This window comes from Lonchura striata, chromosome Z, assembly GCF_050655825.1.
Source record: "Lonchura striata isolate lonStrDom1 chromosome Z, ASM5065582v1, whole genome shotgun sequence".
Lineage (NCBI taxonomy): Eukaryota > Metazoa > Chordata > Aves > Passeriformes > Estrildidae > Lonchura > Lonchura striata.
Window position 1 is genome coordinate 79,203,662 of NC_140740.1, and position 288,358 is coordinate 79,492,019.

The 288,358-nt window shown below is 40.8% G+C and overlaps 5 protein-coding genes and 1 long non-coding RNA gene across 24 annotated transcripts; 4 read left to right on the plus strand and 2 right to left on the minus strand.

Annotated features, from left to right (window-relative positions):
- Positions 1-21,220: 21,220 nt before the first annotated feature.
- Positions 21,221-23,619, plus strand: CKS2 (CDC28 protein kinase regulatory subunit 2). Its single transcript, XM_021530434.4, has 3 exons — positions 21,221-21,350; positions 22,130-22,257; positions 23,189-23,619. The coding sequence occupies exons 1-3, from the start codon at positions 21,292-21,294 to the stop codon at positions 23,239-23,241; spliced, it is 240 nt and encodes a 79-aa protein (XP_021386109.1). The 5' UTR covers positions 21,221-21,291; the 3' UTR covers positions 23,242-23,619.
- Positions 23,620-24,610: 991 nt separating this feature from the next.
- On the plus strand, positions 24,611-50,685 carry SECISBP2 (SECIS binding protein 2). 10 transcript variants are annotated; one of them, XM_021530416.4, is made up of 18 exons: positions 24,611-24,677; positions 25,787-25,932; positions 27,763-27,955; positions 30,003-30,132; positions 30,552-30,706; positions 31,900-31,987; positions 34,888-35,036; positions 35,556-35,714; positions 38,405-38,506; positions 39,835-39,954; positions 41,125-41,257; positions 43,696-43,865; positions 44,619-44,757; positions 45,196-45,325; positions 47,068-47,288; positions 48,028-48,182; positions 48,629-48,830; positions 49,614-50,685. In XM_021530416.4, the coding sequence occupies exons 1-18, from the start codon at positions 24,636-24,638 to the stop codon at positions 49,721-49,723; spliced, it is 2,544 nt and encodes an 847-aa protein (XP_021386091.3). In that variant the 5' UTR covers positions 24,611-24,635; the 3' UTR covers positions 49,724-50,685. The 10 variants fall into 10 exon arrangements, with proteins under 10 accessions (XP_021386091.3, XP_021386093.3, XP_021386094.3 ...); XM_021530418.4 differs by having other exon boundaries at positions 31,900-31,981; XM_021530419.4 differs by having other exon boundaries at positions 30,552-30,676.
- A 1,528-nt stretch (positions 50,686-52,213) lies between these two features.
- Positions 52,214-66,171, minus strand: LOC146763900 (uncharacterized). Its single transcript, XM_085567054.1, has 4 exons — positions 65,743-66,171; positions 56,837-57,046; positions 54,078-54,175; positions 52,214-53,558 (listed from the first exon to the last, which is right to left on the minus strand). The coding sequence occupies exons 1-4, from the start codon at positions 65,822-65,824 to the stop codon at positions 53,529-53,531; spliced, it is 420 nt and encodes a 139-aa protein (XP_085423180.1). The 5' UTR covers positions 65,825-66,171; the 3' UTR covers positions 52,214-53,528.
- Positions 66,172-66,306: 135 nt separating this feature from the next.
- LOC110470630 (semaphorin-4D) lies at positions 66,307-147,214 on the minus strand. Of its 9 annotated transcripts, none has more exons than XM_085567040.1 (17): positions 147,196-147,214; positions 145,923-145,972; positions 93,615-93,677; positions 85,913-86,304; positions 83,628-83,773; positions 82,441-82,503; positions 80,057-80,155; positions 78,852-78,945; positions 77,798-77,911; positions 76,785-76,936; positions 74,904-75,079; positions 74,619-74,775; positions 73,631-73,853; positions 73,098-73,213; positions 70,130-70,302; positions 69,866-69,909; positions 66,307-68,747 (listed from the first exon to the last, which is right to left on the minus strand). In XM_085567040.1, the coding sequence occupies exons 4-17, from the start codon at positions 86,004-86,006 to the stop codon at positions 67,831-67,833; spliced, it is 2,568 nt and encodes an 855-aa protein (XP_085423166.1). In that variant the 5' UTR covers positions 86,007-86,304; positions 93,615-93,677; positions 145,923-145,972; positions 147,196-147,214; the 3' UTR covers positions 66,307-67,830. The 9 variants fall into 9 exon arrangements, with proteins under 9 accessions (XP_085423166.1, XP_021386086.3, XP_085423167.1 ...); XM_021530411.4 differs by lacking the exon at positions 147,196-147,214 and adding an exon at positions 146,652-146,771; XM_085567041.1 differs by lacking the exon at positions 147,196-147,214 and adding an exon at positions 146,652-146,769 and having other exon boundaries at positions 98,589-145,972.
- On the plus strand, positions 146,850-152,170 carry LOC110470633 (uncharacterized). The gene is made up of 2 exons (XR_002465464.4): positions 146,850-147,330; positions 152,041-152,170. It is a non-coding gene; the product is annotated as an uncharacterized LOC110470633 (long non-coding RNA).
- Positions 152,171-187,449: 35,279 nt separating this feature from the next.
- Positions 187,450-192,144, plus strand: GADD45G (growth arrest and DNA damage inducible gamma). Of its 2 annotated transcripts, none has more exons than XM_085567053.1 (4): positions 187,450-187,577; positions 187,675-187,776; positions 187,881-188,094; positions 188,414-192,144. In XM_085567053.1, exons 2-4 carry the CDS (start codon positions 187,676-187,678, stop codon positions 188,522-188,524), a joined length of 426 nt encoding a protein of 141 aa, XP_085423179.1. In that variant the 5' UTR covers positions 187,450-187,577; position 187,675; the 3' UTR covers positions 188,525-192,144. The 2 variants fall into 2 exon arrangements, with proteins under 2 accessions (XP_085423179.1, XP_021386108.1); XM_021530433.3 differs by having other exon boundaries at positions 187,450-187,567.
- The last annotated feature ends 96,214 nt before the right edge of the window (positions 192,145-288,358 follow it).

Sequence of the window (288,358 nt, forward strand, 5' to 3'; positions counted from 1 at the left end):
TGAAAACGGCAAAGATTGTCCTTTGTGCTCTTCATTGGTCACCCTCTTCACTGAAACTCTAGAACAAAATTATATTGCTACAGGACAGGATAGGACAGGACAACATGAGATGTAATTAATCAAAAGAACATAAAATTGTCCTGTGTCCCAGTGATGTAGTACTAATGGTTACCATTGTTGTAAAACATTTGCCTTACATTTTGAAAGAAATTAATCAACATTGCGATAAATCATATTATATAATTAAACACTATTAATGCTGGGAACCAAGATTACTGAGCTCCTAGGTAACGTCACATTTGTATGATGTTAAGAACTGTGTGACATTACTCAGGAGAAAATAGCTTTCCTAATGTCAATAAAGAATGTAATATAATCTCCCTCTGCAGTTTCAAAATTGAAAAATTATTAACTGAATAGAAGAGTAACACAGGACTAATTCTCCATTTATCATGGCCCGGTCATAAAATGCTGGTCATATCCATGATAGGTTCATTTCAGGGCTTAGCTCAGGAAAGGTTAGTTACTTGGGAAAAGGGTATTATTTCCAAGGCTATTTCTCCTCTGTTGTGAGACAGATTTTTTGACTGCATATTTTATGGAAAAGAGAATATTCTCTCAATCACATAGATTAAAAAAAAAAGAAATATAAAACTTTTCAACTGGCTAAAATCATATAGCTTTGATAATTCACGATTGTCATTTGTGGTATTTGTGAAAATTCAGTTCCTAGATATCAAGAGGCAGACCTACACAAGCCTTTTCTGGGAAAGAAATAAAGGTAATGAAAGAAATTTATGAATGTTTGCTTTTAAAGTTCAGATATGCCAATGAGAATTCAATGTGTTTTAAACAGCCACAGAAAGCTATCTCAAGTATGATTATGGAATCTCAGCAGAAATACAACGTGTCCATAAACAACAGTACAACTGTTTTTATCCCGCCCATATATAGCACATGTTTCTGACACGTTAATATGCAGATTGCAGGTGGGAGTTTCCAGGTTCAAAGCTAATTTTTCCACTGCGTGGCATGTTCCCAAAATTCATTTTCAACCCACCTAATTTTAGGCACTTAGTGGAGGGGCTAAAGTTAGAAACCAAGTCATCCTAAACTCTCTCTACAGGCTATGGAAAGATAGTGATAAAGGGCTGGTAAGATTTTACTGCAGCTGAATTACATCTAGTGAATGACTGTTCAGTATTCAGTCTGAAGCTATCTGCTTATTAGCAGATCAAATGTTTGAATATTGTTCAGAACAAACAACTTCCATCTAATCATTAAATGAGCTGTATACTTTCTCCCCTTATTCAATCTCCTCAATAGCTACTTCTGTGAACAGCAACTTGCTGGCCTTTTAATCATCATTCTTTCTCTGTTTATTATCTTCCTAAACAGATAATTATTCCTCCTTTCTCCTCTTCTTTCCTTAGGTAGCAAATAAATAAAATACTCTCTAAGATAGTAGCACAACAGTGTTGGGTTATTTTTATAACTACAGGTGAATGAGCAACTTGTCCATCTGATGGCTTAGATTACTTTAAAATTACCTGTAGCTCCCAAATACTTTGATCAGTGTTCAATAATTTTCTATTCTCAAAGCCAAAGACTCTGCTGGAAGTCCGAGAAGGTATCATTATTTATCAATTTTACTCCAAAAAACAAAATCTCTGACATAGAACGTGTTGACAGTCATAGTTAAACAATTTTACAGGATGAAACAGTAAGTGTTGAAAAATGGTAATAGGAAAAGTAAGGGCATTTATTGCCTTTTGCATTTCAACAACTTAAAAATATGAACAGAGGAAACCATATAGTCAGTGTACATAATGTAACGATACATTTTCCAAGCCTAATATAGTTGACTAAATCAAGGCAGAAACATGGGCTGCAACCGCAAAAATAGAACACAGGAAATGTGGGGGAAAAAAACCCAACAAACTCAAACCTACTTGAATTTTAAATGTCTTTATATATAATTATCTTCTGATTACTAAGTTTCAATACATACTTATTAAAATATTTGTTTCAGAAAAATAAACCAAAACCCAAAAGGACATATATTCTAAGACTAAAAAAAATTACTCCTACAGTTTCAGTTCTACTTGCCATCATAGCCACTCAGAAATCTATCTGTAGAGCCTTCCTCATTACCAGTTTTGTTATTCTAAAAAGTCCATACATATGATCCTCCAGGTATTTGCCTTGCATATTAAAGTATTTGTCATACATGCAATATACTGCTTTCCATTTGGGAAAAAAGAGAACCATCACGAAACTTCTCCTTCTTTATTACATCCTATGAAAATCTGAGAGGGACCTCCACAAAAATTCATGCAGCAGTCCTTGATTTAAACCTCTGCAGGGCCCCACCACATTTACCAGAACTAATTGTGGATGCATACAGATACTATAAACTCTACTATAAATACTGCAGAAGAGGTACTGTATTTTCTAACTTACAAAGTGAGAAGAAATCAAAACTTTTGGACATGAAGTAGTACATAAATGAATAAATAAATTAATAAAATACATTTAATGCTATTATAAAATGGAATGGTATTTCAGCACTCTTATGAAACTTCTACTGCTCATTATTCCCTAGGATAGCATATGCTTTGTAGAATTATCTAAGACAAAGATCAGAACCAAGTAAATGCATACTTCTCTAATTTACAATGTTTTTAAGGAATAAGTTAAGTTCAGTGAAGCCCATTAATTAATAATATGGAAATAGAGCAAGATTACAGGACTTTTTCTCATCTGCTTTATAAGGCTTGTTTTAAACTCACCAAAGCAAAATGTCTAGATTCATTTAAAACCAAACTGAAATCCTGCTACCATTATCTTCCTTCTAATTCTCATCTTCATTATTCATATTTCAGCGACATATGCCATGCAAAATAATAACAGTGTAAAAGACACTGCATGAAAACAGAAAGAAAAAAGGAAACACCCACACACACAAAACCAAAAAAAGCCAAACGAAAAAAAAACACCATAGAAACTTTGCACTCAAAGAAAATCCCATGCAGCTAAACCCTCTTGAAAGGATACCTGGAATGTACAGAAAGTAATGAGGAAGTAAATGCATGTTTTGAACTATAGGCTAAAAAACAAACATATTCTCATTCATCCTTATGATGTGTACATACTCTTTAGCATACCATTGAGAGATATTCACTGACATCTAAGAATGCAAGGAATTTATGCATATAACCCATCTCAAATCATGAATCTTCTTTCAATACCAGGAAAACTCTGGTAATATTTCATACATGCACCAAAGCTGGGACTTAATACTCTACTCAGTACTGTGTATAACAGGAGAACAAAGAGTATCTGCTGGAACAGAATTAAAGCTGTGTTTTTCCTGATTTTAAAAAGGGGAGGAGAATTTCATTCAAAAAACGTTTCTGTCCCTGGCAATTATTTGCACTAAGAAAGTACTAGACAGTTGCCTTCCCAACTAATAGGTCCCGAGAATATGGTTGCATGTGTGATTGCACTGGAGCACTCCTGATTGAATGACTAAAGAGAACTTGACCTCCTCCCCACTCATATTTTCAAGCTGCAGAAAGAGGTGTCCTCCAATTATAAACAGGGCAGATTGAGATGCAACAATTGAATGGTAAGGAACAATCAGCCATAGATCTCACTCAGCGTGCCACAAATATGACATTCAACCATCTCAAAGAAACTGTGTTCATGCTTACCAGATGCTAACACATCCATTTCATTTAGTTTTGCCTTCTGCACAGTGAAAAATATTGTAATTTTGTAGTAATTACTGTCAAACTCACAGCTCTAATTATATTCTGCCATTTTAAAGTGCTTGCATATGCATTTAATGCTTCCAAAGATGTCACCCTAAATACCGACATTTTCTGTTCATTCACAGAAGATACACAGCACTAATAGCCAATGCAACATCACTTTAATGTAAAACAAATCACCAAGGAAAGTAAGGTTCAAGCAAACATTTTTGCATTTTAAAATTGAGGTACACTTATGTATTTACATTTGCATTATTGCAAAATACCCAGCTTTTTCCTTTGAATCTGCTTCATGCAGCAGGAAGAACTCTGACATCACCAAAATGCATGTTGAAGAGCTGCTGAGTTTAAATTAAGCTTCAGACTCTTCCTTCCTATCTTTATTTTGGTGACCATAAAAGTGAGGCAAACACAAGGGCAAAAATAATTTGATCTTTTTACTGTCTAGATACTCTTGTGCTTTGAATTGCCATAGTAGAGTAGGTTCTACATTTGGTTGCTGGATTTTACAATTGGTACTGCAATTTATATTCTCTTTTAAAAACTTCATTTTGAACAACAGTTGGAGAACAACACATCCTTATCCTGTAACAAGTTGAAACTGGAATATACAAAACATTCCCTACTGATAAAACCATATGTCATCAACTAACATGTTGTATTTATAAAAGCTCAATCACATGATTGACTGTATTTTTAAAAAGCAACATATTTAAACATATTTAAAGCCTTACCACCTAACTTATCTCCTGGAAGCTTCACAAAACACATTTTGTAAGGTACTCTGAAGGAGGGCAAAGTGCTATGTTTTGGCAGTCATGAGGGATATGTGCTTTGGAAAGCATATCCATATGAGCTATGGATTTCTAAGTACCTCTATCAGTCTTCAACTGAACTGTGAGGAGCCTTGTTACCACTTAATACCATTCTGGAAAATCTTTTCCCTCTTGCATCCCACCACATCTTCAGGAAGGAGCTGACTGCATTGGCAAGCTACTTCTATGACAATGTTAAAACTGCCACATTCCTACATTCAGTCCTGTGTCTCCATTTTAATTTTACCTTTTCAGAAAGTACAATATTGAACACCCTGAAGGTTAATTTTTTCCACTTTTCCAGATATTGGGTTGAAGGATTAAATATGGGGATATAGCTTCAAGTTAATTAAAGGCTGTCATTTGTTGTTGCTAATTTGTAGTAATTGGCTTTGGTTATGTACTGATTAGATAAATGAGAGCACATGTTTAACTAACAGATGATACATTACAGGACTGTTTCCTTTAATTTATCGTCAATCATATGGACCATTTTTTATAACAAGTTTATTTTAGCAATATGCCATTCCAAAATTCTTCTCTCAAGTCTTTTTTCTCCCCTTGTGGCTCCATATGCTGATTGAAAAAATGTTAAAAGGTACCATGGTAACGCTTGCTATGCTATAAGACATATTGAAGAAAGTTTTCAGACTCCTCAGGCATAACTAAGACATTAAAAAATGCACAATAATGTCAGAAAAATACTCCAGAGATACTGTGCTAGGATCCAGAGATACTATTTTCAGATTTCATAGACTTGTTAATTATATATATATATTTTACATTAAGAAATTATAATACACAGAGAGTGGAAAAAGTGCCCCTATTGAAAAGAAATTTAGTATTTCACAGATACAACATATTTTGTGGTTTAAAATACAGTTAAAGTGCTCTCAAAGTATGAACTGGCAATTTTGAAGTCTAAGCTTCACTACCTAGCATCCAACTACTGACATCAATGATCAGTGTCATCAAAAAACAAATTATACACATATGGATTAATTTTGAGGGACAACAGATTAAAAATTCAAATGTACATACTGGTTTTGTGTTTATGAAAGTCCACCTCTGTCATCAAAGACCTGGATGACCAGCTACACTGTTTAGACTCCTCTTGTACCCTTAAAAATCAAACTAACTCTTATCTTCACTGGGGACTCCCTTGCAGCAGCACAGATTATTAGCTAATATCAAGCAGCAGAAAACAGCATGATCAAACCAGAGCATTAATGCCATAGGCAGCCTTGCATCTCACAAGAAGAAGCACACATCTAAATCCATACTGTGCTTGCACATTTCTGCCAGCTGGAGCCCATGGAGAAAGAACTCCATCTCCTGTGTTCAGGCTGGAAAATGAGTCTGAGTTCACACTTATTTAATTTTCTTTCAACTGCAAACTTATCTCATATATAATAGTAATATATGATAGTAATAACACAACAGTGTCTTCTGCATTTTTCCAATGGGGCTAATTTCAGATTTGTTTTGCATTATGCATATGTAAAAAATGGTAGACCTTACAACACAAGGTCTCTGAAATCCACTTCTTAAATGAATTTAAATGCTTCATATCTGTCACAACACAAACTCCAAGCATAACACTCTCTACCCAAAGCAGAGTAATTTTTGTAAGCACACTGTGTAACCAAAAAAATAAAGTGACTTCATCTCAAGCAACAGTTAGCTCGTTCAATGTCCTGAAACACCTCCCTTACTCCCATTTTTATTTCTTGCATCTTCCCAAAACAGATTTTTAAGTCCAAAACCAAAGTACATTCTCAAAGCTGTAGACATTTTATGGCTCCTTTAAAAAGCACTGTTCCAGATTTATATCCTTACCCTACTGCAGTTGCAAACCAAGAGCAGTTACAACACCTAACCCAGTTCTTTCTACATACAGCTGCACGATTTGATAGTAAAGTTATACTCTACTGGAAAGATACATATACCAAAGACTTGGTAATGATCTTAATATATCAATTTATAAGATAATTTATTAAGAGCCTGAAAGGGGAAGCTCTTAAGGACCAGATTCTTATGAATATGGCACCTGTTGCAAATCACAGTTCAGTAAAAATGTGTCTGCCATTTCCACACCCACTGTCATTTCCACAGAAGACAAATTTATGACAAATTTTGGCCAGTCCTTGGTCTGTGCCATACAGGAATGGAGAGCTCAGGATTCATTCTGGCAGGCACATCCCATGGATATAGATGTACATACAGCTCCACAGCACAGATTCAGCTAAAAATGTGAATCAAGTTTACACATCCTCAGCCCTCTGCCTGTCAAACACTTGCACTGCAGTGATTATGTTACCAAGCACCTCATTCCAGAAGGCATGTAAAGAGACAAATTAACAGTGTTTTTTTGTGTCTTCACAAAGAATCAAGCTATTGTTTCCCATAGCCTTTAATGTTTCATCTAAAATTAAAATCAACATGGCCAACAGCAACTAAAGGGCTTTTGTTTTAAAAGGTAAGACTGCAAATGCCTGCATGTAATGACCTAATATTCAAGTACAGCCAAGGAAGACTTCAGTCAAGGAAAATCCAACTAAAGTTTTTTTTTAAATAGAGAATTCATGAAATGCAAACTACCAGCATTTTTTGAGAATCAGTGCATCATATAACCGCTGTCCTGAGCATGAAGCAAGAGTCATGAGTGTTCTAGCTCTGTGCTGTACAGATGGTAGAGTGAATGGGACCAGTGGGTCAAAAGTGGCATTGCTGGCCAGAAATGCAGGTGATTCCAGCATTCCAAAAGGGAGGTTGAGTTGGAAAACAGGCTGGGGGAGAAGGGAAGTTGAAATCCCTCTGTCTCCCTCTGTAAACTGGTAGGAAGTTCTTGCAGGGTTGGAATTTACAGTAAAATACAAAAAAGGAGATATTACAGACATGACAGTTCTAAGATACAGCCAAAAAGTGTTAGTATCAGGGAAAAGCAAGGACCAATATCTCCCTATGGGATGGAAAGGTGGTGACACAGACAGCAGGTTTAGGATCCAGGGCGATAAAACACCAGAAAACAGCACTGTATACAGGAATAGTTTCCAAATCTATACTCAGTCCATACTTTGAACCTCTGATTATAGGATTATGCCCCAAACCAAAAGTTTTAAAAAATTATTTTCAAAGAAACAGTAACCCTGAGGCCTAATATTTTGAGCCTGAATGCCTCTCTTATAGTGATGTGCCTGAGAGGAGCAACATGGTGCAGGAGCTGCACTATCAGACTAAGCCAGCAGAGCAGTTAGGTGTGCCCCAGCATGAGAGAAAGCACACAACATACACCTGATTTTCAAAGTGAAATGAGATGCAAAAATAATTGAAAAATATTATGAAATAAAATATGTGCTGACATTCTATTGTTCTATTACATCTTAGTCCAACATCTGCTGAGATGGCTAAAGACTTTTCACTGATTTCAAGCAAGTTCATATGAATAGTTAAGAGGTGGGAAGCAAAAATCCCATTTTTAGCACATCTGCAAGATGGCAAAACAGGATATCCATGACAACACCACTAATACTCCACTAAAAACACGAAAAGGCATTAAGTTTTAATACCTGTAAAGCAAGATGAATCACTTTGCCTATTTCTCTTCTGTGAATTGGCTGATTTTTTTTTTTTAAAGGTAAGCCTGCAAATGCATGCATGTAATGATCTAATATTCAAGTACAACCAAGGAAGACTTCAGTCAAGGATATTCTTAGGAAAACTAATAGTTTAGGACAGAGGCAATTCATTCATTATAAAGGGATACATATGTAAAAACATTTCAAACTGAGCATATTTTCAATATATGCCATGTTTAGAGGTGAAGTTATCTGAAAAATGTTTGTTTCATATCACATTTTTAAGATGGCCCCATGTACGCATGTCCTGAATGAAATGCAGAGGTGAATTTGATAAATGGTTCTAATCTGAGAGGAAGGAAAGACAGATTCAGAAAAACCGTATTTCCAGGTAGAATCTTCTTCCCATCTATGTTAACTGGTAAATTATTTTCTGTATAGATACTGCATGATAATATATAATGGAAGAGTTTAACTGATGGATATTTTTCTTTACAGGAATAATTAAAAAGCTGATGGAAGGTAGAAGGAAGATGTGTTGAGAACTAAGAAACCAAACATACTTAATATTTACTTAATATCAATATACTTAACTGCAAATTATCAAAGAGGTTTACCTGCCAGGACATAGTGTGTATCCCCTGCAATAGATGACTTTTTAGTATCTAAAGTAAAGGAAGAGGGGAGTCACAAGGAACACTCAAAGAGGAAATATATAAGCAGGGAATAAAAAAAAAAATACATAGAATTATTTTGCAAAATGCAGGATCCAGAATCATGGGAAAGAATTCAAGCAGCTACCTCAAGTGCCAGGCAAATATTTTGAAGTAGGTTGAAAATGATCATCGGAGAACAAATTAGATGAGTTTCCTTAAAGGCCGCCCCGAGTCTGTGCCGAGACTGCCGCGGGTGGCGGTGATTGCTGCGGCGTGGGGAGCACAGCAGAGGCACAGAGCACGAGGAAACCGAGGCACAGCAATGAGGGAAGGACACTTGTCCGAGTCTCCAAAGACTTCATCCTGAAGGAGGGCAGAGCAAGTGACACATCTGACCCTGAAGGGGCTACTTTTAAAGGGGAGGGGGAACACAGGGAGGACACAACCTTTGAGCAATAGGAGGGCATTAGGGGAGGGCTGCAGGGTAAGGGCTCCCCAACAGAAGCCAACATGGGGTGAGAGCAGAACTCACAATCCAATTCTGCTTTGAGGAAAGGATGAAAGACAGGGAACACTCCAGAACCAAAGGAGTGTGCTGTCTTTGAGAGACAGGGGTAAGACAAGGAAACAAGGCAGGTATACAGGTGGATTGACACACATTTTGGTGGGGAAAACTGTGGTAAACAACTCAGGACTGAACCAAATGGGGTACATAGAAGGAGCCAAATGGGGTACATAGAACGAACCAATACAAACTTATAACAAGGAATGTTAAAACATACTACAGAAGAACAAAATGTAAAATAACAGACTACCACAGATAACCACAAATGACTGGCAAAATCACTTCAGGAAGAGTGTATTTCATAGAGCACATGTATATCCCACAGAAAAGTTATGCTAATTTTATGACATCTAGATCCTTCTGCCTTCCAAACCTTTGTAAATATTCCCACACTCTGACACAGGTAACAAGCATAAGAATTGTCATTCTTTGAGTTGAAAATGTAGATGATCTCTTTGTATTATCTTCAAAAATTATTTTATCATCCAGTCTTCTTCAAATGGAACACACCTATTAATGTTGCCTTAACCAAAACCCACAAGTACTGGTCTTGAAAGATAAGATTGTCATTTACCATAAGATCAGTGAGCCCTCCAGTGGCTATTTTAAACCTTAAATTGTAACAATAAGCATAAGAAAAAATATTTTTATGTATATGGTTTACTCAGATTACATTTGATTTAATTTGTATTCTGTCATCTTTTACCACTTTAACTAAAAAACACTTAAGGCAACGTTTATAATACTTGCAAACAGATGTATTTTCAGCTCACAAACACTTTCTTTCACTCATGTGTGTGTACAAAATTTATAAGTGATATTTTTAAACATTTGAGTAACTTCACAGAAGTCAATGAGCAATATTTACGTAAGGGAAGTGGGGAAATATCAATGCATTGGGCTCAAAATCAAAATCTTAGCCTATAATCTTGTAGGATATATACCCTATCTCTTGGAACTACAAACATCTGGGACAATGAATAAACATTCACAGGCTTTTTCAGTGTAAAACCCAGCATGTGGCAGATCTAACATAAAACAAAAAATACCTATTCCCATAAAGGAACTTGTTCAGCCATGGAACTCCTTGTAACAAGATACTGTGGAAAGAAGACATTTAGCCCAAAGATGACCTGAAAATTCATGAAGCAAAAATCCATATGGGCAAAGAAATCCCTCAACAGAATCTAGACTAAACTGGGAATGTGTCGTCACAATACTCTTCCAGCTCTTACGTTTTTCCATTACAGAAGTTACCACTACAGAAAGCTGCAAATATAAGTTTGGCTGAAAGTGTCTTTTCTCAGGTCTAGCACTGACATATTCAAGTTTAAATAAAACCTTACTTAAACACTGTATGAAAAATATCCAGTAACTGAACTACTCTCCACTATAGATTCTTTGCCCTTGATCCACTCTAAGACACTGTCATGTTGCACTCAATGCAACTTCCATGAAAAATCTGAGCAGGATTGTGCCTCATTTGCAAGAATCTTCTTCTGCTTGATTTTCCAGTTATTATACAGTATCATCCTGAATGTGTTTTATGAGCATTGGTTGCTATGGAAATCATCTGCTAAATTCTGCATTATTGATTTTGTTTGACAGGGGAATTGAATCACAGAACCATTAAGGTTGGAAAAGACCTTCAAGATCATTGAGTCTGACCTTTGACAGAAGTTGATGTTGTCAACTAAACCACAGGACAAAGTGTCATGTCCAGTTGTTTCTGAAACAGCTCCAGGGTAGGTGGCTTTCACCACCTTCCTGGGCAGAGCATTCCAATGGCTCAATAACCCTTTTCATGAAGAAATTCTTACTGATGTCCAACCTGAACTTCACTTTGTACACTTTGAGCCTGTGTCCTCTTGTCCTGTCACTGGTTGCCTGGGAGAAGAGGTTGACCCTGAGCTAGCTACAGCCTCCTGTCAGGCAGTTCTAGAGAAGGACAAGGCCTCCCCTGAGCCTCCAGGCTAAACACCCCCAGCTCCTTCAGCTGCTCCTCACAGGACTTGTGCTTCAGACCCTTCATCAGCTCCACTGCCTTTCCCTGAACATGCTCCAGCATGTCAATGTCCTTTTTGCAGTGAGGGGGCCCAGAACTGAGCACACAATTCAAGGTGTGGCCTCACGAGTGCTGAGTACAGGGTGACAATCCCTGCCCTGTCCTGCTGGTCACACCATATCTGATGCAGGCCAGGATGCCATCGGCCTTCTTGGCCACCTGGGCACAGCTGGCTCGTGTTCAGCCACTGCTGACCAGCACCTCCAGGTCATTTTCCACTGAGCTGTTTCCAGCCACTCTGACCCAGCCAGGAGCACTGCCTGGAGTTGTGACACAAGGACCCATCACTTCACCTTGCTGAACCTCATGGAAGTGGCCTCTGCCTATCAATCCAGCCTGTCCAGATCTCTCTGCAGAGCCTTCCTACCCTTCAAAAGATCAACTCACCTGCCCACTTTGGTGTCATCTACAAGCTTACTGAGGGTCCATTCAATACGCTCATCCAGATCATTGATAAAGATGTTAAATAAGAGATGCACTGAGACCTGGAGAATACTGCTAAGTGACAGGCCACCAGCTGGTGTTACTCTATTCACCACCACTCTCTGGGTTCAGTCTTTGCTTTAACTCAGCAATCAGAGCCCTTTCCAAGACATGGGCTGACAGATTGTTCCAGAGAATGCTCTGGGAGACAGTAGCACAGGCTTTGCTGAAGCCCAGGTAGACAACACCCACAGCCTTTCCCTCATCCACTGGGCAAGTCACCTGGTCATAAAAGGAGATGAGGTTGGTCAAGCAGGACTTTGCTTTCCTGAACGCACACTGGGCAGACCCAACCCCATAGCTGTCCTCTATGGGCTGTGTGATGGCACTCAAGGTTTCATAACCTTCCCCAGCCTGTGTTCCCTGGATCCTCCTTCCAACCCTTCCTGCAGATGGGATCACACTGCCCAGCCTCCAGCTGCCTGGGGCCTCCCTGGTTACTCAGGACTGAAGATAAATGGTGGTGGGTGGCTTGGTGAGCTCTTCCTGCCCTCCCTCAGTGCCTGGGAGAACCCCACCCAGTGCCACACACTTGTGAGTGTCCCAGGGGCACAGCAGGTCATGAACTGCTTCCTCCTGGACTGCCTGGGGTCTGTTCTGGTCTCCATCCCTGTCTGCCACTCAGGGGCTGGCTGCCCTGAGCTCACTGGGCTTTCTGGTAATAACTGAGGCACAGATGGCATCAAGCAACCCGGCCTTTTCCTCATTCCTGGTGACAATATTTTCCCCCATATCAAATAAATTATGAAAATTTTCCTTTTGTCTCTTTTAGATTTTTAATGTATTTATAAGAACAGTTTTTATTAACTTTCACAGCACTGGCCAGACTGAGTTTAAGCTGAGCTTTTGCCTTTCCAGTTTTCTTTCTACATGATGTAAGAACATTCTTGTACTCTGAATTGCCTGACCCACCTTCCAAAGGATATCAAATCTCTTTTATTCCATGACTTCCAGTGAATGTTTCTTCAGTCAGGCTGGTCTTCTTCTCTGCCAGCTCACCTTTTAGCAAATAGGGATGGCCTGTTCATGCACCTTTATGAGTTCCTTCTTAAAGCATGTCCAGCCTTCCTGAACACCTTTGTTTTTAAGGGCAGTTTCCTAAGGGACTCTCTGAATCAGTGTCCAGAACAGGTCAAAGTCTGCTCTCCGGAAGTCCAAGGTAGAGGTTCTGTTGATCCCTTCCTTACTTCACCAAGAACAAAGAAACTCCATCATTTCATGGTCAGTGTGCCCAAGGATGGCCTCTGAGCACCACACATCCCACAGCCCTTCTCTGTCTTGAGCAGCAGCTCTGGCAGGGCAGGTCCTGGCAGGTTCCCTCCCAGCTGTGTCTGGAATTTACCCTCCACACACTGCAGGAGCCTCCTAGCCTGTCTCCTCTCCACTGCTGAGTTTCCAGCGGACATTGGGCAAGTCAAAGTCTCCCACAAGAGCAAGGGCTGGTGTTCATGAGACACCACTGACAGAATATTTCACTCCATCCTGGCTGGGGGCTCTGGGACAGGCTCCCAGCAGGATCTCTGCCTTGTTGGCCATCCCTCTGCCTGTCACCCACGGGCTCTCAGCCTTGTGCCCACTGTCCCTGAGCTCTGTACAGCCAAACCCTCCCCAGGGCACAGGGCCACCCGCAGCCCCTCCTTCCTCACCTGTCCCTTCTGGGAGCTTGCAGCCAGCCCTGCAGCACTGCAGCCATCCCAGCAATCCCATGGTGAGAACTGCTCCACGGCTTCCTGCTGCCAATGGCTCCCATGGTTTGTCACCTGTGCGGGTGCATTGCTGCAGCTGCACTGCAGCTGGGCTGTGCATGCCATGCCCAGCACTGGTGTGTCACCCCCAGAGTCACTTTCAGATCTAAGCTGTAGTCTTTTGAGTAGGCTCTGATCACTATTTCCACAAGAAGATCCATAAAAGAAGAATAAGTGAATTAAATCTCAATGAAATGACACAGATCAGCATTAGCCTCCAACCTCTGCAATGATCTGAATGGATCACAGACATTCTGTATTTCTATACTCATCCTGCAAGCTGGGCACTTCTATGACTTGGGAATAATTTATTCAATAATCTATTCAAGAATACCTTCAAAATGCAATTCTTGAACCAGCACAGGAACTGCATGAAGTATGCATCAAAATTAGCTCTATTTTTCAAAAGAGTTTATCCTCTCTCAGAGGACAAACCTCAGCAATTCAAATGGATTATTTTCAACACTTACATTGTTTTATTCACAGTCAGCTAGACTATCAAACCACCACATCATTCTTTAGTCTCTCCACAATTTTGTGCAGACCAAAACAAAACAAAAATAATCCATCTTCTGCATCTACTAAGGGAATTTTAATTAGCACACAACTCAACACTTATGGTAAAGTCCTTCAAATTAAGTAAGGCAGTAAATTCAAATTTAACTACCTCAGTTGAGGTAAATTCTGAAGATCAAACCATCAGAGACAAATATTGTTAAAATTACAAGCAGCCTGAGAGTGTTTTGGGGACAACAAATGTTGTGGAATACTAGGCAAACACCATATAAAGCCAGCAAATAAAATCAGAAAATAGAAAGTTACCTTACAAATATAAGAATTAAGTGAGACTTATTTTCTACTGACTCATGGTTTATAGCTCTACAGTCCCAGAAGGCATGCACACTAAATGCTAAAAGATAATTATCCCTAAAGCATTTATGCAAAGATTTTTGTCCCATTAGACAGATTCTTTGTCTAATAAGGTGCAAGTTTAATTGTAAAATCATCCCACATCAGAGTTCTTCTGCTCTATTTGCCTGCCTGTTATCATGAAACCTGCAATAATTTATCAGTATTTTTCTTAAGTTTGAGCCAATAGGTTCAAAAGCTAGTTGAGGATCAAAACTCATGAGAAGTACAATTGTGTACGCCTTGCTTCTATATGAAAGATTGAAAATATAAAATCACAGATATCAGTTCATCTATATGTGCTATGAATGTGATTCACATTCAAATTACTCAAAAGTTATTAACTGTGTATATGATTATGACTCATGAAGACAGTACAAAAGGTTCCTTGGCACTGATCTTGCTGTTCTATTCAGAAAAATACTTTCAAGGCATCTGACATGAGTGTTTTATATGGACATGTTTGAAAACTGAAGCACAGTAAAAGTACATAAAACTTTTATTTTTTTAAATATCTCACAGAACTAAACAGGAAAAGCTACAGAGACTTAGAGACTGCTATGCACAACATAGATGGGAAATTTTTCATCTCCCCCTTCTAACAAAAAACATAGACAATATTTTCATGTACCATAACTTACCTCCAGAACTCTGTATATGCAATAGTTAAGGTGCACATGAGCCCTTCATTGTAACAGTTTTATCATAGCCCACATATCTCTGTGGATGATCTTAGTCAGAAGCAAACAACTAGGATTTAAATCTGCTCCTGTCTAGATACACAAAATCATCCCCACAATAATGTTCATAGTCCATCTTTAGCTCTGAAGAGCCTTTATGCTGACTAGTCACGCCAATCACACACACAGTGCAGAATACCAGTGCTACATTACATGTGTGCTTGTGTTACAGCTACAGGAGAGAGGGATGCTCAAGAATATTCTCTTTGAGTTCTGTCACTTTATCTTGTGTTTCAACAGCAACATAATCACAGCTGCTGTGCTAATCAGACAGGTCTCTGACCAGGAGCTTACATTCCAGTTACACCCCTTGCTCCCATTTCTCCTAACAAACGTAAATCCCTAAGGCTACGTGGAATGTGGGAGACAGCCATGGGGAGACTGGGCCGGGATGCCATGGGAAAGCACCAAAGCACCATCATTTAACATAGAAAATGGTGCAACTTCCCCTAATTCCTCACTTTCTCAGGCAAATGTATGGTTGTCAGTCAGCAGGCATTCACTCCCCGGTTCTAGAAAATACTGTATCCCCTGTTCCCCATTAATCCTCCCTGGAAAACCACTCCCTCCTCGCTTCCCCATGGGTACAGATCGAGTCACCACACTCCAACTCCTCCCCTGACTCCTCTCCCCATTGGATGATTTGTATCCTGACCCTTTCCACCTCCCCTCAGTGATATACCCTGACCCTGCCCTGGTCCTGGCCGTTTGCCACCAGTTCCCATCAGCAGAGGTTATGCTCCTGCTGCTACCCTGCCTGGACCCTCGGATTTCTCCTGAATAAACCCTGCTGGATTGCACTGAGAGCCCTCTCACCATTCTGGTGAGGCTTTCATTTCACCATCCAGGCTCGGGTGTCTGGTGGGCTGGGGGAGCTGCCAACACAGGCTGAAGTGGAGATGCTCTCGATGCTGCAGGCACCCCGACAGCACCTGCCTGGGGAAGCTAAGGCCACCTGCATGGAACACTTTTTACTCTGTGCTATGGCAAACTTCTTTCATAAATGCTTTAATACACGTTTTCAACTGAGGTAAAAGTGTATGACAAAGCTTCTCGCAGCTTTTTTCTTTAATAAAAATGGGTATTTGTGGTGTCTCTTACTTCAGACCTGGGTCAGAAACTTTGGAGTGAGGATTCAATTCACCACTTGGTAATCTTAATTCCAGAAACATATTCTTTGAATATGAAAACATATAACAATTACAATTAAAAGGTCATTCTAGAGCACTGGAGAGAAAAAAATTACTTTTGTTCTACAGTCTGTATTTTCAAAAGTTACAGTGGGAAAGCATAACTGGCACAGCCATAGAAAGCAGGCTGCAAAGAAAGCACTGATCAGAGACAGTATCAATTCAACCTAAAACATTATTGCAGAAAGCTTTTAAGCTTTTTTTTTTTTTTCCTTTTTTTTTTTTTTTTCCTTTTTTTTTAATGTTCTAAGACATTTAAATTATGTACTGATAGGAAATGTTTCCTTAGGTGTAGACAAAGCAGCCTTGACAAAGTTCAAGCATTTTTGTTCTGTCCAAACTGTACAGAACAGTTTATTTCCTTCTTTGCAATGTGACTGACACAGCTTTTGTGAGTAGCAGTATCCCGAAGACAGTGATGAGGAGCCTGTTTCACAAAGCACCACACAGTGTGGCTGAGGCTGGATCTCTGGAAGTCATGTGGTCTGACATCCCTGCTCAATCAGGGTCACCTACAGCCCATTCCCCAGAATCCTGTCCAGATGGCTTTGGAAGGTCTCCAAAGTTGGAGACTCCAGCAGCTCTCTGCCAGTGCCTTACAGTAGAAAAGGCTTCCTGATGTTCATAAGGAACATTTCATGTTTTATTTTGTGCATGCTGCCTCTGGTCCTGACATTGGGCACTGTTATGGTCAGGCTTACAAAGAAAACTTTAAAGTAACAAAAAAAGAGGCCAGTTCATTGTTAATTAAAAACAAGTAAACCTGTTTATTACAAACTGAACAACTGGAAGCAAAAGCCTCAGGCTAGTCTGGAGACTGTTTCAACAACTTAGTAACTGTAACCTAGAGGCATTTCAAAGGATACCTGCTCCCAGGAAAGACCCGGGTGTCACACACCCCAGGCCTTTTAAAGTCTCTCTCTTCTTCCCTTACTGGGGCGCTCAGGATCTGTGCTGTGATAGGTTTCTTTTTCTGTTGCTGACTAGCCCATAAATTGGTGCAGTCTTGGCCAATCCTTTTGAGATTCTTGCTTCTTATTGGTTCATCTCTCCTCCCGTCTTGATCCGAGCTGTGGTTGTGTTCCACGGTGCAATCCTTCTGGAAACTTCCCTGTCCCTCCACAAAGATTGGCAGCTCCTCCCCGTTTCCACTCCCCTTTTATGCATGCACAACAATACTGAGCCTTAATGTAACTAATCACCATTTGTTACTCGTACTCACAACACCTAACCCTGTACGTACATTGTTAACTACATTTCCATCACAACTTGTTACTTGTACCAACAACATCCAACCTTCTACATACATTGTTAGCTGCATTTCTAATCACAATTTGTTAGTTGTAACAACAAGATTTAACCTTGTATATACAGTACATCTCCCCAAAAGTTTAAATCTTATTATTGTTCATAACAGGCACCACTGCAAAAAACCTGGTTCTAGTCTTCTTTTATCCTGCCTTCAGGTTTTCACACACAGGTTTTCATCTTTGTAGCCCTTCATTGAACTCTCTCTAGCAGCTCCAGCTTTCTCTTGCACTCAGGAGCCCAAAGCTGGGCTCCAGCAGAGGCCTCACTTGTGCTCTACGGAGGGGCAGGATGAACTCACTCAACCTGCTGGCAATTCATCCTGTTGCAGCCCAAGGCACTGCTAGCCATCCTTACTGCAAGGACACAGTGCTGGGTCACATTCAGCTCACTGTTCATCAGAACTCCCAGGTCTTCTGGAAAACACATCTCCAGATGGGGAGTTCCCACCCACGTACTAGTGCCTGTGGTTATTCCTCTTCAGCTGTAGGACTTTGCTCTTCACCTTGTTCCATTTGCTCCCCTCAACTTCATGAAGATCCTCTCAGCCTATTTCTGCAGTTCCTTGACCTGGCAGCACAACCCAGTGGTTCCTCAGTTACCCATCCCAGCTAGGTGTGACCTGCACACTTCCTGGGAGTACACTGCCCCAGGTCATTAATGAAGAGGTTAAAAAGCCTCAGGCCCAGTTTTGATCCCTGGGACACTTACTGGTCTCCAACTAGACTTGTGCCATGTGTCACACCATCCTCTAGCCCTGGCCATTCTCCCGAAGCCATTGTCTGCACACCCAGTCCGTACATCAACTGCTTCTCTTTCAAGGTATTACCTGGAGCCAAAAGCCTTGCTGAAGTTTGCAAAAACAATGACTGCTCTTTCCCTTGTTCTTTAACAGGCTGTCCCCTTTCACTTCTGAACAAACCCAAAGCAGAAAGATTTACATGCAGACTTACATAAAGATAAATTTTCTCTCATGTTCAGTATGCACAAGATAAGCAGAAAGCTTATAAAAGAAGACACAGAGAGATGTCCTTCATCCACCACCATGGTGATTTAATTTTTTCCTCGTTATTACACAATGACATTCGTAACACAAGTCATTATATATATTCTGCTTCAAGTATACAAAAATAACAGTTGTGCTGCCTTAAATTAAATTAAAAACCTCCAAAAGTCTCTATTTTGAATAAGCTAACCAAAACTTCAGAAAACTTGCAGGTGGTTTGTACTTTTACAATTATACTGGAATATAAGTTCCTTTGTTACATGAATTTAACACATTTAGCTACACCAGTTCAAAAACACTGGCTTAATTTTGCCTATAAATGACCTGTGTCCAACAAGCTCTAATATGCAGTTGAATTAAGAGAAAAATATTACTGCTAGGTAATGAGAAGCATGGTGTGAGACTGGCTTAAACTCTTTTTGTTTAAGGCAAGCTGCAGTGCCAGTAGAAACAATGCTACTAAAAAAATCATACCTATTACCCACGCATGTGTATCAGCAGTCATGCATCACATGGATTTGGCTGGTTTTTTTCCTCTATCAGAACTGTTTTCAGACAGATGCATTACATAACCGTGGGCAGTACCCACGTTTCTGGCAGCACCAAGGAAGCAGGAGCTTCTTTAAAGACTTATCTCCTTTTTTCTGCAGAGGCTCAGAAAGGAGAGGAGAGAGGAGCACACTACAGGCAAGGGGTATGGGCATGAGAGGAAAATTAGACACTAATAAACTGTGAACTGAAAGGGTGTAAAGCACTGAACAGGCTGTGGATGCCTCATCCTGGGCCAGGTTCACGGCCACGTTAGATGGGGCTGAGCAACCAGATCTGGAGAAAAACATCCCTATCACGGTGGGTGGCTGGAACTACAAGATCTCTCAGGCCTCTTCCAACCACTCTATGGTTCCATGATGTGAAAAACGCCAATCATTGGTTTTTAAAATTTTTTAAGTTTAATAATAATAAACTGATTATAAAAATAGTAATACAGTTAGAGCAATAAAATTTAGAGTTAGGACAATTACAAGACAATAAAAAGCAAAGAATTATGGATGTCTGGATCCTCTCAGACACTAAGTCACAAAAACCATGACTTGTGAAAAAAGGAATAGCCTTTAAAGCAATAGCCTGTCGCATATGCATATATCTCATACTGATGCATAAATTCCTTGCAAATTAAGAACTTTTCTGGTTTTTGTCAACTTCTTCTCCTTAATCCTGGTGGTTCCAAAAAGATGGAGAGAAGGTGGAAGAATGTTTGTCTTTTCTGATAAGGAAGCAGTAACTTTTCATGCCCCCCCTTTGCTGACATTTCTGTGTGAAGAGTTCCTTGATTATCTTATTTTCTCGCTTGACCTTGTAACAAACCCTGTATTGCAGAATTTCTATTTTAACATTATGTTGTAACCTAAAACTGTATTTAACACACTTAAGAAAATTAACATTACACATATAATATTCATTGTAACATTTGTGAAAAGCCAATCATAAAATACGCATTTTTTCACAATGGTTCTATGAAAGCAACCGTGAGATCGCTGTCTGGCCACGTTCCCACGGCGCTTATCGCATCCCACAGGGCAGAAACAGCACGCTTATCTGGGCAGCTGCAGCACCTCCCCGAAAACCCTGGCAGCCTGCTACGCACGTACTCCCAGGCAAGCATTCCATGGTTTGTTTCTCTGGGTAAGGATGTTTGCAAACTGAGGTGCTGCCCGCAGTTCCCACCCTGCTCTGTGGACACCTGCACCCTAGGACACCGCAGCAGATACCCAGGGGTAAACTATTTTAGAGTGAACATGACGCTCACTTAAAAGGGCGAAGGCATCACTCTTTCGCTACCCTGAAATAAGCAGAACCTTTGGACACCGGGGCCAGGACGGAGCCCAGCCGAGCCCCACCAAGCCGGGCAGGGCAAGGCCAGGCCGGGCTGAGGGGAGCAGCGCGCAGCGACGGCGCTGAGCGCCGGGCCGGGCTGCGCATGCGCGAGCTGGGCGCAGGCCTCGCCGCTGGCCAGTCAGCAGCGCCCGCGCCCGCCCCGCCCGCCCCGCTGACCAATCAGCGGCGCCCCGCCCGCCCCGCTGACCAATCAGCGGCGCCCCGCCCGCCCCGCTGACCAATCAGCGGCGCCCCGCCCGCCCCGCTGACCAATCAGCGGCGCCCCGCCCGCCCCGCCTCCCCGCTTCGTGCCCGCGCCGCCGCTCCGCCCGAGCGCCGCCGCCCGTTACGTAACTCCCGCCGCGGCCGCCGGGGATTGGTCGGGAGCGGCGAGCGCGCGCGTCACGCGGCGGCGGGCTCGGGAGTGGCGGCACGCGATTGGCCGGCTCGGCGGCAGCCAATGGGAGCCGAGGCCCTGGATTCAAACGGGGCGCGGCGCGAGAGGCGGCGGTTAGTGCACGCGCAGCCGTGAGGGGAACCAGAGCCGTTGTTGGTGCCGCTGCTCCTGCTGCCGCCCGCCATGGCCCACAAGCAGATCTACTACTCCAACAAGTACTCCGACGAGCAGTACGAGTACCGGTAAGAAGCTGTAGGGGTGAGGAAGAGCTGTTCCGTAGGAGGGCAGCTCGGCCGGGCGCCTTGGCTGGCGTGTGCGGGCCGCTCTCCAGGAGTGAGGCGGCTCCGCCGGGACAACGGCGCCAGAGAAGGCGCTGGGCCACCGGGAAGGGGCTGTGCCGAGCCTCTCCATGGGGGCTTTCCGCGTGGTTCGGACTGGCGGGACGAAGTGGGGGAGTGACCGAGTGCTGTTATCGGTAGGCGCAGATGGGTCGGTGAGCGGCCAGCACCAGCCCTGAGCGCAGGGCGATGGCGGAGGGGTGGCACCCGCTGCGCTAAGTCCGGGGAAGGGGTTATGGCAGGGCCCGGGATGGGGCAGCGACGTCCCCTGCCGACGGGGAATTGCTGAAGTTTAAGTCTTCTAGACTTAGTATTACAAATGCTTTAGAAGTCCAAAGTTCTTATTTTTCAAGTGGCTGATATATCAGACTGTTGCCAGGAGTGCATGCTTCTCTGAGTGTATAGTCATTGAATTCCGAAGGGGTTCGAATTTCATCTAGAAGACAATTTGCCTTCCAGTATGCGGTTCCTTTACAGATGTAACGTTTAATAGTCATAAGTAACTTTAAACTGGGTTCTGGGATGGATTTCATAATCAGATTCATGCCAAGAGTCGGTACTCCTGTTTTCTTTATAGGCAAAGGGAGTATTCATAACATGCTTACTATCTTTCTGTGCAGATCTGTTCTAGTTTTCTAGTGCGCAGCATTTTGTGTGTGTGTTTAATAATTAAATCTCTACAGACATGTGATGCTTCCACGAGAACTTTCGAAACAAGTGCCAAAATCTCATCTGATGTCTGAAGAAGAGTGGAGACGACTTGGTGTTCAGCAGAGTCTTGGCTGGGTTCACTATATGATCCATGAGCCAGGTGAACACATATGAACAGTATTAGACAAATGAAAAAGTCAAATGTCAGACTGGAGATTGTTCCTGCCTCTGCCCATAGAACCAGGCTTTTTATGAGTTCTTAAACAACATGAGCATGCAGAGACTGAAACAAAGTTAATATAGCAGCATATTTTTAAATCGTAAAGCTGACACACCTACTTTTTTGTAGACCAACTTAATAGATGCTCATGTAGACAAGGTCCTGTATTAATCCGAAAATTCTAGAGAATAGTATTAACTCTAGCTGTAGAACCTCCTGAAAAGTCAGTTTCAGTTAATGGGGTGCGAAGCCCTCAGGCCCGTACTAGCTGGGATGTTGGTATTGTGGGAACAGCTTCAGGGCTTGTAGCATTGACAAGCCTGGCTAAAAGGTAACAGGTTGATTGATACATTGCAGCAGCAGGAAGTTACGAGTTTCTGAAGAATCAGGTGAAGAAATTAGCATAGCCTTCCCGTGTTTTATCTTATTTGGGTAACTGATATTTTGGATTTTTTTTGGAGGCATTTAAAATTAAGAAGACTGATAATGTAAGCTGGCTGTATTAGCCGAAGTGAGTTTTGTTGGTGTTTGAAATGTGCCTAACAGACAGTATCAGCAGTTTGTTAGTTTAAGTTACAGTAACAGTGTTTATCACACAGCCTAATGTAATGAGATACTATAAAATAGTCTGTATTTTCCCAGTACTTCCCTCCTGTAAGGATCTTAAATTTATGATACTAGCAGCATTGGGTATAAGAATAAAAACTTGACTGTTGTAAGAGTACTGCAAACTTGGTATGTTAATATTACATGTGGGGCCATACTCAGGCTTTCTAATTATTTATTTGAAACTAAGCCTCTAAACTAAGTTCAAGAGTAAAGAAATTAAGGTTTGGACAAACTGACACTTTGTTCAATTTTCTTTCTGCAGAACCGCATATTCTGCTCTTCAGAAGACCACTTCCAAAGGATGAGCAGAAATAAGCCGTGGCCTTTGGAATCTTCTGGAACTATGTATATGAGTGTATATATGTTGGTAGTATTCAGTGAATACTTTTGATTTACAAAACTTACATCCAAACCTGTGCATGAGCTGTATTATTCACAGCAACAAAGCTCAGTTGAATGCAATTCCAAACAGGCTGCTATGATGTTCAAAGAATTATTATCTTTTACTGTTAATGGAAGTGCCTCTCTGAATTAAATTGTGTTGTTTGTGTTGCATGTTCTAATTAGCTCATGACTTGGTGTTTTTGCACTCATATTTTCTGCTGTAGTGTACTATGTTCAAATCCAGTAGCTTAACTGTTGAGTAGTAAGTAGGCTTAAGAAATAAACTGTTAAATGTTTCATGAAACATAAGTGTCTAGAGTTGTGATTTGTGGGTCTCGGATTCAGTCAGTCAGAAATGGAGTGTTTCTAGCCAGGCAGAAGCCTGGGAAAGAGTTGTAGAAGAATGTAAATAATTCATTATCTGTCTTGTTATTCACATTGTTCATAGTTAAGTTCTAGCACTGCATCAAGCACGCTGCACCAATGGTGTGGTTGTTTTCACTTCAGGACAGTGGAGTTGGTCCTCACAAAGCTCTGTGTAAAGAGCGATGCATTTGAATAAACCGCAGTTTTACTCTCAGCAGCCTTCTGAGTCGTTCCCGTCCTGCCTCAACAGTGATTTAATGGACAAAACAAATATTCATTGTCTAATATTTTTTAAAAGTGCCTACTTCAAAAAACAAAACTCATTTTATAAACTTGGTATAAACTTGGGCTTGAGTAGTACTCAATATTTAAAAGGGCTTTTTAGACTCCTTTGTTCAACTTTACCAACACATGTTAATTTTTGCTCTGGGCTTTTAGCCTGCTCTTCCTGTCTTGCATCCAAACTGTCACTGTGGTTCTGTATATTGAGTAACTCTTAAGAGTAATGGGTTCATATCAAAGGCAAACTGCATCATGGTTGTGCACAATTTGGAAGGCCAACAAAAGCAGGGCCTTCATCGAACGACACACAAGAAAAGTATGTGCTCGTGTGTCAAGGAGACAGACCAAGTAAGTAACCTGGAGAGTTTGGAGGAGAAGAACCCTCGTGGTCTTTCCTCCAAAAGCTGCTAGAACTGTCTGTCTCAAGTGCTGCTGTGACCAGGCCTGGCTAGGCCGGGCCTGCCCGAGTCTGAAGCAAGCGCCTTCGCTAGCGCTGCTGTGAGCTGCTGCTGAGCCGTGCTTAGCCCGGGGCGCGCTCCCTGCAGCCCCGGGCGGCGGCCGGCGCTGCCCGCGTCCCGAGGGCCGGGCCCGGCCGCCCGTGCCGCGCGCGGCCGCGCGCTCGCGGCTGCGGCGTCATCGCCCCGCGCCGGGCGGCGGGAGCGGGGCCGCCCCGCGCCATGGCGGCCCAGCGGCGGCCGCGCTCGGGCCGCGCCGGCCAGGTAAGGGCGGCCGGGCGCCCGCAGTCCCCTGCCCCTCCCCGGCGCCTCCCGCCGCGGAGTCGCTCTCCGGGAGCCGCCCGAGGGCGGATCGCGTCGGGCCGCGCCTCGGTGCCGCTCCCCGCCCCGCGGGCCGTTCGGCAGCCCGGCCCGAGCACGTCCCCGGGCAGGGCGACTCCCGCCGCTCCCTGGATCAGCCCGCGGTGCGGGACTGGGGCAGAGTCCTTCTGGAAGGGCACAGCCGGGGGCAGGGATCGCTCAGGTTGCAGCACAGCGAGTCGCTCCCCACAGGTCGGGACGGGCAGCTCCAGACATTAACTCCCAGTGATTTCACATATGGAAACCTTAAATCATTCAAAGTGGAGGGTCGGCTGCAAGGACAGGTACATCCCGGACAGTGTAAGGCTGGCTGACCGGGTTCTAACCATTAGTGGCACTGTTACCGCATGGACCTATCACCCGGTCAGGTTCAGGGCTCTTGGTGGTCAGGCCGCGCTCGCCGTTGCTTCCGGCATGTTTTGATGACATGGCAGTAAATACTAAGAGTTTCATTTCATTGTCCTTCCATATATACATATCCAGTTTAAATCGATGGCAATTCAGAACAAATGGAAAGCTTGTCTTAATAAATTTGTGTTGTGCTAGAAACAGGAAGGCTATAAAATAAGTGTTCATTTCAGTCTTAAAAGGTGATGTGCACAAAGTCATTACTGTTACGTACACGCTGCAGAGTTTGATTAACAGTACTGCTAGTATATTTATGAATTTTAGTTCCTACTGTTAAAATATGAAGTAAGAATTTGTATATTTGCACTTACTGCATTTTGTTTTAGAGCAGGCTTCTCCCCTTTACATAACTAACCTTTTTGAGGGTTTAATGATGAATGAAGGTATTAAGTGACTTTACAGAGCAGTCAGATGTTTCTTTGAATTCCTTGGTTTTATTTTCACTTTATTTCTCCATTTCCTTTTGGTGAGCTTTGTTGTTTTGCATGTTTTGGTAAAAGAGAGCAAACTAACCCTTTCCAGTTAAGCCCACGAGACTGAGTGTTTTTCACTTACATAACATTAATCTCCAAATGCACGTAGCCAAAAAACGTTTTGTTTCTCAGGGCATCCAGTTGTCAGCAGAGGTCAAACCATTTGTTCCAAAGCATGCGGCGGTAACTGTGGCATGGTCAGAACCCTCAGAAGCATGTGTCTTTCCTAGGTACTTAACTACATGCTACCCATTTGTTCAGGAACCGTCTTTGGATAAGTATGTATATTTTATTAATCTTATTTCTTGGGGGATTTTAACCTTCTGGTTTTGGATGTTGAGTATCTTAAGAAGTAAGATTAAAGGTTCCGATATGTTGTTAGTCCAACTGTAGAAATGCTTCTGCATTATCTTAATGATTAAGTTTTTACATTTATGTTCTCTGGGTGTATACTAGGTACCTGGTCATTTGTTCACAAGGGTCTGTATTGTTACAGAGTGTTAAGGAGAATTTGGTGTTCTGTAATGATTGGTCTGGTTTTTGTGTGTTTTGGAAGGAGCTGAATCCAATCTTTGGATGAAAAAATGGTTGTGTTGCAACCAGGTTGAGGTAGATGTAGTTGTACACAAGTAAAATGATTCTTTAATAAGGTTCCTAAACCTGTAAAATATTTACTATATGGGGTCTCTCCTGGATCTCCACAACCTGTGCATCTCCAGAAAGGCAGTTTTACTAAAAAATGTTAGAGGTTTCTGCAAGTTTTGGGATTTTTCTATTAGAGTCGAAGAATGGTATTTGTGGTAGACTTACAAAAAATACTTTATAAGGAGCAAACTGAAAAAAAAGCCTGCATAGCAGAATGGGAAATAATTGAGTCTTGTAAGAATCTGGTGGTGTTACATAGTTCTCTCACTGGATTGATTATACAATTGCTGCAGAGTTAATGGTGTTTCTTTAAAAATTCAGAGCATTAGTGAACACAATCATCGTAGGCCATAATTTTATCCTACAGGAAATTTTAGTATTTTCAACCTATTTTCATTTGTACTAGAAATTTAACATTGCGGTGAGTATGGCCTGTTCTGTACATTAGAGAAAGCCCACAGCATTAGCATGAAATCAATTACTACAAAAAAAAAACCCACTACCCAGACAACAGTAGTCTTCTAATGAGTGTTCTGCCTTGTTGGCACTGAGACATAGTTACAGTTGACTCTCATTTGGCATATTGCTTCTTTGTGTGTAAACTGATGAGAAGCCTTGTTTTGACTACACTCTGTCAGAATTGCAGCAGGTAGTACGGAGTGTGTTATCTGACGTCTTCTGTATCTATGGGAAAGTTTCTCTGTCATTACACAAAATTCTGAGGCTAGCAGCTTCATGGAGAGCAGCTTTAACAACTGAGTGCAACTTTCTGGAACTGAGAAATTTCTGTTCTCCCTAATCAAACCTGAACTCTGTGTATTTTCTGGACAAAGTATAGAAGGAAATTGAAAGGGAACTTTTGAGCATGCATTTGAGGGAAAGAGGCATGCCCCGGACATGTTGTGTTTTCATTAATTGTGATGGTTACATGCTGGTCTGTTAATTATTGTTTTATAATTCTGCATTGTATTTCATACATTTTTTATACTCCATAAAAAGTTATACTTTCACGTTGTTATTGTCATTTTAATATAGGTTTTAATGTTTGTTCTTTTGCAGTCAAGTATGTGATGCATGTCATGTCCTTACACTGTGGTTTTGGTTTGTTTTACAAGAAAAAGCTTACTGAAAATAAGCATGAAGAGTCCAAGTAACCTTGAACAGGCATGAGAACTATAACTGCAGAGCAGACTAGCTTTGACACTTGGAAATGGATAAACGTGTGTTTTGAGATACTTGATTAACTACATGTTTTCCCAAAACAAAATTAATTGTTTTTAAATAAGTCCGTAGCAGTTAGTAAATACCTAGTTGAAATAACATGACATAGTTTTCTTTTGAACTAGAGCTTTCTTGTTAAACAAATTCTTTAAACAAGGAATATGTTTGTCAATGCAAACAAGTAGGTGCTGAAGACTTGCCACAGGATGACTTTCATTTCTTTTTCAATATCCATCGCATAGTGTTCTGGGAGATCCTGCCTTCCGTGAATACTCTGGCTGCTCTTACTCACCTGATGTTGTTGCAAATGTGTATCCAGTAGCTGGCTCACAGTATCAGTCTAACAACTCAACACTCTATAATGGTTCAGGAGTAGTCAGTGAATCTGCTGAACAAACATATCCAGTCAGACAAGAAAGTAGGAGTCTTTCAAAGGTGAGCAAATTTGTGTTTTCTTAAAAATTAATATTAAATTCTTACTTTATATCAGTCTTTATAAATGTTTGGTTCATATTTTTAAAGTGAATCATTTGTCTTTCTTGTAGTGATCATCAATGGCATTTAAAAAGGATAGTAGTGTAGTGTCCCCAGCTTCAGAATACCAAAAAGTTCATGGAATTGTACACTTCAGATTAATAGAATTTTTCAAGCAGCATTTTTGAAACATGAAGGGAAATAACTTTTTTTTTTTTCTCTCAGAAAGAAGCATCTAAAGTTGTGGGAGAGGAGGTGGGGAGCACTGTTCATTTGTGAGCTGTGCTGTCTTTTTTCACTCTTTGGGCTTGTGGGGAGGGGAGAAAGGCTTTTTTTTTAAGCCATGTGGCAGCTTCCATTAGCCTGGCTTAAGACAGACCTGGTATCTGTAATCATCTGTTTAACTGATGAGTCAAAGACCACATCTGTTGTTGAAGGATTTTCAAGACTTACTGCAGGTTGAAAACAATCCACAGGAAGGGAAGAACTTGTGCTGCTGGGGAGGGGGAAGAAATGTTCATGTTAGAAATGTAGTCTTTTTCAGTCAGAAATATACCAGTGTTCTGTAAATACCTTCAGTCATTTTTGTCTCTGTGTGTTTGGGGATAAATTTCCTGAAACTTGCAAATATTTTCAAACAAAAAATAGACAAACCTCTTAAAACATAAAAGGGAAAAAATTCTGATGTATTTTAAACTCATTTCCCTCCGGGATTAGACATTGTGTTTTCTTAGATTTGTACAACTGCTTTTGTTTCCAGCAGTTTTTTATGATCTGTTCTGCAGTCATATCCTTTTGCTGCACCTTACTCCCTAGGTAGAGACCTAAGTAACTTCATTGTGATCAAGCCTGTGTAGAGGATTTGTATGGACTAGGTCCTAAACATGCATTATTAGACATAAGGTACAAAGTCTAGATACCTAAAATTGTTTGTTTTCTTGCTGAGAAGAGGATTATGTGCTGAAACTGTTTGGGGAGAGGATGAGCTCAGCATTAGCACAAGTGATATAATGTGAAAAAACTTAGTTGAGCTTCTGGGAGGACTTCTGTGATCTTTGTAGGGGCCTTGTACTGTTTATTATAGTCTTTTTGTCTTTTTTCCCTGTCATATATTCTTTTGTGAGTTTCAGATAAGTGATTTATTTTTGCATCTTTCAATAGATGCATCCTGTATCCTAACACTTTAATAATTTGCCTTTGGGTATCAATAAATGCCTTGCCCTCCCACTCAAGGAACCAATTTTGCTGTCAAATGTCCTCTGAATTTAGTCCAGCATCCTGTGATCAGAGTTCAGCCATTTGTCTAGGCTACTATGGTGTTGTTTGCATAGATACAAACCTCTGCTTGTTCCTTGCTTGCTGATTTCTAAGCCCAGCTCTGCCAAACTGTATTTTGTGGAAAAATCATAAGATTTTCATAACTGTGCAGAATGGGGGAATTATAGGGCTCACATAACTGTGACTTCTCTAACTACTTTACTCCAAGTTTTTTGGATGTTGTGACATCAGTCTTGAACAGTTTGCCCATGATATGTAGTTTAGTTAAAAGAGGGCATACTTTTAAAATTTTAGCCCTGTTGTAGAAGAAATTTTGTTTTAGACGATCATACTGGATAATTTAATACCAAACAATTTTAAACTATTGGAAATGCTCTGATTAAAAAATCAGTTCTCAAAAATGCAGTTGTCTAGAAGTATATATATATATATATATAAATATATATATATATATTTATATATATATCTCCATCTTACTTGGGCTGTAATATATGCTAAAATAGCATAGGGAACAAGGTAGATGAAATTAAATACCATAGCTCTACATGGCTATTAGTATTTTTATTGATTAGCTGTGGTTATGGTATACTGTTTATATAAACTATTTATTTTTGTATTAACTTGATGGTCAGATTCCAGGTACAGAGGTGGTTAACTGTAACTCACAGCAAACTTGCTCGCTTTACGAAGTTTCAGTAAAACTTAGTAAATATGTCACAAATACTTGCAGCAGAGGAGATCAAAAGAAGGTGAGAAAAAACTCGACAAAAAAAGGCATGATGGAGGTGAAGCTTCTGTCAGAGTTGTGAACAGGACTTCATTCCAGACTTCTACATGCAGCAGAGATTCTGTGAAGCCAGGTACGAACATGTTGTTTGGTTATAAGTACATAGAATAGATGTGGAATGGGTGTCTGTGTAATATGCTGCAGTTTGTGACTATGTTTCTAAATCTAGAATAGTTAAGAAAAAAGATACCCTTTTCTGTACCCTTTTCTGTGACTCTCTTGAGAAGGAGTTGTGACCTGGCCTTTCCTGATTGAGCAAATTAATATAAACTGATATAAAATATTTCTAAAACAAACATCTGTATTTACACTTGCTTGTTCAGTGTTGTATTTGCATGTTGATTATAATTGCTAGATTTTTTATTTAATATGATCTGTGCATAGCAACACTCCTCGTGAAAATTACTGCAGTTATGTTAACTAGTGTATAAAACATACTTAGAAATGATCATAAGCAAGTTTAATTACTTAGGCTTTACATGCTTTATTTAGACAGGTTCAATAAAGCTACAAACAAGAAGTCAACTGCAATTCCAAAACCAGAGTCTCATCCTGTACCCACATTTGAAGCTGGCATTCTGGATTTCCACAAGTCACAGAGTTTGGGAAGCAGTGAGGTACTGAGTGTACACCATAAAAATACACCAGTAAGTTTGGTGGAAAGTAACACTGTGTCCTTAGTCAACCAAATTTGTCTCGTCTGCTGGACACCAAGGATAACCCATGTTGCAGAACTTGTAAAAATAAAACTTGTCAAAAATACAATAATTATGAATACAAGTATTTTGCATTTAGTATGGCAGTTTAAGACCTATCTAAATACCTTGCGAGCAAGGGAGTTCAGAGCTAGAGGTTTTAGGGCTCTTCTTCTAGGTGGTGCTGCCAGTTCTTGCTGTCTCCTACTCTTTCTTCATGGGCTTTCCTTGTCTGTGCTGCCATAGATAGAGGAAAGCAAGGTGACACCAGAAATAAATGTAAATATGTATGGTATGGTCCAGATTGCCTGTAAGGACCACATTATGTTCCTGTATTTAGCAGCTTACTGTTTTCTCTTTCATCTGGAAATAAGTGAACAGTCACTTATCCAATAGTTTCCACACATTAAAAAAAAAAAAAAAAAAGTCTGTGTTGTTGTACTTAATTGGCTTCTGCTCAAGGTTAAAAATAAGAAACTTTAAAAAAATAAGAAAGGTTGAAAATATTTCTTTAAAATAAGGACTATTTCTTTAAAATAAGGAAGGTTAAAAATAAGAAACTAAGAAAATTCCAGAAGGGGAAGAAATATTGTTGAATGTTATTCTTTATTTCTTTGGCTTCCTTTTTGTTACTAAATAAAATACTGAAGTATTCAGCAGTGTATCACATATATTTAATCAAATAGTAGTGATTAATGATTAATAATTCTGAAGGATCCAAACAGAATAATATTTCTGATTCTTCTGAGTCAAAAACTGTCTGTAATGAAACACCTTTCTGCTAACCCTTGAGTGTCATTTTTCATTATTTGTTTGAGTTTGAGATGGAATTTATTTTTAATCTACATGAAATACCAAAATATTTTCTTGTTTATTGTTAGATCATTGTCTTTATGCTTTTGTAAAATATAATAAGGCACAATCTTGCTTGTACACCAGTGGAGAGACACCTCCTCAAATTCTGTAATACCATAGGGCTGAAATGATGGTTCCACTAAGATCAGCAACAAAAAGGCCACAAAGATCCTTATGCCCTTATCTGTAGATGGTTTGAGAATTTTTAGTTAATGGTGGTTTATTGTGTTTTGCTGTGTTTAGGTCAGTGATTTTAATCCTTTTCTGTTACCTGACCATCTGTTTTGCAGGAAGATACTTCTGCAAAAAGCAAAGCTTCACCAAAAGCTTCAGATGAAGCAGGAGCCAATTTAATTCCCTCTTCACTTGATGGTAGGGGTAAGTTCTTAAAACAAAAATTATTTGCCTGCATTTTTAACTGCTTGTATCTCAGCAGTTTGGAAAACTAAAGTGTTCTGAGGAGCTGTTGATGTGTAAAGTAGAAAAAAATATAGGAGCAAGCTCATTATAAAAGAAAAAAAAAAACACAGAAATAACGCTGTATCAGTTTCTTTCAAATGAGATGACCACTTATCGCTCATTCTTGCTCATATTTCATCATCTGGAATTTTAGAATTGAAGAACGATTTAATTTGGAAGAGACTGTAACTAACATTGCCAAGTCCACCACTAACCCATGTCCTTAAGTGCCAAGTCTCCACGTTTTAAATATCTCTAGGAACAGTGAATTAACTACTACACTGGGCTGCCCATCCACTGTTTGATAATGCATTTGGTAAAGAAATTTTTCCAAATGTTCTGAATCTGAATCTGAATCTGAAAGCACCTTGGTACAACTTCAGGCCATTTTCCCTGTCCCTTGTCCCCTGGGAGAAGAGGCCGACCCCCACCTGGCTAAACTCTCAGGTGGTTGTGGAGAGTGTTCAGGTTTTCCCTGAGCATCCTTTTCTTCCAGGCTGAACACCTCCAGCTCCCTCTGCTGCTCCTCACAGGACTTGTGCTCCAGACCCTTTCCCAGCTCTGTTGCCCTTCTCTGGACTTGCTCCAGCACTTCCATGTCCAGGGCCCAGAACTGGACACATTCGAGGTGTGGCCTCACTGCCAAGTGCTGCTGCCACACTGTTGCTGCCACAGGCCAGGATGCCACTGGCCTTCTTGGCCACCTGGGTGCATTCTGGCTCATGTTCAGCTGCTGTTGACCAGCATCCCCAGGATCTTTTCCTGTGGGCACTTCTCCTGCTCTTCCCTAAGTCTGTAGCACTGCATGAGATTGTTGTGACAATCTGAAGGACAGGTTCATTTCAGCTTGCTGAACTTCATGCAGTTGGCCTCAGCCCATCAATCCAGCCTGTCCTGATATCCCTGCAGAGCCTTCCTACCTTCCTAACAAAAAGCACTCTTGCCTGGTTTGTTGTCATCTGTGAACTTGTTGGCTTGATCCTGATCATGGATATATTGCACAGGACTGGCCCCAATACTGAGCAGGGGAAAGTGAAGAATGCTGTCTCCAGTATTAAGTCCCATTTTGTTGTGTCATTGATACTCAAGAGAAAATATTTCTATTGTTGCCTCTCATGTTGTTTCAGGTGAGAAAAGGAACATGTTTTGGTTATTGGAAGCCTGTTTAGTCATATGTAGATTTTTTTCCAAGAATAAATGAGAGACAGATATTGATTAGTCTTTATATGCAGATTTGTTATAAATAGCTGGCACCCCAGAGTTTAGCATGTACCTAAAATTTTTCTATGTCCTATGTTATTTCTGTTAAGAGAACCATGATGCTGAAACACCTCCCTGTTTTTTTTGTGCTTGTTCATTTTGTTTGGGAATTTGTGAGGGGAAGGGTGGCCTTGGACTTTTTTTTTTTGTTCTTGTTTACCTGTTGTTTGGCTGTGGGGATGAAAATATTTTTTTAATTGCTACAACTATCACATGGCTAGTTTCATGTGAAAAAATTCTGTTAATCAGGACTGTCTTGGAGGCATCACATACATTAAGATTGAATTGTCTGAGTGCCTCTCACTCAATTTCTGTGCATACACAGACATGCACCAGTCTGAACAGTTTGGTCCTTATCTTCCCTGTAACTTCAGTAAGGATTCAAAGAGGACAGATTAATCTGCTGAAATGCCTTGAAGGGCTTTCTAAAGATAAAGTTATTCCAGAACTTTTAAAGTCATCTGATAATGGGAGTTTTTGGTTATATACTATTGTCTGTTCCTATCCCTGAGAAAAAACCAGCAGTGGGCCCAGCTGAGGTTGGCCACAGGTCTGTGTTGGAGCTGTCTGGGGCTGGCCGTGTCCATCTCTTCACAGCAGCTACTGCAAACTCGCCCTGCTACCAAAATTTAGCCATCTAAACCCATTATGCTATTTTATTGTTCAGGGAAGTTTTTCTCACTCTTAAGAAAAATATAGACTGTGTTCTATCTTTGCTTCATGTAAGGAATGTGGGTCTCAGATTCAGTCAAAGAGAGAAACTGAGAGTTTCTATCCAGGCAGAAGCCTGGGAAAGAGCTGGGAAAGAATGTAAATAATTCTTTATCTCTCTTGTTATTGACATTGTTTATAGTTGAGTTCTATCACTGTGCATCAAGCACTCTGCACCAATGGGTGGGTTGTTTTCACTTCAGGACCAGTGGAATTGATCCTCACAGAGCTCTGTATAAAAGAGCAGTGCATTTGAATAAATTGGAGTTTTACTCTCAGCAGTCTTCTCATTCCCATCCTGCTTTGACAGCGATAAAGGAATATTTACAAAATTAATTGCGTTTTTCAAAATGTCTTTCAAAATACTGATACATCTTAGTGGTAAGTGACATTCCTCTACACTGAGGCACACTAGGAAGTATTTCAGCTGCTTTGTATGCCTGTAGCACTGGGAAGTTTTCAGAAAGTGAAAAGTAACAATGTGGCCTTCTGCATGAAAGCTACATGACTTTATGGGAAAAATATTAAAGGAGTTTTGTATATAAACATAGCAGAATTTTCAGTATTTTGAAGATGATCATCAGAGTGTGGAGTTAGTGTGATACAGTACAGATTTCCAAATACCAGTTAATTTTGTTTATTTGTAAAGTGTTGGGCAGTATATGGAATACTTAAAATTCAGGAAAGCTTGCTGGAGAAATAAAATGTATGTTTTATTCAAGTCCTTCCTCAGAAAGAATATGGCTCTGCTTAATTTTCTAGGCCTTGACTAATTAATTACTGATCTTTTTTCTTTTGAGTATTTAAGGACTATTCTTGAGACATCTTTGTGTTTACTTTTTTCCCAGTGTCATTTCCTGAAGCTCCTGCAGATGGCTCTGCTCAACCACATGTGTCTTGGGCCTTGGTACTTTCACAGCCCCCAAAGAAAATTGTTTCATCACCACCATCTGAAGGTCTTTCCAGAGGCAAAGGGAAGCAGGAGAGTGAACCAAAGGTGCTTGAGAATTCTCTGCTCTCAACTAATGCCTGTCACTGTGTTTGTGTCTCTTTATTGCCATTTTTCCCTGGGCTCTGTGCAGTATCCACTTCTAAAAGATGATATGAAAGCAGCTTCTTCTTACTAGAATTTTTCTCGTCATGGAAAAGAATCACAGGATATCAAAAAGACAGTCCTAGACTAGGAATAAGAACTTTCAGCTTTGAGGCTGATTTTTTTTTCCAAATTCCTGACTCTCAGAATAAGACATGAAACATGGAACTCTTGCCTTATTTGGCTTAATGTTTCCTAATTAAATCCCAGTAGTCCCGATACATTCTGGTAACAGGCTGCAACTGTAGAATTCTTGCTGTAGCTATGAATTTCTAAGAGATACTGAATTTTCCTTGTCTGATTAAATGACCCAGCCTGAATTGATTAAGATATCCTTTAGTAGTGTAAGACTAGTCATTGCATATATTTTGGTAGGTGATACTGAAAAAGATTTTAAAGGTCATGCCTTATGGTCTTTTGCAGCAGTCAGAAACAAAAAATATTGCAAGTGAAACTGAGCCTGAAGAAGGGTCAGAAAAGAAGAAAAAAAAGAAGAAAAAGAAGAAAAAACTGAAGTCACCCACTGATGTAGAAAGACCTCAGAGTGAATCTAGCACAATACAGGAACCACCGAAGATTGAGGTAAACTGAATAAGTTTTTGTTGCTGTTCTTTAAGTGTTATGAGTGTACTAGAAGACTAAATGTTAACACAGCTTTGTACAAATTTAAGTTCAAATCCTATTTGTAGGGGATGTTGATACAGTTTTTTTTTTTCAATTAAGATGTTTGTCAGAGGTTACTGGTAGGAAACTGTTGTAGTTTTAAATTACTACACGTTTGGTGAGCACAATTTCCTAAATTAGAAATATTCTGTAGCAGCTATTGCTTGGGGTATGGGGACTATAATAATATACTGGGTGCTACAGTGTACCATGGTTTTAATGATTGTGGTACAGTATAACAATTCTAGTTGTCTCACAGCTGGGAGCAATTTCTGTGTAAAGCGGCTGACAGTGTTTACATTTCTGATTTTTAATTTCAGTTTCCTTCCAAATTCATGTAACTGTAATAGGTATATTAGTATTTTGATACTTTTGTGTATCAGTATTGCAAAGGCATGAGCTTCTCCCACATTAAAGGAGTGCTGCAGGTATGTGGTTGAACAGTGCTTCATTGTAGGCCTAATATTGTACAGCATGTGCATGTGTTGGTTTACATGTTTGATTTGGTGTAATAATACTCTGAAATGACAGCATAAAGAAGCCTTCCTGGCTGGCTTCTGTTCTGTGCATTTCATTGTGGAACATGAAGCAGAACTATGTCTATGTGGTTTTACTTTGTGGTTCCTTGTCCAGGAATGGCACAAGAAATGTGTATTAACAGACCTCTTTGTTAGAGGAAATGGGTAAAACCAAAGTTGTGCTAGTTCTTTCTTCAGGAGAATATCCCCATTTTTGCTATATGCTACCATAAACGCTGTATGCTATGAATGGGCATTCTAAATTGAAAGAGGATGGCAGAAGTCATGGAAAATAGCAGAATGGTACTGGGACTGTTAAAATCAAAATTGGAAAGAAATTGCATAGAACGATGGAGCAAGACACACATATTGCACTGCAATTTGTGATGTGGATGCAGCATCTGTTGTGGCAGTGGAGGAAAGCTTTCTGATCCTCCTAGTTTGCTGGTAATTCTTGTGTCCTCAGCAGTTTGAAAAATGGGTTAGATGCTTGTATGATGCTCTTGAAATAATAAACCATGCAGAGATGACACACATGGAGCTTCTGGGCACCCAGGAGGTTTAAGAAGGTTCTGTTTATGTGCAGCAGCTCAACAGAGCCATATATTGGATTGCTCTCTAGTTTTATATAGGTCAGTCATTTATAGACATGACTAATAAGCGTAAATGGATACATCTGGAGAAAACCAATCCTGTCATTTCATACACACTGGCAGGTCCTGACCTCGATATCTTCCGTGAGTTAAATATTGAAGGTGCTGTTGATAATCAGGTCAGTGTTAGTCGTATTGGTCAGACATGTAAACAGTGCTAGGAAAATAAAAAGGAAAATTGATTATGACAATATAGAATTTCAGGGCATGTCTGATCTAAATACAGTGTGGATTTTGTTTTCTTATGTTCCTCCCATTCCTTAAAAAAATACACATATTTGAACTAAAAAAGATAGACAAAAGGCTCCAAAAATAATCAAAGGTATGAATCAATTTCTGTGGGAGGCAAGACTGAACAAAATTAGGACTTCTCAGTATATACAGGAGATGGCTAAATGGCAGTATAGCAGTTGGAAGAAAATAAAAAGGAAGTTGACCTTTCTCCTAGTGTTTGATGTTCTTACAGATGGTAAGAACAAATACAGGGAGGTGTAACCTCTCACTGAGTGCTACATTTTAATTATTTAGTTTGCTACATGATGTTGCATATGTCAGAAATCTGTTTGCATTTCAGAAGCAATTGGACAAACAGCATCTAAGCTGAAAAGAGTGTATTTGTGAAATATGTTTTCACTTCCTTTCAGTTGCTTTTTGGCTTACTTGCAAGCTTCTTCAAAATTTCATTGGTTAAAGTGTGTCACTCCTTGTGCTAGAGCTTGGGGTGTTTAAATAAAGCCTTTCAGTCTGGCAAAGGTCTTGGTGTGTTCAGTGGTACTGTATCACAGCTAAAAAGGCCTCTCAGAAAGTGGGATGAGAAGCAAAAACCTAGCTGGTGGATTGGGATCATTATGATGGAGGCAGTGGATATAGGATGGTGAGTCTAGGCCAAACTTCAGCCTGTCAGCACTTGATAATCCAGATTCTGCACAACGGATCCTCTGCTAATAAAACTTCCTCTTGTGTGTAAGCCATAATCATTTGAGTAATTATTTGTTTATTTCTGTACTCCAGTACATACTGCCTGTTCAGTTCTTCACCACTCACATGTTAAGGACGGAATTGCACAGCTGGAGACTGTACTGGAAGAAGGGGGAAGTTGTTTGCAAGGCTTTTAAATTATTTGAAAAACATTCCTTTAGAAGCTGTTTACCTCTAATGATTTCTATCAACTGACAACCATAACAAGCTGCTTTTGGAAGCGTTTCTGTTACAAGCTGAGCTGTTTCAGCCCTGAATTAGCTGCTGCATGAAAGATTTAACCATTGCTGTACTTGTCATAGCTGGTTGCACTACCGTTGCCTTCTGAATTTTTGTTACAGTGGAACAAATTACGATAAATGTTTGATAAGCGGGGAGAAAATTGTTGGAGTGTGGGAAAAGTTTTGAAAATACAGACTTGATTATTCTTATGAAATCATCATCTGGGTTATTTGTTTAGGATGTTGAGGAGTTTCCTCATCTGGCAGCTGCTTCTGATAAGAGAAACAGGGTAGGACCTCAGAAACCAGCCTTTACTTCTGCAGTCAGAAAGCAGTCTGAAGTAAGTAATCTTGCGACATTATGTGACTCAAATATCAATTATGAATCCAAGTTGTTTGTTTTTTTGAGTTTTTTTACATGAGCAAAATAAATCTCAGGAATTAATTTGGAACTGCATTCAGTATGTGGATGAATCCTAAGCATAAATGGCAAGGATTGAAAATGTGATTGTTCTGTTAAAGCAAGTAGCGTAAATAATAATAGTAAAATCCCAGGTTTCAGTTGCTTTGAAATGAATTTTGCTACTAAAAATTTTGGTCCTTGGCTTTATTTCCCTGTGAATTTTAGTGATTTAAAAAAACCTCCAAACACAAGCAAACAAAACCCTTGTTTGTTTTGTTTGAGGCAGTAAATAGCTTTGACAAGGAGGAGTGAGTAGCAAAAGGCACAGCAGTTGCTTAAAAAAAGATTTATTACAAAGAAAGGTGCTGTACATACATGAAACTCAGATGAAAGCAACCCCTTAGCTTTGTAGACATAAGTGGGATATAACCCCTCAAAGCTTACATAAACTTTAGAGACATGATTCCTGTGCTTGTAATAAATATTTGAAAATGAAGCTGCCTTGCTATTTTTTTCTTCCAAATCTGAAAATAAAAGCCCCATGAATGTGATTAAGTGGTATGGCAGCCAATGAATGGTCACCCTTCTAGAAGGCCACGTATGTTCTTCCCAGAGCCTTCTCTTTTCCAGGCTGAACAATCTCAACTTTCTCCACCTTTTATCATAAGAGAGGTATTCCAGCCCTCTGGTCATTTCTGTGGCCCTCCCCTGGCCTTGCTGTAACGTCTCCATGTCTTTCTTGTGCTAGGGATCCCAAAACTGGACCAGCACTCCAGGCAGGGGCACACAAGAGCAGAGTAGGGGGAGATGATTACTCCTCTCAATTCACGGGCCACACTTCCTTATACACACCTCAGGACATTTTGGCTTTCTGGGCTGGGAGTGCCCATGGCTGGGTCATGTCCAGCCTCTCACCCTCAGCACCCCCAAATACTCTCCAGGGCTGCTCTCCATCTGCTCATCCCAGCCTGTGCTGGTACTGAGAGTTGCCTCAACACAGGTGCAGCACCTTGCACTTGGCCTTGCTGAACTTCATGAGTTTCACACAGGCACATCCCTCAATACTGTAAAGAATGCCATCCATCATTCTGGTTGGCATCCCATCCCTGAAGGACTTCCCTGAAGCCTACTTGGCTTGGTGTCATTCACAGACATGCTGACGGTGCACTTGGTTTGAGTTTAATATCATCTTAACCCTTTCCCTTGTGTCCTCTTTTTATATATTTTGTCTTCCTCCTTGTCACCTTCTATCTTTACATTCCTAAGAGCCATCTCTCTGAAGAGCGTTGTGATAGTCAGTCTCCCTCTCTGGATGAAACTCCCAAGGTGGATGGACAGTCAGGGAAACAAGCTTCATCTTCTGTCTTAGAAAGAAAGAAAACTCAGGTAAGTGAATTCCTACTGAAGAGAAGTTCACAACTCAAAATAGACAAAGGAAATGAGCCTATTTAGATATAAGACTAAGTCCATGCTCATCTGAGATTCTGCATTCATACTTTGAGGTAAGTGACACGGTCACTCTTCTAATCTCTAATTAGAAGCAATCACTGGTAATAATTGCCAACCTCCAAGGCTTGATAAAATGTTAAAGGAAAAGTACAAATTTTTCATTAATATCTGTGGGTTTCAGATATCAGGAATTTTCCTTTCACCTGCTTTACTTAATCATGGCATAAATCCAGTCCATACTGATTGCTCTAAGTAGCTGGGAACCTCCTAGAAGTAGTTCTGACAGAACAGGGAGGCAAGGAGATCCCCCTGTGTTGGGGCAAGGAGGAGAAATATGGAGCACCAAGTGAGGTCAGGAAGTATTTTCGTGTTGCTGAGTAGGTTCTGGCACAGCTCTGATTCAAAGTGAGATCCCAGCTGAGGACTGAGGAGGTCATGTTCTGTAACCCTCTTGTAACAGAAATTACAATCAATTGATTGACTTCTAAAAGAGCCAAACGAGACTTCTAAAAGTGCCAAATCTGGCAGTCATGTTTTGCTCTGGTAGTTTGTTCACAGCCTTCACCACACTATTCATTTTTAGTCTTTTTATGTTCTGCTTTATTAAATATGGATCATGGCTTTTGCCTTCTCTTCAAAGCAGAGAAAAAGATGAGTGCTTATGAGGAGCTGGTGCAAAGATGATGACCTTTCTTTTTAGTGAGACATTGGAGATAATGATTTTTATGTGTTGCAGTCACATACTCTGGAACAATCACAGTTTTTCTATAATTTTAAGAAAACTTTAAATTTTGATGAGCCTTTTATCTCTTTCAAAGGTATATGACAGTCTGAACCAAAGTGAGGCCCTGACATAAAGGCCTTCCTTTATTGAAGACTATACTTTATGCTTTGTTGCAGTAGCATGTTTTAAAGTTACCTGAACTATTCTGATTTTTTAATATTTTTGGACATTAAAGTTGATGTTTATTTAAAGGTCACTGAGTGACATCAAAGATCAGTAGTATTGTGGATAAAGATGTTAAAAGAGCATATTATACCATAAAAAGTAATGGTCTTTACAGTCTGAAGTGGAGGGCATTACTAACTGGTACTGAACTTTTTCAGGAAACATCCAGGAGCAGTGGTAAGAAGAGTCAAATTCCAGTGCAGTTGGATTTGGGTGGCATGCTTGCAGTCTTGGAGCAGAAGCAGCAAACAGAGAAGTCAAAACAGTCTCCTAAACCTGTGGTATTTTCAGGTATTGGTTACTATGAAATTTCTTTTCTTTCACCTTAAGCTGTTTTTAAGTATTCAGACATTAAATGTAGTCTGATTTCTGATCTGTGATGATCTCTATGCAGGCAAGAGCACAGTTCACCAGATACAAGAGAACATTAAGGTTCTTTAAAAAGAAATTTAAAAAGCATGGCAGTCTGAATTGTTTGACGGAAGACTTAACAAAAAAAGAAACACAGCTTTGTGAAAGAATGCCTTGTATAAATACGAGGCACGATTGAAATGTTGCTTTGGCAGAAATACCAATGTTTTTGGAGGTTTTTGCTCTCCCCTATGTAAATGTGTTATTGTTCTGATCTAAACAGGCAGGAAGGAGCTGCACAGTAACAAAGGCTTTCTTACATCTCCTCTGATGCTAGAAATCACGGAGCTGAGGCTTGATTGAAAAAGCTCCTTTGCAAGCACAGAGGTTTTACGAGAGTCAGGCAGCACAAGCCAAAGGATGAGTTCTGACATACCTCTTAATTGTGAAATAATTGATGTTAACAAAATGCTAGGTTTTGTTAATGCAGAGGATCTTTCAGTTCTTCATGATAGAAGCAGGAGAAAATAGCCCTTGTCTTTCTCATTATAGGTCAAAATATAATCTTGATTATGCTGGTGTATATTTTGCAAAAGGAACCATTATATTTGGTAGCATTCAATAATAGTAAAATTTTTCTTATTTCAGCAAAGGTTTTTTTAGTAATTATTTCAGAAAGAGATCTAATCACAAGAGATTTCATCTCACAATACTTAATGTGATAGCTGAGATTTTAAATATAAAGCTCAAGATGCTTAGCATTGGTGAGATTTTCCTTCACTAAGATGAGAGAACTTAGGAGATGCTTTTTTAAAATACTTTCCTTTTATTTTCATTTGGGTGAATCAGACTTAATGCTGCAGAGATGCTAATAACCAGTTTTGTTTCTATAAAACTATACAGTGTGTGGATTGATGAGTAGATGGTGGGCCACAAAGGTATGGGTCAAAATACCCATTTTCTAATACTAAGATTCCTGTGCCTGAATATAATGCAGAAGAGAAATTGTCATGTTTGTATCCTGGGAGCAAAAGGCTGATGTTACTTTAGCTTTGTACTGTTTTAATGTTTAGTACACCATTGATTTGGTGTGTACCAAAGTACAACTTCAGTTTGCAGTGTGGCATCATTCTGACCTCTGCTACCAAGAAGAGGACAGTGAACAGGAATGGAAAGGAGTATGTCCACAGACAGTTGTTTTTATTCCAGTTACTACTTCACATGATAGGTAATACTGGTAAAGTCATCAAGTTTAGGAACATGAAAACTGTGAACTTGAAATGATCGTGTACACATTAAGGAAATATGTGTCTGTGGGATGTATGATTATTTATTGCTGCAAATCCAGCTTCCATTTTTGTAGCCACTTATGCTGCACATTTTTTGGCAGTGTTCTGAGTTTGCCTTTGATACACAGAGCCGAAAAAGAAACATCAGTTTAGCAGCTCTGTGGTGTAAACTGTTCATGGTAAGAGTACTGCATGTGGTGAGGGAGGAGCTGCATATAAATACTGTGGAAGCAGTAAATGAAGATGGCTTAAGACAAGCTGCCAGAATATTTTTGTGTGTTCAGGGGAGAGATGATGCCTGAGTCAGAGAGGGAAGTGTCAAGCTGGTTCCACTGATACTTACTTAGTCATCCTCTCAGTTGACTTGCTAATGTGAACTGCTTTATATTGCAGGTAACTGAAGTTTGACAAAGTGCTCTACAGGATACAGCAGTTCCTACTGATAGTGAGGAAGAGTAGTTTATTTGGTATGAGGTCATGGTGTGGAGGATTTAGCCATTTATCCAGTCATTTAAAGCTTCTGTGCTCTAAACCCTCTGAAAAAATGCAAGTAAAGTGGACATCTTCAGTGAGCTTTGCAGGTTAAGCAAAAGAGACTTAGCTGTAGCTTTGCATTACTCATGACCCATTTGTAAGTGAATTTCATCTAGGTTCCTTAAAGTGTAACAAAATGTAGGCATAAATGCTTAAGTTTATTTACAGCAAGTAAATCTAAAATCTGTATTACTGCTACTCAGTATTTATCTTAACCCAGTGTGGAATCAATGGAGGAGGAAGTGTCACCACAATGAAACACAGAAATTCTTGAAGGGTGGGGTTTACCAAGATGGTATGGCATGATGTTGAAGGTAGCTTGGACTGCAGTGTTTGGTCAAATTCTGCTTTTGAGACAGATTGTGATTCCAGGGGTATAACAGAAGTAGGGGACACAGCAGTCTTTTGTAAGGAGTATCTTTTCAAAATAACAGTTTGATGATACAGGATAGCAACACAATTTTAATATGTGTATACCAATCTTAAACTTGAAATTGGATTATAGTTCAGGCATTCATTTTAGTTGTCTGATGCAAATTTCTTCTTAAATCTCAGTTGGTGGTGCTGTTCCACTGCTATCTAAAGACCCTGCTACCGCCATGCGAAGTCACCGTTTAAACCAAGGAAAGATGCCTCACAATCCCTTGGATTCCAGCGCTCCTTTGGTAAAGAAAGGGAAACAGAGAGAAGTACCTAAAGCAAAGAGACCAACACCTCTCAAAAAGGTCCTCTTTTTTTTATCTTAAATAGTAAAACTATGGGATAATATATTACTCTGGGAGTCTGTTAAGCCCTCTCATACAGACATCTGCATCTCAGTGTCCACTTGGCTGAATGCAGTTTTAACTTTGCTTGGTTTCAAAGAGGGGAGGGGTAGAAGAGGGTAGTCTTGCTAAATGGCATATATAAATTCCAAAAAATACACTTTCTCCCTTGAATTAATTGATAGATTATAAAGTGCCACTACAGAAGTGTCCACACATCATTGATACAGGAAAACATGCAAAGAAATATTATTTGGTGTGGCAAAGTTGAGCTTATTTGGTGGACTGGGGAGAATGGATCAAACAGAGGTGATATTTAATGTTTCTGTGTTCTTCCAACCCAGAACTGTAGCTGATTCTGCAGCAACAGGTGTTAGGTCCATCTGGTGATGTCTGTTGTGTCTTTCCTCTTTGCCTGTTCATTTGCTTCCTGTCACATCTTCTACACAAGGGTTTTTTTAACTTTAGTTCTCTCCTTGTAGTTTATCCCTAGTAATTTTATTTTCTGCCTATATACTGGTAATCAAGGTAAAAGTCCTTTCCTATGTAAATTTAGGAATTATCTTTCCTTGTTTTTGTGTGCAAATAGAATAGTAAACTTCAGATACTAGTGCTGAACCTCTTTATAAATGGTTTTTGTGTAAATATGTGGTAAGAGTAATGCTTTGTTATCTGCATGACATCAAGTTGGTTTGGTTTTGATACATATTTTAGATTATTCTGAAAGAAAGAGAACAAAGAAAACAGCAGCACCTGTTAGAACAGAAAGCAGCACCGAAAGATGAAGATAACATTTGTCAGACAGAAGGAAATGTTACTGAGAATGCAACACTTCTACAGGATAGTCAAGCAGGTATCTTTTGAGGAAACCTGTAATACAGTATGTAGCTGGAAATTTGAGCACATTTAGTACTTTAGAAAACAAGTACTAAATCCTGCCAAATGAAGACTGCAACCTCCCAAGTTTTCTGAGATTGACCTCAGGCTTATCTTGACTGTAAAGTGGGCCAAAGTTGGAAATCAGTAATAAGGATTCTGATTACTGTTCCACACTTCTGTGCCTGTTGGTTTTCTGATATCTTGTAAGGAGAGTTCCTGCCTACCTTTGGCAATTAATGAGGTTTGAAAAGAGAAAAAAACCTATGAGATTAAAGAAAAAAGTTATACCTGTTTCCCTAGTACCATAGACTATTCTAATACTAAGGTACTTCCATACATGCTTGACAGATTAATCTCTTCACAAGGCATTTGGGCTGTCTTTTCAATCAAAGTATCTTGATTTACACTATAGCTGTTCCAGTAGCACAAGTTGCTGAAGGGTTTCTGGAGCACACGGGGATCAAGGAATCTAAAGAAGGTTCTGTGACTACAAAGCAGCTAACTGCCACTCTTCCAAAAATCCACAGCAGGAATTTTAGAGAGTAAGTAATGATTGTACTGATGGCATGGCTCGTTTTGCACAATACCACCAAAGTGACATTTTTCAAACAAAGTAATCCAGTTGTAGTCTCTGCAAAACTACCTGGAGTTTAGACTGAAGGCACTAAATTTTTTTCTTTCAGTCTTTCTGTAAGCTGACACACAAAGAAATTATAAACTTAGCGTGTTTTGTGATTCTCACTTGAAAATGCATGTTCCTTGAAGAAAAAAAAAATTCACTAGAGGCTAAGGAATGAAAAGAGACTGCTGTTAAAATATAAGTACTTTATATTAAATAATGGGGCAACAGCTCAACTGTTACCTGTGCTACTTTATTTCTTAAATAGTATTCTTAATTGTAGTTCGGTTTTCTACTGCCAGACCAAAAGGCAAAAATGTAAAGAAACTAGATGACGTTTTATGTTGTAGCTGGCAAAGAAATAAAGGTAATACTTAGGAGTATTGTGTGCAGTTTCAGCTAAATGCTTAAGATGATGTGTATACATGTTTCTTTAGAAAAAAGAAATAGTCATTATAGTCGTGTGAATTCACAATAGTTAAAATAGTCATGTGAAAAGATCAGAGATCCAGTCATGAAAGCTTGAAACAGTTTCTTGAGGAAAGCAGTGTCTTAACTTTTAGTTCCCCTCCCATAAAGCAAATCCACCACTGGTGGCTTTTATGCAGTTCATGTCATAGTAATGGTTAATAGTGATACAACCATTCCTGCTATGTTAATTCTTAATTTAATTTTTAATTGCAATAGAAATTGATTAATTTGTGTTTATGTAACAGTGTTTTACTGAGAACACAGTTTGGGTTGAATATGTGAAGGACAACTCAATTTACAGGATGTAGAGTATTCAGCAAAGCTTAGATTATTTTCTTTAAGTCAGTTTTTTTTAGTTCCAGTAGATCTGTCTTCAAGACTTAGTGAAACTGGTAGGAAATAGTAAGTAAAAATTATTGTAACCTAAATAACATTCGGAAATAATTGTATCTCTTAAGATTCAGGATAGATGTTGTGATCTCTTTATCATATGTGAATTTGCCACTGGCAATTCTTTCTGTTTACAATGCAGTTGATACCTCTCTAGTTTTTCTTTTTCATATCCGTCTTCACTGGAAAATTCTTTATGTAAAAGTGGGTGGGGTGAAATAATTTTTAACTCTGATCTTCCCCAGAGTGCCCTAGGAGGGTGAATTACATAGTTTTGTACCCTTTCCTTACGAACATCACAAATCCATAGTCAGATAAGTGGAAAAGGATGACAGACATGAATGTAGAGAGGAGGAATGTGATCCAGTTTTCCATCTTTGGTACACATAGCCTTGAATTAACAGAAATAAGTTAGATGTACTTTTTTGTACTGTGGTTGTTGTACTTTAATTTATATATGTCAAAATAAATACCCATAAATATATGCACATACCTAGTTCTTGAAATATATATATCTATATATAGATAGATTAGGCTTATTGTACATGTATATATGTATATTAATATGGTTTGATTAAGAAGCCAGGTAACAACATAAGGAACAAAATTTCTTCCTCTCAAATATTCAGACACTAAAAAGAAGTAAATTTTTGTTTTTGTGTGTATTACAAGTGTGTTTGGAGTGGAAACAGAAAAAATACAAAGACATAGAATAGAATTTTAAATGTATATTTAATGTATTACATATTTAAATGTTACATATTTGTAATTTTAGTGACTAACCATTTTGCTCCTTTCTTCCAGTTACTGCAGCCAGGTACTTAGTAAAGAAGTTGACAGTTGTGTGACAGATCTCTTAAAAGAACTGGTTCGTTTCCAAGACCGTTTGTATCAGAAAGACCCAGTAAAGGCCAAGATAAAACGCAGGCTTGTTATGGGTCTTAGAGAAGTTCTGAAACATCTGAAGCTGAAAAAACTGAAGTGTGTCATCATATCTCCTAACTGTGAAAAGATTCAGTCAAAGGGTAAATAAGTTCTTAACAAAAAAAAAAGTGTCTTTAATTAAAAAAAAAAAATGCAAAAAAGAAGGTTCAGTATATTAACAGCAATATTATTATTATTATTATTGGAGGAATTTATTTGAGTATCCTTTGAAATCCAGCCATATGAAGTTGCCTTCCTTGCTGCAATTCTTTACTGCCGTGTAGCTGAACTGTGAGCTGAGTCAAGACTGTCTGGGTTGGGAGAAGTTACCTGAGATTAGGGTCTCTCTAATTACGGATTTGCTCTGCTGCTGCACAAAAATTGCACTGCACAACTGAGACAATCCAAAGGCTGCTGATGCCAGCTCTGCTGTCACAATGTCCCACTGTATCAATCTTCTAGAATGCAGACTGACAATAAATCACTAGTGATAGTCTCCTAAAAATTGTCATTATTGGCATGAATTTATTGTAATTGTTGTAATTATTGTCATTTAAATAATTCCTTACCATCTGGGTCTTTTTTGATACTACATTAGACTGTACTACATATATAGTAAAACATGGAACAGAAGCAGTCTAAAATTAATGCTAACTAAGAATTAAGAAAAAAATGTCAAGTTGTCCATTAAAAATGTATATTCAACACTACTTGTGGTCTCTGTTTTTTTCCTGTAAGGTATAGTTTCAGAATGCACTCATAATCTTGGGATATTTTTTGCCATGTGTTAACAGTATGATTCTTTAGCTCCAGTCAGCCTGACTGTGTTGTGTGCTGCAGGTGGGCTGGACGAGACCCTACACAACATCATCGACTGTGCCTGTGAGCAGAACATCCCGTTCGTGTTTGCCCTCAACCGCAAGGCCCTGGGCCGCTGCGTGAACAAAGCCGTGCCTGTGAGTGTGGTGGGGATTTTCAGTTATGATGGGGCTCAGGTAAGCTGAAATAAGTCACTTCATGTGTTTTCCTTCAAAAAGCTTCACTTTTGACTTGGAAGAGGAGATGAAGATACTGTGATTTTTAAGGGTTTTTTGTTTGTTCTGCTTTTGCAGACTTACACTCTTCATCACAGGTCATACACATTGCTTATATGAAAAACTGGTTTTAGAAGTACAGGCAGTCAGCACTGTTAAAAAATTACTCTTGCTGTCTTTTTCTGACATCTTCATCTTTATCTCCTCGCTTGATGATTTTTTTCAAGAGAACTGTTGTTTTTATAAATGCTGATAAACGCTGTGTCTTTCATGCCTTCATACATACAAAGCTGCTCAGCTTTTATACATGAACCTACACATTCTGAATAAGGAATACTCATTAGATTTTCATGGAGATGTTAAAACTTAGTGCATGATTTAAACTCTTGTATTTTATATTGCCATAGGACCATTTTCATAGAATGGTACAGCTGACAACAGAGGCAAGGAAGGCCTACAAAGATATGATAGCAGCTTTAGAGGAAGAAGCTAAAGCAGGACAACGAGAAACCCAACCCAGCATCTTAACTCTTGAAACTGAAAAAAATGGCTTGTTAGAAACTTGTAAAACATCTTCCAAGGATTCAGATGAGGATGTACCAAATTACAGTAAGTATTTGCTGACTTGGATTTTGTTCCATTTTTATTTACAGTGTTCATCAGTTCTGTGATTTTCACTGAAACAAATGACATCTGCTGTAGTCGTTAGTAAGGAGGGAAAGTGGGGGCAAATTCTTGTTTTTTTTTATAAATCTGAAGTCAGTTTTTACTGAGAAAGTATTAAAGACGATTCCTCCCTGAAATCTACAAATGGCAGGCAGTACTCACTGTACTTACTTTGCTCGAGGAGGCTTAACAGAGCTCCTAATTATATTTCTATTTTTATATTTCTATATTTCTATTTAAATAAAAATCCTTTTAAGATTAACTGTGGATGTCCATACTCTATGACTATGGTAGATAGAAGCCTATTTGAGATGCATGTTCCTGACCACAAGCATTGGTTTGTAGAAACATTTTCCTCCAGCTCTGTTCTAAAGTCAACAGACAGTGCAATGTATTGTACATAGAAAGTTTTGAACACTTACTGTTTTTTTTAAAGTTGGAAGCACCTTCAGGGTTAGCCTTACTCGAGTAGAGTTTGGACACCAGGAGCTCAGTGGACCCCATCACTCTTAGTTGTTCTTTGGTGTGTCATCTGATGTTGCATAATGTAAATGCCAGCATGCCTGTGTGTCAGCTGATCTCAGCACTTATTTTGAAAGTGAAGTAAAAAATTAGGGTTGACTTTTCATTTTAAGTTTTTCCTCAAGTATTAAATGGTAACATATTGGTTGTTGTTTTTTCTTTGTTTTTGGTTTTTTTTTTTTTTCCCCTCCCAATAATCCTTAGTTAAAGTCTGGAAGAGAAAACTTGAAGAAGAATATAACCCATATGCACTGGAATTGGAAAAGAGTGCAACTGCTGACATGGCGATACTGAATTTGGAAGACCAAGAGTAAATCCAGATCCAGCTCTATTGGGCTTTTAATTTTTTTCTGTTATATCCTTAGGAAGAAGGCAGCAAAAATAACATAATCTAAACAAATACCTGAAGTTAGCTAAGCAAACTGTTCTGAATCCCTTTAAACAAAAAACACACTGGAGCACATGAGGCACTGGTTAATGTCTCTGTATTTTTTTGTTTCTCCGATTACTATAGCAGATGACAACACCAAATTGTTGTAGCCCCAAACCACTTGAGCTGGCTTGGCATATTTTAATGATTTTATGGACGAGCATTGATTTCTTGGGGTAGAATGTATCAAAAGAATCTGACAGAGAAAAATAATTTTCTTCTGGAAGAGATTCCTTGACCCAGAAGGGGCTAAAGGAGAATTGCCCTTAAGTTTTAATTCCTGTATAAAGATCTTCAGCTGTTGTTTGATTGTAGGTTTGTTCTTAGTTTTTCTTCTACATAAGCCTGCTCAGAAGGACAGGCTGCTATCAATGTCACTTTATTCTAGTCAGCAACAAATTAATTTGACGCAGGTATCTTGATTTAAACTAATTAAGGAAGGCCATGATGGCAAAGTTCCTAGTTAGCTCTTCTGTGTTGTTCATTGGGGATCATACATCAGATATGAAGGAGATAGCACAGACTACAGGGGTCTGAAATTCCTGAAGTGAATGTGCTCTGTTTAGACTTTTTATAAACTTGATGTTTCTGTTGCTACTGAGAGTAGTTTATCATATACATCCTGCTTTGAAGTTAAAGGATATTGCAGGACAGAAAATGTGCTAGCCTGCTTATCTGTACCATCTCCTTACTGAGACTCCTCATTCCTTCCTTTTGTCTGGGGTTCTGTTGGTATATGAATCTATGAGTTTTTCAGCAATCCCAGTTTGTATCTAAATAGAAAAAATTATATCTTACAAGAAATGAAGTTTGTATTCTAGTGGAAATAAAATTTTAAAAACAAAATGTGCTTATGGTAGTGGTGGAACACCTTAGTAGGAATGATCTGTATACATTGTTTTTTGAGGACAAGCCTAAAGAAAGTAACTGGAGGGATGCACTTACAACTTGTGTCAGCTTTTCTGAAAGGTGGTACAGATGCCACATGCTGCTCAGCATCTCTGAGGTGTTTCTGCAAGTGCTTCACCATACTCAACATTTATAATGCAATACTTTGGAAAGTAGCTGCCTTGTGATGATAGAAATGGTATAAAAAACTTCAAATAATTTTGAAATGCAAACAGTTTTCTGTAGATTATAAATTGTATAAAATCTATTACAATACACTGATTCTATAAAGAATGCTTGTGACTTAAGTAAGCTCATCTTGTGGGAATTTAGTGATATTTGAAATGTCACTTTTGGGAAAGAACATTGACAAGGGGAGCCAGCCTTATGCTGAAATGCACTGTTATGATGATGATGATGATCTTTTTTGTATTAGTTCCTTCTAATCTTAAATGGAAACTGGGGGTGAAAGGTAGATCCCAGTGACAAAACATGCTTTTGGCCAGCATATATACCCTTGATGCAAAGGTAAGTTGTGATTTATTAATTTGTACCTGTGGCACTTGGGTACACATCTAAAATTCTGGCACTGATAAACCCAGTCATTGCATGGAATGAAGACCAGTTGGTAAAGAAGTTTGGGTTTTGACCATGTTTTCTATTTTGTATTACTGTAGAAGAGCATAGAACTTCAGAGGTTGTTCACAATCTTAGGGATTTATTTCTAGTTCTTAGAGTATAAAAAAATTTACTATAAGGCGTCACATCCATGGTTACTAATGATGGTACACAGATTTTCCTTTTTTTTTTCCCCTCCCCATAAAATTGAACTGAACAAAAAATTTGGCAACTTTTTACTACTTGCAGTAATTTCCTGTAGAAACAAAGCAAAGCTTAGCTACCTCATCCATAACCTTGACCCCTCTCTTACTTTGCATTCCCACTCAGCTCCACAGAACTAAACTTTGGAGTACATAACTAAGCGTGCTCCAAATCAGTTGAACAAATGGAGGGGAAACAAAGTTATAATTATAGTTACAGTTATAGTTGTCCTGAGAAGAAAAAAATTATGAGAGCAAATGAGAAAAAATTATCTCTGGTGGTGTCAGAAGTTAGGAAATGCCTATGTGATAAACAGGGGAAATGGTTAAGAAAAGTAGGAAAAAAATGAGTTTTCACTCTGCATGTGTGACAAGATGATCTGATACTTAAAAAAAAAGGATCATTCAAATATTAGCATGAGAAGACTGCTCTTTTTAATGTCAGAAACACTCTAATTTAAATCTTAGCAGTTAGGAGAGAGCTTAAGGATGAATTGAAGCTTTCTGATGCTGTTCAAAGCAGCTCTCTGCCTGGGCTGATTATTAGGGAGCATCTTACTTGCTTCCAGATTGTTGAAATCTATTGAGCAGATAATAGAGAAAATTTAATTTATACATGAGACTTTTGTTTCTTAGATGCAGAAGGACAAAACTCTGAGCAGTAATGCAGTAGAACACTTTTACTTTGGATAGTGTAGGTCCTTGTATTTTCAGGCTGATTATCACAATTGATCATCATAATGAATTAATTTAGCATAGAATTTTTAAGCTACATTATCTGAAATACAGAAGAAGAATTTACAAAAACTAAAGAGTCTTGAATACTTTGTAATCTATCTGTATTTTAAGCATTAGTCAGAACTTCTTTATTTGGTATAGAAACTTTATTACTGTCGTGGTTTAAGCCCAGCCAGCAACCAAGCTCCACCCAGCCTCTCACAGTGGGAGAAAACTGGAAGGGTAAAAGCCAGAAAACCGTGGGTTGAGATGATGACAGCTGAATAGGAAAAGCAAAAACCATGCACACAGGCAGAGCAAAACAAAGAATTCATTCAGTGCTTCCCATGGGCAGGCAGGTGTTCAGCAATCTCCAGGAGAACAGGGCTCATCACACATAATGGTTACTTGGGAATACAAATGACAGCACTCCATACGTGCCCCCCTGCCTTTATATCCTGTGCATGATGCCATGTTTGGAATATCCCTTTGGTCAGTTTAGGTCACCTGTCCTGGTTGTGTCTCCTCCCAACCTTCCATGCACCCCCAATGTCCTTGCCATCATGGCAGTGCAGAAAGCAGAAAAGGCCTTGGCTCTGTGCAAGCCCTGCCCAGCAATAACAAAAACATCTCTCCATCATCAGCCCTGTGTTCAGCACAAATTCAAAACAATCTCATACCAACCACTGTGAAGAAAATTAACTAAAACCCAGCACAATAACCAAAGGAAATACATTTGAACAAATGAGCTTGCTGACACTAGAAAGGAATGCACTTCAAAACACTGGCAACATAAGGGTAAACATAGTAAAAGCAAAATAAGTGTACAAGTTGAAATGCCTTTAAATAAATGTGATCCACGTCCTGATTTTTAAAGCTTATGCCAAGATCCTCAAGCCCAAAAATATCTGGTTGGCTTAATAAACTCAAAACAGAAAACATATTACATTATTTGAACAGCACAAATCTTGCTGAGACTACTTTTGTTCTTTATTAAGCTGAAATAGCTGACATCAGAAAACCAGAGATAGTTGCAGCATGGGATGGGTGGCCTCTCTTGTACCATGTAACTTAGCTTAGTTATTCTTTGGTGCGGTAAGAATATCCCCTTCCACTTCATGGCTGATACGATTCTCCTGAATATCAGTTTTAATGTCAGTACTAACACTTGCAAAGACATCTCCAAATGCTATAATAGTAAGAGTAACAGGTACTCTTAACTTGCATGTATTTCTCCTTCTAGCCTGTTAATTCCTTTGTCCATTAGAGGCTGTTTCTCTTGTTGCAGGTCTCCTGAAGAAAAATTTCAGAATGATGTGTTAATACCAATCTAAAAATGAAAATGGGGTTTAAGGTTGCCTATACTAACTGTTCCACAGGCAGCAAGCACATAATATATAAGGTTTTCAAAAGTGATCTTTGTTCTGGCTGTTGGAGAAAAATATTAAGAGATGGGTATGGACTTCTTTAAAAAAAAAACCTCAGCTTTTATGGACAGTACCATTTATGAAGTCCAGTAGTCTCTGCAATCCAGTAATCCAGTTAGTTTACAGATGTGATGGAATTTATCTACTCCATTCACTATACACAGACTTACTGTTTTGGGCAGGAACACACCACCTGACTGATGAGCACTTGGTTAGTGGACTGAAGGAATAAGCTGACGCAACTGCAAGGAATGTTGCACATAAGAACAGACTTCACTGCTGAGTGAGTGGGTCAGGAATGATGAATGTACAGGAACACTGATCATTTTGTTATATTAATACATGCATTTGCAGAAGTACAAGAAGCAGTCTATACAAGTCTTACCCATGTTTTCCTCCAGTTTTGCATCATATTGTCATGTTCACTCATGGCATTTCTCCAGGTATCAAATTCTTTGGTCCATGCATCCTGACCAGAACTGTCTGAGAATGGAAATGGGATGATTACATAACCATATAATGTCAGAAGTCAGCACCTGATCAGATTCAGGACTGCCTGTCCTGCTGGAAGGGAGCTACAAGGAACCTCCATCCTACATTTTGCTCTACATCCTTTCATGTTATTTGTCAGTACATTTTTTTTGAAATGGTTGTGTCTCTTAAACTGTGCAGCAAACTTAATAGCCTCCAACACAAACAGGTTTAGTACCATTATCTGTGATTTGAGATAGAGAAGGCAGGATGGACAATTTAATAGTTCAAACCCATCTAACAAGCACAGGAATGCTCCAGGTAGATCAAAGCCTGGAGAGAAGAGTGACATGTTGGAAAGGGCCAGTTAACATGATGAACATGTCCAGTTAGTATTCCCCATTTTTCAGTTAATCACAGGATCACAGAATCAATCAGGAACAGACCTGTGAGATTATCAAATCTAACCTATGATCCAACACTGCCTTGTCAACCAAACCATGGCACCCAGCGCCACATCCAATCTTCCCTTAAACACCTCCAGGGAGAGTGACTCCACCACTTCTCTGGGCAGCCTGTTCCAGTGTTTAATTATCCCTTCTGTGAAGAAATTCCTCCTAATGTCCAACCTAAACCTCCTCTGGCATAGCTTAACCCTGTGTCCTCTTGTTCTGGGAGAAGAGACTGATGCCCCACCTGGCTAAGCGCTCCTTTCAGGTGGTTGTAAGAGAGTGATCAGGGCTTCCTTGAGCCTCCTTTTCTTCCAGGATCAACAACGCCAGCTCCCTCAGCTTAGAGGGAGACTTAGAGGACTTTGCTCCAGACCCTTCACCAGCCTTGTTGCCTTTTTCTGGACATGCTCCAAGCATCTCACCCTGACACTCTATCATCTTCCTAAACTGAGGGCCCAGAACTGGACAGAGAACCCAAGGTGAGGCGTCTCCAATGCTGGGTACAGGTTCCATCAGTGCCCTGTCCTGCTGGCCACTGTTGCTGATCCACAGGCCAGGATGCCATTGGCCTTGGCCACCGAGCACAGCTGGCTCGTGTCTACCCACCGTCACCAGCACCCCCAGGTCCCTTTCTTCCCAGCCACTCTGATCCCAGCCTGTAGCACTGCAAGGGGTTATTGTGGCCAAAATGTGGCCACAACACTTGGATTTAGTCCAAGTTCCAGAACTTGGCCTTGTTGAGGCTCATGTTGCTGGATTTGGCCCATCAATCCAGCCTGTCTGTGCCCCTCTGCAGAGCCCTCCAACCGATCAAAATTCCCCCTGTAACTTGGTATTATTCATAAATTTGTTAATGACTCAACACCCTCATCCATGTTGTCAGTAAAAATACTGAACAGAGCTGGCCCAGCACAGAGCCCTGAGGGACACCACTGGTGCCTGGCCCCAGCTGGATGCAGCACTGCTCACCAGCACTCTCTGGCCCGGCCATGCAGCCAGTTCTGAACCCAGCACTGAGTGCTCCTGTCCCAGCCGTGGGCTGCAGCTTTTCCAGCAGTGTGCTGTGGGAGACAGTGCCAAAGGCCTTGCTGGAGTCCAGGTACACAACATCCACAGCCCTTCCTGCACCCACCAGGCCGGTCACCTGGTCATAAAAGGAGACCAGGTTGGTCAAACATGACCTACCCTTCCTAAACCCATGCTTGGCTGCTTCTGAGCCTTCGGCCATCTGTAGATGCCATGTACTTTCACTCAAGAATTCCTTATATTTCCTTACATTGATAATCTAAGAAGGGCTGTGTTACTGCATCTTGGTCTATTTGTCAGCTGTTTTTGCAGAATGTAAGACTTATGGTGACATATTTTCTATTTATCTTTTGGGACAATAGCAACGTATGTTTTTAGAGCACAGTGTTTTACATTTGTGTTTTACATTTACACTGGTTTGGTTGAGATGCTCTTAATTCTGTTTCTGAGACAGACTTCAAAGTAACTGGAGGAATTGCATGGCTTTTCTCTGTCACTGAAAAAAGAAGGATTGAGCCTTCCTTGACAGACTCACATTTGGTATTAACCAGCTTCTTAATTTTTCCTTCATCCTGCCAAGAAAATCCCTGCTGCATTGTATTAATTGTCTTGCTGTCTTATAAAGGCTTCAGATCCCTACACCTGGGTAAGGTCTCAGGAGCTAACTGCAGTAAGCAGTCTGGACACCCAAAATCCTGCAGCTGCTGAAGTTACCTAACTGCCCTCCTGCCTAGTAAGTGTCCAAATGGAACAGAGGAAACTGACCTTGCCCAATCCAAACCATAAGCAGTTTACAAATCATGCAATTTTAAAAACCAGCATAGTGGGGGCTTCTCTTTATCATATGACTTCCTTAAGTCTTTATAGATTAAAGAATTTTTCTACATTACCCTGTAAAATTCCATACTTATTTGTAGCTCTCCATTACTCATCTGATTTTCAGGTTTTTTGAATTAGTTTATCAGGTTTTGGTTCAATTTCTAGATCTTAACTGCTAATTTACATTAGTCCTTTGAGAGAGGGGGAAGAAGAAGGAGTTTTTATGCCTCTAAAACCTTTCCATAAATGAAGTGCATACTAATAGAGTGGGCAAAAGTTACCATCTTTAGATATGCACATTTTCTGGGTGAGTATTACAGAACTTTACTCATATCAGGGTCAGGCCAAACGTGACATATTCCTGAAACAAGCCTACCTTTATCTTCCACTGTGATCAGCACTTGTGATGTTACGTTCCCAAATTTTGAGATGAATGAACATCTGTATTCTGTGTTCTCTGATACTGAATCTTTCACCCAGCTGAGAACATGCACTCTGCCATCATGCAGCAGGTGAGATTGCTCCGTGATGCATGCCTTTATCTTTTGTCCATTCTTCCTCCAGACAAAGTAGGAGTTATCCAAACCTGTAAAAATGTGAGGTTATTCTGTAAGAAACTAGAAGATGAGTATTTGAAAAGAAAATAAGCCCCATCATGTCAAGATTAGGCTTAAAAAGGTTGATTAAAATGCTTCTTCAGTTTCTTCAGTTGAAATTCTGGGTACCAAAAACCTGGGATTAAGAGGAGCTAGCATGGGAAATTTAGGTTCAAACCCAAGTTGTGGATTTGCATTGAGGAATTCTGTGTGGATTCGCACAACAGGGAACTTAGCACATGTGTAAGAGCCAGTGATGAACAGCAGCACCATCTGCCTGTGCAAATTCCTGTAGCACCACGACATCCTGCCTGCTGCTGCACAACCCAGGTCCTGGTACAAAGCTGACAACACCTGAGACACGCCTCACAGAATCTGAAAAAAAGGCCAGGAGGGGAAAAGTTCAAGAACTCAGTGCGGCAAAGATGCTGGAACCAGCAATGAGAGAGGGAGAATTGGAAAAAGCACAGAACCAGTAGTCACAGCAGGCACAGAAGCAAGACAGAACTTGAAAGAACCTTGGATCAACAACAAAGAGCAATCTAATTTTTTAGCTTTGCTACTATTATTTGTCTTAACCTGCAAGGGCAACATTTGAATAAATCAGAGATTGACAGTAGCCTGGAGGACAGAACAGCTGTTCCCAGAAAACTAGCTAGGAAGGTTGGCTGAAGTGCACTTGGCAGCATCAGAACCTTTCCATTTAAAATACAGACATCTGAGCCAAGCTAAGAACTTGGTAATTCTGATGTTTAAAACATGACTATTTCTCCCTCTGGGCCTAGGATCCAGACTAGCCTTAGCAAGAGAAGATGTGAAGTGAAATTTGGTGTAAAAAGAAAATTAACTATGGCTGCAAATATGTCTTGACAGAGCCTACTACAGCTTTTACTGTGAGCACTTCATATTGCAAGTGGATGTGGCATTTTTTTCCCCTAGAACAATAAAATTCTGTCATTAAGTTTTAGATAATCATGCAGGGGGAGAAAACAGTTTTTACATTTGTGTACATATTACATATTTGTACATAGTAGACATGGCTATGTTGTGTAAAAAGGAGATCGTGGCAAATTCTTAACTCCTAAGTTTTATTTCCAAATCTCTCACAAATATGGGCACGTAAGTTAGCAGTAAGGGTAAGTGTGAATGATAGAGGACATGATCTAGTTAAAGCATTGCAGAGTTTCTCTGAGGGAAGTGGCACAGTCCGAAGGGCTGACAGCAGCTCTAACAAAGTGGAAAGGGCAAGCATACCTTGGGCTGAAAACAGGTGCTCTAACATGCACCATTTTTTTTTTTTTCAAATGTGTTTTAGGGATGATTGTACTCATTCTACAGCTAACAGCAGATAGGTTACATGTCACTAAGTCCGTAAGAAGTCTGGAACCAGGGACAAATTACTTCAGTAACCTAAAGCTGAAACTGAAATTTGAACAAATGGGAGGAATAGTAAGTGCAAGCACAGCAAAAAAATCAAAATCCCTAAGTGCCACCTTAGAGCCAAGCAAAGAAGCAGCATGTTTAGTGCAGGACACTTCCCTAAACTTACTTCAAATGTACTATTCACACCAGAGAACCTGCTCTGTTTTCTAGTGCTGAAGATCCCAACTGTGCTGGAAAATTGCCAAAATTTATGCTTACATCCACATTTCACCGAGAGATTAAAATGTAGCAATTTCCTTATACATGAAATTTTGCAAGCTGTGTTGGTTCAGATTGGTCCCTTATGAAGTGCAACTAGGCAATTTTTACCCTTCTGTTATTTTTTTGTGCAGTCAGAAGCACTGGAAATCCCCAGAGATACACACTCATCCCCACTTACACTGGTTGACAGCAAAATTTAGATGCAAGCAGTACTCAGGGTTTTTCCTGATCCTGTTCCAGTGCAACTTGTTTCCAATTTTCAGGTACCTACCTTCTCTACTTTGATTTCATTTTCAGGATGGATCAATACAAAAAAATACAATGTGACACAGTTTAATCTGCAAAAATTTTAAATCATATTTGTTAAATGCAAATTTTCTACAACTCCCTGGTGAGAAATTCAGACTCCAATGTAATGGTTAGGGAAATATTTTTTTAAGATAAAGGAAAATAATAAAAACATATACTCTGCTTTTTTTTTTTTTTTTTTTTTTACTGTCACTATAATACAAATGAATTATATGTCTAGTGCAATCTTTAAAATACAAGTTTCTGACCTGATCTACTTACTTTGCCATCCATGTTAGGAATGCTTGAAAGATTTTAAGAAAGTAGTATTATTAAAACATAATAATCAAGCAGAGAATTAAACAGCATAAGATGATAGGTAAATAAGTAACTATGCCTCAGCAGCCATGAAATAGATTTCAAACAGTTAACGTCAAAAACATTGCTTCAGTAAACTACACATGATTAATGAAAACAACTTCACCACCTTGATGATTTCAGAAGGGGAATTAACAGTTATCAAACAAAAATACAAAAAACTTTGTGGCATTATCTGAGCTACCCTTTCCTTTGCATAAGGCCTTCAAAATTTCCAGTGTCTCTGGAAGCTTTTTCCTTCTTTCTCACATAGATTTCATTTTCACTGTTTTCAGTTGTTTGAATAAAATGGTAATGCCCAGGTATTAAAAGCCAGAGTAGTAATGGCCCAGGTAGTTTCTGCCAGCAGAATGGGTTCTCTGACCTATGTCAAATCAGGCTGGGTTACAAAAAATACATATTTCATACCCAGATTACTTTTTCTCAATATTTTCCATCGACAAAAATGGAAAAAAAAATCAACCACCATTCTTAGCATAGAAATTCAAACAACTGCAACTCCTTGTAATCTTATACCCACAGTCTGACTGCATTCAGTGGGTCATTAGTGTAAATTTGACCTAAGGTTAGAAGAATTAAATAAATAAAACCAGACTTAAAGTAACTAAAGTATAAAGCTACAGATTCAGAGCAGCACAGGGATGCACCCTGCTAAGCTGAACCAAATTAAGCATTTGCCATATATGCATCACATCCTAACAGACATATGGTTTTCAAGACAGCTTGGAGACACTAATTCAAAAGAAGCTGATTATGGATTTAGCAGAGCTCAGTGACATAAGGTAGGGGGAGCAAGGCAGAGCACTGGCCAAGCTGGCTCCTGGTGCCAAGTGCTTCCATGTGAAGAGAGCTGTGGAAACATTTCAAAAGCAGCCAGTGAAGCTGCATTTTAAAATGTGAGCAGTGCTACCACTGGTGGTGGTTCAGCACAAACTCCTCCTCATTTCTAACCCAGTTCTTGAACGGTAGCATTTGAATAAGACTTCTCTAAATTCATGAAAACATTTCCAAGACAGGGGAGTTAGTACAAAAGCAGGAGCCATCAGAAAACTTACACCCCAGCTAATAATTTCTGCAAATTGACAGCAAATTGAAATCCAGTGAAGATAAACTAACAAGCATTCCAGAGAGAAATTCTACCAGGGTAACAAAAAATCTTTTATACAAATTCCTATGATCTAGACAAAAAACTGCTACCAGAGGCTATCCACAGGGATGGGAAGTTAAAGTTTATGAAAAAAACTCCCTTGTATAACCAATATACATCAAAACCTCTTTCAAAACTCACCATGTGCATCAGATTAAGAACGACATCTGGATTTAATGCTTGTTATCAAGCTTGCAGCTTTGCTGAATTCTGCTGAACCAAAGATCCCAGATTTCTGAAAACCAAGATCATACAGGAAGCTCTCATCTGGAGCAGGGATTAAGGTTTAAAAAGGCACTATAACCTGGATGCAGGAAGGTCTTCTTTTAAATCAGACATCAAAGTTAGCCCAGGAAGGGGTTAGTCAATCATTAATATTAAACATTATCACCTGCACTACTCAAGTGTGTGAATGAAAGATTTAGGGCTGATCACAGTTTCTTGAGTTGAAGGAGTCTGAGTCATTGCTGCTGATGATACCAAAATAATAAAACAGTATGAAATGAAGCTATCAGAGGGTAGCTGACTAGAAAAGTGGGGTGGGGGCAAAGGGGGGGGGGGTGGAAATCTTTAAATTGAGACAAGCATCTTTGCAATTTTCTGCAAATAGTATGCAAGTTACATAGCCTGTACCCCCTATAACTGGGGTGCATTTTTTTGGGTAGTTTTGTTGGTTGGTGTTTGATTGTTAAATCAGGGCAATTCATTCTAGAAGACAAGCTTGACAGCAATGGAAAAAGAAAAGCCAATAAAAAGCCAAGAAAACAGACCTCTCCGAAATGCCAAATATTACTTCCAATACCAAGTATTTCACACTGAAGGATGCATGAGGTCCTGCAGACACCTGGTGCCTCATTAAGTTACCCATCGCTTTGTGTAACATCAACACCACGAGCTGATGCAGCCTTATCATGGCAGAGGAGCAGCAGGAAGTGCTTCCTGCGGAATGTGAGCCATGTAGAAGCTGTGAGCAGCAGCCACTCACTAGAGGTGATGCACAGCACACACAGGTGCAAGCAGGACAGGGCATCCATCTTCTCAGAGTGGAATTTAAAACCAGGCTGGGAAAATGGCTGACTGGCCCATTAGATAAAAACGCAATTTGTAACTGTTCATGCATTTATTCGGATGCTGAAGAGTGTCCAGAAAAAGGTTTTGCACTTGGATAATTATCTGTGAAAAAAAAAATCTTGATGAAGCATTACTAAGCTAGAACCAGGGATTGTCACCAAAAAAAAAAAAAAAAAAAAAAAAAAAAAAAAGTTTTTACTTTCACAGTATTAGAGAATTAACTAGGTTGGGAAAGACCTTGAGATCCTCAAATCCAATCTATAAACTAACACCACCTTATCAACTAGACCACAACACTAAGTGCCACATCCAGTCTTTCCTTAAATACTTCCAGGGATGGTGACTCCACCACTTCCCCGGGCAGCCCATTCCAATGCCCAATCACTCTTTTGTGAAGAACTTTTTCTTGATGTCCAGCCTAAACTTTCCCTGGCACTCACTGTTTGCCTAATAATTTTTTGCCATCCTATCAGCTAACAAGGCTACTATGTTAATTTTTAAAATAAAATGAAGAAAATTGGCGAACATATTTTAAGGAGTAGCATGCTCACCAAAAATCACTTCTATTCTCCAGAGAACACAAACTACTTCTTTTGCTTTGTTTGATAGGCAAATCTAGCAGAAAGATGACTGAAGAGATGGAAATGAGATTTTCATCTCCACTCTGGGGACAATGCACACAAAATACTGAGACAGTTCTGTACCCTGGTACCCAGGTACCGCTTCAGGCAGAGACATTACTGAACCAAGAGTTCCAAGGACCAAAGTTGAAATATTTATGCTGAACTGCAAAAAAAGAAAGGGTAAACTGCAAGCAAACTGTACAGAGAATAAAATACAAACCTAAATTAATCCCTCTCCCTCCTGAGAGAAGACATCCCAAAAGGCATTTGGGTCTCAAAAGTCCCCAGTGTGAAGCAAGCTGCTTTTATAGATACCTAGTCATACTACAGAAGCTGGTGCAGATTCTGCTCCCTTGCAGTCTCCCAGAATTATATACATTAAATTCAAATGGAGAATACTGCCCTTCTTGTGACCCAGGCAGTTCATCTCTGCTGACAGCCCATGCAGCACCCAATCCTCAAGCTGAGAAGCTGAACTGGACAACAGCAGAGCTGCTGCTTCACACAGGTACTCCTGCAGAGGTGCCAGTTCTCTGCTTCAGCCTCACCAGAATTTTGGGCAAGCTGTTCTCTCAAAAGGGTGGCTTATTCAAACTGTGAGGGTAAAAACTGGTAAAAAACTGGGTTTTTAACCCGTGCAAAGCTCTGAAAACCACGCAAGGGCTTTATTTCCCCAAGCCCTCTGCTGACATGAGATGCAGCCTGTCAGACGGAGTGGGGAGTGTACAAAACACCAACTGCTGTGCACGGGACACACTGCAGCAGGCTGCAGCCTCAAGCGCTCTGCACATCACAGCAGCAACTACTGCAGGCTGCAGCTGCTAGTTCTAGGTGGACTGGATCTCCCAAGGTGCTTCAGGATCTTCCTTCATATTTTAATAATTTATAAACTACCAAAAGCCACACAAGATGTTTCCCACCTGCACCTTATTACTCATTCCACAGGAAAAACCTGTACGAGTGCAGTCAGCTGCACACAGTGAAATGTGGGAAAACAGTAATTTAACAATATCTTCTGAGGAAAAAAATAACAAGACGATTTTGGTTCTACATCTTTTCCTTTTTCTCCTCTTTTTTGATGCCTGATGCTTTTTAATTTGCCTTATGCTTAAATTATTTTTACACTGAAATTATTCTAGTCTTTACTGGAAAACTAATTTAAAGTTAAAACAAAACAAAATAAAACAGAACAACCAACCAAACAACAGCAACAAAAAATAATCCCAAAACCAACCAAACAAACAAAACCCCACAAACACAAAAAACAAAAAAAACCCCAACACTCACCCAAGAATAAATTACTTATTTGCATGGGTATGTCAGTCTGTGACAGGTGACCTCCTCCTCCTGGGGAAAAAAAAAATTTCCCCACCCTTCTGCATGTTTTTCAGTGCAACTTCAGGCTCCACCAAAGAGGAACCTCTAGCGAACCACTTGCAACTCTGATTCTTTCTTGTACTCCTTTCTAGAATAGTGTAACCACAGGAACAGGCTTTGCACATGTTACCAGATACCCATCTCAGCATCTCCATGAAATAGTAACTCCTTGAAAGTGTATTTCCAAGTTCACAGAACTTGTATGTTCATACTACTGGGCTTTTTTTTTACCAAGAATGAAAACAATCCAATATGTAAAATCTCCAGCTACAGATGAATTAAGGGAGGAGTAACTTGACAACATGGACACAAGGAGGCTCGATATGCAGATGAAGCACAGTGTTTTGCAGTGTTTGATTATAAAAGCATTTAAACTATCACACAGCACACTTGCTGTATTTTAGTTTTATCTGTGAAATTATGGACATGGAGCTAAAGCACGGGGAGGAGGTGCCAGTAAAACATCCTTAAGCAGAATCAAAACTCTGGGAAAAAACCTGTTCCTACTATACCCAATTTCAACAGAGTACACGGGAGAAATTATACAGCAGGTGTGTCCATCACCAACTTGCTGTTTCTCCCCTGAACCAGATGGTGCAGCATTCTGTTCAATTTATTTGAAACTTGCCTAAACTGCCTCTAGAAGTTTAAAAAATTCTGTAATGGGAGAGAAAATTTCTATTAGAGCAAGTACACAGGAAACCTAATGTTTGTCCACGCACATACAGCAGACAGATCTCTGGAGAAATATGGGACTCTTCGGGAGTAGAGATAAACTGGCAGAAAATTTGCAAAGGGAGATTTATTCCTCCCTTTTCCAGAAGAGTGGAAGTATTCCGTGCTTGAAACAACTTCTTTTTTAGAAAAAATATAGCAGTTTTCCACAAATGCTGTTTGTGCTGTATCCACTCAACTTTACCTTGTGGAAATGAGCCAGCTACAAGGCTGTAAAGTCTCATCCTCAGGTAAGCTTTCAGGTTAAAACATGTGGGATGAGTAAGAGATGAGCAAAAGAACTCACCAACTCCTGCTGAGCTTCCAGACAGCTTGAAACTGATATTTACAATTAAAAAAAGGAAGAGATTCAGCAATTCTGATAAAATAACAATTAAGCTAGAAACTTAATTAAAAATAAGCTTTGAGGTTTTTACTGGATGATGTGGCAATCTATGTATTTGCATCATACATTTACTGATGCCATATCCTTTTTTGCAGGCAACCAGGCACAACATTTAATTCTCTGCCAGTCTAATTTAACCCTTTTGCACCTTGCAAACACATTTTACTTTATTTTCATAGCTGAGAGAAATCAAGTTCCACTAAAGCAATATTAATATAAAGAAATATAAACCAACACTAAACAAATTTGAACAAATCCAGAGACCTTCCTTGCAAGAGCAATTGTTTAGCCACCCCCCACCAGGATTAATTCATATATCCTTACATGCAGGACCCAGAAAGATGCAAATATCTGCACCAGTTCTGTGTGCTGATCTGCATTTGTTGGTTTACATGTTTTTTTAAACCAAGAGACTGAAGTTCTGGGTAAGAGAAGAGTGTGATGTGTCAACCGATTGCCTTGCTTCCTAAATAATTTCTTCTTTTAAAAAATAAAGTTCCATATGAAGACCTGTTTTGATCCATTGAATCATACTTAGTTTAAACCAACAATTACAAACTGTAATTTGTAACAATCCCAACAAAAACTGGAAAAAAAGCTGAATTGCTGTGAAAAAACCAGCTTTGTCCTCCTTTACACCTCAGATAATATATCTGCTATAAAATGGAAGCTATTACTGTATGTACTTCGCCACTTGAAATAAGATGGAAATAGGAATGACAGGTCCACAAAATATGCTAAGTTCAAATTCAATAAAAGTGTAGTTTTTAAACTGCATACACACTGACAATGAAAATATCTACCTGCTAAACATCCATATGCGATCCTGATTCACTGAATTCCTTCAGCACTCACAGTGACCTATTCTTGGAAAGAGCCTGCTGGCATCCTGATGCATGCTGGCGTCCTGACACTGTCTCTCTTTGTTCTTGCTTTTCCCCCCCAATCACAAAAGGAAGATTTATACAGTACACATGGTGACACAGCTAAACCTTTAATGCAGAAAAGTGCTGGCTTATACAGGGTCCTCCAACTTACCTGTGGCTTGGCAGAAGAGGTGGAAGGGTCCTCGGACACTAACATGCTGTGCCTGGTCACTTAGGAAAGGTGGCAACAACATGACCTTTACAGGGTCTTTGCTAGACCAAACATCAGGCTGGGTACTGGTGGGTGAAGGAGGTGAATCATTTCCCACACAGGACAAAAAGGAGGTACCAGTAGGAGGGAAAGGTATGGGAGATGAGGCTGTGTGACAGAAGAGGACAGAAGAGAAAAGTAAAAGGGTACTAAGGAAAGAAGTTGCAAGAAATACATCACACAATGAAAAAATAATGCAAAAAGACAAGTGAGTTTTAGAAAGACAGTAAGACCAAGTGTCCCTAGGCCCCCAAAGAAGAGCACTCTCCTCCTTCTCCCATACTGTTTTCTCCCATGCTTCCCATCTCCCCACCCTGGGTTATAACCCATTCAGTTGAAGCTGAGGGGCTGCTTCAAATTAATTACGAAGTTTTTACATTCCCCCCAAAGGAAATCACAAGGAACATTAGTGCTTGCCAAATGGAAAGCACTGTCGTGTCACATTTCAGAAAATCCAAGATGTAATACAACTTATTTTAACATTTATTCTGTTAATAGAAAAATAAAACCAAACTGAATCTTATAAAATATAAACTGTTTACACTAAGACAGTCTAAATTATATTTGCATGAAGGTTCAACACAGAAAAGCAGCCCAGGAGTACTGCTATTTACTGTTAAAATGTATTCTACTTCTAGCAATATTTACAGAACGAAGCAGTGAGAGGAACAATTCTTCAGGACTGTACTGCACACATAAAATGCTTTTACAGACAAACAATGCTGCTGTGAACCAGGCTGAGAACAAATGCACACTTTCACATTAGCAGGCATGATTCACATAAACAGTTCAAAGGACTGATTGTTTAAGCAGCTCCAGTTTCAGTCTCCAGTTGCATAGGAGAGTGAAGGTATCATCCAGAAAGGGTGACGCTGCAAGTATTTGTCACAAAAAGAAGCTGAGTTATTTCTGAATCTGAAAAGAAGAAAACAAATCAGCAACGTTTTCTCATCAGGCTGTGTCCTAACAGTCCATTCCAGCGAGTCACTAGCTGAATTGTTGGAGTTAATTCTTCTTGCTTCCTGTTTTGCTTCCACAATGCAAGAAACCTCTTTCCTTGTCACTGCTCACGGACAGTTGCTTGCCTGTACTGTTCTATTAACTAAAGAAAAAAAAAATAAATCCAGTTTTACAGAAAATAAAATGTGACCACGTCCAGCTGGCTCGCTGGTGGGGGGGAGGAAAAACAACAATAAAAGAAAAAAAGAAGCATTTTTTTTCCTCCTTCCCCATTCCCCACTTACTCCATGTTTTGTACTGATATTGTTGTACCTACATTTCTAGAAAGCAGCAAAGAAAAGAGCCTTTAAACAAGATTATCCCTGAGTCTTACACAAATCAAGGCAATGCTATCCCCATTATACCTTAAAATCTAAGATACTTGTAGAGCAGTTAAAAAAAATTAACTTTAACCAACTAAAGAGACCTAGTGTGCCAAAACACAAAGCACAAAACTAAAAACAATCACTAGAAGCAAAGAAAAAAAATGTCCCAATCTGGACAAAAGTCTATAATTTACCAATCTGATAAACTAAACTCAATTTCCAATTTGGAATTAAAATGAAACTAGATCTTTTTTTAATGGCAACTAAAAGTATGTGAAGACTGAAGTACTTTTTAAAAAGCCAGCTGAATTATAAAGTTACTTTTACTCTATTGAAGATTATGGCCAAAGAACAAGCAAGTAGCTTCACTAGAGCAAAGTAAAGTACTCAGTGTGGGGGAAAACTGGGAATAAACAAGTGGCGATCTGAAACTGGCCATTTGAATAAACAGAAAAAACGACAGTACAACACAAGATGTTCTGGTCTCCAGACAAGTACACCACTTCTCTAATTTGTTGAGATCTGAACGAAAATTGGCTTGCTGTACAGCTGAAGCATGTAACCCTTGCTATGGCTTAGCTGTCACACCCGGGGGCTCCGTGCTCAAACAGCCGGCTGCAGGAGCACAGCTCACTTCCACCACGGAGAGGGAGCAGGGGCTCCTTCAGTCGCCCTCCACGTCCGAGTCGGCGTACTTGAGCTCGCACTTGACGTCGAAGGGCTTGTCCTTGGCCTCGCGGGACGCCTGCGAGTCCCCGGCCTGCAGCTGGCTGTTCCCGCAGTCCGGCTCCGTCTCGTAGCCGGTGTCGTGCGCAGGCTTGGGCTGCTCCCCGCTCTGGTGGCTGACGCTGCCCTGCTCCACCAGCATCTCTTTCACGCTTTGCTCACAGTCAGAAAAATCTGACTTCGTTTTCTTCTTGCCGAGCAGCATCACAGAGCGAAACTTCAAGCACTGCCCTGGCAAGTAGCCTTTGTAGCAGTTGTAGGAGAGCAGGCACAAAAACAGCATGAAAAAGAAGAGGAAGAGGAACATCAACAGGAAGTTATCATTTGACTTGAGGAACACTGTCTTTTCCGGGACTGCATCAGGAATAGAATTGAAGAGCTCTGTGTTGGAGGCTACACTTGTTAGGACAGGGCCAATGGGCTTTGTTAATATCCTTGCTGTGGTTACTGGCACCATGTGCGTGGTGGAGATGTGAGCAGTGGACCCCTCGGCCGATACAGCTGACACTTTGGGCACATCACTATTACCTTCTGCTGGTGCAGCTGTTGCAGTGGGGGCCACCATGGTACGCTGCATTTTTTTCAGTTCCAAAACATGCTTAGCCAGCACTTGAGAAAACTTCTTATTTTCCACTTTTTCTTCTGACAAACATTGATAAACACCACTGTCTCCTTCTGATAAATTGAAGATGAGCAGTGCCTTCTCCAGCAGACGGTACTTGGGACTCTCCACTCTCAGCACATCATCTCTGAACTTCCAAACTACCTGTGCCAGATTGGACTTTTGAGAACACTTGAGTTCTGCTGTGCTCCCATGCTTGAATGTATGCTGTAGGGGATTCTCTCTTACTTTATCTGGAACATCAAAATAAATGTGCAGAGTATCAGCAATGATTCCAGTTTGCTCTAATCTGTACAGCTTCACCAGACTGTGTTACAGTCTTACTGGAAGCACGAAGATTATGGCATTCACCTCACAAGAACAGGTGGACAGCATGCAAGAATCTCAGTGGAATGCCAAGCTGCATGTGGAACATCAAGACCAACTAAGAGACAGGACACCTCAACTCTAAGACAGCCTCTACTTCTAGATAAAGGTGAGACCTCACTGATCCACAACTGAGTATGCACCCGAGAAGTCACTGTTCAAGAAAGATACTGTACCTGGTCTCACTTTATATCCAATCAGTGCATTTTAAGTAAAGCAGCAACTACAAAGTATGCAAGAGGAAACTGAACTAGGAACTCTCTTCTGAAAAAAAGGATATTTGCACTTATGGCACATCCACAACTTATGGCATCCCTAAGTTAATAATAAAAATTACAAGCAAAGCTCTCATGGTGGTCCACGCTTTGCTCAGATTATAAATAAAAAGTGAGTACATCAAACTCTTAAGAGCTTTTATTACTTGCAGCTAAAATCGCCTGTAACTCCACTCTCCAATTTATGATCTCCTTGATGTGGTGGCAGCAGCACACATGACAAAGGAAGGACCTGTGGTTACTTGCTTTAAAGCACTATGGAAGGTACTTCAGCTGCTCTATATCATGTTCTAAGTTCCCCTTCCCCATTCACCATAAAACCAGCTTTTTTTTCAGAATGATTTAATCTGATCTAGCAGCAATAACCAAGGACTTGTCAAAGCTCACAGTAGAATGTCAAATGCTGCATCAAAGAGACAGAGGCCTCTGCATTAGAAGTACTTCTGGTATTGCTTTCATTCACAAGTCACTGTTGAGGTGCCCCCATTCATTTCAGGGGTTGTGCACTGCACACTGAAATGCATACAAACACAGACAGTTTTTAAGACAACATGCAGGTTGTACAGATGCTCAAATATTCAAGGCAGAATCCCATACCTATTACAATGTAAATGAATGTCCAGATAATCACAAAAGCAAAGCTGAACTAAACAGAGCTCTCTCACTGCTCCACCCAGACATATGAAGTAACTCTTCAAAGACTAACTCACCAGAACAAGAAGATGCATCTCCACCTATGTTTTGAATCCAGTTCCTGTAAAAGGAAGTCCAATCATTACAACTTCAAATCTTGTTTCCTAAAGTCTGCCCATCCCCTTGTACTAATAAGAGTCATTGAAACAGCACTAGCAGACATAAATGGATTGGAAAAAGTTTGTATTTGAAAACTTTCAATTTTTAAAATTCTAATTATCAGTGTGGGACAAGACTGATTAAATATTGACTGTAACTGTAAGGTCAAAGGATACTATTACCTTCCCATTTCACCTTCTTTAAAAATATCAATGCAGGAAGCTTCAAGAGGTTTCCAAGCACAATAAGGATCCCTTGCTAAAACACAGTCAACACAAGTGGTGTACTTGTCACAAAATGCCACTGGAGCCTGCACCACACCAGAATTTGAAGCAGCAAAGAGGTATCTTCTGCCCTAAAGAAAACAAAGCGCAACAAAAACCATCACAGCCTCAAACCCAAACTTAATTAATGGAACAATTTATGTGTTATTAAGAGCCGCATACATACAGCCTTTTTTATAAAAAGTAGTGCCTCAGGAGAGTAAGCATTTGATTAGCTTTTGTTTCTAGAAAGTTATCTTAGAAGTATTGCAGCAATGCTGAAGAGTGAAAAAAAGACAAGAAAAAACTGGAACAGGTATGTGGAAAGTAACTATGTCTAAGAAATATGATTGCAATAATCCTTCTATGAGCCAAGACAAGGCTGTGCTGGTGACAAGGCTGCAGTTGGCACATCCAAGACTGAGCAGGCAGTAGGGCTGCTCCTGTTAACCCAAAGCACCTCCACTGCCTTCAGCTCTTTAGCCAGCCAATCTCTGCAGCCACATCAGCATCATCCTTGTGAGAGTCAAATGCCTCGTAAGAAAGAACACTGGTAGTACTCAAAGGAAACAGCACTGGAAAGACACTGAGAAGAAGGGAAAAATAATCGCAATGGCTGTTGAATCCTTGCTGCTGGGCATCCCAAAGCAGTCTGACCACACTCATTATAAAAAGCAGGCAGCTGTCCTATCTCACACATCTGCTGCAAAACCTCAAGAAAGGGATGTCTGCAGTGCTCATAGAAGGAAGTCTACAGTGTTTGAGACATATAACTTCCTAGGAAAAGCTTCCAATTCTGCTTAAGGATTTCCACAGTGCACCAAGCACTGCTCACTCTCAAGTGCTCTGCTGGATAACGCTGCACACGGGCTGTAGTGTCTTGGCATGTTTCCCAGCTCATACATCCAAGATTCCAGGGAACATGCAGTGAGCTGAGCAAACTATTTTAAAAAGACACACCTTCCAGTCAAGCAGGAATTAAGGTGATCTACTGCAGGCTCATCTGACTCCCCACCACCCTCCACACACTATGTGGAAGAACCCAGGAAGAACCTAGAGACTACTGAAAAATGCTCTCAGAAAGGACTCTGACTCCAGAGAGGTCTAAAGCCCACCATGAGGGTAATTATTAACCTTCTGCAGATAGTCCACTACTGTGGGATGCCATGACACATAACACAATACTAGCTGTGTGATGGACACCAGCAGCCACTGACTGTGGAGGCAGAAACTTGTGCTTTCAGGCTGTTTGGGTGGTACTGTGACTATACAGCTACCACAACTCTGGCAGCTGACCCAACTCCCACTCCCCCACCACTGAAAAGGATCTCTGGTTTTATGGGAATGTACTGGGCAGCATTACTTCAGTCAGAATGTGGCACCTGGACCCAGAGTGAATAAATTCAATGCCTTTATTCCTACAGCAGCCTTCCAAGTGTATGCTGAAATTGCTACATGATGTGTATTTGTATCAGGCTTAATGCCCATCTCTTTCTTAGCACTCCCCTGAAACAGGCAAATCATAATTAAGCCAATGTAGGAATGATCCCACAATTAAAAGAATGGGTATTAGCATATATATTAGAAGAGCTATCAATCATTATCTTCTATGACAGGGCAAATTCCAAAACTTCCTGTCAAAGCAAGTAATTTGAACCTTTTTTTGCAGATTAAGCAAGTATTTTGTGTGTGTGTATGCATGTGTGTGATAATATACATATACACATAATACATATCTACACAGATATATAAGTGAGTTGTCAGTGTGATGTATACTACAAAAATAATACAAATATGTTTACAGAAAACTAAGCACAGATGTTTTTAATCCTGCTTTCCATTTGTCTAGCAAAACCACTTCTTTCTATTATAAGCATGAAAGGATAAATAAGCACGCAGAATGAGCTTGTAAAAATTATGACATAAAGCTCAGTTCCACTGAGCTGATCATGTTGACATGCAAAATTTTATTAAATATCACACAAAAATAAAAGCTGTTTCAAAGTATTCCTAAGCCCCTAAGCTGCACTGGTATTACTACTAGATACTTCAAAAGAGGCATTCAATCTTTATGAAAGCCAGAACACCTCACTGATGCTGATGCTACAAGTGACTTTAGGCACAGACAGATATATTAATGGATGTGAATTCTGAGCAAGCACGGGCAGAATCCAAACTCATGAACAAACTACACACAGTGAGCATCCTCCTACTGTCACAAAAACACTCTAGGATTAAACCAAACAACTGATAACAGTGCAGGACAGCTGCCAGGTTTGGAGTGTGCAGCAGCTCTTGTGCCATGCAGCTGGAGCTGCAGCTGGTGCCCCACTGGGCAGACAGGACCTCACAGAGGTCCTCACCCACAGCTGCAGCTGTGACTGCTCTCATGACACAACCAGCATGCAGGAGCCTGTGAGATCTGGGAGGCAGAAATCAACTATACAATTATGAGTCCTATGCTAGAAGACTGTTCTCTCTTCTTGGGTCTATTTCCTCAAAACCACACATACTCCTCTGCTAACCTCAATCCCTGGGGTTTTTCCTCACAAATCTGCAGTGGCCACAAGGGGTCAGGTTTTTTACAACCCTGCAAAACAGAAACTAGTTTCTTAAAACATCCTACAGGTTCCTGCTTCTGCACGTGGAAACCAAGTGAAGACCTGCATACCTGTGCTCCTCTAGCCATTCCCCAAGTGTAAATACCTCCAGAAGCCTAACCAGCTGCCAAACATACTGAAATGCAGCAGGCAATATGTGATTGCTGCAGCATGTTGAGTTACAAATGCAGTCCTTGGCTGGCTCTATGCACAGCGATGGTCTCGTGCAAAAAATGTTTTGTGAAAGAACAAAAGGCAATAAATGCTGTGATGCTTGTAACACTCACTGTTTTGGATGAAAGCAAGAGAGTTTGGACTGATTCAAAATCTGGAAAAAGCTGTGTTTCTTCAATAATATGCATTCCATTTTCATAGCTGATAGCTTTGTGCAGGGCTCCTTGATCTGAAACAAAAAAGCAATATGTTTAAGAGCTTTGAAATAAAAAGGTAGAAAAAAAGCCTCCACAACTGCTGTAAGTTGTCTCAGTAATCTGCTTGCTGTTCAGCAGAACAACTCTGTGTCAAAGGCGACCATTAAACTTGCCATGATTCAGGACTTATGAGCAGGAAATAACATTCTGGGGCACAGAATGACCAGTTGGGAATTATATTGTGTAGTTTTGCTGCATTCACTGAAGCTTTGTAGTTCTTTTCCTGCAATATTTTTTCAAAGCACCTAAGATTGTCAACTTACTGTGACACCTTACTTTTTTAAAATCAGCTACTGTAAAAGCCCTATAAATATGGGAATCTCAAGGGTTTCTCCAAGAAAACTTAAGAATCATTGCATCACCAAAACCAGGTGTTCTGCAGCACTCACCTGTACCGATGAACATAACATCATAGACGGTGCCATTGAGTGCTCTGACTCTGTCAACTACAATCTGTGTATACTTCACATCTCGCTTTACTAGGCGAGGTCTGTCTCCCATTGGAGTCACTGAGTCATCCATTAGAGGATGATCTTTAACAAACTGTAATGTTTTGTCTGGTAAATTCAGAGAACTCATGTAGTTTGATGCTCTGGCTTCATTGTTTATACACTAGAAGGGGGGTAGGGAGCGAGTGAAAAAGAAAAAAAAGAGAACCAAATTGTATCATTTAGTTGTACAAAATGAAGACAATTAACAACAATTGCATGCATTTTCTTCTCCACATTATTTTGGCCAGTAACCACACCTGTACACTCCACTCATTGCACCAAGGAAGGTTCTCAGGCCTCATAGCACTTTAATGTGCTAATCCCTGAGCTTTGGACTACATTTTTGTTTTGGTCCACAATAGATTCTAGGATGATATTCCTTCTGTGCTTTCATGCACCTTCAGTACTTTTAACCATCACCTCTTTCAGCACTAGCAACAGTATGACTATAAGGAACATAAGGAAGTAAAAAAAGTCTGAAAGAGACCCAGCACTAGGAAAATTTGAGTGTGCAAAGCAGTGCACTACACTAGATAGACATGCTGATTCTACTGAAACAATGCAACAGCTGCTATACTTCCTTTCATCTGATCAAAAAGGGTATGATGTTGCTAGTGTAAACTGAATTCTATTTCACAATGCCAAAATTATTAACAAAATAATGAAATACAAAACCAGCAAACAACTTAATTCCAAATTAAAAAAAAAAACAAATACTTTGATTCCCAGATAAAATGTTCAGAACATATCACTTCAGTATTTTTCTATGAATTTTTTGTAAGAAGTAACCAGGTGAGGGCAAACATTAGTAGGTTACTAGTACTCCCTAGTCTGTTTCCTCCTGAGCACTGAAAAAGTCACAAGATCCAAGACTATGGAAACTTACAGCACCAGGTCGAGGATTCGGAATTTCCCCGTTGTACTGTACCCACTTTATATGAAACTGTTCCACTGTAGCACTCTGCATGTATTTTCCTTTTGAGAAAACCTCTTCTACAGCAGACAGACTGTATGCACACACTGCTGACATCCCCACATCATTCCTATTAATTCAGGAAGAAATTAGGGGAAAAAATAAAACCCAACAAAACATAGGAGTAATTATCATTTTCTTGTAGTAACCAATTGAGATTAAAGGTACTTATCCAGGAAAAGGCTATAGCACACTTACAGTTGTGGGGTGAAGACTCCATATATCACTGGTTCCTTCAAAGTTGGAGACTTGAGAATAAAAACATCATTGATAACATTGAAAATTAAATTCTTATCAGGGATGGTACAAATCAGTCTCGCCTTGAGAAACGAAGTCCATTTCTTTTGCAAGATCCTTAATCCTCCTTGGTCCCTCTTATGATATATTAGAAAAATAAAAAGGTATTTGTGAGGAGAACTAGCAGCATTTTTGCACTTAAGAACCACTGCTATATAGCATGCAAATACTAAGCCTTTGTAATATTTCATCTATAGCAACATCAATAAATGTTAACATATTCACAAACAAAACAGTATGAAAGCCACAGAAAAACTGGTTCAACAAAACGAATGCAAAATTATTTCTATCGCACATACAGGGAAGATGAAATATGAGAGTTAATGAAGAACCATACTTGAGCATCACTCAGAAAAACTGAGATGGGCAATTGTATCATTAGGAAAAAAGTAAAACAAGCATGGAAGTATTATACTGTCCTTTAAGAGAAATATGTAATACTGCATTTGTTCAATGACATCAAAACTGATTTAAATTCTAACACTGCAATATGCCTTAAGACTTGCCTGACACTGATAATTTCATTAGAAGAAATCCAGCAATTCTTTAATCCTTCCAGAAGTTACCACCTTTGTTAAGGATTTCCAGGTACCAAGGCTTAATTTAAGATATATTGACTAGATATGTATTTCAAAATATTTGATAATTGAGCTGTAGCTCTGATATTTCCCTTATAAAAGGGCATACTGAAACAGTGTGAATATTTCCATTTATTATCCAGTTGTGTATGCAATGTGTTAAAGGAAATCTGCAAAATGTATTCAAACAATTAAGCATAAATGCCTACAGATTTGCAATCTGTCACTGATTTCTATTTCAAACAACACTCTGAAATACATAATAATATAATAAATGAAGCTCTCATATTCCACTGTACTCCCCTCTTAAAGTGTGTACAAGCTGTCTGCAGGCAGAGTGCCATAAAAGCAATCCCCATCTAAACCTGCCTCCAGCTCCTTGTTTAATGGAAATCTCAAGGGCATTAACTTGTTATTGATGTTTTGACTTCCTTGTTTAAATACAAAACAGTAAAGTCAAAATAAAACTTTCAACCTCATAAAAATGAAAGAGCCAGATAAATTTCCTGTTGGAAAAAAAGGAAATTGATACATTCCACTGAAAAAAAATTGTTAAAGAAACATTTTCTACTGAAAAAACTTCCATCAAGACTTTTAGCTGGCACTCCTGAGGATGTACTTGAATCAGCTTAACACACAGAGGTTTTAAGCACAGCAAGTGTGACAGAATCAGGCTGCTGGTGACCACTTCCCTTCAGGCTCTGGCAGCTGTAGCAGCTTCACAGAGGTCCCATCTGCTACAGAATAGTCAAGAACTATTTTGCTGTGGATATGGCTACGGTTGTGTTTGCATACAGCTACTTCAAAATCACTTGACACACATCCTATCTGCTCAGCTCCAACCAATGCCACTTCTTCACAGGAAGCTGTACTTGTTTAAAAAAATTAACAATGAAAACTGAAGCAACACTTTTTTCTGTTGCTGGGTTTTGTCATGGTTGCTTTGTTTTCTCCCAGAAGACCAGAACCCCCAAATGTACTGAAATTTCACAACTGTGCAAAACCAAGTAATGTGTTTATTTACAAAGCAACCATTAGACCTTCTCAGCTCCAACGAACTAACTGTAACAGCTTATTCATTGATGTCTACTAAACTCAAACACCTCCATTTACCTGGCAAAAGGTCCAGAATAATGAATGCTTTTTAACATGCACATGCAAGATTCTATGAGATACAGTAAAAGTAAACGGAACTATCTCCCACCTTGCATACTCTAGCTATTCTTGGAATCAGCAATTTTCCAACAAATTCATACTCCACAGACACCTCAGTGAAAAAGAAGTATATCTTGTCATCTTCTCCATCTGTGCTGTTTGGATCTGCTCTTATCACATCAGCAAAAACAAAGTTGGGCTCTACAGATACAAACAGAAGAATTTTCTATTATATAGGTGACTACTAACTTGATTCTCTCAAAGACCCTCAGAAGGTGCCTTTCACTCAAACTCCACATTGCATTTACCTTCTCTCCACTCACTGGCCTACTTACAGTTTGCTGTACTTCGTATGAACAGGATTTCTTAAAAAACCCAAGCCACAAAAACAACCAGAAACAGAAAAAAACCCGTAACACCACAAAACCTATGTGAAAACCGTAAGATACTGAGAGATCTCTATGATCTGACAGCTCATTACTTCAGCATTTTTCAGTCCACACGCAAATGTGGTTTTCTAATGGGCCTGGAGAGGTAACCCTCCCTTGCCTGCCTCTCTTCTATTTCAGCTATTAGCTGAAACACTAAAATGACAGTGCCATTACAACATTTATTACAAAACTCAGAATCCTGTACTTTTTGGACAATGGTCATAATTTTGGTCGTTTCTGGCACAAAGCCTCACAGGAACTTGAAGTGTCAAAAACCACAATCAGCCCAATTTAAGAACCAATTCAAGACCAAAACCATTCAATTCCAAACCATATCATAATTAAGCTGCATTATTTCATGGATAAACAAGCAGATAAGAAATAAACCATTAAGGTCAAGTTGAAACATGTATATTATGAAGCTGTTTTCATCATCACTGCTGATAAAAACCCTGAAATAAAATCTCTTGGTGGCATGCATGAGGGCACACATTCACAGTGTATGTCAGTATAACCAAATGCAGCTCTTTGAGACATCAGACAATTGCTCTTTGCCCAGGTAACACACTCAAACTCTGTACGTGTGATATTGAAAAGTAACTTGTTTGGGCCACTTCTCATGCTCACTTACCATTAAGCCAGGGTATTGCATACTCTGTTCTCAGAGAACTCCGATGCAAGTGCCGTGAAATAACAGGTTCACTTCCCAAGAAATTATAGGGAGTCCCAGAATAAAGCTCCTCATCTTCAACACAAAACCAAATATATTAGAACTTATGGACTGGATACCAAAAAGGGTACATAAATATTTTGTGAGTCTATGTAAGTTTTAACTTCCCACAAGAAATAGTAAACATTGATTTCCTCCCAGTTGCCCTAGACATGTCTTTTATGTTTGCATTTCTGTCAATCATTCTCAAGCTAACACTTCCACACTTGGGTTTATTATTATTACTGCTCTAACACAAGAACTGACAAAAGTCAACCTTATTTTTGTGGCATCTTAGCATTTAACATGAAAACCTACAGTTTATCTTAGAACATACAAATTTACTTAAATGCACCAGAACTCTGGAATCATTTTCCTCACTTTTTATGCCACCATTATTCAAACTCTATTTGTACAGATTTAGGCACAATGCAGGCAGCCTATTTTTTTATTCTCATTTCCTGTTTCATGTGATGTTGACCTTCTCTTTTATGATCTTGATACATGTAAGTAAAAGCCACAAATTCTGGCTTCCCCAAATTAAGATTCAGTGGTGTGTTTCCATGCAGTAAGTACACTGCCATTAAATATTTCACTTCCTTATTCTGTAGCATGTCTTCAGGACAGCTAACAATACTGCTTGTTATATTTACTGGAATTACAGTAATTGATACTATAAGGGCAGTCTAAGTGCATTTAGACTGTCCAGACTAAATATATTTAGTATCAAGAAATACAGTTTGAAAATTGGTATTTAATAAATTGCTTCCAAACAACCTAGAGGTTGAAGTTCTCCTTTTAAGAAACATGCTTAGGTTGACTACGTAAGTATTTTAACATCTATACAGATACACAATACAGATGAAAAAATATGGATGGCAAGCCAAAATTTTGATAATGTCAGACTGGAGTGTGACAGTGGAAAAGATAGAACATTTTTAAACATAAGAATGAGGACTGCAAAGTCTCAACTTACCAACCATAACAGATGTATAGCTGTGAGCAGGATCAAATGGACATCTGCCCTTACCATCTTCATTTTTACCTCCAAGTTCAAATGAAATTAAATTCTGTAGAAAACCACAAAAAACTATTAGCACTTTTTTCCTTCAGCCACTCAACTTGTGCAAAGTTAGCTAAAAGCTAAACACTAAATAATGGGTTATGTCATCACCTTCCAGCATCAAAGGCATTCTGTATAAAATTATAGAAGACAAATGTGCTTTCAGAAAATCTTATCGAGCCTCAAAGACAGAGAAAAAATGTGACCCTATAATTTGTGAGGGTGGAAGCAGAAAAGAGCAAAAGAGGAAAAGCTAAATCCAGACAGACCTCAAGAATGAGTACCCAAAAGACTACACAACAGGAAAGGCAGATAAATTAACCAATACATAGAAAGAACCATTGATTATTCAATTAGCTTGTAAAAAATGCAGACTCAGAAATCAAGAAGGCTTCCTGAGGTGGATTAAGCAATTTTTGAGACAATGGTAAATTTGTGAGATAGGGCATAATTCAATTAGGTTTTAGAAAGAAACAGTGTACTTTTCCTGCTACTTTATAATTCCCTTGCAAACCAAAAGAATGAGGATCAGAAAGCTGAAAGGTAGCTACAGTATTTGGGAAGTGATCAGTTATACTATGTAATGAAAGTACTGGAAGCTGAAGGCACAAAGAATTACAAGATTTCTCAATTTTTGAATTGCTGAGCACTGCAGTAAGGCAATGATAAAGGAGTCAGTAGCAAGAAAAGAGAGTTTTAATTTTGTGCTAAGACTTTACTCTGAAGGATTCAGCACTACACATCTTCGGCAAAGCCAGGAGCAGAGAAAAGCAGAGACAGGAATCTGGGAAATTTCAGGGAGACTCAGTAATGAGTGGTGGTTGCAAATAATGCAATTTCAGGTTTAGTAACTGGCTTCATGCTAACACACAATACTGGAAGAAGTATAAAAGGTAAGAAAAAGTAGATCTGCAGTTAGACAAGACAAATCATTAAGTGCTCTGGAAAAGGAGAAATACAGTCTGCCATTATGATGGGACAGTGCAACAAAGGCTCCTAAGCTTAGAGCCAGCAGAGAAGATCCAACAGTTTTTTTGGAAAGCAGAGTAACTCATTGTTTGCCTGAGCTGCCTTCACATTACAGCTATTGCTGGTCAAAACATGTGTACATTTCTTACCAGGTAATCGCAGGTTGGCTGAAATGCATTAGTTCCACACACATAGAGAAAAGTATCGTTCAGCTGTTGCAAGACGCGCAAATAATTACGGCATTCTGTCTGTAACAGAGGATGAGGAAAGGACAAATAAACCATAGCTTCCACATTCCAACATAAACAAGAAACGCTGTCCATTGCCACTACTTATGCCACATTACACTAGCAAGCCCAGGTGACACATGGGTGACACTGGGACACCATCTCCCTACAGTCTCCAGGAGCTCTAATCAATCCTGCAAGCAGCTGGTTTCCTACAGCCAGTAGTATGCAGCTGCCTCGGGGTCCTAGTGGGACAGCATGCTCAGCTGGGTCCATCCCAAGCTGTTTCATGGAAGGACAAGCTCCAAACACACCTCCAGTTCATGTGAACAACCAGTTAAACATGAAGTGAGTTTTAGACTTTGTCATCCCTTGTACATCTAGATGAAACAGTGATAGCCAAGGTTGTTTGTTAAGTGCAAAACCTCCAATACCCTTAAATTAGCCACAAAGCTTTGCTGCGTACAGCTCTTTTTTTCTTTTTTTTTTCAGTATTTGATGCTGTCCAAGGAAGCTCCATAGTATCTTTAGCTCTGAAACAGAATAAGGAGTTGGACCAGAATCCTTAATAAAGGATACAATAAAAATTCAGAATAATGAAGTAAAACAACTCTAAACAACCACTTAAAGAAAGAGAAAAAAAACAGTGTCAATAACACCCCCTAATTCTTGCTGATACACTGCCAGATACCTCCACTAACTGCTGTTCCATGATCTTCTTAAGCAAGTTCAAGCACTGACAAATTAGGTATTTCTGTGTATGGGAGAAAAAAGCAGGGGGAAGAGTGTAAAACCAGTTTTCTGCCAGATAAGGCCCTTGAAAAGCTGTATGAATGCTTTCTGCTGGCATTATACAGTACAGTGCTGATGGGTGGGGGAGAGAACTGCCCATTTAAGTTTAAGAAATAGCAGTAGTGGCTTAATACCTTGAGCCTTTTGAAACTACTGCACTGTGAAAATCACCACAGTTACACCATAAATGGGACTAGTAGAAGGTTAGAAGTGAGGAAAAAGCATGGCTAGCAGTAAATATGAACTGCTAAACTGGGAGCAGGAGAAAATAAAATAGATTCAGAGCTTTATCAAAGTACATATTTATGGGGTCTATTATACCCCACTAAAAATTTTTGAGAGGACTTACGGAAATTCACACACATGTCTGCTAAACATATGCTCACGCACAAGAGAAACTAATATCCCATATTTGCCATGGCTGTGTATCAGTATCATTAATAGCAACCACAACGGATCCATTAAAAAAAGTATTCTTTGATCCTATCCTGCAGAGGTAGACAAGGAGGAAACACCTTAAATATTTGTCACACCTCATGTTCAAATAATGGACTGATGGTCATCACTGGTCAGTCAAGGAAAAGAAGTAGCTTGTCAAAGGGAGACAGCCCACTTCCATCCTGATGGACCACATGAATGCAGGATAACTATCAGCCCTGGATGCCACATTTGGGGTTTTTTATGCATATGAACTAACCAGGCTGCACATTCAAGGATCACATCCCTCCAAGTGCAGAACAGATCCGCTTTTTGTTTTCAGATGACTTGCAGACTTCCACTTTCAAATCTGTATTAAAGGCCTGACCATCAGTCCTTCCCAGCAAATCCTTGCTTTACTGCATCATTAAATGAAATGGTGTTACACAAACAGAAAGGTACATCCAATACAGTCAACTACCCCAAGTAAACAGGCAAGAGAGGCAAGACAGGCCAGTCTGTGCCCTGGCAGTCATGAGGAGGTTCCCAGAAACACCGGGGGACCCTGGCAAGCTGACAGGAGGTCTGGCTGCTCAGGTGCCCTCTGAGTCACACCACAAGGGGCACATCCACCAAACAACACAAAATACACCTATATGGAGCTAGTAAAATATACACTGGCCTAATAAAAAACCCCTATGCCCTAAAGCAAAGCACACAAAATTAATCATTCACTCCATAAAATCAAATGCTGTGCAGGAATTATTGCATTAACAAAACACAACAGGTGCTATCAATTACTTCAGTGACAGCAATACTGGTTTATTATCTTAATGGAAAACCATTAAAATTAAGTACACATTAGGGTGTGTTCAGATTTTAAAACATTCAAATAATATTCAACAACAAAAATAATGAACTAAGAAAAAAAAGACTGAGCATTCTGTAGTTTCTAACACTCAAGTTAATTAAAAAAAATTAGGTGATTTTTTTTTTAAATTTTCATTTCAAACAGTTGGAGACTTTCTTCTTTTAATGCCACTCCTCTTGAAGTAAAATGTGCAAGATCTTTCTCAAAGTTCAATAAAAATACATACCTGTTCTGATTTGCCCTTAACTGCACATTTAGTCCTTTTATCTTCTGTGACCTTCCAGTGTAACTATGTGAAAAAACATGTAACAAAAAAGCACACTGAAAGAACTTTAACTCAATGCAAAGTCTGAAAATACTGCAGTAACACATGCAAGAAAAGGCAACCCCATCTAGAAGAAATGCAAGACGATTTGCAAGTAGTGTTCAAAGGTTCAAAGCCATTTTTTCCTAGGGAGGCAACATTTTCAAATCCACGTGCCTTACTCAGAATTAAACTGCCATCTTCTGGGTTCATAATGATGATTTCCCACAAATGGCTAATGTACTTTTCATTAACATATACATTAGGGAAATGCAACTAACTGGCTTAAGTATTTTTTCAAATTGAACTACTTCTCTATTTCATTAACACTTGAATAAAAAACACTTGGGGGGAAGGAATCAAAGAAAATTTACTTGGCTAATTTGCATTATACTGAGTACAGCTTTACAGCTATGTTGTATATGCATATGCTGGTGAAAGGGCCCACCACAACCCATGAACATGTTGTTCAGATTAAAAATCATATAGCATCTTCCAAAACACCCTGGGTGCTAGTCCATGCTGTACCTCTACATTTCAGGCTGTGTTGCTGATGGAATGAAAAGCAGGAGCCTGGGAAAGACCTGGAAGCAATATAACATTAGCAGACTTCTGCCTGGGCTAATCTACTTTGAGAATCCAGCACAAATATATTCAAAGTACTTCTCTGAGTGAGCTGAACAGACCTGTCTGCACCACCACTTGCTGTGCAGACACACCTAGACACTAAACAGAAGATAACTCCGAGAAAGCCTCAGATTTGATTCTGTTTCAGACTACTTTTTGACTCTGATTAACAGAAAATGGCCCACTCTTCATTGTTAAGAAAACATCTAAGAACTACTAATTCCCACAGTCCCTTTCTTCCATCTTGCTCCCAAGAAGAAAACACCAAAGGAGATCACCAATTACTTGTTTATATCCAGCTTCTCCTTTCTTACTCTCTTTTACTCTGTAAAATCTTCTGGAGACAGTAATGGAGTAGGCCATACAGAGCAATTTCTTTTTTAGGTACCTGATTGTCTAAAATGCCATGCTACTGATATCGGGAAATTAAGTCAAATTTGAGTACAATTTTTACATGGAGGATAATGTATTAAAAGGCATACCTCGTTCTGCTTCTCAGCAATATTCACTGCGTTTAAGGCAAAGATCACATCCCTGGCTCCTACATATAGAACATTTTTGTCTTCATTTAACAGCAAGGTTGAATAGTTTGACACTTTTGATTCATTAAAATGTATTAGCTGGACTTCTGTTGAAATGGAAAAAATATAGCACCTCATGAAGAAACACAATCACTTTAGGGACAAGCTCATGAATAATCTTTTTCTAAGTTGTCTAAACAGCTGTTGGAAAACTTGAAAACAACAAAGGTTAATTCAGACAACCTGTGTAAAATACAAGGGACCCCTCAGAAGCTTGGTTCAGCAGAAACAGCAGCTTCCATTAACATCAAAATCACTTATCCTGACTTTCTCAATTTCAAATGCTCGAGTATTTCCTCTCGTAGTGATCCCTGTAACTCACTTCTTCATTTTTTTTTCTACTTGCTTTTTCTAAACTTGTATTTTCCACATCCACTGTCAGATTGTTCCTCTCACCTTTTCCTTTCCATATACCAATCTACTGTGGAAAATCAGGCCAGTCACCACATCCGTTTGCAACTACCCTGAACAAATCCTACAAAACATCCTCCAGCTCTAAGACAACTCTTCAGCATAGTGACATAGCAGAGAGAAGACACTTAAGCAAATAACAAATCATTTGCAGCTGATTGTAAAGTGAAAACTAGAGATGAAATACACAACATGCACACAAAATAACAGCATGAGGGAAAATTTTAGGATGAATAGAAATAAGACAAGAAAAAGAGGGAGATATGAGAGAAAAGGCAGTGGAATGAGGAAGAGTGTTGAACAGGTGAGAATGGCTTGAAGAAAGATGACACAAACTGATTAATACAAAAGCGTATTTTTTCTGACTGTAAAACTATAATGTAAAAATGACTGGAAGCTTTTATACATGAAGACGCAAGATTAATTATGCATGTCTTTTTACAATACAGATGAAAACAATGTACTATTACTTCAAATTCTATCATTAGTAATTGCACATTTTCAACTGTAATACTCCAGAAACATTAATTTTAAAACAGATTCTCAAGCATGTAATTTTGAAATATTTTACTTGGCAGAAAAACTTTCTCAAAATGGATGAAATGATTCATACAACTTCACTGAACTAAATACCCTCTCCTATTCAAAGTAGGTTTCCCCAACTTTTAAATGCAACAATCTTTAGCAGACAGGTAAGAAAAACAGCAGGAATGAAAATAAACTCCATTTCTTTTGACTAATTTGGATGTGAGTCAGCAGTACCTTACTATACCATTAAATAGCAACTTGTCTAGGCCACCCTTTCTGAAAGGCTGTGTCAGCAACTCACTAATTGCTATACTAACAATCAGGAGAAACACTTCCTACAGTCATTCTGTAGTTTGCTTATTCCTACTACATTCTTAGTCTCCATCTATTTTTTTCCTACATAATGTCTGCTCAGAATTTAACATCCTTATTTAAGATTGCTTCATTTTACAGCCAATGTATTTGTTTGGGTTTGTTCAGTTATTATACACTTGGGTAAGTAATCAATTGCTGCTTATTAATGTTAAAGAAGGACCCAAAGACAAAAACTCTTAAAACATCCATGCCGGGGGGGCGGGGGGGCAGGGGAGTGTGTAGGAGCAGAAAAAAAGAGAAAAATGCATATATTTACAAAATACTATTCTATAAACTTTGCTCTAAAGTTCTTTTCAGACACAGGCTAAATTATTAAATCAAAACCTAGGGGTTCTCTGATTTCTATTACTTCTCTTTGCACTTTTATTTGCAGACTTCTGATTATTGTATTGGGAGATTATGCATATGTGCTGCAATTTCAAATGCAAGAAAAGCACTGTTCTGTAAAAGACTTTCATATCTAGACACCATAAAATTATGTTGAAAGCAGTTCAAATGCTTATTTTCTCTTTGTCTGTTGACAAAGGTAAAAATAATTTGTTTTAAATAAAATACCCATACTGGCATTTTCTCTTGAAACGAGTTTCAGTTGCAATATCCTTCAGCTGAGAAAGTCAAATTTCTAATTCCTCCTTGTTTCAAAACTGCTCTGTTTTCAAAGCTGCTTGAAGGAACCAAAGTCAGTTAACCCAGTGCCCAAATGACTTTTGAATATTCTGGTCCTAAGCATTTCATGAGGTGAGCAAAGCAGCAACACCTGACCCATTCACAGCAAACTGGCTGAAAGAACCTAAAGCCTCAATTCAAATCCCACAGAAACCCTGAGGATGTGGCAATGTCCCAAGTTACAATACTTAAATTTCTGTTCTTACCTTTGTGTTCCCAAGTCATCCTTGGCACTGGGCCAAATGCTACTGCCACTTCTAACAAGAAACCCCAAACTGCATAAAATGCACACAGAGCCATCTTCAGTGTCCCTGCTCTTCAGGGTTCCCTGGATAACTGCAGGAGGTAGTGTTTCTTTGGCAGATGAAATGGAGACCCCAGAGAGTGTTAGAAACCAGACATTTCAGCTCTTGAGAGCAACACAACAAGGGAGGCTGGAACAACTGTGCAAGTACGTGCTTTTCAGCAGATCATTTCAAGAGAACGCACATTTTCCAGGATGCTGCATACAAAGACTGCCCACACGCTCCCCAGGCTGCAGAGCTGCTGAGAAGTGTGACTGAGCGCATTCTTCTGTTTGCCACAGAAATAAATGATGCTGTGGAGAGAGGAGGGAAGCAAGAAGTAGAAGATAAAGCAAACCAAATACTGCCAAAAATAGCACTGATGTTGCAGCATTTTTACAGCTGTCTGCTTATCTTAATTTGGATACAAAATATACTAATTGGTGAAAATCATAATCTTAAAAACAAGACACATATTACATGGCAAATGCACAATAATTGAAAGCAATAATTTCAATGTAGAATTTCAAGTGTAAATACTTTGAGTTGGCAAATATGCTTAATGCACAAAACTTGATTCTAGTCTATTCCTTGCATAGTGTGTCAAAGAAAATCCCAACTCTCTAACAAACAATAAACAAAGATAACAAAAACCACTAAGAACATGAGACATGCAGCGTTAGTAGTAAGAATGGTTACACAAGTCTGCTGTACCTCCCATACTTGGGATCTTAGAGAAGTCCTTTATAGTGAAGTTTTCTGTAACACTAATTATACTCAAGATGTGTGGTATCCAGGGGGTAGAAATACAGCCACAAAAACAAAGAGCTAATGCACTGCATACAAAAATTAAGAGAGAAAACTCTTCAACAGTGAAACTGCTATACAGACAGTACCATGAAAGTCATTGTGCGTCTAAGTCAACTATTACTCTCAGACCATGAAAGGCCTGTCCTAATAAACAAAACTGTTCACTCCTTTCTCACCATCTTCCAGAAGTCTCCACTCCTCCTGTCTTCCTACAACCATTCCTAGGTGAAGGACTCCAGAACCAGTGAGTGCATTCATCAATTACTAAATAGGTTTTGAGGCCTGTACACTTGAGGTGGTGATGAAATAAACACATTGCTCTTTTGCAGCACAGCACAAGATGCTAGATTTTCACTGTGCCACCACTGCCTGAGACATTGAGGTGACTCTAGTAGGAGACACACTACACAAAAAGTAACTGTAATACCTAGAGGTTATCCAGCAGGAGGGCAAGTGAAGGTGTATTGATTTTGCATGGCTTGGTTTTGGTAGCGGATGGGCTACAGCGGTGGCTCAGGGAAGAATCTATTAGAAGTTTCCACAACATCCAGTAGAGCCAACCTGTGGCAGCTCCAAAGACAGACAGGCTGTTGGCCAAGGCTGGCCCAATTACAAATGGTAGCAATGTCTCTGTGTTAATATATTTAAGAACAAATCAAAACACAGTTGGTGGAACAGTTTTAGCTGTGAGCAGAAAAAAGCAGAGTGAGAGTATGTGAGAGGAACAGCCCTGCAGACACCAAGGTCAGTGCAGCAGGAGAGGCAGGAGGGCTCCAGGCACAGAGCTGGGATTCCCCTGCAGCCCCTGGTGCAGCCCATGGTGAAGCAGCTGTGCCCCTGCAGCCCAGGGAGGTCCATGGGGATGCTGAGATCCACCCACAGCCCATGGAGGAGACCCAGGCTGGAGCAGGCGGATGCTATAGGAAGCTGTGAAGAGAACTAAGAAGCCCTGAGAACTGTGAAGAGAGGGGTTCTGCTCCCCTGCTGCAGCAGCCTTTCCTTGAAGGACTGCACCCCATGGAAGAGTGACCCATGCTGCAGCAGTTTTGGCAAGACTGTGTGTCCATGGGAGGGACTCACATTGCAGCAGGTCACAGAAAGCTTCTCTCTTGAGAGAAGAACTCACATCAGAGAAGTTCATGGAGAACACTCTCCTGTGGGAGGGACCCCACAGTGCAGCTGGAGAATGACTCCTCCCCCCCCAAGCAGCAGGATAAACCACGGCTGATGAATTTACCATAACCCAAATTCCCTGTCCTCTTGCACCACTGGGGTAAGGAGGTAGAGCTTGGGAAGGAGGGAGGGGTGGGGTGAAAGTTATTTTTAAAGACTTTTTTACTTCTCATTATCCTGCTCTGTGTTAGTAATGTTTTCAATTCACATCTCTAATTAGAGCCTGCTTCGCCCACAATGACATTAGATTAGTGATCTCAACCAGTCCTTATCTCTACCCATGAACCCTTCCTTAAATTTTCTCTCCCCTGTCCAGCTGCTCAGGAGAGTGAGTGAGCAGCTTTTGTGGGAGCCTGGCATCCAGCCAGTGTCAACCCATGACAGAAGGTTACAAAACCATTAGTAACATTAAAAAAGATAGGGCCAGTACCTGAAAAACACAGAGGTAAAAAGACTAAGGGAAAGCTGCAGCAAGAACATCTCTAAGCACAAGCAAGATTCCTCTGGGAGGACCTGGGTTTAAGCAGGAAAAGGCAAGCAATCTCTAATTAGCACAGCCAGTGGATCTTAAGTAAGGTGGCAGAGTAGAAGACAGGCAACTACATTCTAAGTGTTTATACCTCCTTTACTAAATGATCACAGGCAAGACTGAAAGATTTAGGAATCTTATTTATTTCTATAAACATCTTATCTACTAAGAAAAAAATCCATACAAGACTGTAACTTGCTCAAGCTGAACCTGTAACTGTATTTTTTTTCTGGTGTTTTTGGTCTTGGTAAGCACAGATCCAACTGTTTGTAGCAGATCATATAAATTATTTTGGGGTTTAATTACGTTTTCAGTTAAGCTTGCTTAAGTTAGGTTTTTTGGTGTACCTTTCATCCTTCCTGTTTATCATCACATACAAGCAATTGCAGGTTTTGCTCACCAATACACTAACAAGTGCCCACTCATCTGAATTACAAGGCATGACATATTCTGAGGCAAACAAACAACTTTACAGGTAGGTGTTTAAAAAGAGATCAATTATTAAGTTACAGGCAGTTTAGCTACTTTAAGAGAAATGTAAGGAGGAAAATAGCAGTTTGAATACAGCTAATCTTTCTCTTAATGTTACCTTTTGTTACTGAAAAGACTGCATATAAAAATCAATTCCCTGGTTTTATTTTTTAATTTTTTTAAAATTTTATTTTAAATTTATTTTTTAAAGATACAGCCAAGACACCTTAAAGCTAACAATACTATACATACACGATACATATGTATAATACCATACAGCAGAGATAACTCCAGAGGAGACTTCTGAAGTCCTGTAGATTTGTTGGACTTTCAAATAGGATTAGCAAACATAAACCCTAGTAAATGAAAATCCTGAGTTTTCCTATCGTCACATTACATTCCTAGTCTAGTTTGCCTACCTCAGTAAGTGCAAAATAACAATGAAGCTCGAAACAAATTACATTATCTTTTGAAGGAAACAAAGGGTCTTGCTGGATCCTTCAGTGCCTGCTTTGCTGTATGGACTGAGAATTGCTTTGACTAAATAAAATGGAAATTTGACTTCATCCATATTGTACAGGATTGGAAGAAAGGTCCTTTTTCACATTAATAAGACTTGTTGTTCATTACTTGATCTAGGGTAAAATTTTGCATTTTGCAAAATGACTACAGTGAGCATTACATGCCCAATTGTGCAAGATCCACTTTGTTCTAATTTCTATAACTTTAAACAGAGATTAAAATGAACTCAGAACCTTGTCCTTCAATTTAGCCTTCAATTTAGTTACTCTCCCCTTCCCTTCCCTGTGCTGAAAATTATCTGGACTAAGTCCTTCACGGACATCCACTGAGAGATTATTAATAATCTAATATGAACCTCTTTTTACATAACACAAGGGGTAGAAGAAGTAAAAAAAAAAAAAATATATATATATATATATAAAAGGTCCAGACAATGGCCTCATTTCCAGATTAACTCAGTTCCATCAATGTTCGCTAGTTTTGATTAGATCTGAGTGCTCTAAATTTCTAAAAAGTTAGGTGTCCTAATACTTTGAGCATTACTCCCAAAAAAATAAGCCACAATTTGCTTGGAAACAAGCACCACTGAAGGAAAGGAGAAAGCAACCTGAAATATTTGGTTACATAACTAAATTCTGACTAAAATGACCACAGGTCTGCTTTTCTGTAAAACTTAATTTTTTTTTGAGGTAAATAATCATTAAATCCCTAATTTAGGGACTCTGATGATAATTCTACATCCATGATGTAATGTGTAATGATGAAATGGAGCAAAATGAGATTTCTGTGATGCCTGTATTTATGATGACTAAAACCAGGGCAACTGTAGAAGCAACCAGCACAGCTCCTATCAGCTCAGGAGAGCACAGCTGGAAGCTCAAAGCTGTGAACATTCCCCTTCACATGTAAAATTGTACTGCACAGAAAGAGAAATAGGTAAAAACAACCTGCTCTCTCAAAGGAAATTCAAAGCAGTTAGAAAAATTTCAGGCTGCATAACTGCTAGTAAGGAATACTAGCCCAAGTTTTGACACCAAGGGGTTGCAATGGCATATACTGTTACAAAGATCAGAATCCATCTGTCTCTCACACCTGTGTCACTAGGCATCAAAGAAGAGTGCTGCAGTCCACCTTCTGCAAAAATGCAAAATCCTAGTCATGCAGTGTGAGAAGCTGGAAAACTAACCATGGGAAGGAGACTGCCATCCTTCTAATCCTCAAGGGCACAGAGGCTAAGTACACACAAAGAAGTTCTTGTGAACACAAAATTTAATCTTTCAGAGATGTCAATTTCACAACCCTTGCCAGTACCCACGTTTTTTTTAATTAGTGCAACCCAGAGGCAAGTGTCTTCTTCCCCAGTCAGCATGGTACAGCTGGATCCAAGTATGTATCTCATATGAGCAAATACCACATATGTTAGCCAGATTCTGGAATTTCAAAGCTAGGAAATGGTCAATTTTGCAACACTTGTTTTGAAATATTTTTTCTTCTGATAAACACTTGGTTGCATTGCACAACTTCTCAATTTGGCTCAGTATTACATAAACTGTTAAGTGGATCTAGTTTTATTTTGTATATGAAGGTTAAAACCAGGGGAATTTATTAACACACCAGAAAAAGTCAACATCATAGCTGGGACTCTTGTGATTCCCATGAAGTGATCATTACCATCACAGAGGATCCAGCCTCTCCCCTGAAGAAAGCCAAAGACATGCTGGCCATTCTGGCCTAATTCCATCACTCTCTTCTTGATTCCCCAGCCATACTAAATGCCTCTATAATTTTCCTCCCTTTTTGTATTGCAGTTTATCTCCTTCATAGGGGTTATCTTTCCTTGCAATCCCTCATCTACTCTGTACTTATTCATGCCATCACCCACTTTTCTTCCCCAACACAAGCAATGCACAGGTCCATAACCACAGGTGATGCCAGCCCCTCAGTGAGGCTGCCAGACAAATGACCACCTTCCTTAAAGGAAGGCCCTTTAAAATACATAATTCCCTACCTCTCTGTAAAATCACTGCACATCACTCATTGTCCAGGGACAGCAAAATAAGGACCTCACACTAAGGAACAACTAACTGCAAGACACCCTTTCCTTCCCACTGTCAGGAGTTTAAAACAACCACAGCAGTTTTGCCAGGCACTCTACCCCAATATTTTTAGATCACGAAAAAATAAAATTAAAAACAACAACAACAACAAAAACCAACCAAAAAACACTCAAAAGACAAAAAAACCAAAAAACATTTCCAAAACTTGCAAGGAGTAACTTGTAACTTACTATGATGAGGGACATGAAGCTCAATATGTGGAGACAAGCAAATTTATGAGTGAATTGCTTCCGCCAGCAGAAAAGGGTGGGTTAAAGGACTCAGCTGTCAGAAGGCATAAATTCCAAGTTCTCCCTAAATAACTTTCTTCTGAAGCTTTAACAGAATACAAGCCTGCTTTAATATTTATTGATGCCTATTTTAGAACAGATTCTAAGGCTCCATATTTGAAAAACAAACCAGAGAAACCCAACAATGAGATTTTGCTTAAACCTGTTTTCTTATTTTTCAGTTTTGTTTCCAAAACTGAAAAGTTAGCAGCATTTGTATTTTAAGTAATCAAAATTGCACAATGAGAAGCATACAAAATACCTTTGACACCTGAGTTTTATTTATACAGTTTGTGAATTTCAGACCAGTAAAGACAGGGTGGTTATATCCTTTGCTTTAGTTGTCACCCTTTTAAAAACCTCAAGCACAGTTCCAGTTTTATACAATCTCATGAAAAACATCATTATTTACAATCTTTTTATTATAAAATACATATGGATTCCTTTTCTCCCGAAGTAAGGTACAGCCTCAAACTAGCAAACCAGTAGCCCTTTATCATTAACATACATATAGAGCACAGGATTATTTGCATTTTGAACTGCAATCAAAATACTTTGTAGTTGCTAGATGATTACAAATTAGATTGAGACTCCTAAGACAATTTGGCGTGGTCTTTATCTCTACCACAAAGCCTGCTGGAGGATGTGCACTTGTGCTAAAACATAAAAGCTGAAGAACACATTCCCAGTTTTAGGCCAGAAATCAGTATTTTCTGTTTCTGCATGATAAATATGTCATCTAGAAGCCCTTGGGAAACTAATGTTTGTGCTTGAAAAAGAGAATTTATCTTCAGAAGGATACTGCTATAGATCTGTTACTTTTTTAAATTCACATTCCTGTTCTTTTACTACTATGTTCTTTTTTTTGTGGGCAAAGATTACACAAAGATAAAGTATTATGAAAAAAATAATGACAAGACATTAAAATCCTTATTTTTAAGATTGTGGGCAGATGTCTAGGAATAGGATTCAATTTCAAAGAGCAATAGGAAAGAGCTAACATTGATGCTGAGTTATGCCAAATACAGAATTCAAGAGGGGTATGTTCTAAAGACCCTTTTCTGCCTGAGTACTCCCAGATATTAAACCTGGGTCGTGACAGTGACAGTGCTGCAGTTAAAACCAAGCAAGAAAGTTCCCGCAGTTCATCTTCTCCTACTAGTTGAACATACTGTCACAATCAAAAATATTGCTCAGTTTCTTTCTCATATTTTCTTGGGCTCATAGAACTGAATGAGTCATTTGAAGTTATGTGAAGATGCCTCTTGGCAACTAATGGCACACGTGAAAGCACCTGCACGTCTAAATTAACAGGTATGTGTGCTTTAAAATAAAAACTATCCTAGGTGTCCAGCAACACTTTCAGAGTCAAACATTTACAAAAACAAGGCCAGTACCCCTTCATACACATAAACCATGTAACATAGGGAAGGTGCAGCCCTGAGCATGACCTTTTAGTGGTAACTAAAGAACAGGTAAATAGTATGTTCCTGAGTGAAAGAAGTCCTTTCCTGGTACGTTTCCTGAATATTCTGGTCTTGAAGCAAAAGAATGTAATAAATTCAACTAATAATCCAATCCTGATTTACATTTCTCAGTAAGCACCAAGTCCTCAGTATTCTTGAAGTACATTTATTTGTTTTGCTAACAAGGACACCTGTAAGAGAATCACCACAAATCTAACACAGCCTCCCACTGCTGTGGGGATGTACTTCTGGTTTCAATGCACGTACCTGCCACCCTTTGGAGCCTTCTGCACACTCCAGAGCTGGGAAGCCGTCAGGAAAACGTCCTTTCTGAAAAGAGGAAGAAACAGGCTTTGACATCAGTACCGCATAATCCTGAAAGGCAAGTTCTGATATGGGAATTATAATAAATCCTCCTCCAAAAGTTTGGCTTTTATTTTCCAGATTTCCAGGGCAGGGCATTCCTGACAAAAACCAGAACTGCTGCATTTGCATCCAGTGAGCCAAGATCCTGACGTTGCACTTAACACAAAAAAAATATTAAAGCAGACCTGATAAAAAGCAGACACATCAGGCCTTTTAAAACGCAATTTGTTTCTCCTATCCCAAGCTGGCTCAAACCTACCCAGCACAAAATTATTCAGCACTTGCACTGCAGTAGCAATTACTGATACTGTAAGAGTCTGGTACCCCTCATGTGCTGGTATGGATTTTTACCAGAGAGAGGTTAGACACCACCCAGCCTCACAAACAACTACCTTTAAAAAATGCACATAATGCAGTTCCAACACTTCCTGCATTATTAAACAACTGTATTATGCACAAACCTAGGAAAGAGGCTCTGGATATTGACAGTGAAACGCAGCATGCTTATGTTTATTTTGCTGTAATCACAGGACAAGAGTGGGCACAACTGGGCACAAAAACGCATTTATCCCAAGACTCTTCTATGTAACATACTTCCAAGACGCAGACTCATAACACTGTTACATCAGATTCTATTTAGCATATGTATTTCCTAATGCTCATCAAAGCACTTTTAGAAGGCTGAGCCATGTGAAGGGATAGTGTTTTTTAAATGCAAGTCACTGATGGGCTGAAGTAGATTGCACGCCAGCCAATAGTAAAAGGGGTTCCCAAAGATGAAAGTGCTATGATGATGCACGTGACAAAAAAAATCTCCATTGCACTTCGGAAGGCTTCATTCTTGTCCCAGAAGATCATAACAACTCAAAAGACAGAAGCCTTAAAAGAAGCAGGCTAGAGAATATTACAAGAACCAGCTCAACACTGCAGGTCTGTCTAAGGCAGAGCCTCTACAAGGTCTTTTCCAGAGATCTTCAACAGTGCACGTTTTGTGGTTACCAGTGTAGTAAAAGGCATCAAACAGCTACATCAAGCACATTTTTGCTTACAAAACAGTATTTTCAGCATCTTTTAGCCTATATAAAGAAGGCAAGGTAGTCTGATTTTCCCTACAATTGTTTTTGAACAAGCTACCCCACAAAAATCCATTACACCCATCTATGTTACCAACTGGCTACTTTTCACAAACAGCAACAGAATGTAATTGACTTACTTCTGATGGAAAAAAAAAATCCATCCACCTTTCATTCTGTTGAAAACACACTAGAGCAAGCAAGTAATCTGTATATCATCTGATCAGTAATGAAGCTCTCCACAAACCAACTTACACCAGATCATCGCTATGGCTTTAGCTTCTCAGTACTGAAGTGAATAGTTAAAATACAAAAACATCCTGGTTGCCACAAGAGACTATCAATCAACATAGCCACTATTGCTACTGGAGTTTTCAGATCCAAGTACGCCTACTTACAGCTTAGGCTCCCACAGCAAACTATAATAATCTATTTTAGCTTCAGGTACCCTTAAGGGAAAAGGAAAATTCTCTTCTTCCTCTCTTGAGAAAGAGCTTCCAGCAGCCTATAGCTTGTACAAGCGCTTTCACTGCGACAAAGCACTTACATCTAAATGAACAGCTACAGTGGGTGTGAAACTCCTCTGAAAAGCCTAGCAGCAGATCAGCTGACCTGTATACTTTCCTGGCTTATTTTAAACAGCCTGACATGGAGGTTTTCAAATAGCTCCAGTTTTCTGAACTATGATCATTGGGGACTGATGGCTAGAGGTAAGGCCACCTCCCCACGGAGGATGGTAAGAGGCAGATGAGCTGCCAGGACTTCCAAGCTCCGGCACCTCAGCTCAGGAACTCTGCTCCTAAGAGCAGCCTGTCCTCCTCAGTGTGGTCCTTGGGAAGGGACCAGTAACCATCAGCATTTCCAGCAGAGAAGCCCACAGGCATGGGGCTGGCTGTGAGGGTGGCTGGGCTAAGGTGCAGGGTGGTTCGCAAGCAGGGGCTCATTCTGCTCCTTTGGTCACACTGCCACTGCCTGCTTTTCAAGACACCACCTATAGCCATGCTACACACAAGAAATTACTCCCAGCTTGCCAGAAGCTATGACATAATTAAGCCCTTTAATCCAACTAGGACTTGAGCATGAAATTAAACATCCACGTGAGCATTGCAGGCTGGCAGACATCCTTCAGGTGCTCTTGTTTGACCCAAACCTAACAGGTGATCCTTTACAGCAGGTACTGCAGAAGATCCTGAAAAAACCTTATGCCCTGTCAGGTTTTAACAGTACTTAAGTCTAAACTTAAGGGGAAAAAAAAAACTCTGAAATGTTTCTTCTGGCAGTGATTACTTAAACTTGGGGAGAAAAATTACACCATAAATAGCTCATTATTTTGACAACTGTGACTAAGTCTTCAAAGATTAAAGAAAACACCTACTGGATTATAAATGAAAGACAGCCCAGAATACATTATATAGAATAAAGGGATAGTCACCTTAACAAAATTTTTCATAAAAGATCCACAATCCTTCATATATGTGTGTTTGCATACACTTTATTTATTTGAAGGCCTTATAATTTGTCAGATTCCAAACTACATTAATGTATTACACAGTACTTCTGGCTGTCACATCCTACTTACATTTAAAAAAAAATTAAAAATCCAAAGAACAACTATCGTGTACTACTTTTCCTTCTGCACACCAATTACCATCTAGATCAGGAGCATTTCTTTCATTTTCTATTCAAGCATATCCATATCCTGCTGTAACCAGGTCCGTGTGATTCTAAATGAAGTGGAGAAGAAAGGAAATTTAAAAAAATTAGCTTATAAACAAATTTTCTTTATTTGGAAGTCTCTTTGGGAGCCTATAGGGGCAAATTTTAAGTTTGGGAACATTTTTATTGCTACAGCACTATACACCGACTTTACCAAAATACCATTTCCAGATAATCTTGATAATCACAACTAGAGCTATATTTGCTACCTCTATTTCATATCAGCCACAACCTACACATACTGTTTTTCTTAAGAAACTATTTTAAAAGCCTATGTGGAAGCCACAATAAAGCCAACATACAGCTATGAGTAAGACTGCACAGAGAGTGTCTCTGACTAAGAACTTTCCTGTTAATGCTATGTATGGTTTTAGAGTTTTGAATTACATGAAAAGGTAAGGTAGACTACAAACTTCAAGAACAGTGCATATTACCATCACTATATTTAAATAATTGATCTGAAACACTGAAGTAATTGCTTCTGACACTGCACCACCCACTCTGGATGGGGCTGGTGATTGTACTGGGCAAGACACTGGGGGTGAAAAATTAAGTAACAAATATGCTACAATACTTAGAGAGAAAAGCCCATTTCCCCCCCTTTCCTGCAACATTTTCTTTTCATAAAAAAAATCTTAATTTCACAAACCCACTTACTGGCCTATCAACACCCACCTACATTTCCTAAACATTATCAATCAACACAATCAGCATTTTTTCTACTTCAACAATATCAATATAAAGGAGACAATTACTACCCCTCTTATCATAAAATCCCATGTAATCCATGTAATCTCCTATCAGAAAAGGAGCAATCCTGGAAATTATTTGCTGGTTAAAAAACCTGAGCAAGAAGAAACAGCAGACAAGCCTCTAAATCTTACTCTTGCTTTTCAGTGAAAAGTAACGGAAAACAAAAGTCTGAATTCTGTCTGCATTTGTCAATATTGCTCTTTATGGTCTTTAAGGTCCCTAAAGAAAAATCAATAGTTAAAAAGCCACCAAAGACCCACAAAAACACCCAAAGAACTATCAAGGTGTCTTACCCAAACGACTATCAGCTGCCAATTATGGGGAAGCATCTTAAAATATTAAATAAGGGAAGTTACCTATTTCCATATTCATTCTGACAACATGCCAACCCAGGAAAGCTAAAACCAAGATTAACATATTGTATTATACCACCTACTTTCTTAAGAGCATAGCTCAAATAAGCAAATAAATTTTGTCACTTTCAGAGAACTTTTGTTCCTTTTCAACTATGCAATACTACAGTATTTCTGGGTTTACTGTTCTGAATTGTTTACATAAATTGTATTAGCAGTGTTAACAGGTGATAGTCTGAATATGTTTATGAGTTATCTAAACATAGATTAGAAAACACCTAGATTTTACAGTGTTTCATATTTAGTGTTTTTCAATGCTGTCTTGGTATTTTTCTCTTTTCCCTTGAGAAGTATACAACTCCCTCCCAGGAAAAAAAATTTAAAATAAATAAATTAAAAAAAAACCCCACACACAAAAAAAAAAACCACAAGGAAAAGACATTAAGAATCTTTCACATTCTTTAGAACTGAGTAATTTTACTATCTTGATAGGGCAGAAAAACCCAGTTGTTCAGTATCAGATTCTAGTTTTTCAGGTTTTCAAGGCAGTTTTTAAACAAAATATAACAGTTACTGGCAGGTTGAAGATTCTGAAGTTTCTTGACTCTCAGAGGAGGCAAATACAACAACTACATTTTCCACAAAGCAGGAGTTTTCAGCACCAAAACATCTCTAGGCCAGTGTGCCCACTGAGAACACTCAACTTGTTAGGCCGCACATATTCCTACACACTGTCAACACCATGCACTGCTCAGGGACAGTATACAAAACCAGCCTTAAACTAGCTTTAAAAGCACATTCAAAATACTGCCTTCCTTTTTTTTTTTTTTCTTAATTCCCTAAACTTACTTGGCATTAAGTACAACAGAAGGAAGAAGAGGAGCAATTTTCACTGCAGCAGATAAAATTACAAACCAATACTTCTTCAACTGCAAAGCAAAACATTTTGCACCTTAAAGAGAAGCCTTGGAAGAGGTTACCTGTCCGTCCTGAGAAAAAGCTTCTGTGCTGGGAGAAAGAGGCAACTTCAGTTCAAGCAGCCAGAGTCAGCTCCCTGGTTGCGTAAGACCTAGCACAGCCTCCCTGAGGGAGATGCACAAGGTTGCTGAAGTATTGAGTTTGAACCAAGTTATTCAAAACAGTGGAGAAGTAATGAAAACAAAACTTAATTGTCTTTGGCTATATAAAAATCAGAAATTGAACCTTGCAGCAGTACCTACTATTAAAAAAATCCCATTTAAAATTCACAGGTGGAATGCATCCATTTTTTGTAAAATCAAAACTAAACTGTTTGTGTCCAAAAAAACCCCAAAAAGCTATAAAAAGGGATTTTCTCAAGCATTACCAGTTATGCAAGGACATCTCTGACTTATGAACAGGTAAAATCTGTTGTAGTTCTGAGTATCTTTATCTTGCTATCATGCATTACACCTGCTTTATCACACATGCCACTTTGAAACTATCTTCCTCTGATGTTCAATTGCACAAATTATAATGAGAATGTCACAAGAACTGGTCAGGACAACACTTCATAGCATGACAAAAACATGCCCATTCAATATAGCAAGACAACCAGAATGGACCACAAGAAATTCATACATTCTTGAATCTACCTGTACCGCATTTCCAGTTACATTTGGGATGAAGAACTGCAACAACAAAATGCCAAAGAGGTTTGTGATAATAAGTTTGAGTTCTCAGTTTTGGATGCAGTGAGAGAATAGAAGCATCACCACTCCCGGGTGCTTTATCTGTCCCTGCACAGAGCTGCTTCTACCACCAACCACACAAATCCAGCTTTGTATTTGACATGAATCATGCTGCCGGAACAGTAAAAGCTGTGCAATTTTTCCTTCATCTGGCATTACACATATTGGAGGTGTAAAGTAAAGCACTCTCTCAAAACGCTTTTTTTTCTCAATTAACTGTATTTCTATGGCAGTTAGCTGAAGAGTCACCATCAAATGCTGTCAATTCTCTTTCCAAAGCTCCAAGCTGAAGCCAGTGCCTCTATGCATGTGATGTTTGTTTGGTAAGCTGCTTTTTCAGCAGCAAGTTTCACCACTCAGGTTTCTGTATGACAGAAGATGGGGATATTAAGACTAACTCAGAACTTCAATTCCTTTTTTCCTGTCACCTACTCATGCAATAAAGTCACATAGGGAATCTTCTCAAAGCAAATGCAGTCTTGGCTTCTACACTTATATCCACTGAAAACCTGATACAGAATAAAGAATTAACAAAAACAACATACTATAAAACTGGTAATTTCCCTCAGGTCTGCTTATCTTGCATTAATGAAACTAACAGAAATATCTTATTTTTACTTTCCATACCCATTCTTTGATATCTGACTTTCAGATAACAAATGTGAAGCTCTATTTTCATATATCACAGCAACAGCATAAAGCAATGCAATTTTTCAAGTTTCACTGCACTAATACAAGTAGAGTCTGACATTCTTAGCCTTCACATCTGGTCTACCACCAAGTAGCATTTTCCTCTTTCTCCTGCAGTAATTCACTTGCAAGATGAGATAATTCACTCTCATTAAAACAGCACATTTAGATTCTATAGGTCCTAGACACCAGTTGATTAATTACATGAACATCCGAGTTTTAAGACACTCATCATAAATTTAGCAATGTGCCAGGGTGAATGGCTTAAAACAATTATTTCCTGGGGCTGGGAAAAACAAGCAAGATAACTGCTCTTCTTCCTTACAGCTGCAAGGTGTTCAGCCTGCTTACTTAAGCCATCCTGCCTCTGGCCACTTGTGTGTCCTCTGGTCTCCATCCACAACTCCCTGTCCAGACCTACAGCAGTGTGCAGTTGATCAGGGAGGTCAACTGATCGGCTTCCACAGGCTAAAAACCTGCTTTGTGGAGGTGCTGGATCAAGGGAGTTTAAATCCACATATAGTGTCCCTTTCAGCAGCCATGCTAGCTTATGGCAGACTGAAATATAAGTGCAACACTATGGGAGACGCAAGTCTGCACCTTCCTTGGGCAGGGGGGAAAAAAAAGGGAGTGGCAAGTTAAAATTAGACTCACTCCAAGTCCTCCTTGGACTCCTCCTTCAGGGCTGAAATAAGAAAAAATGAGGAAGATATGAAAAACCCTGGTCCATAAAAGAAAACCCTGAAGGCCTGGGGGCTGTATATGACTAGGCCTGTGACAGACATAATACAGCTCTCCCCTCTGATGCTATATAGCACCCACTAGGTACGGAGCTTCCTGCGGACTACCTGCTGAAAAAGATGTTGAAAAGACACAGAAGTCCACCCAAGGGTAACACCACTTCCCCAAGAATAAACACTGTTCTTCTGCTGCAACATCATTACGAAAACAACTTACTTTATTCTGCCAGTGATAAGCAACTACAATTCCTTCTCATCAGCTTAAACCCTTGCCACAGAGTGTATTACCATTACATTTGCTTGCATATTCAAGAAATTCCACTGTCCTTAAGGACTGGCAAAGATCACATCCCATGGCATAACTGTATGTCCCAGCCAACCTCACTCAGAACAGGACATGCCAGGTCCAGGATCAAAATTCATAATTCACCATAAACTGCAAGGGTCATTTTAGATAGCTGAAATCTTCACAAGAGATTATCTCCAACAGCAAAATGCAACTCATGTTTTCTTACCAAGCAAGAAATACAGTAAAATAGCCTTGAAATTTAAGAAATCATCATCCCACTTTAACAGATTATAGCTAAAGCAAACAGCTTCAGTGGCAAGCATTTTAAAATGTTTGGGATTTTTCTGTGTTTAAAATTCAGCTAGATCAGAAAGGAATTATCCTTTTTTATTGTGTTAAAAATGCTACATCAAGCATCTCAATATTTTATGCTGAAAAGTAACAAACATACTTCTGAAATACTCTGCTAGTGCTTTCCACAGACAGCACAGACATGGATTTTACAAGTCATCCATAGATTATTTTTAAACTATGTACAGCCAGGGAGTCTGCACTCTTCTGTAAGATATACAAAGAAATTATATACCAGCAAATACGAAAATGTTTGCACAGAACAGAACTTGTTAAACATAAGCAGAACTCAGTCAGCAACAACTCAGCAATGACTGACTCAGGAGTTTGGGAAAAAAAAACCAAAACCCTTTGACTTTGGGATATCTTCCACAAATGCAGTGATTAATCATGTGCTGTTACATCTATTCTATGGGGTTATACAGCATTGATCATAACTGTTCCTGCCTCAATACAACCCTTGTGCTGATATTAATAATGCAAAGGTCATTTTGACCTTCACCCAGTTAATGAGTATCAGTTTGTGCCCGTATTACTGCTTTCCGTACATCCAAAAACACAGGTGCAGATCTTTCAGTACAAGTGCTTCAGATTTCACATCAAATTATGTGTGAGCATGTCAGGAACAGGATTAATAGAAGCTTTGCTCACAGAACATTCTCATGAGCATTACTGGAATTTTAACTCATCCAAAGCCTAAAATGAGCTTTTTCTTATGCGCCAAATTAAATGCTGCAGAGAGTCATAACACTCGATGATTAACTTTGAAAACCTTGTTTGCACTATCATTATAGATATTTTAACAGGAAAGATAGGAAACATGCACAACACGGAGGTTCTCCCTCAAACTTTGTTGACAAAACAGATAATTACTACAAGTTTCTGGCCGTTGAAAGTTAAATTTGAAGGGTTTTAATACTACAGAAAAGCCGAACTGGAAAATTACACAAAGGCATTAGAGGCAAGATGAGATTTATGTGCTTTCTACAAGGTTTAGGGCTCAACAGAGAAACAAAGCTTTCCTTGGCAACGCTGACCTCCAAATGCCACAGCAACCACCATTCATGTCTTATCTCAAACCAGAGATTCCCACCCCAGAACACTTACAGCTTTCACGTTTCAAATGTCAGAGTTGAAAAATTAGGTTAAGCTGAGCCAAATGCAAAACTTAATCCCAAACAAGAGAGATATGTCAGAGAATTCAGTGGCAATGTTACTGTGAACCAGACTCTGCAGAGGTGTTCAAGCCATTAGCTGCTTCCCTGTATCCCTTTATAACTTTCTGAGGTCGTCAGACACTGGTAAGACATAACCAGAAAACATGCAAAGAACATCCTTAAGGCTGCTATATCCCCTTTCCTCGGTGCACAATCCAGAACAAGTAGAGACAGGACCCGAGATGACACCTTCATTGTATATATTCCAAGCGTCATTCTACACCACAAAATACCCTTCTCTTCTAAAGCATGATTAATACAGCAAGAAACTAACAAAAGCCCCCATACAGCCTATAAAATAAATGGGCCCTTGCTACAAAGCAAAACAAGTATCATCCTTCTACATTAATTCAAATTAATTAAACTTTAAAGGTAAATGTTCTTTGTGGATGTATTAATTTTCTAAATTTCAGTTTCAATTGCTGTGCAGCTCATTTGCTAAAAGTCTGGTGGTTTGTTTTGGTTTTTATTTTTGTTTGATAAAAGCAGACTTAATACAGTCACCAAATGAATGATTCTTACTAAAGCACTGTTTTCCTTCTCACTCTCCCTTGACATTTTCTCCAATTTTCTCTAATTGGAATATTAGCTTTAAACTATTGCAAGACTTTAACCCCCCAAAAAAAATCCTAAACAATGTCCCGTTATTAAAATGTGAACCCAGCTAGATAATGTTATTTATTTGTAGAGCAACTTCCATACGGTTTTCTTCCCAGCAAATTATTATCTAGCCTTCTTTGAATCCAGAATTTTTTAACTGAAACCCACTAATCTTCAAGTTTCCTATAGGATGTGTAGAACTGCAACAAGAATTTAAATCTACTAACAATCAGCTTGCTTTTCTTAAGTAGCTTTTGCAGATCTATTAGAAGTCATCCAAGGTAACCAAGAGTATACACACTACAAACAGAAATCAGTACTCCAGATTAACATCTATGCTTATTAGCTGATTTGCTATCGTTCCCCTACAATTTAAGACAGAATGACAGATCTCATTATTTTTGTTGCTAAGAATCCTGTCTCCTGCTGGACTGTTTGCTAGCAAGCTTCATTTAAGCTTCCTTATTCTTAGAGGCTGCAAACATATTTCTGCTTGGCAAAACACTGTCTTTAACAACAGATTGTTGTTCAGTGACACATGAGAAACTGCTCTACAGTTTGCATGCAACAGTCTGAGTTGCTCACCAGCAAGGTCAGCCAACTGCACACCTCGAGGCACAGCATAAGCTGCTCCTTATTGATTACAAAAATTCCCTGATTGTCCTCTGAGAAAATCTAAAACTAGTAGTCACTCTGCAGAAAAAATATAGCTACCAGAGTATCTATGCTCAAACAGCTTCTCTATCTTTCTAACATAATTGGCATTATGCACTTTATCATTAGCTCTTTTGAGCCATGGCACTTCAAAAGTATCTGAATAAGTTAAAGTTTTTTGAATTCTAACATGCTCTGAAAGGCTGGTGGCATATCCAACCTTTAAGTGACAGAAAACGGTGATGCAATTTCAACAGCTGACCCCTCCCTCAAGACTGCAAGCAAAACATTTGTCATGCTGTGTCACCTTATGTGATGTTAAATGACATCACCCTTTAGCAGGAAGATGAGCTCCTGATTAGCAATTGCTCAGACCAGTCCATGAGTGCTAAGTCTTTTTTCATCCAAGGCTCAGAACTTGTCAATGGCATCTATCTTCTCTCCAGTGCTCTGGTACATTTTCCATCTCTCAGAGACATGGATTATGCTCAAGCTTCTCTGATACACGATAGCGCAGCTGCCAGTTCCATGACTGAGAAAGAGTGCGAGAACCTGGGATCAACTGCTTCACCTCCAAAGGACACGGTAACTGCAAAAACAGAAGGTGACCACGCCTGGGAAAACCGCTACTGAGCAGAGCGCTCCACCAGCTCCTGTGGCACACAGAGGCTGCTGGTGAAAGCCTGGCTCAGGAAGCCTACTGAAATGTTATAATGGACTCACTGAAAGCCTCTTCTTGGTAGGGCACTTGAACAACAGCTCAAAAAAAGCAAAATTTTACTAATCAGAAAGACCTGAACACTTCAGCAACGCCGAAAGAAAGAAGGTGAGAAGCCTGCCTAGTGAGGATTTTCGTGTGGCTTGTAAAAGTTACGATTCCAGCAGTTCAGTGAAAGTTTGCAGTACTTTCAGCTTACACATCTTAATGCTTATGTTACTCACCAAATAGTTCTGTCCTACTAAGCCACTTCATAAGGCTTCGGGGGGAAAACAAGTTTAATAAACATTATTTATCTGTCCCTTTAACAGTCTGAGGAGTTGGCAGCATAGCTTGCTTGTGAGCACCTCCCATCACTTTTCGTGCTCCTCTGTGAGGATCTCCCAGCCACTCACCACACTCCCTCAAAGCTACCAACACCCACCAGAGCTACCTCATTCTAGCAGCCACTCCTTTGCCACCACAGGACTCTTCCAACTGCACGGAGCGACCCATGCCAGCCACAGGGACAACACAACCACACTTTCAGTACTTACACACAAGCTTAGAAAACACCCATCAGCCAGACAATCTCATGAATATAAATGCAGACAGGTTTGAAAAAGTGCCTGCTCTCTCAGGAGCATTCTATCTGGTCTTCTAGTAGCTGTATCCTGTGCCCTAAACAAACCCCTCTCCATGAGCTGCTGATAAGCAAGAGGTGCAAGTGCAAGCAAAGACCCCATGCCAGACCCTCTGCTCTCTTCCATGCTGCCAGAAGAGGCATGGGTGAGGTGGACTTCTCTCTCCTATTGCTATGGGGGATCCTATTTCACAGTTTTGTTTTATAAATTTTCAGACCAACAAGCAGCAAGATGCACTCTCTCAGACAGCAAAGCACGTGGTCTGTTCTTGGGGTATCAACAGCAGAGATGCATGATTTCAAGGAAAAAATGTGCCATCATTTGGATTGCCTCACTGAGACTAAACAACCTAGAGCTGCATGGTATTTTTCAGGTGAAATGTTCATCCAGTAAAAGTCTGTAGTCCTCCAATCCTTGCCCTCCCATCTTGAAATTGAGACAAGTAAGATTACAAGACTTTAAAGTGATCTATTAAAGCAGATAAAGCAAACACTTCAGTGTGTTACTGCAGCACACTGGAAGACTTAACAAAAACTGTAAAAAACTGTTTCTCAAAGGAAGAGGTCTTCATATCAGCAAAGCTATGGAGGAGCATCAGGTTGTTCTGCTGCTAGCTTGCCAGATTTAAACATAAAATAGCAAATAAAAATGCTTAGAGAATATAAAATATTGTCAAATCCCATTTTAATAATGTCAATTGTTCGTAGTCCAAAAGATTAAACTTTATTGGATTAGAAAATATGACATGTCACCTTTACCAGCCTGTCAGTGATAAATATATCCATGAGACTGCAGAAGGCTGATCACCAGCAGAGGGAGGATAAAGGCAAGTCTACAGTCCTGAAAGTCAAATTACTAGTCCACTCTGCAAACAATACAATAGTCAGGCCAGGGTGTACACAGCATTCAGACTCTTAATCTACACACTGGATGCTGCCCATCAACAGTGGATGCTGGTGTAACAATGACTCATTTTTTTGTACCTGAAACAGAAACAACCACCGATTAGCAGGATTTGCATTAAGCACTAAAGGGAACAATACAAGCACAGAAACAGGCACAGCTTGTTTGGGCAAGTAACATGCCATATAGTACAGTGGTGATAAAAAGTAAAAATAAAAATCAAATTTAAAAATCAGACAGCTGTTCAGAAGAAAGCTATCTCAGGGGAATAAAACAAAGAATAAATTTTTAACCAGGACACTCTACAGTCCCATCATCATATAGATCTCACTCAAGAGAAGCAGCACCAGCAGCACAAGAAGTTAGTTAGGGAAGGGAGCAAAACGACAGGGAAGAGGCAACTGCAGTTACTCAATTAAGCATAACTTGAAGCCACAACTTAGGGCTGTGTCCTTGGAGTACTGGCCTTCCTCCCACCCTGCTCCTGGGCCTCTTTCTGCAGCAGCTCATAGTGTGAAACTGTTCGCACCTATGAGCTACAGCACTGACAACCAGATAAAAGCTGCAGAAATGAATATGGGAACACCATTTTCCTCTGCTGCGTATTAGGAAAATATGGAAACAAAGTAGACTCCAACTAAGAATTATTTGCATTCCAGTTTTAACAGACATTTTATCTTAAAATATGGATCATTATTATACCTCCAGTTTCAAGGAAGCTGAAAATCTACTCCACCAGCAGAGAAAAACACTACCAAACCAGAAAATATTATTTTCAGATGTTGTGTATTATTTGGTTCAAACCAAGGCTGACCAGACACAAGAGGCATCTGATCTGCAAAACGTCTGCAGACACCCTCTCCTTTGCATCTGCTTATAAAGGATCCGTGGTTGACAGAACCTAAACAGAACAAGAGCATAAGCAGAGAATTTCCATGGGTCAAAAGATTAAACCTAGACTGCAAAGTGGCAATAATTTCTGCCTTTATGAGGAAAAGGCCATGGTTAGAACAAGCTGCATGAATTTAGTTAAATCATAACCACATTAAGCCATTCGTCTCTGTGCAGAACATCCTAGGCTTTGCTGCTCACATTTCACTACTTGAATGGCTAGAAACATTTGCTCACATAAGCTGGTTAAATGTGATTCAGCCCAGATGTCCAAATGGCTTAGCAGTCTTTGTTTGCAAAACATCAATAAAGAATGACAGACACAAATATAGGACCGAGTTCCTGTCCAGAGGATGTGCAAGGCCTGGTGTTTAACAAGACTACTTTTCATAGCACATATTGCTAACACTCAGTGATGTACCAGAACTGTGGCTATAAAACATTTAATTCTTGTTGAAATGAAAGGTGAAAATGGGTGCAATCTAGAATCTAAAACACCTGCCCACTAGGGTCCCCCACAACCTTATGAAGCAGTGCTACACCTGTCAGCAACAAAGAGGCAAAGAGGAGAAAAGATGTAAGGAAAATGCTGCCGATCTTGCAAATACCAGATACACTATCAGATGGGGTAAACTGCTCCACTTACAGCCATGACAGTTTTCATAAACATGTACCAGGATAAGTCCAAAAGCTTTGTCTTATGGACAGAGGCAGGAATGAGATAGCTACAGCCAGAATTGCATTTACAGTGGATCTACTCAGATACTTCTATCACAATAGTGGACTGTCCAGCTCTCTTAGTACCACATTCAGTTCTGGACAACACAAAGATAAAAGATAGCATTTAAAAATAAAGTATCACAGACATACAAAGCTTAACAGGAGGATCCAGGGTGCAAATAATACAGGGAGAAACTTCAAACAAGGCCAGTAACATGCCACATTCATCCTCCCAAATTCAAGGTCATTTTCTACTCTCATGGTAGAATGTATTGATTCTAATTAAGCACAAAATTTCCTCCAGCAATATGATGTCTGGCTCAGGCAGTTTCCAGAATGCATGTGTACGTTACAAATTCAGCCTTAAAAAAGCAACCTGGCTGAAAATTATGGTCTTGATCTATTACGCAAATACATGTAAACATTTGCACCAAACTTCCACACAACTACTACGCTGAATTATTTGGTTCAGTATGGTGAAACAAACCAATACACAAATACCTTGATAAATTAAGGCATTCCCCTGACTCAATCATAAACAATAAATTAATCCAAACACTACTGTCCCAGATTATCTGCTAGAGGCATTTTAACAGAGCTGAAACCAACAAAGAAGCTTGTTTAGAGCCCTTGTTTTATATTCCCCAGAATGAACCTTATGGCAACAGACAAGCCTTAACACACAAGTTTGGACCTACCAGCAGGAGATGCACCAGTCCTCCTCCACTACTACTTAAAACAAGCTAATATCTAATTTGTAATAAAGAGGCATTTCACAGGGAAAAAAAATGGATATGCTGCAATCAGTACCACTAAAGTTAGCATTATAGCAGGACATTGTCTTCCCAGATACCACATTTATTGCCTTCACATTTAATTGTAAAGACAACATATTAAAAGAAACACTCAACTCTGAAAGGACCTAACAGCCCTTCCAAGTCTCCTCCTTAAAGCTATCTTTGAAGCTCAACAGACTTTCTGCTTGTAGGAGGATATTCAGATATTGTGACTTGAGAGTATTTGCCTTGACCCAAACTTCAGAAGTTCTTTTTTACCACTGGAGCTAGAAGGATTGGGAGAAAATTGAGCATCAAATACCTAATGGAAGCTTAGGTTCAAGCAAAGCAAAAATTTGCTCACACTGCACACAAAAAACTTTGATCAACACAAGAATGCTGAAACCCTGAGTAACCATGCTCTCAATATATTTCTGCCAGAAGTTTTTTATATTCTAAAAGAAGAGTATTATCTTTCGGGTATCCTTCCTTCAAAAGCCATTTATAACTCCATTTTGTTACATTTACTTATCAATGTAGTTTTCCACTGTGCTCTCCAGAAAGGAAGCAAAAAAAGAGCATAACAAAGGATTTTGTGGCAAAGAACAGAATTCTGGTGTCAAGGAGCAAAAAATAAACTAGCAGAGAAACATGCACAGAAAGTTTACTGATGCATTCAGTTTTTTGTTCTGATTCATAACTATGATTGCATAGAACAGAGGCACCACTCTCCCGCATCAATATTTTGAAGGTAACGGACAAATTGTTTTACACAGAGTTGTACAAATATTCTACCTGCCACACACTTAGGATGGCAATATACAACCAGTTGTTCCAGCCAATTTTGTTCCAAAAGCAGCAACTGCTTTCCTTGCCTAAAAAGAATTTAATGAAGCCATCTGCTCACAGTTCAGTGTATTCTAAAAACATCCTGCATTCTTCATGCTCTCTTTTACAGTTCAAAGTCTGGCTAGCATCCCAAGGCTACAACCTTTGCAAAAAGTAAAGCAAGAAGCACACAGTAATTCCTGAAAATATTTTGTTTGTATTTACATTAAAATACTTCAGTATCTGCATCTATCATATGCAGATAGCACATTACTGACAACATTTTTGGCAATACTTCTATTTTGGAGAAAGGCAGCAGACTAGTAAATTGAAATGCAAATTGAATATTGGAATGCTTGTTTTTAAATAAATATTTGAATGGATTATTTGGTAAAGTAAACAATGTCCAATTGAGGAAGCTAACTGATCGACAATTTAAAATCCCTCAGTGTTACAGTCTCATATAAGCATAGGCAAGAAATTAAGAATTTATCTTCATTAAACTATCCAATGCATCTGTAAAATAGTTATCAGCAAATACAGATTTAAAACAACTGCTGTAGGCACTGCAGGAAAGTGCCATGTTTAATTGCCATACACCTGTGACAGCTGGTTTTAGCTGTGAAGATGTTGCCTATCCATGTGGGACATACAGGACAAGAGTACTGAAGTGGCATAACCAGGCAAGAATAAACCTGAGGTCAGTAGTCTTTGTGAAGTTACTGCTTTTACACATAGTACAGAACATATATTGACTTTTCACACTACAAACTTAGCAGCAAATTTCTCCAATTTCCCATCTGCTAGCATCTCTCTGGCAGCAGCTTAAAACATGATTTTTCAAGGAGATACATCACAGCAAAGGATTAACTTCTGCTGCATCTGGCAGTACAAATAAGAGTAGGCATGGTTTTCCAACCAAAAAATACTTCCTTTACCCACAAGTTCAGAACCTGCTTCATTGTGCATCCAACACAACTCTGAAAACAACAGTGCTGCAAATCCATAAGGAAACAGAAAATACATTTATCATGGTACCAAGCACAATGGGACCTTCAGTTTTGCCTGTCTCTTCTAGATCACTTTCAAAAGCAGTTAATGGTTATGCTAAATTACAAACAAAACACACCCTAAGAAAAACCCAAAAGCAACAACAAAAACCCAAAAACAACAACAACAACAAAAAAACCCAAATAAAAACCTGCAAGTGGCACTGTAACACCTTACTTTGCAGGGAAACAGAGCCTTCACCAAGAGGAGCAAACTGAATGTATAGCATGCATGTTTTGAGTTTCCTTGTTTCTATATTGAGACTTTCTGGAAGACTGGCAACAAGAAGGGGAGACATCTTTCAAATGTTTTTTCATGACCAAAAAGCATGGTTTCTCTGTGGAACTCATATTTAATGTACTAAGATACATTGCATATCCAAAATTTCAGTGATCATCTGGTGCCCAGGGAAGTTATGGCAGTAGCACGGGACAGACAAAAATCAGACCAAAGATGCTGTTCAAAAACAAAAAAACAAACCAGCAAAATTCCACACCAAAATCTCTGTGCGAACATTTGCTCTGTTCTCACAGCACCGAGTGTCAAAATTCTGTGCTCATAGTTCAGAACATATTGTCAAAGAGCTGCTTCTTCAGAGAGCCAAGCCTGTTGTAGCAAAAAGAAAGGGGGGGGGAAAAACCCTCAATTTACATTTTTTTTCTCCCAGATTTTTATGTTAATAAAACCAGCATTGCACCTTCCAAACTTGGCCTTTTCATGATCAAACAGTATAGAGCAAGAAAAGCAAGGCTGTAATTTCAGGGTTTTATACATGAAGAAAAAGAAGTAGAACTGCAATGTACTGTAATGATTATGCAGTTTTGTTTGTTTTTTGGTTTTGTTTTTTTTTTTTTTTTCCCCCTCAAAAATTCTTCAGAAGCAATCATATGCCTATGGTCACAGCCATAGGTAAGTAATCTAAAATAACAAGTGGCTGACAGAGATGGCTTCCAAACTTGGCCGAAGCTACCAAAGGGCCTCCATAAGGCCAAAATTAAGCTTCTCACAGAGGCCAGTTCTCCTGTTGCACATGGTGGCATTTCCTCATTCTGCATGTGTAGAGTGATTGAAGCACAAGATTAATGAAAATCAAATCAGAAAGTAAATAAGTGTGTAAGTGTTGAAAACACACAGCATCTCCTGTTCTAAGAAGCAAAACCAGTTCATAATTCAAAGGAAAATTATGTAAGTAGGGTGTTTGCTATACTCACTGCTTTAAAACACACAAATATACTTCTCCTCCTCTGCTCTGGCCTGAGAATTTGTGCCGTGACAGCAAAATCTTTACTAACTTAATTACATCAGCATTACCCTCTGTGCCATACTGAAGGCACATCTACAGAGGGATGGCAAGATGGGCCTTATAGTGCATGGACCCAGAATGCTGTGCCTTCCATCCCTATACACCCCTCGTCTCAGGCCAGAAGACAGGCACCCAAAAACACATCTCACTGTGCAAAGGGCAAGCAAAAGTTCTTCTCATCAAAGGTGGTATGGGAGTCTGCACTTGGCTGTCAATGGCTGCTTTGGAAATTACTGTTCAAACAGCACCATCATCCAGCTCCTTCTCACATTCAATGAAAATTCCCAGCACCATTCCCCACTGCATACTGAACCAGCCTAGGCCATATGGAGAGAAGATTGGCATTTCCTGCAAACATGGCAAAAAGAGAAGCAGCACTCCCCCAAATACCACTTTCTCAACCAGGGATCCTAGCTGAAAGGACTAAGGCAGGGATCCGCTCTGCTGCTTATTTCAGCACTTCTCAGATCTGCCATGTTCTGGAGAATGTACTTCTGGGATATACAAAATATACTTCTAGGATATTAAAAAAAAAAAAAAAAAGAAGTTACCAAAAATGTATTTTCCAGGTTATTGTTAGAGTCACATCTGCAAAAATGCCCTTTTTTCTCCCTTGTTGTCTGGTGTCTGATCAGCATTACTTACCAAGGATTAAAGAGAATGTAAACTATCCAGTGCTTGAAATTTGCTCCGTCAGAAAAGCCCTCAAATGTTTGAAGGGTATCAGGAACAAGATGGAAGGCAATTTGAATAAATATTACCAGTGTTTTAATGGAGATAAAGAGATTTGCCAGCAACAAACACAGTCTTCTCTCCACCTCCACCAACCAGGAACAGAATGTCATCACCCAAGGAACAAGAACAACAGGATCAGGCACACAAGCAGAAAAATTCAGGCCTTATACAACCACCAGATATATTGTGCTTGAAATGACACTTTAACAGCAGTATATATGTAACATACACATTAGCGTGAAAGATGCAAAAAGCTACACATGCTTAGTTTTCTTACAGACAAATGTAAACACTAGATTTGAAGTTTCAAAAAACTTACCCAGCAGAAAAACTAGGCTATTTGCTTTTATGTGGAGAAATGGAGGTGTGACATCAATTTTCAGCCTGACTAGTTTCTAAATGCAGCTCAATATAGAGCCAGACATATTACTAATGCAAGGAAACAAGTAAAAGCTCATTTAACTGCAGACTTTCAGGAAGAATACGCTCTCTTTCACAGTGAAGAACTACAGTTTTGGAAAGTGTTAAGGTTTTGACTGAAATTCTGCCAACCAGAGAAAACACACTGGAAGCTACCAGACCAGTTGCTGCCATGGAACAAAGCATCTTGAATGCGTTCCTCACAAGTTCAGGTTTCCACTGACCCACCTGCCTCTTCATTTTCTAATTGCATTATGTATCTTTTGAATCTCCTTTATGTAATTTTCCTTCCAGCAGCTCCACTTGCTGAACTGTGACGCATGCTTTTTCAGCTCACAGCACACACAGGGTTAACGCTCTTGCTAACCAAGTGAGAAAACATTGCAGATTTGAAGTCTGTGCTAACTTGTGTTTGAGCTACAGTGAAGGTGAGAAGCATATGAAGAAGCTGGACCTCTGAAATCTCTGCACTGATACCAGAGGACTAAACAGGCCTAAGTGCAAGCGCACTTGTATTTGTGATGAGCTTCTGTCACACACAGACACAGGAGAGCACTTCAAAACACCAACCGGAGCATCACTGGAACATACAGCTACATACAGGATTCTCTACCAACGACATGTCAAAGCTTGTCATGCAGGTACACTGAAGGGTGGAAGATCCTGAGTTCAGAATAGCAGGACTCACTGCAGATCCCACTATCTTTGCTCTCTTCCAATCCTAGACCTCATTTCAGTCCCTTAGCAGACAGATAATGTGGGCTTCAGCTGCCTCCAAAAGCCTCCCTCTACAGCAGTGTATGGGAGATGCCTAGCCCACATTATTCCATTCTCACTGCCAGGCAAAATGTGAGCCGCTCCCAGAACATTAATAAATAAATAAGTCACTGAATGACAGTGGTCCCACAGTCCTCTTCTGTTTCCATGCCGATGAAAACTAGCAGACTGTAGCAGGGACATAATGATTTAGCATTATGAGAATATAATGATGCATCAAAAATGGTCAACAGCAGGACCCAAAAATGAACACTGAGGAAAAACAGAAAGGGACAAATCACCTATACTGAAACCTGTTTATTTACTTTTGTCTTCCAACTTCACTCACTGCAGAACGCCAAAAGACATTTTGAGCACTGTGAGGTAGAGCACATAAATGCCTGATGACAAGTTCACCAAGTATAATTTGTACCACAAGCTGGTTTCACTACTTGGATAGCACCAAAAAAATATGAACAAGCATTGTTATCATGTTTAGAACTTACTTGCCACATGATGAAGACAGAAAATATACCATAAAGATCACTTAGAAAATCAAGGCAATCGGTATGGCAAATACAAACCAACTCCATTTACAGTTTTAACACAAACTCTCACAGCCCTCAGCCTGATGCAAGATCAGACAGCAAACAAAGGCTGCATGAACAAAAAATCCATCTGAAAGACATAGTTCTGTGTAGAAATAATATGAAGTAAGCTAATTTGAAATACGCTGAAGTTTAACCAAATTCTGCCCTCTCACCCTATCAAAGTTAAAAGTAGTACTTTCATAAGAGGATTCTAAAAGCACTGCTAGAGAAGTAGGTAGTGGAGTGAGTAATTAATGGCTACCCCCCTCCAGATCAATGAACAGTGACAGACTGATCATGACACACAGTATAGTCTCGACAGCTGCAGCAGACAGAAAACGCTTTGTACAAAAGCTGTAATCACGATAGTTTAGAGCTGCCAAAAAAAGTTAACATACAACTAAGACTTTCACACACAGGCACTTCATTAACCTTTGCTTTTCATGCTATGCATTCTTGAGTAAAGGGTATGTGAAACTTTGTTTTAAAAGGTTTGTCTACCTTACTGTAAATGTAAGGGGCTCCCAAAGAAAGCACTGCAGTTATTAGAAGGGTTTGGGTGGGTATAACCATCTTGAGAAACAGAACCAGGTCTGTGATTAAAGCCCTGCCTAAGTGTGATGGCATCCACTTGCTTCCCTATCTGAAAAACTGGATACTCTCTGAAGTACATCTTTAAAACAGATAAATCATAATTCACAGCTACTGGCACAAGTCTAGTTTTTCTGCCAATCAATGAGTTTTAGATGCTGCAACTAATACACCAGTCTAAAAGGTTTCTAAGGCAGACAACTAAATATTACTGTAGGTTAGTGTATCACTGAGCAATGGGCCTCCTAGCACAGTTTAAACAAACAAACTGTACTAACAGACTGTCCATTAATTAAAGCTGACGCTTCCTTGCCCATCAGGCAACAGCATTCAGAAGCCATCACATAACGAAACCATTGTTAGTCAGTCTTTTACATATTCAACTGGAGAACAAAAGGTGACTGTTGTACAGTCAACAAGGACTTGAACTTCTGCAGGTAGCTCCACTTCTCATCTCTCAACAAACACAACACTGAAAAAAGATTTTGCACTGAAAGAAGAGGTGAAAATTCTTACTAAAAATAAAACAAAGAAGTTTCCCCTAAGTTTCCTCTTACAGTTTTTCACTAAACAGCAGCTTTTCATAACAGCCATCAGATTTTAAGTAAATCATCACAATACTTAACTACTGCCATTAGCTATAAAGATAGCACAAAATCCCTCTCCAGGAAAGGCAGTTTTCCTCCTTCCATTCTTTTTGGTCACCATATTTTGTGCTCTTTTGATACTTTTCAAACCTATGAAAAAAATACAATATTTTGATACTCGAGTATGAGACAAACATCTAAAAAAAAATCAGATACTGACTTCTTCCAAAACATTTGTGATATAACAGTTATTCATTAGTAAAAATATGATGTAAGAAATTGCACAACACCGTAAGGAAATGGTAAGGAGAACACTCCTTTCATAAAGAAAGGATTTTGATCTTGTGGTATTGTTCCATTAACATATATAACACATTTAAAAATAAAAATCAATCATACCAATGTTGTTTCTAAATTGTGACATTTGATCAACCATATTAACTACAAGCAGCAATCACAGGTGGCACAATGTGAGGACCAACTGAAAAGAGCAGAATAAATACTTTCATCCCAATTTTTATGAGAAGAGAAAAATGATGAAACATACAAAGCTTCAGAAACAAGTAAAGAAAAAAAATCCCAGAATAAAATAAAATAGCAGGCTGTGACAAGTAAAGGGCCTCTAATAGTAGTGATTTATTCTATCACAGCCTGTTAGTGTCAGGTTATGTAATGAACCGCATGATTTAGGAATTCACATAGGGAGATAATGTTTTTCAATTAGCAAAATGGATCTTAGTTGGCTGATGTCAAGTGCCTGTAAGTGATAATCTCGTGAAAATGATAGATGAGTACCTTAAACAAAGTCTTAAAATTCGCTATTTTTTATGACCTTAAGTTTATGGAAACATGCCTTAATGCTATCTTCAAAATCAAACAAAAGAAACTAGATATAAGCTGTAATTCTCCGAACTACCAACATTTCTTTTGTTTTCAAATATCTCTGGTTCTGTACTAGGATACAGATGAAACAATGCATGAGGTCAAAACACACAAGTCAGTAACACAGTGCTGTGAATCAGACCAGGTGAAGCATGTAAGAAATGAAACAAACTCATAAAGAAGAAATACTACATGACAAGCATTCACAGAAGAGAAGATATGAATAGGAAAAAAACACACAGCTAACAAAGCCAAAGATGTTGCTGAAAATTGGCTTGCCCTTCCGAGTAACAGAAGTTGCTAAACCCCTCCACAAGTCAGCTGTAGTGAAAATCTGCTCCTGAAAAAGCAGTTTCCAACATACAGCCTCCTGCAGTGGTAGAATCCATTGCCACTTTTCTTTTATGGAAATGTGCTTTATTACTGCTCTGAAATACCCACTTTGAGTTTCCAAACACTGCAGTCTTACATACATTACCCCTAAGGAGTCCGCTAAATTTTTCTTCCTCGTCATTTGTATTTATCCATTTTTGCCTGTTACCTTTTCTTTGACAAGTCACACAGGCAGTGCTTCTTGAATTTATCCCACTGTAAACATTTTTCTAGTACTTATCAACCCTCCACGTCCCAGGTAGTATCCTGTACTCCCTCAAAGGCAAACATGATAATGGAAGAAAACTAAACCAAGCTTTTGTGAGTTCCACTAAACTGAAATGCATTACAAGCATCACTTATTAAAACATACATGCAATCTGTTCACAACCACTAACACATAATAAAGATCCAAACTTTCAAATGAATCCTTGCAAGTGAATTTTAAAACTGTTTTTTGAGACATCAGACAATGTCTGTCCAAACTCCCGTTTTAAAAGCAACTAGTTTCAGAGCCCTCTGGGGGCTGTCAGCACTGGAGTCCTCAGATATCAATTTAGGTAGCTCTACAGTTATTTAAGAGAGAGGCCTACAGCAAGCATTTACTCTCCAGAATCTATAAGACACAGATACTCTTTACAGCATAGACGGCATAGGTAAAGCCATTTCTTGGTTTTTTTTTGGTTTTGTGGGGGTTTTTTGTGCAGTTTTTTTGTGGTTTTTGTTTGTTTTTCTTCTTAAAACAGTTACTTTTCAGTACACCAAGGTCTTTCAGTAAGCTGCACTTTAGTCAGGTCAGCACAATTCCTAAGGTTAAGAAGCATAAAGTTAAGCTTTAGTGCACTTCTGCACTCCTTTTCCACTGTAGCTACATCACTTATGGGGGTAAAGGAGGGATGTCAGGTAGAAATCCTTCTAACCAAGTAAGAAACAGAGATAAGCTACTAAACACAACAGATATGTCTTGTGGTACAAGTTTGGCCATGCCAACTTCTCTTCAGTCTGAGTCCAATTCTTAAATTGCTAGAAGACACAAAATCTCCCCCCTCCCCCATCCTCTTATTCCCATCAACTAAGACCTACATAAAAGTTTCCAAGAGGAAAAGGAGCATATGAGATTATAATAACAAAATTAAACATTTTGATTTATTTCCTTCTTCTCCTTTCACTTACTACAAGCCAACAAACCTCTTGCCTTCACCTTTTAGCAGAAATCACTCAGCTTAATCTGAACTCACCTTCTTTAGGCAATGAGAATCCCAAAGCATTCCTCTCAACTGAGCTTAAACCTTACATGGATGAGAGATTTCAGGATGGGTATAATGAAGCAGCAAGGGGAGGGCCACCCAGCTGCAACACCAGGGAAGACAAGAGTTCCCTCATGCTAAAATGCTCACTGCTGCACATGCCCCACAACACAGCTTTGCTTCCCCGTGTCCTGCAGCCAGTCTGGCCACCACTGCATCTGGCTCCTGCCCTCTCAAATGTGAGTGCCCTGCTCAACCACAGGGAGGAAAACAAAGGAGAAAAAGGCCAGAGAAAGGATCCTGTCTTCTCCACCAGCTGACTTTCTGGTGTAGGGGCCCATTTTTTTTTTTTAGTATTTGACTTGCACGGGAAGCAATTGATGTCAGTTCAGTACTCTAGGGCACCAGAACAGCAGTGACCACGGGAATTTAAGGTAGTGGCTACCTTGTCTGTTCTAGAAAGCTCCTCAACAAACAGGCAAAAATTCTTTAAAAATTGGTATCTTCAGAATTGAGAACATCACAGAGAAGAGTTCAGCAACACCAAAACGGTAAAAGAAAGAGAAACAAAACAAACAATCCAATACTGTGTCGTAAGTGAGTCCTGGAAATTGTAGAAACCTGATGACCCAGATGGCATCAGTTAGCACTCAAGACAAAACAGATCAGTTTGGACAAAGAATAGTACCAGATTACACATTAGAAACCCTTACTAGCAGCATCACTACCCAGAATAGACAGAGGCCAACCCTCACAATAGGCCCTGTTGTCATCATCAAGTACAAATACCTTAGAAAGGCACCTTACCCATTAAACATGCCATTTTTGCTGAATCCAACTTCTATAGATACAAAGAGGTGATTCACAGTTCTTTACCAACATGAAATGGGACATGGAGCTGGTGTGGCAGGGCCAGCAAAGCAAGCCTGTGCCAGAGGGCTTTGGTTTGCTCTCCCTCTGGTGCTGGATCAGAAGCCAGTGTGGACCCATATGCTCACAAACTACCATTTCAACTGTCTGCAATTTAAACCAAACCACGCTGCACAGCACTGCTCCCCAAAAACCACAGGGAAGGCAGAAGATGGAGGATGCACTTTCCAGAGTCTCAGAGCCTGCTTTCTCCAGCAGGCACAGGGGGCAAGGAGGGAGCAGCCAGGCTAGGCAAGAATTGACAGAGGCAGCAATCACCATGGAAAACACTGAATGTAAAAACCTGGTGAGAGGCACAGAACTATTGATGGAGGCCATTTCTGTAGCACTGCTGAAAGGAGCTGTGGCATTGCAACTTTCTCAACCACTGAGGGAAAAGCAGAACAACGTGCTTCCCACCCATCCTTCAGAACGGGTTCCGCCTGGCCTCGTTCAGCTCCAGCAGCCCTTCCCAGAGTCTGATGCTGAACAGGGATGGCTCTCCTGTCACACTACCTGAAAGCAAGGAAGGGCTTGGCAGCTGCTCCTCCTTGTCCCCTGTCCTCACCCCATGCCTTCAAGAAGGGTATAAAGGACTGTGAGGACAGTCCTGCTGACACCAGGGCTGATCTTGCTATGTCAGACTCCACATACTTACAAAAATGAAGAAACAAAAAAGTTAATATCAAGATATTCAAGATAAGAGTCACTGTCAAACACAAGAAAGGCAAACTCCACATCTAATTTAGAAAGAAAATTAACTCTGCACTCCTAAAAGTCTTCAGATGAAATAAACTTGAAAAGCCTGCCACACCAGCAGTAACTATCCCCCTTGATGGATGCCCAGTGGTGTTTCGGTTTGGTGAAGAGTTTAGGTCAGAGCCTCACTGGATCCCTACCACATCTCACATTCCAAATCAGCCTCCGGCTGCCCCAGAAGAGTCTGGTCACACCAAGTCAGCAGCTGCTGGTCAACACTCTGGCAACAGCCCAAGGGCCCCTACACAACAGACACTGAAATACCTTGAAGAAAAAGCAAGGAGGTCTACAGCTGTCATCTACCATTAAGAATTTAAGACAATATCAGACAGTTTTATTATTTTTTAAAAAGGCTTTGTTCAATGTTAAACCACACAACTGATTTATCAGACCCTTAAAAGGCATCTTATCCATGCTGAAAAACATCAGCTGATCAGTTTGTTTCACATTATGGGTCAATCTTCTTTTCCTAAGGCAAAGACAGCTTTCATGAGTTCAGACTTTATACCCAGAAACTCTTGCCCAAGTTTTTCACCAAGAACCTGTCAAATTATCTCTATTTTAACTAGACATTAAAAAAAAATCCCCAACACTAAACTCCAAACTTTCACCTACTTCTTGCTTTGAAGAAACTCTGTTGACATGCAGTTTTCCAACCCATGAGCACCTTACCAGCCTTGTACAAGGAGGAAATACCTTTTCCATGTCTAAACCCTATTCCATAGTGAAATGTACTATTTGAAATAAATGCAGTTGAAACAATATGGAAAATCAGGAGTTTAAAGTTCTAGATAAACACACACAGCATGACTAAGTACATCTTTTTCCTCCAGGCACCCCTCAGCAAATAGACTGAAGATTCATCACGTCTATATGGTATATATAGCATCACATCTATAGTAATCATTCTTTCAGGAAGATGAATAAAAAGAAGCTGTACACCATACTGTCCCAATGATGCAAGTTTTGATACAGAAACATTTCTGCATACTTAAAAATTTAAACATCAAATCAAGGAGTAAAATAAGAGCTGTCATTAAACAGTTGTGTTTTCAAACACACTTTTCTTAGACTTCTTCCACCATTCAAAAGTAAATGCTACCACAAAAGATTGACCACATGCTATATTTATGTACCGTATGATTGTCTGCAAAGTGGATAAAACTACAGAAAATTAGTTTCTATATTAAACAAAAATTTCTGGTTTCAGCCTTCTTACCTAGTAAGTAGTCTGCTTTTAAGACAACTGGACCAGCAAACTTGATGGCAACTGTCACATATGAGTGAGCTCAAGTGAACCAGTTTTGTAGCAAAACATCGCCTACAGCCTGAGAAGTCATTACTAAATGAAGACTCTATATTAAAATCAGCAACTTGCTCAACGTAATTAAAAATGTAAGTTGGCAGCAGTGTATTAAATCTTAGGGAAACTACTTAAGCAGAATGCAAGCTGTGAAAAAGCACCAATCCCTGACAACAACAAAAATGCATAAAACATCCCCCCATTCATTGGTAGCCAAGTAATCACAGTGAGCTGGTCAGTGTTGGAAAGTGTCCCCCAAAGCCAGACTTACATACTTTAAGGAGAGCCCTCCCTCAACACTGAAGGTCTGGGCTTAAATTAAGCCCATTCACCTATTGGGAGTGAACCACACAGTGAAAATCTGTGCCTCGACAAACAAGATCAACTACTAACCTGAATTAAAGTCAAAGAGAAAAAAAAATGCAGCCTTCTCTAAGAAACTGTCAGCTGGTAACACTAGAATGCCAGATGGTCTCATTAAACTGACCCATAGCAGAAATCAAGATGCAGAAAGCACTGAGACATGAAGCAAAGACATCAGCATGAAAATAAGAGGATATTGTGCAACAGGTCACCAACACTCCATCCTCTGCAATTCCATGCTAAAATTCGGGGGGGAAGAGACAGCCCGACAAACCATCATCACAGAGATCATAATCTCTTGCTTCAGGAAGAAGCACGGAATTAAAATAATTCCCTCCAGTGGTGGCTGCCAACGAACATGACATACAATTCCACACTAAATAATAAGTGAAAGAAAGCAAACACTTATGAAATATTTTTGTCAGCTGAAAGAAACTGTCACTGAAGTCAGATTCACCCTTAATTTGCTGAGGCCCATTTTCATGCTCCAGCTAACCACGGTTTCGCCAATACTCCTCTTACTGGCAAAACCAGCTGAGGCAGCTCCTGACCCTGCAGCGGTGCTGCTTTGTCACTGGTGGGGACACACCATCAGCAAGCAGCACTGATGTGCTGCAGCATCAGGCCTCTAAGCAGCTGCATTACCACTTCTGAGGAAGCTGCAAGGGAGCAAGCAGAGAGAGTGGGAACTGGCAGAAGTAGCTCTGACTGGCTTTTCTGGCATATGCAATGACAGCGGTGCACCAACACTGACAGGCACAAGTCTCCATTAATGCGGTGACCACGAGAAACACATAAAGCACCATTAATTCTGCTATATTTGAGTTGACCTTAATGAGCAAGTGGCGACATTAGGTATTTGCATATGTATTCAAAATAAAGAGTTTTATTGTGCAATTTTCAGGCTACATCAAAACAATAAATATAATCACGGAGGAGAAAGAGGCAACTTTGGTTTTGCCCATAGCAAAGATGAACCCACAGGCAAGCCTATGTTGGGAACAACTACACTGTCCTGCCCATAAGGGGTTGCATTTGTGCTTCACGTATCTCAAATCACAGACTCCTCTTTCAGGCATGAGGAGGACAGCATGGACACTGCCACATGCCCAGCAACATGGACGGGCAACCACAACACTCAATACTCTTTGCCCTGGCAGCAGCACCGTACCTCCACAGCTAACTAACCCCAGGTAAGCTCCTCACAAGGTCGTTCTTGCAAAGGTACAGCACTGGCATGCCCCAAGAGCCACTGCCTTAGGCAGCTCAGAACTCAGGGTCCTTTGCAACATGACAGCCAACCCATCCCAAGCTGCAGGCACTCCTATACAACCAACACTCCATCAATCTCAGCATGGCCTTTCTGCCTGTAGTACACTACAGATATCAATTACCAACATAGCGATACCGTGTAGAAACCTGCCGTCAGCTTTCTTGTGGGCTGCCAGCCATGTGTAACCAGTATGCACAAATAACTATCCCAAGGCAAGGGCTATAGTTAAGGTAAAATGTCTGAGTACCACTGCTAGTTGAGAAACTACCACCATACCTGAGCAATCTTTGCAAACAAAACAAGCCTTTTCAATGCAGACTGTCTGGGTAGACACTGCTAATGAAGATGAAGAACAAACAAAGGTCACAAAGCTAAGATAGTTTTAAATACCTGCTTTGGAGGCAAACCTCAGCAAAACACATTGGTTAAAAAAAAAACCAACCAAACATATTCTTTATTTGTAAAGTACTGTGAGATCTTCTGAGCTTCTATACCTTTACTTCAGTTTTTAATAGGACTCTCTCAGTAACATGCGCATGGGATTATAGATTTCCTTCCCTCCCCCACCCCCCAATCAAGTTTCAAGTTTGTGGACCACATCCAAGGAGCTAGTCTCTATGCATTCCTGAGGGAGAAAGGGCTATAGAAAAGTCTTTTATTTCTGCATGTATTTCCCAGAAGGCCCAACTAATGCAAAAGGAAATGTATCAGGCTTCTTCAATGGGGGGAGGGCAGAAGGGGATTAACATGTTTCATGGGCAGAGTGTGTGCAAGCCAGGAGGATTGAGCACTTCAGTCTGAGCAATTAGATGCAACTCTTTTGTAAACCTTACCGTACGATATCTGAAATACCCTTTTCAACAGAAAAACCTACTCAAGTAAATGTCAAAGTAAATTGTCCTGAAAAAAAGACTATGTCACAAAAGGCTACTGTAAAGGGACACGCTTGAGACTGAATATGTACACCTCATGAGAATCACCACGGAAGCACATCAGCATGATGAAGTTAAGGCTATAAATTCAGGAGCACATGTTTTCATTGCAAGTCAGCATCATCTGCATGAACAGTTTCATGTAACTGGTAGCAACCATTTCTTCCTCCTAAACTGATTTTGTACATACTTCCCTACAAAGCTTTCCAAGAACTTACCAAGTTTGGGTGCAGCTTCAGAAAGATGCATCAAGATTAAAAAAAAAAAAAAACAACAAAACAAAACAAAGTAACTGGGAATTGAGCAACTGTTCCCTATGCTAAAGTATTAGAGGAAATCTGAATAAAAGGTTATTTCTCCAGGATTGTGACTCCAGCTGCAGAGTCTATTTCACTGGCAAAGCATATCTACAGGCAATGTACAAAGCAGCTTTTGCCCCACCTCACACCTCCAAGGGACTGCAACCACCATGTACACTCGCTACTGCAGTGTTCCCCAAGCCTCTATTGTTCCCCTCAGGGCTTTTTTTTTCTTTAAAATGCCCTCCCTGTCACTTGCTCATAAAAGTAGGATTTAAGGCAGATACAGCCTAAATTTGCTGAAGGTGGATACTGCTTTCATTTTTACAGAGCAGACAGGCAGCAGACCATGCCACTCAGGTTAACAGACAAACATACACTAACAAACATACAACCAATTGAACAAGAAACTCAATTCAGGTTTTACTGCATTTGCTGGTCCAAAAATTGCTGCTCCACCTGTATTTAAAAGCTGTTTGCAGTTTAATATAGCATGCACTATTATAGCTGCCTACTCAAAGTAAAAACGGATTCACTCCCAGAGTTACTTAGCATTATTAGTTACAGTGTAAACAGCCTAGGATATTTAACTAGTACATTTAATAACATAATCATTCATCCACCTCTTCAACCCTCACATAGAAAAATAAAAGCAGCCAAATTATTTATTTACTTAAAACCAAATGATCAGGTTGAGTGTTCCAGGACTGTGGTTTTAAATAGTGAACAATCCAGCACTGTACTTACAACATTTAGTAAATCCATGGGGAAAAAAACAAGTAAGATTCAGTACTGATTTTGTTCAGTAACTTCTTTTCTATGATCTCATTTTACAGTATTTGAAGTGTTCCACTTTTGCAAAACTATATTCTGGAATTTTAACACTACAAATGATAGACTTTCTGTCCACAAAGATCAACCTTTCCAACAGTAACCAATCTGCCTATGAAACACCAACTACAGTCTAAGCAATATGCAAGCAGATTTTATCATGTTGATAGGAGAAGGTGATATTGGATAGTATGACCATAAATTTTATAAGATATGAAAAGATCCAGCAGCCAGAAACTGATGATCAACAACAAATGTGCAGGCTCTCACAGAGGAGAGTAATTAATGCTTGGAATTAAGATGACATGGGGGATTTGCAATCATTAGAATCAAAATGAGGAGAGATCTATTTTCTATAAGGGGATGCTGAGAGTAGTGGACAAGTCTCATTACTAAATTTCACTCAGCAATTCCAGAGGTTTGTGTTACTCAGGGACTAAGGTAACACCTTTAATTTGCTTTTCTTCTGGGAAGCAGTGGCTCACTTTTTAATCAGGTTATGTTTTCACTTTTAGCTGAAGCTCGCCAACCTACCTTCCCCCCACCCCACCCCCATCTCAGGCAAGAGAGAGGGCATTGAAAGAGCAGGCAGGACACCAGCTGCTGTAATTCTGGGGTGCTACAAAAAAAACTGATTTTGGGGCTCTATCAAGAATTTTATTATCTTTTACATTTTTTGCACAGTTCTATAATGTAGCCATGCCACAAAGCTGCAGAAGCAATGAAGGATAGAGCACAGCTGTAGCAGTAGCATGCACAGCTGTGCAGCACAGCCCCCTCTCAGGGCAAAACCCACTCCCCAGTCTGCTGCTACATGTGCAGCTGTCTCACCATCCCATGTAAAAGACTTCATACGTGTACCTCTGAGAGAGACAGCAAAGACCAAGGCAGCAATCAGGCTTATGGATGTTTTAAACACATTTCTCTATTCTTTAACCCAAAAAACCACAAATCAAAAAAACCCCACATCGCACCAAAACCAGTAATTTATCATTTCAGCACAGATTTTTTTCTGTTATGAATCTGCCCAACCCACTGTCAAGTTTTGAAGTGAAACCCGACCATCAGTATATATGTGCTTTGGAAACAATGTGTAGTGATTACAGAGCAAAGCTCTACTCAGTGAACTATATGAAAATTATTGTGAAAAAAACTTCCTCATTTCAAAGCTATATACATAGCTTTGAAAAATCTCATGTAGATTTTAAAAGAGTTTCTGTAATAAAGCCACACTTCTCTAATCTGTTCTTATTTGCCATGAATCACTGCAATGCAAGTTTTCCATATTAACTCCATTAACATTACATGGCTTAATTAAAATGTTCTCACTGCATATTTTTATATCCTCAACTGAGAAATTTCATGCCATGCAAAGGAAATGTCTCAGTACACATTTATTTCACATGTTAAGCTTACACAGTGCTACAACATTTACTTCACCATTTCTAGATAAACTCTAGCATAGCATAGTTCATAAACAGCAATTATAAGACAAGGTAAAATACAATTTAACAATACAAATGGAACTCCCCAAATTGCACAGGATAATTAAGAGCATTCATGGGAAATCCTATGTGAAGAAAAATTTAATTGTAGAACTGGAAAGCGATAAATGAAAAAAAATCACATAAATGGGAACATTTCAGCTTCCAGACATTGTGCATTCCGTATACATGCCAGCCTTCAGAAAACTCTCTCTGAAAACCTGACATTGGATCTGAAGCTGTCTGGGACAGTCTGAAGCAAAAGAAAAGCATTATGTCATGTTTTGCCTATGGTAGCAACAGTGTTTGGAGGAACTCTCTCATCCCTCTCAGTATCATCTATCTTGTCCAAATTATCATTTGACAGAGCATTTGTACTTATGCTGTTTCTACTCTGAAGAAGGCATTATGACCCAAAGGGTTTAGCAGAACACCTTACTCTGCCTATCACTTGCCAAACTGAAATCAACAGCAAGTGCCAGCAAGGATCTTTACTCCTACACCAGTCTTTCCTGGTGGACCTTTCAGCTGAGGATCTTTCCTCCTACACCACTCCTTCCCTTCACAAGACTACAAATCCTTAAGCAGAGGAGGACCACTGATCTACTGCCTGGTGTTGAACTGCTACTCTTGACAGAGCGTTAAACATACTGCCTTTCCCAGAAGCTGTGTATGTCTGGAGCCTCTGAAAGCATGAGTGGTCCTTCAGGAAGTAATGAATCCAAATCAATCACAAAGATGGACAAAACGTAGCCAGTTGACACTCAAATAGCCTCCCTTCTCCATTCTTCAATGGAGAAATGTCCTGAAATATTTAATCTTCTTTCACCCACAAATCCAAATCAAGAAGGCTGATCCTATAATACAAGCAGTAAACGCTCCTAAGCTTCTGACTAATATCTTCTCTAATCAAAGAAACACATATAACTTGTCTTTTCTTCCCATAGTTCCTCATCCATCCTCAGAAAAACACTGAACTTCAAGCAAATAGGGCCCTTCAGGATCCTGACCTGCACTATATTTCCAGACAAGAAAATCTGTATTTACATGATTAATAATGTAATTATTATAATTAGTTATAATAATATATTAGTATATATTATAAGTTAGCTACTACAATATATATTAATACAGTGATATAATTACTTATATTTATTAGAAAAATGTTGAAAAGTACAGGCTTCTTTCATTGACTGATGCCTTTAAAGTTTAAAGCAATATTTAATATGAAAGGAAAAACTGTAATGAAAACTGGGCCATGCACTCATTTTACTTAGGTCTTTGAAGCAAACGTCAGCGCCTTACTTTACTGAGATTTTTGAAATCCTCCCAGTTGTAAAATACTAACAGCAAATGTATATTGCCCACATAAATTAATTTCAAGATCATGATGCTGTCACCCAAAGTCGCTTAAAACTTTTTAAAAGAAACTATTTTTTAAAACAAACTTCCTCATTCAGTTACACTTCATACAGTGACTTTTCTCAAGGCCAAATAAAGCATGGCAAGTCAGTCACTGCTGCTCTTCCCAAACCTCTTGACTGTTCACATCTCTGGTAACTCATGCAAAGGGGTGACTTTGTCAGCACTATTTCTGCAAACCATTTTAACTGCAAAAACCAGAATGCTCCACTGGCTTCTGCTGTTGCAAGCTGTGCTACATACCCCCAGTCTGGTCCTTGGTCACTCTGCTGAACTGCCCCCGCACTAATCCCAAACATTTAAGATTTTTTCAAAAGAGATCATTAGTCTTACAGCAGTTTTTGTGGACCTTATTTTTACATGGATGAAGGCTAATAGGAACAACCAGAACAGTAACAGTTATTTTGTTCACACAGAAAACAATGTGAAACTGCCAACATCATTCTGAATTGCCAGAATTTCTAAGTTTTACTGCACTATGTTAAATAGCTGGTCTACAAAGCAAAGTCACAAAACTGATGGTTGATCACTTCCATCTCCCATTCACCCTCTCTCACAGCAGATGACAACTACCCAGCCATAGTTCATTAATAAGAAAAACACGTAGTCAGCTGATACAAACATGGTAACTGGAAACTTTACATTGTTTTAATCATTTCATTATTGACAGAATATTGAGAAAGAAAACCTGAACACTGTCCACCTCTAATCTGCAACTACACTTCTTCAGCTGAAGTTCACAGCACAATTCTGTGACTAAAAAGCAGCAACTCTCAGCACATAAACAAAAACTGGCAAATTCATGGTTTTGTGGGTAAAAAAAAGAAATGAAACAACAGCAAAATGTGATTAGTGTAAAATGAGAGAAGCAGTGGAGAAGGACACAACTTTCATGTGCAGAACACTCTCAGTTCCGCTTGCTACGACCAGCTGCAGCAGTCACTGCCAGGTCAGCAAAGGACCTCCAGAGCTGCCCCACCAAACTGGCACCTCTGCCCCCATCTGCCACCATGTGCAGAGCTCAGAGGAAAACTAATTACCACACGAATGACAGGAACAAAAGTAAAGACAAAATAATAGTCGTTACTCAAATACATAAATAAATAAAACTGTAGAGAGTTATGCAAGACAGCAGTCATGAGACATAAGCTTAAAAAAAAAATTAAAAAAGGAAAGGAATAGGTAAAAGCAGGCACAGCTACATACCCAGACAGAAAATGGAGAGGGCAAAACACCAATGGTAGCTATTGCAGACCAGAAATATCAGCTTACCACTCCCCAATGAAAGTTACACCATGTGCCAGGTTTCAGCCATTCATGAGAAAAGCAGGTCTGTATCACACACATCTCCCACTGATCAATGGGACAACCCTCTCCAATCACACCAACTGGCTAAAAGGAAAAACCACCTTCACCCACAAAAACAATCCTCAGCTCCCAGCAGCCTCCAAAACCAAATCAAAACAATAAAAAGCCTGCTGTGGCAAACTCTTCCTGAACAACCTACCACCACCAGGCCAAACCCTACTCCCCTGCCTGCAGCATCCAGTGCTCCCTGCACACTGATCTGTGCACACCAGCTACTCAGACACATTCTTCAGGAGATATCCCCTCCCAACAAAGATGGACTTCCTCAAGAGAGGTATTCAATTCTTTGTGTGTGCCATCATCTCACTTGTAAAATCCTTCCCCATTCTGCACACTACATCATCTCTAGTCTGCTATCTGCTGATCTCCCTGGAAATAAACATGTATATAACACCTCTGTTGTCATAGTAGGAGAGAAAAAGAAATTTCAAGATACTGAACTTCAGACAGCACCACACACTCTATCACCACAAAACAACTCAACGACGAACGTTCATTTCTCTGAATCTGTTTTTATGTCATTGTTACAATGGTAACTGTAACATTTTGGTCTTTTCTCTAAACAAATTTTTAAAAAACTCATTGGAAATTCATAGGTTCAGTGAGACCTTGACTAAAGGTCATATTAAAACATATCAAAGCAAAAATGAATGTCTTAAAATAATATTGAAGAAAATATACACGTTAAGTGAGTACCAGGTAAGTTTCTTCTTAAATTCTTACCTTCTCATAGGGCAAACAGATTCACCTCCACAATTGTTTTATTTTTTTTATTAGACAAAGCATCAATGTCATTAAAATGTAACAGCATCTTTTCACTATGATAGATTCTTGTTATTAAACTGAAGAGATCTTTTAGAAGCATAGAAGATTATTCTGATGCCTTCTAAAAGGCAGATTTTATTCTTGGTTTGCTTTTAGTTTTGCACATATTTCCAAACAACACCCTACTGATGTTTGCATTTGTGCAGAGTGCATTCTTTTCACTTATTCAAGTGAGTTTCAGTGATGCTGATAATCAAGGTACAGTTAAATCTTCAAAATCACAAATAATAATTATGCAATACATACCACAAGTTTCACTAAAAGCAAAAGCAATGGCACGATTCAGAAGCAATAACCAGAAAATGCAATAATACATTCTAGAGCACAAGCACAACTGAGGTCTATGCCTGTCATCCAAGCCCCATTTGTTTATCTAAATTCAGCGTATCATTTTGGGCATAGTGATATGCAACTGCCATTCACTTTGTAAACACAGATTATTCTGTATACATTTCTACAAATCACACCAAAACCTGATGTCTTCAAAAGATTCAAGTTACAGTTTTGCACACTTATAGTGTAAACAAAGCAGCCAATTGGTCAGTTACAATTTACTCAAAACAGGCATCAGTGTCTTTCATTATTTCTTCACATTTAAGCTGTATAGCAATAGAAAACATACAATATGTACAAACAAACAAAAAGAAAACAGCTTCCCAGTAGGTCCTACTAGACAACACTGAGGCCCTTACTCAGGCATTGCTGTTCTTGAGGACCACACATGCCTCCAGATGAACCCAGATGAACCAAGGCTATTACCAAAATGATGAAAACTAGTCACAGAAAGAGATCCTGATGTACACGTACACATAAGAACATTTACGATTAATCTCCACATAGGCAACATGACTCAAGAGTCAGTTTAGGAAGCTTCAATCTGCTAAGCAATTCAAACAGCTTCACTATAAGTTATAATGTAATGAAATTGACCAGTCAACAGTGATTACACTATGTAAACCTCTCCCATTTGGAGCCTAGATTTTGGAGCCCATTTTACAAGATAAAAATTCTTTTCCACTGACACTAAATTATTCCCTATTGTGACACCTCATTTACAAGAACAATCTCTAAATGAGCTTTCAATTTACTCTGCCTAACAATATACCTAAAAAATAATTTCTTACCTACAACTCAAGCTGCATAGCTGTTCTCAGAGCTCTATTACAAGGACAGTAGCAAACAGTTGCCTTGAGCAGTTGGCAATGCCCTGAATCTTGTCATCAAGTAATGAGCCTGCCACAAAAATAATGACCACATGGCAGCAGTCTGCTGTATATAAATCCCTTTGCTGCATAAAACTAGATTTTAAATCAATATTGAAACAAAACAACCCCCATAATATTATCTGAAATGAGTAGAAAGAGAAAAGAGCATCATTCCTGGTCTCACTAACAGGATGCAAATTAGCACTGAGTTGTTTTACATTTAAGCAAGTGTAAAGATAAAGAATATGAAAGAGACAACACTCAGCTCTTCACATAGCTCACAAGTGCTAAATGTTTCACCATGTATGTAAATGTAAATGGAAAAACTTTCTCAAGAGACACTAATACCAAAAAGCAGCAAAATAAATGCTTTGGGAATAGCCTCCCCCCTCTCCAGCCCTGCTTACCCTTTGCTCCCACAGGATTCAGTTCTTGGTTAACATCTTTCTGTCTGAAAATAATTGTCTGCCTCCTAAAGGCATCTTGGACAGTGTCACTCCTTTATCAGCAGGAGGACAGCTGAGTGATGTGACGCATTTCCATCTTCTCCCTGGAGCAATCGCACCATCTCTACACGGCGCTACTGCAACATCAAGAACTAAAATTATTTTAGATGTGGTACTCTCCCATAATGAGAGCAATATGGCAATAAGGCTGCCCTCTAAAAACCAGCTGCCTATTAGGACTTAGCTTATTGATACAGCTATGCCAAGGATCAATCAGTGCAGCCTGAATAGAAACCTCAGGGAAAATCCATCTGTAGAAATGAATTCCCAGCATGTTTGGTATACCTAGATACAAAACCACAAGCAATAATCAACTGCATTATCTTTAAATTTTTATCATAGTGTGAACACGGTAATCAGCATCAGCAGGTCTGCAAGTTCTAATGCTCTGGCAAAGGAAGGATACCAGTAAAATTCTAGATTTACAAAGGGCAATGAATTTACTTCTTTGCACAAATACCTTAGAAAATAAAACTAGTTACCTATTTCTCAGCAAATTGGAGGGATGGAGAAGAAAAGCGATCATGGGCTTTGTTAATATATTTGCAGGGGGTATACCAAGGGTAATATGTAAACCAGAATAATATGTATTTCAGCTCTCATCAGATCAGTAATACACACTATAGTTTCACTCCACAATGAACCATCAACATCTAGAAACTGCATGGATGTGTTTCTTCAGAGCAAGTCACCTTCTCTTTCCACATGACAAATTTACTTGAAAATCTACACATAAATTACCTTTTCTCTAAGAAAATAAATCCCACACACATCTTTCTTTTTATCCAGTTTTCCATCCATCCCAACTCCACACCCTTCCTAAATACCCATTCTTGATGTCTGTGCCACACAGCTCAGACACATATGAGCTGATGCTCATATCCCCCGCCCCACACCCCTTTAATTTTGCTGTGTATTCCATAGACAGCTACTGCCACCTTTCCCTCCTCCAAACATTTGGGATTCACTTCTGCAGAAAGACTTATCAGGAAAGCATTTTCAGATATAACAGCCAAGGGCAAAGTTGAGTGACTCAAAGGAGCAGAACCACTCAAATTATCTTTCAAAATCCTGCTCCTCCTCCTTCCATGAGGCTCACTTTCCTCCCGTTTCAAACTACTTCATGTGGCAGTGACCATGTTTCCCACTGGCATTTAGGTACCATAAACTCTTAACACATCTGCCTGCTTGGGGCCCTTGAATGCCACCAGAATAAGACAGCCCTGGTAGCATCATAAAGCCACCAATTACACTTGAGCCTGAAGTCTTTAGATTATTGCAGAAAATGGAACTCATTAATTGTGAAAGCGACAAACATCATCCTTTCACAACCTCCAAGTCCCTCTTTTTCACATGAAGGGAACTACCTAATTTCGCTTTATCAGGCACAGTTTGACTGTTGGAAGAGAGCTTCTGAAGCCTTTATAATTACTTCCTCAATGTCTTAAAATACCACTTATATTTTTTCTGTTTCCTGAATGTTTTTTTGAAATGAAGCTCACATTTCCATCAATTACAAAAGATTAAACTGCTCTTGCTTTCTGTCTCATCACAGTAATACAGAAATATTTTCAACCTTTTCACACAAATTCTGAGAAACAAATACAATTAGGAATCAAAATTAAATCAAAATCCTGAAAATGGAGAAAGACTCTCCCAAACTGTACTTTGGGAGATCCAAAAGTAAGAAGTGCTTTGTATCTTGAAAAAGATCAAGGCATTGTGAGAAACTTGAAGAAACATTACAGCAAAAGAGTAAAAGAAAGTTTTGCCAGATTACCATAGCCAATAAGCAGGCTGGAACCCCAGTGAGGCTCCCACAGTCATCGCTGCTGCCACTTAATGCTGTGAATTAAGGCAGTCAATTCCAGAAGTAAAACTCCTGTTGTTTCATCAAACAGAGAGGCTGGACAGGAAAGAGGAAGTACTAATGAAAAGTTCAGGGTTTTAAGTGTTTCCTGTTCTCACTAGAAACACTTTATTGTATGAATGTATTCCCCCCCAACTACAAAGCCATTACAAAATTAACAGCAAACCTCACTAAAACATTTTCAACTCTGCAGATGGCCACAAGAAGCATTAAGCTTCATTACCGATCCTCCCTGCTATCACAGTTTCTCCCCCTTCAGCAGTTTCAGAGCTAGGCTGTTCTACATGCCTCGCAAGAGACCTCAGGCTTTGGACCAGATCACACCATCCTCCTGCCAAAGAGCTGAGCAGGGAGTTACAGCCAAAGTCCAGACACATGCCACAATTACCACAGCAAACCCTCAGCTGTTCTAGTGAACTCCTATTTCCACCTGCCACAGTGTTCAACCCCAAAACAAGCACAAGTACTTTACTCCTAAGTGTAACTTGCTGGCTAACAGCTGGGCCGCGACAGAGCCTCTGATGAATTCTGCATCTTGCTGCGCATTTTATGAAAAGTAAACAGCTTTCACCTTCCCACTCCCTGCCTCTGCCACAAACACAGGCACTCCAAGTACTAATACAAACACAAGCTTTTGAACAATTGCTACACAGACTGTACAAATCACAACAGTGCCCCAGAAAAGACCATCATCACACTGCTGGTGCTGTCCTGGAAACTGCATCCCCTGCCTCTTATTCCATGCACTTAACCCTTTGGCACAAATGCCACTACTGGCTCGGCATGATGAGTCTGGAAGATCTGTGCCAATGTGCAAGGAGAACAAACATCTATGTGTGTAATTTGATGTACGTGATAGTATTGGGAACTTAAGGCAACTGAAAAACAAGCTTTATATACAATACTTCTTTGTCTTATGTACCAGTAATACCTACATATGTAACCTGATTTATATAACAAGATACATTTATCAGTCATTTAAAAAGTACTACTCCAACTCTATCTTTGCAGTTTTAATCTAAAATTCAGATTAAAACAATTTCTAAGCATCTTGATATTAAAATTTAGACTAAAGTTATTTTAACTTTAATGAAGCCTGACTTCTAAGTCCCATGGAATATATTTGTCTTCAAAAGCAAGGTATCAACTATGCTTTTATTAACTCCTTTGAAGCAAAGGAAATGAAACATCAAGAATTTAAACTGAATTTTAGCTACAGCTTTTCTCTTTCAGTGAAAAGCAATAATCATCTGTTTTTATTACAGTTTTGTCCTTCACATTCCTCTACTCAGGATGATTCAGGAAACACTAAAGTTGCTTGTTCCAGTACATGCAGTACCCACCTGACATTGTTCTGGCTCACAACAGTACAAACAGTTCCATCAATGCATTTGAAAAAAAAATTACTTACCAAAACAAACACAATGACTCAAAACTATACTTTCCCTCTCTGAATGCTAAAATTGATATGTATCATTATTGTCAGTGTCTCAGCAATAAAACTTCCTTTTTTTTCTTGCTTCCCACAAGAATCTTATTATATGCCACCTTCAGACAGTATGGCCTATAAAAAATGCTTGCGGCTTTACTGCCAATATTTGATTAATTTTAACCCTAACCAAAGGGTTCATCTATCTGAACAGAGGGCATGCTCAGGTGTGGCAATGTATAAAGGAAAAAAATGAACAGCAGGTTGCCTAAGTAACCAAATACAGAATCTCAGCTACATTTACAGTTTTTGACTATAAAGTCTTAAATCCCAAGGCTTGAACATCTTGGACTCACATCTTGCAACCACAAAGGATTTTCAACACCTCAGGAGGGGTCTCAAAGAGCCTGCTGAAGTTATTTGATTACATCTGAAGAAGTTTTGAAGTCACTGCAGCAATCCCACAAGGACATCTAACCAAACATTTTTATGATGCTACTGGCTGTAATGTAAGTACCACATTAAAAATCCACACTGCTCTTCCTAGTGAGATGATTGAAACATTATTCAGAAGCCAACATAAAAACCTGCAAATCCCAAACAAAGGCTGCACTATTATCTTATACAGGCATATCTATTCCAGCTGAGCTTTATCCAGGCAGACATTTCAGGATCAGGACGAGCTGTTCAAAGACTGCTCAAACATCATGGTTTGAACACTCAAGTTCAGAGCTGCCACAGCACCTCTCCAACCAGCAGCACATACTCAGATCATCAGAATCTGTTCTGCATTTTAAGTACCTATCTGCAAACCCCAACACATGCTTTCAGTATCCTTTAGACCATTTGAGTCCCACCTCTATTTTCCTTTAAGCAGTTTCAATTAATGTTATTTATCTGGATCTGCTTGGTTTTATCCTCTCTTAGTGATATAGGACATAAACCCTCACAAAGCTTGCAAACAGGTTTTCAGGACCCTAAAATAGTGGTTAGAATCTTAGCTGTAACTGAGAGAGAAGCTAGCTAACAAAAAATGTTTTCTACTCTCAAGCATTACTCCAATCCACTCCTGGCACTGTAAAACTGCTATGGAAATGTTCTTCTGCCACACTGCAGAATCTGACAAAAATAGCACAACTTTCTTCTCTGGTGGTAACTGGCAGAACAAAACCTCAGAGAGAGGGGCTGTGACTGGTGTTTTACTGACAGCACTCTTCTCTCAGAAGACAAATGATCATGCTCTTCATGCATCTACCTATATTCACCTGCATAATGTCTTGCATTCAGGCAGTAAGGCAACTTGACCCAAAACTACTTTAGCTTTAAAATGCATCTGTTTAACTCTGATTAAAACCAAAAATTGTCAAAACAATGCCTCATCCTCTGTCTACTTAAAAATAAAAACCATCCACACTGACTAGTGCTAAACCTCACCTTTCTAATTCATGAAAATGGATGGGAATGCTGTAACTGTGTTGCCATGTCCATTTGACATGCGGTCCTGATGTCAGAAAGACCTGTTTTCTGTTTTTACTTAGATCCCTAGCAAACAACAGTTCTCTTATTTCAAAGTGACAAGAAATATTTATTCGTATCAGAACAGTCACTGTATACCATTCCAAATATATGAGAATTAACAAAAAATTACACAGATTAGTAACACTATTAATATCCTTTGCAGCCTAAATTAAAAAAAGTTTGCAATACCTTCTAATTTTTCCCCCAAGTTTTCTTTTGATCTCTTTTACAATACAGACTATCCTTCTAAATACCCCAGCATCATGAACTTTCTCATCCTGTTTGCATAGTCACTATGAACTTTCCACAGTAATCAACTGGATCGTTCAGTACGAAAAACTCTCTGAAGAAACATTAGGGAACTGTACAAGAGCAGCATGAATGGGGTGCTTTGCTTCATGATCAAGGCAGAAGCAGTACTTGAGGCTCAGAGTAACTACACTCTGCTCAGTTTTAGCAATTCCAATGAACAATATACCTGTAGCACTAAAACTCCCTGTTTTGGTAACTCTAGTCAATTCTGTCCATTTAAACTATCAAATACCAGCTGAGCTTAGTATCATCTGTACAACTCTCCCTTCTGAAAAAAATTATGCATGCTGGAGAGACTGCATGCAGTCTCAACAAAAAAGCTGTCATTTTCCCTCACCATGATAGCAACAGACTCACCTAGTCAGTGCAAAAAAAGCAAAAAGACAGCCTAGCTGTCCAAATAAAGGCATAGAAAAATCACAGTCTTATTTCATCCCTCTGCAAAGGTCCCACTGCATTAGTTCTAGTATTATAGCTCAACTTCTTCTGGCATAAACATGAAACCCAAAAGTAATTCACTATTCCTTCACAAGGATGATCCACGAAAAATGATGGATAGTAAAATTCTGGTGCTTTTTGGTAACTAAAATTCCCACGGTGCACCTGAGAATGCAAGTGAGAATAGCTAACCTGGACAGAGAACACTCCTGCAATCCTGATACTTGGCCACCACTGCATGATGAAAAATACTGTCCAGAACACAGAGATGGGTAGAGGGAGAGATTTGAAGATGCAGATGCAGCAAGCATAAATATGCCCTCCACATAGTTTGCAAGCCAAGAGCAAGCCCAAGTTCCTGCAGGAACAGTTTGCTCTCCCTTCCAGCATAAGGTCTTTGCACATCAGTCACTATACTGCTTAAGAAACTACAATTTAGGCTATCTCACGTTCCTCCTCTTTGAAAGTTAGTCTTATTCAACAGAGAATCAGCAGCTCTTTTTCTCAAATGTTGGAATGTGAAATATAGAGAATTCTTATAACTTTGGGTTTGTAAGGCAAACCTTAGAATTAAGCATAGGATTTGATCTGAGACTTTGGAAAAGTCTTCTAAATTTAGGTGTTAGAAGTGAGAATGTGCATTTATAGTTTAAAGTAGAAACGTGTCAAACTAAGAAGAGCAAAGTTTAGTATTGTCGGTTAGTGTGTTATGATTAGTTAAGAAAGCTTACACTGTAGCATGAATCTTTGCAAGAAAATATTTAAAGATTAATTTAAAAGCATAAGTAGCTTTATTAGCAGTGTTTTATTAGTTACTAAATTTTTAAAAGGTTTTGTAACTAGAAGTCTTGTGACTTTCTAGGCTATGTAAAGTTTTGCCTGTAACTTATTTTAAATTTTTTCACAAATTCTCACAATCACTTTTATCATAGTAAACTTTGAGCACAATTTTGGTACAAAATACACTAATGTAAATAAACAGCAACTAAGTTGGTGGAATGATAGTGGTGTAGGTACGATCAAAGTCAGAGATTCATCTCCAGAACATCACTTACGCCCCCAAATGTCACCTCAAAGTCTACCAAATGGGAAAAGGACAGCTCTGTGCCATAAAAAATCTCCACTCTCCAAGGAATGTAAATAAAGGATATTGTCAAAATGAAAAATATAGTTAAATCTATACATTTGCAACTTTTAAAACGTTTCCCCCTCCTTTCCGTATCTTTACTCAAAGGTTATAAATGTGTAAGGGATGGCTGTTGCCATGGAAATATGCAGGCTAACATCTCTCTGTGGGAACCTCAAAGCTCCCTTCACTGTCAGGCGCCTTGTAATGACAGGGCCACATTAGCACCTTTGACTCTCAAAGGCCATTTATTGCATAGAAATTAGCACAGCTGACTCCATTCACCTTCCACAGACAAACAGCAACCACCCCTGCTCAACTGACTTTCTGCTGCACTGGCCCATTCTCCCAGGACATGCTCCCAAACTCACTTCAGCACCATCCCTCCCTCACACTACAGCAAATTCATCTTCAAAGTATACCGCTTTCTCAGCAAACACAAAGCACAAACCAGGCATTGCACAGGCCATCAGATGCTTCACCTGATCAAGAGCATCATTCCATAATCTGCTAAGAAATTCCTTTTTCCAAAGCAATTGACATATAATAAATCTGTATCCTATTTCAGAAGATGGAAAGCAGAGCTATGAAGAAAAACAGAGGCAGACATGCAGCAACAGGAACAGAACTCTCATAAAAGCCAACAATTAAATTACAGAACAGAAGACAGCTTCTGAATAACAGTTACTTTTACCTCTGGTGGTTGTCAGTGCTAAAGAGGAAAAAAGTTCTTAAAAACCTCCGTGGAATTCCTGAATATCAGCATGTACCATTTGATTCACAATCAATTGATGCACATAGAAGGCCCATTTCAAGGCAAATGCAAAACAGATGCCTTTTTAAAATATTATTTTAAATTAATTCTAAGGAGGCAAATTCAACCATCTAAGAATGTGTTCTTATCAACATCTTAATACACACATGCGCCAATATACACATTTATACAGTCATGTGTTTGTATGAAGTAGGTTTGTATCCAAACCCTCTGATATTAGAGTAATAAATCCCTTACACACATAAAAGATAAGATTCAACATGCATTTAGAACAAATTTATCTGCATATTTGAAGAAAGAAACTATTTCAGTAGTATTCACCCTTATTAAAAATAGCCAGTCAAATACATTAAACAGCTGATATACTGTGAATGTATACCTATGCGTTGCTTCTTTTATTAATTCCTTAGAGAGAGGAAATTGTAGAGATAAAAGCTCTTAAGCCTATGGAAAGATCTCACATATTCATCACACAATCCTTCACAACTAATATCAGTAAAAAAGAAATGAAACTACATTCTATGTCTCACTTACCCAGAAGATAATCAGGGTGACCTTTCAAGGCAGCTTATCAATTTCACTGATGCTGAGTAAAACCATAGTAAGATTTAACTGAGCAGTAATTTCTTTTCCACAGGGTCAAGCAACTAAGCATTTAGATTTTCAACAATCCAAATAATTTAATGAAGAAAAAGGCAGTCACTCTCTCATCTAAATAAGACTAGATTTTAACATGAAAGAAAAAAATTAATTCCTACCACTGTGCAAAATACAGACATTTTAATGTCTTTGCAGGATTTTTTGGTAGCTTTGCTTTCTTGGTGGGGATATTAATTCCATCAAAGGTACTTATTTTCTTTACACCTCCAGCTCTGATCAATGAATAATTTTCTGACAAATGGGCACTTCAGGTGGAGTACTCTACAGCCATACACAGATGGGGATCTCCGTGCACGTACATCTGCACCTACAGTAAATCCTTAGTAATTATATGCAATTCCTCAGTGGAAACAGGAATGCCTGAATTTCTTGCCTCTGGCCATTTTAGGCACTTTTAGTGAAAAGAAAAAACAGATATATGAGGAAAAAAAAACAAAAAAACTGTGAGCACAGCATTGGTCCAGCAGACTCCTGAAGTCTGCAGACAACTAAAGCTTGTTACTGGGGGGTTTTGTTTTCGGGAGGTTGTGTGTGTGTGTTTTTGTTTGGTTTGGATTGTTTTGCTGTCATTTATCGTCTTGTTGTCTTGTGGGGGGGTTGTTTGGTTTGGTTTTTTGTCATTACTTTGAGAGGTCAGAAGAATATACTTGTGCAAGTCCCTGTACTAGAGGGCAACCTCTGCAGGCATATGCCCAGCTTCAGCTACATTCCACCCACACAAACCTGCTTGCAAGACAAGGGCCTGATTATTAACTTCTGTGTGCAGACCACTCTTCTGTTCTTAAATGCTTTGCAGACAGTTCTTACCATACTCAAACTAAGTACAGATTCAGACATGGCAGTATCTCATGGCCCACACTGCAATGTCTGGCATGAATTAAGAGAGTCTACTGAGAACATCCAAGATGGGGCTCAGAAAGAAGGGCAATAAATATTTTATAAGATTAGGTTGAGAGCATATTGATTGTCCCAAAGCCTGTCATCGTATCAGCTGATCCAATGACCCCCCCCCCACAAACTGTCTTCTTTACATCCTCAGACAAACAAAAGGAGTCCCACCTGATTTTACGAAACAGTCGAATGTTCAACTTGCATTAACAACTGGATTATTTCTTAAATGTGACTTAATAAGTATCTTCTGAATAAATTCAAGCATTACTAGATGAGGTGAAAGCACAGAGAAGAGTATATGTAAAATACTGTATTGACATACATTCTTATAAGTTACTGTAATTCCAGGAAACAGACCAGTGTTATCCATCTGCATATGACAGTCTCAAACACTACATGGTTTTGCCCCAGTTTAGTCTTTCCTACTGTCACAAGAAATTATTTGCAAACCAGAAAGGTAAAGGAATGCATTTTATGGAGATAAATTACTGGATTAACTGTATCCTCATACAAACTTTGACCAGTCTGTATCATGCTCAGCAAAACAAACAACAGCTCCTTTTGAAGTATTCCAGACTTATGAGTTTAATTACAACAAACCTAACCAATGTCAAGCATACTGATTTAAGACATCATTCAATGTGCACTTTGTTTTTTAAGAAGTCTATACTACTCCATTCTCCCCAGAACACATAAAATTTACACAGAGAGAGAATTCACATACAAATCCAGGAGCGTCCACATCTCTAGGTCCCTTCCCCACATCCTGCATTGTTTCTCCAGTAACACACAATCATAACTCATTATCTCTTTCAGTGGAAATGAGAGCAAAGACATTCTATAAAAACAAAAATCCTCCACATTTCTATTCATCTCTTTGTATATTCAATGGCAAAGTTCATACAGCCTCATTTGTTTATTAAAAAAAAAAGCACAACTGAGCATGAACTTATAAATCAATTATTTGGGGCAAGAAGAATGGCTGCTTTATATTGGGAGAAGGAAAAAAACTCAAATACTGTTAAAGGCTGGCTGTGAAAACTGCTCTTCAACAAAGCAAGAACTATAATCAGGTTTCATGCATTCTTCCCCCTACTCCTTGTCTCTGCCATTTGCAATGTATGCAAATCTGTATGGACCTGGAGGTTTCACTCAGGCACAGGGAACTCCAGCCTCCCCATTGTCTCACCTTGATGCAGTTCTGTCAGACCTGCTTTAGGTTCCAGACAACCTTTGGTCTCTCTGTTGCACACCAGAAAAGAGCTAACCAAGTCTGTAAAAGCTTTTCCTCTCCTCCCTGCTTTCCCAGTAGAACTGGCCATCTCCATATAACCTCTCCTGCTTTGCATATTCTTTTCTGTCTCCCAGCTGAGAAATCAGATGCAGTAACAACATCACAATTTCCCAGTCTGCTAATTCCATATATTTCCAAGTCACTTCCATAACAGTGCTTTATCACCTACACATCTGCTCAGCCTGCACAATCCTGCAGCAGAACACACAACCAGGCTCCATACAAGAAACGGGGAACCTGCCTGTCCTTGCAATGAGGCCAACAGGTACTAATTTTGCAGCAATGCTCAATCCTCTTTACTCTGCTTCATATATAGGCTAATACTAATTTTTTTAAGAGGATCAATTCAGAAAATGCCTAGTGGATTATGAGTTCAGTGCTGTACATTAACAGAGACAGAAATAGGTGGAAGAGCAGAGAAAGACAAAAAAAAAGTGTCCACTATTAACTTGTACCAACAAACTTGGACCTAAACTTCATACATGGGCTTCAATTAACTATATGAACAATCTTTATAAAGGTTCTTAAGTTCCTTATCTGCTTACATCTACAGATTTTTTTATTATGATTGTAATCTGTTTACAGTTCTTTATTATTTTGTCATCTGTTTTTTTCCCTCCTCCAGACCACAAGAACTGGCTCCCTCAGTACAGAACAACACACTCTTGAAGTAAAGGCTGCTGTCTGGTGCTTTGAAAGACTTATATGTCCAAAGTCTCGGAGTAACAGTAGTGGAAAAAGCACTCATGACCCTTCATTCAATACAAGTCTTATTTTCCTCCTCTATCCCATAATACAAAAAGGGAAAGCACTACATTTACAGAAATTAAGTTCTGGTATGTTTATTAATTTTGTTTTCAAAAACACAGACATGCCTAGAAGCTTGCTGCACCACAACTTGGTGTTACAGGGAGCAGGAGGAAACAGAGCAGCTCTTGGACACCCTTGGCTAGAAGAGGCGCTCAACACACTTGTAACTGCAGGCAGCATCTTCCCTCATGGTGAAACCAGGCTACAGCAGCACATCCAGAAGCTAAACAGGCTTTTGCATTCCCGGAACTTTACAGGAAGATAAAAGAATATAAAAGCTTTTTGGCCAGAATACAATTAAATGTAAGACCTCATTAATTCAGTTCTGGACAGCAAGATCTGTAACTTCCCAATCCTGGATGACAGCACACATTAGTCTGAAATAGGAGGTTCTACTTTTTCTCTTTGTAGCTGCAGAGCTACGAGAACAGGAAAAGTAATTCTTGGTTCCTTCCATCAAATCATCCAAGAAACAAGGACAAAACCTCCGTATCAGAAGGAAAACAATTAAAACAGCTTCCACATCTATCCCGCACAGCTGTATCAACACACTGGCAAGTTAACTGCAAATGGAAGCTTCAGTGGTGCCTTTTGGCATTCCCAAGCCCCACCTGGTACTCAACCAGAAGTTGAGTTGTATGCTCCACTGAAAAGCAGCTCTTCAGCCACTTCATCCTCCCAAGCTCAGGACACAAGTAAAGTTTTCTCATGCTTTTCAATACATTTCTTTTATCTATCTACCTAGACACTCAAGCACACAACTACTAAGCAAAGCCAGATGAAGAAAACCTTAGAAAATACTGCTTTATCATCAGAGAAATGACTAGTTAGAAAAAAGGAGGCAGAAAACTTTAGAGAAAAAGCAACCAAACAAAAGGCCAAAAGCACTTCCCAGCTTCTTGTTTATTATGCAGGTTCCCAAATGAGCACACCTTTCTTCAGTTAATTAACATAGCATACAGCAACTGAGTTTAAGACACAACAGAGAACACTCCCTCACCAAACTGTTTAATATTACCACAATGAAAGTTTCCTATCTGCTTTCCTTGTTTTCGTTTCTTTAAATCTCCAGCCTTACTCTTACATGCTACCCAGAATTTAAAATACTGTGAAAAATTGTCTCAGTCATGTCTACAAGTACTTGATTTTTATTTTAGTAAGACTCATAGTAGATCACCACCCATCATGAATAATGCTTTCATGGTCATATACCTTCAGAAGCTACTTTTCAACTCATTTAAATCACAGAATAAGAATTCAACAAGACCCAACATTTGGAAGCACTGGAGGCTTAGAAGACATGTTAGTCAACTTTGGTAATTATTTCATTACCTTTGCACAGCAAAACCTGGCGTAAGTAACTTCACCTCTGCACATTCAGAACTTTATATTCTGGTTACCTACAAAATCCCTATTGCAACAACTAGCTTGGAATTCCCTTTTTCCTGGAGAAAACCAAAGCTAAAAACAATTGGTGGAGTTCCAAGGTAATGTAAGTATGATAGAAATGCTCCAAGATTTTATTTCTACTGATTTAGAGTCCTATTTTAAAAAGCCATCCTTAAAAATGAGATTATGGAACAACCACCTATCAACTTATTCAACACCTTCTGCAAAGCAGGTGACATATGCAAATATTAAATCTAATGCTAGCAGCCCAGAATAAGAACTGATTTTGACATGGACTGAAAGAGACCTCCCACTTGCTTCACTGCAAGAGAACAGCTAGGAAAATGCATTTTAAAACAAAAATATTCTTTTAGCACACACCCCCTAAAACAGCTAGGAGAGAGGACAAGAGTGTGCTGCAGAGCAAGCACAGTGCAGCCTTCAACTCCACCCAAGTGGCCTTCAGCAGATGACAGATCCTCTGGAGTTCTCCAGCTCGCCCCAGCAAAAGGCTGCATGGAGCAGGGAACTTTGAGGCTCAGCTGCTCAGGAGGCAGGCCAATATGGGATGCGCCAGGGCATCCAGAACATCTCTTCTGTTTGCAGGACCTCTTAGTGGTATAAATCCACCTGCTGTATCCATACAAGGTTAACAAGAAAAGTTATCAAGTGTTCAATGTGATAGCTGTTTATGCAGGGACTGGGCTGGGGGGGAGGAGAGGAGACTGAATCATAATACCAGCAGAGAGATGGCAACACAGCATATTAAATTAAGCCTGTGGGCACACCTGTACTTAAGTGTCCAGAAAAACCTATGAATCAGTGTTCGAGTTTCGAAATAGAACCATTCATATCAAACACTTAATTTGTTGTGGAAGTAGCTACTGCCCTCCCCACTAGCTACAATGGTTTTTGCTTCTTAAAAAAACACGAGAGAAATTTAAAAACCAGTATAGACCTATTTTGGTAGGTATGAATGGAAGCAGCTTTTGTCAGCAGGCTCTGTAGCAATCCTGGATCACAGATAAAGGTATATAAAGTAATCATTTCAGAGGAGGAGAGAGATGGTGAAATACTCCCTCTACACACCAAGAGATGATAGTAAAGACAGAGTTCATCTGTCAATCCTCTAAGAATATAAACGCAGTAACATATTCCCATGCCATCCGTTTGCTTCCAGTGGAAATAGCCACCTATAACTCATCTCTGCTACCAGAAAGAATGAGTGGCCATCCATACATGGCCTGCTCGTCCCAGGCAGCACACGGTACAAACACTCCTCCCTACGTACAGTGTTTCACCCGACACGAGCCACTCGGCTCTCCCTTACAATGCCCCTTTCTGACTCCGTTTGTAAATGATACTCCCACTCCGGCTCGGCCTCCACATTCGCCATCCACGCAGCCAGCACAGCTTCCTTTAGGCGCACTTGCGTAATTGCCTGAGCTCGCACTCTTTCTAATAAAAGAAGTCATTAAACTGTTCTCTAACAAAACCTTCATACAGGTATCCAAAAGGGAGTATGAGATCAGTAGCTATTTCTGAGCCTGATGGGCACACAGCATTCAAAAGACGTGTGCTAATTACTGTGAGAATTCTAATTTTGTTTAAAAAAGATGCATTATTGCTACATTGATTTCCAGAGCTACTAGAAATACCTGAGTGCTATAAACTTAAAGGTTTAAACATTTTTAAGCCGAAGTAACTCTCCGTAAGAGGTACATGACAATAAAGACATGAAGGAAAATAGGAAAATGTTTCAGCATTAAACCGGAAAGCAGACTTGAAAAATCCCTTCAATCTACAGATCCATCAGGTTCCGGACTACACCAGGGCAGGATCAAAATTCTGCTCCCCTCCCTGCTAAAGGCAGTCATGTAATAGAAAGGACCTGCAACAATGAAGTTACCACGGCTGCATTCATCCACTCAAATCCTCTCCCTTAAACGCCCATGATGCGTATTTGTGTATACGCAGAAAACACCACGCAATAACCCACACCTCCGGGAAGCAGTGAAGACATCCTCTCGGAATTAGCCGAAAAGGCAAATGGGGACAGAAGACACTCTCTTCACACGTACCTTGCAAACTCAGCACCTCCGCGGAGACCCGATTCAAACTCTCCTGACAGCTAAAAAATAAAGCAGCACATAACAGCGCTTCAGAACACGTGCAGCCGGTTACCCGACAGCAAGCACCCGGTATCGCGCACGGCTCTTCGCTCAGCGAGGGACGGCGGCTCCCAGCAGACAGCGGCCTCCCCGAAGCGCCGGGACACACTCCTGGCAACCTGAGCTGCTGGCCCTTGGAAACCGACTGCTCCTCAGCCGGGCGAGAACGCCCCGCATCCATCCTCACCACCCTCGGCCGCGGCCGCGCCCCCGCGGCAGGTGCGGCAGGCGCGGGCGGCGGGGCCCCGACCGCCACCCCGGGCACGCACCTGGCGGAGCCGCAGCCGCCCGTCGCCGCCGGAGTCAGCGGGGCTCGGAGGGGGTGGGAGGAAAAGCAGATTTATAAACCTGGCAGCCCTCGCTCATTTGCTACGGCTGGAGGCTCCTCCTCTCGTCTCGCTCCGGCCCCGTCGCCGGCGGGGGCTGCCAGCGGCCTCGCCCCCCGCCCGAGCGCGGCGGCGGCCGGGCCCCGTCAGGCGGCAGGACGGGCTGCGTTCCGTAGGGGCGGCCGCGCCGCCAGCCCCCGCGCCCGGCTCCCCCAGCCCCACCTCGGCGGGGCCGGACGGTCGCTGCCCCAGCGACGGAACGCTCCCGCCCGCCGCCTCCCGCGGCCCGGCCCGCCCCGCCGGGCGCTCCTACCTGCGGGGCGCTGCGGCGCTCCCCTCGCACGGCCCCCGCCCGCCTCGGCGCCCTCCCCGCGGCTGGGGCTGGGCCGGCGCAGCCCCCTCCTCCCGCGCCGCTGGGGGCAGGCCGGCGGCGGGAGCGGCGGCGGCGGCGGCAGGAGCAGGAGGAGGAGGTGGTGTAACAAGTTTGGGTCGCCCCGCAGTATGGCGGCCGAGCGGAGCTGGGGGCGGGCCCGGCTGGGCTGGCTCCCGGGGGTTTGGCGGGGGCCCGAGCCGCCCTCAGCTCGGTGGTGCTCGGCCCTTCCCCCGCGGGCGGCGCGGCCCCGTTAACGGCGGCGGCGCTGGGACACCAGCCGGCCTCGGCGGCGGCGGAACCGCTCCCCCGCGCCCGTCCCTGGGGCTGTCCCTGCCGAAAGCAGGTGCGGCGTCCCGCGGCTCGGCCGGGCCGGAGCCGCCGCCGCCCTCGCACCCAGCGCCGCTTGTCGCGTTCCGCCGCTCCTCCTCCGCCCCTCCGCGGGCACGGGGGATCCGCTCGCCGCAGACCGCAGGGAAAACCGCACCTGGGATCCAGCCTGGTACCATGGGAGTGAAATAACTCGTGTCATAAGCCGTTGCTACTAGAATTACTGCACCTTAGAGGCATAGGTGCGCTTAGGTGACTGCTCGGCGGTATATGAAAGGAGGACAGAAAATAGGTCAGTAAATGCACAGATCTCACCCGCGGTGATCCTGCTGAGTCACTGATGAGCTATTGATTACCGTCATGTCCCTGCACGCCTGGTGTGACTGTTCAGATGAATGGCATGGACCGACACATGGGTCTCTGGTTTTGGATTGGGGTTTGGTTTGTTTTATTGCTGCGGAACAGGTGATACCAGTGTCATGAAATTGCCATAGTTTGGTTAGCAGCAGTCATTGAAGCAAGACTGGACAAAATATTTAGCTTGTCAGACAATAGCACTTGCTTTACTGCCTGACCTTTAAATTCTGGCATTTCACAATACTGTATTTTTACAATAACATGCTAGTCAATCTCTAATAATTCATATTAGCTGTAGGTAAGAAATAACATCAGGAAGAAATCATTGAGGAGATCTAGCCTCTTAAAGCATGGAGGCATGGTAATAACTTCAGATTAAGGAAGTTACATGCAAAGCAACCTTGATATTTCAGGGTCTACGAAATGATAGCATCTGAAGGAGGCTACTAGCATAGCCGGCAAACAGTCTGTTGTGTGGTAAACAGTGGGAAACGAGTTTTCCTGCACTACATTTTCAAAATGGTGATGTAACAGTCCATCTTAACAATGGATAACCAGTGTTCATCACGCCATTGACATCAAATATGGTCGTAATGCCATCAAAACATTGGATGTGAAGCATGGAAAAGAAAGTAATCATACCCATAATCATCTGGGAGATGGCAGCAGGAGCGGCTGAGAAGACATGGTCTGCAAGGAAGGGGCAGAACCACTTCTGATGATTAACCTGAGTCTGAAAGGGGCATAAATGAGAGGGTGAAATGAACCCGTGCCAGAAAATCCTTGCTGAAAATACAGTAGCATGGTAAAAAATCCTTATCATGCTGTATTTGGTAAATTGCCGTAATTTATACCATCAGAAGATTAACCTGCATCTCCACTGGGACTCACTGCTGGTATTAATATGCTGACAAAACCCTCCAGTGTAGACAAGACTTTAAGCATGTCCTGAGGGAATACAACTATGAAATTATATTACAAGGGAAGAAACAAAGATGCTTTTTTAATCTCTCATTTTACAGAATCTAGACTTGGGCAATTCTTAGCTCTGAGTAGAAAAATCACAGGGATTTTGTCAGGTTTCCCCATGAAGCCTGCAGTCTGTACAAATTTCCAAAACCAGGGAGTGGCACAAGGGAACTGGAGCAAAGGCTAGCACAAACACAAAATTCCCATTATTTCTGACTCTATACAAGTAATACGTCATTACCTTTTAAGAATTATATTGTTAATTTTTATGAAGTAGCTTTCAATCTCCATTCTCAGTGAAACCTGGAGAGTCTTACAGACTTGAAGGTTGGAGGTGAAACAAGGAATTGATATTTGTACCTTGTCAAATGGCAAATTCTCAATCACATTTAGACCCTTCTTTCAAGTATATATTACCAAATGGGATTTGATGGGAAAAAGAAAACACTAGTAATAACAGTGTTGGGAACTTACAGCTGGTACCATGAATTGCACCACTGAAAATTCCTTTTGGTTACAATTATAAGTCATTTATTTCACAGGAATAAAAAACAAATGGCCTCTGACACAGATTTGAGAAGTTTCCAGAGGTCTGTAATGCTAATCTGGGTTGTATATTAATCTGAGCTAGTGATGTAGGGCTGAAGACACTGGTCCTCATAGTAATTATAACTGATTTTGTTTTCCAAAAAAATATAATAATCTCCCAAATGCTGCATGCTGTTGCAATGAGATCAAATAATGAACAATTGTTAATACATGTCCACATCAATTCCATAATGAGTATTCCAAGGACATGGAGGAAACATGCTTTTAAAAACCTTTACTATAAGCATAATAAAGTCTAATCTTCAAAAGGACACATAATGCTTTCTGCAAAGTAATAGTATATAAAGACTGCCTCAGTCCTAACACATTTACTTCAGACAATGTGTTGGGGTTGAATATACAGACAGGTATTTTAAGTCTAGGCAAGCTGTGTCAAATCTGTGCCAGGAAAAATAAATAAGCAATTAAGAAAGAAAAAGGGGTTAAAGAAAGCTGTAACTGATGGTGCTCTTAAACCTGCAGTCCTTAATTAAACTCACAAACAAATAGGCTGCAGGATAGAAGATACAGGAGCAGAGTCAGGACTGAGAGAGACTAAAACTGTCTCAGAAGCCAGGTCTGAGGCTGAGGGCAGGTCTGTCCAAGAGTGAGTGAGTGAACAGGTGGTAGGTTTTTAGTAAGTCAGTGAAAAGGGCATTGAACATGCCCAGAGGTTTGCAAACCGATACATAATACAGGGAATAGGTCAGTAGCAGGGTGCGTGAGAGAATGAATAGATGAGAGAATAAAGTAAAAAATAGTTGGGTTGAATGAGTGCAACTGTGAACAATTCTGAATAAAGTCAAGGTTTCAAGCTACACCTTTATATTGCTATGATGGCGTGACTTTTCAAATCACTCATCATTGATATAAGCCAGCATTAGAGGAAAAGAGCACACATTGCTGAAAAAAAATCCCTTTTCACTACCAGTTTTGGGAAAATAACATAATAAAAATAAGGATTTAAAATACATTTTACAGTCATGACAATAAAAACAGTTTTGGAAACCTTAGTACAGAAAAGTAAGCACACAAAAGGCATCTAAAAGCATTGTCCAGTAAATTAATATTGATTAACATTATTAAGCTACCAGAATTGACATAGATGTAAAATTATTTGCAGAGCAGGAAGATGCCATTAACTGTCCTAGTTAGGAACCTGATACACAACTGCTCAAAGTGATTTGTGCAAGATTATACAGTAGGTGAGTGACAGAACCACAGATGGATAAAGCCTTGACCTTTTACTTTTGTATCCTCCCCATCAGGCAGAGAAAATGCATTGACTTCACTTTGCAATTACAGAGGCAGTGAAACTAAATTATAATAGTCAAGGAGTTTTATCTCCTGACCTTGGGGTTTTTTGGGTTTCTTTGGGCTGAAGACTTCCTATATCATTATGGATAAACATGGCAATTATACACTCAGAGACTTTAAAACTGTCCCTGTATTTACCATGTTTGTATGCCTAAGACAGGAGAAGAGGGAGCTAAGTAAATGCTACACAGACATCTGCATTTAGATGATGTAGAGTAGGGGAAGTGCATGTCTGGATGACGTGGCAGAGGAAGAAGGTCTTTTTCTCTGCCTTTGGTGGATCTGTGTGGCTAAGAGCACTTTAAAGGTCACAGAGAATATTTTCCATTTCATTTCCTAATCTGGAATAACAGATTTAGGGGAGCTACACTGTAGGTTAATGTCTAACCATTAGTTAGACATCTGCAGTCTAGTCTATTAAATGTCACAGCACAGCCTGTTAGAAAGTTTGCTAAAAGGATAAGGGACATGGTGGATTTGGAGAAGGATTGCAAAAGTGGTAGGGATTCCTCTCATTCTGATGCTGGGTCAGCATTTGTATTTTACAATGAGATGTTTCTAGCAAGTTACATTAATAACATACTTTGCTCATAGGCAAAACAACAGCAACAAATATTTTGTGTTTTCACTTACCAGTGTCCAAATATGGAGCCTGTAAGTCTTACACCAACAGCTCAGTTATGTGCATGCTTACAAAATTAAGAAACTAACCAGTCCAGTGGTCTTTTCGTAGGAAGATGGCATGGAAAGACCTAGAATCAACAATCAATGAATAAAAAATGAATGATAAAAGACGCTTTATCCACTCTACATGGCGGAAGAAGTGCATGGCCTAGAGAAGGCCATGTTTATTAATGAGAAAAATAATAAAAAAGGTGTCAGCAGTGCTTACCTCAGGGGACAAGGTCAGTGAGGCAACATCAATAATGGAGTACATTAAGAATAATGAAGAAACTAAAACTCAATATATTGTTTTTATGTTTTTTGAAAATGCATTTACATTTCCAAAAAGATCAAAGTAATGAAAATTGTTTAATGGAGTCATCACCAATCACAGGAATCATTTCTGATTACGTGGTTTTCATACATATAATACCAATATCAAACTATTGGTGTGGAGTAACATGTGCTAGTCATGAATAAATATGAAACCAGAGAGGTAACAAAAGTGTTCTGTTGTTAATACAGGAAAAGCAAATGTAGGGTTTGAGAATAGTGGATTAAGACATTTAGAAACTTATACTAAGCTTGCATTCTTCCTGTATGGACCCTACATTTTTATTGCCTGCATTATTACAGTATTTTATGATGTTTTCTTATTTTCCTTACATTTTTTAGTAGAAGAATAACTTAATATGATGCTTTACAAAAACAAATTAAGAAGTGGAATTACAGAAGATTTTTCTTGTGACAAACTTGATTGTAAAAGACAGTAGTCACAGACCTGTCTCTTTTATGTGTGCATGTCTCTGATCACAGTGTGGCCTGAGAAGAGGGGAATGGATCATCAGAGTAGTGAGTGAAAAGTCTGCCTTTTTATCAATCAGAATAGCATTCTAGTTCAGTTACTTTCCATGCACACAGTTTACTTGGAGAGGATCACAAGACTAGTGGGATTCTTTAACTTGTACCAATGTCTGTAACTACCTTTGACTGTTATTTCTGCTGAGTTACCCAGCTAACACCTGTACACTCCCAGCTTTGAACCTTGATAGAAAAGCAATATTAATGTTAAAGCATGAATCTCATAGTTGCTCCTGTTCCTGTACAGGGCATCTATCTCAAGTAATGACAAGCCAATTGATTCCTGTCAACACTTGGACAACCATGAATGTGCAAAATGAGAAGCCAGCAGTGGAAATATACTGTGAATAAAAAGTGAAATAAAAAGTGAAAGCAGACTGCTTTCTTCTCCTTGTGTGATTTTTTTTTTTCTTTGTGCTGACATCTTTTGTCCTTCTCACTCCCAAAAAATGCAAAAACCTGATGTAACTTGCTTCTTGAACTAAGTTGCCCCAATAACCACTCCTTGACTGAAGCTAAACCAGGTCATGATTTCCCACTGTGATGTCTGTCACAGGGACATTTTTTTCCCTGCCCTAGAGTAAGGTTTTCCTTTCCACTGGTTGCTCCTATTAGGTTTCTGTTACTTTATATAGAGAACAAAGCCAAGGATCCAATTGCCTCACTATTATAAATTAAATAAAAGGACATACAGTACAGGAGAGGATGAGTTTTTCTAAGCTGATATGAGCAATTTGCTACTATCAAACCCCTTTGGGGACAAAGAGCTCTGTTCCAGGGAGTAACAAAAGGAAAAATAAAAGATAGGTTGGAAGGAACCAAGGCTAGTCTTTGACAATATACTTACAAAGATCATTTTAAAAGGTCATTTTAAGCATCTCCATCTAGCTGTCCTCCCCGAAAAGGAAAGAAAAATTCAAAGACTGATGATTACTGCCTTCAAAGTGCATCAAGAGGTTTGGCTATCAGGAAAAGATGTCTTTTATCTGTCTAAAACATTCCCCTCCTTAGAAGTTCTTTATTCGTGTTTCTGCCGAACTGCCAGATCATAAAGGAAAATTTAAAAAAAAAAAAAATTTGGGAAGAAGAGGAAGCACAAGTCTTATAGCAGAGCAAATTGAGCTTATTTTTATATAATACTGAAAATTTTCCATCGCTTAACAAAAACTACTTACAACAAAAGAGCTTCAGTTCCTGTGATTAAACACTGATTTTGTAACTAAAATTAACAAGTTGATCAAGCTTTTATCCATTAGCCAAAAGTTTTTTTTCTGAAGGTCTTCTCATTTTGAAAATTAGTATTTGTTAATTAACACTAAAAAACACATATATTCAATTACAGATGAAACAATTTGATTTCAAAATGAAAGATGAAATAATATGGGAACAACTTCTTCTCTGTAGATTTTCTGGTGTAAATTTGCAATGCTTTAATATCAAGGGAAATTCTAAAGCAAGAAAGGAAGTGTCCAAAATTCCTGGTAGTCTCAGGGTAATGGAGCATGATAGGAAATAATGATGGTAGAGGTCTGTTGGTCACTCAGGTTCACATCTCAGAGATGTCAGAGATGTGGGTTACGGTCACCCGTGCACTCTGCCATCCAGAAGCTGGGCCCTGGTTACTAATTTACCTGTGCTGAGCCTGGCAAAACTGTCAAGTAAAACCTATTAGCTCAGATTTTGGTTCTGCATTCTTTCATGTGACATTAAATTGATTTGTTACCCAAACAGCTGTCTCTCTTCCCTCTGCACAGCGTGGGCACTGGCACAAAGGGGAGGCGGGAAGGAGCATGGGAGGGGCTGTACTGCACATTTGGGCTAATATCCTGGACAAAAGTGGAACCTACTCCTTATACCTTGTTGCTGAGGAACCCTGACTCTTGCTACATCAAATCAGGTATGGCTGATACAGCTATAGCTACTAACTGCTTAGGAGTAAGCTAGAAGAACTGGGAGAACATAATGTTTACCCTTTGTTTTTATTTGATTAACATTTCTATTTCAGGTTAAGAGAAGCAAGAAGAAAGCTAAGAAAAGTGTCAACAAAGGAATTACGAAGGACCTTAGCTGGTAGCCACTGTTCTTTGTTTTGGCTTTAGGAATGAAAATAGAGAAAGGAAAATTAAGTAGAAAGCAAGCATTTTTAATAAGAAACAGCCAAGATATAAAAAAAGAGGTAGAGAAAAAAAGAGAAAAATACCAGGAAAATGTAATGACTTAGTTGGGCCTGTTATTTATATCTTTCTCACATTTAAAATATGTTTTTCCACTGAGATAAGGAGAAAGATAAGAAATATTCTGTAATTAGGAGCAATAAAGAAAGTTCACTCCCAGATTTCCTAGGGTTTTGAAGTTGCTTTCAAGGCCTGTTGTTTCTGGTTATTATATGTCTTCAATGTTAGGGTAGGTCTGAAGTTTCCATCTTCTGGGATTCATTGAGTGATATGCCTAGGGGCAGACATTTTTAAGCAATGCTTTTGAGAGTCACTGGAAATCCGTTTGTGTTGTGTATTCAGTCTATATCTATTGTGTAACTCCTTTATTGGGAAAAAATACCCTACAACAAAAAATGAGGAAATGGTATTTACTACAACAAAGGATGAGGAAATTATATTTACTTCTTTCTGTGCCCACTTTTTCTTTGACTTTGCAGCTGCACAAATAGCTCAATCAAAGACTGTCTGAATAGATTTCAGGGATCAGAATCATATCAGCACCTTCTGCTCACTGTCACACTTCATACAGATGCTCCTGCCTTTTTTCTGCATGAACTCCCATCATTTTAAGGCAAAGACAAAACACAGTGCCAGACACCCTGGCTGGTGCTCCCTTACCTGGTCCAGAGCCCAACCTCATTTGTTTGTCTGCAAGTTAGTCACTTGGAAGTAATTTTATACATAACAGCCAAGGAAGTCTGGTAGTATGAAATTAATAGATAGTAAGTAATGTTGAAAAAGCCAATGGCATCAAAAGAGCTGCTCATGAGTCTCTGTGTGAAGCAAAGAAACAAGTAAGCCAAGCCAAAACCCAGACATGTTAAGCTGCTTGCTATTTTTGCAAAACTAACAGATACTTTAACCAACACTACGTGATAGATCTTCCAAAGTCTAAATACAGATTCAAAATGCAGGCTGGGATTGCCCATTTGTGCAGGAAATTACCAGTGGTAGGAGCTGGGGAAAACAGTGCCAGTGGAACAGTAGGCCAAGTTGAGAAGCCAAATTATCTCCAATCTCAATGCAATGGACTGGTGGCACAATGTGCACTTGTACCATGTATCAATAAAGTTTCATGCAATGTACTTAACACATTTAAGAATGGAATAAGCAACTGCTGTTCTAAGGGATTTTAAACATATTAATACCATGTCCTAGTTGTGAGACATTATTGTCTTGTGTCCTTGTTGAATCTTGCCAATTACTTTATTTTTAATTAAGTGCAGAAGGCAAATAGAATTTACACAAGGGCTCTTTCTGGGCATTTTAATGGCACTTGCTCATCTCTTCAGAAGTGAAAGACCATCCTCTTCATGGTCTCCAAACCTTAGTTTGGACAAAAATTTCTGTAGGATGGTCTCAACTGTTCCCAGCTCTCTGATCATCAACTGAATTTGATCAGAGGGTGATGCAAGACAACTTGCCTCTGCCATGCTGCATTTTGTGGCTGCCAGGAAGACTTGGCTGCCCCTCGGTGTCACTACCTCTCTCCCCTTTTCCCAGGGTTTTATAGCACCACAGCCCCTCTCCCCTTTTCCCAAGCGTCAGCAGTGTGCTGTCAGCTCAGCTCAGCACCAGAGCAAGTTGAGCAAAATCCTGACGTGACACAGAGGAACAAAGTTTCAGGGCAAATTGCTTCATCTTTGGCAAAAAATATAGATGTGGAGGACAACATGTTCCTCCCAGGTAACACCTCCCTTCTCAGCAGGCTTTGTGAAAATCCCTGCAAACACACCCCTCTTCACAGAGCTTTCCTAGAAGGAAGTGACAGAAGAAAATGCCATTATTTAGAATGTTCACAGTTTTTCCTTAATTTTGCCAATTCTACCTCTATCATATTCTAGGTTTTACTGGTAATTCTTGGCCATAAACATAAACAAGTGTAGCCAGCACTCAAGCAGGAATTGTTCTTCCATTGGCTATCTGGACATATACTTAGCGAAAAATGCAAATAGTGATATAAAAACATGTATTTAAGTCCTGATAAATTAGAATAGGATTTTTGTCCACATAGTTAACACTCCTTTTGATGTTCCTGATCAAGAAAATTAAATCACACAAGATTTTTTTTTCTGTGTTCTGGCTGACTGGCTTACAGCAACAAGTGTGTGAAGACTTCAGGGTGGTTTTGGAGTGCTGATTAATGATAATTTGAAACTGACTGAGCACAGGTATATGCCTTGAGTTAAAAAACAAGTTACCACATTTCTGTCAGCAGAGTGTGGAGCAGAAGATTTTATGGGGGTGCAAAAGAGCCTGTGCACAGCTTCTGTCGCTTGACAGCCCTGGTGCAATGTATGTCTCTACTTACACCTTCCTTCCTCCTGTCCTCAAGCATCCAAGTGACCTTTATGGTGACACATTTTTCAAATGACCAAATGCAGATACCCAGTCAATAGGCATATTTGTTGTGCTTGTTTCATAATGTGAATGGAGGTAAAGACATGCTCTCAGACACACAAAACATCTAAATGTATCCACCAACCAGAACTAATGCACAGTATGAATTAATTAACAAGAAGTAAAAGCTCAAAAAGGGGAAAACCGATGATTTTCACCCTTTATTGTGAATTGCTCCTCCCTGTTCTAAGAACAGCTCAAAATGAGTTGCAGGAACTGTGATTTGCATTGCTTGGTCGTGTTAATACATGTTGCTAAACCACTCTTCATGCTGATTTAGTTACACCCAATACCGACACTGATGATAAATGCAGGATTTTATGAGGCAGTTTATAAAGCTCAGATTCTTATATACTAGGGATTCTGCCACAGATAACAGAACAACACATATTGGAGGGAGCTATGCACTTCCCTCTTTCTGCTGGTAGGTTTTAAAAATTAAAGATGATTGATCGTTCAGTCCTACCCTGTGTATCACAGAGGTCAGTGAATTCTGCAGGTAGTGCAAAAGATAAGCATCATGGTTTTTTTCCTGGAGCACAGTGCAGTAATCTTATTTGAAGACAGAGTAAAGATGGCAGAATGCAACTCCTCCAGGTTCAAAAATTAAATGCAGTGTTTTATGGTGTGGGAAGCTCGTCCAGCTGGTATTCAAAGTGTATGTAATTGCTTCTCACAGTTCTGCTTTGAAGGAGAGACTGTCAAGTTTTCATGATTATCTGCCCAGCACAATTCACAGACATGAAAGTCACATATGAATGTTTACAGACAGATATACATACCCACCATGCAAGATTGTTATTCATCCTACTCTCTTACTTTCAAAGAGCCAGGAAGGAGAAGAAATGCTGTACTGGTATATACAGCCTCATGAAGAACAAAGGATTGCATAGAGTAAAATAATGCAGCACAGATCTCAAGGGAATAAATGATGGTTTGGATGTTGGTTTTCCCCCTACCCCACCATGGAGCCTGTAAGTCTGAAAACCAAACATATGTGGGAATCAAACAGATTTCCTGTGTGCGTGGTAATTCTTCAAGAGCAAGTCTGTAACAGCAATGCTGCTTAACCAGTGTGTTTTCAGATCATTGTGGTGTGTGATCTGTTTAAACCAAGAGGTGATCAGCTAAGGACCAATTGGACACTTTTTAGGCTCTTGAGAAAATTGTAGCAGCCCTCAAGCCTTTTACATCCCTCCACTGTGGCTGCGAGCCAACGTGCTCCCTTGCTGAAGGCAGCAATAAGCTCAGGCAGCTTAGCCCAGCCAAAGTAATGAAATTACATGTCGCAGCTCAGTTCACTGTGGTCAGTGCCCTCAGCCTCCATTTGGAGAATAATTTTCCTGATAGCAACTGTTCTCAAAGCTCGGTAATACCAGCTCTTGCCTCCTGCTAGTCTTTGCAGAAATAAAATACCTTCTATTCCTTTTTGATTAAATAAAGTATCTCACAAAGCCAAAATGTCAAAGCTTTAATGGTATTAGGAAGAAAAAACAATATATTTGTCTCTAACCTCGGAGACAAAAATACCAATCACACTTGATAGTTTAGAATAAAAAGGAAGGAGCTGATTGATAACTCTCTGGGCATAAAGCTATCGTAGCTGAACCCAGATAAAAACACATCTTCCCTAATGGAAATATTACCACATTTTGTAGCAAATTTATTGCTGGCTATGGCTGTTGCTCAGCATACAAAATACAGTGAGTTCCTCCTGGAGCAGAAATCCCCCTGAACATTTATATGTTTAAGGCTACCAAGTGTCTGGAGATGATCCAAGCTCGAGGCAGCTGTGCTTCTGGGTGTCTCCCCGGAAATCAGTTTTCATTCCCAATGTCTCCTCTGCACACGAATGGATCTGTCTCAGGTGTGTTTTTTTTTTTTAAGCTAGGGCATTATTTCCTCAAGCAGCTTACAACAAAGTGGTCTCCCCACCAGAAGCAAGCAAGGGGACTAGGAACACCTTCAAGCAGTCCTGCCACCAAATGCTCCATACCATAAAACAGCAGCCCGAGTAATTATACTTTTGTCAGCACTTCTCTTGATTTCGGGGATTAGTACAAGGAAGACAGGCCATACTAGAAAGATCAAGGGCTGCGATGACTAAGGAGTTAATTAGGGAGGTCAGAAGCTCTCAGTACCTTCCTGGCTCTTGCCACACCTACTACGGCTTTAGAGATGCGAGTAGGACCATACAGAGAAGGCCAGAAGGTGAAGCTGGGTGTGAAATCAGTGCCCTGCTGATGTGGCATTCAGGGAAGCTATTCCTTGAGGAGTCTCTCCTAGGAAAGTCGAAGTGTTGCTCTGACAGCCCTCCTGCTTTAGCCTGCCGACTCAGCCATCCTGTTTATGCACTCTTCCTGGATGCCTTTATCCTGCTCTGCAAGGCTTTGGGTGGCTTCTTATCAAATTAATTTCCTATCTTTCAGAAGTTGTTATTCATTAGTAATGCAGAAAAGTTTCCCATGCACTGCAACCTTGTAAATGGAATTGGCGCTGACAGCAGTAAATACCTTGTAATGTTCCCTTGCCAAGAAGGTGGTGTGTTGCCCCACTGCCAGTTTTTAGAAACTTTAATTTCTCAAGTGAAATGTAATAGTAGGAAGATGCAGTCTGAGCTCAGAAATCAATATATGCTGCTAACAAAGCTGCTCCTTTGGGAACTTATTGGTATGAACCAGCATGATAAATTGGGAGAAATTATGTGTGATCAGGTTTTGTAAAATGCAGTTACATTATATTAGTTACCATTTCTGCAGCACCATAAAATGGTAAGAATTACTTGGTCCCACACAAAGTATTTTGGGGCAATTTAATTTTACCCAGCATGCATACAGTTACTGCTTAAACCAGAATTAATATTACAGAAATCTCTTGTTTATTTCTAGTCTGTTATGATGGAGTCTGAAGTATTTGCAGTCAGTGATTTATTCATAAACATTCTTGATCTTTTTTGCTCAAATGGGATGAAGTCCTTACTTAAAATAAGTATTCTGCAGTACTCCATCTTTGTTTACTTTATACAATGTCAGGCTTCCATCCTTGATGTAGACTGGAAACATACAGCTATTCCCAGCCTTATCCCCAGTCCCTGCTGGGTTAACTACGCAATTTGATAGTAAGTGGTAAGCAGCCAAAAAGCACTTTAACCCTTTCAGAGGAGGTCCATAACTGCATTTCTTATGAATGGAGATAGTAATTAATTAATAAATATAATATAAATTAATTGCATGCTTAGTGAGTCCAGAGTCAGTTACAGAAGGAGAAAACAATTTTTTCATGAAGCTTAGACTATGAAACAAGGAGGCACTGCAGCATGCAGGAAATACTGCTCTTGGCTTTGCTGCATTCATGAAGGAAGGATGTGGCAAAAAGTAGCTTCTTCTATCATTTTAAGAATATAAAATTTTGATTTGGGGAATTTTATCTTTGGGACAACGGTTAGACATAAAGACTTTGAATTTCCTCCACGATGTGCTGTAAGCCTGGTAAAGTGCCCTTTCATTTGTGAATCATGTTTCCTTGGGAGCCAAAATGAGAAAGATCTCCAAGGCAGATGTGCACTATGTCGTGCAGTTTTTGGCTGGCTGCCCTGCAGAGGTGTATGTAGTCTCTGGAGAAAGGGAGATTTTTTTTCCTTTTCAAGAATTTAATTTGTGTCAAGCTGCAGGGATAAATGAAGTCCATGGCACTTCCAGTTTGTGGGCTGCCCAGAAAGCCCCTCGGAACTGCTTTTGGATTGTCTGAATGCTGGCGCTTCTGCTCTACATTCACCCCCTCCACTCCCCACCCCAAAAAATCTTTTGTGATATTTGTTATTTTCTGAATGTCGGTGCTTCTGGTGCTTCTTGGCCACTTTCCAAAAAGGCAGCACGGAAACTATCGCGTGTGACAGGGATTGCCACCTGCCCGGGTCTCGTCAGACCTCCTGCGGATCGCTGCTGGAATAATCAGGTAGGAGTGGAAGTCTGAATTTTAATGAAGCTTTCAGACTAGACAACAGTGCTATGAGATATCCGACGGGAAAAGAATCTTCAGCTCTGGCTAGCGTTTGTGTAAGCATCAGGGCTTAACCTTCAGCAATGAAAAAGAATAGGAGAGGCTGATGACAGTGACATTGTCCGCCCCGCAGGAGGGCATTGGCACGGAGCTTGCATGGCATCCCTGGAGCTGGTGTTACCTGCCCGCTTGCATGAGAACAGGCAGTCTGCCCGGCACTTTAGGTTAATGGTTATGCACATTCTGCACCGAATTCTTTCTTTTGAGACCAGGAATTCTCAGCTACAGCCTGAATTGCCGGAGCCGTCGCAGCGCAGGGATGGATGTCAGGGATGGATGTCAGGGATGGATGGAGCGGGCGGTCCCCAACCTCCCCGCGGGGACCTCGCTCACGCTCCTTTTGGAAGAATTAACTGAAAACACCTCCCGAAGTACATAAACGCCATGCTGGGGAGGAGAGTTCTTCTATTTGGTAGAGCTGTAATTAGAATAAGGCTGTGAGGAACGTGTGAGGAAAAAAAAAAAAAAATATATATATATATATATATATATATATACATCTACATCTGTATACACATCTTACATTATTAACACTTCATTCTCCTTAAAAAAAAAAAAAATTCAGAAGCAGATTTTTTTCTCAAGGTAAGCCTGTCACAGGTGTAGGTCACATACTAGCTGGAAGCTTTTTCATCTCAGAGGTTCCTTTTGTTTCCCAGCTGGCGTTTGAGTGTTATGGAGCAGTGCCATGAGAACATATCAAAAGCAAAGAAGGGTTTGAACTGCAAACACAACCATCAATAAAACTAACTCTGTACAAAACCTGGGAAAATCCAGAGAGATTTCCTAAAACGAATTGCACAAACCAAATACCCTGCGGCTGAGGAAGTTTCTGCTGTACCAATGCCTTATGAATCCACAAATATCACGGCAAAGATGGTATATTAACTGCTGGTAATGAGTGCAAACATGAATATAAACACTGGGAAATACTGTTGGTGTTTAAAAACAAACAAAAATCAGAGTGAAAGAGAAAAACACTCCCCTCCCTTCGCAGGACCTGTATGGACAAGCTGCCAAATCCCTGCCTGCAGCAGGTCCCCATGGGAGCCTGATTCCAGCCTCTTTTCACCATCTCTCTCCAAAGCAGGAGCTCAGATACCCTGCCTGTCTCCACTCATTCCCTCTGCCACCACCTGAGATGCAAGTCATTGCCAGAGGGAAGATTGGGCATTCTTTTTCTTTCTCTGGTGTCTGCTACCTGGATGACTTAGTACATCCACCTTTTTTTTGGTCCTTGCTGGATGTTAGACTGCTGTTCTCTACAGGATATTATTCATTTCTACTTGCAAATATCTTTTTCCTCCTTCATGTTATTACAATTATCCACTGGGTTAGATGAAAAACTGTTTTCTCTTTGTACACTGAGGAAATATCCCTTTCCCAACAGTTTAGTTGCTACACCCACAACTGACTGGGGTTTGCTTTTGTGGATTTTAGTTGTTCTTTCTCCCCATAGTCACCCAGTAGATGCTTGCATTGTCTCTACAGGGCATTGTGACTTTCCTTTTTTGTTGTTTTTTCTCCTCATTGTCCCCATGGTATGCCAATAAGTTTTAAGGGACACTATTTTGTTTTTCCTTCTATGTCTGCCCTAATGACTCATATAGCTCCTGACTCTACAGACTGTGCATTTTTCATCCCCTAAGTAGGACATTCCTGACAACCCTTCTCCTTCTGACAGCAGACCACTGTGCTAAGCAGCAATCTGTCATCTGCTGCTTTGGGCAGCCATCCTGAAGAAGTGCTCATGCAGACGCTGGGAGCAAGAACAGTGATGTGCAGCTGTTGGGATGTATCCTTCGTGGGGTTTGTCCTGTGTGGAGAGCTCTTCTGAGCACCCTGGGATGTGCTGACCTTGCTGGGGAGATGCAGCTGCTCAGGTGTGGGGCATACTGGGCTGCCCTCAGACTTGGCCAGCATGGATAAACCTGCTGGGGAGATGTAATTGATAAAGACAGGAATAAGCCCATGAGTCAAGTGGTCTGGGAAGTCTGCAACAGGCACTGGAAAGGAACCTCGCCCTTCAGCACCGCACTAATTGTTTAAACCACGATGTGAGTAAAAATCAGATGTGACCTCACCAGAAAATGTGTAAGGTAGCAAGAATTAATTTCTGGTCATCCTTTAGACTCCATTGCCCCTAGTAGGACTCTGGTACAAACTCTGTGCTCTGTGTTTCTTTCCGAAAAGTCTATAGCTGCCCAATTATATGATGGGACACCTATGGACATGCCTGTTTTCATGCACTTCTAGGTCTTTGCAGAACCAAAATTCTCTCTATCACTTTCTTACCATAAGGTTATTGCACAGTTTTGGTAGATTAAAAACCAGCAATCTAATGAGATCTAATTACAGAAGGAAATAATTTTAATATGTGTTGAATTAAATCCCCCTCCCCTATGTTATATATTTCTAAACCTACTGCACCCAGTAGGTTTATTTTATCTTTTTTTTACTATTTGACAATTTAACTGAGAACACAATGTACTTCAGAGTGCCTACCCTTATTAAAAATCGGTAGATTTTTCACCCACGCTTTTCTTCCCTTGCTTATCTGCAGAGCAGATGCAGACCTATTTGCTTAAATCAAGTCTTGCAATTCACCAGAACATCAAAAGAGCAGCCCCTATCACTTTGGTAGCTTTCATTATTGCAGCTTGTCTCCATGATCTCCACTGCATTCTTACTGCAAAAGGAGGTCTCTTTATCACTTCCCTTCTTTTCCTTCTGGTCTTAGTGGAATCTGCCTTAGCAATCAGAATAATAATGATTTATCTCCAAGGGAATGTGAATGCAAGCCAAGTTCCCTTGGTACAGGGAAATCAGTTTGGTATTGTTTACTCATCCCCTGTGGATTCACCAGATGGCATAAGACAGCATAATTTGGATTCTGTGCTCAAAAGAGAGGGAAGGCTGGAGCTGCAGGAATTGGTAATGTGAAATTACCAGGAACAGTTCTGATTTTTTTTTTTTTTTTGAGGATATGGCATGTCTTTCATCTTTGTCATAGAACATTCAAGGAAACCAAAACTTATTGTAGCACACCTGGACCCCTAAGATGTTAAGTAAACCATTTTAGCATGGTCATTTATAAGTTATTTTGGCTGCTGTTCTAATAACTGCTTCCTCTGGAAAGGATGCTTTGCCTGGGCTGGGTTGAAGGTCCTGAGCATGTCAGCACAGAAGAAGCAGTTGAAAATGAGGCATTGCAGCTGTTTCCTTCTAGGCCAGCACTGCTTCAGTTCAGTAAATAAAGGATTTAGGTTTCTGTTCTTTAAATATCCCAAGCATAAATTATTCACTCAAAATACATTTGTAAAAGAAGAAGCACTAGGAAAACAGAAGTGGAAAGCCTTAGCAGAGCCTGAACCAGCTACAGCTTTACCGACCACAGCATGAAGCACTCAGTGTAGCCTGATGTCCCAGCCCTGAGGGGCTGAGGAGATGATCTAATCATTGTTGTCCATCTTGTTGCTGCAGTTTTATTATTTGAATTCTCTTCAGGCCAGATACTAAACTATTGAATCCTGCTGCACTGATTTATAGTTGCTGAGTGTCTGGCCTTTGAGGACTGTTTTAACCCCTAGAATATTGATTTCTCCTTTTATTTTCCCTGGTGCTGCACGTAAGCCCCTTGGTCAGGACCCTGGATGTGTGATATACAGAAGTGTAAAAATGAGTGACCAAAAGGGTGAAAAGTTCAGCAATCTTAGCTGTAGCACTGCATAATCACTGTAAAAGGGGTCACAGCCTCCAAAAATCACTTGACAGCAGTGTTTGCCGGGTGGGACTCATCCTGCTGCAGATCAAGGACCAGAACCAGAGGCAGGAGCAGGCACAGGGAACCCAGAGGAATGGGTCAGAGGACACAGAGCAGGCTCAGGGCATTGATGGAAAGGACATGAGGCTATTTTTGGCAGCTGCCCACTTAGGAGAGCAGCTTTTTTGGAGCTGCCCACTCCCTCACAGGTCTCATTGCCTCTGACCCTTCCTTCCTGGTACCATTGCTCACTGCATCCATGCTCTCTTTCTTCCCTTCTCCCTGTTGCTGTCCTTTCCGGGCAGGTCTTCAGCTCAGTCCCAGCTGTCAAGACTCCAAGGTCCCCTGGGAAGTGCCTGTGGAAGACGGAAACACTAATTGAAAAGATTGCTCATGGCAGAGGACAGTCTATGAAGGTAGAAGAAATGGTGAGGATCAGGAGCATAAAAATAGTTTGCAAAGCACCAGTGGTGCTGCTCTGCCAGCCAGATCACCTCCCAGGAGGCATCCAGGAGGGTGCTTGCCACCCCAAAGGTGAGTTTTTGTTCTTGAAGGATAGCTCTTTCTGGTTCTTGGAGGGACAGTGCCAAGCTGCCTCCTCACCCTTGAGATACCCAGGAAGAGCCATTGAAGGGAAAGGAGTAGGTGTAGGGCAGACCACCCACTGCTCCTTCATGCCAGCAGCTACAAGAAGGTGTTGAAAACTTTTGGAAATCTAAATACTGCATGGATTTATCATGACAGAGCCATCAGTATCAAAGAGTCTGGACCAGGAGCCCCAGTCAGTCCACAGTCCTTCTTGTGACTTCAAAGATAGCTGGCCCCACCAAAGAGATAAGTGTCAGGATAAAATATGTTCTCAGTTTCAGCTAGGCTTGATGCAGGTCTGCCTTTCTTGAAGAGGCTAATTAAAGTGATAGAGTACCTATCATATTTACCCACACACACACACTCTGTCAGGAGTGGTTGCTTCCTAAAAGGAATACACACCTGCCTACAATCCAGCATCCCAGAGGAGACTGTTGCAGGAGCAAGTTTACTTTGTGCCATCCCTCCTGTGGTTATAACTGAGTTAATAACAGTGGAATTCAGAGCTAGGAATTCAGACCTGTGTCCTGTACCCTCTGTGTCCTCAGTTTGTAACTGATGAATAAAAAAGTGAGCCTTTGCTTGATTTCAGTGCTGGGTTATAAAGCTTATAAAGGAGGAAAAAACCCTGGAAGATCTCATACATTCCTACTAGTTTTTGACATATTCATTAGGCATATGGTGACATACATATTTATATATGAGCACAGTACGTATTTGTGTATTTAGCTGCCAGGGAAAGGGTGTGATTTTGTTCACATGCAATGGCTGTCCCGCATGTTAATATCCAGATTTAAGTAATGGAATATCATGATGACTTTGAAAGACATGCATAGTATCTGCAGCTTGGTTAACCACCACAGAAAACCTGCTCTTCTCCCTGTGGGGAAGAGTGTGCCAAGGGTGCAGGGTTCACAGCCTTCAGACATTTTTTGCTCTGTGCTTATTCCAGCTCTTTCTTTCCTGGTGGTCTTGCAGGAGTGGGATTTGCTGTGCTAAAGCTGATGCAGTGGTGGCTTCCACTGTCTGGATCTGGTTCCTGATGTAGACGGGCAAAAAGAGGGCAGTGGGGCAGCATGTCCTTCCCCAGTGCTGTGCTGACACACAGCGTGTGGCAGTGGGGCTTTCAGTGGCTGGCAGGCTGGTGTGGCATTCCTGCTTTTGCAGGGCACAGGTGTGGATGCAGGCACCCGCATGCAGGCATTCTTGCATCCTGCACTGCTTTCCAGGTCTTGGTGCTTTCACCAGCATTTCCTGTCCCCTCACTGGGGCCTCCCGTGTCTGGATGTGCTCACCTACATCTTTTTTATGGCCTTTCATCTGCAGCATAGAGCAATTCCCTGCTCATTCTGGCCCACTTGTGCTCTTGACATTTTAGCAGGTGAGTAATGAGGCGAGTGAGCCTCTGCATCAGGGTGACTCCAACTGAGCCCTGGCAGTGCAGGTCTGGCCGTAGCTGCAGGGGAGCCAGTTCTCACCACCTGGAGCTCTTCCCAGCACAGGGGGTTCCAGTTTGTAAAGGCTCTCTGGTTTAGCACTAACCTGGGGGATGCTCCGGCACTTCCTTTCAGTGCTTTGAAATACCTAATTCTCACAGAAGCCAGTTGTCTATAATGAAATGCAGCTGGGAAGCTGGAAATACCTCCTCTAATCTCCTCCCCTGTTCTAATGTGCCCCCTAGCAGAAGAAAGTCCAGAGAGGCGGGTAGCACAGAGTGTTGTGCCAGTTATACACTCCCCAAAAATTCCCCACTGCTTCTTGTATGGCAGCCTTCCAAGCTACTACTACCATGAGACTAATGCAAAGTGATCCTCTTTCCTGTCTGTTTTAAAGTTAGAGGTGGATGGGTTGGTTGTTTAGGTTGATTTTTTGGGGGGAGTGGTGGGGGGAATGGGTTTATTCTGGTTTGTTTTATTTTTCGTATTTATCTGTATATTAACTTGCAGCAAATCTCACTTTAATTTATCCAGATTCCTCATATGGATAAAAAAGACCCCCAGCCACCTTTTCCCATCCTCTGTTACTCTTGATACCTATAGGAGTGTCCTGTTGGCATCAGCTGGAGTTTGCTTAAGTACTCTTTACTCCCAGGAACTGCAGAATGTCAGGCAAGAAGCGAGAAAGGTATTGGTCAACTATATGTTCAGTTATGTTTTTACCACCAAACCAGTGCCTGAAAATCATGTTATATAGCACAAAATATTATACGTTTAATATTTCTTTTATTCCCTATTAAATTGTCTTTCCACCAAAGCTAAGCACTTATCAGTAGACTTGCTTTTTTCCTGGCTTGGTGTTTTCTGATGTCCTCTCAGGAAAGCTGTTATCCTCAAAATGTGCCAAAGCATTTTGGTTTCTGTCACAGGTACATTATTATACCTCCACTTCCATGCAGCCAAAATTAAATAAGCAAATGCATTGGGAAAGACAGCTTGACATGACTACTGTCTTACAGTAGTCATTTTATTGTATAAGTATGTCCACAGGTTTCAAACATTTTAGACTAGAGAATGAATACAATCACAGCTAGAAGTGGATCACACTCAGAATTGCATTATTACAGAACTTCTTCCCTATAATTAAACCTTTTCTATAACATTACCTATAAGAAAAAAAAAAATCTCATGTACTTATTTCATTTATGTCTAGAATGCAAAGATTTATGGCAGCTGTGACAACCTTAAATTATGTCTTCCAAAAGCATAACTGATTTGTATACCCAATACTGTGGAAAATCTTACTAACTTAGTCGATAATCTGATCAGCAAAAAGTTCATACCCAAGCCTAAAATCAGGAGGAGGAAATCTACTCATCAACTTATGTTGGTAGTTTCAATATTGCCTTAATTATTTTAAGTTCAATCTTAAAAAAGGCTGAGAATTTTCAGCTTGTATTAAAATCTGAGAAGTCAGTGCTCAAGGCTGTGCAAGAGCAGGCCTGAGAAAAGAACAATTACAAGTGTTGAATGCCAAATCCCTCGCTGCAATAGCTGATCTGGGATTGAACCTGCTTGCACCACTCATCGGTTTGGCTACAAACACAGTAAAGCAAAAGAGCTTGTCAAGACAAATGTGCAGCAATATGCCATGTGAGAGAGGCCAAAGTACGTGTTAAAACACATCTTTCTGGCTGCCAAGAGTACAGCATAATTATTTGAGAGTGCTGTAAAAGGTTTCACTAAACAGGTCTCTCTGATTTTACCCCATAAATATGGTGAGTCCCATGACTGGGTTGATTGCTGCTTTGTAAAATGCAGGGTCTGTTAGTGAAATCAGATTTCTCCTTCCCTCCTCGCCTCCAGACCGTGTCTTTTACATGTTCTGAAGCAAACATATAGATCTAATTCTGCATTATTTGCAATTACTAAAAGCTGTGTTTCTGTGAAATCAGCTCCCTCGATTGCAGTTCTGCGTTCAGCTCATCCTGGCTGTTCCATGGGAAGGGTCAGCAGTCAGGGCTGCCTGGGTCTCTGAGGCATCCCTTGTGTCTGCACAGCAGCAGCTGCACACACCTGAAGAGCAGCCTCCAGTTTCAGAGCCAAGAGCAGGTTGCAGCTCCTCCCGTAAGCACGTCCAGCTCAGCCATGGGTCTATAGTTTCTCTACAGGAAGTGGTTTTCCCCCACATTTTGCCCAAGTTTTGGCTCTTACATGGAATTGACTTGACTGGGATAAAAAAAGTGATTTTCTTTACTAGAAGTCTTATGACATTAATATCTAATCCAGAACAAGAATGAGAAGGAGGGAATTCAGGAGGGGACATAACACAGGCCTACCTGTAAGAGAACCAGGCAGCTCCATGTCCTGGTCTTGTGATCAACATCTCTTGTATCATCCTCTGGTGTGAGGTCTGCAGCTCAGGTCTCCCAGATTTTATTACTGAGCTTAGGTCTTTAATTTCTTTCTGTACTGTAACTGGTCTCAATATTGCACTGAGAGGCACTAAATTGAATTGTTTTTCAGAATAGGATTGAGGATCGTGGATTCTGGCAGCCCTGACCCAGATCTAGCCTCTGGAGTGGGATGACATTTCACATGTATTCAGTGCTCTGTGCTTGCTTTTGTGCCTGTATGAAACAAGTGTTTTGCACTGCCAGTCTGAGGCACCAAAGACTACCAATACTCTGTTTCAGCGGCTGCAGGACATAACATAAAACTATTATTGTTTTTCAAGGGTTGAGTATTTAAAAATCATTGAAGCACTTCAGTTCTGCACATCTTTGCTGCATCTAGCTCACAGCCTTGTCTTTGAAGATTTACAGTTTTCACAGATTATTTCATTTGCTATGTAAATTATTAAATAAAACAACTAATGATTTCTACAGTTACAGTCATTGGGTAAACAACCATGAACTGAAATGCACTTGGGAAAACTCGTGTTTCTGTAGGTGCCAGTTTTCTAAATATTAGGTAATCACAAAGCACATAGATTAGGTGTATTATGGGCAGTTGCACCCTGGGGTGCAGGGCTGTGCATCAATGCCACAGGGAAAAGAATATGGCCCATTCAGACATTTCCAGCCAAAACACGTGCTTATAAATTCTGATGTGTAATTTGTAATAGTCGACTAAATTTGCTTATAGTTACATCACTGAAGCATGAGCTGATACCAAGAATATAATTTTCACTTTACATCAAATGAAGAATTTGCCTTCAAAGCAACATATTCATCGCCTAAAGTGTTTGTAGTTCTGTGTCCTGCTTAAATGACTCTGGCGTTTGGAGGAAAGTTTTATTTCCCATTACCTCATTTCAGGTGTTTTCTAGCAAAGTCTGGTCTTTGTGTAGAATTGAAAGGTTTCCTTAATCCATGTTTTTGAGCAAGGAGGGTGATTTCTGCTCAACTCTCTAACAATTTCACACCTGGAGGTTTAGTTTTGTTCACTACTACCGTTCTTAGGGACTGCAAAAATATGTAGCAAGCAGAGCTGGAGTACTCCATCTGCTTTGTGGGAAGGATCATAGTGATGCTGATGGGCATCCCACCATCAGGAATGCCAGCAACAAGCACCTTTTCCTAATAAGCTCCTGTGCCCTAAGGACAATGTGCAATCTTCAAGCTGCTCTGCGGAAATGAATGCATTTTACCACCATCAGCGCCTCCTACTGTGTGTTAGAAATCTTCTGTCATTCTCAGCCTGCTACAGCATTGAAAATGTGTGTCAGCAGGCCTGAAGTCAGTGTAACCAACAGTAAAAGCTTATCTCTCTTTCACAAGGAAGCTGAATTAGATGGATAGTCAGGCACTATTGGAAAATCCATAGATCTCTGTGGGGTTCTTTGATGGCTGCTTGAATCCTCTCTGTTGGACTATGTGAGTTCAGAAACACAGATCTCATAGACCTCTGCAGAGAGAGGACAGAAATAGACTGCATGTAAAAATAAAGTAGTAATTTCCACTGTCTGCTGGTTACCCATTCGTGTGGTTGTGACCTATCTCACAGGCACAAGTTTCTGTAAATATCCTACTCCTGTAGGCAGGTTACTGACTGCAAGATCTGACTGAAAGTCAAATGACTACTTCCATCAGTGGCCAAATAAGTGACCAATAGCCTCTTGGCCTTTCTGTAGGATAGTTCATCCTTTTGCAACATAGGAATAATAATAATGATAGGATGATGGTGATGATGATGATTATAATTATACTTGTCTCCTTTGTAAAAGGCCTTTTAAGTCCAGTGATTAAAAACAGTATCCAAAGTTAGAGATAATTGTTTCTTATGGTCTGAAAGCAATCTTATTTCTCCATAGCTAGGGTGAATCAGAATATTTGTAGCATTAGGGAATTACTTTCAAGCAGAAATCCTCTTATTTATGATACTGTTTTTCAAAATATATCTACATATTGGTGACAGAAACCAGGATGTATTTGAGGGCATAGCTATTTAATCCAGTGTCTAATCCAAGTTCTCTTTTTACAGAAAATGCTGGTTTGGGGCATTGGCCATTTATGAGAAAGCAGAAGAGAAGCAGACACCTCAGACACTCAAGAAATACGGTGGCAGTATTAAATACACCTTGACACTGTTTGTAGAGACCACTCCCCTATATGCCATGTGATTTTCACCTTCCCCTTTCGGGCAGTGTCCTGGTGTTGTACTTTGCTGTTCTCAGACTGAGGTACCCACCGCAAGGTGAGGCCAGGTAAGTTCCTTGAGGCTGCTTCTCTGGTCTGTGCAGGACCATGTGTGGGTCTGCTCAAACAGACCCAGCTGAGATCCACTGCTCTCCTCTGGGGCTGGGTCCATATGCCCCTCCTGACCCAGTGCTTAGTGCAACGCTTCCTGAATCCGTAAGTGGACTACTGGGGGAGAGATGGCAAGGAAATCAGGCAAATCCCAGCCAAGGGCAAAAGTCTGTGAAGGCATTGGTTTGCTCCCGTGTGGTAACAGCAAAGGCAGGGCTTCTTGCCGTGCAGCTGCATAGAGGGATGCATGCATCACTCCTTGGATAAAAAGGAGGGCCTGGAGCAAGATAGGTGATGCAGGAAATAGTACAAGAAACCATGAAATAAGTCAGTTTGGAGCTTAAGGGTTCCCCTCCTCCAGGACTTCAAGGTGTCAGTTTGGCATGGCCCCAGCCCTGCTTTCATGCTGCCTCAGGCACCTGGCTGCGATGGGGAGGGCCACCAAGAGAGGCAAGGGATTTGAAATTGCTTCTCTGTGGAAGAGACAGTTTAGTCTTTGATGGATGTGTGAAAGGTATGAGTATACGGTGATGATTACCTTCTGTTCCATTAGTGAGTGACTAGGGAGGATATTAAATGGCAGATATTAAGCTTAAACATTTAAATGTCTGTAGGATTGGATAACTTCCAGGAATTGGCCAAAGAGCTTTCTGAACCATTAATGTCGACACAATGAAAAATAAAAAATGGAACACTGAAGACATTGAAAAGGGTTGGAAAAAAGCCAATCTTTTAAATGAGTAAATGGAATTAATGGGGCGGTAAATGCTCCTGAACCTGACATCGATCACTGGAGGGAATGGAATGGCTGGTACAGGATGCAATTGACAAAGTCAAGGGTCCTAGCCTCCATCACAGGTTGATTATAAACCAATAGTAATTGGTACTATACAAAATGACTGCATCCCCCTACTGAATAAAGTAAGAACTGGGGAATCATGGAGTGCAAAGGCACCCATTCATGGGAAAATATTCTCCATTTGCAGCTGAACCTGAAAGAATCTGCTGTACACATGGCACCCTTCAACACAGTGTTCCTCTGAAAGAAAACCCTGAAATTGTCACAAGTCAAGTGTGGGATTGGCTTCGCTGCTTGGTGTAACACTAAGAACTGGTATGAACAGGTTAGCTAAATATGTTGAGCTAGGTTGTTTATCTGTCACTGAAATGTATATTTCAAATCCATTAACTGGCAGATCTTGAAATAAAGAATATAGGCCACCAGGGAGGTTGATCATTATGGAGTGCTGTGGTTCTTAAAAGAACAGGAGAGCTCTATGAATATGTGTAACAGAACGTAGGCTCCCTGTGCCATGCTCTGTTTGGGGTATCAAATATGTTCCTCAGAGATAGAAGGCAATATACTTAAATGTACAAGTCTGTCTGGTCTCACTCATAAAGCAGAAAACTAGTGCAATTGAGCTCTGCCTCCCACTGCTCCATATGTAAGTGTGTGTCATGCATTTTTAGAAATAGATAGCTGCTACTATGTGTTAAATATTACTCTATCGATGGCATGAATCAGCCAAAACTGTTTTAAATTGGGTTAAGACAGTAATTTATTTATTCCCGTCATGGCATTCCTGCTGTGGATTCAAAACCTACAGCAAATTAAAAATCAAAGCTGAACAGCCCTTCCTGTTATGCCTTGAACAAAGTACAACTGAGTCTGCTAGTAACTTACTTTTTATTTGCCTTTAGCTATTGCATGAAAAGATGAGCACTCCTTTCAAGGGATAGTGCTGAGTTTGGGTTTTAGGTGGTCTGGTTACATGTCCTCCTAATAAGCTATCTTTCTTTGTTTGAACTGATCCAAACAGCTACAAAATGGTTAAGTCAGACTCTTGCAAATTATTTAGTGTATGTCCTTGGGCTGTCTGCAATTCTAGTTTAACAAAATTATCTGAATTCATTACAAGAAGATGAGTTCTAATGTTCTGTGAAGGCTGTTAGTCTGAGAGACTGTGAGCAGTGTGCCTTGTTAAGTAACACAAGGGACTTGACTTGCAGGCTCAGGTTGCCTAAAATAAACCCAACATCTCAAACATTCCCATCTCCTGCTCCCCCCACCTCTGCCCCCAGGCAAAGTCAGCCTGTGTTCAGGCAGTGTCCATTTTGTGCAATCCAGCAGCAGCCCCCGTGCTGGATGGGTGACGAGGGGTTGGCTCTCTTTGTTTGCCCGCAGTGGACTCTGCAGAGCTTGCAGAGCAGAGCCTGTGTGGCCCAGGTGTCACAGGGACATGGAGCAGGGCTTGGCCAACCCTACTCAACATCTTTCTTGCAGCCAATGCTGACTGGTACTGAGGCAAGAGGAGTGAATTCAGATTAACTCCTTCTTGCAGCTTGGCAATGCAATGGGCATTTTGAGGTCACAAATATTCGTGAAAAGCACCCAAGTAATTGTGTGGGTTTATTCCTTTTGCACTAGAAACGAGGGGGAAAAGCAGTAGTTTTTGGTGTGGCAGCAAACTCGATCTGAAGAATCAATGCAGATTTTTCACGGCTTTCTGAAGGTTTCTTTGTGAAACAATGGCATGACTTTTGGAAGCATATTAGTGCTATTAGTGCATATTAGTGGTATTATTTTTTGGTCATAAGCCATATGCCAGGAATCTTCCACAGGGCCAGCATGCAGCCAGCAGGGCTGTGTGTGGACTCTGGGCTACATTAAAATATAACAGGACCCAGACCATGTTCTGTCATGAAGAACATGCTGCCAAAGGGTGGCCTCAAATTTGCAAAAAGAGAACCTAAAATATTTTGTTTCTGTTTTGCTGTTTGAGAGCCCTGTATGAGAAAGCAGAAGTCTTTACGTTATTCACTACAAGTGTGATTTCCACCCCCGCCCCCGCTTTTTTTTTCCTTTTGGTCAAGCCGCAGATTTCATTCTCAATTTCCTGAATGCTGATGCAAGGTCTGTGCTTCGCAAATGGTGCATTTACAGTGTGTCAGCCAGCTGTGCAGGCAGGAGCAGGGACATGCAGCTGATGGGTTTACCACGGAAATTAGGGGGAAGAGTATTAGAGTGTTTCTCTGGGGAGTGGAGAGGCTCCAGTGAGAGCGCAATGACCCCTGGCAGAGGATGGTGCCTCTGTGCATGCGGGAGAATTGCTGTGAGCAGAGGAGGAAGGAAGAGTGGGTGACCCAAGGGATTGTGTGTCTTGCAGGGGGGAGGGTGCACAAGTGTGAAACTTGTTTTTGCTGCCTTTAAGTGTTGCAGATGTTCCTTTCCTGGGATTAGATGCTGGGAAAAGAGCAATGAGTAAAACCCTCAGCTTTATTAGTTATTACTATTATTATTATTATCAGCATAACCATCTAACTGTTGTGTAAAATTGCAAATATTTATTCAGCTTTTACTCTATTTCAACAAGACTTGTGGGTTTGCATATTAGTGAAATCATAGGATCCGTCAGACATTTTGCAAGCACAAATGCGATGATAACATCTAATTGCAGGGATCTGAGACTGTCTGACTGCAGATGGGATGCTATTAACCTCTTTCTGTCTGTTATGGATGTGTCAGAAAATTGTCAGGACAGTGTTTAAGACACTCCAAATCTGTGTGATGTAGCAAACCATTAGGTCCTGACTCAGCAAGGATTTAGTGTATGCTTAGCCTGATGCATTTGCAAACAGTCCCGTTGCAACACTGCTTTTGTGTATAATCTAACCCAGGCACAGAAATGGTTGAAGGAACAGCATCCTGAAAAATAACAATTATCTTAATACCTCATCACAATATATGGAAGGCTTCAGGTACTGGAATACTAACTATATTTGATTCTCAATTGTGACTGTAGGATACTGTGTCAGTCAGACTGACATTGTTAGTGGCTGATTTGCTTCCATAGCATTTGTTTGTTCTTTCATTCCCAGCCATGGCCACTTTCATCCTTCTGAAGTCCTGGCTACTTTCAGCTTTCAATGGTAATACTTCCTGTAGGTGCCTGCCAGAGGAATATTCAGCATAAGCTTTGCCCTCTGAAAGTCAAGGGCTTTATATTTGAAATGGGGAACCTGTTTCCTTATTTCCTACTGGTTCTGCAAAGCATTGTTTGGGCTCAGGTATGCAAAATCTATCCTATTTTGACCACTTCCTATGCAGACGATAAATTAATAAGAGTAAAAGAAAAAGCTGTGCAATTAATCCAGAAAAGTGATGTCAGTGGAAACTTTTTAGGTGTACTTAGTGTAGCAGTGACCAGTATGCACATGTTCAGTCTGGTTTCACCATGAGACATGGATGACCTGCCCATCCGTGGCTGTAAGGGAAAAGCCAGTGCTAATGTAAGTCTTTCCGCAGCTTTGTAAAAGTCACTTTTTGCACAGCAGATCTGCACGAGTGTAACCCGTGGGTGACACCTTGTGAGCAAAGCTGGCGAAGTCTCTGCTGCGAAGCTCCTTACTCACGCAGAGCTGTAGGTGTGCAGAGCAAAACTAAGAACAAGTGTAACTAGCTATAAATATAATGTAAAATCAGCAAAATAAATATACATAAACCCTTCAGAATGTTGAAAACTGCCAGTGGCAATGACTGTTATGTGCTCTGTTTTACCAAATACCAAGGCCAACACACCCACAAAAAAAAAAAAAAAAGTTTGGTTTAGAGATTATTTATTTATTTATTTATTTATTTCAAAATTTTAAAATTTTGTTGTCAGTCTATATATTTCTTTCACTTCAAACAGTGAGGTTCAAAAAGCCTTAATTCAAAATACATAAAGCTTATCTCTACTAGTATGAATCCCAGAACTGGGAGATTTAAAATTACAGAAAACATGCAGGGTTTCAGCCAGTCTGTTAATCCTGTTTTGCACATGTGGAACTAGGCCAGGCACAGAGAGATTTGCCATTTTGTCCAGGGCTTCATGTAATTTCAAACAGTTAGATATGCTGATGTCCTGATTACTAAGCAAGTCTTCCTCTTCTGAAAAACTGAGATGAATAGCATATTCCCTATTTCAAACCACAATATGAGGTTACTTGGCCACCAGTCTCTTTAATCCTTACTAGCTAATACCAAGGTATATGTATGATTTCTGGACTTTTCTTCAGTAATTGTTTTATTGTTTCACAGCTGCTTCTGTGTTTTGAATGACAACTGCTCGTTGCACAGTGCTGTACAATGGAAAAAAATCACTGTAACAAATTCAGTCTTATTATTTTTATATAAATGTCTTAGTCAATGTCCCCAGACTTTTTTGATCAGCTGGGAGTGGGCCACTTCTCCAAATGTATGTATCTTAAATGCTGAATAGAAACAGAGTTGAATAACTGGTAAGTGATGTTCACATCTTCCTCCTATTGTATCCACAGAGACTGGAGCTAAGTGAAACTATATATTTCTAAAAAAGTGATGCCATTCTTAGATTTTGAAATATACATTCAGGATCCCGAATGGGGGATTTGCCCAGAAGGGTGGGAGGCGCTTCGTGGGGTGCTGAGGGTTTGAAGACATACCCATTTTATCCACTAGAGGTCCGTTTCACACAAGTCCTTTTCAGAATAGAGACTTCTGTATTGCTACCAAGATTTTAAAGCCTTGCTATAACAAATACTTAAACAGATGTTTAAACTATTTTGATTTAAGTGACTGGTATGAGAATGAGAAGAAACTTGTATTTTTTGTTTTCTAGTGTTTCTTGCAGTAACAGGTAGATCTTTTTTTCTTCTTTTAAACTCTCATTTATTCAGCAGATTACTGAAGAATACTAAACAAGAAGATACACTAGTGTGTATCTGCTGGTAATTTTACTGATTTCTCACTCGTAAATATGGAGGATGAAGTCACTGTGCCAGACAAATCACAAAAGCCCACTCTGGCGTTCTTATCTTTTTCTCAGGATGTTTGGTGGCACAAGTCAAAGGAGTTTGCTAATGGCTTCTCGTATCTATATTAGACAAATTACAGAGACAGAGCACCATACTGGGAAATGAAACACTGTGCCCGAAAATGAATTATCAAATAAAGAGCTGTGAGGGGAGGAGTCACTATTTAATAAGTTTGTCTGTGACTTTGAAGAAGCCTTTCCAGTCAAAGATGCGCATGGCTTTGAGTACACAAGTACAGAAAGAGCCCAAAAGGTAGGACTCGATGGGTGCAAGCTGAAGGGCAAAGACCTTATTCCTCCAGCATGTCTATATGTGTGTCTCAGCTTCCACTAGGCATGTACCCCAAACTGAATTCTTGACAATGTGTCTAGAGCAATCTCAGGCTTTCAATTCTGCTTTTCTACAGCTCAGCCCAATCTGCCTCCTATAACTAAGCCCTGAGAGTCCAGATTGCACAGTGTGCATCTGTAAAACTAGACTGAGCACCAAATCTGTCTTCTGGCATTACTAGTGGGGAGCTCCACTCCTCACCAAACCCCCATATGTGTTGCACTTGAGAGAGTCCTGCTCAGACATTCTGCTTCTACTGCTTATGGGAGGTAGGTGGAACTGGTAAATCTGCATTCTGGTTCCATGTGGAGGACCCCTGTATCTTTCACTTAAGGCTTGTTGATGATGAACAGCATCAGGTGTCAGGGGCTAGGCATACGTCACTGCTGACAGAGCTCTTACTGTTGGTGTGGATACTGAATTTTTAATTGTCAATAAGAATGTCTTCCTGATGTCCAGGTTCATATACAAACTGATGGGAATCAGAGAAGTTCTAGATGTTCACATTTTCTGAAAACAGAACTGGTCACAGTTCTACCCTACTTCTTATGTACACTATCTGTGTCCTGCCTGCCACACTTTTCCCACACCAGATGAACAGCTAATGCCTAGGTGGAAACCTGTGATTTAGGTTTGAACTAAAATCCCATACTCGGTAACTGAGGTATCAGGCTATGTGGGAAAATGACAAGGAATTAAACATAGCAACATAAGAAAATAAAAAGCAACAGAGCAATGGTGACAACTTAGCCAGGTGGAACACACATAATTTAATTAACCTAGTTAAAGCTATCTCAATTAATTTCAAGATGGACAATTAACTAGTGAAATGTGATAGCAAGGAATAATAGTCCTGCAGTTCCTTCACACTCAATAGGTCTCCACTGGCCTTTTGTCCTATACAATGTTAAACTGCATCTGAACATTATGCTGTATTTCTGCACATTCATCAGGTGTCATCACTTGCTTTTTGTAACCTTATCCATCAAAGAGTGCAACTGGATTTCCCTTTATGGGGTCATTCATGGCTCACTTCTCACTATGATATTTGGAGCATTTGATTAACAAGATCTCAAAGAGGAAGTCTGAACTTTTAGATACCATTACATAGTAGTTTAATTAATGTGCTTCTTTATATCTAAAGAAAACACCCTGCTCAACTTTGTGGGTGAAAAGGAAAGAGAAGAATTATCCATTTTTTAATTTTAAGCTTTTTTGATTTTTACTGTTACAAGGGTTTTTGTTGTCCTGGTTCAGGGCAAATTTGGGACAGAACCCCCAAAGGGGTTTCTCTAGAAGGCAAGCCTGTTCGGGAAAAAATACCTCCTTGGAGAAAAGTGGAAAAAACTGTTTACTAAACAAGAAAACTTAAATAAATTAAACAACAAAACTTCTTGCTGCTCCAAAAGAGACACAAACTCAGGAAAATCCCCCGGGCTGCAGCTGGGCTCACTCAGTCTCTGCTCAGCCCCTCCAGTGCTGGCAGTGCCGTGGCCACAGGCGCTGCTGCTGCTGCTCCTCTGGGGTTCATCCAGAGCAGGCTTGAGCAGGTCCAAAGAAAGGAAAAGCCACAGTCCAGGGAATCTCTTTGCCTCAGCTAGTTAAAACTAACTAAAAGCAAAGGAGAGCTCTGTCCCACTGTCTGTCCATCCACAAACAATACAGTCCAGCAGCAGGAATGTGGAGTCAGTGCAGTTTCTGAAAAAAAACTCCACGCTTCTTCTCCCACCCCTCACTCCTGGAACGAGTCCTAGAGGTGTAAAACTTATTATCCAGCATAAACAGAACAGACCACTGGGGATAAAAGCATCATACAGTCAACCTAGGACAGGTGGGTACAAATATTTTGATTTGATGTTGCTTGTAAGCAAGGAAAATTTGCAGTGAAGAGGTGTCTCAGCAAATAACTGAGGTCAGTAAAGATTTTTGATGTTCTTACCTTTCATTTGTTTTAAAGAAAAGGGTGAAGGGAAGATAATCCTATTTCGATCAGATATCATTTTTTACCTTTTTAGATATAAGCCAGTTTCATAGATTTTATTTTTAAAGGCAAGAAAAAGCATATGGAAAAATTCAGAGTTGCATTTTCAAGCATCTAGGCTGATTATCTCTGGTTGCCCATTCTGTTGCACCTACAACAGAAGACATCTGTTTAAGGATTAACAAAGAATGAGAGTATTTCGCTCAGAATGTCACATCTCTTCTAAGATATGAGAGGCTCTTCACATAGGGAAAAACATCTGCAAGTGACAGAATCACTGAATGGCACAGAATCAATTAGGCTGGAAAAGACGTCCAAGACCATCAAATCTAATCTTTGACTGATCACCACCCTGTCAACTATACCACAGCACTGAGTGTTACATCTAGTAATTTCTTGAACACCTCCATGGTGATTCCACCATCTCCCTGGGCAGCTAATTTTAATCTTTAACAACTCTTTCTACCCTGAGTTTAGCTCAGCTATTAGGATGAGACTAATAACACCAAGATTGTGGGTTCAATTCCAGTATGGACCATTCACTTAAGAATTGGAATTGATGATCCTTGAGGGTCCCTCCCAACTCAGAATATTCTGTGAAGAAATTTCTCCTGATGTCCAACCTGAACTTTCCTTGATGCATCTTGAGGCCATTTTTTGTTATGGTTGCCTCCCAAAGAGGCTGATTCCCACCTTGCTACCCTCTCCTTTCAGACAGTTGTTGAGACTGATAATGTCTCCCATGGGCATCCTTTTCTCCAGACTAAAATCACCCAAATGTTTGGGCAGAGAAGTGATGGAGAGCAGCCCTGTGAGAAGGATTTGGGGGAGCTGTGCGTGAGAGGCTGGACATGACCCAGCCATGGGCACTCCCAGCCCAGAAAGCCAAAGGTGTCCTGGGCTGCATCCAGAGCAGGGTGGGCAGCAGGGGAGGGAGGGGATTCTGCCCCTCTGCTCTGCTCTGCTGAGAGCCCACCTGGAACCCTGCATCAGCCCTGGGGCACAGGGAGGACATGGAACTGCTGGAGCAAGTCCAAGGGAGGGCTACTAAGTTGATCAGAGGACAGAAGCACCTCCCCTACAAAGCCAGGTTGAGGAAGTTGGGGCTGTTCATCACAGAGAAGAGAAGGTTTTATGGGGACCCCACAGGAGCCTTCCAGTATATGAAGGGGAATACTGGAGAAGGGATCCTTTGTCAGGAGCTGTACTGGTAGGACAGAGACTAATGGGTTCAGACTGAAAGAAGGGAAATTTAAGTTAGATATATGGAGGAAATTATTTACTGTGGGGTTGGTGGCACTATTTACTGTGGGGCACTGGAACAGGTTGCCCAGTTCCAGGCCAGGTTGGATGGAGCTTTCAACAAGCTGATCTAAAAGAAGGTGTCCCTGTCCATGGCAGGGGGGATGGAACTAGATGGTGTCAAAGGGCCCTTCCAAGCCATACCCTTGTATGATTCTGTGATCTGTCTTCTTTGTGAATTACATTTTTTCATGCTGCAGAACTTCCAGTGAAAGAAATAATTCTGACAGCACCTGGGCTTAGGGAAGGTGTCGCTCTTTTTTCCTTTTAATAAACAGACAGCTCTTCAGTGACCTTAAGCACTTGATTTTTATCTTTCCTGGGCACCTCTACAAAATACAGTACACAACAAAAAACATTGCTGATCATGTTATGTAAAGCTGTTAAAAAAATCACATTGGCATTGTATGGAGCCATTCACTGGGAAAACCAACATCATGTCATCAAATCTCCCTTTAATGTCATCTGGTTGGACTGGAGAGATCACAAAACCAGGCTGGTTTTCAGCAGTTTTATTCTGCTGGAGAAGAGGGTCCTGTATGCAGGCATTAGGAGATATGGCAGAAAAAAAAAAAAGGAACTAAGGTAAGTGGGGATGAAAAACAGTTACATTATAAAAAACTCCTATTTTTATTTGTAGCTGAGACTTACTTTAGATTATTATTGGCAGCATCTGGAAGACTGTGAATTGACAGCATCTGGAAGACTGTGCTGAGTGAATGGAGAGACAAAATCTGGGATTTTTTCATTTTGCCCCCCCTTTCTTCTGGCTTGAATTAGTAACAAATATAATTTTTTGTGTCACTTATGTAATTTTCTAACCTTCCATCTGAAGCCATCCTATTAAGAAAGATTTCCAGGCATTCCTGGACAAGGTGTGTGCTCAGGAATAGTAAATCTGACACTGCAGACATCTTGGCACGCATGCTTCAATAGAACATGCATGCACAATCTGTCCAATTTGGCCAGAAAACATAGGATGTACTGAGCTGGGTGTTACGCAGCCATAGTGCATATGGGCTGTGAATGTGTCTAGGATTACCAGTCACACAGCAGCCAGTCAGAGCTGCTGTGAATGCACAATAAGTTTTCAGTTGCTGGACTTACAGGCACACAGAAATCCCAGGAGAGAATCCTGAAAAATCCTGCCCTGATAAAATTCTCATCTGATGGAAAGAAAGCATTGCCAAGAAAACCTGGCTTTCAGCAGTTCTTAATGAAAACAAAAAGAAAAGCCAAAAAAAAAAAGATCGTCATGCCTCCCAAGTTTCTGAAAGACTTGTGAGCTGGGGGAATGAAGAAGGTTCCCTCATGTGTGATCAGCTATCCCCCACAAACTGCTTTACTGCTTTGGACTGCCCTTCCCAGCTCCAGTAGGATGTGAATTATGCAGATTTTAGCACAGGGCTGGGGAGGAAGCTGCTCCAGACTCTTGCACCTCACCATAGTCTGAGTGTTTGGCTTTTTTTCCCCCTTTTTAATAAACACTAGAGTGGGCCTCTCAGGAGTGTAACAGTGAAGATAAACATGAAAAGGAAAATATATCCTGTCTGTGACTCCATTAGTCACTCCTGGTGGAGATGATCTTGTTTAAAATATGAAACCCAAATATGTAATGTTACTGCAAGAAAGACACTGAGGTGTTGGAGTGTATCCAGGAAAGGGCAGTGGAGCTGGTGAAAGGTCTGAAGAACAAGTCCTGTGAGGAGCAGATGAGGGAGCTGGGGGTGTCTGGCCTGGAGAAAAGGATGCTCAGGGGAGACCTTATCACTGCACAACTGCCTGAAAGGAGGCTGTAGCCAGGTGTGGGTCTGTCTCTTCTCCCAGGTAACAAGTGATAGGACAAGAAGAAATAGACTCAAGTTGTGCCAAAGGAAGTTTGATTGGTTATTAGGAGAATTTTTTTCACCAGAAGGGTTGTCAAGCACTGGAATAGGGTGCCCAAGGAAGTGGTTGAGTCACCATTCCTGGAAGTATTTAAAAGATGTGTGGATGTGGCATTTAGAGACATGGTTTAGTGATGAACATGACAGTGCTGGGCAAATGGTTCAACTTGATGATGTTAAAGGTCTTCTCCAACCTAAATGATTCTATGGTGACCTATATGTGACTATTGAGGGATCACATGGCTACATGAATGCTGTATAGGAATCTAAACAGTAAAGAGATCATTTATATAGAGGAAAAAGGGTTGAAGTTACTAAATACTTCCATTTAAGTATTGCAATGAAAGCAAACTTGCTGGGGAAGATACCACTGTGTTTTGAGGTGCAAAAACTCAAACACTCAAAATTAGTGCAAGAAGTGCTTTTGGCCTTTTTAGTGCAAAGCCTGAAAAGATGACAGAAATGAGGGCTCTTTTCTCATCTGCACAACATTCTGTAATAATCAAGCCTATGTGAACAATTAAGTGCTCTCCATTCTAAAACATTTCACTTACATTTGTGAGAGTACTCATTTTTTTTTTTTCACTAAACAATGGGACACTTAATTGAGAAGACTTCTGCTTCTTTTTCTAATTAACCAAGACTTGTGATATGCAGGGTTTTTTGTTTTGGTTTTGGCTTTATTTTGTTTTTCTTTGTTTTGTCTGGGTGGGGGATTTTGTTGTTTTCTTTTAAGAATAAGCTATGAAAAGCTTTACTTCACTGCTTTCTCAGTAAGTTAAATATCTCTGTGGCATACAGATTGTGGATGTTTGGGCTTGACTGGTGTCACTTCTGTGGCAAAAATGTCACAAAATAAAGTTTATGTACAGAGGATGCTACCTGGTTTATGAGGCGTGGGGATCAGCAACTTCTGTTTCAGGTTCAGTGGAAAGAAATTATATGAGGATGAGGTAGGTGACCTATTGATCTGCTGGAAACAGAAAAAATCAGCTTGATTAAATCATCTTGAATTTAACCACAGAATTTGTAGAGCTTCCTAAAACTTGTGTTCAGTAGGAAGGTTTTTGATTTGGTTTTTATTTGGTGACATCCACACCTGGAGAAAGAAGCTTGCTGGGTGATTACAATAGGTCTGCAAGGGAGGAGAACTGGAGGGAGAACTGGAGTGGGCGAGGGAGATGGAAATGGAAAGGGAGAGGGAGATGGATTTGGAAAGACATTGAGAAGGGAGTACTGCATCTGAGCTAAAAGGACTTGTCTATCTTGGTAGAGTCTTTCTGATGGAAAGTCTGGATGTGCAGCACAAGCCAGGGGAGCACTAGGCAGGTGAGTGCAGGGTAGGAGCCCCATGGCTGGGGGGTCTATTACCATGGCTTGCAAGCCTTTTCTGATGTGGAAGGTTTGAGTCTCCTCTTACTTAGGCCAAGAGGTAATGTCCCTTTTTGCCGAGCAGCTCTTAAGCCAATTCTGCCCCACCTATAGTGCTGCATGGGTTTGCTGAGAGTAAGTGCAGAACCCAGCACTTTGCCTCATTGTCCTTGGCCCACTGACTGAGTCGGTCCAGATCTCTGTAGAGCCTTCCTTCCCTCGAGCATGTCTATGGATCAGGTAACACACTTTAGGGGATTTATTTTGTGTAGGATGTGTCAAGGTCTACTTTTCTGTTTGGTCGGTTGGCTGTTTGTGGTGGCTTTTTGTGTGTAGCTTTTTTTTTTTTTTTTTTTTTTGTTTTTTTTTTTTTTTTTGTTTGGGTTTGAGTTTGGGTTTTTTTGTTTGTTTGTTTATTTGTTTTTCTCTTCCCGTGTCTCCGCTGTAAGCGTCCCGGGCGGCCGCGAGAGGTCAGCGCAGCCCGAAGTTCAGTTTGCTTATTCGGCATCCAAGGTACCACATCTGCGGAGCTGATGCTTTCCAGCCAGGGACGGGACCTTGGGCTTGCAAAGCGCTGCTTTCTGCAGCTCCTCTCCTGCGTCAGAGGCCTGGTGTTGATACTGTGCTTTGAAACAAGCGGGATCAGCTATCTCGTAATGAACGCTTCATGGCCTTCAGCACCATCTGTGCTAGGAGACCTGGGAATAATGGGGCACACTGAAAAGTGTGATGTCAAGAAGCCTTAATTCCGGGGTGCTGCATCATTAAGCTGAAACTGGAAGCTTGCATGAAGGATTAATATGTTAATAAGGTTCAATATACCACTTTATTATCTAGACAATTATATATATTTTACTATTACATATACTCTGTTCTCCACTCTGAGTTACTTTGGCTTACTAATTCGGATCCATCTGAAGTAACTTTAATTTTTAGTGCACTGAGAAAGTCATCAAAGTGATAGCTGATATCAGCATCTTTCAAAGCTGTGAGTCAGTTCTGGGTTTTCCACCTATTTCATCAGAAATAGGCCCTTGAATATATCTGAGACATACCACTTAATGTGTCTTACCATTCAAGCTACTCTTCTGCATTCATCCCCATTTATATACTTAGAGGAAAAAAAAAAAAAACAAAATAACAACAAGCAAACCAGGAAAAAGAAAGAAGCAGATGTATGAAAGGTTTTTATCTTTTGAGAACAAACTGTACATGCTATGTATACTATGCTAATTCCAGCAAGTGGAGACAATTGCACTTGCCTGAATACAGGCCAGGAGATAATTTTCTGGAGACTTCTCACATCTTTTTTAGAGAAGGCAAAGTAAAAATTTATGCCCTTCTCACTCAAATTCAGACTGACAAGTCACTGGTTTGGTTTCCAAGTCTTTGCACGTTAGTAGGGTAAAAAAGATTGCGAGGCTCGAGGACTGGTGTTTACAATGAAGAGTTTTCTTCCCAGTACTGACAGCTCTGTAGACATCAGAGAAATGTTCTTAGAGAGGCTGGATGTGTCTGGCAGACATCATGCCTATGTTGTCACTAGCTTAAAATGGCAACTCACTAAGTGATTACTGCCAGGTCGAATGCTGTCACCTCTCGTGTCACCAGGGTCTCTAGAAACAACTGGAAGTAGAAACACAGCAGCTCATTAAAGTGGCTCTCTTTGAGAGGCATTTTGGAAATTGTGATGCTCAAAGAGACTGAAACTGAGCAGAGTATAGCATATTCAGTCACAGATAAGACGTGCTTCATCCAGGACTCCCGGTGAAGTCTTGGAAAGGACACCCCTGTGTTTCAACACTTTCGGATGGGTGTGGCTGCAAGCTAGAGAGCAGCAAGGATGACAAGTTAGGTCGCAGTAGCACAGGTTATCCCAAGGAGACTCCCCACAGCCTCTGTGGGACCGCACGGCGCTGCTCTGAACCGGTGACTCGGTGCAGACAAGTGCTGTAAGCTTAAGCGTGTCAGATGCTGAAGGGACGTGAAATGTGATTTGCCTTTTAACATTGTCTGTTGCTCATTCACAGCGGGAAAATATGGTTTTTTCTTGCTTGGTTTGCTGACAAACAGGTTCAAATCTGAGTTCAGCAATCACACTCGTTTCACTCTGAATTAATTATGAACACTGTCCAAATTACAGCTATTTTTAATAAAACCCGACTGAAAAAAAAAAAAAAATTGCTCTGTTTGCTCACACCACCCTCCTCTCCCAGGATCATAGACCAGCACAGCCTGCAGAAGGGTTACCAGTGACCTCAGAACAGGTCTGCATCGGGGCAATCCTGCAAGGATGAAATCTACACAGCCTCCCTGGACAGGAAGCCTGCTCTGCTGCTTGACTGTTCTCAGGGAGAAAGGATTTTTCTTACATCCCATCTGAGCGTCTTGATTACACTCCGCTCATTGTCTCCTGCTCCACTAAACATTGCTGTGAAGACCCCGGTGTTATCTTCCAAATGATCACTCGACGAGTTTTGGGCTCTGCAGTTTGCCACCCAAACTTTGCCTTCCTCAGGCTGAGCTGGCCCTGGTCCCTCAGCCTGCACAGCTTTGGACACCTCGGTGCCCTCATCTGCACTCCGGTTTATCGGCGTGTTTCCCCGGCCGGGGGTGCCCAAACCGGACAGACCACATTGCTGCGTCCCGGAGTGCTGAGCAGAGGGGGATTATCACCTGCCTCGGCCGGCTGGCCGTGCTCCTGCTCATACAGACCAGGGCGCGGCGGGGATTTCCTGCAGCCCGAGCCACTGCTGAGCATCACCAGGTGCCTGCCCAGCGCAGCCCAGGACCTCTAGAGCGCTGCCCTTAGCCCTGGTTACAGGGGCTGGCCCTTCGCGGCGTACACCCTTGCAGAAACCATATTAATAAAATCTCTTGTTTATTTTAAATTTTTTTTTATTTTACTTCCCCTGCACTGTACAGATTTTCCTTCCAAGTCTTGGACACAAATCGCCCTATTACTTGCCAGTGCCTACGGGCGAGCGGTGTGCAGGGAGCGGCCACGCCTGCAGGCAAACCGCTGGCACTGCCGGCACACCGCTGGCACTGCCGGCACCGCCGGAATCGCTGGCACCGCTGGTTCGGGCTGTCCGGGCCGGCTCCGCTGTCTGTCTGTCCTGTATGGGCCCGCTCCGCTGTCTGTCTGTCCGGGCCGGCTCCGCTGTCTGTCTGTCCGGGCCGGCTCCGCTGTCTGTCTGTCTGTCTGTCCTGTCCGGCTCCGCTGTCTGTCTGTCTGTCTGTCCGGCCCGGCTCCGCTGTCTGTCTGTCTGTCTGTCCGGCCCGGCTCCGCTGTCTGTCTGTCTGTCCTGTCTAGGCCGGCTCCGCTGTCTGTCTGTCTGTCTGTCCGGCCCGGCTCCGCTGTCTGTCTGTCTGTCCTGTCCGGCTCCGCTGTCTGTCTGTCTGTCCGGGCCGGCTCCGCTGTCTGTCTGTCTGTCCGGCTCCGCTGTCTGTCTGTCTGTCCGTCTGTCCGGCTCCGCTGTCTGTCTGTCTGTCCGGCCCGGCTCCGCTGTCTGTCTGTCTGTCTGTCTGTCCGGGCCGGCGCGTGCCCGCGCGCCCCACGTGGTCTCCCGGCACGAGCCACTCTTTCCCGCCCCCCCGCCCCCCCCCCCCGATCTTCCTCTCCGGCGCGCGCCGATTAGCATAATAAAGCCGCCCCTTTCTCCCCCGCCGGCCAATGGGAGGCCGGGAGGCGCCCGCGAGGCCTATAAGTAGCGCACGCCGGCCGGCTGCCGCCTCAGAGCGCTCACGGCGTGCGCGGAGCCACAGCTGAGGGAGGCGCGGGGCCGTGCGGACTATCTGCTATGACTCTGGAGGAGATCCACGGCCAGCAGCCCATGCCTGCGGGGCACGACTGGTACGTGCGGGTGGGCGCTGGGGAGCCGAGGCGAGCGGGTAGCGGGCGGTTTCGGGGCGGCGGTGGCGGCGGCGCCGCGCTGACCCGGTGTCTCTCTCGGCCCGCAGGATGCAGGGCGCCGGCACGGCCCTCCACGAGCTGCTGGTGTCGGCGCAGCGCCGCGGCTGCCTCACCGCCGGCGTCTACGAGTCGGCCAAGCTGATGAATGTGTGAGTACGGCGGCGGGGGCAGGGCAGTGTGCAAGGCAGCCCGGCGGGGCTGCGGGGCGGCCGGTGCCGACCGCGGCGCTCACCGGGCTGCTCCCCTCTCGCAGCGACCCCGACAACGTCGCGTTCTGTGTGCTGGCTGCGGACCAGGAGGACGAGGGGGACATCGCGCTGCAGATCCACTTCACTCTGATCCAAGCCTTCTGCTGCGAGAACGACATCGACATCGTGCGGGTGAACGACGTGGCTAAGCTGGCGGCCATCGTGGGGCCCAGCGAGGACTCCGGCGAGCCGCGCGATCTGCACTGCATCCTCATCACGGTGGGTGTCCCGCGGCTCTGCCCGGCGCGGCCCCTGCTCCGCTGCGGGTGGTCGAGTCCTCTGCCGGGCACAGACAGAGCGCTTGGCACGCAGCGAGTCAGCTGAGTGGTAGGAGGAGGAGGAGGAGGAGGCAGAACTTCTCGTAACTGGATTTCCTCCGCTGTCCGCAAGGGCAGCATCTCTGCTTCCTGTCTTGTCTGTGTCAGGACAGAAACTGTCTGGAAGTGCTTCCAGCCCTAAGCTAATGCTTCTGTAAATGTTACGATGACCTCAGCTGACGGGCAGCACTCACGGTGTGCAACTTTTTTCTTTTCTGCAGAACCCGAATGAAGAAGGCTGGAAGGATCCAGCTCTGGAGAAGCTGAATTTGTTTTGCGAAGAGAGCAGAAATGTCAATGACTGGGTGCCAACTATCACCCTGCCTGAGTGATGGTCACCTGGTGCACCGGGGAGGCTGAAACCTTTGTTGCATTCTCAACGTGCTGTGCGTTCACCAAAATGTGCAACAAGCTGCTGATTCCATGGATTAGCCTGGTCAAGAGACTGGATTAAAGTGCCTCAGACTGGCATGCAGTGGGCTCTTACAGAGAAGAAAGAGGAAAACAGCTCATCTCACCAGTGAGCCTCAGTAGGCTGCAACCGTGGAGAGGCTGACATACCATGGAACTGAAAGAAGTATTGCAAGTTTGGCTATGTGGAGCTGTTTCAGAAGGGAGAGGGAAAGTTGAGGGAAGTGGGCCAAAACTTTCCAGAAGGACTGGATAGAGTACTGTAACTAGGAACTGTTGGTGCTGTCTGCAAAACACACCAGAAAGTATCAATATTTATGGAGTATTGGGGATTGCTTACTAAGACAAATGCAGATATTCCAAAGCAGACAGACTTCAACAGGCCTCTTGGGTCACTCTGCAGATCTGTTTTAATACTGCAATAACTTTTATTGAAATATTTGCTGCTATTGAAGCTTTCATAATAAATTTTTGACAATTAATTTCTGGGAGTGTCTTGCTTGCTGGGTGTGGGGAAGCATGTCACTTAAATACTGCTGATGTTTTGCTTGTGTGCTGTAGTCGAAGATCGGCTTCACAGTAATGGAGTTATTGCTCAAATACTTTGCTGGGCTGGCTGAATGAAGTGCTGTGCTGTCCAAGTTGATAATTCAACCTTTACCCTCTTGTAACAGCTGCTTATCGCAACAGCTTGCAAGACGAAGGAGTCGCATGCCTAATGAGCTTACTTATTGTAATAGCAGGTCTTTGTAGTCTGCTGGAGGAGCACAATGCATGTTAGAAACATGGATTTTTGGAATACAGACCTCCAGTAAATTGCATCATTGATTCTTAAATATGACTTAGATGCATTCAGAGCTGACGTGTTTCCACTTGATAGAAGTGGCTTAAACATGATGGGGGGGCTGCAAAACTCCTTAGATGTCAAACACATCTAACATTTGCTTTGATTAGAATGACATCATTAAATCTAAAACTAGCAAATGGTGAATAAACATCACATCTGCCACAAGCTGCTCTCTGATTGCCATATGCTGTAACAATAGAAGCTGTCAGTCCAGAAGCCAATTTTGTGAAACCTAATTGCATGACAACACCAAATTAAGTCCAAAACAATTTAAGGATGGTGTGGCCCTTTTTAGACATTCTGTCATGAAAAGTTAATATGGGTGGGTTGATTTGGCCCTATGTTAAAAGGGAAAACATCGCCCCATTTTTGTGCACAAACTATGCATGTGCTCCAGGACTTGACATTAAAATGGCACAGTAATAATCCCCTCTCCACGGAGCAAGAAAGCTAAACTACTCACTTCCTTTATAGGCACTAAAACCACTCAGTTATCACAATTGCATTTCCTCTGGGCTGGCTTGCAGTGATTGACAGTAGCACTTGCTGAAAAGTGGTAATTTCCACTTGAGCAAGGAAGCTGCTTGCTCTCGGTTTCATTGTTCCCAATAAGGGAAGTTCAAATTCAGCTCCAACATTCCTGGAATATGCTTCCTTGTACAGGCGGCAACTAGCAGTGTTTGGCCTTTGTCACTGTGTCATGAGAGGCTGTGGGCTGCAGCATAACCAGCGCTCAGGCTGAAGTAAACACTATGGAGCCTCAGACCTCTGGAAGTATTAATTTTTGCACTTAAGATACAAGAGTTTCTGCACAGCTTGGTTTTTCTACTTAACCTGCATTCGGCAACTGGTGTCTGTCTAGGACTTTGAGAAAAGTCATATGGAGAAGCAAGAGAATAAACAACTCTGGCAGCTGTGATAACAGAAACTGCCTTTAAGGCAGTTGCCCTGCTACACAGAACATATCAAGTGTGGGTGCTTTATTAGACATTTTTATATTTTTTTCTCTTAGCAAGTGCAGGTTTCTTCATTTTACAGCCAAGAAATATATTTCTGCTCTTTGCTTGGGGCCTAATCAGTACTCAGAGCCAAGAACAGATTAAAGTGGACTGTCCTGAATTCAACTTCCATGTGAAGTGTAAGCAGTACTTTACAGCCTTGAGTGGTTTAAAGGAGCCTGAGAAGAGTAAAGGAAGTTCTCATGCATGTATGCAATTACATAAATCATTAAAGGATAGCAGAGAGTAAGTGTAACTGGTCTGTTGACTGAGACAGTAGGCATCGATAGTGGTACCTGGTGGGAAGTTTGATTCCCAGCTTTTATGGAAGGAGTATACTATGCAGCAAACAAGGAAATAAGTGGGGCAACACCACAATACTCTTGTGAGGATGTTTCCTCTAGTCTTATGAAAGATGGAAGGGCGACATTCTCCTTCAGCCTTGCGAAACTAAGTGTGTCCCATGAGAGGTACACGATTTCTTATTTTAGTGACCTCTATGGTTCTCCTGAAGTCTCTTATTGATCACTGCAAATACACTGTAATACAAATTGTATGAAACTGAGTTAGCCTGCAAGTGTTATTAATGCAGTGCTGCAACCAAAAGCAGCTCTGACATGCAAGTTATGTGCTGCTGCAAGCCTCTGTAATGATCAACACTACTTAATGTAACAAAAATTCAGCAGCTGGTATCTACATCTTTACATGCTCAGATATATAACTGCACAAGGAGCAACTATACATTTGTTAAAGATAGAGTAGGCTTGGGTATTATTGACTGCAGTGGGGACAGCTGGTCGGGAGATGGTTGGCTCATCAGATGTCCAGGATGTTTTGTCGAGTACCTGGGAGATCTGGAGGTTGCAACACTAATCTCTTGTGTCTGTGAGCAATATGCATGTACTTTGCCTTCCCAGAAGACAGAAGTTCCCGGGAGAGAGGCACTATGGGTTTCCAGAACCACTGGGAGCTCTTCCAAGGTGCCCCCTCCCAGCTGTGTTGCACAGTCTGCACAGGCTGGCTTGTGCTGTGCCATGGTGGCATGTCAGGGGGCTCTGGGGAGGAGACTGAAGTTAATAGATGTTAATAATAAAACTGGCTCTTCAGGATATGATCAGCTGAGGTGCAGGACATGGAGTGGAGTTAACAGATTGATAGTGCTTCTGGCTTTGCTTTCCATCAGGCTCTTCACTTGTGTGTTACTAGGTGATAAAATCTGTGTATTTCAATATTGTCATCATAGCTTTGGTGTTGTGCTGACTATATTTCTTGGTACATTTTTTAATGATGTGATGCATAAAATCTAATTTAACTTTTTTGAGCAATAGCTTTGCATTTTTTCTGTGTATCTATTTCACCACCTAATGGTAATGACTGACAGGAATTTCCCTTCATATGTGGTTTGTTTCTCTTAATGCTGTTTTCTTCCTGTTACACTTCTGTGCATCACTTTACCTTTCTCCCTTTGTGGTTATAGATAGTCATCTCTTCAGATGCCTGACAGTTTTACTTTGTACTATATTAACTGCATTATCACCTTATCAGGATGTAAGTATGAATACTGGCATGCAGTTGTTGTAAACAATGCTTCCTCTTCCTGTGGAGTAGAAAATACAAAAAGGAAGATAATAAAAGGAATATTATGAAGAGGAAGGCAACCTACTGCACAAAATAAAGTTTCGATAAAATCTGTGCATATGCTGGATGATATAAACAGTGTTTATAGCTCTGGATGCTCAGGGAAGGAGCTTATATTTATGCACACTGGTGGAGTTTTAGTTATAGGTGAAGGCTGTTTGGATTAATGTGAGTTCTGTAAGAAGATCTTTGCAAAACTGCTAGTGCCATAGCACTGCCGTCTGACACATGAGGGAGACCTGGCTCATCTCAACAAATCTATTTATGCCAGCTCTCAGATGCCCTGACTTCAGAAGGAAAGAGCAGTGTGTGCCTGTGTTAACACAAGGCAAGTATGCAGGCAGTACCTTACAAGTGGGAGCAAATGCCATCACATGTGTGTGGAAGGGAGATGAGCAGAGAAGGATGTGTGACCATTGTGTTCCTCGCAGGGGAACACATTGTGGACAGCTGGGCTCATGACTATGCATCCACAAGACTTCATTCACTGCACAGCAGCAGTGGCAGAACCCAAGGCTGGCAGAGGGATGGAGCAGTACAGACAGTACATACACCCCACTAGAGCCATTCTTTCTACAGGCTTTTATGAAAACTGCTTTTCATTCCTGCTTATTCCTTATCCATTTCATCAGCCATTTACTCACACTTAGTAAAATCTGAAAATGCAACAACAGGATATTGAAAAAACTGTGTTACTTCTTCTTGTAAAATTATTTCATACTGAATGAATGATTACTTGCATTTTCTGCATTGTTCTGCAATAAGATAGCATTGTACACAACTTTCTGACTATTGGAATGCATGTGAAATATTAATTTGAATGTATCAGTATCTTTAAAAGTATGATCAGATCCCATATATCATAGTTACAGTGGTTATAGTATCTCCTCCAGTTTTCAATTGCATTGGCATATGATCATTTTGCCATGCTTATTTTCTTTTTATGCCTGAAAATAATGCAAAATTATTTCCTTCTGTTATTTCATTCTGTGTGTCAGCTCTCTGTAGGGCTGACTTTACTTTGAAATCATGACTTTGCAATATTAGTATCAACACACACCACTAATTCAAAATTAGTTTGTTCAATTATTTTTTTGGTTTTGTTTTGGGTTTTTTTGGTTTGGTTTTGTTGGATGGTTACTTGCTTTTCTCCCTGGGATTGGAGAGATAGCTGTAGAAAATAACATGAAGTTTAGTTTCTGTTTTTATATTGCCTCTGAGCTACTACTGGCAAGGAAAAAAGCTACCTTTTTTGAATATTATTTTGACAAAAGCATAACCCTGGTAGGAAGTCCCATGTATTATAAACCATTGTAGAATAGTGACAAAATTTAACAAAGAACATGTAAGATGAATTTTAATATCACAAGAAGTTTCTATCCCACTAGACCTTGAATTAAAGAATTTTCACAGTGTGGAATTCAGGTTTTGCTTCCTATTTTCATTTTGGGGGTATTTAAACTATAGGAACATAGTTTTCACATCCTGTTGAAGCCAGCATGAAGCAATGGTGCTTAGTAACTTCTCTTTAAATGCAGACATAGCTAAGGCCCAAAGTTTTAAATTTGTATTTCGGAAACAAGACATGTACTAAGTGCATTTAGATACTGATATGCTCAACTGTGAGCCTAGAGCCAAAGCTCTTCAGCTTACAGCTAAACTTATTTAGCTGTATAGCCATAAACTTGCCTTGATTGAGGCTTTGCTCCTCTCCTTAAGAATGTGTACTGTAAGGGCACTGTTTTAGCTTGGATCAGTCAAGTGGCTGGAATTAACCTGTGGATCTTCTCCTGCTGGCCTGCTTTGGCTCACACAGCAGAACAGAGCTGGACCATGCAATCAGGATTTCTCAAGAAATCAAGAAACCAAGCCAGAAGACATATTCTGAGGGACTCTAATGCTTTCCAGCTGCCATTGAGCATTCAGTTCACGGGACCACACTTGAGGTACATACAGCACAATTATTTGCTGATTAAGAGTAAATAGGCAAGCCTTGGCACTCAAAGAAGAGAAGTACGTTGGCCTACTTTTCACAAAAGAAGTGATTTTAGTGTAATACTCATACCAATTTGTTTAAACAATTGCATGCTCTGAATTAACAGGGTTAAAAATCTGCTTTGGCAGCAGCTTGCTGAATTTAATTGTTTCTGAGGCAAGAACGATGAATGGGACTATTTCTAGAAGTGGTTGCCAAAGGTAGTTTTTGTAATGGGCCAGCACTGCCCAACTGGCAGCGTCAGGACAGCTTTGCCTGGCCTGATGCCTTTGTGCCTGAGGAGCAGGTGGCTTCACGAGCCACGCGTGATGCTCCAGCCCTGCTGCTGTGCCACTGCACGGATCCTGTGCTGGCCAGAGCAGGGGCTACCCTGCGTGGAACCTGCCCACTCCAGCTGCCACTCGTGCAGCTGGACTTTCTAAACAGGTGCAAAGGAACAAAATAGTTGCAGATTATTTCCAGATGACATAAGGATGAATACCCCAAGAGAAAACCTTCCATTAAGATCTGAATCCCTGAATTAAATTGTAGCAATATCACAAACAATTTTTAAAATATAGTAAGTGCAAGGTGATGCATCTCATTGCATAGTAGGAGATTTTCACTCCCAAGTGAGAGACTATGGGATCTTACACCAGTGCCACAATTGGTCTTGTGTTTGGTCTTGTATAATATTTCTGTTCTTTATGTTTGCCTGTGTTTAAAGCAACCTGCTTACTCTAAGCTATTTTTCCAGATATAGGAGTTAATGCAACAAAAAATTGCATTATGTCAGTAGGTGCTTCTCTGCTGTTGAAGACATGTTTATGGTATGTGAGGAATGAAGCTGCATGTGGTTAAAAATGGAAGGATGGTAAAGCACTTCCCTTTTCCTGAAGTATCAGTTGCACTTTTTGCTGATGCAAAGATGCTCTCTGTCTCACATGCTGCTCTGTTTCTGTTTCTGATTACAAATGTTTTGTAGTTCTTCAAGCAATTTGAGGATGAAGAAAGTGATAACAAGCACTTCATGGTTTGTACTAAATTACCATCTTATCTGGAAGCTACACCTCCTGCAGAGGAAGGATAGAAAGGCTGTACACAGCCTATCTTGTCTGGGATCAGAATCACTCACTTCCACTGAAACCAGGCTTAGCCTTGCAGAGGTCACTGCCTCACAAAGTCAGACCGTATTGTACAAGTGTAAAACCAGGTGCTTTTGATTGTCTTATGTGGCCACAGGTAATAGAAGCATGCTTTCTGCCTATTAAGTGTGATGACAGAAATTGTTCCAGGTCTCTCCAACGATGTGGCTATCAAGTCTAATTTACAGCAAAGGTAGATTGCATGGCTCTCTGGAAAGAGATGTTTTCAATTTCTGAATCTGTTTTTTTGATTTAAATAACTTTTTTAAAGTGCCGCTTCTTTGCTTTTATAGCATCTAAATCAGCTTTCAGGTACACAGCCATTCTCCATGGCCTGTAACACATGTGAAAATATTGTTTAATTAGGAAATATGTTGTGTTTTTATCCCTATGCTAAGGTACATCTTGAATTTTATAATATTTTTCTTCTCTTCAAGATATATATAATATGTAAAATAATTCCTAATTTAGAGCTAAGCCCTGAGAAGCACTGGAGAAGCTGGGTGGCTAAATAAAAGAAAATAGATAAATAACACTAGCACTGAATTATGGTAGTTGTACTTGTAAAATAATTTGGACATATTTCCAGAGGAGAAACACTGCATTTAACTAAACATAGTATACATATCCTTGTAGGGTATATGGAAGTATCTTCTCACATATAAGCTTTGGTTCATATACATGTAGGAAGAAGATGCAGAATGATTCAAATCTGACACTATATAAATCGGTTGGTATTTTGTCTCTGTGTGCTCTGTTCCAACTTTTGTCAGAAGAAAATTTACCACTAGAACACTGCTGCAGAATGGAATTCCCTGGTTTTCCTCTCTCAGCAAGCCGGCCTGTTTCAATGGAAGAAACAAACCAACAAATTCAATGCTGTGCTATGAAGGTCTGCCTGTGTTGCACAGTTCCCATGGGGCAGGTCACTTAGTGGAAAAACAACAGCAACTCTCAGAAAACTATGCAAAAGGTTTCTTGACTCTTGTACCTCCACTACACGTATTTCTAGACTGCATTTTCAAATAACTGTTTTGTGTTGTGTTTTCAACAGTTGTCAGTTCAGTTGGTGTCTAGGGCTCATGGTTTGGCATTTGACAGGAGCTGATGAGATGGCACTGAATTTATTCCAGCAAGAAGGGAAAGAGCCATGCAAGAGTAGCTTACCAAGCAGGTAAAAGTAACATGGAGTTTTTCAAAGTAATGGCATAAAAAAGTTTTGGTGTTCCTAATTATTTTATATCTAACCACTAAGAAATACATGTTGTTTTGTATCTGGTTTGCCAGAGGAGATTAGTGGTGTTCTACATAGTCTGAATGCAGAAGCAGTAAAATTTCCTGTCGGGGAAGAACAGCTGTAGATGGATGGCTGAGTGGGAGGCATCAGGTATGGAAGTGGTCACTGGAGTTGGTGGCAAAAAGACACATCCTATGCCTATGATTGCAGGACTGAATAATTTATATGAGGTTCTGTAATGAATATTTGAACCAGCTGGACCAGAACTCTTGAAAATAACCAAGTCCTACAAGATCTATAAAAGCTGTTGTCTAGATATGTGACAACAGCTCAGTGTCCTGTCTGGTGCCAAGCCTGCTGCATGTGCTCATAACTTATTACATATTCCAGAAAATCACCTTTGAAGGAAGGATTTCTGAATGATTCAGCTTCAGAAACAGAATCTGGCAGCATGCACAATCAGATTTTAAGGCATCCAGGAGAAAACAGGCACAGACCTTGTGGACATTATAACAGCACTGCTGCATCATGCAAGTTACATGTGAGCATCCACATGGGTCTGAAGGATAACATGATGCTTTGTTTACGTGGTAAATATTTGACTGGCCTTTCTGTACCTTCACCTGAATTACTAACAGCCTACTGCGGTGTGTCATTGAAGCAAATTGCAGCATAATTATGATAATAAACCCATGCAGGCCTGGTGCAGGAGGACCCCGTGGAGAAGATGTTGGAGCGTGCTCTGCTCCCAGAAGTGCTGACATTACTGGCTGGCTGAGCACATTTTGCAAGAACTGGTTCCCCACCTCCCAAACCTGCCTTTCTCCCCTTTAGGCCCACATCCTGTACTGCTGCTTCTGCAGAACCCACAGCTTCAGACACATCCCTGCAGCTTCCCTGTCCAGAAGCAGGTTGCTCCAGGCTTTCTAGGAGCCTTCCTGTAAGATTTGGTTGTCCTCTGGAGGTTCCTGCAGTACCCCTTTGGCAGGGGCCGAACTTAAAGCGGGACGGGGTTTGAAGTGTATCACTGCTGTCACTCTCTGAGAAGCAAAGGTGTAATGGCCTCAGGGGTGTTTGGGACCCAGGGATCCCAACGTGGCCAAAGCACCCAGTCCAGCCACTCTCCTGCCCCACAGGAAGGGAACGGGCTTCCTCGCTGCCCCAGCCTCACAGGGCTCCCCATTGCCCTGATGATTTATCTATACTGACCCCATTGCTTGTCTGCTAAAAGTGTGACATGGACAAGCTCCCCATTACTCCCTGAAGCTATGAAGAATACCAGACTAGTGGGAAACTTCAGAAGCAGCAGTTCCTTCCACAAGCTGGAGATAAAATTTCCATTAGTGATAAGTGCAGAAGAAAGCAACCACCTGATTCAGCTTCTGCAGTAACATTCTAATCTTCCACAGGCATATGGTTTACTGAAATGAAAACTGAATATAAGCCACAATTGAGGTTACCAAACATACTTACATAAAGCCTTCCACATCAGCAGCGTATCAGCTGGTAGGGGCTGTTTCTAGAAACTAAGGTTTCTTTGTTTCTTAGCAGCAGATGATTTCCTCTCCTGGGGCAATTATGTAGCTTAATTGCCCGTAATAATCATCCCTGCTAGAAGTGACTTAATACCAGCCCTTCTCCTTTTCTGCACTTCTTATTGACTTTCTGCTTCCAAGTAGCAGAGATTGACTGTACACAGTTGAAAAGCACAGGCAATATTTAAGAATATATATTGTATTCTTATCTAATCTCCCTCTTTGATGCAGTTATTGGTGCCTAAACCGTTATTTTAAAAAATCATTAAAACAAAAGAGAAAAATTATAATGTTAATTTTAAGATCTGATCTATTCCTGAAAGATAAATTGTCCTTCCAGTTGCTTACAGTTTGTTTGGGGTGTATTTTTATTTTAACACTTCTTTATATTTATTATTTTTGTAGATACCAATTAGATGAGATATACCAATGATGGAGTCTGCTATGCTGCATTACAACAAGTTTTAAAAGTAAACCAGAAAAATCCATACAAAAAGTCATAGGGTATACTGGACATTGGCAGGATGGATTAGGTAATATATCTCTGTCACTACTGTCTTTGCTGGTTTCATTTAGATCTTACCAGTGTTTTCTTCCTTACAGATATTGCTGTAGCAATACCTGATTATTCATAAATACCTTTACCAGCATTTACATTCATTTTGAACAGTGAGTAATGTAGATTGACTTTTGGACAAAGTTCAGCAAAATACATAACCATACAGGTTCAAAACAAAGGTCTATCCTGCCAAATATTTTTTTTCCTGTTGCTGACAAAAAGCAGATGTCTAGAGAAGGACATCAGAAAAGGGCAAGCCTATAAGGATCCTTCCCAAATGTGAAGCTTCTAAGAAACTTGCAGCCCTGGAAACTTCTGTGTCTAGCACAGTAGTAACAATATATGTTTTCAACATAACTTATTTAGATTCAGGTGCTGGAGATAGATACATAGCAAGTGGGTTGTCAAAATCACAGTGAAAATATTCCAGAGATACAGAAAAGTAGAGTTCCTTGGTGGAGTGTATATAAATAACTGACAAGGAGATCACTCTGCTCCCTGCAATCTGCTTCTGTAGATCCTTTCATCCTCATTAGAGTGGAAGGGGAAGATGCATATTCTGTTTTCTTAAGGGCAGAGGTATCACTGGTAGAGTCCAATAATCATGTCAATGAGTATGACTTTTCCAAAAGCAGATTGCAGCCTTCACTATTAATTTAGTCCAGAAGAAAGGCCTTTTATTCTGATTAAGTTATACTTTAGAACTCAATCAAGGCTATATTGCCTACTAAGGAAAAAAATTATTGCTGTTCAATGTATGCTTTTGATAGTAGTATTTTGGAATTATTTAATGCTTGCTATTGTCACTCATGAAAGAAAAAGAGTAACCATAACCACCTTATTAACGCCAAAACTGAGTAATAAACTTAGGTGGTATCTGATTAATGCAGTAATCTATAATCTATACGGTAATTTGTACACTTAAACTACAGGAAGAGAGACAAACTTCATTTGGAGAAATTAAAGAAAAAAAAACTATAACCAGAAATCTTTCAGAGACATGGCAAGTGAAGTTCTACGTGTGTGTCAGAAAAAGATTGGTTTTGGTGTGATTGGGTAGGGAATGCTCCTTTGAGAAGCTGTATGCTTGGATGAGGATATGGGTGTGTTCAAAGAAGAGGCATAAATATCTTGCAACTTAAAGAAGTTAAACAGAAGTACAAATGTTAATTATTGAGATCCAGGTTCTAATCCAGGTGTTTTCCAGTGTCATCTAATTTCACCTACTAGAGGGTTGTACTACCTTATACAAGCTGAAGAGATCCCAGGGATGCAGGTTTTACACTGCCTAAGAGTCACTTTGGCAAGGGGATCAAGTGGCTCTGAGCCTCCTTTGCCTACTGACCCATCTCAGTATATAGGATTGTATCCAGACTGGCACTCGTTTCTCTGGTAGTGGTGGGACAGAGGTTAAAGGAGAACTTAAAGGCAAAGGCTGCAACTTGTTTCCTGAATTCTGAGCTCAAACTGTGGACCTGAGCAAAGATGCACAAGACAGCTGCTGTCTGAAACCAAAATTAGGTTTTGCCTGCAGCAAAATGCCATCTGTATTAGTTTTCAAGAAACATTTTCATCTTTAGGTATTTGGCTAATAGTATTATTTCATAGGTCCTTGGTGTTGTAGTAAGCAGGGAACTCTGAACATTCAGGAATCCCAAGCTTAGGAACAGCTGACAAAATTCTGTCAAATAAAGCTGAGTAAACCTGCAGGGTTTTTTCCTCCCACCCAAATCATACACCAGAAGCAATGTTGGTTTGGGCCCTATCACTTTACATGGACACAAGCACTAGTCATATTAGTCATTGCTGTATGGCTTGAAGACAGATGTAAATGAAACTGCACAAGAGTTAACTCTAAGTTGGCCCTTTTGTGGGGAGTATCAGTTTGTTGCTGTCACCAATTCCCCCAAACAGAAATACTCTTGCCCCTTCTCTAGGATCATTTAATTGCTTGACCATAATTTTTCAGGCATAAGCAGAAAAGGTCTGGACATTTGAAATATCTGAATTTTGCACCCCCCCCCGAGAGAACCAAAAACCTTGCATGGATTAGGAGAACCTCTCATCTGCATACAGTGTTATTGCATCAGGAACATGCAATATCACCAGAGAAATGTTTTTTAGAAGCTTAAGGAATCATGGGGCCTCTGTGAATGTATTTGTATAGTAGGGTATTTTTAGAGAGTAGAAAGTCAGAGAGAAAAAGAAGCCACTGAAAACAGTTTTGCAAACTGCCACCCTCACATGAATCACAGAAATGCTGCTGCTGCTGCTGCTGGAAAAGGAGGGATGTCATGCTTAGCTTTAATAGGAAAGTATGAACATTAGACCAAACTGCTGCAGTGGTAGCTCTGTCCAATTCAATGTGCTGAGATGAGAACTAAATTTGTCACTTGTGACTGTCTCCCTTGGGAGGCTGCATGAATGCTTTGGAGTCCTTTGAGATTTATCTCACCCTTGACTTTCCCTGGTATTTGCATGATAATGAGAACTGCGACCTCAGGACTTTATAAGCCTCATGTCAGTGTAGCTCATGTTGCTGTAGGATCTGAAACACACAGTACCTATGCTGGATACCCTTTTGGAAGGTGTGGGCATGGTATAGCCAAGATACATCCCTCTTTGCTGGGTAGGATGAAAGTGTCTCACTTACGGTGTAACTGTCTTTAGCTTTGCTTACCTTCTGCTCCTCCAGGAAAATGTTTCTGTGTTTACTTTTGGTATGTGCTTTTAATTAGAGGCAGCACCTAAGTCTTCATATTGAAATACTGGATTCCTTTATGGAGGCATTGTGTGCTGCTCTCTTCAAAAAAAACACAGCAACACAAGAAAACTGACCTACAAAGGCACTACTGATTTTTCTACAGTGTGTGAAAGAGTAAGTATGGAAATGGGTTTTGGATTCTATAGCCAAACCTGAACACACCTTTTTGTAGGAAAGGGAATACCATTCTTCCAAGACTTATGATTTACTTTTTCTACCTTAATGATGATTTAATATGCAGTTTTAGTTGTTTGAGTGTACATGAGGGACCGAAACTCAGCATGGCATCAGTGCTGGGTACTCTGCATTCCTGCACAGTTACCTCAGCTGCTGTTCTCTTGCTTGCTTTCTCTCTCTCTGTCCACAGCCAGGATGATTAGCCAACAAGTCTGTCTGTCTTGTAAGCATGTGGGCTGTCGCTCCAGCTATGTACACTCACCCACACTCACAGTCACGCAGCCTGAAAAAGACAAAGGCATGTTTTCCTGGCATGGCAGTAATGCAGTCAAAATTAAAAATGAAACAGGGAAGAAACATAAAACTGAAATGTAGCCATTGTGCATCTGATTGCAATTCACAGTTTTTTTCAAAGAACCTGCAAGGCCTTTGACAGATGTGACCCCCTTCAAGAAAAAAACAGCCATGAAGTTTGGGAAGCTATTTATTTATAAATTTAGGGACTGTTTACCCTTCACAAAAGTGTAGGGCAAACCTGCTCCATATGCTGCATGCAATGAGACATCTGATGGCTGAAGATGAACAGAGGCTGTTAGTTGTTAATTTAGCAGGGAACCCCAAATGTTCAGAAATGTTACCTTGGGAGCCAAGAGCTGACAAAATAATGTCAAATAAAGCTGAATAAACATGGTGTATTTTTTTCCTTCCCACTGAAATCATACAAAAGAGGCAATGCTATTTTGGTAATTTAATAATTATACATGTACAGGAACCCTCATCTAGAACTAGTCTAGTCTAGAATTGCAATGGGTGCTAAGGGTGATCAGTGGAGACCAGCAGCCAGGGTAAGCCACTTGGCTGGAAGGCGATGCTCCTTTGTTTAGAGCTCTTTAAACCGGAGCATGGTCAAAAGTTTAGCAGAGCTGGTTGTTCTTGTTGTTGTTATTATTTTTATTATTATAATATCCCTGCCCAGAATCTGACCTTTGTGTTACTTACTAGCTCTATATAGAGGGATATTTTACCCACAATGAAAGGGTTTTTCCCCCAAAGGTTTTGGAGGACTTAGCAAGGCTACAATGTCCTGGCAAATCTTGGTAAAACATAAATAATTTTAATTCCACCATTGTGCTTTCCTAAGGCTATTGATGTCTTTTTTTTTTTTTTTTCCCTGTGAGGTATTGGATATAACTTTCTCCAATGTCTTGGAAGAGAACTGTATTGGATGACACTTGTATATAGCTTGCCCTAAGAACATGGATGCTTTGGAGAGAAATGTGTCCTGGCTGACTTTGACTTTCTGAGAATCCTAAACAAAATCCTGGGTCACTGCAGCCTTTCTGCAGAAAAAGAGTTCTGTGAGCCAAAACCACCAGGCACATTGTCTTTAGGGTAAGCTGAAAGCAAAGACAAAATGACCTTCCTTAAAAACTCAACTGCTCACTCGATGATGCCTGCAGGTCAAGGTCTGGAGCTCATGATAATTTTTTCATCTCTGTTTTTGAAGCCTTCCATCAGCAAAGTTGGAGACAGCATTTCAGAGCAAAAGCATACTTTCAGATTCTGATATCCTTCTGTAACTATACTCTGTGAAAAGGAATTAAACTCTTGACCTAAAGAAGAGAGTAGTAATCTACAGCAATTTTTACTATGGGCCAGGTTCATTATGACATCTTAAGAAAGGAGAAATGAGGATAGTAACTTCTTTATGTTCTGTCTTTTGACACAGTGAGATGCATGTCATCTTAAGTTTTTAAACTATTTGTACAGGAGAAATATCTCTACTGGTTATGTTTAGAAATTAGTTTTGCCTATGTATTATTTGACCTGGGAAAGAAAGACAAATTGAGATCCAGAACACTTTTCTCAAATATCACAGGCCTACAGTTTATATAATTTTCTTTAAAATTTCATTGTAGAAATATATTGAAACTATGAGGGCACTGCTAAAGTGAAACTAATTGCTAAAAAAAAAAAAAAAAGATAAATGATAAATCTATCTGTGCAATACTGAAGGAAACTAGCCAGCAGAAAAGAACTTACACTCTAGGGATGTTGTGCCTCAAAGGAAGGAAAAGCAATGGACAACTAACACACATTTTACTTAGGAGGAGTTTTTGAAAAGGATGATTTTAATTCTGTGTATGGCAAAAATCCTCAGGGAGTATGAAGCAAATTTATACAATTGACAACTAATATTTTGTAGGAATTTTTTACTTGTAAGAGTGAATAAATTAAAAAAAAAAATACAATGACAGTTGAAAGAATTGTGAACTTTCTGGGACCTGTCCGTGCTTTCCCACTTCCCTCCTCCCTCCCATCCTGCTTAGGAAATGGCTCCATCGAACATTTATTGTAAGAAAAGTAGCATTATTGTGCAAAAGCCTCCCCTGTCCTTCTGTTTTGGAGGAAGGGCTGGTCCACAGCTACTGTGTGTTGAAGGGATATATGAAACCAACGGGGAAAGTGTGGTGGATCTCATTCCCAGTCTGGGCAACGTTCAGCATACTGGGGTGAGAACAGCCTGACTCCAGGGGCACAGCGTGGAGGTGAGGACATCAGCTCTGCCATGCAGGGTCACACCAACAAGCTGGAGCTCACGGCAATCCCCGATGGCAATAAATGTAAAACCTGCCCTTGGGGGTGGTGTGGCTCCATGCAACATTGTGAGCTGGGGCTGATAATCCAGAGTAGGTTCTGTGCAGAAAGGGTAGTGAGGGTGCTGCCAGCTGCTGGCTGACACATTGAGTGGGCCATCCAGCAAGAAAATTACACCCTGCTTTGGGGGATGCGTTTTTTTGCTCTCTTCTCAGCACTGGTGAGGCTGCAGCTGGAGTCCTGCATGAAAACATACTGATAACTTGGAGTGAGTCCAGGCAATGAGGGACTGGAGTGCTTGATCAATTGCTGCTGTCAACTCCCTAATGGGGAGCTGTAGAGAAGCTGGGAACCAAACTCTGCTGGGCCCTGCGCAGCAGGAGGATGAAAGGTAAACTGACACAAATTTCAGCAATGGGAAATTGGAGCGATCTATAAAGAAAAATGTTGTTTTGTTTTTTTTTTCCTGGTGGGTGTTTAACACTGGGCAGTCTGGGTGTCCCCATCCAAAGAGATATTCAGAGCTTGACAAAAAATGGTCCTGATCTCACTTCAGAATTTATTAGCCCTGCTTTGGGAAGGATGGTGGACTGGATGCCTTCCAGTAGACTTTTCAAATCTAAATTTTACCCCATTTTTTACCCATAAATTACCCATTAGCTTTCTCATTCTGCAGGTGTTCTCAGGACAAACTTATTTCTGGACCTTGATACTCAAGGGAAATTCAGCTGCTTGGTCATGACTCAGAACGGACAGAGGAAGAAAGCCTTGTTAGATCACATCCTCCTCTGCTAGCCTCCTGGAGCTGCCATGAGTTAATTTACCCTTTCATCTTAGCTCCCAAATGGCTTTTAAATACAGACTTAAGGCCAGAGAAACACAAATCAGCTCTCAGTGTCATTGAGGATCAGGTAACAGAGCCTGCTAATAGAAGGAGCTGGCCAAGCATCTGAAAATTTATTTCAGGTGTGTACCCATGAAGGATACACTTCTCTTGGCTTATGATGCTCCCACCCACTGGGCGACTGGAGAGTGTTTCTAGTAAGAGCAGTGACTGGTCTGCAGATGCTCAGAGAACATTCCACACTGCGCTTGTCTCCTGCTGCAGTCAGTGTGTGGGTCTGCTTGTGCAAAAAACATTAAAAGTCTTTTGTGCCCTAAGCACTCCCGCCTGGTTAAGGCTGTCTTGGCTTCACATGAAACCCACATGCACTCTTTCTGATGGGTGCATGCTCCTCCCTGCCTTGACATTGTCCCCTGATGCTGGCTCCTGCCAATGCTTGTCTGGCTCCAGGACCTGCTTCACTTGGCAGAGCCCCTGAAAATGCAGACATGGAGCTTTTGCACAGCCCATACCACATTCCTCTTCCCCTTTCCCCTCTTGCATGCCTTTCTCTTAACTCATTTCACATTTCCATGGATGCTGTCAGCCCGAGACAGTGCAATGATATTACATGATATAGTCCCAAAATGTGCTCAAAACGTTGCTCTGTTTCCTGTCTTCTGTAGGAAAACACACGTTTCCTTTCTTGAGCCATACTGGTCCATTACACCAGTTGTTATTTGGGTCATTACAATGCTAGACACAATTGCACTGATCTGCACTTATTTATAGGTAGCAAATCAGATTCTTGACTTTTTCAGCAGCAAAGCATGGCCAAGACAAATCACAATTTTTTTTTTTTTGGTGAATAAACTCATAAACTCAGTATTTTGATATAGTTCAAAAAAATCTCAAATGTCTGTAGCTCTCAAATGTCAGCCAGATGCAGAAGTTTTTTGCAGGTGTGTCCCTGAGCCAGTGATTCCTTGGTCAGGTGCTGGATCACTCTATGGTTGTGTTCCTCTTTAAAAATTGGCAATCATCCAATCACAGAACAAAACACACATGTTTAAGGTGAGTGTTTGCTATAGTAAATTGTAAATAATCTGTGAGTCAGTTAAAGGCTACATCTTTGTCATGTGAACCATTTACCATATACTTGTGAATTACTAAGATATAGCCAGAAGATAAATTCAATTCATAAGCAGGGCACACTGCTAAGCTTGCAATGTTTTACTGAGGGTGAAATGCAAGCTCAGTGAAGAAGATATCTGTAGGGGAGAAAAAAACCACAGCAAAATAATGGATTTAATAGTTTTCCTATGTTGCAGGAATTCAGGAACTCCTGAATTTTGCTCAGTGCTACTGTGTGTCTATGGATTCATTTGCCTTTTCTCTTACAATAAGTGATAGAAGTTCAGGGTGTACCCTCCAGTAATTCATCTTTCCTACATTCCCACATTTCCTTGTTATCAAAAATCTTTCAGGTTTCAGCTCTCTTCAGAGTAGCATGTCATTCTGGGAACTCTGCATCTTTAATCTTCAGTTCTACAGCACTGTTTGGGGTCTTTTTATCTGTCCCTGTTCATAGACCTATGAGAGACACAGAGCAGTACGATGTGACAGTGGTTACATGCTACCAGGCATGTGAGAAATACCCTGCTGGCAGGAGAATCAAGAAAACAGAATATCTCTTTGCAATTCTGCCTATGCTCCCTGCATCCTACTTACACAGCTTGAACCTATGCAGGAACATCAGTAATGTTGTGCTGCTGAAGACTGGAGACTTATAACTTAATAAAGGGCTGTGTCTTAAAAGTGAGATTCACTCTGTTCAAGTTGCCAGTACAAACCTATTTGTGACATGCATTCTGCTCAAACCCTTAAAAGTTTTCCATTAGAGTGGTGCACAGACATAAAGCTGATCCTCTGAAAGTTGAGTAAGTATGAAGAAGGGGAGGGGCAAAGAAAAGACTTCTGGCACAATGCTGAACTGGCTTTTCTGTCTCGCTGTTATGTCATTGCTGGCCCATCTTTGGGTCAGAGGTGAAAAACTGTGGGATATAGAACTTGATACCCTGAAGTAGGCTCCCTCTATTTTCCTGCTGGGATTTTCTGTGGGACAAGTAGGTGCATGTTTCCACATTCAGGCTGGCTTCTCTGAGCATGCAGGCTGCTGGGAAGTGCAGAACAGCTCCACTGCCCAAGGGGAGCTGCCCCAAAGGCAGCAGCAGCAGCAGCAGCCCCTTGCACAGGCAGGCACACATCTCAGCACAGTGAGAGCACAGTGGTTCAGGAGTAAAAAGGCTGGATCCAGGCAGTCACATGAACAGAACAATGCATAAACAAGGTCTGCAATTACTTAGCTGACTCCCTTCCCCAAAGCTGAGCATAAATACATATTAGAGCAAAGCTGGACTGGTAGCTCAGTTGTTTTTTCCATCCTTTGGCCAAAGAGTCTGTGGATCATTGGATCATGTGTTCTCAGCATTCCTGTGATCAGTCATCAGGACAGCATCTTGAAACAAGTGGTAAGCTGAAGCAAGCTTTATGGAGAATGCCAGATTCTCTTCGTTGCTGAGGTTATTTCAGCTCTGGCTACTTTTCCTGAGGAACTTTCCCTTTAAATGAGTGTCTGAGATGTGATGGCTAAATGTATCAACAGTAAAACACATATATATGTGTGGTATTTGAGTCAGAGATGTGTAGTAATTGTTTCACAACCATTTTGGGTTTGTATTAGAATTGTCAGGACATAACTTTTCTCATCTCAATGATAAATTTGCTTTCATGAAGGTAACTATATGTCCTATCTGTTTTATCTTGCTTTGTGATTTCCTTGGCCTTGTTTGTAAGCAATGTCTCCCATAGCTTGAATTTCACAAATTTACATTTCAAAAAGCATCCACCAGAAACCAGAGTGTAACCTGGTATTTCCAGAAGAGAAACACTTGTTGCCTAGATTTCCCCCAAGATTATTTTATTTTGCAAAAATAAAGTTGTTTTTTTTTTAATGTCCCAAATTCCTTCCTCTCCCCTTTGAAATTTATCCAGAGCACTGCATCACTCTGTGTGCACTGCAGTCAGGCTCGTGAAACATTGCTCAATGGGACAGTGGAACAAACAGATTTTGGAAGCATCATGCAGGCAGATGGCATTTCTGGGAATGGGCTGGCCCAGGGACCCAGGCACGCTGGTGAACCAGCTGGACCAGAGGCTGTGTGTGACATGGAGCTGAGGCATGGTCAGCTGTGTGGGGCCAAAGCTAGTCCCACTAAAGAGAGCTGGCTGCCCCACACCACTGGCCCTCCACCAAGGCTTGTCCAGGCTCCCTGGCTGCTGCCAGCCACCTCAAGGCTCCCAGGCTTGGCACTGCACACTCCTTAAAGAGCTCCAGCCTTGCTTATTTCTAAGGATGTCTATTCAGCAGATTTTGGAAGGGGACTGGAAAAGATGAGGACACAAAACAAGGCAAGCAAAGGCTCAGTGTGACTGGAGTACTGCCCTGTTTGCTGAAGGTGCCAGGTCTCTGTGCAGCTGCTGCTGTCCTGGCACCCAAGTGTGCTCTGCTGTCCCTGAGCCATGGCTGCACTCACATGAGGTTGTCAGGACACCACAGCTGTGTGGGAGGCAGTGCCAGGCAAACTTCAGAATCTTCCATGTGTTTTGCTTTTCTACTCTCAGCCCCTCACACCGTCACTATCTCCAGGTGACTTAGGAAGCCTCTCAGCATCCTCCATGAGTGCTCAGTACTATCATTTCCAGCAGGTGCAAGGGCAGGGCTTCTCCACTGTGCAAAGGGGTGTCATGGTGCTACAAAAGTTTCTTGAATATGAAGCCAATGAGATGTCCACTAAGGAGTTTACCCACAGCCACTCTATTTCTTTTCTGCAGAGTAGCTCTGCCAGGGCACATATTCTCCTGTTTTACTGTAAGTGTGCCTTCTGCTAAATTCAAGATCTTGTACATATCCCAAACATTAATTAGTTCCTATATTTGCAACCACAGAGCATGACACACCTGACCTCTTTCCAGCTCTTCAGAACCCCAGCTCAGTGGCTGGGGCACACTGCTGGAGGAGAGGGCACAGCTGTGCTCTCCACTAGCCAGCCCTGATGCTGCAGGCTCCTGCCAGGGGCAGCAGGAATAATCTTGCCTGGCTGCTCTTGTGAAGAAGGCAGAACCAACACGTCTGCACTGCTGGCATGCCAGCAGGCCCAGGGCACACAGAGGAAACCTCCAGAAATCCTCCTGCCTTGAGGTCTGGTGAGGTGTGAGGAGGAGCCTGGTGGTGCATGCTGCCTGTCTCTGGGTTTTCACCTTCTGAGTCAATGGGAACTTACCCACCAGCTAGTTTTGGAGGCTGTTGACCCATCTAGATTCGCTTATGGTGGCTTACTGAGGATATACTGTCTGGACAATTGTCTTAAAGCATAATCCCCTTAGAAGCCAACTTGGAAGAGCTCCTGATGACTCGTAGCAGGCATTGAGTCATACCTATAAATCATCTCTTTTTCCTGACATCCTGACCATGCTGAAAGCCTGCTGAAGGGAACCTTCATAACCTGTTTGAGTGGCCTGCAAAACCAAGTACCAGGCACAAAACCCTGGCTAACCAAGGAGCTAGGAGGGTGTTAGTAGTCCAGGCTTCCTTTCCTGCATTTTGTCTGTGGGCAGGGAGTGGGTATAACTCCAGTAGGGTACAAATTGGTCCCTACAGATGGTCTGGTTACAGAAAGTCAGCTCAGCCATGAGGAGGGAAGGGTGATCTTTGAAAATCAGGTTTTGGTAGAAGTAAATGCAACAAAGGCAGGGGCCAGAGGGAAAGAAAAGGGTGCATACAATGGCCCTTTTTCATTGCAGTGTGAAGAAGCACAAGGAGTGAGACAGTTCATAAGTCAATATGATACCTACAAGGCTATTCAGATTTTACTTTACAGAAGCTTAACTGTTTGTACCCTGGGCTTGAGACTTTGGTGGGAACAGCAAGCATCCCAAATTTACATATTCTGTGGGAACATAAAAGGGAGATGAATCACATATTCTATGGGAACATAATGGCATTTAAGAAGACATTCAGTAAGCTTTCTTTTCTCAGTAAGTAGTTATATTTATCACTTCTCTTTGCTGAAGACCAGTAGTATTCTAGTTGAAGGTTGTGTCTGAACATTTGATTTTTAATTTGGTTATAAAACTATCAGAGAAATTCAAGACTGATCCAAAGTGACATTTTATTTTACTTTTCCTTGCAGAAATTACAACCCAAGAAATGTCTCTTCTAGGTCATGCAAAAAGCAATTCCTGACACAAGATATATGTATCATCCTCACTTGGGGAATTTCTAATGAGACCACACAAATGGATGTCTAGAAATTATTCACAAAAGAGCATGGACTTATATTTCTCACGTCCCCAGTGAATACTCTATTCAGTGTTATTATAATTCACTGTTCTTCATCAGGCTGTCTCAGTCTTTTCTGTCAAACTCAATTTCTCTTGCATGCAGCTCTTACATGTGTGTTCTGCTTGCTAGACACTCAAAGCCTTAGTTGCTAAGGTACAGTGTGTTTCATGATCACAACAGGGCTGATTAAAAATCAGCAGTCTCCACATGCTGTGTACTTTTGGTTACCATTTCATCCAATGAACGCAGTGGTAAGCATTTGGTTACCCTTTCATCCAGTGAATCCATTTCATCCAGTGATTTTTGAAAGGTTTTATGAAGACAGTATAATGAAAGATATTATTGAAGCCACTTGCAAATATACAGGTCAGTCTGCAAAGCTGAGAAACATGTGAGGTGCAGGTACCTAAATTTTCAGTGAGCTCAATCAGCAGAGCAAAAAGTCTGTCAGCAGCTACATGTGATCAACCTAGAGAGCACTGTCTTTCCTGGAATGAAGCAAAAGCATATTTTTTATGTAGCTCTTCAGTGAGCATGAGGAGTGTCACTGGTTTCACCATGTTTTCACATGTCAGATTAGGACTTTAAACACCAGTCTTAATACAGCACATGTCTATATCAGGCAGAATCACAAACCCCAGTGGCTATCGTTGCTCAAAGAGAGAGAGGTTAAATAACCACCCACTTATTTGACAGGTCAAAGCCTTTCTTTGTAAACTGTTTGAGGTGAGAGGTGTGTCATATTCTGTATTTCATAGAGCGCTGATCTCTTTTGGAACAGTGTTAGCTAACAGTGTTTGGTTTTGATTGGGATAATACTGACACCTCTTTCTGTCAAAAGAGCTCCTGTAAATCACAATGTGGTTTTCAGTATAAATGGTTATCTTTACAATTTCTGAATGTGCGTTTTGCAAATATGCACTTCAAAAATGCACAGATTCTGAAAATGTCCAGAATGTCCTTCTTAGCCAAGTAGTTTACTGACAGGGTCTTGAGAAACAAGGTGCACAGTAGAGGGAATTAATTCCCTTTCTTGAGTGGGTGGTGTGGGCACTGTTGGGAGTTTCTGCCCAGCTTCTGCCACAAACTAATATCAGCATCCCAATTCCTGTTTTCTGGTCTCTTTAGTGCCAAAACAAGGGCTGGCTCATTAAATATTTTGCACTCTGGCCTTGCTGGGTGTGCAAGTGCTGAGGTTTGTTTGGCTCATTATATGCCACGACTGCTTGACACCCTCCAGCTCACCCAATATACCCAGGGAGGGTGTTTTATCTCAGCCACTCTGGACTCCTTTAGACACCAGCTGAAGCAAAACATTTCCTCAGTGCATCTCAGGTCTTAGTTCAATACCTGTCACAAGCTGCCTAACATTTTCTGTTCACTTTAGAGGCAGATGAATATGTTTGGGCAATCATCTGTTGCCTAAGACTGACAATCCCTTCATTTCAGCAATTAAGTAAGATATTTTAAATTTTATCTAGTTCCAGCACAAAAGGATTCCCTGCAGTCAGCTAGATTATGCGTGTTAACATTAATTAACTTTTTCATAAATGGCTTTGATTAAAACTATCAGAGCCTTCTTTCCTCTCACCTCTTAACCACCAGAACCAGGCAATGCTCTCAGTGAGTATACAGCCTTTATCACATATATATGGAAGTTAGGCTGGTTATTCTGAAACACAGAGCAGCACACATCCCATTTGATAAAGTTCACTGCTATATAAGGGCATTTCTGCAAATATCTTTAATTGAGAATACCATATAGATGGAACTAGTGGCCCACTATAAGAACCCTTTTATGAACCAATGTAAATTAAGTAATGTGGTAGCTCTAATTTTGTTCTGTAGTAACAACGCTTGTATCCAACATGGAATGGTTTCATCTGTATATGTCTGACAATTGTCTGATTATTTAGACTGGGTGTAATTTATTAGCTTTATTTTGCTTCCTTCTTCTTAGCACTGTAATCTCTGTTTTTGCAAGTTTATATTTTGAAGTAAAGGGTGTTAAAAGCTAACCAAAATAGTTAAGAGTTCTAAAGAAAACATCTTGTAACTATCTTAGTATCTAGTATCACAGGAAATTCACAATATATTTCAGCAGGAGTCTGTCAGTCCTGAAGAGGCTGTGGTCCTGCAATGACTATGCTGACCTTAAGTTCATTTGACTGTGTTTTGGGGCAATTGTTGATGTTCCCTATATATCATGGCTAGCCAAAAATCTTGGAGGAGATGTATAAGCTGGAAAATATGTGAGGGAAGCCATGTTTTATGTAGAAACAATGTCTATTTCCCAGGTTGCATCTTCAGGATTTCTGGTTATCTTACACAGTGCTGCAGGTGGAGCATGAGCTTTGTTGATGTGATGCCTTTGCTATGTGTTACTTTGGGTGAATTATGCTAAAAGCAGCTTGGCTAACTGACTCTGAATTAACATCCTGATAGTGAGACAAAGATTTGGCAGATAATCTGCTAAAATGACTTAAAGACATATGACTGGGAGTCATATCACTTTACACTATAAAAGTTCAGTCCACTTTCGTACAGTTAGATTTTTCTAATGTATTCCATCTTGGAATGTGTTTATGAAGTTTCTTCCCTTGGATAACGCAATGCCCACCAAGGATACTCCTCAAGGCTAGGAGAAAAACACCTGCCCACAAGTGTTGACATAGGTTAGTTACGTCCATCTCTATTTAATAATTGTTCCTTTTTTCCAGCTTTAATATAATTATTTTAACACAACTGCATTCATATAGGGCATTATCCTATCCCATCCCATCCCATCCCATCCCATCCCATCCCATCCCATCCCATCCCATCCCATCCCATCCCATCCCATCCCATCCCATTCTAATCTTTTTAGCAGTTTTAGCTTTTATACTGTATAGTAAATAATTCTGATGATCTTTTGTCTAATCATAAATAATGTGTATTATATAAATATATCTGATTTGCTGTCTTTAAATTCTTTAAAGTTTCTAAAACTGTGATAAAGTCTATGGGTAAGACTGTGTCTAACTGCACCAAGGCTTCTCTCTGAGCAGGAGTTTAGAATGCAAGGGGGTCCTTGTGGCTCAGCAGCACAGCTTCTCTAATAAACTTTAGCTGAAGCTCCCACTCCACCTGTGTCACTTTGACAGTATTATACAAGCTTTGAGCAATGTGAAAGCCTGCAAAAGCACTTGGAAGAGAAAGCAAAGGGCCTTTGAAAAGGAATCTTACAACTGCCATGGAAGGGAGTGATTTTTTCTTAAATTCCATGACTGCATGGGAAACAAAAAACTGCTGGAGCAAGGAGAATGTCAAGACACTGGAGCCTAGTGTATGATTTTCTGGTGTAGACTGTGTGGCAATATTTGCAGGGTAGGCAACAAGACACACTGCTGTCTCATTCAAGCTAGCCTCCATCTCATATTGAGTTGTTTCCAAGAGCAACTCTTTTTTTAACCTGTATGTATAAGCCCGTTAATTAGTCTGAGAAAAAAATACCAGTGTACACTCTGACACCTACTCTCAGTTTCTAACTAGTACCTCAAAGATCTGACTTTACAAATGACCTAGGGCAGAGATTGTTAACAAGGTCTTTGCTACATATCCAGCTACAGAGATGCCTGACCCATCTTGTCTGCATATGAATTCCATGGGGACATGCAAAAAAACATTAAATTCTTCTCCTCAAGGCTTGGGACAAAGGCTCATTTCTCCCTCATGAAACCGTTCCTGTGGTCTTCATGGCTGTTACCTGACTATTTATGGAGGCAATAGTGCATTTGTTATGTGTGCAACTTGTTACTTGGTAAGTCTGGTAAATAGCAATATGCCAGCTTTTACTGACGGTATTTTTCTTTCAAGGCTTTTTTGATTGTTGCTGATGAATAGATCATTATTATGATTTACGTCTTGTATGCTTAAGGTGTGTTTTTAAGGGGCAGAATAGTAAGCCAGTTCACCTGCTCACTGAGCCAAGAAAGACTCAGCCATGCCCATCTGAAGAGGTGCAAGAATATTTTCCACTAACGCAAAAGTCTTCTTATAGATTGTGAAAAATTGGTGGGTAGCAAAGTTAGATTAATATTTCCTAATAAGGAAGGCCACAAATATGATGGCATTTCTAGAAAGAAAATTCTCACTGACTGTTCCCACCTGTCTACAACCCCTGAGTGCTGGATTTCTCCCTTGTGTTGCTTATGGGGTGCAAATTTGGGACTTCGTGAGGAGGCGAGCGTGGCTGTGATGTCCAACTCACTTCCAATGACTGTCAGCTTGCAAGGAAGCATTACTGTTCCTGTGCACGCTGTTGCCATGGCAAGCCTCAACAATCACAGCTCCACAAGTAGAAGTGGTGGTAGCATGTGAATGTTCAGATGGCCCACCACACACTGAGAGGTACCTGCTACATCAGTGATGCTGGAGTGAAGCATGAAGGCAGTTGTTAATCAAAAGGGAGAAAAAGCTGTCATGGCTATTTTGAGTGGGGGCTATTCTGAGTGTAGCAGAATGCTACAGTAATATGGTCAGAAGTATAAACAGAGAGATGCTGTGCACTGAAGAGGGTGAGAGAAGGGAGGCAAAAATGAAAATGAGAGTTCAGTAGTAGTTCCTCACAGGATATTGTCGTCTGTTGTTATAGGAATGGGGAAGAAGAAAGTAACTAGCAGGCTACTCACTAAAGGGCCCCTGAGGTTTTTTTAAGGCATCTCTGTGTTAGTTTACAGGACAGGCAGCCAGCATAAAAAGTGGATGTGGTTTCAGTGAGCAGAGCTAATCCAAGTAAGAAAAGAACAATGTTTATTCAAATGCAGTGAGTGGATGACTATGCAAGTTCACAGGATGAATTTCCCAATGTCTTGAGAGTGGTCTGAAAAAAAGCACCACTGCTTTGGTGTGACCCCAGAGAGAACCCTTTCTCCTGCCCCAGCTTTAAAAAGTACTGATTCAAGCATTGCACTGCTGGTCTGCAGGGAAGAGTGAAACTAATGCTGGCAAGAATCCCAAGATCCTCGTGTTCCTTGTGCGGCTTGTGGAGCCTGGGGCAGCATGGGCCTGCAGGAGTACAAGAGAAGTGCTTTGCACACTGGCAGCCCAGTGGTGCAGGTTGTGTCCTGCCATCCACTGTCTACCTTTCCTAATTCTCTACCCTCCTTGTCCTTCAGGCCACAGACTCATGCAAGATGTGTAGTGATATTTTTCACTTGTCCTTGACCTCTGGGAGCAAAGAGTTAGACACAAACTGGTCAATTTCTTCAGAGCACCTGTTTAAAAATGATAGCCCATACTCAGCACTGACTGTCATGTTTCTACTCTTGCTTTTACTGGTTTAAAGCAGAAACAACTTTACAGAGGAGAAGGATGCTGCACCTTCTAGGAAATCAGAGGCTTCTCATTTAGCTACTGGTCTTTTTATGCTACATCCAGTTTCCTATCCTTTTGGCCAATGCACTTTTACTAGAGATTGGAAGCTGGAGAAGAAATTAAGACATGAAAGAAGGAAAGGGATTATGATATCAGATCTGTGTGACAGGATTAATGAAGAGATCAAGGACCAGTGCCTATTTTGCTGAGGGACTATTTCTGTGCAGTAGTTGAGCCTTCACCTCTTGCTCTACTGATTCATGCATGGTCCAGCCCTTCAGAGTGATCCCAGGATCAGCCCTCTGTGAAAGGTTGTGCTCTTTATTTATTTTTCCTCATCAGCAAAGCATAAAGGGCAAGGCTTGCATATTTTTTTTCTTTCCCACTAGTTTCCTGTTCTCCCAGCATTGCATTCTGTGCTGTTGCTGGCAGCACACCATGTTATTGCTACAGCAGACCAAATGCAAGCTCACCAGCATTGTTGTTTATCATTTAATCATATTGAGTACGTTCAGCATTTGTGAAGAGCCCTGAGAAATCATATGTATATTTATTAGTTTCCACTAATTGGGAAACTACTTGAAGCTGACTTTACTTGTTGGCATGCGAGAACGATATAATTTCCTTCTACTCATGTACTCTGGTGAAATCTTAGTCTCTCCCTGGGTCAGTGACAAAACTATCCAGGCAAAATGCTGGGTCCAAGAGATGAGGGTAGCATGCTGCTAGGAGGGACATGGTGGAGGAAAAAGGGTGGGAAGGGGGATGGAGGGTGGGAATAAGTTAAGGTAGTATCCTGATAGCTAGAAAACAATAACAGTTCTTTGAATGAGCAGCTTCATATTCTTGGATACAAAGTGCTGATAAATAAACCCCCAATAGCAGCAATGCTTGCAGAGAGAAAACAGCTTTCTGCCTCCCACAGTAACTGGTGATTAGGACAGAATCTAGTTACGATATTCAGCCTGGCTTTTGCTCATCTAACACTGCACAGTCCTGTTTATGTACAAACTGTCCTGTGTTGTTGCTTTCTCTTTAGAGCAAAAGAGGTTTCGAGCAGCTGAGGGAAATGACAGAAGTAATACTGTGAAAATTGCACAATTTACATCGTTGTTTGTGCCTTTCCTCGAGAGCCCTGTGAAAACAATGCCTGCTTATTATCATGAGAGGAAGAAAACAAATCTTGGTTTCCTTTCTGCAAGCATACAAGGAAGCTGGCACTTGATTAGTAACATGCTGCAAAATAACCCTCTGCAATTACAGAAGGTACTGGCCACAGTGTGCTGCTCAGGGTACTGGGGCAGCAGGACTATCATCATTAACATCCCAATAACTGTTTCCAGTGCTGACTTTTCAGGCACAAAATATACTGCAAGAGCTGGAACCCAAAATACAAAGGACACTCCTTGTTTTCCTCATTGAAGCCTTCTCAGTGTAGCAGACTGGCATTGGGCAGTAGGCGCTGAACTTACTGTGTAAGCTGCATTGATTACCAAGTGTTCAGAAGCTGTTTGTAAATGTGAATTTGGAGGTAAATCTCTCAGTAGCTACACTAACACCCTTTGAAGTTCTGCAGCATTAACTCTGAAAGCTGCCACTCTGCCCACTGTGAAGGTCTGGCTAACTTCTTTTTGTACTGCATGAGTCTGGACACAGACCTCATGCCCACTCAAGTCTTATCAGATGGAGAGAGGAGGCACCCATGGCTCACCCCTGCTTGGGGACAGCAGCCAGGGAGGAGAGCAAAATTGTTTTCAAGGAGCTTTGGTCAGGCAAAAAATGTCATCCACTTGAGTATACTTTTACAGAACTTGAACCAAATATACTCAGAAAAAATAGGGACGTGAATAGCAACTTGACACTCAGTTAAACAGTGTTGTCTAAAAAATCACAATAAGTGATAATCACTTCTCAGAGCCTTACCAGTATGAATTTTTCACCTTCATGAAGATGGGTTCTGCAAAGAATCTTCACTAGCTCTGCTCTGACTTTCACTAGAGTGCAGGTGCATGTGCTGATTTTATGGACATACAGATGCACAAATTTACAGATGTAGATTATTAAAAATCACCTGCAGGTATGTGCACATTTTGTAAAAAGGCACAAGTATGCAGTGATTTACATTTGCAAATGTAAATCATTTGCAAATGTACTGTCACATGCAAATTGCACTAGCATGATGGTAAATCTGTTCCCAGAGGGGAACAGAAGAAAAAATGCATGGTACTTCTTGTTGAGATCCACAGATTGTCCTGCAGACCAAGTGCAAGTGAATTACAGAACTACTGTCTAGAATTATAGAATCAAAACTTAATGGTTTGGGTTGAAAGGCACTTTAAAAATCATATAGTTCCAATCCCCCTGCTATTGGCAGGTACACTCATCACTAGACCAGGTTCCTCAAGCCCCATTCAACCTGGACTTAAACACTCCCAGGGGTAGGGCATCCAAAATTCTTCTGGGCAGCCTGTTCTTGTTCTTCACTACAGTCTGAGTAAAAAACTAACAGCTAATCTAAAACTGCTCTTCTTTAGTTCAAAACCATTGGCTCTTGCCTTGTTACTATCTGGCCTTATAAAAAGTCCTTCTTTCCTTTTTATAAGTGCACTTTAGGTACTGGAAGGCCATAGTTAGGTCTCCTTGAAGCCTTCTCTTTCTTCAGACTGAATAGCCCCATTTCCCTCAGCTTGTCTTTGTAGGAGAGCTTAGAGAGCTTGCACCCCTCTGATCATCTTTGTGGCATCCTTTGGATCCCCTCTAACAAGTCCAAGTCATTCTTGTGTTGAGATGGATGCTATGTTCCAGGTGGGCTCCCACCACGACAAAGCAGAGGGCAGAATCCCTTCCCTGGCTCTGCTGCCCTCCCTGCCTCCCTGGCCCTGCTTTGGATGCAGCCCAGGACATATTTGGCTTTCTGGGCTGTGACCTCACAGTGTTGGCTTATGTCCAGCTTTTCATCCTTGATAAACCCCAAGTCCTGCTCTGCAAGGCTGCTATCCATGGGTTGTTCTCCCAGTCTGTGTCCATGTCTAAGATTGTCCTCACCCAGGTGCAGCACCTTGTACTTGGACTTGTTGAATTTTGTTAGGTTCTTGTAGACCCATTTCTCATTTTTGTCCAGGTAAATAGATATCCTCTATAAAATGTCTTTATTTCTGCACACTGTGATTCTCAGGAAATTCTTTTCTTGAAGATGAGTAGTCTACTCATTCTGGAACTAGATGGAAAGGACTTACGACTTTTGCTCCAAAAAAATGACAGAAGCACGGTCTGATATTTGGAAACTAGGGGCAGAATAAATGTATCTCCTTTGGTCTCATGTAATTAAGGCTGAAACACAAGAACATGGCAAACAAATGGTGTTTTACATAAAAAGATTGTTTTTCTGGCTTTACAATCTACTTACCACAGGTGGAAATTAATTGCATCTTATTTCACCCCGAGTAGCCGCATGAAAAAGCATTACAGGGCAGACAGTTATGTTGATCTTACTGCCTTGTTAGAGGACACATTGGGTCAAGGTAACCTTTATTGACAAAACACATTTTAAAGCCCTTGGCAGTGACCGATCTCCTTCAGTCCACTGACCTAGGGCTGTATTTTAAAAAAGTGAACACCATGTCCCATAAACAAGAGCACATATGTGAAAGGCATGCCTTCGTTTGCAGTCACTGCTTCCAGAGCTAAAAGTGTAAACCATTCTTGTGCACAAATGAAGGCTGCAAACAGGGATTTGTCTGTAGAAACACTTAAGTGGCACGTAGGAATGTGGCTGCTTTGGTTAGAAGTTCTCTGTATATATACCTTAGTTTCTGTAAATCAAACCTTGTAAATGCTTGATTTAGGCTTTTCAGATTGTGAGAACAGCAGAACAACCTAAACAGAAATCCAGGTTTTTAAGGTGAGCTGTGTGTATCTTTGAAAAAAACACATCCACGAGCAGTTCTCGACCTTCCTCCATGTTTTTAAAGAGACTGCAGGGTTGTGGGATGTAGCTCATCTCCTCTGTCTTCAGCATTTTTGCCCTTTGCTCTCCAGAGAGGTGCTGCACAGTGTGTACACGCAGTCACAGCATTGCTCCCCTGGCAGCTAGCACTTCTGTCAGAGTTCACAGGCTAAAATACATCAGCAAAAGAGCAGCAAAACACTATGGCCTGTGCCTCCTCCTCAGAAAGAAGCTCTCTGTTGACACTGCTAGTGTGTGTGTTGACTTTGCCTTGCCTCTTGTGTTTGCTGGCATTTGGGAATCTGCTGCTGGGTCAGAGAGCAAAGCTGCTGTCGTTGGAGGCATGAACTCACCCACAGTGATGGACAGAAAGCCCTGTGCTGGGAACACAATGTCAGAGACAGATGGTTATTTTTCACTATTCCCCATATCCCATGAGTTTCCAATGGCAATCAAAGTATTTGCTCTTCAGACCCTCCAATGTCACTATTCAGGGAATTAATGTTGACATGAAATTATAAGGTAGGGGAATGTAGGTACAAGGCTGTTACTAAATGGCCAGTTTAAGCAGCCTATAGTTCTTGGCACTGATGGTTTGAATCCCTGAGTTATTATGAACTGCAATAAATATCCTGGTTTCACCACAGAAAGATAGAAAGACCTTCAGGGACCTGTCCAAATGTGCTTGAAACCAAGCAAGTGGATTGCTGCACATAGGCAGTTAAAAATTCTTCTGTGAAAAGACTGCAATAATTTCTGATTCTCTACTTGTTAAACTATCTGACTTTCTGCAGCAGCTTTAACTCCCTTTGACAGCTAGATCCTTCCTTGCACAAACTTTGTCATTATGCAGAAAATGGTAGCCCACATGTCTAGAGCATCGTCTGGTTGCAGAGCAAGATTTCTTACAGCTACTCCTATTTTTCTCTCAATTTTCTGACAAGCTTTGCAAATGATAAGCAACACATTTAAAATCTAAGATGGGCTAATAACACTGGTCTTGGCACAGGACAAAACATCTGCAGACACACATACGAAAGCTTTGCTTTCTCACTTTGCATCTGTTTTTGGAACTAAATTTGCCTGTTTGTTTAATTGTTTTATGTTTTTTAAATTATTGTGATACCTGAGGATGGGTTGTATAATCATCTACTTCTGCCTTAATATCTAGAAAACATTTTTTGTCTTTCCTTCGAGAAGGGACCATGGCAGTAAACAAATTCATTCAGATCAGGTGACTCAGCTCTCAGAAGGTTATATTTGAGCATTAGGCCCTTCCACTGTCTGTTTCTGTGGGTGTAGAGTAGTTATTTTTGCAACTGATAAGTTAGAGCTAACCATCTCTATATCTTTACAAATTAATCTGACTCAGAAATGTGCTTCATGGCTGGGTTCAGCCTCAGGACAGTGCTCACAACTTAGCCTGTCAGTGAGCCTCATTCAGCTGTGGTCCCTTCAATGGCAAAACCAGTGTAAGCAGATGCCAGTTCCTACCCTCTGTTTTTGCCACTAAACACCTTGTGCCACACTTAGCAGCTCCCTACCAGCAGCTGCAGCTACGTGGGAGTGAACACTGTGCTGCAGGATTGGAGTAGTCTTCACTGGATCCATAAGAAATCAAGACAAAGACAGAAGTAAAAATAAAAGGAATTAAATTAGTTTTCATAATCAGTTCTGATTAATTCATTTTATGAAAACAGAGTTGCACCGTGGTTAAACTGAAGGCCACATAGTGTGAAATGAATAAAAATCTCAGGTAAGATATAAGAAACTAAGGTGAGTATTCCATGGTACAGAGAAGGAAAAGATTATTGTAGAAGGCCTAAACACTATTTCTTTGAATATTGTGGCCTTTTTCTGCATGCTGCCATTGCAGGTGTCACCTTTAATAACCCTACTGCTGTTAAAGAGCATTTTTTGTAGTGCGATGGTCCAAAGAGGGCCTGATGATGGTCTGCACAAAATGACTTGCTAATAGGGTGCTGGCTCCTTCTCCTTGTTTCTACCTCTGTAACTAAAAATATTCTCCACAGTTCCCTAAAATTATTTTTCCATGGAAGAAATTGCAGTTGCTCTCTAATCAACATTTACATGCATGGCCATGAACTGGAAGGGAACATAGACCAGAAGGACCAGGGGAAATCAGTTTGTTAAAGGCAGGGTGCCTGATCTGTGTGTCCTGCATTCACCTGGGACCATGACAGCTTGCTCAGCCACAAGTTTAGCTCAGGTTGTGGGAGGGAAGAACACTTAGAATTGCAGAAAATAATTATAAAGAACTTTGAAAGATCCAAACATAAAACAACAGATGCATATAAAATAACTTCTGTTGTCATGTTCAGCAGCATCTTTTGGATGACCTTCCCAAGAGTGTCAGGGTACTGTCAAATTCAAACAGGTTTCTTCATACACTTGTCCCTGGGCCACATCTTGGGAGAGGGGAGAGTGTTGCCTCTCCTGGTACTTGTCAGGCCCCCAGGCAGGAGCCCTGATTGCCAGAACCATTGCTGCACAAGCTCTGGAGGTTGTAGTAAGGCAAAACTGTCAAAAAAAAAAAAAAAAAAAAAAAAAAAAAAAAAAAAAAAAAAAAAAGTGATTTTTTTTTCACAAACACAGTAAAGAACCTACTGCCTCTGTGATGCTTTCCAGGGCTTTTTTCTAGAAGGACTTTTGTCCTTGCTCCCCAGGTGGAGAGAGAGGCATGGGCTTGGTGGCAGGGGCTGCCAGGGAGCTGCAGAGGTTGGTTTGATGGGGGTTGGCACATGCCACAGCACCTGGTAGTCTGCGAGGCTGGACTTCCATCAGTGTCCTACCCACTCCTCTCAGGTATGACATGCCTGTGAGCTCAAGCACATCAAGGAAAAGAAACAACACCTTAGTGAGCATAAGGTAGGGAATTTCCTCTGAAGCCAGTAAAGCCAATGGGTGCTTTTAAAAATCCAGTGAGGGGTTAGATGAATCAGTGGTGCCTGACCGTGTCTAACAACCTGGATGCATCTCATGCACAGCCACCAGGTTTCTGCCGTCATTATTTTGAGATGGAAGCAATGCCTGACAGGACCACAAATAGGACAAGAGAGTGCGCTTCCCACACCATCATGCTGTCTGTTCGGCAGAGCTCGGGAATGTCGGAACGCACGCGGCAGGAAGATGCAGAAAGGGAAAAAAGGGAAGCCCCATTTTATTTATTTATCTTGTAAGCTGCCGGGGTTGGCTGGCGGGGCACCTGTTGTGGCGCGGCGGGGATGCGCTGCAGCGCGGCCCCGGAGCCGCCGCCAGCTGCCGGCCCCGACTCTGCCCAGCAACCCGGCCACGCTCCATCTGCCGCCCCGTAATGAGCCGAGCCGGCCTCTGGCACAAGCCAGCCCCCGCTCCCCTATTCACCCGCATCCCCCTTTCAGCGCCCTATTGTTCTTCCCTAATGGCCTTACAATAGCCCTGCCTGTTGCCTTTACAGCCGCAGTGAGGCCAACCGGGGAAAGTCTTAATCTCTGCTTCAAATTAAAGGGACTCCTCTGAATTAATAATGTTGCCAGGAATGCACTGCCTGATACGAGGGGATGTATAGCACTCTTCAGCCCTCGGCAGCTGTGATTAGCTGGGGCTTGAAGTGTCCTGTCACAATATTTCATCCTGCTCCCCCCGCCGCCCCCTCCCCATCGGCAGGGTTGCCACATGGCCCGTCTTGTGCTGCCTTTTCAAGCCCTGTGCCAATCATGCAGCAAAGATGCCCCAGATAGGGTGACAGATGGAGCCGGGGTAGTTCGAGGCTAGACTGGAGCCTGGAGCAGTCACTTATGGCTCAATTCTTCACAGATTTACCAGACGGAGCAGCAAGGCAGGAGAAGGACCTCCCAGCTGGGCTCCCTGCACCCACCTGTATCCCAGCCCCACGCACGGGCAGATCCCGACAGAATCTGTTCTCTGGCCTGATTAGAAACCCCTGACAGTGAGCCTCAGGGGTGCTGTGAAAGAAGAAAAAGCCTGTCCTGTGAGGGTGAAGCTTTCCTCTGCTCTGAGGGGTAGGTTTGCAGATATGCAAGGAAAAACATATGCCTGTTAGAGGGTCGTAGGCATCCCCATGCCTATGCAATCATATGGTTCTTCTAGCCTTGAACATAAAGGCAGTTCCAGCCTGACAACCTCTTCCTAGCCAGAGAATTTTTATTCAAGTAACAGAACTACAAATGAAAGAAGATTATAGCTCTATTTTTTTGTTTGATAATATTGCAATGTGAAGACAGAAAGATTACTGACAAATTTATTTCAAATAGATTAATTGAGGCATATTGTTGAGAGGCAACATAGTGTAAAATGGAAATCTTCTAAACTGGGCAATTCCAAAATCTGTTAGAGAATTACTGGAAAAGGGAAACCCTTCAATGTCCCCACTGATGTCCACGACATTGCAGCTAGCACTACCTCTGTACAAGGTCGAGTTTTGCCATTTGTGCAAGACTGAGCTCCTCTATAGCCTGTCATCCACTGCTGAGGACACAGCCAGGGCTCTGCCACCCTGTCTGCAACAAATGCCCCCTTGCTGATCACATGCATGATAAATTTTTCTCTCTGAGCAGCGTAATAGAGACAAATCCTTTTGGCTGCTCCATTCTTTGTGTTTGTCCAGCTGCCCAATGTTAGAGGCTACAGCTCCCACATGGACAAATAAGATGTCCTCTGCCCTTGCTGGATACCTGGTCTGCTTTGACAATAGCAAATAGTTGCTGCTGTGAGATTTTGCTATGCAAATTACCTAGTACAAAGTGCATCTCCTGATACTTCTGCATGCTATTCCTGCTCTGTAAACCTCTCAGAACTTTGCACTAAAAATGCAGAGGCTTAATGGACTGGTTTGCATATAGAAAAAATGAGCCATGGGCCAACAGAATCAGCAACAAAGAATGGATCTTGCAGGCCATTCTTCAGGCTCATGCTTGCTAAACCCTTATGAGCATTAAAGTTTCAAGGCATCTTTCTACTTGATGCCTACTATTTTTATTTTGAGACATCTGTTTTTGACTGCATGTTGCTTCCTGCCCTTATTGGTTCTACATGGGGGTAAGTCAGGATGACACTTGTATTTGCTCAAGGGATATCAAAACACATCTCTTTGTGCTTTCTCTGAGTACTTTAGGAACACCCTGACTGCATCCCAATGATTAATGCTGACATTCCCCACGCACAGCACGTTTACATTTATTGAAGATCCCTGTTCATCAGGGCAAGACTATTAGGATCCCCGAGGTGTCTGTATGTGTGTAGGTCTCCTCGATGCAGTGCCTCCTTTGTTGGTTAAGCCTATTGCTTTCTACAGATTTGCTAATCTTGGAAGAACTGTCAGGATACTGTGTCAGATCACCGTGGCCTCAGTCCAGCATGCAAATGCATGGATATGTTTTTGCCCTCTGGCCAGGAGTGCTGTATCAAACAGCCTGTGACGCTCACAGTGTGCTCAGCAGGTGCTAAGCGTGGGTCAGGTGTACCATATGCCATATGGTCTGCTTACAACAGTGTATCTTTTAAGTTCTTTAAATTAGAGGCCAGGTAAGATAAAGTAAGTAAAAATGCGTGTACAGGGCAGGCTGGGGAATATGCATCAGTAAAACAGAAGTTATTCCTTATCGTGTGAACTGACTGAGAGTGGTGAAGTAAACCCAGGATTGTCCACTTGACTCCGAAAAGGTTATGGTGGTGAAAGGTTTGGGAGTGAGGCTTGTTTGCTCCTTTGCTTAGAGAGGAAACTATGCAAGAGATCTCTGCAAAAGCAACAGATGAGACAGTTCCTTTTTAAACACTCAGCCTTTGGGAGCCACCACGTGTAGAAATCAATCAAATTCCCATTTAATGATTAGCCAGAAGGCTGGTGAGAGGAATACATGCATAATTTAAAGCAATCTACATGGGAAAAGGAAATAAAACAGTTTCAAGGGTTTGAGGTTTTTATATATCCTCTCCACAGCACATACATTTGCAAAATGGATTTCCTTAAGAATCGCTGTGTTTTGTCAGGAGCTAACATGAAGCACAGACATATGATTTTGTACAGTTACATGCACCAGGGTACATGGGAAGAGGTAAGCATATTTACAGGACCAATTGGGATTTGTAGCTTCTATGTTTGCGAGCTTACTTGTGGCAACTGCACTGCAGTGTGCATTTATCATTTGTGTTCATATTTGCTGTCTTTGCAGGCAGAAATTCGGCATGCAACTGTGCTTATGTTTGTGCAGACACAACTAAGCCTTGCCCTTCTATGGTACTAAGGAAACACCCTTTTTTTCATCTCTGTCTGAAGTGTCTCTTGCACGTTAAGGTAGCAAGATCACCAGTCCAGCCACGTATGCTTTAATGCACTTTATATGCATAGGTTCCTGCTTTACATAGAAACGTAGGCCTTCCTCACCCCCACAGGGAAAAAGGTAAAATCATGATGTATCGGTCATTTCTACCCCTCCAGATTGTTTACGCTGCTGTCTCTCCAGGACAAAACTCTCAAACGACTGGTGTGTAGAAGAGGAGAATGGGCGAACCACGTGCCGGGCTACTGGAGGCCTGTCCTTTTCATACCCTGCAATTTCGCAGGGGATTGTTTCAGCAGCCAAGGTATAAAGCAGCTATCCGGGGAGTCCTGCCCTTTGAAGTCGGGCGTTTTGTTCAGAAATGAGCCAAAGTTCAAGCTCATACGTGTGCGGAGCAGCGGTGGGGGGAGGCAGGGGTGGTTTTCCTGACAATGCCGCATTTCAGAGCACGTGCTGCCAACTGTTGCCAAAGGCACATGTATGTGGATATTGCTGCTCCTCGGCGCTGTCCTCCTCATTGTTGGGCGCAGGCAGGCGGCAGGCCCCAGCTGACAGCTGTGCATTGCGTGTATCGCTAACAGCTGCCTCCTCCTGGGGGGAAATTAAAAGATTAGGGGGATGTGGGCACGTGCTGGCTTCTGGAGATGGAGACAATGCTTGATTTAGGGTGGAACTTGTCTGCAACGGCCGACAAAGGAGAGAGCTGGAGGGAGGCGAAGGGTCAGGGGGGCTCTTGCTTTGCAGGAGACAAAAGGAGGGAGGAAGGAGAGGAGGAGGAGGAGGAGAAGTGAAAAGCGGCTGCGGCAGGGCTCTGAAAAGGCTGCCTTGGTCCAGCAACAGCTGCTCCCACACAAGAAATTTGAGACGGTCCTTTCACAAACACAACGGCTGGCAGAAGAATAGGGAGGCCACACTTCACCAAAAGTGAATCGTTTGCAATTGAAAAGGGGGCTGAGAGCTCCTAGTGTTTTTAAAGGTCTGCATCTAGACGACTAAGAAATGATTAGTCAAAGTACACCGCAGAACAGCAGAAAAGTGTGCCACAGACCAAAAGGGGAAGTAAATCCCTGCCCTGCTATTAAAAGTTTATGCAACAGCTATGCTCCACAATAAGCATTATGGAGGATAGCATCCACGTACGTACAAGACTATGTATATATATCAACTGTGGCATTTTGCCAGGCTGCTGGCCTTGAGCTGGAATCTAGTTTGTTGGTACGGTTGGAGCAGTTTGTTTGAAATTACTATGACCTGCACCTGCTTGAGAAATGACAGGACCGCTTGCATCAGAAGACAGCAGAGCTGCACCGAACATGGTGCTGATTTTCCTCCCTGTCCAATCACTGCCTCAGATACTACTGTGAAAATTCCTGCCAGGAGGGGCTTCTCATAACTTTATTAGTACTTCTGTGTTGGGAAAAACCAAAACAAGCCCTTGCACAGGGAGGAGAAATAAGTTCACACAAGTTCTCTCAGAGCATCATCCTTATTGCTTCCGAAGGTCAGGGACTCTCTGTGCTAGATATTAGCTTCAATAAATGACAAATAAACATTAGTCCTTTTCCAGATGGTTCCAGCTAATCCATAAAGTTGGCGGGTACTCATGCAGTGAGGTTTACCATTACCCTCCTTCCCCATGTGGCTTTTTGGCAGTGTGGTGCTTGAATATCACTATGAAGTCTGTGAGTATGTGTTTACTGAATTTATGGGGACAGTGGTGCAGATTCTTAAGGTCAGCCTCTGCAGTGGCACTAAAGCTTTCTGCAATAGTCAGCAGCCTTTGCACAATTCAGTGGCAAGTTGTTATGTGGTTGACTTTGTGATGGATCCTGTTATGGTCAAAGAAGGAAGTAACTGAAGGAGATGATGCTGTACATTAGAAGTGGCAATTTGAAGAATATGGGCCAGGCAGCAAAAGAACAAAAATGGTAGGGAATTCGTGACTGCTTTATACTTTAAAGATGACTTTGCAATTGACAACAGCAAAAGATAAAAAGACAGCTGGCTGATCATGGCCCTTTAGTCATTAACACGCCTCCAGGTAGCTAAGGTAATTTACTTGAAATCTGTGGCACTTTAAATACAGAAGAGTGGCTGAAACAGAGTGGAATGCCATTTTGTGGTTGCATTGTTCTTGGTTTGGTTGCTGACAGAGACAGCTCCTTGGCTCTGTTTTATTCCATGCACAGAGAAAGGTGTGGCTCACTGGACAGCCCACTCTTCCCCAAAACTAATTTTCTGTCTTTTCTGGGGGGAGAGAGGGGAATATTGGGAAATATATGGGCTGGTTTGAACTGGTTAGATCACACTGATATAAAAGGCTCCTTTTAACAGCAGATGTTGGATTGTCATTGGTGTGATATAGTGTGACACCTTCAGGGCAGACATTTTTGTAGTCACCGTGTAGAACAGGATTACAGTCCTGCCTGAAATGTATAGAAAGTCCTGGCAAAAGCGTAAGAATTGTGTATATCTTGTTGACAAATCCAACATATCAGGAAAAAAACCTTATTTTTGTTTCATGGGATTACCTTTTTTTTATCACATAGACGCAATTATTTTATTTACACGATATATTCAAGCTCTCCAGTTGCACTTTAGACTTTTCCCAGTTTTCGGTAAAAAGATTCAATATAGGTTAACCCACTAAAAACATGTACATTTTTCTACTTGGATTATGCCATTTTTTTTCCCTGAGAAATTTTCCACTTGTTCGAAGTTTAAAAAGTGGGATTGGTGCTAAAATAGCAGAGAAACCATATTTTACCTAATTATTATACTATTTTTCCCCAGAACAGAAGGACAGAAGTTTAGATGATAAAAAAAACATGGGACCATGTCTGAAAAAATGTAATATAAAGTACAGAAAAAATGCACAAAGGATGGAAAAATAATGCATAGGGAAACTCTGTAATGTAAGGATATACATTTTGATCTTGTTTGAACTAGAAATGGAAGAACGTCCTTTGATAATTATATAGCACAGGCTTCTCTTTAGCCAAAAAATTACAGCTGGTGATACTGCAGTGGTGGCAGTGGAAACAACCCAATGTAAAACAGGTGTAAGATGAGAGTCTGAGCCATAGTCACTGTGCAGTAAAACTTGAATCACTCTTGGGCATACAACACAGGTGTCAAGCTAATCCTTGGCAGCTCGCCAGAAGCACAGCTATGTCAGATTTTTGTCATAGGGGATATAATCTATCATTTCAAAAAAACAAAGAAAATATTTCAAGAATTAAGAGGTTAATCTTCTTGCAGTTAACCTGGGACACTACTTGTCCTAGTGTCCTGCCTAGCTAGCAAGGGCTGAGACTCTACTCTGTCATCCCAGTGCTTGCACAGTGTTTGTGTGCTGTCCTGCTCAAATTATGCACAGACAACTTCTCAAAAGTTAAAGCAGGGTCCAGTCTTTCACAAAATATTAGAAAGAGAAAAATACCTGCTTCATAACACAAGATGCAGAAAGGACAGGGGATTTAGAATATGGTGCCTTATTAAAATTATCTGATTTAGTGATAAGTGTAAAAAATGCAGGTGGATGAATGCCTTGTTCTTATCTAGCAAGGGACTCCTGTCTGAGATCTTGCGTAGCACTCACATCACTCTTATTTAGTTACAGTAATAATCACCCACACCCTACAACCCACAAAGAAAACCCCCCAAAAACCCACCCCAAACCCAGCCTAAATGAAGAATTCACTGAGAAAAATATGGAGAACAAAAAACCATTGCTGGTGTTTATGAAGACTCTCTTTTGCCATTTAGAGGGAAAAAAGTGGTAATACAACTGTTTCTAAACAAAAGTAAGTGGTAATGTCTGTTCACAAGGCACTATCCTTTAATTGCTTGCTTACTAGATTTTATGACACTGTATTGTTCATAAAGCACAACTTGAAATGGTTCAAACTTCCAAATGTGAAGGAAAATGAAATGCAAGCCCAAAGCAGAAACCTTTGGAACAGTTTTTGAAAAGGAATGATGGGTCTCACTGTGCTGACTGCTCTCTCTATACAACAGATCAAGTTAAACCCTCAGTACCAGCAGTCCATGTTCAGACAGAGAAGAAGGTGAGAAGTGAAAAATGCTACCAAATTTATTAATGCTTTAAAATTACTCTTAGGTGTTCTTTTTAGAAGAACTGTGTCAAGATGAGAGTGTTCCAGCTGGGGACTGGAACTCATGTACACATTGTACACAGCTAGGTTTTGTGTCTTGTCTCCAGAAGTGTTTTCAGCTACTTAACTCTCTTTGAAGTATGAGTCTCAAGTCCCCAGGTCACTTCTTTGCTTTGTTGCCAGGGCTACCCATTAATCTGTGATAATCTGCAACAGAACCTCTGTTCTGATGTGTTCAAACATACTGTACGTCCGTACTTTTACTTTCCCCTTTCTAATCATACTCACAGACCACACACACCAGCCTCAGATTTAAAGAGTCTGAGGTAAAAACTGCAATCACCACACAATATTTCCTCCATATGCTACTACATGAGTCATGTAGAGAAGGCTTTGTTTAATGCGACTTAATTTTCCTGTGGACTAGGTTAACTCCTTAGTAGATGACATTACTGCATTACTGCCTCAAAAGCAGTCCTGGTAATTAAGAGCAGACAGTTCTTTACAATGCGCTGCAGAGACAGCAGCAATTCATCAGAGACATTTGCAAATTGTGGCACTGTGTGCTTTTTGCACAAAAGGCACAGCTGCCTGCAGATAACATCAGTTCGGCAGCGATGGGTCCCATTTGTTTTTCCCTCTGTCTCTTGCTGTCTCGTTTGAGGTAAATATCAGCTGGCTCAATCTGCTCAATCTCCAGGCTGGTCTTCTGGGAGGCACTGTTCAGTGCCCGAGGAGCAATGCACTTGTTTGTCTTGCTGATTTGGGCAAGCATTGCCTAAAGGGACTTCACCTACATCTGAGCTACAGGCTCTGGAGAGCTGTGAAAAACAGTTGCACACCCAATGTACAGAACCTTTCAGGGATGTCTCAGTGTTTCACATTACTCATACTTGCAAATATTTGCAGCCGTGGATTGAGCATTTGTTACGGCTAGGGCCATAGACACTATAACCTTCAGTGGTGGCTGCCAAGGCAGTGAAAATTGCTTAATGTGTGGTCTTCCCTGGCTTTTTTGCTCTCAATATATGTCACATAATGTGACAGAGTGCATAGTTATGTGGGCTTTGCCTGGTGCTGTGTGGGTAGTTACAATGGCCACGTCTGTGAAGCTGCTTGCACACTACCTTTGTTCTTTTCAGCTTGAGAAGAACACGAAAAGTCAAAAAGGAGGAAAGCAAGTTGAAACGTGTGTGGTTTTGGCAGTGAAAATTATTCTGTTTTCCAGCTGGATTTGTGCGTGTTTGGGATAGCATGTTGTACAGCAGTGGTTGTCCTCAGGACAAGAGAGTAGTAAACACTCAAAACAAAAAATACCAACTTTAAAGCAAATCTAGCCTGATGCTACATTTCCAACACAACAACAGGAGCAAGAGCAGATTACTTCCCATTCTTCAGTTCTTCTGTGGAAAGATGAGTGGGGACTCTGGGACCAGGTGAGCACATTCATGCTGAGTCTACTGGATGCTGAGAACACGTGTTATCTGACATCAAATGTCACTGTGCATTTTTACACCTGTAGCTTCTTTTTTTAAATGTCCAAAAGCCAGAATTTAGTCTGTGACCAAAACAAACCAGCCTGGAGAGCATGATGCTGCTCACTGGGACTTGGTATCCCAGGGCAGTGGGAGGCACAGACTGAGGGTCAGCCCATGACAGAGCCAGTTCTATGCCTGCCCACCCACTGCCATGCTGCTGCAGTGTAAACTGCACACTCACTCAAGCACTTCTGGTTGTGCAGTACCATATTCTGTGCTCTGAACACCCCCTGTCTATTATACTTTTTCAATGAGTCTGGAGGAGCTCTGATGACTCAGTTTCAGCGGAAACTAACTGTTGTAACTATGATAAGCATCTTTATGAGTGTAGTACCTGCTTGAACTTGTTACGGGTACAACTACCCACCTCTACTCAGTCATGGATAAGGGAGAAAGATCCCTAAGAGAGCAAACCCAGTACTCATCCCGTAAAACACAGATACCAGTTATAACATCAGCAGAGCTACTGTGTGAGGAAGTGATAAATCATCTCCGGTGAGGCATGCATTGAGGTTTCTGTGTTTCCCTGCAAGAAACCCCACAGGTGCTGTATGGCTATGGGGGTGGGGAAACCAACCTATATTCAATACTAAGGTCTAAATAAGTGAATTTTCTACTTCTGGGTCACATAACACCTGCTTATGTGTTTTATGGCACTGTGAAAATAAGACCTGTCATCCTGTGTCTAGTGCACAGCAGTGTTGTGTCCTCAGCTTAGTAATTACAGCAGAGCAATGTGGTGACTCTATGATCTGATTTAAAAACCTTTATTTGGTGACAGAATTCTAATTGTGATTCAAATAAGAAGTTTCCACCCAGATGTATTTACCAGAACCTTGTGTCGACTTTCACATATCTAAAACATTGTATGTGAGACATATCAGTGGGCTGTAGCTGCACTGGTACTGATTAATTTTTGAATAAGTAAGGAAGAGAAGAGCAAGTGAGAATAAAGAAGTTTACAGTTGTGTTAAGGAAAAAAATGTGTAATTTCCAGCTCTCAAATGTGGACCAAATGTACTGGGAAACACTAAACAACTGGTTTTCATCACACCCTCATGCTGGGAAAGGGAGATGGTGTGTCTGACATTCCCTGCATCCTCTGAAAGGCATTGAGAACCTTACTCTTGTGAGTATGAAGAAGATGAGACCTTATGTAAACTGTGTGTGCTGTGTCAGACAGCTCAGTTGGCTCCACATACAGCTGCTGGAAAAATCCTTACTCTATCCTGAGTTATATATGACTCCCTAGGTGAGCCTGAACACTTGACATGGCCCCAAAGGTCTTGTGTGGGAAAACAAAACCCCCTGTCTGGGTACTGCCAGGCTAGGACTTGCCCAGGATTTTCTGTCTTCATTTTCCATGAGTGCATGACCTAATAAATACATGCAATGTGCATATCCTGACCTCTTCTCTCAATCCCTGCCCCAGGTTAATTTCAACACTTTCTGAAAGGAAATATTGACAATGTCTTTGTAAGCATAAAAATTGAGTGTTTTCTTTCTGAAATTTTGCTCTTGTCTCTCCAGAATCCAGAGTAAAAAAATAAATGTGCAGAACTCTCTCAACTTACTCAGTGCTTGAAATGACATTTCTCTTATTTCTGGTTTTGTCAGAAGAAAAAAATTTTGTGTCCATTGTCCCAAACCTGCTACAATGTGTTTTGCTTCTTCTCATGCTTTTTTTCCTGCAGAAGCTTAAGCACAGCTGTGAGAAACTGTTCACTACTGCATGAACTGTGGGTTAAGGGAAGGAGAGGAAAAGCGAAGATGAGGAACATGCAAAGGAAAAGACACAAACTCTGTCTTGGACAATTTGCCCCTGGTCATCCTGATGTTTGCAGCAGGCCTGGTGACCAAGTGTGTTGGCTGCATTTCAATTTCTGGGCCAGGAAGAGTTTTGTCCCTTCCCTCATCCCATAGGTCACCCTGGTGCAGTGTGACTATCAGTGCTGACTTTTGTGTTCTCGGTGTGTGTGGGTGCGTGTGTCTGTGTGCAGGTGGAGTGTGTGTGCATTTAGTGAGGTGGTGCCTGCAACTGAGCAAAGACGGATGAAAGTGGTGATGGGCACTCCTCTGACCCTCAAGAATCCTGCTGTGCTGCTGCACTGCTTCCACGGCTCGGATCCAGCAGAGCTCTCGTGAATGCCCTTTGCCTCCAGTGTGTGGTAGCTTGCACCTCTGCTCTGCAGGAATGCTCCAGCCTCCAGCCCTGGGGCTCTGCTGGCGTTCACAGCTGGAGCACAGGAGGAAGGAAGGGTAGCACAAGCTGTTGAGAGGGAAAGCATACTTTGAGGTGCTGTCATGATGGTTGTGTACACCCTGGAAAAGTGGGAGAAAAAAAAGTAGAAAAACTGGTGATGGGGAAGGGAGTTTACATACTCCCATATTCAAACATATGTTTGGTAAAGCTCAGGGAATGTCAAGTATGGAAATTGCAACATTATCTGAATACAGCCACGTAAGTGCAGTATGCCCTAAAACAACATGAGCAATGACTTATCATTAATTACCATTACAGACCATTTAACCAACTTTGACCCAATGCCAGCAATCCTTGTGTTAGGAATGAATGACTCTACATATCTGGGAATTCCCTTTTTTCTCCAGAGTCATCCCTATGTTTCCTTCAGCACCTCAGCGTGTCCTTCCTTCACTTGCCCCAAGTACTTTTCCATGAACTTGAAAGTCCTGCTCAGTGATTGCTCTGTCTGGTTGAGCAAGGCAGCTCTGCAGAGCCCCAGGCTCTGAGTGGCAGAGGTTTGTTGGGTGGTGCTCTGCAGCAGGGGTTGCATCAGCTGTGTTTGTGGCACCCTGTCTAACCCAGTGGGGACAGGCAGAGCTTGGGGCCCTTTGACAGCAGCTCCTGGCACTGCAGCACTTTCTGCGTTCCTGGGCTCATAAACAAAGTCACACTAACATGTGCACATCAGAAATTGATGTCTCTGCTCACACCAGACTGTGGGTTCAAGCCTGCTTATTGCTGGCAGTCACCAAACTGATATTTTTCTTCCCACTTGTTTTCTACAACTGAAATACCTGCTACTTCTTAGCTCAGGTGTAGCCCTCTTTCAATGTAAGTAACACCAGCCCTCACCAGGCGGTGCTGAGGTTTCCAGATGAGTGTTAATGCTTTCTGCAGGAGTGCCGTGCTCCAGGGTGGGTAGGGGAAGACCTGTTCGCTGTTTTTCTGAGTCACCTTCAGAAGACAGGAGTGAAACTGGGCGAAGGTTCATGGTTGGACCAAACCCCTGTGGCTGGAGCTCGTCTCTGGCTGTGTCAATGTCTGTGAGTCATCCTTGGAGCACTTCAATCCTTGCTGTCAGCTGTCACAGGGTCTTGCCTGCACTCAGATTTACTGACAAATGGAGCTGGATCCTGCCTCAGGTAGGGAAAAGAATTTTTAGCCATGCTTCTTCTTCACTGAAGGGAAGCACCAATTGCAGTGAAACTGGGATGCCGTTGATTTTTTTCTGGCCAAAAGCTGAGCCCTAGGATGAGTAAATATCTGCCTCAGGTGGGGTCATGGCAGCTTGAGCCACCTTTGCTGCCAGTGCCATGAATGAGGGTCGCAGGAACTAAAAGGCAATGGTCTGGTCTGGGTTTGTATTTGTTGCTGCCCAGAGCTGTGATTCAGAAATGAAAAGCTTGGTCTGATTGTAAAACAGAATGTGTTCTGTGTTAAGATACAGCTCCCAAACACTTTGTGTTTAGCCATAGAGAACTAACTGACTAGAAAACTGAAGAGAGGCTTGGGAATAGGAGCTGCAAGAGGAAGTTAGTGAGACATGGTGGGTTTACCCATGTCAGGACAGTGGCAAACGCAGGCATATTGAATTGAAAATATATTGAATTTGATTGAATTCAAAATTCCCATGCTTCCCATGAGCATGCAGTACTAGTGGAGCAACAGTGGACATTCACAAACAAGGAGACCTTTCCGTGTCTAATTTGAACAAAGTGGATGATGCCTTATCCCTGGTCTTAAAAAATTGAGAGCTAGACACAGTAAGGATCCTTATTAGTGCCCAGTTTTGCCAAGGTGGGATGCAGTGCAACGCATACACATGATAAATCAAGTATACAATTTATAGACCTTACAAATTAGCAAATCTAACAGGGGTGCCCCAATGGGAGGCCTGGATGAATGGCGTGATATTCCCTCTATCCATGGAACCCTGGAATTCTCCCCTGGATGGGACAAATCTCTGGTTTTGGGTTTTTTTTGTTATAATTCTATCAGGCAACTCATTATCATGTGTTGTAATTTCCAGTTCATCCTTTGGAGAGAGAATTGCTTTACACCAGCAAGGCAGTTGGATAAATTCAGGTGTTTCTCCGTGCCAGCCTCCAGCTCTACAAAATCCTGTGAAAATAAAACATGAGAAGAAGGTTTTGTGTGGGATAAGGTAATAGACTATTTTCAGAGTTCCTGAAACCAGCTTCCCCAGCAGCAGAAACTTTATGAAGTTTTCTGTAGCTGATGGTTGCTCATGAGGTAATGCAATGGTACATTTATTTGTAAAAGCAGATAAGGACAAACTCTTTTCATCTCTTGTATATTAATTGTTTTGCCCAATGTCATGTGCTTCAAAGCAGAAGAGTGGCAAAAGTGTAAGGTACAGCCTTCATTAGTTGGTATATTAATTATAAATTATCCTCAAGAAAGAGAGTGTGTTTGGCAAGGAGTGGCTTCAGTTTGTTGCATCCTCATTTTATGAATTTACCAGCACTGGTATGAGCTGAGGGGAACATTAATAAAGCAGGAAGCTTCCTCTGCTTTGAGCACCAGAATGTACATCAAGGACATTTTTAAATCAAAATGCCAGTATGAGTCATATTTTTATCAGCCTAGCATTCATAACCAGGGTTTACCCTGAAGTTTCCAACTATTAGTTATAGTTGGAAACACTACCAATTTAATAATAAATTGTAGTCCTTGTGATCAAATTCTAAAAAGCAATGTAATTTTCTTCAGAATACTTGGATGAAATACTATTTTCCATCAATAGATACCTACCTTTTTCAGAATTAGTATGTCTTCATCCTCCTTGTTTCCATATAATAAAGCTGTAAAAATAGACAAATGCTGCTTGGTGCGCCTGACTGCAGCCAATGTTTTACAAAGTCACTACAGACTTAGAATGACACATGAACTTCCACTGTTTTGCAAGAGAAGTTTTGATGAAACATTTAAGAGTGAACTGAATGTTCAGGGCTAAGAAATGTCCACCAAATAACTGACTTTAGGACACAGTTTCCTATATAATTACTTTAATGAGAGGAAGCTATGGTTTCCAGCTGAAGACTAAGCTTTTAGCCACACTAGATAACACTGGGGTATTGTCTTCAGTATTAAAGGGTGCTTGGTTCAGTGATACAAAATATTGCAGATGTGTTAAACATCCTTTTGAGCTGCTTTGTTTGAGACTCAGACTTAAAATATACTCTAATAACTTAAGGGGCCTAACTAAAACTCAGAGCAAAGCCAATAAAAATTCCTAGAATACCAGTTGAGTAAGAATTTGAGGAAGTTGATTAGTATTTCTTTAGAAGGACACATTTTTTCCCACACAGTGGCAGAGCAGCAGCCTATCAATGTAGAATCATGGACACCATTATTCTGTGGAAACTACAGTCATCACCCATTATGAAAAGAGAAAGATTCTATGTGGCAGTACTGAGATTGAATTTGTAATAAATAATATATAATACATATTTGTTTGAAGCCATCTCAGAAACTACTAAGCATATACTGGCATGATGTATTAAATTCTGCATTTCAGAGAAAGTTGAAACATACCAATAAGAGGTCCTCCATTTCCTTTCTTTTATCACCTGCTAATTGTTTGAGGTAAGAACTTATTGAGGTGAATCATAGGAGTACACATCTCTTAAGCTGTTTTTAAGGTTGTTTACAGACCTAGTGTTAATTGCAGTATTGATTTGCTCCCTCTTCTTTCCTTAATGCTGTCTAAATAGTCTAGAGACTGAAGAAGCAGCTTTATTTAAGTTAAAGCTTAGCTTTCAAGTGGAATATGTTGTTTATCAGAAGATCATCACCAGTGGTTTTTCAGTGAATGTGCTTTCTGCAGGCCTTAGGAATGTGAAGATACATGGAAGCAAAAATCCTTGTGTGCCTTTGTTTTGGGCAACAAAGGCATCATCATCCTCTCTTCTGCAAAAATATTCTAAAATCTGTAACAGAGGAGTAAAAGGCAGATGTACTAACCTCTAACTAATGATCTAGGTCAGGCTCAAAGCAGAGTGGTGCATGAAAGCTTTTTATTTTCTTCTCAACTCACATACTCACATACTTCTCCGTCTAACTCCCCTTTTTTTGTTGTTGTTTTTTTTGTTTTTTCTTTTTTTTGTTTTGTTTTGTTTTGTTTGGTTTAGTTTTGTTTTGGTTTTTGTTTTGTTTTGTAGCCTTTGGACAATGGTACCTGTGCTACTTTACATCTAAGGTGGGCCATGGCATACTTGGCCTTGTTCTACTGTTTGCATGCCTCAATAATATGGTACAAGAATATTGCTAGGAGTTGCCTGGGAAGCTGTTCTATAACTATTTCCCCATCTTATTCACAAATATGTCACAAATACCCCAACAATCTTTTTGTTTGAAAACATAATTGTTTTCAACTACATGCACAATTGTGGTTCTAATACAATCATTAGATTACAATAGTTTATTATCAAGGTGTTAGTTATAAAGCAAAAATACCTGGCTTTGTGATTAAACTCCACCTTTGCATTCAGATTTGGGCTGCAACACTGACAGGTTAAATGCCCAGAGACCTCCTGAATGGTGATTTGGTGCATAATGGTACAAATGAAGACCTAACTAACTTTGTCATCAGGAGCTGAACTGCTGTTATATCAGCAGCAGTGCTCTTGATCTCACATCTAGTTTCAGACATAAGCATAGTTTCTCACTATGGCTGTTGTGGAATTGTGTCAGAGGCAGTGTATTTTACTGGCAGAACTCTAGGTGAACTCTCCTGGTTATCAGGATCTACTTCTAGAGCAGACCACTAGCAGTATTCTGATCCCTTTTTTTGCTCCTCTCAATGCCCAGTCAGAATCCTGATGTACTCTGTTGTACATACATGTGATTCTGTGATTCCCTCACACACAGTTATATAAATGTTGTTTTTCCAAGCTTGCCTTTTTACACTGCTGAGGAGAGGCATGGGGACAAAATATGTTAGCCACTAAGCATGCCCATAAAATCTCTCATTTTATTTTTGAGGAATTGTCTGCCCTTTCCTGTTGTTTCATCTGTGTTGCTCCAGAGTGATCAGCAGAGAAAGTGCTGTCTTCCAGCACTGCTCACTCTTTATGAGTTTTCACTTCCTTTGCATGAAGCTTTTCCCTTGGAGCTTAAAGTGCACAGGTTGGTCTTTCTTAGTTACTTGCAGCCTATTTCTACATTGACTTCAAGAAATAGGGAAAAATGCTAAATAATCACCAGAAAGAAAAGTCCTTTGTGATTTTTTCTTCAGGTAAGAAAATTTATGCAATATGCATAGCTTAATTTTTAAGTGTATTAAGCGCAAAACAGATGGGTCATTTTTTTAGGACCCCCAGAATGCCAGAAGCATGCTTGTGTCCCTCACACATTCTCCCTGGCTAAGCATAGGAGGTGTTGCAGTGGTGGGTTCATCATCCTGGGAATTCTCAGGGATGCTTTGCTATGACCCTCAGTCTCCTGGGCAGGCAGGGGAGATGATGATGTGAAAAGCAGCAGCGCACTGCTGGCAGCCAGGCTACCTGCAAAAGAGAAGGTCTTTAAAAGGAGTATCTTCCCAAGGACTTTTTTTATTCTTGCTTGTTGCAAAAAAGTCCCTGCCTGCTTGGAAAACCAGCTTCTGGTGTATAGGGCTGGAAATGTTTCCCCTGGGATGAGATCTGCAGGCCCTGAAACATGGAGCCTTGCTTAGCACATTAATTTTTTCTTTCATGACATGAAGAAAAGAAGTGCTTGTGATTGCTGGTGACTGCTGAGGGTTCCTGTTGATTTCAGTCTACAAGTTATACTATGAGAGAACCTGGTGACATCTCCTATTCCTTAAGTATAATATTGCCAAAGGTTAAAAGGTCAAAAGGATAACAGTTTTAACTTGGACTTCACCAAAGGGAAATATTACAAGATCTTATATGAAAAGCAAAGGTTTCCAAACATTAAAGGAAAGAAAGAAGAGAACAATTTAAAAATAGCGTATACAAGGGTAGAGGAGAAAAAAAAAATCAACTCTTGATGTTCATTAGAAATTCTAAGTAACTCCAATGAGAAAATAGGAAGTTCATAATCTAGCTCCATCAAACAGACAGTTTGGTCATGCCTATTTCCTCTCCTCTCCACTCATCCACAGATGGAGTGGTCCATCTGTGAAAAGTTTACTTGCTGATGATTGAGCTTAAATTGGGCAAGTGAGTGATCTTGTGGAAGCAAACATGCTCAGCTCTTCTCCTAGGGCATGCTGAATTGTGGTATGTTTAGTTTTGGTGCAAGAGAGCCAAAGAAGTAACAGCAACAAATCCACACAGTACCCCGCTTCAGCATTAAGACTTGCGATGGTGGGGACAGATGTTCTTGTCCTTTGCTTTGCTGTTATAAGACATTTTAAAGGTTAGTCTGGGAGATTGTTGAGGGATAGGGCACAGAAGCATCTGAACCCACTGTGAGCAGAGGCAGCAGCAGAGTAGGGCTGCAAATGACAGCTTACCTCTTCCTGGAGGCAGTGGATAGACCAGGACAAGGGTGCCCCTCCAGGGCTTGTCCACTGGAAGGGACTTCCAGCAGCAATTGCTACAAGCAAGAGCCTTTTGCAGATTTTGGCAGTCTCTTTCTGTAGGAGGCCTGAGATTTGCTTCAGCAGCTGATGTACATAACCCTTAGAAGAGACACAGGCCTAAGTGACTTCTGTTTCTGTCTTTGCCAAACTTCCTGCTTGCTTAACCCAGCAAGTGACTTTTCCTCCATGCCTTCCTTGGTTAGGCTTTACTGCTGAGACATTTTGCCAGCCATCTGCCAAACTTCAGCTTCTTTCTGTAATCTTTCAAATTCCTCTGTAATCAGCCTTTCAGATCTGCCTGGAAAAACCTCATAAGCAACTTTGGATTTCTTGTAGCACAAAAAGGAGACTCCAACCCTCAATACAATTCCCTTGGTTCAGATGAACTTCAGTTTGATGTTGGCTGAAGAGGTTGCTTAGCATTTTCTTCCCAAACAAGTTGTTTTTCTCTCCCTCTCTGTTTATTTTTCATAACCAAAAATGGGCAAGTGTCATTGACAAGAGACTGAGTGTAGAAATAGTGCTGGGACTGAACTGTACAATGAGTAAGTGAGGCATATACTGGTACCTGAAGTTGCAGGCGGCCTTGGGTATCTGTTCCAGGAAAGAAGGATTTAAGTTTCCACACTTCTGAACTTTGCCCTTATATAAGCACGGGTCTCCCACAAAAAAGGAAATTAATGAAATGAGAAAACCTCAGATGTGATGGCTGTGAAGAGCCGGAAGCACTGTTACTAGAAATCTGATGAGTGATAACAGCACAAGAGCAGAGTGCTTGGCGTAGGTGTGTTCAGTGTTACGCTGGTTTTATAATTTCTCTGAGTGGAACTAGGGCACTAATTCTGCTCTCATCTCTGTAGTGTCCGCATGCTTCAATTTGCTCTTTCTGTGGGCCTGGGAGAGCTCCTCTGTGAAGAAGGAGTAGTGCTATGTTTATTAGCATTGCCTGAATGTGAAAGAAGTGTGTAAAATCTCTCAAAGGCTGCTTGCTGGGTCTGGGAGCTGGTGCAAACTCAGTAGTACTACTCCAATGAATCATGTTGTGCACTGGAGCAGTTTCCATGCTGCGAATAGTTTATACAGATCAGGTAGAAAGTTGTGATTTGTGTTAGTTACTGACTTGTGAAGTGCATTTGGCCAGGGGATTTTCTTTTTTTTTTCCCCCGGGCTGAAAATAGTTGTGGTTATATTAGGGCTCAGATTTCTCTGATCCGTAAAAATTAATTCTGTTGGCTTGTGTGTCCACAGTTGTTAGGCAGGCCCTCTTTGGCATGGATTTAGTGGTTTGTTGAATAAAGCAGCAAGGCAGGAAACAGGCATTCAAAGCAGTAGTTTATTGACAGTGGATGCTGTGGAGGGGGAAGAAGAGAGAAGTAAAGATGCAATCTTTCCAGAAGTGTCTTTCCTGCATAGACCTATCATCCCCAGAGAGCAGGACCAAATGGGTTTGTAGTTTCAGGCTGACTGTCTTGCAGTATGGGCTTTACTAACAGGCAGGTTTTAAAACTCTGGCATGCAGCATTGCACAGTCTCTGAATGCAACTCATTTGGAATAGATTTTATGTTTGGTTGGTTCTTCTTTTCTTAGTAACACTGCCATTCACCCAGACTTGCTTCATAAAAATCAGGGACATGGCACAGTCCCATCTAAAGCAAAAACTTCAAATATGTTGTTTGGGACACAGAGACTTAAAATCCAAACCAGACATGATCTCCTATACAAAATTTCTGCAGACTTTAAATTATTCAGTTTAGACTGATAGTATCTGTTTGTGTCATATGTGAGGTTTAGCTCAACTGAATAGAACAAGCTCAACAATTTTAGACAAACACAGTGCTAAATAAACATCTTGTCCATTCAATTTTTTTTATTTTATTGTTTGTTATTCCAGACACAAGCACTGGAGTGAAAGTTACAAAATCACTCAGGATATGCCAAACAATTATAGTCTAACCATAGAAGAATAGCTGGGCAGTGGTGTTCATCAGTTAAACAAATGAAACAACATTTACACTTTGACATTCAAGTAAAAATTTGTTATAGACACTGAGATCTTGTCTGAAGGGCAGAAAAAACAGATGTCTTTCCTTTTTATTTTTTTTTTTTGTACAAATTAGCAAAACAAAACTAAATTTCTCAGAAAAATTTAAGGATTATAGAAACAAACACACAAATAATTTTATTACACTGTCTTCTTTTTAATTTTCTTCATTACATGCATAGTTGTCATTCTTGCCTTTACTCACAACTAATGGGCATCTACATTTGTTTTTCTCAAATAGGTTTCCTTTCAATATAACCTGCTGCACTCTGTAGATAAAGAGAGCAACCCTTTTATTCCTCAGATTCCTACCTGCACCTTTTCTAGTTTGAGGCAAAAATTTACATAACCCTGATCCTAGAAAGAAGTAGTTTTTGCAAAATTACTAACAATCCATGGTAGAATATAATTCAAGTAATATTTGGATTGAGTCTTCTGCAAGGATGTAATGGTTACTTTAATGACATTTTCAAAACATAAATGATGAGAGAGTCTTGCCTACTCTGAACACTGTCTCCTTTCAGGATATATAGTGCCTTTGGCATTCATTAATATGTACTTGCACTTGCAGATGAAATGTTTAAATGTTTGATCATAGACCTCTGTATATGTTGAGTAGGTTTTGTGGATGCATATTTAGCATGTAACTGAATTGTTCATATTTGCATTTTAAAAAAATATCTTTGGATAGTGCTTTACTCGTCAGTTAAAATACTAACTTTATATTGAGAACATTTTCAAATACATTTATTTGTACTGTATATTAAATGACTTTGTAGACAGTGTACTTAGGGACAGGTTTTGGGGGACAGCTGAGTTAATAAACAGTGTCCAGGGAGCACAGATTCCCCTGGGCAGAACCTTGTGGAAGAGGCTGTTATGAGTGACTCCACAGCTCAGGAATCCAATGGGGAGGAAAAGCCTCGAAGATCCCACAGGAGAAGGGTGCTCCCACAGAAGCACCCAACCCAGGGTGCTCCAAGGAGGAAAGACCCACCCCATGCAGGGAAGGCGACCAAAGATCAAGCCAGAGCTTGGACCTGGTGGTCCACGAGCAGCTTCATGATGGGGAGAAGCCCTACAAGTGCTTGGAGTGTGGGAAGAGATTCAGTGAGAGCAAAAACCTGATCTGCCACCAACACATCCACAATGGAGAGAGGCCCTGCGAGTGCGGGGAGTGTGTGAAGGGCTGCAGAGACAGCTCTGACCTGATTGCCCACCAATGATCCACACGGGGGAGAGGCCCGACGAGTGTCCTGAGTGTGGGAAGAGCTTTTGGAGCAGCTCCAGTCTCCTCCTGCACCACTGGATTCACACAGAGGAGAGGCCCTTCTGCTGCCCCCACTGTGGGAAGAGTTTCAAGAAAACTCTCACCAAAACCTGAGTAGAACTCCCCCTAGCCCAGAGACCCCCCCAAAACCCATGGAACCACAGGGCTGTGCCATGCCAAAAGGGAATCTGGGCCCCAAAGGGCTTTTCTATTGCTGTTGGTGCCATGTTGGCACATGGTGCCACCATGTCCCTGCCGTGCCTGTGCTGCTATGTCCCCACTACATCCCCTTAGCTGGGGCAAAGGTCTGGATGCTGGTGATGGCACGGGGATGTCATGGCTCCTGTGGGGATCACCACACCTCAGCCTGTACCCCAGGACCCCCCCAGGATGCCCTGGGGAATTGTCAGTCCCCCTCCCCTCTGTACCCTCATAGGTGTTGACAGCCTTGAGAGTCACAAAATGCCAGATCACGTGGAACTCGTTGCAGATCCTGTCGTCCCCTAGCATGTTCTGTGTGTCCCTCGCCATGCACAGCGCCTTCCTGCACAAGTTCTGCCTCAGCATTGACACCATCTCGGGGGCAGCCCTGTGGGGACATGGACAGGGACACACTCCAGGGCCCCCCAGGTAACCCTGGGACAGTGCCACCCACCTGCCCTTGTTCTTGAGGCAGCTGAGGTGCAGGCAGGCGTGGAGCCCCAGCGAAATCTTCATCACCACATCTGCCAACTTCTTCTGCACCAGCTGATTCCGGGCCTGAGGTCCCCAGACTGCTTCTGGCAGCCCAGGAGAGGAGGGCAGTGAGGTTTTGGGGGCTGAGGGGCAGTGGGACTGCTCAGAGCATATCCAGACCCCCATTACCTGCTTAGCACATCCTGCCACACCATCTCCAGAGTCCGGGGAGGGACACCCTTTAACAGGAGGGACACCATGCTCAGGTGTTGTCTTCCTGTGTGGGTGGGTGCTGTGGACTCTTTACCTTAGCAGTGGGAGGATCAGGGGGCAGGTGGCACAGCCAGCAGTGTGTCTGGGAGCACACTCTGCTCCCTCCCTCCCAGCTGCCCTGCTTGGCGAGGAGCCTGGCATCCTGCCCTGCTGAGCTGTGGGACAAAGTCCCTGCGACTGGAAAGCAAAGACCTACTGCTGTGACACAATTTGAAGACTGTTGTTTGCTGTGATCATTTTTTCCTAGGGGCATTTCTAGGGGGCTGTCTCAATTTTAATTGATTTCCTTAACTGTACTAAACCATGATTAGCAAATCCTCTTGTCCTGGCAGGCAATGATATTGCAGCAGAAGAAACTGTGATGATGAAGGAAGTGTTTGCCCAGAGTTACAATGCCAGCGTCAGACCTGTGTGTATTTGGACTCTGCAAACCACCTCCTCCCACTAAAATGGCCAAGCAGAGATGGCATCTGTGCCTTAGGAACAACATTATTTTCCCAGCAGCAGCCTGGGGTCTGGGCTAAGTACATCCCAAGTGATACATGTTGCTTCAGGCCCATTTTTCCAGGGAATGAGTTTCCTTCTTAATGTGACCACTTTTACTCCGCTTGACATGTCTTTTAAATCAAAAGAGGGAAGAAGAATGAGATTCCACTTGTGGCACAAAGGCGTGAGTTTCAGAACTTGTCAGAAAATATCTTGTGCCCCAAACTCTAAAGATACATCATTTTGCAGCTGTTTCAAGAGATTAGAGCAAATGTTTTCTGGGAATTAATGTCTACTTAGATGTGGCATTTCAAATGAAACCTAGAATGTCCTCTTTGACAATTTTACTTTTGTCTTCCCATCTGGAAAATGCAATTTCTCAGTGGTATTAACTGCAGTTGCACGAAAGTCACTGGACTGGTGTTGACTTGCATTTACTGAAGAAGTCTGGATTAACATTCAAGGAGTAGCTGAAAGTGTGGCTTGTTTTATTTTGCTGTGGTCTATAGTGGTAAGATTGGCTTGGATAGCTGTTTTACAGGTTTGTCTTATTTCTGTGCATCTTTAAAGTTGCATTCCTCTTATAGCCTAAATGGGGAAAAGCCTACAGGGTGGAATCACTTTTCTGGCATATCTAACTGTATAATAAACCAGATGTTTTCCTGTTACATGGTTATCATCACAAGTCACTCCCCTTACTAACACAATGGCACTGGCAAAAGTTTTGATGTGCAGCCTTTTTTGCACCCAGCCTTTTTTATCCTTGCCTGCTCTCTGTATGAAGCAGCAGATCAGCTCACTGAAGACAGTCAGACTCCAGCTCTGGCAGCTGTGAGATATCTACTGGTTTTACTGGATCCAGCTGTCAGATAAAGGCAATTAATTATGTTTAAGTGGTTAAATGACAACTGTAGTCTCTCGTCCCACCTGCTGTATGAAGCTTTATGTTGAGGAAAAATGATTTAATTAATTTGTTCTGTACAGCATAGATAAATCTGGGGTGTAAGTACTGCTGTGCTGCATGATTCCCACAGTACAGATAATGCAATTTTCTTAGGGAATCCTTACTGGTGAGGTCATGCCATGGAAGAAAAAAAAGTTAAATGGGGATGCCTCACCTCTGTTCCTGGGAAGACCATGGAAGAAATCCTCTACAGGCTGTGCTGAGGCACATAGAAGACAGGGAGGTGATTCAAGGCTGCCAGCATGGCTTCACCAAGGGCAAGTCCTGCCTGACCAACTCAGTGGCCTTCTGTGATGGAGTGACTCCATCCGTGGACAAGGAAAGGACCACAGGGGTCATTTACCTGCACTTGTGTAAAGACTTTGACACATTCCCCCTTAACATCCTTCTCTCTAAACTGGAGAAGTGGAGAGAGATGGATTTGATGGGTGGACTGTTCTGTGGATGAGAAATTAATTGGACAGTCACATCCAGAGGGTGGTGGTCAGAGTCCCAGTGGAGATTAGTGACAAGTGGTGTCTTAAGGAGTCTGTATGGGGACCAGTGTTATTTTATCTCTTCATCAGTGACAAGGCCAGAGGGATTGAATGCGCCCTCAGCAAATTTTTAGATGACACCAAGCTGGGTGGTGCAGCTGAAGGATGACACATCTGAAGGATGGGATGCCATCCAGGGGGACCTGGGTAAGGTTGAAAAGTGGGACCAAGTACAAAGTGCTGCAACTGGGCTGTGGAGAGCCCTGGTCAGGCTGGGGGGTGAGCAGATGGAGAGCAGCCCTGTGAGAAAGATTTGAGGGTGCTGGTGGGTGAGAGGCTGGACATGACCCAGCCATGGGCACTCCCAGCCCAGAAAGCCAAACGTGTCCTGGGCTGCATGCAGAGCAGTGTGGGCAGCAGGGGAGGGAGGGGATTCTGCCCCTCTGCTCCCCTGTGCCTCTACCTAGATGCTGTGTGAAGCTCTGGGGCCCCCAGCATTAGAAGGATGTGGATGTATTGCAAGAGGTTCAGAGGAAGGGCCACAGAAATGATCAAAGTCTGAAGCACTTTCACTATGAGGAAAGGTTGAGAGAGTTGGCATTGTTCAGCCTGGAGGAGAGAAGGCTCTGGGGAGACCTTGTTGTGGACTTTTAGTACTTTAAGGGGTATTTATGGGGTGAAGATTTTCAGCAGGACTTGTAGCAGTAGGCCAAGGGGTAATGGTTTTAAATTAAAAGAGTGTAGCTTTGTATAAGTTATAGGGAAGAAATTTTAACTATGAGAGTGGTAAAACACTGGAACAGGTGGGAACATTTCAGGTCAGATTGGATGGCTCTTTGAGCAAGTTGAAGGTGTCCTTTCTCATTCCAGGGGGGTTGATGATCCCTTCCAACTGAAAATATTATATGATACTATGATTCTGTGATGCTATGATTTTGTTATTTTTCAATATAAACTATTTTTCAAAACTATTTTTCAATATAAACTATTTTTCAATATAAACCATGTCTGAAACCTGCCTTCAATATGAAAAGTTCAATTTTCTTAGAAAATATCTGGGGGACTGGATTTCCCAGCCCACTGCTGCATCAGAGATAGCAAACCTAAAATAATTCACACACATTTTGCAGGCACTTTCCTGAAAGGTAAAAAATGGTGGAGAGAGGTTTTCTTTTGTGTATTGCATCTAGCTGAACATTTACAGATTGATTAAAATCTTCCCCTTGGAGATGACACTGCATATGAGATTCCCTGTCTGCTTCTGCTTTGAAGGTAACTGTTCACACCTGCTTTATTTAAAAATGAGAATGTGCTCAGGGCAACATTAGAATGTAAAGGTTTATTCTAACTCCTGAAATGTAATCCATTTGCTTTCAGCCATCAGTTGAATCCTGCTGCTCACTGGGTAGAGGTGATGAACTTAAACGTAGGAAATTAATGTCCTGGTATCAGACCATTTGTAATCCTAGAATTTTTAAAAAAAATACCTATTCCAAATAGTTTCCTGCTGCCTCCTTTGTTTTCTGAACCCTGACGGAGTTCACTATAAGATATATTCCCTATTAGGAGGTTGATTAAAGTCTCTCTCTGCAAGAACAAAGACAAATAGGTATTTTCCTGTAAACCATTTCTGTCCTGACCATCAGTATTTGATAGCTTTCGTTCCTGGGAGCTATGCTCCTTTGGAGGAGGGTAGCTGCAAGCTGGTTTTGACTCTGGGGGATTTTCTGCTCCCTTCCCTGCAGAAAGAGTGAAGGGAGGTCTGTGGTCCTTGCTGGAGCTTTTTAAATTGTGCAGCAAATGATTCTTCTCCCTCTTGTATGCAGCCCTCTGATGTGGGTAGGGGGCTCTTGTTTTCCTAGTGTTGTTTTGTTGCTGAGACATCTTGATAAGGGGGAAGGAGAAGGGAAACTTCAGAAAAAACAACACCATAACAACAATAACAGTAATTATAAAAATATTCACAAGCCTTCTAATTTTTCTCTTTTAAAATAATAAAAAAAAATTTCATGGTTGTTGTTTGTTTCCTGCTTTTTCAGGAAGTCACTTGTTTGTATGCTTGTGACTCTTCATACTTATGTCTTCATAATCTTGTACATGCCACTGCATGGTTTCTAGTGTTCTTTATGGTATGCAATCTACTACTGATCATGATCACATTTCCAGTCTTTATTGTCTTCTTTTTACACTGATTCATCAAGATACCTGTTCTTCCTGTATGTTTTATTTCAAGTCTCTTCCAGAAATACCTGCATACTCTTCAATACATAGGCTAGATTATGCCCTGATGATCCTGAAGTAAAAACTGATTTGTTTATACTTCCCACTTGAGCAGAACAGCAGATGACCTATGGTCATACTGTTCTCCAGTTCTGTATTAGGGAAAAAAAAAATATAGTTATTAGCTTTTGGAGCAGGCAGTTCAAAATCAAATGTGTATAATTAAGGTCAGCACTGAGTCAGCCTCGAAGGCTGTGATTCAGCTGTGGTGCCCTGTGCCTTGCAGAGTGCAGCCCAATGCCCAGCTATCCCCCTCTGTGCCTGCCAGGCTATGCTCCTGTGGGGCTGAGGGCAGTGCATGGCCATGTGTGATGCTGTGTCTGTATTTGTAAGCTATACAGTGTGAGGAATGTTCCCAGACACTGGAACTTGGCAATCTCTTAAATTGCTAAAACATTTGGAGTTTCAACCCCTGCCAGAGAGAACTCTCCTAGAAAATTGCCAGGCACTTACTTGAAATTTAGTGTGGGCCGTGGCCCACATCCAGCATGCCATTTGCATCCAGCCACCCTCTCCTGAAAGAAGGGAGATTTAAAAGTAGGGACTGAGGTTACACCCTGCCAAAGAATGGCCATGTAGTTCAATGTAGTCAAGTAGCTGCAGCTACTTTTTTTTCTTTTGCATTTTGCTGATAAACAGGCAGGCCCAATACTGATGGCAAAATGTCAGGACATCTGAGGTGTCCTCCCATAGCATGGGCAGCAGGGGAGGGAGGGGAATGCACACACCACAGCTCTTCAATTAGTTAGGGAGATTAAGGAAAAGCAGTTTGACTTCCTCACAAAACCCAAAATAAAAATCAGGCAGGGTAGGGAAATGCCTAAGGTGCTGCCTTTTAGACACAACAGCCATTGGCACAGGGCACGCAGAGGGACACAGCAGAGCCCAGGCAGGCACCGGGCAGTGCCCTGCAGAGGGTGAGCCCTGGTCCCTCTGTGCAGGGCAGTGGTGTGGGGGACCTGGCCAAGGGCCACCGTGGCAGCCCTTCAGGAGCACAGGCAGTGCACAGGCACAGGGGTAAGGCAGCAGGATCCCTGCTTTGGAGCAGGCTTTGGCTGCGGTGGATATCCAGCGGGGAAATGGGAATATCAGAGAGTTTTAATGGTGTCACTGCCATCAGCAGCATTGTGAGTGTGCTACCTGACTCCCTGCATCTGGGTGAACCAGCTGTCTTTCCTCCTCTTTTCCAGGGCTGTTTTGTTGACAGTGATCTCTGGTGAATGTAGCACAGTCAGTCCATCTGCTTTAATGAATATTGCTGAAGACCATCTTCCTTTGTCCTCTTCTGGACATGTTTATCAACCTGTTTCCCGTGGTGAAATGGCTTTCTTTTGGGTTTTCTCTTGATAGGCAGAGGAAGGAAGATCTATGCATGCATCAGAACTTTCCTCAGTTCCAAATGAAATATGACCACTGGTGAAAACCCTTTGCCTTAGAGAAGCTCATTGTACAGGATGAATACATAAAAGTGCTGAAGAAGTAAATGGTACAGCCCAAACAAATAAGGCCCATCCAAACAAATGGTCTTTGGTTTGGATGGGTTTTGTTTGTGCCCTGTCCACGATGGAGAGTATTCCTGGTGCAATAATGAAAAGAGCAACATCAAGAGTAATGAGGCAGTGAATGGTATGCCTTGTGGTTAGAGTTCAATTTGCAGTGTTTGTATTTTGTTTGAGAGGCATGAAAAAAAAAAGAAACAGAAGGCTGCTTTGGGTATTCCAGTACAACTTGGAAAGTAAGCAGGCTTCTCACTTCCTACCCAAAACAAACAAACAAAAATACCTGCAAAAATAAAGAGTTTTTTCTACGAGATGCCACAGAAAACCATTTGAACTCTTTGGAAGCTAGCTATTTAAATCAAATACTTTTGGCAGTGTCATAGCTATGTATGAAACTGCCAATAAATGACAGAAAAAACCCCACCCTGAGCTAATTTTGCTTTTATAAAGTTTATAAATATGAGTAATGGTTTAAGTTGCAAAGCTCTTGCTGTTGTCAGCTGTTTGTTCCCCCAGTGCATAAATCTTACTATAATTAGAAGTGTATATTTAACACATGAATTTTCATCTTATTACACTTCAACATAAGTGTAAAATCTTGGTTTTCTGCAATATTTTGTTCCTGGAACATATTGCTCTCTCAACACTTTCATCATAATTAATTGGTTACTTACTGTTGCAATAGAATTTCATAGTGCTTAGAAATTGGGTAAATCATCAATAACTTTTGAGAGACCCTGATTTAAAAACCTTCTCTGTTAAAAAACTTTACTAAATATGCTAATAGGCTTTCCCTAGTGGATGACTGTTTTTTCTGTTTGTCACACTTACCTGAATTTTTCTAGCTACAGAAACAGTCAACTCCTTCAAGTTAGAGAACATTATAAATACAGTCTGCTAGAATAAAATAGCCTGTGAACAGATTCTGTCGTGGGAAGGACAGGAATATGGATCTTCTCCTATATGGATTGAAAGATGCTAGGTTTCAACTCACCTGGTTTATTACAGTCTGACTTTTTATAAGAGGATTTCTTGAATGTAACCTATTGTTTCTATTCTCTTTTCCTCCCCCTTTTCTCTTTTCCATTCTTCAGGCAATATTGAATGAAAAAACTTTTTCTTTAATCTGTGTTTTTTCCAGCCCCAGCACTGAACTCTAGTTTTCAATGGTTGTCTTGCAGATATAACTGGTATAGGGGCTACAGAAGGCAGTATTTTGGTGGTTTGTTTGTTTGCTTTGTAGTGGTTTGTTTTCTTTGTGGTTTCCCCCCACTTGGTTAATTTCATTGTCCTGAGTTCCCAGTATCAAGCAGTGGCCTCCCTAAATGTGGGAAACCCTTCATTGATAGCATACATGCTGCAGAAACATTGATTTTAAAAATCATCCAAGCACTGATTCAGGGTGCACCCACTTACTGCTTGGTGTTTGTAGCATTAAGAGAATTGACCTTTTGAGGTGATGTACTGCAGCTAGAGAGTTAACCTATCTGACCCTTTTGGGAATCCAGATACAGTACTATATGCCTTCACTGGCCACCAAAATACTATAATCAAGGATAGATGCAAGCAGAAAGCTCACTGATGATGCTCTGTTTTAAAAAAGTTGTATGTTTTTGTTTTGTTGGGTTTTTTTTCTTAAAATAAACATGCTTTTATTTGCTTGTTGACTGGTACATCCTAAGGAATACTGAAGGCTTTTGAAAAATAAATATATTAGACTGCTCTTCAAGAGGTATTTGTTAATAAATTGCTAAAAGCTTTTAGGGAGAAACTGTACTAAGCTACTAATGAGTTTTCAGAATTCTCCTGTGATATTTTTCTTGGTAATATTTTTCCCTCTCTCTTTCTTTCCTCTCCACAATGCAGCAGTTTATTTGAGAGCTATCCTTGACGTTATGCTTTTACCACATTTGAGAGACCATCACACGCAGTCTGTGGAGAAGCACTGCTAAGGGTGCCACTCAAAGTGCAGTCCCTCTTGCTGTGTTCCAAGCATCGTGATATGCAGACTGGTGTCCCAGGTTAGGGTGCTCCATGCAGATGGAAGGGGAGCTGTGAAGTTGGGTTTTTGTCTCACCAATTCCCAGTCTAAACAGGAGAGCAGGGAGTAGTGCACTTACCCTTGAGCAGAGGAAGAGGAAAGATGGTGAAAAGAGAGCATTTTATCTCAAAGCGCATTTATAACTACTTCAGGAGTGGATAAGCGAGCGGGCATGATAAGACCCTAAAAAACTCTGCTCCAGGTGCTGTGATAATAAAACTCCAAACAGGATATGGGGAAAATATAAGGAAAAAAGCCCTCCAAACCAACAAACCACAAACTGGAGACAAAAAGGTAAGTTTCAGTGGTTACAGTTCCCGCCAGAAGAGATAGCAGCACACAGGACACATGTTTTACGGACTAGAAGAGGCTTTGAAGGAAACATGAAAAAAAAGCGGGGGGAAGGGAAATAAATAGAAAGAAAAAAGACCATATTTGATTTCTAAGTCCCCTAAGCAGTAACCACATCCTCTCTCTCTCCCAGCTGCTTTTCTTTAACCACCCAGCCAATGCTGCTCATATGAGCAGTGCTCACATTGAGAGTGAGAACTTGTCACTTGGCCATGATGAGGAAACACTTCCTCCTGACCTTTCTCTTTGTGTGTTTTCATAATTTATGGCTGCAAAGTTTGTTCAGCTGTTAGGCTGGGGTCAGTGTATTACCTTCTAGTCCAGTTATGTCTTAAATTTGGCTGAATAACGACAGACCTGATGTATGCAAGAAACCAGGACAGGGAACGTTGCCCTCCTCATCCACCCACACAAGTGATTTTGGGCAAAAGATGAAGAAAAAGAGTCCTTAGAGCTGAGTTGTGTGCTGGTCTTGACAGTGCAGGTGTTGTGAGTGATGGCAAGTACTTTGAAGATGAGGGTCTGCCCCTGGGAAGGGAGGGTGTGCTGGTAGCAGCATCCTCTGGGCAGCCTCTGCTCACCCTGCAAGCCTAACTTCCTCCCTGGGAGAAACACTTCTAGTGCTGGGGTTTGTATTTTGGGGACTGTCAGAGGTCTTATCCCAGGTATGAGAGAGAGACAGCAGCTGTAGATCTTGCGCAGAAAAATCCCATAAGGATAGGATCTTCCTTCCCTGGATTGAAACTGGGGATTGCTCTAGTCAGCAGAAGAAACCAGTGCCCCTTTGTCACCTTGAATGGGTCTTCACCAGGTGGTGTTATTTTGCAGCTGAATTGGCTAAAATTCCTTCCTTTGCTCTGCTGAGAACTGAGTTGGCTACCCTACTGCAGCTAACTTTTAAAACGAGTTGCACAAATGCTTAGTAATGCAACCAGACAGATTGTCTAAAAGTTAACAAAAATTGATATGTTTGCAGAAATGTATAGGAACTTCACACCTTAAAACATCTTTTAGGGAAAAAATATAACATCCCCCCCTCCTTTTGTTCTTTCTACTAAGCTTATTCTGCTTTCTTGCAAATGTTTTTCTTTACTTCTTTATAATTTTCCCTTTACCTTTCTTTGTTATAATGCTTGGTCTGATTATCTTCTTACATAATAGTTTTAAAACACAACTAAGTAAAATATGTTTTCAGAATTGTCAAGGAATGGACAAGATTGAGATAAATGATCCAGAAATAATATTAAAAAAAACTAAGTATTTTTCAAGGTTGCCCCCTTGCAAGTCAGTTTTTAAGTGTCAGTTTCAGAATCTGCTCTGTATTAGATTGCCTGTGTTTGGGGAGGGGAGGACTGCTGTTCAGAGGGAATCTTTTGGGTAATATATGTGGAAAACCCACCACAACAAATCTTTTTCCCTACCAAGATGAGAAGGAGGGGGTTACACACATATCACAGAAGGAGCTTACTGCTTGTATGAGACAAAGGGGAACCAGCTGGGTAGCTGGAGCTTGGAGGGTGCAAGTGGCAGATCTAATTGATGTGGCATTGCAAAAAGCCAAATGCCTGCAAGAACAATGGCTTGTGCCTTGGTCGATGTCAGAAAGTTGCATCAGTGTTGCATCAGTGTTAGCACTAGTGGGAAATATGTAGCTTATTTCTTTTGTCAGGGTGGAATCAAAGCCTACAGAAGTCTGGGCTTGTAATCCAGAGAAAATGGATTTTTTTTAGGGTAGTGGGGCACAGCTGACAGAATGAAAGCTTAGCAGTGTCCTCACAGGTTATCCAAGCATTTGACAGAAAAGTGGCTGCCATGCCCTCTGTACAGGGTAACCTTTGTCTCAGATATGCATTTGTTAAACAGTAATTGTGGATGAAACAAAAACAAACCTCTGCATTCTCCTCTCTCTATCTATTGGTTCTGTTACATGTCCGAACAGGTAAAACAGTGCGTAGCAAGCTGGTTGCACTTTGATTTTGCTGCACTTACCCAGGATCTGAGAAAACACGTAACAGTTTTGATTGCAAGGGTCAGTTGCATATTTCTGAGAATACTGCTTTGGTTTTAAAATGCAGCCTTTCCAAGTAGGTCAAGTAAAAATATCTTTGATGGAAGAAATCATTGCCAGATATTTTTCTGACTGGAATTTATTCACTGCAATTTAAAGTTTTGAATAAATTGTGTGGGATACTAGTAAAATACTACTTAAAAAATAAAAATGTGATCAAGCTTCACAAATTAATAACTTCCTGAAAACTTTTGCTTCTGACTCCCTTTTTTTTTTTTAATGTAACAACTTCCTCTTTGATATTTGTAATAAATCCCAGAAAACCCCATTAATATTTAGCCCTGCTGAATAATCTTCCCACATAAGAGGGGAATTTTTCTTGTGGTTTTTTCAATAGATTCTCAGCCTGTTTTTTTAAACACCTCTGCAAGTTTTTCTTTTAAGTTTGAAGATTTTTCATGAGCTTGCAGGTGGTTTAGGCTTTTAGGTTTTTTTCTTCTCTAAGATGAAAAAGACTCTAGGATACTCTTTAACTAGTTTTCGTGTAACTAAGAAGAGGTTTGTGTGAGAAATAAAGAACATCAAAAGCAAGCAGAAGCAGAGCAGGACAATCCCCTCCCTTGCCCAGCTGGTGATGCTGTGCCTGATGCACCCCAGGACAGGGCTGGCCCTCCTGGCTGCCAGGGCACTGCTGATTTATGTTCAACTTGTCATTGATCTGGACCCTGAGGTCCCTTTTCACTCCACTGCTCTCCAGTCTCTCATTCTGCAGTCTGTACAACCAGGGTTGCACTGTCCCAGGTGGAGAATCTGGCTCTTGTTTTTGTCAAAATTCACATGGTTGGTGATGGCCAAGCTCTCAGATTTCAGTGGAAGTCTCTTTGCAGAGCCTCTTCTGTCTTCAAGTATCATTGTCAAACTTACTGTACTTTTGAGTGCTATGTCCAAGTAATTTATGAAGCTGTTGAAGAGCACAGGGCTAAGGATGGAGCTCTGTGGAACCCCACCAGTGACAGGTCACACCAGTCTGATGTCACCTCATTCACTGCAACCCTTTGTGCCTGACCCATGAGCCAGCTGCTTACCCACCACATGATGTGTTTATCCAGCTGTGGGCTGCACATTTCCCCAGAAGGCTCCTGAGAGAGACAACACTGAAAGCTTTACTGAAAAGCAAAAATATTAGGACAACTGGCTTCCCTTGAACTAGGTGGGTTACATTATCATAAAAGCAAATTGAATTGTTAAGTAGGACTTCCCTCTCATGAAGCCATGCTGGCTGTGACTGATGACTGCATTATCTTTCATGTGTTTTTCAATAACTACCAGAATTATTTTCTCTATTTATTTTACCAGCCACTGAAGTGAGATGCTTTCCTTATGTTGAAGCTTTTTGTGCGGTTTCACTCCTGTCACCAGAGATTTTTAAATTGGTCTTTTTTGTGATCACTGTGTTCAAGATAGTCAGCAATCACCACTTCATCTATGAGACCTTCTCTATGAACAAGCAGCAAATCAAGGAGGACAGCTTTCCTGGTTGTCTCCCTTAGCACCTGTACCATGAAGTTATCATGTGTTTTAGAAATCTTACCATGTGTTTTAGAAATCTTCTGGTCCTCTTTGTACCAGCTGTGTGGTGCTCTGATTTAACCTTTGACAAGTTGAAGTCCTTCATAAGGATGAGGGTCATTGATTTAGAGGCAGCCTTTAGCTTCTTAAAGAGTAATTCATTGGTACTGTTTTCTTGGCTGACTGGCCTGTAGTAAACTCCCAGTTTACTGTCCTGCTTGGTGTCTGTGGGTGTGCGTTCACATTTTTGTGCAACCTGGGATTTAACTCACTTTCAGTAACACTTAAGATATGCTTCTCAGCACAAAAATTTTTATTTATACAGGTCCTTTTCAAAGGAAAAGTCCTGGCAAAAGTAGACAAACTTTGATAAATCTGTGAACTGCTGCATGTTTTTGGAAGGAGCCATATAAAAATAATGTTTACAGAGTGGTCAGTGTTTCTGTATGTTCTTTATTTTATGCTGTATAAGTTATGTGGAGGAGCTGTTTTACTTTTTTCTTTATATTTTTATTTTTAGTTTTCTGATAGACTGAATCAGTTTCCTTTTTGAAACAATGGTGTCAGGAAGAAGAGTAATCCCTATAACCTGTATCCCAGGTCCTTAACCCTCTTGGGAAGTACGAAACAGAGCAGTAAGGGTCTACTATGCCTCAACTCTTGTAAGTCCTCAGATGCCCTTCCTGGAGCTTCATTCTTACAGCAAATTAAAGTGAACTGCTCATACAGCAGGCTACAGTCTTCAAAGTATGATCATGTAAGAATGTAATTTAGACTTTTCCCAGGACCTCTGTCATCCCCCCCAGCACTTAGAAGGGGACCAAACTTCAGGGTGACATCACTTTGATGCCTCCCACGTGAAGGAGTAGGGGAAGAGAGGTTAGGGGATTTCTGTGCTCATTGATCTGTGCAAGTATCCTGTCCTGCTTGGCTGGTCTTCCTATCATACCCTCCTCTGCTCTTTTATTTAAATTTTACTCCTTCTTCAGCAAGAAAGTGCCATGCAGCTGGAGCAGATCAAGTCTATGGTCATAAACACTTGTCCAGCACTGTGGTCAACTCCTGCATTCTGCTACATGATTTTGGTTTGTTACAAGATGAGGATTGCTCCGGTTCCTTTGCAGATGACTTTGTGCCACAGCCATGTGCAGAGCTGTGAGCCAGTAACTTTAACAGGAACAGCATGAAGATGTTGCAGGGTTAAACAAAATCAATAGTACACATTGCATAAAGACAGAGTGACATTTGCAGAGCCTGATTGAGTTCAAGCAGCATATCCACAGTTCTGTAAACACTGGACTCAGTCAAGTGGGTTTTTCTCTGCTGAACTGTACTTGCATATAGCACTTCTTGTGTCCCTCACTCCCAGATGCCATTCAGAAGGACTGGAGTGTTGGCAGCTTGTTCCAGAATTGTATTAGCTGTGCTTAGCAATGGCAGGTGCCCATGAACAGCTCACTCCCATGTCTGATCAACATGACTCCTGTTGATGTCTGTTAAAGAAAGCAGCTGCATTAAGAAATGTACAAATATCTTTCAATGTTTAGAATAATGTCAGAGATGACTTGTCCATTTTATAAATGAGCAGAAAAAGTATTTTCTGCCAAGGTTCTGATTGCAGCCTTTTGCTTCATAATCTGCAGGACTGTGAAATGCTAGCTGGCATTTTGCCACAATCATGAAATGTGACTTGTCCTTATTAATTCAGTGTTCAAGGAACAAGAAAGTAGGATTTCTTGGATTCACAGATCACTGGAAGAAAAAGGTACTTTGCTCTGAAAATTGAAAGGAGTCTTGGTCGTCTGGGAGCTGCCTTTAGGGTGTTGTATATTTGCAGATGTGCATGTAAAGCTAGGAGGAATTTCCCTTCTCTGTAGTTAGTAGGATAGTAGATTTTTCAATGACCTGCATGAATAAACCCTCAAAGGTGTTTGTTATCAAAAAAAGTTCCACTGATCAGCATCTTCAAAGACAAGAAATTCAAAGATTGTGACTGGCTCTGTTCTTGAATGCATTTGCTGAAAGTTTGAAGTATAATGCAATTCCATCTACTATATTGTCATATTTAATTCCAGGGGCTAACTCATTACCTTTAATCAGACAGAGTCACATCTTTCAAGAAGTGCATTTATGTTGCTGGGTCCTTGGCTTTTGTGCATCAAAGAACACCTGCAGCAGAGGGGAAGTGACCTAGTCTGCTTCTTTTTGCCTTCAGAAGAAGACAGTAAAAGTTGAACAAATCTAAATCATTAAGTGTGCTTGTCATTTCTGAGGACTGAGCCCCAAGTGATTATTCTAATGGGTGCATTCTACCACTTTAATACTTTTCATTACTAATTAAATAATGCAGTATTAGTAAATATGTGGCTAATACCATCCAAGACTTTCAATTATAAATCTTGTCACAGTTTGTTATAGATTTTTTCTTAAAGAGTTTGACTGATTCCTCCACCTTATAGTTAAAGATAAAATTGGTGCTGTCAGACTTTAAACATAACACAATCCTGCAGCAAGTCAGAAGTTAGGTTACATCCAGCACCTTAACTTTTTATTTGTTTAGTTGTTTTTTTTTTTTTTCAGGTTGTGAAAAATAAGCTGTTTCATGGAGGCTTTCTGCAGACCCATATTAAATGCACACACCAGAGGTTACACCTACTAAGAAAGGAACGAGTGCAAGAGGAAGCCGATTTTTTTAGAGCAGGGAGAGAAAACTTAACCCACGTTAAAGTTAATACTTCAAAAGGCTGAAGTGCTATCCAAATGAAGAAATGAAAAGAATCATAAGCCCTGGCAAGTTCAGTGTCTAAATACAATTATCTGTCAAAAATAGAGTTTGAGAAACAGTTAACAGACATAATAAATCTCTCTTTAAGTGCATCAAGTACTGGAGCCATTCCAGAGAGTTTGCAGGGCCAAATAGATGATACAGGTATCAAAGAAGGAGTTAGGTAAGACAAATCTGTTGCAGAACAAGTAAACAAAGCCTTCAGAGTAGAAAAAGCCAGGGATATTCCTGTCTTGGATCTTTTCTTTGTGACATGCTAATCAGATGACTATCCCAAAATTAAAATTATGGAGCAGTAAATGAAGTGTAACATAGTACTAGAAGCAGATGGCATTGACTTAAGAGGTTTTTAGGTATTCAGAGGTGAAACATCTCAGTGACTGTAGCCACTTGCTTTGCACTGATTTCATAGCTGGTAAATGTGACACCAGGCTAAAAATTCCATCATTTCAATTGAGTTCTCAGGGAGGTAGGGGCATGTAAAAACAAAGAGCATAGTAGAAAGACTGGTAGAAATGGCAAGACAGGAATGGAAAGAGTGAACACACAGAAATACGATGTGTTTGCAAAGAGTTAATACTAACTTGTGCAAAAGGAAGTCCTACCTCAATAACCTATGTGTTCTTTGAAGTGATTTGCCAAAACATGTTAGCTATGAGAGACCTTTTGATACAAACTACCCAGACTTCTGAAAGGCTTTTGGCAAAATTCCTTCATCAAGGTCTCTGAAATGCACTAGATAAACAGTCTAGATGTACAAGGGAAAGCACAGATGAAAAATAAACGGAAGGGTAGTAACCATGCTGGGGAGGCAGAGAATGGTGAGCTTTCCTGCTGGGGCAGGGAGAGTAATGGAACTCCATGATGAGTGGACATCTGGGATGTCCACGTTCCATGGTACTCATAACTATCCTTAATACAGTAATGGCCACAAGTGGGAAGAGGATATCCTGCTACATTAAATTCTGACCTAACATAACACTGATACTCCTGTGTTAAGGTAGGCTCTTCTCCATTGCCTGTCAAGAGGGTTGTAGCTGCTGACATAGGCACCTAATTAGAGGTCTATAAGACAGATGTTATGAACTTCCACTAATCTTCTCAATATGAGCTTTTGAATGTTGGGTGCCTTAGAGGTGAACAGTGGGTGTTCATGAGTCTTAAAGAGGCTCCTTGACCCTCTGTGTAAATGTTTCCTTAGAATGAGTGGTGCAACTGTCCCTTCATCTGTGGATCACTAACAGACGTATCTAAAGAGATGTTCTCTCTACAGGTTCCTCATGCAGTGCATTTCACACCATTTGGTCAGAAGTCAGGTGGAATAATTTTAGGCTACTCTATATGACATATACATATTAAAAGTTTTACATTAATTGATAATGAAGAATTTTATGCAGCTCTGAGCTTTGTTCCTTTAATACTGAAGACTGATGCATGAGGACATGTTATCAATCAGAGTGCTTTCTGGTGGGGACTTTGGTAGCTAAGGTTCTGGTTTTGTGCCAAGGAATCTGCTTGATGCATTTCATATGTCTGCAGTGTCAATTTGCTGTGCTCTTTGTTTGACTCAGTTTTCTGTTCTACTCTTAATCTTTGCTGGTGGGATATTTGTTCTCCAGATCCCTCCATCATGCTGCAAAATATGCTCTATTGGACTGTGATGTAATTTCTTGTTATTTTGGACAGAGAGCTGTGGAACAACTGTTTTTGAGCTTACAGACACTGCACAGCACCCCAAGGAGACCTGGGCAAGCAGAAGTGCCCTAGCAGGACCAAGACAAGGGCAGTGATGGCTGAAGTCAGTCTGTACTGTTCAGCTACTGGCCTTCAGTGAGTGCTTTGCATTTCTTCAGGATGTTTCTCTCCAGCGGTGAGGTTAATTTTGTACATGCCCTCTTACCTTCACAATTTTTTCATGGTTGCACAATCAAAATAAAGTTCTGGTGCTTTTTGGTGACATTATTGGTTGTTGCAGTGTTTTGATGGGAGGTTCATGATAATGCTAAATTTTCAAACCAAGATGAATCTATGTCTGATGAACTTACACAGAATATGCAAGGGGTGACACTATAACAATTTTTTTTTGTTGTTGTTGTTTTCTGACATAATATTAGTGGATATCAGCACGGAAAATCATGAAGCTGAATAACATTAGAAATTTAAAATTGAGTTGGGAAAGACCAGAAGACTGTAGGCTACTCTAATGCAACAACAAAGGTATCAGAGGAACTGAAACCATAAACTTCACTGTTGATTTTGTTTGTGTGTAGATATTAAATCACACGAAATTACATAACAGTAGCAGTGTTATTTACAAAATTGTAGCCGCATTTGGAACAGATTTTCCACTTTAAGTAAATTGTTTAACAGAACAAACTATCCTTGCAAAGCCACAAACATTACTATTGTAATGATTGTCTTTTTGAATAAGCCATTGCATATAGATGACACACAAGCACTGCAACAGATATTCTCTGGCTTTCTGTCAGTAACACAAGGCAGGAAGAAGCTGAATAGCATTCATAAATTTTCATACAGAAGCTTTCTTTCTAGAAAATGCAGTCTACAACTTGATAAAACTGAGGTAATGGAATATAGTTAGTGGGCATCTTCAGACTCTAGGTTCAGTTAATATTTCTGCCACAGACTATTTCATAAGACCATAGCTGATTTTTGAAAAATTTGTCCTGCTACTGTAATTGAGGACCATTGAAACAAAATGGAGCTTCTGCCATCACACTGTTGAATGTTTAAATCAGTACTGTCCACTTTTCAACATCTCATCTGTACTGTCTATGCACGACTTCTTTATTTGAAAAACTAATTGCAATGTTTACCTTCCTCTGCTCCAGATTTCTGTCTGTCTGTCCATCTGTGTTCTGTCTGTCTTTCCCTGCTTCCCCCTCCTACAGAGTTTAGGAGATCTTAAAAGACCTGTAAAAGTCTAAGTCCTCTTAAAGTTTCCACCGTTTTCAACTGAGATTGTGTAAAACTGAGTATCTAATACCCATGAGGATCTAGCTGAACCCTGCAGGGCTAGGGACAGTCTTTACAGTGCTGTGTGTCACAAAGGCTCTTCAGTGGAACTGCAAGACTTGCATGGATCTCTAAAAATAATTACAACAGTTGAGGAGTAGTTATTTTCATTCTCTTCTTAAATGGTTGCTACTTGCTGTTGTACAAATAACTAACAATGACCTTTGATACTCACTTTACATTAATTGCATTACTAGAGGGACAATAACTCATCTATGAGAGAAATAAACATTGGGATACTTAAGTAATGGAGAGGATGTCTTCTGATTCACCTTTCCAAAAATTCTTAGCAGGTTTGATAGGAAGAACTTAATTATTTTGAGGCAATGATGTGACAATGAGTCACTGAACAGCAGCCCCAGGAAACCCCAGGGAAGAATGATTTGGTAGCAACATAATTATGGTAACTGCATGGCAGAGACAGTTGTTTGTACCCGTGGTAAAAGTGCAAACCTGAAGAAAGGAGGAAGGCAAAATGTCAGGAAATAAATAGCAAAAAACAATCAGTCCTTTAAAACAACTTTTACCAATGGACCTGGGTTTGCTGTATTATTGGCATTTATTTTATATTCAGCCTTTCTGCTATGACATTTCTATTTATTTTACCTGGGATTTCAAATATAGTTTTTTCCTGTGTGGGGTCAGGCCAATATGTGAGCACATGTATGTAGGAGATGGAAAGATCACCTTAACTGACATCCTGATAAAAACCTTAGCAGTGTAACTGGAACAATGTTATGCAATAAAATGTGTGTCATGTTTTTGACTCTCATTAGTGAGATCAGAGGATATTCACTTTGTTTACTATTCAGATTGGTCTTGCCTGCCTCTGTAACAATTATGAATAGACATTTGCAAACATATTTTCTTTTTTGTGGTTGTTAAATTAACCAAACCTATTTAAACACACTATTTTAAGCAAAAGTTTTCCAACTAGATGGCCTTAGATGAGGTGTTTAAATGTAGTCGACTGTTCTGCAGATGTCTCTGCTGTTTTTAAGGTGGAGAAGCCTGAGAAGGTGTCGTTACTCAGAAGCAGCTACTCCTAACTGCTTTCCACACCTTTTCAAGTACTGTTCACCACCTCCTCTGCAGTGGCAGCAGATAAAGTGTGCAGATGCTCTGAGTTTCAAGAGTACTGTAACTGCACAACCCACCTTGATCAACAGCTTAAATCAACATGCTGCAAACTGGAGTGGTTAAAATATGAGCAAAAATCCTGACTTTTCTACTCTCCCTGTGGGAATAGTAGCAAAATCACTTTAGCCTAGAGTAGTGTATCAGTGCAGTTAAATGCAGAGGTTTATTTAGCACAATCCTCTTCTACTGCCAGCTCCCCTGTATCCACATGGGCAATTTTAATATAGAAAATGAAGTGGTTAATGGAACATTGGGAAGAATGTTTCCCTATTTACACAGCTAAAACTGCAACAGAACTATCTCCATGAGATAGGATTGGTGAAGGAGGCCAGCCTAAAAATGTGTGCTGCTGTTTATGTTGATTCCAGCAGCTGGAAAGTGCCTGTTGAGCCTCCAGAGTGTGCAGCACCAGACCAACGTTCCCCCAGGGGCTCTGGTCCCTTTGGCTGTGTGTCTCTAGGCTTGAGACACTGCTTCTCTCCCTGCCTAGAGACTAAGGACTTCATGTCGCTGGCATGAAATCAGGGGGAGACTGGGCCACCATTATATCTGTTTATGTTCTGACAGAATAAATTATTTCAAACTTGTGTAGGACAGTGAGGTCGGGGAAGGTATCTTTCATTAACCATGTTGAGTGTGGAGGTGTTAATATGTTAACACCCATGTTAATATGGCTTTGTTTAAGCTGCTGAATGTACTATGGGCATCAATGTTCACAAAATTATAACAAGAAACATCTTATTAGCCAGTTAATAAGTTCCTGTCCTGTATGGCTTCTGTCTTTAGAAACTACCACAGAAATGAGAGCATATACAAGGAACACCATAAAATATTAATATTGTGTAATAGATATTAAAATGATGCTGGGGGGAAAATGGCTATTTCATGATAGGTTGTCTCTTATATATTTCTTTGTGTTTGATTTTCATTAATTAAGACATTTCATATAATAAAAAAGGTCTGTGGGACTCAAGAAAATAAAAAGCAATATATAGACTTGTGTTCTTGCCATGTCTCTGCCCACTTCTCCTTGGTGATGATACTATTTTCCAAACACCTAGCTGAGCTGTACCTGCTTTATATTTCTGTGAAAAAATGCTGGTAAAACAAGTACTATTGTAAAAAATGTTTGTTTCTTAAAAGTACATTACTGATCAAATCTTATTGAGACAAAGGGTAGCCTGAGTTCTGTCCTTCTATAAAGGACTTCCAGGAAAAGATACCAGGTCCTATTTGTTGACAAAGAGCCCCAGGCTGTAGTTTCAGCTATAGGTTAGAGTTACACTGAAGCAGTTTTTGCTGCCCTCTCATCTGTGTTTGAAAGCCAGTGTAGCACAAGAGCAGATGAGGTCAAATATGTATATCAGCTATGTCCAACCCAGTCAAATTCCTCATTCTTTTGTCTGTGAATTTGAGTGAATGTTCCTCTGTAAATACTTGTTTCTTGCTCCCTGGCTAAGTTCTCAATCAAATGAATAATGATGTCCTGGATGTGTAGAAAAGCAGAATTTTCATGTGCCTTTGTCAACTTTTGAGAGTTTAACACAGCTGAATCCATTGTGCTCTCACACAAAGAAGTTCTGAATCTAAACAGCAATGCTAGGAGTCTTTTTTTTTCAACTACTATAGCATTGCCATCAATCTAATGATATACTTGTTATAATAAAACCTATGAATTAATAACTGTTATATCCAATGCAAATGACTCATTCAGACAGCAACATTTTCTCTGCTACTGTTTCATCAGATTCCTAATGAGCTGAATGTTTAAATTTTAGTTTTCTGTAACACCTTCCTGAAGGAGGCAAAGAAGAACTGAATTTCAGATGCAGTGATTAACCACAGCAGGGTACACCAAAACACTGTACCCTGCCAAACAGTGACTCAGGATTTGCATGAATTTGCAGCTTGTATAAGAGTCAGAACCCGATCGTAGGAAATTTGGTAGCTGCAATCTGAGAAGGGGATTACGAAGCTGGTTTGTTATTGTAAACGTATCTAATGCTGTCTGTTCTCCCTTCTCCTGTACCCTCCTGCATGTACACACACACACAAGGCATGTGACTGTGCTCAAATAGCAGTTTGTGGGCTAACTTGCCATGCTGTGCTGGTCGCCACATTCCCGTCCTGCTGCCTTACAGAGTTGCTGAAAGCCTTTCCAGCCTCTAGCTAACAGGTGAAATGACTAACATGTGTCTGGCTCATCTATGCTCTGTGGAATTCAGTGTGCTCAGCCTGGGCAAAACTTTGGCAAAAATGCCTTTCCAGATGCCTAAGGAGGAAATGGAAGGAACTCTTGCTCCAAGGAGCAGCAGTGGTTGAGGATCACATTTTCTTTGCAGCATGAAGGTAGCAGGAGTTCACGGAGTTCATATTCTGTGGAAGGACTGAACTCTGAATGGCTGGACCCTTCTGCTGAAACCTGCCACATCTTACTTTCTCTTGGGGTTACATGACATCACCATCCTAAATTTGGCAAAACCATTGCTGAGGACAAAGTCAGAAACTGGAATCATAGTAGATAGGACTTCAGTGTTGAACTATTTAAATTATTTCCAAAGATTTGTAAACTCAGATTGACCATTTTAACTCTCTCTAAGGCTGATTTCAATACGTTTCTGTGAGTGATCTTAATTCACAATATAGTTCCTCTGGGTGAGAGGTTGTTTCAGAATGCCTATTGGACTTGGTTTTACAGATTATTTATGGTGTAAAAGTTCAGCCCTATCAGCAGCAGGCTAGCTGAATCATAGCAGGCTAGCTGTCTACAACAATGAAATGAGAACCTCAGTACATCCTGTTGCTTTATCTCTGTCCTGTATTAAAGGCTGCTGAGAATTAAGGGTGCACCAGGTAGGACCATGGCTTTAAGTTTGAGGATGTCTGTCTGCTGCTCAGCAGGCTGGATTGAGTGTGCATGTTTATTGTGTTGGATTCCTTAATGAACAGGGGTCGTTTTTGTGTCTGTAGTACAACTATGTTCCATCCCATTTTTAGGAAATCCAGGTCCTTAATGCTAAAATACTGACAGTAGTAACAGGGATTCTCTGGAACCCCTCAGTAATATGTTAATAGTTAAAATTTTCAACATTATGTAGAGACATTAACCCATCTCTACAAGATGACATGTGGTTCACAGACTCTCTTTTGTAGAAGGGCTAAATATGCTTCCATGTCATACCACAGACACATGGAGAAGAAAAGAGATGCCTTTTAAATGCTCATTTTTTCTAGCCAATTAGAGCAGTTATGTCTTGGGCCTTTGCTATGCTGACATAAGTGTCCATTTTCATTTAATTCCTTGATACTTTAATGCAATAAAAGACATGTTACACTTTCAGCTGGCCTGTTACTGTACAGAGAGCAGGGATGTATTATCTTGCTATCTGCCAGTCCCCAGGCTTCTGAGGGAGAAAGTTTCCTGATTCCCACTTAGGGATTTAAACATGTTACATCTTCAAAGTTTAAACAGTAAGTGTTCATAACAAGACAATTTGATGGATTTGAGCTTTACTCTGAGTTGTAACAGGTAAAAATAAAGTTCAGGGCTCATCTAGAGGTTTGTCTCGGAAAGAGATTCATTAGAAAAGCTTGTTTACATAATTGAGGCTTCCAGGACTAACTTCCCCTATAAATACAGTGTGATCAGGAAGCTCTCCAGCTCAGGAATGGCTGCTTTCCAATCCCACTCCACAATGTGGAGTGCCAGTAGTCTGCCCTTCAGCTCTGGCTTAATGCACTGAGGGCATCAGAGGTCAGTAAGAGAAAAGGCCAGTTGTTGGAGAGCTGGATTTTGGCGGGTGGACATGGGAGGCTGGGATTTCATCCCCCCCTGCAGTCATCCTGTGCTATCTGACATGCTAATGAGCCTTGTCTGGGGGCCTCCCAGTTGCTCCCAGAAGGGCACAGAGGTCTTGCACCATCTGTCAGCCTATTCAGCCATCTCAGAGAACCCCCAAAGACTAAAAAATTATTAGGTGACTATGTTTCTGTAACAAGACCCAGAGTACGTAAGGTGCCTTCTGGAGTTTGAAAGTCTAACAGGTCCGTGTTTACACAGAGCCACAAAAAATTAGCAACTTGTGCACTTGAACTTAGGTAACGTCTGTACTGTATTTTTTATGCACAAATGCTGCACATCCACATGCTCATATTTCCCTTTAAGAGTAGCACATAATGGATGCTTGTCACAGGTGCATTAATTTTTGACATTTAAAACCAATTTGCAATGATAAAATATATCCAAAACCAACAAAATACTTCCAGTACATAACACTTCTAACTAAATACTTCATAACTGTAAATACTTGATGACTTTCAAATACAAATGAACACAGCATTTTGCCTCCACCGCTGAGAAAATGTTGACCTTTGAAATCTAGCTGTTCTTTTTCCTCCCCACCCTTTTCTTCTATGAAAATCCAATTTTGTAAAGTGTGCTTCTTAGCAGTCTAAAAACCAATCTATCTTTTTGAGGCCAGTAGAATGAGGAGACTCCTTTGCAGAGTGTCTGTATCCTGATGGTAGGAGTGGAATTAAGAAAGACCTTTCAACCCATGATAACCTGCAAAATCACTTTCATTCTCCTCAGACCTGTTGTATCAAATCTGAATGTCATAAAATGCAACACATTTATTTTGGGAAAAATAGTGGCAGAAAACAGCTGGCAGCAGTGATTTCTGCTGTAAGTTAACAAATACACAAAGTCCTGTGAAATTTCATGAGGGTGTGTGAAACATTATTAAGTTACAATGGGTAGTAATAAAAAGACCTGCAAGGTATTGACATATTATTACATTTATAGTATGATTATCAAATATAATCATATTACCAAGGATACCTGGTAATATGAATTACTATCCAGGTACTGTGCATGAACAATGAATGGTTAGCTTTGAAGCAGAGCTGAGAAACCTTCTCTATGAGATTTTACACGTGCTTTTCTCCTACAGTCTGCATCATTCACCAGTGCTTTTCTTCTTACCTTTTAATTCTGACAAAAGAAAAGCTGATAGTATGACAGCATCATAAAAGTATCATGATGCACACAGTTATTTTCATCGCAGTACATGACATATCTGACTGGGATAGTAAATCCCATCTGCCTTTAGTATCTCACCAGAGCCCGTTGCCAGGATGAGAATGCCATAGTTATGCTGTGCTGGTGATGTGGCTGGTGTATGCTTACAGGAGAAACATAAAAACTACAGATTGCAAAATTAAGTGTGAAACCATTTAAGATGTTAACTGCTAAATGTACATTAGCAGGGTAATCTCAGTAAAAATAAGACTTGTTGCCACACCTTAGACATCCCGTGCTCCTCAGCAAATACAGGGGATAATGCTTTAATTATGTGTCTTACCCAAAGTGCATGCAGCATGATTTCTTGCATTTTATGTGTCTGCTTATGGCAACCTTTACCTTTCTCCAGTTTTTCTGTCACTTCGTCACAAGCAAATACCTGTTCCCTCCATTCCTGAGGGCATGTAAAGATAGAAAGAGATGCAAAGTCATCCTGCTTTAGTTCAGATTTGCTGTCTAGTAGCTAGAAATAGGATTGTGATATCAATTTATGATTTAGAGATTCCTGAAGAAAATGGCCATCTTGCCCTATAGAACTTGGTGCTGATCATGAATATGAAAGTGTCTTGTTCAAAAGTACATTGTTTTTTATGAGGAAGGGCATTCAGATTAATTACAATTCTGATACTTTTTTCTGTTAGTAGAATCAAATTACAGAATTTGCTAGAGTTAGCCAATGTCATATCTTTTTATTTCACCATGGTTTTAGATGGGCAAGTGGGTTGGTTCAGCTGATTTAATCTGAACTTCTCATTTTGCTTATGAGGAGGCAGGGCCTAAGCTTTGTGTAAGATTTGCAGTCTGTGACCCATCCTCAAGCATACCTGCTCCCTCTTATCTTCTGACAAAACTATGTATTAACAGCAGGAGAGAACCATGCCTGAAGCTTGGGTATAGAATTATAAAGACCATTTAATTTGCAGTACAGTGCTTAGCTTTCTAAGGCATCAAAATCTTTCATTCCAGTGAAGAACACAAGGAAGTCTGAAGTGACCAGCCTTTGAAAAAGAAATAATTTATTCAATTTTCAGATACTGTTAGTATTCTTCCATGCTAATGACATTTCTTCTTTAGCCACCTGTTAGAAGAGCCAGGAATACACATAGCATTTTAATTTGGTGCAACCACTATGAACAGGCCCCATTGTTCCAAAATGGATGATTTCTGCTTTATCAGCTACCCTGCAAATAAATACTGAAAAGTTGTGCAGAGGTGCAATTGGGAAATTATTTCTTTGGCACATCCAAAATTAACACTTTAATAGTTATTTTATTCTTTTCTAAACTGTCTTGGTTTTATGACCCACCATTTTTCATTTTCTTTTAAAAAAGGTGAAAATAGGACAGTCAGAAAAAAAGTAGCTAACTAATAACCATGAATTTTTAACTCAGCATAACATTATGCATGATTGATGTGAAAATGACAGCTTAAGGAATATTTTTTTTAAAGACAAGAACGTTTCCAAAGATGTTCCAGCTCCTTTGTCCCTAGGAAGAAATCTTTGCATTCTCAGGGGCGCCCCAGCTTTGCTGAAAAAAGGGGGTGTCTGCACCTACCCAGTGTCAGAGAAATTATGATATGCTTCAGCCATTTCTGGGTGCTTTATAAAGATTATCACATTGGTAGAGAAGAGAAGAAATTCTGACTGGAGGAGGGGCAAAAAGAAGAAGAAAAGAAGCCCAGGCTTCACTGCTTCAGAATCTGAGTAACTGCATGCATTTTCACTGACTTGACTTGGTGCCTTGGCATGGGGAGTACCTCTGGCTCCATGTTTCTATAATGCTTAAAGAATTTTTAGTCCCTAAATTAAATGTTGAAGGAATACTTAGTTTTCTTCCTCCTAGCATAGTAATGAATAAGCTGATCTTATTGGTTCTCAGTTGTATGTAGAAACTATGGATATTATATATCATCATCTTGTATTCATTTCAAGCAACGGAAAAATACAGGTGATGAGCATTCTTTGAATGATTGATTTGAAAGGAAGATGCTCATACCTTTGGTACATGCTAATTGGGGAAGCACAAGAGGATGTGTGAGGCCTGGTGCTATGAGGTCTTTTTTTTTGCATAAAAGGCATATTGCTACCAAGTGAAGGAGGAAGCATAGGGAATCAGAAGGCAGCGTGTAACATGCACATATTTGAGAGCTCACTGGGTTGTGATTCCTCCCATTTATGTTTTCCTTCTAGATTACAACATATGTAAAACATCCCAGAAAAGCAACACACATTCTATAATTTCCACTACCCCCCAAATTTGGGACTTCCAGAGAAGCAGGTGCCAGGGAGACATGTCAGGATGGCTGCAGGGATGACTACATTTACCTAGTTTGAATTCAGACGAGAGAAGCAGTTCTGCTCATCTGCCATGGACTGAGGCTTGGCCATTGAATCCAGTGTGCAGGGCATGAGCAAGAGGCAATTTTGCTAACTCAGCCCTGCATGGGGAAGGAGCTGTGACAGGAGGGGCACTCTCTGCAGTGGCCAGCATATATCCCCACTGCAAAATCCAGAGACTGCACAGGAGCCAGCGGGATCTTCTCCTCTGGCCTTGTGATTTGCGAGGTGCATTGGGTGATAGGACCCAGGGGATGTGATGCTCCTTATTAGTGCTGCAGTGTTTTAATTAGCCTCAGTTCTGAGGGAACTCGCTGCCTTTTGGACACCACATGGCTGGTTCATGTTCGTGTTTGACTTGGGAACTTATTACTACTTATCAAAATGCAATGAAAATCACTTCCTGGTGTATGGTTACACTCACTATATTATGAACTATTCTATTTTATGAGATTCAAAACATAAATATTTTTCATCAGGATACCCCTTATATTAGATAAATAACTATTTTTGTTTCAATGAGTTACACCTGCCACTTCATGCTTGTTTAGTGCCTTTTGCCAGTATAAAATGAGCTGCAGATATACAGTGCCTCCTGAGACTCTTAAAGAAACGTTACAAAAGATAAAAATGACAGCTCCTGGGGGCACACCAAAACATACTGCATTCAGCCCTCCCCTCAATTTTCTTTTAAGGGGTCTTTACTGTTCATAAGATTTCTCTCTAATAAGCTATCAGGGCTAGACTCTGCTTGCCTGTGCAGATGACTAAATGAGGACCTGCTTTTAATAATTTTGATGAAGATGAAAATACATTTCTTCCTTCTGATCTACTTGGTTTCAGTTGTCAAAGTGACAGCAAATGCTTCTGAAAGGATTTTACTGGGTTTCACCTGCATGACAAGTGATACCTCAGCCCAGACCATTTATGTTGGCAATAAGGGAGTGCTTCATGTCAGACGGAAATGTGCATATGAGTAAGGCAGATACAGAGCTTTCCCAAGCCAGGACAAGAAGAGTGGTGACTGCCACATGCCAGCCTTATGTGCTGTTTCACCATCTTAGGTGCTGCCAGCTGTCTCCCTGCTCATGGCGTGATGGGACCAGCAATAGTTTGTTGGCTGTCACTCAATGTGACTGTGCTTTTATCACTAGCCAGGCCATAATGTCGGAAATAACTTTAAAAATACCTTATACAGTGCTGTCAGTGCTCATCCATTTTTGTGGTGCCGCATCACAGGCAGTACAAACCTAATGGGCTCACAGCGTTCCCCTTCTGCCCTGAAGGAGGAGAAGCCTCTTGCCTTGCTAGCTGTGTGGCTCCTGCAGGAAATAACAAGAAAGGCAGGGAAAATGTCATTTGCAGAGTCACACTTTGCATATGGAGTGCAGACACCATCTCTGCTTGTATGAGCTTGCTGTGCTGCACACTGTTTCCTCTGAGGAGGAGGCAGGATGAGCCAGCTTTTGGAGTCATGTGCACTGGGCTCCTGTAAACACGGGCATTTGGGCATACTGCCATTCCTGTCTGGCCTCCTTGCAAAGCTTCCTGACTCTGCAGGACACAGAGGGTCAGATTGCCACGAGTGCTTGTGCAATTCAGGGAAAGCACCTGAATTGGGCCCACAGGCTGTTGTAACTGCTTTGAAATCAGCTGACGTCTTCCTCCAGACTGTTTGCACACGACTTTTTTCTCTAATAGGCAGTGATGTTAAGTAAGAAAAACAAGTGGTTACAGACCAGACCAAGAGACGAACTCCAGATGAGCCTGGAATTGTTTCTACTTAAGTTCCCAGCCCTAGTGCTTGCACTGATTTCATTGGGAGCACTCAGAGCATTTAGATCTGATCAGCACAAGGGAAAAATTGCTAGACTAATCTTAATTTACTTTTGGCCTTGACCCTTAAGCCTAATAAACAACAACAAAAAACCCAAACAAGCAAACAAACAAACAATCTCCCCAAACCCCCACATCAGGAAAAAAGGTAGTAGAAATATTCAGACTCCAAACATAAATGTAAACTTTCTTTGCATGCTGGTGAAAAGGAATTCTCTCTGGAGACACAGAGCCAGAAAACATTCAGAGGATGTCATCAAAGAGAGTGGCTTGAGGAAACTCACCTGCCACGTTTGATGTTTCTTGTCAAGCATAGAGTGGCCCCGTTTGAAGTGTCAGGAAACAGGGAAAAGTTTGATGTGGTGTGATTGACAGGGCAACCTGATACCTGCAGACCTGCAGGTAAAGGGACCAGCAGCTGCCTGCTCTACCCTTCCCTCTCCGGTTTCCCATCTGGTCAGAAATTGCCACCCAAGTCTTCCCATAAAAGGCTGCTCTGGAATTCATGGCTGGAAGTGGGAATCCTGGGGAAGTGTTGTTTCTGAATCAAAGCACCAGGGGGTGCTGAAAAAAAAAATTCTGTGTAGGGCTGAGGGGAAGGCAGGGTGTAGGGGAAATCTCTGACCTGACAATCCACTGCCTCTGTCTGTGTCTGCATTCAGGGAAAGCAAAACACCAATCTATTCTGTTTCCATGTTATCGGCAAGGACTTCTGCCAGGTGTCAGAAAAGGCCCCTCTAGTGTAAATGTGACACAGCTACTAGCTGGCATCTGCTGCAGTAAACGAGGGCTGTATTCAAAGTGTGGGCATGCACTAATTTGGAGTCAAATCTCTGGAAGCTTGGAACCTACACACTTGTGACTGGTTTTACTCTAGGTCATGAAGTTTAGGGTACAGGATTTATTTTCCTAATGCCATGCCTAAAATCACTGCTGATGTACTGTGCAGAGGAGTATGAATGAAACCTGAAGGCTCTGAGTCTTCATTTTTATTGTGTTTGCAAGGTACTTGAATGAGATTATATAATGTGTCATATCTGGCTCTCTGCTTTACACTAGGAACTTCAGATAATTTAGAATCATGCAAATATTTCTTAAATCCTTGCAAAGGGAAGCAGTGGTACTTTTAGCTTTTAGAAAAACATGTAAGTCCTACTTTTTTTTTTTTTTAAATTTTTAATGTTCATGAGTACTTGCTTAACTCATGTAGAAGGTGTCTTTCCAATTTCTTTTTTTTTTCCTTTTATTTTCTTCATTTACCTTTCTTTTGAATGGGGATTTCCATGTTCTTGAAATTATGTACTGTTCCTAAAACATTCTAAATAAAGATTTCTAAAACAACTCCTGAGAATAAAAGCTAATCTATAGGGTTATGAGGGGCAAATGTGGAAGGAGAAGACAAAGATATATTTACTTACATTTATGGTGTCTAAAATCAGACTAAGAATAGATTTTTGAAAGTGTTCAAAGATCCAACCAATCTAAAAGTTTGGGAAGAGCAGCTTTAACAAAATTCGTGGTCACCTCTGAAGTGACTAATATTTGTACTTGGAAATTCTTGGAACTATTTCTTCCAATGAATATTAATTCCAAAAAGATTTCTAGGTCTGATTTATTTTATAAAGATGAAAAACAGCTGATGGCTTAGCACTTAAAAATTTCAGAGTGAGCTGCTAAGGGACTATTTTCACAGTAATTGAAAATAATTATGAGTGTGTGCTTGCATTGCTTATTATTGCTTTTATGGCAAGGAGGAGTATTAACATGTTTCTTATTAAACTAGAGAGGTTGGCCCCACAATTAATGCACTTCCACTGCCTGAGACCTCGTGGCCACCTGCTGTAAGCCAATGTATGAGTTCAGGAATTATTACAGGACTCAGGGTATTAGCCTTGGGCTAAGAAGCCTGTCAGAGCATGATTAAATGTTCCTTTAATTTTCTGTCTTTTAACAAAAGGCGTGTTTCTGTGCAATCCATCTGTAAGAGCAAGGCTTCTGCCTTTGACATGTGTGAAATCTGCAGCTGTCAGAATCTTTCTTTCTTATGTATTTCCAAGTTGGGGAAAAAGAATAATGCTGGATTTTCTGTCAAAAGATTGAGTATTTTGCTGTGAAGTGTAAGCCTGAGTAGTATTTTATTAGCTTACAGCACTAAAAAAAAAAAAAAAAAAAAAGCCTGCGTATGCATTCCCTTTTGCTTGCACAAGATGTCTGTGTCCTGTGGTACTGATTTCATGATGATTCCCTTGCCCTGATGGCAAGGAACACCTTAGATATGTGCCTCTAAATCAACACTCCCCAGAATTGTTCCTGGTTTATCATGCTGGAAGCTTGGGAATGTCTGCCCTGGTTCCTCTGGGTGCCCCACATCTGGAGCTGCAGTGAGACGGGGAAAGCACTGAGTTCACAACATCACTCCTAGGCTGCCCAGTTGCAAGCTGAGTTTTTGGCATGGAAATGTAATCCTGTGTCTCTGCATGCTCTCTTGTGCCCTCCTCGCGTGTGATGATCACAGGCATGTGATGAACAGCAGCTCCATGTAGTAAACTGCACTGGCTTCAAGTTAATACTTAATTGAACTGGGACTATGCCACAGTAAAAGTAAATCTTCCTCTCTGCAGGGAGACAGATGAATTTAGAATGATACTATTGGTTTAACTTTTAAGCACTTGGAATATAAATACTCTATTTTCAGGCATAAACCCCCTGTACCATCACTGGCATAGACTTCATTTTGTGATTAGGTGATAGTTGTCCAAAAGGTTTTCCTTTCACTAAGCACTGTGATCTGCAGCCAAACACCTTCATATCTTATATTGGAAAGTGTGAAGGAGCTTGGTGATTTCACCTGGAGTTCAAATGAGAGTCCTCTGTGCCGCACATTCACGGGCACATTGCTGGTACTCCATGAGTAGGAGGCTTGAAGGAATAGGGTAGCAGTGGGACAGGGTGGCAGCATGCCCTTCAGAGGGGAGTGTGCTGGCAGATTGTCCAGGCCAGCTGGAGAGCACACTCTGTACTCATCCTGGCATTTGGTTTCAGGAGCTTAGTGGTAAACAAGATCAAATAAAAATCAGTTTTTATTTATTTCTGCAACATGCAGTGATGTTTTATTCTCTAAACATCTTTTTGCTCCTGTTTTTGTTTCTGTTTTTGTTTATTTTCCTCAGCCGAGAAGCATTTGCCATGGCCATGTGCTGTGGAGAGGAAAGGAGGTAGACTGCCTCCCTCTTTGCACTGTATGTGCCAAGGTGTGTGCATGGCAAACCATTGTGTCTATTTCTTGACAGCTTGAAACAGGAGTTTGAAAAAACAGTATTGTCTTGCTTCTCTGAGCAGTCAGTAAAAAAAAATCAGGTAGAATCACAGAATAGTTTGGGTTGAAAGAAATTTTAATGATTATCTAGTTCCAACCCCACTGATATAGAAAGGGACATCTTCTGTTAGACAGGCTGCCCATCTAACCTGGCCTTGAATACCTCCAGGGATGGGTCATCCACAATTTCTCTCTGTGTGCCAGTGCCTCACCAACACCACAGTAGAGTATTTCTTCTGAAAGTTTTATCTAATCTAATCTAATCTAATCTAATCTAATCTAATCTAATCTAACCTAACCTAACCTAACCTAAAGTGAAATCACCCTCTTTCACCTAATAGGTTTTGTTGAATGTAATCTCTGAAGCCAATTATTTGTAATAAACAAATAGGTGAATTACAGAAGTTCCAACAAGCTTCAAATGTAAAATCAAACTGACACTGTCAAAAAGTAACAGCTCTCTAAACTGACAATTGGGATTGGATTGTTGTATTAAGAGAGGACAATGCATTCATTTTTACCTGTAAACTCTTGAAGAATGTCTATTCAAGTGTAAGTATGGCAGAGTATGTTTATTACTAGCATTGTAAAGATAAAGATTATGCTGCTCTTGATTTGACAGGGTGCTTTTCAGGATAATTGCAAAGGGGTCCATTTATCCAGCAACAAAATGCAGTACTTGTACTTCCTAGCACAAAAGGTGACCACAATGACTGCTAAAGGGAGCATGTTTTGGGTGCTTTAGGAAATAAGTCCCTTGAGAGCCTTTGCACCTGTACCACACTTCCTTTACCTCATTACTCCCAGGTGCAATATCAGCATCTGAGTGGACAGAAATCTTTCTAGAGTCAGGATCTAAACCACAAAATGAAGAAGTTTTCTGCATGAAGTTGACTGTGCAGAAAAACACAAGTCAGATGACAGGACAGTTTCCAAACTGGCACGTGGCCAGGTTGCTGGAGTTAATAAACTTACTTTGGCTAGAGAAGAAAAAAGCACTGCAGGAACCTTTAAAGGAAGTATTCATCCATTAATTGCCTAGATTCCCCTATTGCTGTGGGATGGCAGATGGTAATGCTGAGGACAAGCCTGCCACGTGTTACAGCACGGGCTGGTGCCTTCCAGAGAGGAGCTGCCCCTTTGCTCCATTTCTGAGGCAGCTGTCAAAGCTGGTAAGCACTCCAGTTCATCAGCAGAGTTTCTGAAATATGAACAGGTATTTTCCACTGAGTTTCCAGGGATGCTGGACCACTTGCTTCCCAGCAATAGAAAGGTTCTGTACCTGGCACTTTTAGAGATGCAATTTTCTACCTTTGTGAGGGGACGCTGGTAAAACATTGTTTTGATATTCAGATAAAAGCTATTTAGACAAACTAACATCTCGCAGGGCCCTGGTATTTTGCTCAGCCTGCTTAGTTTTCTACAGTCCAAAGAGGAATGGCTACAGATGAAGCCTTTAAAAAATATTATTCAGGAAATGAATGCATATAAACTACGTATAACTAACACAAGGACATGAAAGTAGTTATCTAATAAAACCCAATTTGTGGTGCGAGCAAGTAATGAATAAGCCCTCTTGAGAATCTGAAGGAGGTGACAAGAAATCAATTTATTTATTTTTTGCATTTATAATGAGCTCATAAAGTTCACTGCTCCTGACAACTACACTGATTTTTCTTGTGAGGAACAAGTGGTGTGGTATTTTATTTAGGTGGTAATTTTAGCACATGTGCAAACAAGTACTATTGAAAATTAGAAATGGCAGGCTGTTTTTTTTTTTTTTTGTTAGTGTGAAAATACACAAACAGAATAAAAAATTAAATATTCCTCTTGCTAACAAAACCTCCACTCCTTTCTATACTGAAGAAAAATGACACGTATATATTCCTAGAAGTCTTACCATAGCAGATGAATTTGTATTTTCTAGTCTTAAAACTTTTAATCCCCATTTGCAGAGAGGTGGAAGATATCAATTTGCTTCTTTTCAGAAGTGCACCAGAGCTGTTCTCAGGCTGTGTTTGATGTCTGTTTATCTACCAGCCTCCTAAAAAAGCACAATCCACTTCAGCTGGACTGAGGTTTGCAAATGAGCACTCATTTTGGAGTATCAGACATGTTTTCAATTGACCTGTGCTTTAGAGACACAGTCAGTCAGAAGGCACAGCTTTAAAGTCCCTAACCACATCAGAAGGACACAAAATATACGTACAAAGCTTTTAGCACTTTCATGAGATGCACAGACTTTTGGTAGTGTCAGACAGCTTCCGTTGTACACTCTGTCTCACCAGCCCAATTTGGATCAGTAGATGTATATGAAGAACAAAAATGTCACAAGGCTAGTTTGGCTTTCTTGGACTGAGATGGTTTTGAAGTTAATGGGAAGATTTTTGCAAGGTGAGATGCTGTCATGTCTTTTGTGTGGTGTAGGGTAAGGAAGGGCTGATGTGGGAGGGAGAAGAACCAATTGACCAAAGTATATCGGGGTAGAGGTTAATTATATTTTCTGTCTGAGGACTACCTGATGTGAAGATGGGGAAACTACCCAAAGAGACAGGTCTTTTTCACATGGAATTGAGAGGGGAGAACTATAAAAGAACAGCAACATGCTAATATTTAGGGTGAGAATATTTGGCAGAAGACTGACTTATGGGGGAGGTAGGAAAATAATGCAAAGCCAGCAGACTTTTGGAAAGCCTGACAATACTGTGCTTGGAAAATACACAGGAATGATCACATAGAAAATTTGTTTAAAATGCTAGTGAGAGTTAATAATCCCATAAGACAAATATAATGGTGATTCAACCTGTGGCAGTTTGGGAGTCTGGAAGTTGTAGCAATTAAATCAATCTAAATACTTACCATGAAATTGGAGATAAAAGAGATACAGATGTTCATACTTAGAATAGGTATGAGGGAAAAGCATGAAGAGTTAGGGATGAATTGAAGATGATCAAGCATGGACTGAAGTGAGAGTACTGAGCAGTCTTCTATAAGGGCAGTGCTAGTAACAGGCAGAGTGAGAGAAGTTGTAATCCATCACTGGGTGGAAAGGAAAAGCTAGATGGTGCTGACAAGGCTAAAATGTCTGATGCTTGTTATGGTTTACTCTTTACCAGAAAGGCCAGCTGACTCAGCAGTAGAGAAGTAAGAGCTGAGGACAGACTAAACCAGAAAATATTTAGCTAAGGCAGAGATTTCCAGTTTGTCTGGACCTGACTTGAGCCTGGAGGACTGGCTGTGCCCAGCCCCGAGCCACACCTTCAGGAACGTCTGTCCTTGTTGCAGAAGGCAGGGGACTGTAACAGGCAATGAAAGTCCATAGCTTAAAAAAACCCCCACAAATAAAGAGGAGACTGACGTTATTGGCTCTGACTACATTTTCAGTTCCTAGAAAAGTGCTGGAACAAATACTCGGACTGAAATACCAAGAAGATAAATACAGGGATGAACAACAGACAAAATGAATGTTCTCAGGACAAATGATTTCAAATCTGTCTAATTTTCTGCCCTGGCAGCATGTCAGGCTCTGTGCACAGCAATCAGTTTTCTTGATCTCTCAGTAGGATTGCTTGACAAGTAGGTGACATCCTGATAGACAAGTTGAAGGAACAGAACCGGGTGAAATTGCTCCAAAGGGATTACTCAGCTAGGAAGCCAAGTTCTAAGTGTACTGATTAGCTGCGTTGTGTAGGGCCAGAAGGGTGTGATTTTGTTGCAGCCCACCCTGCTTTGCATCTCTCAGTGTTTTCCCAAATCACTTGTAAAGTGGAGTAGAGAGCATGTTGGACAGGTTCAAGTAATACTCCAGTGTGAAGAGCCAGAGTTCCACCTAGGGATGTGGTTAGAGCTTGATATGATTGTGGTAAACTGGATATGGTTTTGAAAAATAAGATGCGGTTTATTAAGGGCACGGCAGCAATAAACCTGTGGAAGGAGTTGTATGAAATAAATCTAGTATTTATATCATGAGCAAAACCAGTTACAAAAAAATTATTTGGAAAAGTCCTATCTTTTACAGCAGATGACACACTGAAGATGGGTCAACAATGTCACCCTGTTGTTTAAAAGGTAAACATCCCGAGGAGATATCTGACCACATCTGTTTGTTTTAAGATGCATTGTGTTCAACCCACAGCTGTCCTGATTTGGACACTGGACATCCAGAAAGCGATAACTATCTAAACAAAATCCAAAATAAAGAAATTAGAAGTAACACATGCGAGGACAAATTTATGGAATTGGAAAGTGTAAAGGGAAAAAAGACTGAGACTAGATAATGGTCCTCTAGCACAGAGTGTATGTAGCTTCATAAAAGAGGGTATTTTTTCTTTAGGTCTACTTGTGCTAGAAAATGAGTTAAAATTGTAGTAGACAATTGACAGGAACAACTGCTAGCAAAGTCTTACCATCACTATGAGAGAGGAATTGCATGGGGTATTTAAGAATGTCACAAATCTCTTTATGCCTGGAAGAAGAGAGGAGATGGGCTGCAGGATCCCTTGGCATCAAAATACCCTTGAAACAAATGAAAGAAATTTGTGTACTCGAGCTGTGGTTTGGCAGATAAATGCACACAATTTCTTCACTATTGATAAACCCTGTACTAGAAACTTCCTTTTGACATTACTTGCAGTCTTTTTCTCTGTGTTAAGAATTTTCCAACCATAAGGCTACTAAGAAAAGTAAAACAGATAGAGGGTTTTCAAATATTTTTCACTTACCTGTTTAATCATCCTTCTTTCTGTGTTTGGGGACTATGTGGACACCACACGAGTACAAGAATTTGTACTCTGCAATCTCATTGTTGGTTTCCCAAAGGTTCCCTGCTGACTGCAGGGTATAGCAAAATGGTTTACTGGTTTATATATTCTTACAGAAAGACGTAAATGAGATAATATATATAACTGCTGTGTGCTCAGAACTATGAATAGCAGATTTGCTGGTCAATAAGTTTTCAGCTACTCTTGTCTTGATGAACAGCATGAACCAGATTAATGCATAAATTTTGCTATACCTCTGAATACAGCTATTAATACTTATATTGCCATGTTATTGCTAAGTTTCAACACAAAACACATATAGAAAAAGTATGAAATGTGGGCTGAACATATGAGAAGTTGATGTGCTGTAACCCCAGGTTATCAAAACACTATAGGATTTGCAGATCTAGTGATTAAAAGTGTTTGATAAAAGCAGAGGTCAGTCTTTCATAGGCTTTCAGAGAATCACTTCTGAAACTAGACTGGTTGGTTATCTTATCTGATTTTACAGATTTGGCTGTGCTACTCATGAAAGTTTGCACTAAGCTAAGACAGATTTACAGATTATTTTTATTTTCTTTATTAGAGGACAAAATGTTGAGAAAGACAGTCTGTTTTTCCAAGACATTCTCCACCTGAAACAGTTCCCCCTTCTGGCTCTTGCTGAGGAACTGGGAGATCAGAGTGAGCAGGATCATGTTTATTTATGCTGAATTTAAACCTCACCTTCTGTGTGCAAAACCATCAAGTTCCTGTCCATTCCAAGTCTGATGGGTTTTTCCCTGCATCTCTTTTTTTTTTTTTTCTTAGGAGAAGTATAGAAATGGTTTTATCAACCAGCAAGGAATTTCAAATGTTTTCTCCTTGACTCCTACTCTCAATGGGTCTTCTCTTTCATTGTAAGGAGCTAGGAAGATTCCTTCTGAATTGCATAATGTGTTACCTAGTCCTTGGTTCAGCTGACAGCTAGGGTAAGGTCAATGGAAGGCTCTCAGAAGGCTTGCTTAGAGGAAATCTTTGCTGTGCTAACACTGTTCCAAGCAGCTACAGATTTAATTAGAAAATTTACCAGGGAGCTGTTATTTCTAGTGGAAATAGTTAATTAGCCCCATGAAGACAATTGTCAAGTAAAAGCTGTCCTCAAGATGCATTTCCTGTCAACTCAATAAGCATGTTTAAAGTCTTGGAGATGGCTACGGTTTTCTTTACAAGCTATTGCATCCCTTGCAGTCAAAGGGGTGGTGTGGTAGGTGTGGTCTAGTACATATGGAAACTTTCTGTCTTTACCTCAGGTGAAGTAATGAATACATATATTAAATAAGCAAGATAATTTATCTTGCGGGCAACTGCAGCATGAGATGAAGCAAACAGGAAGAGTTTGGACTAAGCTGTCACACATTAAACAACTCTCATCAAAGCCTATGAATTTTATTGGTGTAATTAATTGCTTTGAAATACATGGCCTTGCTGTTATGAGTAAAACGAGGTCAAAACTTCATCTAGGACACCTAGATCTTCTGTTTTGGAGATGAATTTAAACATGCAGCAAGCTTGCCCTTCCTGATTTGACTTGTGTTCAAACTCAGTCCAAAGTCCAGTAATGTAAAGAGGTTCATTTATGTTATTATCCCATGGCTTACAACCAAAAACTAAAAAAAGCATATGCAGACAAGAATATTCACATTCTTAAAAAGAGTTTATCTATGCTGCAAGGAGTTTTCATTAAGCACTTTGCCTTTGTGATCTAGGGAGAACCCTAATCTGCTTCTCATGGCAGATCATCAGAGTTTAGTTCTGCTGCAGCATAGGGGCTTAATCCTAAACCACTCATCTCCCTAACCTCCCCTCAAATAAATTTAAACTGAAAACCAAAGAACACAGGCCAAAAAAAATTTGTGAGTAGGAGTGGAGGTTAATAGCTGGGTGTACTTATGATTACAAAGCAATCATATAGATTGGCTTGCACAAGAAAGCTGTCCTAGTAAATTTTAAGTTAGTCTCAAAAGTTCCTTAAGGGTGACTAAGCATGGGAATCTGATTTTTTCATTTTATGTCTATTTACTGTTATCTACTGCTGAGCTGTTACATGATGTGGGTGATGTAATCGGAATTGCATCAGGATCACATGAGGCAGGAGATGTAACAGTGGCACACACTGTAGGAAAAGAGCACTGGGCTGAGTCATGCTGTGCAATTTCTTCTGCACGGGGATGTCAGGGCTGAGCACCAGCCCCAGGCCTGCCCTTCCTGCAGCTTCAAGTCATCTTCCCTAAAGACAGCCAAGTTCACACACACCTCACCCAGCAGCCTGTCAGGGCTGTGAAATCCAAAGTGTCCCATGAATCATCAGCACTGAATCCACTCAAAACTTCCCCTGAGAGCTCTGGGACTCTGAAAGACCAAATAGCATGGGTAGCACTCCATGATGCCATGGTTAATGTTCTCGTTTTCTATCAATGTTAGCTTGCATCATAATTCTTGTAGGAGTTTGGAGAAGTCCAGGTAGGTAGTTGAGAACTTGGAGGACTTAAATTATGGAATGAATGGGCTGGATTCAGACTGAAAAGAGTTATAGGAAATATGTTTCCTGAAAGAGATATTTAAAGGGGGAAAAGAAGAAGTGTGAATTCTTGAGATCGAAAGGAAATCACAATTCCACAATAAGTTTGGAAGTTACCCAGGGAAACATAACAATAAAAGTAAAGGAATCATCAAAAAGTCCATTCCTCTAGGAAAAATATTTTGCTATTTTATAGCTCTGAGGGGAAGCATCAACCCTTTACACATAACAGCAGGCAGACACTAAAGGCTCTGAAAGGAGTGGACCACGTCCTGGCAGGTGGGTGAGGAGATGATGGCCACAGCAAACCTGTGCAGCTCCTTCACTAAGGCTGGGTTAATCCCAAAGAGCAGGGCTCAGCAAAGAGCTTGCAACCTAAATTTCAGCCATAGGGACTGCAGGCAAATCATAAGGCTGGGATGGAGGACACAACTTTCCACAGAATAGGCATCATCCATCTGGGCAAGCTTAAGCCATAGTGCCCTAAAAGGATAGATAAACTGATAGCTATAACATTTATAAACAAGAAAGGCTAAGTATTTCTGAAACCATTAGCATCTTGCCAAAATGAAGGAGGAAGAGCCAAGTTTGGTAAACATGAGAAAAATAAATCCTCTTTTTAAATTTTTTTTTTAAAATGTTTCTTCTTTTAATAGAGAGGGCCCTTTTAGGAAAATGAAATTGCTTTCAATGACAGATTTGTTAAGATCTGTGTGCTTAAAATGATGTTTTGGGGTTGTTGTTTTGATGGGTTTGGTTTTGGTTTTGTTTGTTATTTTGTGGGGGGAATTTTTGGTTAAAAGCCTTTTAAAGAATATGGCTTTACACCTTACAGATGATCTGTTTTGAAAATTTTCTTAAGATATAATTAAAAGTTCAAATGTCAAAAATAAAACACATTTTGTGAATTAAAAAAAAATAGGATTTTTTTGAATTGTTTTTTGCTCTAATTTGGTATTTTCCAAACTATTTGTCCATGAATTTTTCAAGATTTTATGTTTCCATTCCTAATCAGGGCACTTCTTGATATCTAAAGATCTTGATGTCTCCAAAGAGTTGTTGGCATGCACTTGTGCTGCTAGAAAATTTTGTTGCTTTTAATAACAGCATGAAATACAGTGTGAAATATTGTAACAGGGAACAGGCGAATTACACTGTGCAAAATTTTAGATTTCAGCAAGGGGAAAGGAGACAAAGTGAGAATCTGTAGATTCAAACATGAGGGAAAAAATATATTTTATCAGTTTCATTTTGGGCAGACTGGAGAGAAAGTTTTAATGAGAATGGGAAAACACACACAAAGACATGACTTTTCATTGAAAAATAAACCCTGTAAGGTGCTTGATGCTGAAAAGTTTTGCTATAAGGAATGTGCTATCTGACTACAGGTTGTGAAAATTCTTGCGCACCCTTGTGAAGCTGCTGCTGCTGGGTGCCACCAAAAGGAGAAGCTGAAATAGATTCTTTCTCCATCAGGCTGAATGTGGCCTGTAAGAAACAGAGAAATACATATCATAAAGGTCCGTTTCTCTGAGGACATTGCCTTTGAAATGGAGTAATTACTTTAGCAGCCCAAGGAACAAGCATTTTGATGGTAATTCAGCCCTTCAATCTGGGCCTCCTGTAACAGCAGCAGTCCTCCTTCTGTCTTTGTGTGGTCTCTGGCTCTCTCCTGCCAGAACACATTGATTTCTTGTGATCAATCCATTAATTACTGCATATGTTGCACAATATTCTTATCAGCTGGAGAAGTAGCACAGCTTTTTCTAGGAAGTGCTTTGGAGGGGCCCCACATTCCATGTGAAATCTCCTAGTACCAATATGTTCTGGTATGGAATGACATCAAACAAACTAGCGATTTCCTTGGAGTGTGTCCTGGAAACTTGAGTTCTTGATGGCATCTGACATCCCATTTGCCTTGAAGTTAATATTTTGATGATGTCTAGTCTGGCTCTACCTTTATATAATTATAAGCCATGGATTTTAAGCTGTCTAAAAGAGATTAAACTGTTTTCCAGCCAGCTGCTGCAGTCTGATGCTTGGCATGGATAGATTACCAATTTGGAAATATGTGTAAAATTAGTAAACACCTTCTTTGAAAAAAAAGATAGAGAGATCAGTGAATTTCTCAGAAAACTAGGAGACAAATGCTGTTTTCTGGTAACCATGAAAATTTTTCAAGAGGAGGATTTACTTGTTTTCAATTTCCATTTAAATTTCCATTGCATATAGCACGAGCATTGAGGTGGGACAGAAAAAAAGCTGCTGCAGGGGTATGAGGCCATACCTACAGCTTGCATAACTTGTAAAGCATCTCTCAAAACCAGTGGAAGGCTGCCATCTCACATGAAATGAAGTTCTGCCACACAGTCATGAGATTTCCTGCTCTTGCAAGAGTTTCATGGTCATTGTGTGCATACTGGTTATTTAAAATACAGGTATTTTAATGTCTCTTAGTTGATATTACAGCATCTCCAGCACTATTCTGAAAGTCATTCTTGGTGCAACAGCCATAACTGCAGAGTCTGGAACCACTTTCTATCAAATCTTTTGTGTTTCTGTTTTCTGGGGGTGGGAGGGGGGGTTCTGCATGCCGGGAAAGCAGCATTGGTGAAATACAGCTGCTGTATTTGGTGAAATACAGCTGCTGGGTGGGCTGGCACCAAAACAAGGCATGTCAGGTGGGGCGGCACAGCCCATCCCACATACTGTCTCACAGTTCCTGTTGGTGTCTTCGGAAGGACTCATACTGCCAGTTCAGAAAACTCAGCATAGTTTGGAAAAGTGCTGTTCCAGAACTAGGTCACTGGGGCAAATGAGAGCAAATGGGAAAGATCAGTTTCTCAGAGGGGTGATTTCTGTTAAGGCAGTACGTGGTCTGTTATGAAATGGCTTAGGAGAATTATTTATGCCTGTTGAGCAGTACAAGGAGGTCATCATTTGCAACACATTTAGGCTTTACAAGTGACTGAAAGATCATGCTGTGACCCAGTTAGGAAAAATATAATCTCTGGTACCTCATGGTAGTTTAAATAGTTCAACACTTCAATATGAACAATATTTCTCTTTCCTTAATAAAATATGAGTTGGCACTTACAGCTTTTCTGAGGTTCCCCATCCCACTCTATTTCCAAAATATTGTTTGAAGGTAGTTGCCGACACAATGTCTGGAGAAGTTAAAATGTTTTATTATCTTATGAGAAAGGAAGGAGATAAAAATGTGTTGGATGCCTGCTGGAGAACCATCTAAACTAGGAATTTCTTCCTGTGTACCTCTCCAAGAGGTATCCTGTGTTATGACCATGGGTATTTTCACTTTATGCTTTGTGACCTTGTCATTTGAAGGCAGGTCTGAGTCAAAGCCTTGGAGTTAAATTTGTCTGACAAATAGGTAATCCAAATCCAGTCAGCTTCAGTGAAACCAGAGCAGTTGAAGCAATACTCCCAGTCAGTTAATTTTCTTTCCCAAAGACATTAAAAAGCCAAAAAAAAAAACAACCCTGCACAAAAAGAAAACCATCTCATTGGAGGAAAACAAGTGAAGGGATGTGAGGAGCTATTTAACCCCTACAAGCCTGCATTGATGGTGACGTCTTGCATGCTCTGAAAATCCAGTTTGCAGTCCACAGTGTGCAGGTGACCCTATGCTGCTCATGAGAATGGGTGAAACATCCCTGCTGCAGGCAGAGCACCTGGACTCTCTGCCCATCCAGGTGTGCAGGCCACATCTGCACCTCGGTGCTGAGGCTGATGTGAGGACACAAGGACTGACAGTCCCAGACCAAAAACCCTTGTCCATGCATCTGATGGTTCACAGAAATGGAAAGTTGACCACAGCAACATGGATATTTTTGAAATATAGGAATTGCTGCAGCAGTTACCAAAGCTGTATCTAAGAAGCTGACTAAAAATCTTTGTGTAGGTTGAAATAATGACACTATGTCATACTGAATGGAAGGAGAGAGGGAAGAGGTAATTTCATTTATTTCCAGTATACATTATTGAAAAGGACCCAGCATGAATAGAGATGGTGTTTTCTTTATAGCAGTTTCACAGCTAAATTAAGCTAAAATTAGATAATGAGGGTATCTCTTTTATATTTGGGGTGTAAAAAACATGTCCATTTGAAGTTTAAGAATAAAAAATGGCATCAGAACACCAATTTGTAAATTATGCTACTCACTTTGGAATTGTGCCATTTACTTAAATGCGAACAGTTCCTTTAATGAAAACAAAATGTGATGTTAGAATAAGTATTTAATAAAAATATCTGAATATTAATCATAAATGTCCTATTGTTCAGAGTGCTGCAGAAAAGTTCAGTGGTGTGTCTAAGGGATTCAGTTAAGAGATTTGAAATACAACAAATGAATAAAAGAAAAGAAAGGGTCTGTAGACACAGGGTGACTGAAATTTTCCTCCTAAGATGCAGAGACATATAATTGAAATTATTTCTATCTCCTCCAGTGTCTGAGGAGTTTATCATTAAAATAAGTTTTTCTGCAAACTCTGTATTACAGGTTGTGATATTGCGGGTTCTGATCCTCATTTCAATTGTCAATTAAGAGTAATTCTAGTAAGCTTCTTGTAAAATATATGCAAAAATGAAATGAGACTTGTGGTTTTTGCTGTTCCAAAATTTTCTTGACATTTATTAACTCTTTTACCAAGGCCTGAATTAATGAGAAAATGTTACACATACTGTTTCAATAGTGTTTAAGGAGTCATGTTTAGATCTTTTCCATATAGCAAATCTTTCCTGTACATCAGTGTGATTGTCAAACTCCTACTGGTTTGCATAAGGGCTGTTTGATAAGACTGAAATATGGAAGAAACAGTGCTTTGGATTTTTTTTCTGGTCAAGTGAAACAGAAATGCAGCTTTACTCTCTGTAGGTGCTGACTGAGCTCTGGAGAAGAAAGCTGCTACAGAAAGATGCTTATCTCACAGGTACCCCTGCCCATGGCTTCAGCTTTGGGGGTACCCTGAGACCACATGGGGCACCTCAATCTTCATCCACATCAAGTTCTGCTGTAAGCAATTCATGACAGTAACTTCTGTCAGGGCTACAAGAAAGAAGAGAATCTGCAATGCTCAGGAGCTCATGTCCCTGTCCTGAGTGTTTCAGTCTTGGCCTGGATGTCACTCAGACTGGGACAGGCCAGTGCCAGCTGTGTGAACTGGCCCTTGGCAACTGAAGGGCTGCACACCTG

Bases quoted from the DNA above. Each gene is read 5' to 3' on its own strand.
- CKS2 (XM_021530434.4), top strand. From the start codon at position 21,292: ATGGCCCACAAGCAGATCTACTACTCCAACAAGTACTCCGACGAGCAG. The intron at 21,351-22,129 runs GTAAGAAGCTGT...AAATCTCTACAG, and splicing joins GACGAGCAGTACGAGTACCG to ACATGTGATGCTTCCACGAG. The intron at 22,258-23,188 runs GTGAACACATAT...TTCTTTCTGCAG, and splicing joins CTATATGATCCATGAGCCAG to AACCGCATATTCTGCTCTTC.
- SECISBP2 (XM_021530416.4), top strand. From the start codon at position 24,636: ATGGCGGCCCAGCGGCGGCCGCGCTCGGGCCGCGCCGGCCAG. The intron at 35,037-35,555 runs GTGCTTGAGAAT...GGTCTTTTGCAG, and splicing joins AGCAGGAGAGTGAACCAAAG to CAGTCAGAAACAAAAAATAT. The intron at 44,758-45,195 runs GTATCTTTTGAG...TTTACACTATAG, and splicing joins TCTACAGGATAGTCAAGCAG to CTGTTCCAGTAGCACAAGTT.
- LOC146763900 (XM_085567054.1), bottom strand. From the start codon at position 65,824: ATGTTGTTGCCACCTTTCCTAAGTGACCAGGCACAGCATGTTAGTGTC. The intron at 54,176-56,836 runs GTAGGCTTGTTT...TTCCATTCTCAG, and splicing joins GATCACAGTGGAAGATAAAG to ACAGTTCTGGTCAGGATGCA. The intron at 53,559-54,077 runs GTAAGACTTGTA...ATTTTTCTTCAG, and splicing joins AAAACTGGAGGAAAACATGG to GAGACCTGCAACAAGAGAAA.
- LOC110470630 (XM_085567040.1), bottom strand. From the start codon at position 86,006: ATGGCTCTGTGTGCATTTTATGCAGTTTGGGGTTTCTTGTTAGAAGTG. The intron at 82,504-83,627 runs GTATGCCTTTTA...TTTTTCACATAG, and splicing joins TTGCTGAGAAGCAGAACGAG to TTACACTGGAAGGTCACAGA. The intron at 73,214-73,630 runs GTGAGTGCTGCA...TTTTTGTTTCAG, and splicing joins TGTTATGTTCATCGGTACAG to ATCAAGGAGCCCTGCACAAA.
- GADD45G (XM_021530433.3), top strand. From the start codon at position 187,515: ATGACTCTGGAGGAGATCCACGGCCAGCAGCCCATGCCTGCGGGGCAC. The intron at 187,777-187,880 runs GTGAGTACGGCG...CCCCTCTCGCAG, and splicing joins TCGGCCAAGCTGATGAATGT to CGACCCCGACAACGTCGCGT. The intron at 188,095-188,413 runs GTGGGTGTCCCG...TCTTTTCTGCAG, and splicing joins TGCACTGCATCCTCATCACG to AACCCGAATGAAGAAGGCTG.